Here is a 280,624-nt window from a genome sequence, read left to right as displayed (position 1 = left end):
TCCTGCCACTTCCACTACTTAATTTATGTTCCACCATCTCCATCCTGAACTATTAGTCCCATGCCTTCAGCCTTGGGTCTTCTCCAATCCGGCCTCCTGTTAATGACACTGCTAACATGTGTCTAGATAGGAGAACCACTCCTCTGACTTGCAGATCCCATTGTCTGAGGGACGGAGTTTAGATTCCTTTGCCAGGACAAGGCTCTTCCTGACCTGCTCTCCTTCTGCTTCCACCCACCCCACAGATGCTTTGCACTCTTGTCATTTTCAAACTACTATAGTTCTTTCCGAAGTTCTCTTTTGTGTTTGCATCTGTGTCTGTCTTCTCTTTACTTGAAACAGCCAGCCCTCATTTACTTTGAATACCTGAGGAACTGTTGTTTCTCTTCCAAAATTTAGCTTAAATGTCACTTTTCCTTTGACCCAAGTAAAATCTGTTGCTCCTTTCTATGCCTGACAAAGCCCTCATCACCTTGTACAGTGTCACCATCTGCTCATGTGTCTGTCTTCCTCCCTCCCAGGATGATGTCCTCTGCATCTTTGTATATCCGGACCTCAAGTCTATGGTTGACATACAGTAAGGGGTTAAGAATATTTTTATCACAAAGACTTACACACTAAGCCAAATGAATCAAAGCCCTGCTTTGTGGAAATCAGTTAATTTTGAGTCTTTCTAAAACACATCTGGTGTATTTCAAATTCTAATGACAATGATAGATTCTTAGTTGAATCTTCCTCTGTGGGTTTCATGGCAAAGGTCAATGCTTTTAAAGGATTTGCTTGAGTTAAATCTTATGTTTTTATACTGAAAGTGAAAGCCGTTCAGTCATGTCCGACTCTGCGACCCCATGGACTATACAGTCCATGGAATTCTCCAGGCCAGAATACTGGAATGCGTAGCCTTTCCCTTCTCCAGGGGCTCTTCCCAACCCAGGGATCGAACCCAGGTCTCCCACATTGCAGGCGGATTCTTTACTAGCTGAGCCACAAGAGAAGCCCAATACTGAAGTAGGTAGCCTATCCCTTCTCCAGCGGATCTTCCCGACCCAGGAATCGAACTGGGGTCTCCTGAATTGCAGGCAGATTCTTTACCAACTGAGCTAGCTGGGAAGACTATGCTTTTATATTAAAAGGCCCTTTTCAAGGCAAAGTTTCCCACCTACATTATATAACTTATAGAAAGCCAGGTTTGTTTTTTTGCTTCTTCTTTTTTTTTCCTCTGGCAATTCTCCTGAGTTGTCATTGGGACTGGACAACTGCTATCCTGAAGGTAAAGGTGAGAATTTGAGTGTGGGCTTTTTCTAGATTATAAGAAGGCAGGCTTAGGGACTTTTATAAGCCTCTCAGAGGTGAATAAACCTAGAACCTATTATACAGAGTGAAGTGAGTCAGAAAGAGAAAGATAAATATCGTACTCTAATGCATATATATGGAATCTAGAAAAATGGTTCTGAAGAATTTATCTACAGGGCAGCAATGGAGAAACAGACATAGAGAACAGACTTATGGACATGGGGAAAGGGGAGGAGAGGGTGAAATGTATGGAAAGAGTAACATGGACACTTACATTACCATGTGTAAAATAGATAGCCAACAGGAATTTGCTGTGTGGCTCAGGAAACTCAAACAGGGGCTCTGGATCAACCTAAAGGGTGACACCCTAAAGGGGTGGGGTGGGGAGGGAGATGGGAGGGAGGTTCAAAAGGGAGGGGACATATGTATACCTATGGCTGATTCATGTTGAAGTTTGACAGAAAACAGCAAAATTCTATAAGGCAATTATTCTTCAATAAAAAATTAAATTAAAAAAAGCTGACATTAACATGAAGAGTTATTGCCCCCATCCCTCATGTTAGTTTATGGCATAAATTATACTTTTGGAAGTCCCTGCAACTGTTATTGCCTCTTCTTCCTGATTAAAAAGCAAAATAGAAAATAAAACAATGAAAAATGCAATTAGTTTTAAAGATAATTTACCAACAGAGAGTTGATAATATTAAGAAAACAAGGTCGAATTAGACTGAGTTTCGTCCCAAGAGTTCTCTGTGAATGCAGAGTCAAGGAAAAAGATAAAAGTTATATTCAGGAGGGAAATGAGATTGAAATGCAAACAAGATTGAAATGGGAGAGGACTGGGTGCTAGAGTGAAAGGGCAAGACAAGGACACTGATGGGCAGCGGTGATGGTGGCTTGAAGCTCAAGAAAATAAAGCAGAGCAGAGTCAGTGAGACTTGGTTACTCAGGAAAATAAGCCTCGACTAGTACACACTGCAGGTTCAGAGACACACGTCATGCCTTACTCTCAACTAATGGCACAACCTCAGTGATTCCAGAGCAAATCCGAAACATCTGACATTGGAATATAGCTGATACAGCCCCTGAATTATATTTCTGAAATGGAGTCACATTATCAATAACAGATTTCAGCAAGACTGAAAAACTTTGAAAGCACAACTATTCTGAGTCCTAAAAACTTGACTATGCAGAGACAACATGAAAATGATCTTCAACTCAAGATGTTTAGAAAGGTAATGCTTTGTGGGTTAAGGACCACTTGAGGAGAAATAAGAACACTTGGCTGAAGGAGTGTCAACATTGTCTGAATAGAAACTTTGAGTTTCGACTGAGCACTGTCATCAGTGAAGTACTCAACCCCATCCGCTGTGGAAATTCTCTGGAGTGGGCGGGCTTTCTCACCCCAGGCACGCGCTTCCTAGGTTTGGGCACTACAGGCCACCGTTGCCATCTGCGAGAAAGCTGAATTGGAAGATGGTAAGTCTAATTTACTCACGTGGCAGTTTGCCTGGAGGTTTCTGCTCCAAATGGTCTCCCAGTTTCTCTTCCAGGAAGAAACAAAAGCAGCTAATCCACCACTCCTGGACTTGACTGGAATATCATAATCTATGGACACGCTGGGAACAATACATCCCAGATTTCTATGGCTTAGTACCAAAAAATTTAAAATATCTCATTAGTAATTTCTTACATCAATTGCTTGTTAATATGGCAATATCATATAATATGATGATATATTAGATCAAATGAAAAATTGCTAAAATTGGTTTTACCCATTTCTTTTTTTTAACCTGCCTACTAGAAAATTGGCTTCCCAGTTGGTGCTAGTGGTAAAAAAAATCTGCCTGCCAATGCAGGAGATGCAAGCAATTCAAGTTTGATCTCTAGATCGGAAAGATCCCCTGGAGCAGGAAGTGGCAACCCACTCCAGTATTCTTGCCTGGAAAATTCCATGGGCAGAGGAGCCTGGTGGGTTACAGTCCATGGGGTTGTAAAGAGTCAGACAAGACTGATGGTTGAGCCCACGTAATAGAAAATTAAAACTATGTATGTGTTATGCATTATATTCCTACTAGTGGTAAAGAAACTGCCTGCTGATGCAGGAGACGTAAGAGATGCAGGTTTGATCCCTGGGTGGGGAAGACCCCCTGGAGCAGGGCATGGCAACCTGCTCTAGGATTCTTGTCTGGAGAATCCCATGGACAAAGGAGCCTGGCGGGCTGCAGTCCACAGGGTCGCAAAAAGTCGGACATGAATGAAGCGACTTAGCACACAGGTTTCCACAGGTGTTTCAGGAGGGAAGGTCTGGTTCTACAGTTGTGGCCCTCGGACCAGCAGCATCAGCATCCCCTGGGAACCTGTGAGACAAGCTAATCTCAGGTCCCATCTTTGACCTACTGAATGAGACACTTTGAGGGTGAGACCCAGTAATCTCTGTTTTAACAAGCCCTCCTGCATGATTCTGATGCACTCTTGATTTCATGCTGCATGCTTAGTTGCGTCTGACTGTTTGCAACCCCATGGACTATAGCCTGCCAGGCTCCTCTGCCCATGGAATGTTCCAGGCAAGAAATCCAGAGTGGGTTATCATCTCCTACTCCAGGGGATCTTTCCAACCCAGGGATTGAACCCACATCTCCTGTGTCTCCTGCATTGGCAAGTGGATTCTTTACCATTGTGCCAACCGGGAAACCCGCACTCTCGATGTTAGAATTAATATCTCATTTAACATTTGCCTGTTCTGTGCATTGCAATTAGTTACCCCCTGCCACCGTTTAGCAAGTGGAGAAACTACATAATAAAGAAATTAAGAAACTCACCCAAATTACATAACCATTAAGAGGTAAAACAATCAGGCTTTCAATTCCTGAGTTGATACTAGGGTTGATACTCTTAATCAGATGTCAAAAATCCATAAGAAAAATGAAATCCAAAAGAAAAATGAAAATGAAAAGAAGAGATAGGATATCTAGATTATTAAGTTTTTTGGAGTCAGCAACTTGAAAATCTAAGAAACTCTGGTCTTCCGAACAAATGCATTTTTATGCAACACTGATATAATTTCATGAGGCCATTCAAACTCTTGAGGGTCCTGCCTGCATCAAGTTTATAACCCCTCATCTAGAGCCCCAAACTGGATGATGAGTCATTCCTGGTAATGAGCTAGTCCCCTTTATAGGAATAGGGTTCTGCCTCTATAATGCTTCCTACTAATGTCCATGGAAGGAAAAAGTTGGTCTTAAATGTTTGATAGATAAAAACTGTTTCTTCTATTGGCTTAACTTGGAACAAAATGCTCATTGGTGGCTTATAACCCCAACTGCCTTTTAGCAGAGGGAGTAGCAGATACTGATATGATCTTGAAATCTTAAAGGGGCTGGGTCTTAGGGACAGAGGGCTACTACAGGCCTTAGTCACATTGGCTGTAATGTCAAAGTTTTGCTACAAAACAAATAAAGGACCTTACTTGTAGTGCCTGTCTTGCTCATTTGAAGATAATGTTAATGGCAGGAATTTCTACCTGTGATAGCTTTGGGAGCAAATCAGGCCGAAAAAATTAACATATAATGAACATGCCTTTGTGTTAGCAGCACAGAGGCTATTTGCAGAGCCTGAAGCTGTTTGATAAGCGTAGCACAGCTCATTTTTTACCTGACCTGAAACGTTTATAATTTTTCCCAGACGATTGTGATCAAATGCTTGGGAATGGTGGTGAAGGAGGGGAGGTTGGTCTCTTTTTATCAACCTACAAAAATAGAGCTGAACATTTATTCTTTCATAAAAAGGAAAATAGGTTGTCTTGAACTGTATTGGCAAATCCTTATTGTTTCTTTAATAAGTGTGGTTCTACATTTCAGAAGATAGGAAAGTATTAAGGGTAAATACATACCTCTGTTCATCTGGCATTTATTTAATGTCTTGAAGTAATAGGCAGTCACTGATGTAAATGGGTTGAGCTCTGAAAGTTTGTACTTGGGAAATTTGTTCATAAAAATTATAAATAATACACACACACACACACACACACTCTTGTGTGCTCAGTCGTATTTGACTCTTTGAAGCCCCATGGACTGTAGCCTGCCAGGCTCCTTTGTCCATGGAATTTTCCAGGCAAGAATACTGGAGTGGGTTGCCATTTCCTACTCCAGGGGATCTTCCCTGCCCAGGGATCGAACCAGCAACTCTCACATTGTCAGGCGGATTTTTTACCACTAGCACTACTTCCAGCAATAGGTATATATAGGCTTAGTTTTTTCCTAACTACGTGAAAGATTAGCTAAAATATATGCCTTTGGAATAATCCTGCAAAACCCAACCACTATTCATGGCACTATTTCTATGGGACTATATAATGAATGTTAGAGACCTATCTAAATCTGGCAAAAAGAGAGACTCTAACTCTGTAAAACATATGAGAGACTCTTCTTTTTTTTTTTTTAAGTTTTTCTTTTTTTTTATTTATTTATTTTTTTAAGTTGGAGGCCAATCACTTCACAACATTTCAGTGGGTTTTGTCATACATTGACATGAATCAGCCATGGATTTACACGTATTCCCCTGATGGGCTCTGGTGGAAACACTTTTTCCTTCCCTCTGTCAGCTAGTTTTATAAGTGGGAAGGAATTCGCCCCCTGGTGGTGATCACGTAGAAGCATGAAATATTCGTAAATCAGGTGTTAATATAGTATAGATTGCTTATGCATTCTTCCCTTCCCCCACCATGAGATTTTAAAAAACATCTTTATATCTCCCCAAACATCTATGGCATTAGCTTGCATCTAGGAGAAAATTTCCCAAGTTTGTTGAATAATTATTAAAGACACTGATTCTTTAGTGACAATTGGACAAGAGTGAATAACAGTTTTCCAAGTTCCTGTCATAGAATCATAAGCAACAGGGTTTATCTTCCAATATGAGTGCACCAATATAGGATTTACTTTAAAGTGGCTTCCAATAGTACCAATAAATTTCTAACAAAATAGTCCCTGAGTTGAAATTTCTGTGCCTAGTTTCTGCAAACACCACCCCCTACAGACATACACCACACACACACAAACACACATCACGCATAAACACCCCACCACACTTAATGTTCCAGTTAAACTAGTCTTCTTGTCATTCCCCAGACACAATTTTCACTGCCCCTCCCCCTTTGCCTTTATTTATGATTTTCTTTTGGCCCTACTGCCTAGAAGGGATTCCCTTTTTCTTTTTATACTGCCTTAAATCCAACACTCCCACCTTATAGCAATATGAGAAATAACTATTCTGCCTTTATTTCCTGAGATATACTGAGAATCTGAGGACTGTAATCTCTCTTGTCTTAAAAAACAAAAACAGAAAATAAATTAAAAACATTTTTGTCTGAACTCCCCTGCCTAAATAATTAGGACCTCCTTTTGCCTTATCTCTAAATTTCCATTCCTCACAGTTCAAAACCTTGTTCAAATACTTCTTGTTCAAATAACACCTTGTTCAAATACTTCTAAATTATAAGTTCCTGGGCTGAAATCTCTTCCTAAACTTCTTATACTTCTCCATGTATTAATCCATTCCTGGTATTGTTTACCACATTTATGCATTCATTTACCTAATCCACTCATTCAGTGAGCACCTATGAAACATGAAAGAGACATTTTGATGATATTTTGGGGTTTTTGTGCCTAGGATAGGACTATTTCACATTATCTATAAGATGGAAAGCTTGTCGCTATAAAATTGAACAAAAATAACTGCTAAATGGTGTTTGCCAATATCCTGACATAATTATCCTGGTTCTGCCTCAGTTTAACATAATCCCCTTACGTCTAGTTGAGATCTCAGTGTGTGTCAGCTAACAGGCCTAGTGGGGAAAAACATGGATCCTGAGGAACAAGAGTGTAGATTTCATGCCTGAAAGCTTCAACTATTCACTGTGAAATATGGTTCAGTGTTAACCTGCTGAGAAAGAAGATGGCAGCAGGGAGCTAGGAACTTAAGGAAAATTGAATAATCCCTAGGAAGGAAGTAAGAGACTGTTTCCTAGAGAAGCATGAAAAGATTGCTTTGAGGGTCTCACTGAGATATGGGGACCAAAAAACGTGTAGTAACAACAACCTGTGGTTTCCTCTGCTAGCATTCAGTACCTAGGGGCAGGGACAGAAAAGACCAAGTTTATATTTAGCCAAGGTCAGGACTTGGAAGGCGGATGCTGCTGGAGGAGATAGCTGGAAAGAGACTTGTAGTCAGAGGAGGGAAGGAAGCAATGAGGGGAAGAGGAGCTGGAGGGACTGGAGAACTTGGTGGGACAAGGCGGGTGAAAGTTGGACCACTAAAAAGGTGTGGGTAGAGATTATTTTTATATTGAAGAGTCCAGTTCCAGAAATAAAGCTGTTCTTGGTGAGAATATGGTTGAGAACGGGTTGCTCGTGGAGAATGGAAGTTCAAATTTTATAAATTAAGGAGATGAAGTTGAAGCTAGATGGATTTCTCACCAGATGTGAATGCTGCCTATAACTATGGCAGGAGCTGTGGAAGTCATGACTCCTATGAGTCAGATAACAAAATCTTCAGTAAATGAAGGCTTATGGGATGGAGAGAGTGGTAGAGCCACCTGGCCATGAAACCCAAAGAAGAGCTATCAGAAAAATGCAAAAGGGAATTTTGCCTTTTAGTGAAGTTTAGATTGGTTTATATAATCATTTGTTTTATTCTATGAAACTGCTTATTTTTCCCACTTTATATGTTAGAAAACATACATGTGGCAGATAATCATGCCAACTAAAGAAAAAGCCATCCAACTCTACAAGGACTGAGTCATTAGCCACTGAAGTTGCTGACCTTTCATACACCCTGAAAGGAGCTCAGGGTGGAGATTAGGAGTGAGACCCTCCGTGCACTGGGAAAACTGGAAGAACAGGCCTTCAGATAGTTTGATATTTTTCAGGAGAGTGTTTTATGAACACAAACTCCTGTATCTTCCCATACTTAGAAAAACTAAGAGGTCTCTTTCCTCATGACTTCATGATTAGCAACAAACTTCTACCAGGATGTGTGCTTGGTTGTCCATATTCTCTTAACCAAACTCTCATACGTATTGACCTCCCCTGTTTACCTCCTGGAACAGTTCTTCAGAATTCTCTGAGGGGCTGTCTCCCCAGCTATAGTCCTCAGAAAGACACTAAATAAACTCAACTCACAGCTTTTACGTTTTTTAATTTTTTGGCTGTGCTGGGTCTTCATTGCTGGGCAAACTTTTCTCCTGTTGTGGCGAGTGGGGGCTACTCTCTAGTTGCAGTGCATGGGCTTCTCATTGCAGTGGTGGGGAGAAGCGCATAGTTCTCTTGCTATGGAGCATGGGCTCTAAGGCGTGTGGAATTCAGTAGTTGTGGCATGCAGACTTAGTTGCCACGTGACATGTGGAATCCTCCTAGACCAGGAATGGAACCCATAGCTCCTACTGGCAGGTGGCCTCCCCACTATTTCCCCCAACAAAGAAGTCCCCGTGTTAAATTTTATTTTAAGTTGACAAGTACTATTGTTGTCCAATCATTCAGTTGTGTCTGACTCTTTGTGACCCCAGGGACTGTAGCCCGCCAAGTTCCTCTGTCCATGGGATTTCCCAGGCAAGAATACTAGAGTGGGTTGCCATTTCCTTCTCCAGGAGTGGCACCAGTGGTAAAGAATCTGCCTGCCAATGAAGGAGACACAGGAGACTCGGGTTTGATCCCTGGGTCAGGAAAATCCCCTGGAGAAGGAAATGGAAACCCACTCCAGTATTCTTGCATGGAAATTCCATGGACAGAGGAGCTCAGAGGGTTATAGTCCATGGGGTCACAAAGAGTTACACACAACTGACTGACTGAACACATTGTCTGACAAGTATGTCAAAAGTATACAAATTCAGAAATAAATACTGAGAAAAAACTTAGTTTTATTGTTTTTTTTTTTAATGAGAGGCAATTTATCAGCCATCATGAATTTCCTGTCTCATTTAAAAATATCACAAACTGACATTCTGCTAATGTATTATGTCTGATCAAATTCATATTTTGCTTTATCTAAGCTTCAGGTAGCATTTAAGTGTTGTACTGGGCAACTTGTTTACAAGGATTAATCCCAAGTTTAAATATTTTAATGACAAGATGTGAGGATGTTCTCTTTCTGCATCATTTCTCACCCAATTTAGGATAAAAAGTATAAATCTTTTTGCAGCAAACAAATCTCCTCAAGAATCAGAGCCTGATTTAAAAACTGAGAAAAAGTCATAGTAATTCTTTTAAACTTAAAACAGAAGGATAATATGGGAACTCAAAGTGATGATGTTAAATGCTAGACAAAAATTTTTATTTATTTATCAACTATATGAGGAATTGGGCTTCCCCTGTAGCTCAGTTGGTAAAGAATCTGCCTGCAATGCAGGAGAACTGGGTTCAATTCCTGGGTAGGGAAGATTCCCTGGAGAAGGAAATAGCAACCCACTCCAGTGTTCTTGCCTGGAGAATCCCATGGACAGAGGAGCCTGGCAGGCTATAATCCATGGGGCTGCAACAGTCGGACATGACTTCGTGACTGAACCACCACATGAGGAATTATAATCTATTGGTTAGAATTTCATTATAAGTGATCTCTATATTGTGAGAGAGTCCATAGAGAGGGCTGTCACCTCCACCATCTATGCTCCTTTTAATTCTCAAGAATATCACTGAGTGAAAGTGAAAGTTGCTCAGTTGTGTCTGACTCTTTGTGACCCCACGGACTATACAGTCCATGGAATTCTCCAGGCCAGGACACCTGAGTGGGTAGCCTTTCCATTCTCCAGGGGATCTTCCCAACCCAGGGATAGAACCCATGTCTTCTGCATTGCAGGCGGATTCTTTACCAGCTGAGTCACAAGGGAAGCCCACTGGACTTAACCCAAATAATAATCAGTTTACTATTGAGAATTGTTCCTCTCAGCTAAGAATATAAAATAAGAAATAATCTGGAAAGATCAAGGCATATAGTTAGACAATTCCAAGTGCATAAGGCACAAACAAATTTTTCTTTCAACTGTTCCCTTAAATTCTTGTGGATTTTTATTGCATGGAACTGAACTAAATGGCAGGAATTTGCAGGGATAACCTGTCCAAGTCTCTTAAAAAAAAAAAAAAAGCAATGAAGAAAGGAAGGAAAAAAGAGGAAGGTAGTGAACTCCCTTAATATCAAGTCAGATATTTTGATTAGGGCTGAGCAAGTCTGGATGGGAATGGAATCAGCACAAGAAGGGGTTACAAGTCTATAGGGTTGAAATGATGACCTGTTCCTGCCTGGTGCTCTCAGTTTCAACAGCACTATCTTGATAGTCCTATGAGCTTCTTGTTAGTCCCTCGAACAATGCAAGAATGCTTAGAAGAAGATTGACTTCCCAAGTGATAACCTTGGACTCCTATGTCTCAGCCCAACTCTATACCCACTCCCCTAGGCAAACTTGCCACCTCATCCATCACACACCAATAGAGTCATCACTGTAACATCATGACACACATTAGTTATGTGCTATGCATACTAAATTTAAAATCTATTTTAGGCCTCATCCCCATTATCATCAAACGGGGTGATGTTGGTGTGGATTCCCCTTTGAGAAGGTTGGGGTTTACTTGAAGGTGAAGCCACAGAAGTCCTCATCTTTGCCTCTTCTGCTGTCCCCCCTGTGTGTGCAATAGAGTGAACCATGAGAAACATAAGGACTCTCTCAAGGTCATTAGGAATGCCATCTGAACCACCAACCATTTGACCCTCCTGACTAAGATCATCCATAAAACTTTCACATCACAGAGGAACTCACGATCACAGTCCATGTCATCAAAGCTACCCAGAGACAATGGTGGTCCCAATGGCAAACCACGGTGTGAGGGTCACGGTGCTGTCCAGAGCATACTCCTTGCAACCAATGGTACCACCAAGAGTCTGTTCTGGACCTGATCTGCCCTTTAGAGAAAAACCTGCTAAATTCAACAACATCAAGGATGTGGTGGAGCTGGACTCCTAAAGAGCATCTTGGGTGCCACTGAGGACTAGACTATCTCCTGTGACTTTAACAGAGTTGCCCACTTCTCTACCTTGATGCAGGGCTTGGCACTGCCCTCAATGACCCTTTTGTTAAGCTTATTTGTGGGTATGAATTTGGCTACAGCAACCATGTGGTAGACCTCAAGGTCCATGTGGTTCCAAGGAGAAAGAAATCCTTGGAAAACAAGCATAACAGCCTTGAGGTAGAGAGAAATTCTCAGTTAAGAAGGCAAGGACTCTCTACCCCCACCACACTGAGAAACTAACATCCACAACACATTGCCCATCCCAAGCCCCTGAAGAACCCTACCTTTTCATGTTCCATCAGCACAATCAATACCAAACACTGAACCCAGAGGAAAGAAATTTACATGAGTTACCCGCTTAGAACCTGATCCAAGCTCTTTAGCATGTTAATTCTCTTCCTAAATTGAGCTCTCAGATTACTTCTCTGTGCTCACCTCTATCATTCATCGAACCCAATCGCCTATACTTCAGTCATACTGGCCTATTTGCTGCATTTTATCAACTGTTTTAGTGAATACTATTTCCTTGTCTTGAATGTTCTTTCTATGATCTCTCTCTATCTGATAAATTATAGATAATCTTGAGCTAATTGATGTAACAGTGTGTCAAAAAACGAAGTCAAAAAGAGCTGTGTGGAAATGTCTTGACAATGAAGAGTTAGCAGTTTATTACTGCTCACAGGTAAGCAAATCATTCATGACTGTTGGTTGTGAAATTGCTAGATATATGATGTTACTGAAGAGGCATAACCCAAATGTCACCTCTTCTTCATTTCCCCTATCCCCATTCCCCACCTCCTAATAAAACATCTCCCTGCTAGAATTATTTCTTCCTCTACTTTAATGATAAATCTAAGCCATCACTTGAGTTCCTTCATTCCTAAGGTTCTGAAAAAGAAATGAAGTTTCTTCACTTCTAAGGTTTGCATTTCTAAGGTTTACTGAGAAGGATTCCGTTCCATCCAGCTGCTTCTCTGAGTCCTTATAAGATCATATTAATCTTTCCCTCTTTATTAGGGTCTTCCAGTCTAGCTACTGGATTGACCAAAAGGTTCCTTTGGGTTACATCTTATGGAAAAACCCAAAGGAACCTTTTGGCCAATCCAATACAAATATGCACAGATACCCCCACCCTGAATCACTTGACCTTAGTGCCCTTTTAGCTGACATCATTATTTCCAAACTTTCTCACTCAACAATTCTGGCAGGCAATACACCGGCTGGTATGTCCTCTGTTTTGTTATTAAGGCATTTCTCCACAGCCCCTTTCAGCATCATCTATCACCCTTTCCACTGTTATCCCAGTTCTTTCAAGTTTATCTAACCAAAAATAAATTGAAATACCAACTGCAATTACTTTAATTTCTATTTGGCATAGGTGATCATCTAGCTCTTGAAATGCTCTCCTCCCCATCTTCATCTTTCAAGACACCAGAACACCCTTGTGTTCTCCTAGTTTTCCAAGCACACCCTTCAGACTCTCACCTGGATTTCTCCCTCTTCCTCCTCCTTCACCCTACATACATTCTTGACTCTCATCTCTTTAATAGATATTTTATTTTCACAAGTTTAACCATCATTCTTGTATGGAACAGTCTCATATGTAAGTCTTGATCTCTCTACCAAGTTCTGCTTCTGACTTCTATCTGCCTGTGGGATGCTTCCACTTATGAAGTGAAGTGAAGTGAAAGTCACTCAGTCATGTCCAACTCTTTGTGACCCCATGGACTATACAGTCCATGGAATTCTCCAGGCCAGAATACTGGAGTAGGTAGCCTTTTCCTTCTCCAGGGGATCTTCCCAACCCAGGGATCAAACCGAGGTCTCCAGACTTGCTGGCGGATTCTTTACCAGCTGAGCCACAAGAGAAGCCCAAGAATACTGGAGTGGGTAGTCTATCCCTTCTCCAGCGGATCTTGGTGACCTAGGAATCGAACTGGGGTCTCCTGCATTGCAGGTGGATTCTTTATCAACTGATCTATCTACTTATGGATACCACCAACACCTGGGATGACACCTCTACAGCTACTTTTCATTATTTCTTTTCCAAAGACACCTTTGTGTCTATGTCTTAGATTTCCCTTCCAGAAGAACCACAATAGAATCATGACCAAGAGACAAAGATCTCTGCCACTTTTAAAGGCTTCCATGAGACTCCCCTGGTGGTCCAGCAGTTAAGACTCTGCTTCCACTGCAGGGGGCATGGATTTGTTCCCTGGTTAGGGAACTAAGATCCCATGTGCCACACGGCATGGCCCCCCAAAAAAGAAATTAAAGGCTTTCAAAAATGATAATTTTCTAAGTTTCTCTGGTAAACAAACTTTATAAACCAGGCTACAGAGATCTGAAGAAAAATGATGATCCTTTTACATCTCAAGGTAGATAGAGTTCTATATTTTAAGGCTATAGATCAAAAAAGGCTCATTTTACAAAGAAAATCCCTTCTAAGGAAGCACATAAAGAGGTTTAGATAGATTCTTTAAAAGACAAGATAGGCTGAAGAGTACTTATCTCAGAGGGATCATTTATGTAAGATATAAGGCAAAAAGAAATCTCGGAAAAATAAGATGCTGTATGAATGCAAAGACTGTTTCATTCTAATTATATTAATTTAATCCATTTACCCCATGGGGATCATGCCCTAAAGATTTCAAAAGATTTAGTCATCTTTCTCTGTTACAAATTTGCTTTAAATCTTCATCTCTTCAGCTATCTACCTTTTCATCTAGAGGCTTTTGGTACAAAATGTTTCCATTAGAAGAAATATTTGACCAACCCTTTAAACTCTGAACAAAATAACATCTATTCTGGATTGCTAGTTGGTCTTTGAATAATAAATCTTCCTGCAGTTAAAAATGGATAATTAAGATCTGTTTCAGACACTTGATTTTAGAGAAAGGAAGCTCAGTAATTAAAATGAGAATGAAAAAAATGAAAATGAAAACTGATCAGGAGTGAATAACAATTTTCCATTTCCGTTTAAAGGAATCTCTCAGGCACTAAGTTTTATTCATGTTGCCCCAGAGGCTACGCAAACTATTTATCTGCTTTCCAAATAGTCTCAGATTTTGAGTAAAGGGAATGTAAGCTATGTTATTTTGGTTCTATAAGATAAATAGGAATGAAAGGCAATTCTAAAGTTTATGTCTCAGTGGAGGTTGAGAGAGGGAAATGAGAGCAAAGACATGTTGACTAGGAGTAACTGGCCAATCCCCTCTGCCCTGTCCCTCCCCACAATGGCCTCTTTCTGGGAGAATCCCAGCCGGACAAGGTCACAAACCAGTTTTAAGGGTGCTGTGTCTTCAAAGCCCATTTGCCTTTCAACAGCCTCCAGCTGGCAAAGAACTGCAGGTCATAAGGGGCTGCTGTAGGTCTCCAGGACAGACTGTTCTACCTGAGGACCAATGACCTCCCTAACCTCAAACAAGGATGCCTTTCATCCACTCTAGGGCACAGCAGTCACGTATGTTCAACATCATTGTGGCTTTCAGGTCAGCCCTAACAACAGGAAAGAAGAACCAAACTCCTGGGAGAGAACCCCAAAACATCTGAACCACCCTCTCCAAGAAAATCAAAATCTCACAGAAACTATCAGGAGAGAACCACAACAGGAAAATAAAGCTCAGTTCTCTTTTTAAGACTAGTAACACTGACATTTCCAATGATAAGCCACAGCATTTACACCAAACCAAAGTGATTAATTATCTCACTTGTCACCTTTATAAAAGTTTAAGTTCTCCTTGAGATGACTGGAGAACAGCTTAGCACAAATCAAACAAACTAAAACAAAACCAGTGATTGCTCATTATCAGTTGAAGGAGTTTAATTTTTAATATAACCTCTATTCCTCAAATTCTGTTTAATGAAGAAACTAAAGTATTAAAGACCTCAATCCACACAGGTAAGGCTTCAGACCTTACAAAAGATCTAAAAAAACCTATTATTACAGGTTCCATGTGGGACAGTAGGGGAGTCTCATGCTGCTGCTGTGGGCCCTAGATGGGCTGGCTCTAAATAGCATTCAGTTACATGTCTGTGCATGTGTTCAATCTGTCTGCTTACCTTGAATACTCTTTGTTAACTGCTATATTTATATCAGGGCTTTCCATGTGGCACCAGTGGTAAAGAACCCACCAGCCAATGCCGAAGACATAGAGATGTGGTTTCAATCCCTGGTTTGGGAAGATCCCCTGGAGGAGGGCATGACAACCCACTCCAGTATTCTTGACTGGAAAATCTCATGGACAGAGGAGCTTGGCAGGCTACAGTCCATAGGGTCACAAAGATCAGACATGACTGAGCGACTTAGCTCACTCATACATATTTATATATAATATTTTTCAGATAGTGTTGAGTGCTGTACAGAGCTATAGCTGTCTTTCCAAATGACTTTTGTATAATAAAAAGATTGTGTCCAAAGCATTGGATAGTTTGTTCCACTCTTTTTCACCATGCATGAACAAACTTAATTGGATTAATATACTTGAAGTTTCTCATACATATTTTTAACATCTGAGCATTATAAATTACTGACCAGAATAGTGTGACAAAGCATAAGGCACAATTCTAGATGTCACAGAGGGCAGGAAGGTGAGCCCAAGTTTCTGTGGGTCAGCACCAGCTGGGACCCTGGCAAGGCGACACATGGTTCTGAATGGTAGCTGCACCACTCCAGGCAACTAGAGGCTGCAGGTCCTGAGAGTTGCACTGATCTTCACAGAAGCATGAGCCTTGCTGGAAGTATGTACAGACCTGGGGCACCTCCTTGTTGTGAGCAAAGTGGCAGCTTGGACCCCCAGGGAGAAGCACCTTGGGGAAGTTCCTGCATAGCCACTGGGAGTGGAGACATCTCCCCCACCATGGCTGCTGACACCCAGCCCCATGAGGTCCATCACAGCTGCTGCCCCAGTTGGGAATCCCAGTTTATTTTCTAATCTGACACTCCCTTTTTAACTGGTAAGTTTGGTCCAATGGAAATGCAAATTTTTATTGCAGTAAACTTCAAAATATTTCTGTTGCCCTATTTTGTGTCTTCTATATGTCCTGCTATTTTGATGCTTTTTCTCTAACTTTTTGCCTTTTGATTGATTCCATTTAAAAAATGTATCTAATTTCCTTCCGAAATTTTGAAAGCTACTCACTATATTTTTATTGTGAAAAGAAAGTGAAAGTGGCTCAGTTGTGTCTGACTCTTTGCAACCCGGTGGACTGTAGCTCACCAGGCTCCTCCGTCCATGGGATTCTCCAGGCAAGAATACTGGAGTGGGTTGCCATTTATTTCTCCAGGGGATCTTCCCAACCCAGGGATCGAACCCAGGTCTCCCACCTTGCAGGCAGATGCTTTAACCTCTGAGCCACCAGAGAAGATACAATTTTTTAAGCTCATCTTTATATGTAACTTTAAAGTTAATATTTTCACTTTTGTTTAACAAGCAAAAGATCTCAGGAAGTTTTATGTAAAACCACTTGCTTGCCAGATATTCTTACCCCATTTACATTTTGATCTTAATTTTTTTTTTTTTACCTGCAAAATTAAATATTTTTGTCATGGACTTAACATTTTACATTTATTCATATGTTAATCTTTGCTCATCATTCCTTCCTGCATCTCAGACACACCTTTAGTTTATTTTTTCGTCTTCCTAAAGTAAGTTCTTTTTGAAGTGTTAATGAGGACCTGTTGGTAATAAACCCTGCAAATTTGTTTGTTGAAAATGTCTTTATTTTGATCTCATCCTTGAATGCAATTTTAACTAGACATATATTACCAGATGGATAATTCTTTTTTCTTTTCTTTCAGCATTTTGAAAATATTGTTCTCCATATTAGGGCCTTGGTTGTTGATGTTGTTGAGGTTGTTGATGTTGAAAAAAATCAGCTCTCTCACTAATCAGCAGAGCCACCTAAAGGGTGGTCTAGGGAGCTTGTTGGAAATGTAGCTCTCAGCCCCTACCCTAGACCAAGTGAATCAGAATGATGACGACCCTCCAGAATACAAGTAAAATCTCTTAGAAAATGTTCAAGACAATTTATATTATTAATACTTGGATTTTTTATTGTAATGTGTTTCTTTGACAAAAAAGATCCCCATGTTATCATATTTTTTGTTAATATGCAATAATTTATTTTTAATTCTCAGTGAAGAAACAGCCAAGCTGACAAAAAATCCAAGATCTTTGACTTTAAAATTAATAGTTGTATTCATAGACTCCACAGAAAATCTCTTTCATGAAATTTCATCAAGTTTGGTGATTTAGTTATCTTCATAGGAAAGAATGTCAGCAGTTTGGGAATACTGGAACAACAGCCTCGTCTGAGCCTCTTTGTGCTTCCCCCACTGGCAGACAGGAGGACAGAAAGTCTGAGCAGAAATAAAACCAGACACAGAACCTAATGGGAGAGGAGACATATTTTTGTTTAAAATGCTGATGGATGAATGGGAAACTTAAGACTTGGGTGTTTTAAAAGCTGGTGCTTTTAAGACTAATCATCTGTAATGACAATATGTCTGTGTGCTATGTAAATAGGAACCCGGAATGAGACACATCTGTCATGATGAAATGTGATACAGGAGAGAAGATAAACTCTGCCTCTAATTAATAAAATGTCCGATCGAGATGCTTACACTGGGACTGGGATGGCAATAGGATCAGATTGTTGCAGGAATTTTTTATGGATGAGTTATGCAGATTCAACCTGGCTAATTCATGAAAGCTCAGCGGAGGCCGTGAAAACCCATCCATCAGCCATCGCTATTATCTGCAGAGGGGCTCAGCAACTTCAGGGAGCTGAGGCCTAGACATTGATATTATTGCATTGGTTTATTTACATCAAGTAGCTCCTCCAAAAGAAAGTCCTTTATTCTCACTGTCTTCATCTAGAAACCCTTACAAAACAGGCTGAAACATTGTGACCTGAGCCTTCCCCTGCCTCACTCACCTCCCTCTCCTGTAACTTCTATCTCTCCCTTTCGGCTGGCTCCCTCCCACAAGCCTAAATCTGCACACATGTATCTCCCATCTCAAAACAAACAAACAAACAAAAAAGGATTAGCCAAAAACAAAACAAAGGAAGTCCACTTTGAATTCTACCTATCTACTTGGAGATAAGTTTCTCACTCTGTCCCTCCACTCTCAGCTCACTGAAAGCATTGTACATTTCCACATCCTCCCTTCCACATTCCCCTTTCCTTCTTAAACCCACTGCAGTCTGGCTTCTGTCTGGAATCAGCTGGTATGCTCCTCTTGCCAAGATCACCAACAGCAACAGGGTGGCGATGTCTCACTCCTTACCTGGCTGACTATCTCCAGGGCACCCAGCTCCATTGATGACTCACTTCCTCTCTTCTGGAGGTTCTTTAGTTCCTTGCCCTCAAGGACCCTCCTTCTCTTGCTGCATCTCACTTTCACTCTCTGTCCCACCCACTGCTCCTCTTCATCAATCCTCCCTTTAAACACTGGAGAGCCCCAGATTCCATTACAAGGCCCTTTCTCTTCACATCCACAGCCTCCCTGTTAAGGCTGAGAATTCCAAAATCTGTTATGCACTATTCAAACTCCTCATCCATACTCACATAGATGTTCCATAGACACCTCAAACTCAATGTGACCAGAAAGGCTTTATTTATTTACTCACCATGCATGTGGGATCTTAAGGAGATTCCCTGGTGACTCAGATGATAAAGAATCCACCTGCAATGCAGGAAACGTGGGTTCAATCCCTGGGTGGGAAAGATCCCCAGGAGAAGGGAATGGCAACCTACTCCAGTATTCTTGTCTGGAGAACCCCATGAACAGAAGAGCCTGGGGGGCTACAGTCCATGGGGTTGCAAAGAGTCAGACACAGCTGAGAGGCTAAGCACTTAGCACTAGTGGGATCTTTGTACCCTGATCCGGGATTGAAAGTGGTTCCTCGGCAGTGAGAGGGCAGAGTCCTAACCACTGAATTGTCAGGGAATTCCCAGAAAGGCTTTATTAAAAAAATAAAAAAACAAACATCTTCCCAGTTACTCTAAACAGTAACCACAAGATCAGGTACTCTACCATCTAAAAGCAACCCGACTAACAAAATGATAGACAGTCTAATGAAGGCTCAGTGATGGGTCCAATATCTTGTGGGGTTTGGTTGCTGTTTTCTAGGAAGTAATGTACTGGCTAAGTCAACAGCTGGTATATAGTATTATGCTTCCAACACTAAGAATACATGGATCCAAGAACCAAGTAAGTAGAAGCGGCCCCCTCATCATCTACACAGGAGTCCATTTAAAGTATATGTACTCTTATACACCATGGAATATTACTCAGCCATTAAAAAGAATTCATTTGAATCAGTTCTAATGAGATGGATGAAACTGGAGCCCATTATACAGAGTGAAGTAAGCCAGAAAGATAAAGACCATTATAGTATACTAACACATATATATGGAATTTAGAAAGATGGTAACGATAACCCTATACGCAAAACAGAAAAAGAGACACAGATATACAGAACAGACTTTTGGACTCTGTGGGAGAAGGCGAGGGTGGGATGTTTCAAGAGAACAGCATCGAAACATGTATATTATCTAGGGTGAAACCGATCACCAGCCCAGGTTGGATGCATGAGACAAGTGCTCGGGCCTGGTGCACTGGGAAGACCCAGAGGGAGCGGGTGGAGAGGAAGGTGGGAGGGGGGATCGGGATGGGGAATACATGTAAATCCATGGCTAATTCAAGTCAATGTATGACAAAACCACTATAATATTGTAAAGTAATTAGCCTCCAACTAATAAAAATAAATGAAAATTAAAAAAAAAAAAAGTATATGTACTCTGATTTCCTGCCATCTAAGGTCCTGCCCAATTAGAAGTCCTAGTTCCCTCGGAAGGAACACCTCTGCCTGTGTTTATAATAAGTTTCACTGAACATAAAACTTATGACACTCTGACCACTTGCGGCTTTCATGCCAACAGTTCAACAGTCAAGGAAATGAGTTACCGTCTGACTGAAGTAATTAAGGAGATGGAGTTGACCCTCCACAAAAGGGGATAATAGGGAACAATATCTGAAACAGGCGATTTACTAGGTCTCTCTCAGCACTGCCACGCCCATTGATAAAGGTTAATGGAAAATATAACATCTATGATCCAAAAACTACAGGGCCAGTAAATGGTCAGCCCACTAGAAGTTCTGGGTCACTTCAGCACGAGAGCAACTTAGACAAGCCAACAGTTGGCCGAGGGTAGGGAAATACAGAATGTGTATTAACAGAGACAGACGATGTTGGTTAGAGCCTTAGGACCAGCCCCAGTACAAAAAGTGTAGCTTATTCCACCAACCCGCTTGCCTTAAGTGTTTCTGGAAATCACAACTAGTCACCACCTTGAAGCCAGCTCTGTGACTGAGTGACCGACTTGGGGAAGCAGGGAGGACAGCAGTGGAAGCCCTGTAGTGGATTAAGGAGCCACACGCAATGGACGATCACAAGCAGCTCTGAGGAGCACATGAGGTCACCTATAATGGGCAGAGCCTCAGCCTGCCTCATTCTCTCAGCCTCACCTGTCAACCGGCCCTGGGCCATTTGTTCTGCCACAATGACCAGTTCCATGTGGGCCCATGCAGTCCTGCTGTTGAGGCTGACCCCTGAAGTCTCTGGCCCCTCTTTCTATTCCTAGACCCAGATGAAGCACTACACCATGAAGCATGGAGTCTGGCTCTCTGGAAGGTGCCTGGTGACGCAAGCCAGAAGGGCAGGGAGTTAACACTCTGTGGGTGAACTCTGTTCAGTGAGAGACAAGAGAAGGAAGGGTGCCAGCAAGTGAATTCCCTCCCCATACACCCTCTGATATAAGACTTTGAACGTGGCTTTTTGGGTCAGCCTATTTGAGGGTGGTTCATGTGGCTAAGAAACTGGCTGTCTCTTCATGAAGCAACAGTCAGCACCATAATGTCAGGCCTTGTGCAACCTCCCATCCACCTGTGACTCATTTCACTCTCTCTCTCTCACTCCCTGAGAGTACCCTTCCCAGGACTGCAGCAGCATTTAATCCTTGCCTCGGGTTCTGTATGGAAAAGAACCTGGACAAGTCTCACTGTACAGCTTCACTCTACCTAAAGAAAACCTCAGGTCCTGCTCCTGCTGACACCTTCAGTCTCATTACCTGATGTTCCCCTACTCTCATCCCTTGGTGAACCAGGCAGAATAACTGACAGGTTTCACAGCATCATCTGACTGCATCTGCTCTTTCCTCTGCCTCAACAGTGCTCCCCTAGCCACTCCCTCCGTGAACTTCCAGTCATGCCATGAGTCAAGTCAGATAACAGTCCAGTACTTCACATAACATCATTAAAATGAATGAGAATATTTAGAAGCCTCTTTTGCTTAATACTGAAAGACAAATAACCACATATGATTGGATAAACACTTCTCCTATCGCGGTAAAAATACTTGAAAAACGAGGAAACAAATGTGGAGAGAACCCAAAACACATTCATTTATCAGCAAATATCACTGAAAGATTCTCAACAAACATTGTTGAAAATGTAAAGAAATAAAAAAATTAAAGTGTACACTACAGGAGGTTTTCTGTATAGAGAGAAAACAGTAAAGATATTTCTGACATATCAATGTATGAGACTTCTAGTCTGGTTCAAAAAAAATACACAAATAACTCATTTTCTTATGAACAACTAAAGAAAAATGTGTACTAAAGAAGATATATTCTCACAGTAATTTCTTTAATAAAAACAATGATTTATGGAAAAATATGCTTAATGGAATAGCTACTTTAATGGAATAAAAAAATATTCTGGAATAAAAAATATTCTGGGATAAAGTGACAGAGACATTTCCACATGTGAAATCCTGCACTGCTTCATTTATAGTCAAGATGTTACAGCAAAGAAGCTGAAGCCAGAAGTGCGTCAAGTGCTAGAGATGTCAAAAATGTGGCTACTTTCTATGAAGACAAGACCTCTAAAGTAGAATAGCCTCACAGAACTTTGCAGTGATGTGGGGAATATCCATGGGCATCTTTTAAATGACACAGTTTTAGGGAGCTATTTGAGGCAAAAGACATAAAAGACCTGTTGACTATAAAGATGTTATATTATACATCTCTATTATACAAAACACCGTGCTACAGATCTGCCGTCTTTCTCTGGGATGACGAATGGCTATCAGGATATATGCTGTTTGGAAGATATTTTCAAAGACATGAACACGCTTAATCACTCCCTTCAAGGCAGAGCTGCCATTTTGATAATTTCTATTTCAGTGATGAGTGAGAAAATAACTGGTTCTTGAAAGACACATATTCTGCAGAGGATATTTTGAAAAATGGATGTTTGAAATGATTTCACATCATTCATTACATGATGAGACAACTGAAAACAATATGTGTTGCCTATAACAATTCTCTTATGTGCTAACTTTTAAAAAGTTGAAATAAAAAAAAAAAATAAAAAGTTGAAATAAATATTTCAAACCTAATTTTAAAATTATCCACACGTGAGATTTCAGTGAACCTACATCTGTTTATAAAAATACAAAATTCAGAAACTTTTGATGACTTTGAACAAATATATTTAAGGGACTAGATCTGATAGACAGAGTGCCTGATGAATTATGGACAGAGGTTCGTGACATTGTACAGGAGACAGGAATCAAGACAATCCCCAAGAAAAAGAAAAGCAAAAAAGCAAAATGGCTGTCTGAGGAGGACTTACAAATAGCTGTGAAAAGAAGGGAAGTGAAAAGCAAAGGATAAAAGGAAAGATAAACCCATTTGAATGCAGAGTTCCAAAGAATAGCAAGGAGAGATAAGAAAGCCTTCCTCATTGATCAATGCAAGAAATAGAGGAAAACAATAGAATAGCAAAGACTAGCGATCTCTTTAAGAAAATTAGAGATACCAAGGGAACATTTCATGCAAAGATGGGCTCAATAAAGGACAGAAATGGTATGAACCTAACAGAAGTAGAAGATATTAAGAAGAGGTGGCAAGAATACACAGAAGAACTGTACAAAAAAGATCTTCACGACCCAGATAATCATGATGGTATGATCACTCACACTCACCTAGAGCCAGACATCCTGGAATGTGAAGTCAAGTGAGCCTTAGGAAGCATCACTACAAACAAAGCTAGTGGGGTGCTCGCTTCAGCAGCACATATATGAACAAAGCTAGTGGAGGTGATGGAATTCCAATTGAGCTATTTCAAATCCTGAAAGATAATGCTGTGAGAGTGCTTCACTCAAAATGCCAGCAAATTTGGAAAACTCAGCAGTGGCCACAGGACTGGAAAAGGTCAGTTTTCATTACAATCCCAAAGAAAGGCAATGCCAAAGAATGCTCAAACATTCAGATGAGTACAATTGCACTCATCTCACATGCTAGTAAAGTGATGCTTAAAATTCTCCAAGCTAGGCTTCAGCAATACGTGAACCGTGAACTTCCAGATGTTCAAGCTGGTTTTAGAAAAGGCAGAGCAACCAGAGATCAAATTGCCAACATCAGCTGGATCATCGAAAAAGCAAGAGAGTTCCAGAAAAACATCTATTTCTGCTTTATTGACTATGCCAAAGCCTTTGACTGTGTGGATCACAATAAACTGTTGAAAATTCTGAAAGAGATGGGAATATGAAACCACCTGACCTGCCTCTTGAGAAACCTGTATGCAGGTCAAGAAGCAACAGGTAGAACTGGACATGGACCAACAGACTGGTTCCAAATAGGAAAAGGAGTACGTCAAGGCTGTATATTGTCACCCTGTTTATTTAACTTCTATGTAGAGTACATCATGAGAAACACTGGGCTGGAGGAAGCACAAGCTGGAATCAAGATTGCCGGGAGAAATATCAATAACCTCAGATATGCAGATGACACCACCCTTATGGCAGAAAATAAAGAAGAACTAAAGAGCCTCTTGATGAAAGTGAAAGAAGAGAGTGAAAAAGTTGGCTTAAAGCTCAACATTCAGAAACCTAAGATCATGGCATCCGGTCCCATCACTTCATGGGAAATAGATGGGGAAACAGTGGAAATAGTGGCTGACTTTATTTTTCTGGCCTTCAAAATCACTGCAGATGGTGATTGCAGCCATGAAATTAAAAGACTCTTACTCCTTGGAAGAAAAGTTATGACCAACCTAGACAGCATATTAAAAAGCAGAGACATTACTTTGCCAACAAAGGCCCGTCTAGTCAAGGCTATGGTTTTTCCAGTGGTCATGTATGGATGTGAGAGTTGGACTATAAAGAAAGCTGAGCGCCGAAGAATGGATGCTTTTGAACTGTGGTGTTGGAGAAGACTCTTGAGAGTCCCTTGGACTGCAGGGAGATCCAACCAGTCCATCCTAAAGGAGATCAGTCCTGGGTGTTCATTGGAAGGACTGATGTTGAAGCTGAAACTCCAATACTTTGGTCACCTGATGTGAAGAGCTGACTCATTGGAAAAGACCCTAATGCTGGGAAAAGATTGAGGGCAGGAGGAGAAGGGGACAACAGAGGATAAGATGGTTGGATTGCATCACCAACTCAATGGACATGGGTTTGGATGGACTCAGGGAATTGGTGATGGACAGGGAGGCCTGGCGTGCTGCATTTCATGGGGTCACAAAGAGTCGGACATGACTGAGCGACTGAACTGAACTGAACTGAACAAAAACCTGACTAATACCAGGGAAGATGGACACCTGGTGGGGGAAAACCAGCATAACAACCTAGAAGGCACAACCAACAGTGAACGTCTCTAATTTGGATATATATATCTTTTGTAAGGTAACTTTTTCACTAGGACCACCATTAGAAGCAACTATGGAAAGAAAATGAATTTAGAACCAAAAGTTAAAACCATGTTTTTCAAAAACAATGTAGCATATTCAATCACAGGAATATGCAGTGAAAATCATCTAACATAATTGCTTATTTCATCTTTGTATCTTCCTTTCAAAATTTCAATTTTGTTCCTGTTTGGTACATAAGTCATGTATATAATGAATAAATATACATGACCATTAGGCAACAATTTCTCAGATGTGACACCAAAAGTACAGGCAACAAAAGGAAAAAAAGAAATAAACTGGACTTCACCAAATAACAAACCTTTGTGCATCAAAAGACAACATCAAGGGGGTGACCTAATGGTTCAGTGGTTAGGACTCAGTGCTTTAACTGTCATGGGTCCAGGTTCAATTACTGGTTAGGGAACTAAAATTTCCCAGGGTAGGCAGCACAGCAAAAAAAAAAAAAAAAAGACTAAATCAAAAGAGTGCAAAGGCAACCTATGGAATGAGAAAGAATATTTGCAAATCATATAAAAGGAATGAGGAGCCAGGATATTTTTTTTTAACTCCTGCAACTCAACAACAACAAGAAACCAAAGAATGCAATTTAAAAATGGGTAAAGTATGTGGATAAATATTTCTCCAAAGAAAACACACAAATGGCCAATAAGCACATGAAAAGATGCTAAGCATCCCTAGTCATTAGGGAAATGTAAATCACAACCACAGTGAGATACCACTTCATATCCATTAAGATGATCATTATTAGAAAAAACAAATAAACAGAAAATAACAGGTGTTTTTGAGAATATAGAGAAATTGGAACCCTCATACATTGCTGATGGGAATGTAAATGGTACAACCACTGTGAAAAACAGAATGGAAGTTCCTCAGAAAGTTAAATATAGAATTATCATGCTGCTGTTGCTGCTGCTAAGTCGCTTCAGTCGTGTCCGACTCTGTGCGACCCCATAGACGGCAGCCCACTAGGCTCCGCCATCCCTGGGATTCTCCAGGCAAGAACACTGGAGTGGGTTGCCATTTCCTTCTCCGCTGCATGAAAGTGAAAAGTGAGTGAAGTCGCTCGTATCATATGACCCAGCAATTCCATTCCTAGATATATACCCAAAGAAAATTGAAAACAGAGACTTGAGCAATACCTGTACACCAACATTCATAGCAGCATTATTCACAACAGCTAAAGGTAGAAATAACCCAAATGTCCATTGATGGATGAATAGATAAATATGATATATACAAACAATGCAACATTATTCAGGCTTCAAATAGACATTATGAGACATGCTACAATACGAATGAACCTTGAGGACATTATGCAAAGTGAAATAAGTCAGACACAGAAGGACAAATACTGTATGATTCCACTTATCTCAGGTACCTAGAGCAGTCAGATTTACACAGACAGAAAGAATGGTGGTTGTCCGGAGCTGAGGTAGGAGAGAAGGGGAAGTTATTGTTTAAGTTCACTTTGGGAAGAGTTGGCTGAACAAAAAAAATGCTCTTAAAGTCACTGAACTATACACTTAAAATGATACCTTTTATGGTATACAAAAATAAAGAAACAGTCCAGGACCAAAATGTATGTACATCTGAAAGACAGATAGACGTAAGGGTAAACAATGGAGACTACTTCATCCTCAGCACAACACCTGTTCAATTAGTTCTTCTGGAAGGAAGACAGGAGAGAGAAAAGAGGTCTGGCTTGGAAATAAGACATGGAGGCTTATTTCCTGTGTATGTCTCTGAAAGAAACAACTACTGGTCACCCTGGGTGATACCAGTCATATATTCTCCCAGTACATGGAGACTTTTCTCCAGCTATCCTGCCCTTCTCCTCCTTGCCAAATGCTGTCCCCACAGTGTTTGCAATTTCACAGCAGCTGTCAAATTTGCAGATGCTAAGTGGAACTTCTGATAACTGATATGCACGCAGCAGTGAATGTGGTAGGAGAAATCTGTGTCATCTTTCCCAAGCACGCAAAAGGAGCTACATTCAGCTAAAAGTCTCCCATGGAACTCATATGCAAAAGAAAAGTCTATCCATGTGCCTAACACTGCGTCGCAATGACCATCAGACTCAATGAAGTAAGTCTGCTGAACCAAGACCCAGAGCCTGGTTATCATGAAATACCATGAGCAAATTTTGCTTGCTCAGTTTTCGTCCCCCAAAGCCTACGTTTGGGACTTTCAGTTCAGTTTAGTCGCTCAGTCATGTCTGACTCTTTGTGATCCCATGGACTGCAGCACGCCAGGCTTCCTTGTCCATCACCAACTCCCAAAGTTTACTCAAACTCATGTCCATTGAGTTGCTGATGCCATCCAACCATCTCATCCTCTGTTGTCCCCTTCTCCCACCTTCAATCCTTCTCAGCATTAGGGTCTTTTCAAATCAGTCAGCTCTTCGCATCAGGTGGCCAAAGTACTGGAGTTTCAGCTTCAACATCAGTCCTTCCAATGAATATTCAGGACTGACCTCCTTTAGGATGGACTGGTTGGATCTCCTTGTAGTTCAAGGGACTCTCAAGAGTCTTCTCCAACACCACAGTTCAAAAGCATCCATTCTTCGGCACTCAGCTTTCTTTATAGTTCAACTCTCACATCCATACATGACTACTGGAAAAACCATAGCTTTGACTAGACAGACCTTTGTTTGCAAAGTAAACAAAGGTTAAAGTCTCTGCTTTTTAACATGTTGTCTAGGTTGGTCATAAGTTTTCTTCCAAGGAGCAAGCGTCTTTTAATTTCATGGCTGCAATCACCATCTGCAGTGATTTTGGAGCCCCCCAAAAATAAAGTTTGTCACTGTTTCCCCATCAATTTGCCATGAAGTGATGAGACCAGATGCCATGATCTTAGTTTTCTGAATGTTGAGTTTTAAGCCAATTTTTTCTCTCTCCTCTTTCACCTTCATCAAGAGGCTCTTTAGTTCTTCTTCACTTTCTGCCATAAGTGTGGTGTCATCTGCATATCTGAGGTTATTGGTACCTCTTCCGGCAATCTTGATTCCAGCTTGTGCTTCATCCAGTCCAGCGTTTCTCACAATGTACTCTGCATATAAGTTAAATAAGCAGGGTGACAATATACAGCCTTGATGTACTCCTTTCCCAATTTGGAACCAGTCTGTTGGTCCATGTCCAGTTCTAACTATTGCTTTTTGACCTGCATGCAGATTTATCAAGAGGCAGGTCAGGTGGTCTGGTATTCCCATCTCTTTAAGAACTTTCCACAGTTTGTTGTGATCCACACAGCCACGGCACTGGAGCAAATGTGAGGAGATACCCCATATCCAAGGGCAGAGAAACCTCAGCAAGACAGTAGGAGGGGCAAAATCACATTTAGAAGCAAACCCCATACCTGCCAGAGACGCTCAGAGGGTTCAAACATACCTTGTGCGCACTAGGACCCAGAGAACCCACAGAGATTGAGACAGAACTCTGTTTGGGTGTCTCCTAAGGAGGTACAAGTCAGCAGTGGACTGCTGCAGGGGCAGGGGCTCTGGGTGCAGCAGACCTGTGTATGGCATAAGCCCTCTTGGAGGAGGTCTCCATTAACCCCACCATAGAGCTGCCAGAACTTACACAGGACTGGGAAACAGACTCTGGGAGGGCACAAACAGAACCTAGTGTGCACCAGGACCCAGGAGAAAGGAGCAATGACCCCACAGGAGACGGACCCGGACTTGCCCACGAGTGTCCAGGAGTCTCCGGCGGAGGCATGGGTCGGTGGTGGACTGCTGCAGGGCTGGGCGCACTGAGTGTAGCAGTGTGTGCATGGGACCTTTTGAAGGAAGTCGCCATTATCTTCATTACCTCCATCATAGTTTGGCCTTAGGTCAAATAACAGGGAGGGAACACATCCCCAACCATCAATAGAAAATTGGATTAAAGATTTACCAGCATGGCCCTGCCCATCAGAAGAAGACCCAGTTTCCCCCTCAGTCAGTCTCTCCCATCAGGAAGCTTCCACAAGCCTCTTATCCTTCTCCATCAGAAGGCAGACAGACTGAAAACCACAATCATAGAAAACTAACCAATCTGATCACATGGACCACAGTCTTGTCTAACTCAATGAAACTATGAGCCATGCTGTGTAGGGCCACCCAAGACAGAAGGGTCATGGTGGAGAGTTCTGACAAAATGTGGTCCACTGGAGAAGGGAATGGCAAACCACTTCAGTACACTTGCCTTGAGAGCCCCATGAACAGTTTGGGAACTTACTTTAATGGAAATCTTTGGAATTAAATGTTACTAACAGTGTCATATACAATATGGGATAATTCTTCTAAAAGAGAATGATATTTACAACCCTATAATGTTTTCAGCTTAAAGTATCATTCTATGCCTAGGGTAAGAGTCAAAGACAACAGTCTCCTTTTGTTAAAGATCATTCAGAAGACAGATAATATTTAGTATGTGTGATGGTAAATCTACAAAGAAAAAAGCATCAAAAGGCTGCTATTAGAATCTGTGGTATCCCAGTGTTTAAACACTGAAAAACCAATAAAACATCATTCATCAAAACAGCAAGCTAATCTCCAGATATAGAAGTTAGTAGACTCTTCCTTTTTAAAAAAGGATATTATGACAGTACATTCTTATATAAATATTAATGCCTTTTATTTTACAAAAAAACAACAACAACCAAAAAACTGATGTCAGCAGCTCTGCTAGCTAGGATACAAAATTTAATTGAACAGGGAGAAAATAAAATGTCCTGGGAATATGTAGTTGAAGAATCCTTGTTTTACCATTATTTTAAAGTTCTCTCACTAGAAAGTAATTCCATAGGGCAGGGATTCTATCATTTTTGCTCATTTCCTAATCCTCAGAACCTTTCAACAATGCCTGGCACATGGTAGGTATTTCATTATTATTGTTAAGTGGATAAATAAAAGAACAAAGTCAGGCATCTATTAACTGCATTTCAAAGGAAAATTGCCAAAATAGGCTGCAAAGTCATTTAGCTGCAGAACTGAAACTCCATCTCACTAGAAGGACACACTTGGACCAGTTAGCAGCAGAGTCTAAACTTAGACTAATCTCTGCATTCCTCTCCCCTGAAATTGGTGCTAAAGTCACTTAAACTTAACGAGGGCCAAGTGCAGCCTGACCCTTTATACTGTGTTAACAAGCTCTTTGGTAGCAACTGCCCAACAGCTGAGACAGGAAATTGGAAAGTGGAGGATGAGGCCCCCATATTTCCTCTCTCACTAGGAAGAATGGAAAAGGGAAAACTTCAACAGAAAAGGCAGCAGATCCTGAAACAGCAAGGAAGAAGAAGAGGGGGATACAGGGAGACATTCTTATCTGATCTGGGGATTCACCACTGATTTCACAATTTGTTTCATCTGCTCTGAATTAACATTCTACAGGGTCCCTTTTAGTAGTAACTTTCCATACCAAAGAACTGAATACAATCCTAAGTATTTTTTCTGTATCAAATGCATACCATATTAGAGCCTTAAGCACATGCACTGCTATACACCAAGCCAAAAATAATGCTTCATAAAATTAGGATTTGTCTTCCAACTACAGTTTCTTTGGGTAACATTCTAAGGCTTTCTAAAAAGACTAATCAACTTTTACTTTGTTGCAAAAGAATCAGACACAACTGACCACACACAAACACACACACACACATATACAAGTTTTACTTTACTGAACAGAAAAAATAAGTTTCCAAAGTTACTCAAAAACTTGGAAGAGGGGGAAAAAACAATTCTAAAACACAAGTAATACTTAGATCCAGAAAAGAGGAAGAATGCATTTTAAAATGAGTTATAAAAAGTGACGATCCAGTTAGAAAGCTCTGGGAGGTGTACATGGTAGAAAACCTATCTCCGTTCTTTTGCCACCTCTTCAGTTTTTGTAGAGCTAATGTTGAGATTTATCAGCAACAGATGGCATGCTCAGTCACTTAGTCACGTCCAACTCTTTGTGACACCATAGACTGTAACCTGCCAGGCTCCTCTGTCCATGGAATTTTCCAGGCAAGAAAACTGGAGTGGGTTGCTATTTCCTTCTGCAGGGGGTCTTTCAGACCCAGGGACTGAACCTGTGTCTCCTGCAGCTCCTGGATTGCAGGCAGATTCTTTATCACTGAGTCATCTGGGATGCAAGATTTGCTAATTCAGTCATGAAAATAAGCACAGAGTTCAGGCATGAGGGAAGAATACAACGGTACTTCTCTTTTCTTTTATATTGCAAGTATTTAGTCTTCACAGTAATCTTTATGGGGGTAGGGAGGGTTGTTAGTGAAACTGAGAACTGTTCCCAAGGAAACAAGGGGCTTGCAGCCTATTCGATACAAGATGGGGTGCCCTCCTCCCAACATACACTCAACAAGTGCATTTTGTTATTTTCCTCACCAGGGGTATTTGGTTCGGATTCTGTTTCTATACAGCAGAGGCTGTGGTGCTGGCTGATCCTTCTCAAAGTCTATCTAACAAAGAATGTTAATAGGTGCTACAAGCAAAACAAAATCTGTAATTATAAAGTGTGAAAGACCCTGGCTGAAAGAAAATTAGAATGGTTTCTTTGACACCAGTTTTTCAGACTCCCTTAATGTGCTAATGTGAATAGAGAATCTCCAAGAAGGGGATCTAAAAAGAATTGTTTTCCAAAATTTGGGGCATCTTTTCACTTCAAAGCACCATGGGAAGGGGATGTGGGGATGTATTTCCCTCTCCACCTGTGTCAGAAAAGGCAACTCAAGCCCTTCTTAGCTCTAACTCCTTACTGGAAGGGCTTCCCTGATGGCTCAGTGGTAAAGAATCCACCTGCCAAAGCGGAAGATGCAGGTTCAATCCCTGGGTGGGGAAGATCCCCTGGAGAAGGAAATGGCAACCCACTCCATTATTCTTGCCTAGAGAATCCCATGGACAGAGAAGCCTGGAGGGCTACATTCCATGGGCTTGCACAAGAGTCGGATGGGACTTAGCAACTAAACAAGAATCACCTTAGTGGAAATCAACCCTCATATTACTTCCCTATTCAAAATCTGTCAGCATTTTAAAAATATTTTAGAGTATTTTAAGGACACAACACCAAATTCTGACTTGGGCTTGTAAAGATGGTTCCTGCCTAAATCTGCAGTTTCTTCCCTTACTTCCCTGGAATTAAGCCCCTAGAAAGTGCCTAGCTCTCTCTCTCTCTCTCTGCGCCTTCACAGTCAAACCTCTGCAGCAGAGCCACTGGCCAGCCTGGGAAAGGCCCCTCTGGGTGCCCTGGCCTGGGTGACGTCACTGCCTGCCCTGGGGTCTGGGTTCTTGGTGGTTGTGCTTTGATGCTTCAGCTCTCCCCACTCTTCACTTCTTTCACAAGGCTTTCTGCATAGTAGGTACCTATAAATATTTGTTGAAGGAACTGATGGATGAATGAAGAGTTTTCACCTAACAGAAGTGATACAGAGTGGGAAGGGAGGAGCTTAATGTCAACAGGATGTTAAAGAATACTGCTAATCAACACCTGGTTTTCCATATGATATTTGAATCACCCAGGAACTGGCCAAAACCCTACCCATTTAAGGTACAGAGAAAATTTCACTTTTATTTTTAACTCTATTAGACATATAAACATCCCACAGTATGAAATCTACACACATATTCTTCCACCCACTGGTGAGTCACTCTTTTATGATTCTACTTCTCTATTACTACTAGATTCTCTTTCTTGACCCTTGAAGACTAAATAGCAAGAAGCTGATTTTTTTTTCCAGTATTATTTTTTAGGGAAAGAAAAAAAAATTGATTTTTAAATAAGTATCAGACAGACCACGGTAGAGTGGTACATTTATGCCTTATGAAGTCAGACATACAGATCCAAACGAGTATTCAGGGTTAACGACTTAGAAGCTGTGATACCGCTCTACGTAAATGAGCCAATATCACCATGATCAGTGACTCCTCACTCGCTCCACGGCTCTCTCACTGCCCTCAGGCAGCCTCAGAGTGGCGGCCTCACCAGGCTGCTAATGCCACTGCAGAACTGCTAATGGCTTTTCCCGCTTCTCTGCTCAAGTACAAAGGAGAGACCGGGCACTAAAACTTCCAGTTAGTTAGAAGGAAGGGAAAAAACAAAACACACATTAATTTTCTGAAATCATAAACTAAGAGGTTTCCTTCTCACTTTCTCATCCTGTTTTGGTTTCCTTCTTCAGTTTAACATAGTCTCAGAGTCAAATTTAAGACATGTCTTTCTATTTATATGAATTGTGGTCATCAGAAGCAGGGCTGCATTCATGCCTAAAGTAACCATCTATTTATTCAGACCACCTATGGGGTATGCTTCCCTTCTCAAAAGTAATACCACTAGCACCTGTTTTGAAAGCCTGAAAAATTGAGAGCTAGAGTCAAACTTAAAATTTGCCTTTCTGCAGAAGTCTGTCAGTGTGACTTTATGTAATATAATGCTTTATATTAAAATAACATTTGACTCATATATATTTGCCCACTCTAGAGGCGCTAAATACCTAAAGGGTCAAACTGTTTTGGAAAAATAAAACTACACCCACAAATACTTTACTTCATAGTTTTGTTTAACATACATAATTCATTTCTGTTTGCCTATTTAATCTTTCATAAATCTAAGAACTCCATAAGTGTTTGGCAAATTGAATAAATCAATATCCTTGACAGTGATAAGAATTAAATTTTTTAAAAACAAAATAAAGCAAAATCAGTTTTCTACAAAGGATAGAATTAATTGGTGATAAACGTGTCAGATATTTTGATTCACTGTGGCTTAGAAAGATGGTCCCAGAGTAATGAGATGAATGTGTCCTGATCCTACAATGATGCAGACAAACTGGACTGAAAGAAGCAGGCTGGGTTTGAGTCTGCTCTGAACATGCGGACAGAACCTGAGCTCGTCTGTCTGACATCGTGTGAAAAGTGAAAGTGCTAGTTGTTTAGTTGTGTCCGATTCTTTGGGAACCCACGGACTGTAGCCCGCCAGGCTCCTTTGTCCACAGAATTCTCTGGGCAAGAATGCTGGAGTGCATGGACATTCCCTTTTCTAGGGGGTCTTCCCAACCCAGGGATCAAACCCAGGTCTCCTGTATTATGGGCAGATTCTTTACCAGCTGAGCCACCAGGGAAGCCCTGTCTGACATCATATCTCTAAATTGTTATAGTTACTGAACAGATCATTGGATTAGGTATGGCTTTTGCTTTGTATATAGTGACTTAACACTAGTTCTCTTTATATTACCAATCCTGAGGCAAACCAAAATATTTCTAATTGAAAACACCACTCATTGCTCTTAAGATTTCCTCAAAGATGTTATGGTAGGTTGAAAAATGACTTCCTAAGAGATGTTCAAGTCCTCATCCCTAGAATTTATTAATGTTATCTTATTTAGGAACAAAAGGTCTTTGCAGATGTGATTAAGTTAAGGACTTGGAGATGGGGAGGTTATCCTGGATTATCTAGTTGGGCATTAACTGATATCACATCCCAGTAAGACTTAAATGTATCCTTAAGAGAGAGAGATTAGAGACAGACACTTGGAGAGAAAAGTAATGTAAAGATGGAGCAGAGACTGGGGTGATGCTGGCATGGGCCAAGGAACGCTGGCTGCTGCTAGAAAAAGCAAGAGAGCATTCTTCTCTAGAGTCTCCAGAGGGAGCATGGCCTTGGCAACACTATGATTTCAGACCTCTATCCTCCAGAACTTTGAGAGAATAGTAAATTTCTATTGTTTTAAGTCACCAAGTTTGCGGTCATTTGTTACAGCAGCAACAGAAACCCAGGATGTAGTTTTCTCTCAAAGAAATTACAGACTTCTAAGACATGCAATAAAACAGGTTCTTAAAAGATAGTCCTTGGGGACTATCACAGAATTACCCAGAAGGATTTTTCAAAGATATGGCTTTGTGATTCATCATGTCACTGATGCAACCCTTGGGTGTGTGGAAGAGAAATAAGGCTGAGAGGAAATGGTATAGACCCAGCTTTCCAACCAGCATCCCCACAGCACTGTGCCTTCAATGGGCTGCAGGTCTGTTGTGAGAAACTGATCCTGCAAGCTTCAGTATGACTGGAAGGCTCTTGAGTGGTCAGAGTTCCTCAGTCACCTCCAGCCATGGGCAGCTTCAGTTTGAAGCTCTAAAGTGAAGTGAGATCTGATGAAGTTCCTTGTAGAACCTGCACTGTTCCATGGTGGCCACCAAGAATTTGAAGAGACTGCCATTTTAAAGTCTTGACTAGGAAGTGAATGCAAGCCACTCAAGCATTAAACCTGTTATAAAGAAGTTATATTCACAGAAGCAAACTCCAGTTTCTCAAAAAAAGTTTCTTAAAAATATTTTTGGAGGTTTTCATTCTATTTTTCTTTGGTTAAGTTTTTTTCCACCAAATCTCCCATGTGCTTTTCAATGAAAAACTGTTACCTGTCATAGTATGAAATATAAACATTCAATAAGAGTCAGCGATTGGGTCCTTAAAGGTGTCATTGCCTCTGAAAGCAAATTATTACTAGTAAAAAGTCATCCTTCCAGGGTCAAGGTCAGCTGTCAGGGGAAAAGCTTTGAAATTTATATTTGAAGGGAAAATATGTGACCAATTTCTAGTATGATTATTCAAATTCTTTAGTGTCAAACTTGGACTGAAAAGATCAAGACCTTTGACCAACTACCAGCTATTTCCCATTATGAAAAATCTGAGAAAAGAATGAACCATAAATTTAGGGGTCTTACTAAGTGGAAAGAAATGTTATTGCTTTGAATACTGTGGGTACATTTTGAGTCTGCCCTGTGGGATGTTTAGCACAACATATGAGATGGAAAGTTGTGACTGCACATGTCATATTTTTTATTTTTTGAGACAAAATAGAACTGCCAAGTCCTGAGATAAAGGAACGGAAAATATAAGCACACATAATGAAGACTGTAGAAATTTGACATAAAAAAGTATTATGTTGTCTGATACATTGTCCCATCAACTTGTTCATTATAATGCATTCTTATGTTCTATCCTATTCAGAATTTCTAGCTGTCTGTTTGTGCATTGATTTTACACCTCCCACCACAAAGCTTGGAAACACTGATGAGCATCTTCCCAAACTTTAAAACCTTGCAGTATGAGGAGGAGGACATTTCTATTGCTGTAATCTCTATAGATATGCTCACATGGTTCATTTGTTCAGTTCCAAGTCTTTGGTATCTTGTCACTCCTTTTGAATATACTGAATACACTTGTCACTCCTTTTGAATATATGTCTAGCCCTTCCCAAAAGGGATCCTTAGTATAACTTGAATTAGACTGCAAGTGCTACCAGATAAGTTTTGAAGAAGAAGTATGTGTGAAGGAGTATGGACCATGAATCTAGAGGTGTGTCTGTATCATTCCAATACACCATTATCAAGTCCAAATCACCCACCATCAGTAACTAATTCTCCATTGTGGTAAATTAGTTTGTGGTCACTTACCTCCTCCCCTCATCCCAAAGTCTCTGCTTCTATGTTTAGTATCTCCAAGTTTCTAAATAAAAGCCCAGATTAAAAGCTAGACCCCTTGCTTCTTATGATTCCTGAGCTTCACAGGAATAGACAAGATGAAGTGAAACAAACGGAAGGAGTCAGGACTGGTTCTGGTCTCTGAAGAGGTAGGTGCTGAAGTAATGGAGTAGATGATGAATGAGTGCTCAGCTGCTGAACAGAGCAGATGAAGCAGATAGAAGGCAGCTATGAACCAAAAACCATGCAGTGGGTTAAGGGAAAGATGGCAAGTGCAGGGAACATGCAAGCTGGGGTTGGGGCAATAGAGGTATAGTGGAGACAGTGCAGAGAATCAATGAAAAGGAAGAGAACTAAACAAAAGAATAGAGAAATACATGAAGAAGTAATACAGTATGGCTTTCTGATTTATTGTTTATGGGGGTGAAAAGGAAAGAAAACGGAACAGAGTAATGATTCCCAGGTTTTTAGTTCCATGGACGAGGTATCTGCCAATAACTGAGATAGAGAATAAAGAGCAGAAGTGAGTTTGTAGGAGAAGATGAAGAATTTAGTTTGGGATATGATTGAGTGGCTATAGGATATTTATGGAAGGATGTAGATCTGACAGTAGGGTGTATGAGTTTGGTATGTGAAGGAAAGGTCTTCCCCTGTGTTCACTGAAACATTATTTATAATAGCCAGGACATGGAAGCAACCTAAATGTCCATCAACAGATGAATGGATAAAGAAGATGTGGTATATACATACCATGGAATACTACTTGGCCATAAAAAATAATGAAATAATACCATTAGCAGCAACATGGATGGACCTAGAGATTGTCATACTGAGTGAAATAACTCAAGACAGAGAAAGACAAATATATGATATCACTTATATGTGGAATCTAAAAAACTGGTACAAATGAACTTATTTACAAAGCAGAAATGGAGTCACAGATGTAGAAAACAAGCTTATAGTACCAAGGGGGAAGGGAGGAGAGGGATAAGCTGGAATATCGAGACTGACATATATACACACTACTAAACATAAGATAGATAACTACTAAGGACCTGCTGTATAGAACGGGGAGCTCTACTCAATACTCTGCAATGGCCTACACGAGAGAAGAGTCTAAAAAAGAGCAGACATACATATATGTTATAACTGATCCACTTTGCCGTATAGGAGAAACAAATGCAACACTGTAAATGAAATATACTCCAATAATAATTAATTTTTAAAAAGGTCTAGCTGAGCTGAAGGTATTTGGAGTCACCAGCATCCAAGTGTATCTTAGATCTATGAGAGCAGAAGACCACAACCAGAGAGTATGGACATGAGACAAGAGGAAGGTCATGGGTGGAATTCTGGGGAATACCATGGGAAGACCCACAACAGAAATGATAAAGGAGGCCAGAGACATTAGAAAACCAACTAAGTGGTATGAGGGAAAATAGAATTTCAAGAAGAAGAAATTCACATTCCACAGAGAGGACTGATAAGCAGAGGACTTAAAAGAATCCTTTGAACTTAGCAATTAAGAAGTCCTTGGGAAACCAACTGAGGGCAGATTGATAGATTGTGTGGAAAGTTAGAATTTAAGATATTTGAAATAGAAAACTCCAATGATGATAAAATCCATGCCTAAGGAGTAGGGTGTTAAAACAGAAAGTCAAGATCAATAGAGTTAAGGCCACAGAACATAAAACTAAATGTGTGGTTGAAATATTCCAGGATGGGTACTTCCCTGGTGGTCGAGTGGCTAAGACTTTGAGCTCCCAGCGCTGGGATCCTGGGTTCCATCCCTGGTCTGGGAGCTAGATTGCACATGCCATAAGTAAATATTCCATGTGCTGCAACTAAAAAACAAAACAAAACAAAAACCCATATGCTGTACCTAAGACCTAGCACAGCCAAATAAATAAATCTATAAATAAACATTAAAAAAAGAAATATCCCAGGATGGCTGTTTATGTCAGTGGGAATCACTGAATGAAGTATCAAAACCTCCAGGGGATGTTGCAGATGCCTGGCCCACCTACTAATAGTTAGGAGGGAGGGGGACTCCCCTGGTGGTCCAGTGGTTAGTACTCTGAGATTCCACTGCAGGGGCAAGGGTCCATCCCTATTAAGCAAACTAAGATCCCACATGCCCTGCAGCATGGCCAAAAAAAAAAAGGAGTTGGGAGGGAGGCATAGAAGGTGGTGGTAACACTTTCTAAGCCTTAAAAGAGGACAGCCTCTGACTTGAGGGGATGGGTAAGATAATGGACATCAGCAAGTGGGGAGCAAGGTTGATGCCAAACAATCCCACTCCCCACTACCAGCAGCAGACCTGAAATACTGGGTGTGGGAGAACAAGTCCCCCCAGTTGGAAAGGGCTGAAAGAGATATGGTGTCTTGTAGGAAAGAAGGGTGAAGTGAATGCTCTATGAAGGTGTTAAAGCAAAAGAGGGGGTTCCTTAAAATATGATTCCTTAGTACTGAGTCACAAGGACTGTGGGTCAAAAAAGTGTAAGAGTCAGAGGGAAGACACTGAACTGAAGAGTAGAGCGTACCCATGGAGGAGATGGTAGGTGATGGGGATGAGAGGTGAAGGGCGCAGAGATGGAACTGACTGACCTGGATACCCAGACTCAGGCACAGGCTGTTTGGGTGTCTGAATGGGACTGGCATTCTGGGACCTGGATGCAGTGGGAGGGATGGGTCATATTCATAGTTTCCTGGCTGAGTGTCTTGAGATTTGGTAACTGAGAGAATTTTGTCCTTAGCACATGATAACTAAAAAATGCCGCCTGCCATCTTGCTCTACAGGGACTGAGTCATAAGCCACTGTAGCCACTGACCTTCAATACATCCTTAAAGGAGTTCACGGTGAAGATCAGAATGAGATACTCTGTGCTCTGGGAAAACTGGCAGAACAGAGCTTCAGACAGTTGGATATTATCAGGAGAATATGAACCTATATGCTTGCATCTCTCCATTTTTAGAAACGCATTAAAATCATTAACAAAGATCATTGTTCCTCAATGACTAGCAGCAACCTTCTATTGAGATCTGTACTTGGTTGCATGTACCTCCTTCACCAAAATCATATATTTTATACACACACACACACACACACACACACACTGACCTCCTCCCTTACCTGCTGAAACAGTTCCTCAGAGTTCTCTCAGAGGCTGTCTCTCAGGCTACAGTCCTTAATCTGACACTGAGTAAACTGGACACACAGCTTTTACAGCGTGCATTTTTTTAAGTCAACAGATGGTTAGGTGAAGAATGCTACAGACGCCAGGAGTCCACCTCAGCATTTGCACATCCTTTCTGTCCCCTCAGGGTCACTTTTTCCCTTTGAATCACTGTCACAGCTCCTGTTTTATAAAACCAACTTGCCTTTGCCAACTTGGCTTCTTTGAAGATAGATCAAGAATCCCATCTTGATGCCCTGGAAGCCAAGGAACGGTAATTGATAGGGGTGGAGAGAAGGGGAGGTCAGTGGATGCCTAAGAGGGTGGCTTACATGGGGAGGTGTCATCATTAGAGGAGGTGCTTGCTTTTTTCCTTTGTTTCAATTTTTCAAAAATATGCAACAGTGCAACAATGGTCAAGAAAGAGATCTTACTACTTTTGGTGTCCCATTTGCTCTTTCTTACCAGCTACCTTCTAGAACCATCAGAAGCGTCCTCTGCTATCTCCCTTCCTTCACGCACCACTTTCATAGTCACTGAGTATACGTGCTTGAGCAAAGCCCTGAGTCTGATGCCAAGGGAGCATATCAAAACGTCCTTCGTGGAAAGGAACAATGAGAGCTGAGGGCAAAGGGGAAAGAGAGCCCTGGAGATGCAGTAAGAAGGCCTGGGTGTGAGCCCTAGCCATGTCATTCAGCAATTTTGTGATTTTGGAAGACATACCCAACCTGATCACCTATCTAATGGAGATAATAATACCTACTTCAGAAACATTTTATGAAAATTAAACGAGATATGTCAAAGTGCCTTTGAAATGATAAGACCCCATGTTTTGGAATGTGGTAAGAGGAGCGAGAAAGGTCCCAATAGAGTGGTTTGGATATTCATAGGAGAGAGTACACCCCCACCTCATGTTACCACTGATACTTTCCTTATGCTTTTACTATTTATAACAGATATAAATTACAGTTCCATGTAAACAGTCCCAGAATTTCTTCTCAGGTAAAATAGGCCAACAGTCTGCTTGGTGGTATTTTGTAAGTTAAAATTGTAACTCACAAATGTTGTTGTTGTTCATGTGCCAAGTTGTGTCCAACTCTTTGTGACCCATGGACTGCAGCATGCCAGGACTCTCTGTCCCTCACCGTCTTCTGGAGTTTGCCCAAGTTCATGTCCATTGAATCGGTGATGCCATCCAGCCATCTTATCCTCTGTTGCCCTCTTCTCTTACTGTCTTCAATCCTTCCCAGCACCAGAGTATTTTCCAATGAGTTGGCTATTTGCCTCAGATGGCCAAAGTATTGGAGCTTCAGTCACAAATATTTATTCTTTATTCTTAGTAAACAGCTTAAACAGGCAAGATTCAAATAAGTAATTTTATGTATAGAATCATGGGATAGATAAACAGAAAATTTCCCATAGAGATAGGAGAATCTTGTCTATCTTTATCCTCCAAGAACTTCTGATGGTGACCATATAAATGTCATTGTGAAAGCTGAACTTTTTTTCATGTATTGCTATCTTAAAACCCTCTATACCATTCCTTCCAACCCCCAAATCTGAATATATGAATAATTTTTATTTTTGAATTGCAGCAAGTTTTCACACTTGCCAGTAAAAGCCAACTCCATTACTGTTTTATAAGCTGAACTTTTGTTTCAATTTTTTTTTTATAAAGGAATGCTGATTCCAGTCCAAGAAAGGCATTTTCTCCAAATTGCTTAAGCACTCCTTATTCATACTTGTGAATCATGGGTGCAAAAATGCAGACACAAATCTGTCAGAAAATGTGGATGTCTTTAAAAACACCTTTATGTGAGAAATCATTAACATAAGATGGTGAGGTATGAAGTAAAATGAATTGCATCGATAACAGCATAAGCAGACACTACTCTTAAAGTAACTTATGAAGGATCTGCATTTATTTAAATAAGAGAAATGACTGCTAACATGTATTGAATATTAGCTTTATAGTATGAACAGTAGTTGCTATTGTACCCTTATTAATTCATTTAATCCTCACAACAACCCTATGGGTTTGAGAAACCACCATACTGTTTTCCACAGCAACTGCACCATTAAAAAAAAAAACAACTTCCTTTTAATGTATTTGAATTGTTTACATAATGCAATGGTATTTTGATATTACAGCATTAACATAGTAGTGCTTGATCAAAGATCAGCACATCTTAGTCATAACACATTAGGTTAAAAAATTACCTCAGAAGGTAAATATGAAATTGCCTAACTTCTAGAAGCAGACAGTAGAATGGTGGTAGCCAGAGGCTGGAGAAGGGGGAAGGTACTGGAAGATATTAGTTGCAGGCCACAAAGTTCAAGTTACGAAAAATCAGTAAGTCCTAGACATCCACTGTATAGCCCAGTGCCTATAGTTAACCTTAGTGTACTGTATACTGAAAAATGGGCTGACAGGGTAGATTTTATGTTGCTTTCTTATGTATGATAATCTGCATACATTAAAACAGCAATAATAAACAAAAGGAGACAGGAGGACGTTTCTGGAGGAGATTGATGTGTTTATGGCGTAGGTTATGGTGTTGGTTTCACGGGTGTATACTTATCTCCAAGCTCCTCAAGCTGTATATATCAAATATGTACAGCTTTGTGTGTGTCAGTCATACCTCATTTGTTTTTTTTTAAGCAGTCTGTGGGATGATGTTTTGAGACTATGAATATCTTGTTTTCCAACAACTTTTCTCCTAATAGTTTTAGACTCCAATGATGATTCTTGTCTGTATCAATTACAACAATGGTGACTTGAGTAAGGTGATTTTTCAGTCCTGTAATTCTCAATATGTCTCATTTTTTAATGTTCAGCAAAATATCTGGCTTTCGAAAGTAAAAACTCCTTAAGGGCAAGTAGAGGCTTCTCAGTGTGCTGAAAGTATAAATCTCCTAAATCTGATGTCACTCACAGACATATCTGAATGCTCCACAAGAGAAGGAAGAACCACCTTGTTGTATTCTAGAATAAACATATATGGATAGAAGTTGTTGAGAGACTGTGGCCTTAGTCTGCTATTATAAAAGTGCAAAAGTCTGATGATCTGGCCATTAATATGGATGCTTCTGCCTCTGGAGAAGGTGATCAGAAAACATAATTTTAAAAAAGGGATATTCGTGCTGCTGCAGTTATAAATCATACATTCACAATCAAAGCAGTTCTCTTCTAGACATTTTAATTTTGCTTTAGCCTTTTCTTCTCTGCCACATGTGGATCATATTCTAGATGAATTAAAATCTGCTGCAAATGGGTGTGGCATACACAAAGCCCTGCAGCTCTTGGGGGATGAACCCTTGGTACGATGTGGGAGCCCACGTCATCCTCCACTTATACCGTTTTTGTTTTGATTTGTATCATCAAACAGAGCTGACTGTTTAATGTTCTTGGGCTTTCTGGTGTTGTACCTCTTGGAGAAAGATTATCACTACAGCGAATAGCCTGAATTTTCAAGCCAGCTCTCTCCCCAACAATAGGTCACTGCTCTGGAACTTCAGCACCTGAGATGATAGGAACTGCGCTCAGCACATTTCAGCTCTCCCACATGCACTTGCCTTGCTCAGTTCTGGAATTTCTATCACAGCCCCCACAGCAGCTGTGCACACCTGACTCAGGTTATAAGGAGGCCCTCAGACTCTTGAAAGTCTAATCTTATTTCTCCTCTAACAGATGTTCTTCTGGAAGGAACAATCAAGCTGTGAAATAAAATGAATTGTCAGGAAACTAGAAGCATCTCTACCCTTCAAAAAAATAAAGCTTGCACAATGCAACTTCCTGACTTTTTTCTAGTTATTTCCTATTTTGAATATTTAAATGCCTGAAATGATTGTGGTAATTTGCTTCCTGTAGTGCAAACTCAAGTTTTAAATATTTTATATTTATATATAAATAAAAATCAAGACATGTTATATACATAATATTTTGTTACTTATATTTTGATATCTTCAACATTTGACCCATTAACTTTTTTAAAAAGGGTAATTTTTTAAAAAAAGATCTAGTTAAAATGATATAAGTATTAACATGGAGAGTTAACCTAAAGAGTGAAGATGGCCTTCCCCTTATGGACAGGTATTGCTGTCACATAGTGTGGGCTTAGGAAGTTGAGAAACCTTAGGAAATTGTCAAAGAAATGGAAAAGCCCCCACCAGCTATATTCCCAATTCCCAGCCCCCTGTGTGCACACCATGGGCCTTCACTGAAAAAGACACGATTGACATCAGGCAAAAGTCACACTATGCATTTGTCAGGATTCCATTGGTGTTAACCTAACATACTAGATTTTAAAAAACCAACCTTATTGGCTCACAAAAGTGAAAAGTCAAGAGGCACATGTGGCAAGTTGAAGTCAGGAGTTCAAACAATATTATCTGGACTCTCTCTTTCCTTCCTCAGCCCTGCTTTCCTCTGTGTGTGCTTTCCTCAGACAGGCTTTTCTCCAGCACCAAGAATGGTCACCACCTACTCTCCACCTACCTAGTCCTTAGAGGCAGAGATTTCAAAGCAAAAAAAAAATACAAGCTGCTCTCACCTGGCATTTATACTGTTAGTGAAAACAAGTTTTTATACCTGATAAACTATAATTTAAAAGGAAACAAAAACAGTCTGCTCATCAACTATTTGTATTTATATTTGCTAACAGGAGAAGACTTTTGAGGAGGAGGTAGTTGATGGCAGAGGGGTGCAAGAAAGGCACACTTTGTTTCATTTTACTTTTTGTCATACCATGCAGCCTGCCGGATCTTGTTCTCCAACCAGAGGCTGAACATGCATGCCGGTGGAGTCTTAACCACTGAACTGCCAGGGAAGTCCCTAAGAAAGGTACACTTTGGACAGTGCATTATTCTCTCCACAACATTTGCTTCACCTTTGGGAGAATTTGTGATTATCTTGTACTGAATATAGCACAGAAAAATATCTTTAGTGCAAAATTATGGGTAAACTTAGTAGTGCTTCAAAATGAAAAAATAGTGCCCATGTAAAGCAAGATCCTTCCACCTCAATTCTCTTACAGAGAACAGTTTTGAATTCACCAAAAGTGTGAAGTTCACACTTGTTCCTTTGATATCCTCTGACTATGAACTGTTGTGTCAATTGATGAGTGTGTTTTTGCCTGAAATGGATTTAAAATATAACTGTATTTAGTGTGCAATTGGGTAAAAACACATAAGTCAGAAAAAAAGGAGCAACTGTCCAAAAAGTGGTAAAATTTTTCAAGATTTATAGTTAATAAACAGACAAGTTATGTGGAGTAAGTATATATTTGAAGCATTTATGACTGAGATTTTCCCAGAGTTGATGGAAGATATAAATCCTTAGGTTCTAGAAGCACAAAGATCCTTAAGCAAGACAAATCAAGGAAATGCACACTCAGACATTTCACAGGGAAACTGCAGAACATCAAAGACAAGCAGAAAGTTTTAAAAGCAGCTGGAGAGAGAAGACAAACTATTTCAAAAGGGCAACAGTTAGGCTGACAACTGACTTCTCAACAGCAATGACAGAATCCAGAAACAGTGGAATAATACCCTCAGAGTTCTGAGAGAAAATAACTGCCAATCTAAAACATACACCCAACTAAATCATACTTTAAGGACGAGAATGAAACAAGAACATTTGAAACAAAGAACAACTGAGAATCTTTTCAACCTACTCTCACTAAAAAAAATACTTTTATAAAGGGTAAACTTCAAAAAGAGAGAATGTAAGATTCAAGAAGAAGTTATTTGAGGAATACCTGAATTTTTAAATTTACTTGTGCATTTCTTGTAAATAAATTAGTACAGTATTTGCCCTCCTTGTATGCTATTAGTAACCTATACATACTCATCTTTTCTTTGCCTTGTTTACTTAACATTAAAGCCTGGCAGTATTTTCTCAGCAGTGTAAAAAACTAGTTTACCAGCACTTTTCAAGTTTATGATTGTGTCATGTTTGCTACTGTCTCACTGGAGATAGCAAGTTGCACAGAGGTCACAGCCCATATGAGAGAAGACTGCCCGAGGGTGTGGACAGAGGGAATCACGAACAATTTGAGGGTCATTGCTGCAACATTCTACTACCTTGTGCAACACGGACCCCATGATCTTGGCTCAGGTATCTGAGGTTCTACAGGATTTGGACCAAAGACCCTGGCACACAGCTGTATCTAATGTTTTTTCTTTCTTCATTCTAGAAGGGTGGAGCCAGCCCACAATACTGAAAACATTTCAGTCTCTATACAGGACACCCCATATAGTAATGCCAGAGCAACCGAGTAGAAGGACCGTGTGTTAAGTCTTCTGAAGCCCTTAAAGAACTGCAAACTGCGTCAGACCTTTGGCGCACAGCTTCTCAAACCACTTGTAATTGAGAGTGGAGAGGGCAGAAAGATACATCACCTAATGTGTGTATGCTAAGTTGCTCTTTGTGGCCCCAAGATCTGTAGCCCACCAGGCTCCTCTGCCCATGAAATTTTCCAGGCAAGAACACTGGAGTGGATTGCCATTTCCTTGTCCACGGGATCTTCCTGACCCAGGGATGGAACCCGGGTTTCTTGTGTCTCCTGCATTGGCAGGAAGATTCTTTACCACTAGCACCACCTGAGAAAGTCCCTATCACCTAGTAACGATGCTAATTAAATAAAAGTGTTGACCTTTAGAAGATAAGACAGTACAGTGGATGGGTATGCTGGAGCTTTTATTCCCTACATTCTCTTCTCTGCCTTGTTCTGTGTCAGCCCAGGCAATAAGGGACACTTTGCTCGAGATTCACAAGGCAGAAGTGAAGTAGGGGCCATCTTTTTAGGCTCAAAAGGTTAGGGCAGAGCACAGGGCACTCAAACACATCATCTCACCTGACTGATGGGAGCCAGAGTGGGACCCACAACATTCAGCGCCTACAGGATCCTTCCTCAGCTTCTCCAACTTTCAAGCCAGGTTTTTCCTCCTTGACAAAGGACACCATCACCTCCTACAGGATGGCCTCGTCATCACAGGTGGAGGCTTGGAGTCAGGAAGTGACCAATATGCATCCTAGCCCTTCCCTGGGGGCTTCAGTTGAGCCTTGCAGGTTTCAGTTCAGAGCCATCTTCCCTTTCCAGCCCCCTACCCCCTGCATGCCATGCCCCAGCACCAGGTACAGAAACATAGACTTAGACTTTCTAGTCAGCTGCCACATGATATAAGGGCAATGTATTTGTTATCTATGTCTGCACAACAAACTACCTCAAAACAATAGAAACACTTACTGTTTCACACAGTTTTGGTGGACCAGCAGTCTGGCAGTGGTTTATTGTGTGTTTCTGTCCCATGAGGTTGCAGTTAAAATGGCAGCAGTGGTCTGCAATCTTTTCCTCTGAAGGCCAGGTAACAAATATTGTCAGTTTTGTGGGCCGCACAGTCTGTGTTGCAACTATTCAACTCTGCTGTGAAGGGGCAAAAGCAGCCACGGATAATACATGTACAAATGGTTGTGGCTGCACCCCAAGGTAGCTTTATTTACAAAAATAGGTAGCAGGCTGGTTGGCGTGGGGAGTCGGTTGGCCAATCCCTGATCCAAAGGTTTAACTGTGGCAGGCGTATCTGTTCCTAGAATGGTGCACTTGGCAATCTGTTGCTGGCCACTGGCAGGAGACAGTCCCTCATCTCTCCTGCTCAAATGTCCCTACAGCACAACAGCCTGCATCCCCCAGTGAGAGACCCAAGAGAATAGACAGAAGCAGCCATGTCCTTCTGGCCTTGAAAGTCACATGTTATCACTTCCACTACATTCTGTTGCTCATATGGACCAAGATTAGTACATTGTGGGAGTGGTCTACACAAGGGCAGAAATACCAGGGATCATTGAGTGGGCTACCTTGAAGTTTGGCTACTACATAACCAATTCCCTAAGATAAATAATACCCACACTGGTTTTGCTTCTCTGGTCTTACCTCAACTTATATGAGAGATATAACAGTATAAACTTTAGATGCTAACAACAACAAAAGAAGAGTCAATATGAAAACTGACTCATAACAGGCCAAGTGAATTTGAAATTAATTCTAAATGCATGTACTAGACATGCTTTGTCAAAAAAATTAATTTCTAAATTAAATAAAATCTTGCAAATATCCAAGTAGAAAGCAGGAAAAGCGGCTTTCCTTAAAAGGAATCAAAATTTAGATGCTTGCCCCAGACTTCCCTGCAATACTGAGCTCCTAAAGATAATGGTAAACTTGTGAAGATTTGGAGGGAGGCTTCTCTAATGGCTCAATGGGTAAAGAATCCACCTGTAGTACAGGAGACACAGGAGGCTTGGATTCCATCCGTGAGTTGGGAAGATCCCCTGGAGGTGGAAATACTGACAACCCACTCCAGTATTCTTGCCTTAAAAATCCCATGGACAGAGAAGCCAGGCAGGCTACAGTCCAAAAGGTTTCCAAGAGTCAGATACTACTAAGCACGATCACAATTGTAACTAAGAATTTCTGTTCCTAGCCCAAGAGGGAACTAAAGAATAGGAAAACCAAAATCAGTTCTGTACTGGGACTCAGGCATGAATAACTGCTGTAAATATAATTGCAAAACTCATTACAAAAACAAAACTGTTGAAAATAAGGAAACACTAGGTTAGTGGATGAGTAAGATGAGTCCACTCCTCTGATTAATGATATGAAGCCTGGGGAGTAGGAGAAGAAAAGGATGGAAATAAAGGTGGATGAAGTTCTGCCTCTTGCACGAGGAAGGAAAAAACACTGACATCAACACAGAGGCCTTGAAAGAAAAGCTGGAGTTGGCCAGAAGAACGGTGGCTGTTCCAGTGGCCACAGCAGAAGGGCACCTGCTTGAGCAGAGGTAAACAACAGTTTATGGGAAGGATGTCAGGATTTCACCGAAGCAATGAAAGGGCAGGAGGACCAGATTCAGAAAGAGAAACAGGCAACGCTGGAGGCTGGTCACCAAGGTCATCCCTGCTGGTGACAGAGCACTGCCCCCGGATGCGGGCGTCCTAACCGGTGTCCACCCTTGTGTCCTTTTGCCCTGGACTCGAGGTCTCCAAGGAGAGAGCCCGCTGCTGGCTGGAGGAAGGCAGGATGTTCCCTGATGGCCCTGAAGAGACAGCTCACCAGTCAGGAGCCTGAAGACTCAACAGGAAGAGGGAGGATGCCAGCACTTCCTAAGCCATAACTGTTTTCTCCCGAGGGAATGATGTGACCTGAGCTGGTGAGGGGAGTGGAAGCCAGATCACAAAGGGCTTCCTAAGACATACTGAGCAGTGTGTACATTTTCCAGACTAAAATGGGTAATCAGTGAGAGGTTTGGAGCAGGAGAGTAACAAATTCCCAATTCCACTGTAGAAACATGGTTCTGGATGCTGAGAACGTGCAAACTCGTGCACAGAACTCTAGCACGGTTTCCAGCAGCCTAAAGTCCATTTTTGGAACAGCCTTGAGTTTTTGCCTAAAAAAGGTCCAGGTTACCAAAAGAACGTAGCCTTTGTTCCAGCCAACAGCTGAGAAAGGTCCTTGACCTCTCTTTAATGAGAGCATTTATTTAAAAAGCTTACAATTGTAAATCCTTTTTCTGTCCTACAGAAGATTGTCTGTATTTCCTCCAGCCCAAAAGTGGTTTTTTGGAAGGATCTCTAAGCTGTTCCTCTAAAATGTAACCCTAAGGACATGGCCTGGCTCCCACCCTCTGTGGGAGGGAAGACTAACTTCAGTAGATGTGTTAGCAGACTCTGATGGCCTAATCATCAGAACAGGAACCACTTACCTGCTTTTTGTAATTTTTCATGTCCCTGACTCTGCTCCAGCCCCAACTCACTCCCTCTTCCTACTCTCTTGTTCTCCCTTTAAAACACACAGTGACCTCAGCAGAGATCAGAGCTGAACTCAGGATATCCTGGGGTCTCTCCTTTATTGCAATAAAATCCATCTTTATCATCTCTATCTAGCGCTGGTTTTGTTGATTTTTGACACGGAGATGTGGAGACAGAACTAGATGGAGGCAGTGATCCCTGCATAACAGGAGTGGCCCAATCAAGGTACCAGCTATGAGTTGTGGAGAAGATTAGGAGGGCTCCAGAGAAGAAATCGATTTAGGATGAATGGATTTTGTAACAGACTTTGGGGGACTATCCAAGAGAGCCAAAAAAAAAAAAAAATTTATGCTAGAAAAACTGTGTTCCCCACCCCTCCAAATAGCTCTCATGCTCTGTGCTATCCCTTAATGAGAACTGTGTTATTAGCCTCCACTTAAGACTCATTCATAGCAATAACGTGAACTCCTGTCATTTGTGGCTTCCTTTCCCATGATTCTGACCTTTACCATCTTTATATATATATATATATATATATACACACACAAACACATACACACACACACACACACACACACACACACACACACACACACACTTGGTAAGGTTTCTAAAATACCTTAAAATGACAAAATAACCAAACAAGAACTCATCAGCCCAATATCCTCAATCAAAACTACTCTCCCCTCTTCCTCCCTTATTGGTAGTTCCATCCTTTCTCCCACAACCAGTTTTCAGATCTCATCAACTAGCAGTGACTCTCCCCTGCCACTTCTCCTGAGCTGCTCATAATCAAGTTATCTACACATAAAGAATTTTTTAAGTCAATCCCCTACTTTCCATTCATACTTGCTATAAGTTTAATCTTTTCCTCTTGCTTAAAAATTCCATTAGCCTTCTACCCAGTTTCTTCACACCTTCTGACTCTGTTATTTCCATACTAAATTCTGATTATTTTTACTTTCCTGCTGTAAAACTCTAGTGATGCATCAGAGCTAATAAATTAAGCTCAAATCATTCTAGCACTAAAGATTTCCTCTCAGTATATTACACTATTAAAAAAGCTATGAACATAGAATCTCCTAAACTGAGTGCACATATGAGTGGGGGTGGGGGGGGGCGAGGGTCTACTTTGTTTCATATTTCTTCCCAGGTGCCAGATACCCCTGGCTTCTCATTCATGGAGTGAGAGGAAGAGTGAATAATCCAAGTGGCAGATTTGGGAGCTGGAACTCAGCCTCTTTTCCCCTCAACCCTCTCCTGGGTCTGCCTGCCTGCTGAGAACATGCACACTCTGGGCCTCTCTTAGCCTTGGCATAAGCTTGTTTTAGAGGCCTTGCGCCCGGGGAAGGGAAGAGAAAAGCAGAGTGCTGGGGCTATTCAGGATGGGCAAGCCCAGATCTAGCCCCGGGGTTTGGTATCAGGAAGGCCATTGTTGCCACACACCTGAATCAATTTGAAGACCAAAACTAAAACATGTGGGAAGTGAAGCTTCTGAAGGCTGGAGGAATTGATTGGGACAATTTCAGTTTTGAGAGGACTATACCAAGCTCAGGACCTGCGGAGATTTTAAATCACTGGACAGTTTTTTCACAGGTAATATTTGGTGCTTGGTTTTTCATGAAGTTGGTTCTTAATTGCTTCAGCCTATGTGAGTGAGATTAAGCCCCAGCTGCATAAAGATCTTGATCTGGTGACTTTGTATACATGCAAGGAAGGGGCCCTCTCTATACTGCCTGAACTGCAGGCACGGATCACTTCAGGTGATCTCGGTGGCCTATAACATTACCCATATAGGTCTTAACAAGCAAACCTGGGTTGAGGTAGAATTTACTCTGTGGGCGGCTACAGATAACCTTGAACAACACATGTCCAGGAAGGTCTGTGCCCAAAGACAGGGCTTATACAGGGATTAAACCATCAAGAAAGAGCCTTGAGTCTTTAGGGCAAGGTGAAGTTTTGCCTTGAAAGAGCCAGTTTCAGCAGCATATTTTCCTGCTTCTATTGTGGTTTCCATCCAGGTCAGCAAAGATGTTAAGTTTCTCATAAGTCACTGAGCAATAGCATATAAGATTCTAGCTTTAAATTGTTAACATTAAGCTCAGGTAGGTAGTATCAGATTTTATTGCCCAAATTCTATTCTTTAATCAGAGCCAGAGGGATTAATCTTAAATTCATATGACATGTCAACAGTGTCGAGTCATCTTCAATTGTGCAAACTCAAGTTGGCTTGAATTTGTTAATTCCATGAATTCAAATCAAGGCTTTAGATTTCAGACTAAAATCATAGATTCAACCATAAATGGCTGGTAGATTTACAACAAGAATAAATGAGTATCTGTAGTGAAAAAAAATCCATCTTCTCAGGTTACACTAGTGAAATAACTGAAATAAACTGTGGCTGACCCAAGGCAAATAAAAAAGCTGATCATTTAAAAATACTGTGTCTAGGGAACACAACTACATTGGTCTGCATTTGTAGCTATAGAATCATAGTGATTCTAAGTAAATGTACAGATTTCCTCATTTAGCTCTTCTTTCAAAATGTCAAATATAAATTTTAAATGTCAGCAAATATTCAGTTAAATATTTGAAGCTGGGTTTTACAGCTTTTTGTACAAATGAACAGTCACCAGTGTGCTGACTCTGCCAACGCACTTTTTCTAATTAAGCCAATGAACACATCAAGATTAGGTGAACATTTTACAAAGGAACATGTTGATCAAATTGAAAATGATACATATATATAATATATATTTCTGATATTTAAAGAATACTAAAAACTGCAATACTGTCACTGGACTGTTTGACAGTGTTCTATTCAGAAGGAGATGAGTATCATTGTTTTCTACAGAACAACATTAATGATCATGAAATATGGCATGCCACATAGTATTCAAGAAAAATTAGTCTTAGCTATAAAAACCATAATGACAAAAAGGATGAAAAAATCAAATCATTTCCTTTATTCCATTGCAATGTTGCTTTAAAAAGGTTACAAAAGACATTGAAATCAACTGCATAACGTAAAGTAGATGAAAGCATCTTTTATGATAAAGAATCTTTACTATTTGCATATAGAAAGTTTCCAAGGCCAGAAAAAAATGTAGAAAAAAAACTTATTTTTGAAATGACTGACAATGAATACAAATGAATTTTCAATATTTGAAATCCTCAAAATTACTTAAAAAAAATCCCTTTTCCAATATCATTGCTTATTTAACAGATGAAGCATCAGTAAAGTTAGTTCAAATTTTAAAAAGAAGCACCAAATGTTTTTAAAGTCATTTCATTATTCATCAACAATACTCACAATACCAAGAATCTTAGAGAAAGACACAAAAGAACAATGAATGTTTAAAAGTAATATCCTCAATGATAGATTACCCATAATTTACCAAATGTCAATGAAGGGTTTGACTGTCTTGTCCAAATAAAATGGTTTAAGATTTTGTTTTGTAAAGATTTGGTTGACATTATGGACTTTTGTGGAATTTTTGATATAATCAATAAAAAAATAAATATCAAATTTGAAATACTGCAAAACAGGTTTATCTTTTAAGCTAAAGAAGTTCTTTATCTTTATTCAATTTATAAATATTTTATATTTTGTATATTACTATGTCAGAGAAGACAATGGCACCCCACTCCAGTACTCTTGCCTGGAAAATCCCACGGATGGAGGAGCCTGGTGGGCTGCAGTCCATGGGGTCGCTGGGAGTCAGACATGACTGAGAGACTTCACTTTCACTTTTCACTTTCATGCATTGGAGAAGGAAATAGCAACCCACTCCAGTATTTTTGCCTGGAGAATCCCAGGGACGGGGGAGCCTGGTGGGCTGCCGTCTGTGGGGTCGCACAGAGTTGGACACTACTGAAGCGACTTAGCAGCAGCATGCATATTTTGGGCTTTCCATGTGGCTCTATGGTAAAGAATCCATCTGCCAAGCAGGAGATGTGAGTTCAATCCCTGGGTCAGAAAGATCCCCTGTATTAGGAAATGGCACTCCAGTATTCTTTCCTGAGAAATCCCATGGACAGAAGAGCCTGGCAGGCCACAGTCCATGCAGTTGCAAAGAGTCAGACATGAATGAGTGACTAGACAGCAGTAGCAACATGCCTATTTTTAAATATACAGAAAAATTGAAAGACTAGGACAATAAGCATCTTTATTTTCATCAATAATTTATTTTGCCATAATTGCTTCTTATATGTATGTACATTTTGGCTAAAACATTTCAAAATAAAATATACATATCATGCTACTTCATCCCTGTATTCTCAAGTATAAATCTTCTAAATATAAGGATATTCCCATACATAACCACAATGTCATTATCACATCCAAAAAATACTGAAATAATTAATATCACCTAATAGTCCACATTCAAATGTTTCCAGTTGTCCCTCAGATGTCTTTTATTATTGATTTTTGTTGTTGTTTTTAATGGTCATCTAATTGTTTCACACATTGCACTTTCTTTCTATATGACTCCTTTAATCCAAAAAAATGTTCAACCCTATCTTTAAAAAAAATTTTTTTACATTGATTTTTTTCCACCAGACCAGTCATATTTTAGAATTTCCATGTTCTAGGTGTTTCTGAGTATCTTCTCATTGTGTGCTTTAACTTATTCCTCACTTCCTCTCCTATAAACAGAAAATTATAAGCTTCATTTGATTCATGTTAAATCCTTCTGGTAAGAATACATCCTGTGTGATGTTGGCACTTTCTATTCACTCACGTAGGAGGCCTGAGAGGTCCACTCTGTCCTCATTACTAACACAATAATGTTGGTGAGGAGGGGCAGTCAGGTCTCCCCAGTGTATATGCACATTTACAGTGTAAACTGTGTGTGCTGTGTGCTCAGTCGTGTCCGACTCTGCGACCCCACGGTCTGTAGCCCGCCAGGCTCCTCTGTCCATGGGATTTCCCAGGCAAGAATACTGGAGTGGGTTGCCATTTCCTCTTCCAGGGGATATTCCCAACCAGGGATCAAACCCGCATCTCCTGTGTCTCCTGTATTGGCAGGCAGGTTCTTTACCACTCAGCCTTTTCCAGTAGTCATGGATGGATATGAGAGCTGGACCATAAAGAAAGCTGAGCGCCAAAGAATTGATACTTTTGAACTGTGGTGTTGGAGAAGACTCTTGAGAGTCCCCTGGATTGCAAGGACATCAAACCAGTCAATCCTTAAGGAAATCAGTCTTGAATATTCATTGGCAGGACTGATGCTGAAGCTGAAACTCCAATACCACCTGATGCGAAGAAGTGACTCATTGGAAAAGACCCCGATGCTGGGAAAGATTGAGGACAGGAGGAGAAGGGGACGACAGAGTATGACATGGTTGGATGGCATCACTGACTCGATGGACATGAGTTTGAGCAAGCTCTGGGAGTTGGTGATGGACAGGGACGCCTGATGTGCTGCAGTCCATGGGATCGCAAAGAGTCAGACACAACTGACACTTCAGTCGTGTCCGACTCTTTGTGACCCTATGGATTGTAGCCGACCAGGCTTCTCTGTTCGTAGGATTCTCCAGGCAAGAATACTGAGCCACTGGGGAAGTCCCAAATTATTAGGTCCCTCTTAAAAGAAAGGGGATCAATCTTATTACAGTGCAGAGAATTATCTTGACTTTGTCAACAAACCAAATATTTTAAAATAACCGTGTTCACTGAGGAATTTAAAGTTTCCAGCTTTGCACCATAGTCAATCTAACATGAAGAGAGATGAAAGGATACTGACTCAGAAATACATTGTTCTTATGAGGAAGCTATGATGATTAGATTTAAAGATCAGTTAACATTTTACAATACCAGATGGGGTAGTTTTAAGCAGATGTGGAACATGTTAGCCAGAATTTTCAAAAAAAATTAACAGAGCTTCAAAAGAACTTTGAGGTCAAAGCATGATTTAATCAGTATAATTAAAAATGTTTGGGATCCAGCTAAGACTTTCACACCCACTTGTTTGAAAAGAAGCAAAGTTATGGCAGCATTTCCTACCATCTATATAGTTAAGAATGGTTTCAGTCTATGCGCTTATTGTAAAAATTTACAGGATGTTTTAAACAGTACAAATGTTAAAACCTAGACATAGGAAACAGACATGTCATTGAATTTTAATGAAAGGTATTGTTTTCAAATAGTTCATTTTTTATATAACAAAAAATTTCTAAGTACTTTGATATTTATGTTATGAAACTTACATTTTGAAGCTATGCATTTATTTTTTGGTTACTTGGGGTTTTTTCTATATATTTCTGATACTCAAGAGTTTGCAGAGATCTAGCACAATCTCTCCATAGCATTTTGTATGGCTGTTTCTTTTTCCTGTCTATTCTTTTTTTTTTTTTTTTTTAATTTTTTTATTAGTTGGAGGCTAATTACTTCACAACATTTCAGTGGGTTTTGTCATACATTGACATGAATCAGCCATGGATCTACACGTCTTCCCCATCCCAATCCCCGCTCCCACCTCCCTCTCCACCCGATTCCTCTCGAAACATCCCACCCTCACCTTCTCCCACAGAGTTCAAAAGTCTGTTCTGTATTTCTGGTCTCCCCTTCTGTTCTGCATACAGGGTTATCGTTACCATCTTTCTAAATTCCATATATATGTGTTAGTATGCTGTAATGTTCTTTATCTTTCTGGCTTACTTCACTCTGTATAAGGGGCTCCAGCTTCATCCATCTCATTAGGACTGGTTCAAATGAATTCTTTTTAATGGCTGAGTAATATTCCATGGTGTATATGTACCACAGCTTCCTTATCCATTCATCTGCTGATGGGCATCTAGGTTGCTTCCATGTCCTGGCTATTATAAACAGTGCTGCGATGAACATTGGGGTGCACGTGTCTCTTTCAGATCTGGTTTCCTCAGTGTGTATGCCCAGAAGTGGGATTGCTGGGTCATATGGCAGTTCTATTTCCAGTTTTTTAAGAAATCTCCACACTGTTTTCCATAGCGGCTGTACTAGTTTGCATTCCCACCAACAGTGTAAGAGGGTTCCCTTTTCTCCACACCCTCTCCAGCATTTATTGCTTGTAGACTTTTGGATAGCAGCCATCCTGGCTGGCGTGTAATGGTACTTCATTGTGGTTTTGATTTGCATTTCTCTAATAATGAGTGATGTTGAGCATCTTTTCATGTGTTTGTTAGCCATTTGTATGTCTTCTTTGGAGAAATGTCTGTTTAGTTCTCTGGCCCATTTTTTGATTGGGTCATTTATTTTTCTGGAATTGAGCTGCAGGAGTTGCTTGTATATTTTTGAGATTAATCCTTTGTCTGTTTCTTCATTTGCTATTATTTTCTCCCAATCTGAGGGCTGTCTTTTCACCTTACTTATAGTTTCCTTTGTAGTGCAAAAGCTTTTAAGTTTCATTAGGTCCCATTTGTTTAGTTTTGCTTTTATTTCCAATATTCTGGGAGGTGGGTCATAGAGGATCTTGCTGTGATTTATGTCAGAGAGTGTTTTGCCTATGTTCTCCTCTAGGAGTTTTATAGTTTCTGGTCTTACATTTAGATCTTTAATCCATTTTGAGTTTATTTTTGTGTATGGTGTTAGAAAGTGTTCTAGTTTCATTCTTTTACAAGTGGTTGACCAGTTTTCCCAGCACCACTTGTTAAAGAGGTTGTCTTTTTTCCATTGTATATCCTTGCCTCCTTTGTCGAAGATAAGGTGTCCATAGGTTCGTGGATTTATCTCTGGGCTTTCTATTCTGTTCCATTGATCTATATTTCTGTCTTTGTGCCAGTACCATACTGTCTTGATGACTGTGGCTTTGTAGTAGAGTCTGAAGTCAGGCAGGTTGATTCCTCCAGTTCCATTCTTCTTTCTCAAGATTACTTTGGCTATTCGAGGTTTTTTGTATTTCCATACAAATTGTGAAATTATTTGTTCTAGTTCTGTGAAAAATACCATTGGTAGCTTGATAGGGATTGCATTGAATCTATAGACTGCTTTGGGTAGAATAGCCATTTTGACAATATTGATTCTTCCAATCCATGAACACGGTATGTTTCTCCATCTGTTTGTGTCCTCTTCGATTTCTTTCATCAGTGTTTTATAGTTTTCTATGTATAGGTCTTTTGTTTCTTTAGGTAGATATACTCCTAAGTATTTTATTCTTTTTGTTGCAATGGTGAATGGTATTGTTTCCTTAATTTCTCTTTCTGTTTTTTCATTGTTAGTATATAGGAATGCAAGGGATTTCTGTGTGTTAATTTTATATCCTGCAACTTTACTATATTCATTGATTAGCTCTAGTAATTTTCTGGTAGAGTCTTTAGGGTTTTCTATGTAGAGGATCATGTCATCTGCAAACAGTGAGAGTTTCACTTCTTCTTTTCCTATCTGGATTCCTTTTACTTCTTTTTCTGCTCTGATTGCTGTGGCCAAAACTTCCAACACTATGTTGAATAGTAGTGGTGAGAGTGGGCACCCTTGTCTTGTTCCTGATTTCAGGGGAAATGCTTTCAATTTTTCGCCATTGAGGGTGATGCTTGCTGTGGGTTTGTCATATATAGCTTTTATTATGTTGAGGTATGTTCCTTCTATTCCTGCTTTTCCTGTCTATTCTTTATTCTTTGTTACTTATTACAGGATGGTCATTCACATGTTTTTAAATTCTAGAGGCTAGATGCAGCACCCAATAAATTGTAGGATTTTTAGATAGAAGAAATGTTATCTGAGATAATCTTATCAGTATCCCATGTCATAATATAAAAAAAATTTTTGCCTTTCATTTATAAATAATGTCCAACTTATTCTTCATTGCTTCCTTCCTTTGGCAGTCCATAATTTCTTTGAGTATTTTCCCTACTTCAATTAAATGTTTCCCCCTCTTTCTTATCATATGAAATGATCTGTTTTAACTTATCCTAAATTATTTCTATTCTGGTGTCCTCCAATGCCTCTGCTCTTTCTTTGTCCTGCACCCTTTGTAAGAAAAGACTTGTAACCTTCTTGTTCATTTTTAACAGATGAAGACATCGGACTAGGTCATTTTATTTTCAAGCCTAACTGCCTGAAAACTAACCTGATACACATGTTATTTAATTACAAATAACTTATTATGTTTCCTTTATATTACCTTTAGGGCAACGTTGATTTTTTCAAAAAATGTGTTAAAATACACATAAGAAATTTCCAGCTTAGCCATTTTAAAATGTGGCATGCCCTAACTAAATGTACAGTTTCAGTTCAGTTCAGTTCAGTTGCTCAGTCGTGTCCAACTCTTTGCAACCCCACTGACTGCAGCACACCGGGCCTCCCTGTCCATCACTGACTTCCAGAGTTTACTCAAACTCATGTCCATTGAATCGGTGATGCCATCCAACCATCTCATCCTCTGTTGTCCCCTTCTCCTCCTGCCCTCAATCTTTCCCAGCATCAGAGTCTTTTCCAATGAGTCAGTTCTTCGCATCAGGTGGCCAAAGCATTGGAGTTTCAGCTTCAACATCAGTCCTTCCAATGAATATTCCAGACTGATTTCCTTTAGGATGGACTGGTTGGATCTCCCTGCAGTCCAAGGGACTCTCCAGAGTCTTTTCAAAAAAAAAAAAGAGTCTTCTCCAACACCACAGTTCAAAAGCATCAATTCTTTGGCACTCAGTTTTCTTTATAGTCCAACTCTCACATTCATACATGACTACTGGAAAAACCATAGCCTTGATTAGATGGAACTTTGTTGGCAAAATAATATCTCTCTGCTTTTTAATATGCTGTCTACGTTGGTCATAACTTTTCTTCCAAGGAGCAAGCATCTTTTAATTTCATGACTGCAGTCACCATCTGCAGTGATTTTGGAGCCCCCAAAAACAAAGTCTGTCACTGTTTCCACTGTTTCCCCATCTACTTGCCATGAAGTGATGGGACCAGATGCCATGATCTTAGTTTTCTGAATGTTGATTTTTAAGCCAACTTTTTGACTCTCCTCTTACACTTTCATCAAGAGGTTCTGTAGTTCTTCTTCACTTTCTGCCATAAGGGTGTTGTCATCTGCATATCTGAGGTAATGGATATTTCTCCCAGCAATCTTGATTCCAACTTGTGTTTCATCCAGCCCAGCATTTCTCATGATGTACTCTGCATAGAAGTTAAATAAGCAGGATGCCAATATAGAGCCTTGACATACTCTTTTCCCGATTTGGAACCAGTCTGTTGTTCCATGTCCAGTTCTAACTGTTGCTTCCTGACCTGCATACAGATTTCTCAAGAGGCAGGTCAGGTGGTCTCGTATTCCCATCTCTTTAAGAATTTCCCACAGTTTGTGGTGACCCATATAGTCAAAGGCTTTGGCACAGTCAATAAAGCAGAAATAGAGCCTTCTCCCAAACTCTTTTGCTTTTCGATAATCCAACAGATGTCGGCAATTTGATCTCTGGTTCCTCAGCCTTTCCTAAAACCAGCTTGAACATCTGGAGGTTCACAGTTCACGTACTGTTGAAGCCTGGCTTGGAGAATTTTGAGCATTAATTTACTAGCGTGTGAGATGAGTGCAATTGTGCGGTAGTTTGAGCATTCTTTGGCACTGCCTTTCTTTGGGATTGGAATGAAAACTGACCTTTTGCAGTCCTGTGGCCATTGCTGAGTGTTCCAGATTTGCTGGCATATTGAGTGCAGCACTTTCACAACATCATCTTTTAGGATTTGAAATAGCTCAACTGGAATTCCATCACTTCCACTAGCTTTGTTCATAGTGATGCTTCCTAAGGCTCACTTGACTTCACATTCCAGGATGTTTGGATCTAGGTGAGTGTGAGTGATCACACCATCATGATTATCTGGGTTGTGAAGATCTTTTTTGTATAGTTCTTCTTCTGTGTATTCTTACCACCTCTTCTCAATATCTTCTGTCTCTGTTAGGTCCACACCATTTCTGTTCTTTATTGAGCCCATCTTTGCATGAAATGTTCCCTTGGTATCTCTAATTTCCTTGAAGAGATCTCTAGTCTTTTACATGGTATTGTTTTCCTCTATTTCTTTGCACTGATCATTGAGGAAGGCTTTCTTATCTCTCCTGGCTATTCTTTGGAACTCTGCATTCAAATGGGTATATTTTTCCTTTTCTCCTTTGCTTTACACTTCTCTTCTTTTCACAGCTGTTTGTAAGCCCTCCTCAGACAGCCATTTTGCTTTTTTGCATTTCTTTTTCTTGGGGATGGTCTTGCTCCCTGTCTCCTGTACAATGTCACGAACCTCTGTCCATAGTTCATCAGGCACTCTACCAGAGCTAATCCCTTGAATCTATTTGTCATTTCCACTGTATAATCGTAAGGGATTTGGTTTAGGTCATACCTGAATGGTCTAGTGGTTTCCCCTACTTTCTTCAATTTAAGTCTGAATTTGGCAATAAGGAGTTCATGATCTCAGCCACAGCCAGCTCCCTGTCTTATTTTTACTGACTGTATAGAGCTTCCCCATCTTTGGCTGCAAAGAATATAATCAATCTGATTTCGGTATTGACCATCTGTTTTAGTAGTGTTAAATACATTCACATTGTTGTCCAACCAATTTCTTGAACATTTCTATCTTCAAAAATTAAAATTCCATACTCATTAAACAACAATTTACCATTCCTCCCTGTCCCCAGCTTCTCAGGACAATGTTGATTCTTAAATTATCTGCATTAGTATATTATATTAAATGTGAACTTCATTTCTGGATATATGAGGGATTTTATAAATATTTGCTAAAATAAGAGGGACCTTTGGATCTTAAGATGTGATGATTATTTTTATGTGTTAACTTAACTGGGCTAAGAGATGCCCAGATAGCTGGAAAAACATTGTTTCCGTTTGTGTCTGTGAGAACGTTTCTAGAAGAAATCAGCATTTAAATCAACTGACTGAGTAAAGAAGACTGCTCTCACAGATGTGGGTGGGCATCATACCATCTATTGAGGGACTGAATAGTATAGAAAGGCTGAGAGAGAGCGAATTTGCCCTCTGCTCAAGCTTGGACATCCATCTTCTTCTGCTCTAGAAGGTCAGCGCTCTTGGTTCTCAGGCCTCTGGGTTTGGACTGAATACATCACCTGATTTCTTGACTTTGCAGATGATCATGGGACTTCTCAGCCTCCATAACTGGGTGAGCCAATTTCTATAATAAATCTCTCTCTCTCTCTTTCTATATATATATATATACACATACACACACACACACACACACACACACACACATGAGTTGACTTAAAAAACAATGCACACACCAGGAGAATTGTGACTTCAAGTTTTATTCAGGGGCTTAGTGAAGACTCTAACCTGGGAGATAGTTCTGAGGAACTTCTCCCCAGAGGTAGGGGAGGAGCCAGCATATATCTGAATTGTTTAGCTGGGAAATATGTACAGTCAAACACACAACTTGGTAAAAATTATTGCTGATCACGAAGAACACATATCTCAAGTTAATAATTTCAGTGCTTTTCTGTGTATGGGGAGGCACAAGAATCCCTGAAATTCTTCCTGAGATATATATATATATATATAATTATCCCAAGCACAGAATGTATCATCCTGTTTATCATCCTGAATTACTCTCAGGGTGCAGTGTTGGGCAGCGACAGTGGGTTATGACTTACTCTTATAGAAATGGATAACGAGTGATTTTCTTTATTCTCTTTTGTTCTCACTATATATATATATATATATCCTATTAGTTCTGTTTCTCTGGAGAATCCTGACTTAATAACAGCGTCAAGGACCACTACTCTAAGCTATTTGAAAAAAGAGTGTTTTATTTATTTTGATATTTCCAGGGCCTATAACACTATGTAATAATAGAAGCTCAATAAATGTTTATTGTGGAGAAGGAAATGGCAACCCACTTCAGTATTCTTGCATAGAGAATCCCGTGGACAGAGGAGCCTGGTGGGCTGCTGTCCATGGGGTCGTACAGAGTTGGACACGACTGAAGTGACTTAGCAGCAACAAATGTTGATTGACAAAATGAATGACTGATGTGCTAAATGAAAAAAAAAATGGATTGGAGAGGAAAAACTCAGAAAAGAACACATATTTTATGATACTATTTAATGAAATGTCAAAAAGATGCAAATGAGTAGACACAGAAACTAGTGGCTGCCAAGGGCTGGGGGAGGGAAAACAGAGAATGGGGGATGATTGTTAATAAGTGTAAGGTTTCTTTTTGAGTTGAATATCCTCTAAAATTAGATAATGGTGATGGGTGCCCAACTCCATAGATACATTTAAAAACTCTGAATTGTATACTTTAAGTAGATGAACTTTATGATTTGGAACTATCTCAATACAGTTTAAAAAACAAAAGAATGATGGATCGATTGAATAAATCTTAAAACTCATAGTCCCCATCCTTGACAAATCATAGGCCTTTATCATATGTTCAGCCAATTATGATTTTACAGTTTCCTTGGAAATGCTAGGTATTTTCAGAATACCAGATATACAAATGCATTTTATATCCAAAACAAAATATAAGTTACTATTTTATTTAACCATCAGAACAAATTTTATTCAAGACACCAACTCAGCTTTTGTTATTGTTTGGTTGCTAAATCGTGTCCTACTCTTTGCGACCCCATGGACTGTTGCCCACCAGGCTCCAAATCAGCAGCATAGTGTAAATTCAAGAGAAGGGAAATACTGACTTATTTCTTCCTATATTAGCAACTCACATTAAGCTCAATTAAACAAGCAAATGATATCTTAGAGGTAAGGGATAACATGTCCAAGGTGGATCCTTTGCAGGCAGAGCTTCATAGAATATATGCCAGCCAACTATAAAAGGAATAAACCCTGGTCAGTATCACGGATTGGAACCTGGCACCTGATCTCACCTGGGAAATAGCTAGTGCTTCCCTAGCTGAGCTGGCAGATTAGGGCTGCAGTCAAGGTTCTGCTTTTGGATCTTAGTTCCTTACCATGCCAGTGGAGGGGCTAATGCTACCCTATGCTTGCAATTTAAAGCTCCATAGCCCAAGGGCCTCAGTTGGATTCCTCTCCCAGTATCTAACATTTAACTCTCAGAAGGCAGTGGGCAACAGGGCGACAACAGAAATACTGTTGCAACCCATGCCCAGCTCATCACTGTTCTAGAAGGCTTGCTGCCTTTCCAGCTTGGTCCTTTGCCATACTGACATACCATTAGTATACTCTTTATTTGTCCTATATATATTTCTACAGGTGGAAGGGGAAAAGATTTTAAACATTGTTCAATTTTTTAAATCACAGTATTGTGTTAGTTTCGGGTATACAGCAAAATGATCCAGTTTTATATATATATATATATTTTTTCAGATTATTTTCCTTTTAAGATTATTACAAGATATTATAGTTCCATGTGCTATACAGTAAATCCTTGTTGCTTATCTATTTTATGTATAGTAGTTTGTATATTCAGTTAGTTTTTAATATTTAGTTACTTTGTTAAAGAAAAGAAAAACCCAAGATAGTCTCTTACCATATTGAGAAAATACAGATGTACTGTGTGTTACGAATGCATTTAGTACAAATGTATATAGTGTTAAACATCACCTTGGAGTTACTGCCTAGCTAGAAGTTACTTGACATTTACTTTCCCTTTTTTTGTTTCCCTTTGGAAATAATTAAATACTTCTGTTATTAATACTTGGTTAATAAGCTTGGCACTTTGACTTAATTTTTCTGCTGAATTTCACTAGCAGTTAAAGTTGTATTCTCAACTCAAAAGTATTTTTATTGCTCTCCCAGAGGATATAGCCTTGAATTTAGTATAATTTTTGTCTTCTAATCTTAAAATGTGACACAGCGGTTCATTAAAAGCAATGGTGAGTATTCATAATACAGATGGTGTGAAATCTAGCTTTTTACCTTATTTGAAAAAGCACTTCTATCAACAATTCTCCTTGTATTTTTTAACTTTATTTGCATGACTCCTAAATTGATTCAACCGTTTTTGTTTGTTTGTTTGTTTCTTTTTTTAAAGAAGTCCTGTTCCCTGGGGCTACATTACAACAGGTCTAGGTGGCCCTCCTGAGACAGAAGCTGAAGTTAGCCACACAGAAGGGAATACCTATAGAATAAGTAGATTTTCACTGACTGTAAATGTCAATCAGGCTCAGACTAGCAAACCTAAAATAACTTCATGTAGAGAAGCAGGTGAAACCTTTTTGGCTAGGAATAGAACTAGTGTTCCACAATTTAAGAAAAACTATATTCAGAAGTTGTACACTACAGCTTTAGAAATGATTTAAGCACACTGATCTGCAAAGTGTCCATGAAGCACTGGTGATTCTGTTCTAGAAGAAATGGACTACTGTTCTCTGTGTATTGCATTCTGAGCACTTTAAAAGACAAAGTCAGCCAGTAAGATGGGCTGAGGGCACAGGTAAGGAGTTGCTGGACATCAAAGAGCCTCTCACAGTCTGTCAAGGCTCCTGGGATGACCCAGACTCACCATGTGACGAGTCATTCCCATGCGAAATAGGTGGCTCATGGGCTCACCTGTCACAGCAGTGAGACTGAGGGGTGCCAAAACACACTTCAAGAGGACAAACACCAAAGACTGCAGGGCATGCTTCTGGTCATTGCCATGGTCCTCAAATCACTTATATAAAGTGGGAAACTTCATTTCAATATTTGCTAACAATGATGACACGTTGCACTCTCTCCAGCCTTCATTGGAGCTGTTTGTTCCCAGCTCCCTGGCATATTTCTGTAATTGCTCTTCAATCACTTTAGTCTATACGATATCATCCTCTCACAATCGGGTCTCCTGGGAACCTTCTGAATACTTCAAACTTTCCTTTGGTTCATGTCTACCTCTATATGCAATCAATTATTTTTAGGCAGAGGTCCCTGTTCCCAGTTTAACTTGTTCAAGCTATGTCTCCAATCCAGCTTCATAGGCTCAGCTTCCCTCTGGGAATCCTCATGTTCACTACCTTCTTCTGTGTCTCAGCAGATCTTCCTAACAGGCAGCATATTCCCTCTCAGAGCGTGAATCCCCTTTAATAGGCAGCCAAAAAGCCCATATATACCAAACACTGTGAAAGAAAACCTTCACTTCTTCATCTCAGTTTCCCATTTAAAGGAACTCTCCTGATTACAGATAAGCATTGTTTTCAAAAACACAGAAGAAAAAATGTACATTGTTATAGAGAAACAGTAAAGCAATCAATAGAGGAAATGAAAAAGCCCCTCAGAATTTATACAATGCCTTGTCTTTAGTAGTAAGTTTTTCAAAGATGATAAATGGATAGAAATATTGTTAAAATTTTACTTTGACTGTAATCTGAGTTTCTACCATTTTAAAAGTACTATATATGCAAAATCTTATTGGTTGGTGACAAATATACTATGTTAATGAATCTCATAGCAAGGATATCTGTTTGCATACATAAATCTACTAGATTACATTTTAGCTTTAGCTGATAAATCAGTGATTCTCACTCTTGACTACTTATTAGAATTACTTAGAGAGCTTTCTAAAAGTATACATGCCCAGTCCCAAACCAGACTAATAGAATCAGGATCCCAAGAAGTGGGCCTAAACACTGACCATTACAGTATACTATAATCTAAACTCAGGACAGAGCTTACAGATCATTTAGACCAACTTGATCATTTTATAGCTGAGAAATGAAAGCCCAGAGACCCAGAGCCCAGAGTACCCAGGTCCCCATCTGGTCAGTTGCCCTAACACTTGGGGACACAGCCAGGCCTAGAGCCCAAAAGTCTTGTGTCCATCCAGGTTCCTTCTTTCACCTTGACTCATTCACTTGTTAATATATTCATTCAGGAAATAGTTTGAGAGCCCATTATAAGCTAAATCTTAGATAAAAAAACTTGTTGCTATTATGGAACATTGCTGGAAAGAATCCAAATGTCCTCCAATGGTGAACAAACAAAGCAATGAAATAATATTCTGCAATAAAAAGAAACAAATTACTGATACAATTAACAAAGTAGATGAATTTTAAAAACATTTATGCTAAGTGAAAGAAGCCAGGTACAAAAGACCATGTATTATATGATTACATTTATATAAAATGCCCACAAAAGGCAAATCTATAGTGATGTGAAGTAGATAAATGGCTTCCTGGGGCTGGGAGAAGGAGCAGGGTTGACTGAACATGGACAGGAGGATCTTATATAGGTGATGAAAATGTTCTAAAACTAGAGTGTGGTGATGGTTTAACAACTCTATAAGTTCACTAAAAGCCATTAAGTTGTTCACTTACAATAGTTCTTTAATGGTGTGTAAATTATGTCTCAATAAAACTTAAAAAAAAAAACCAAGCTGCTATCCTTTATTGAATACTATATAAAAGGAATTTGTACCAGGATTTAAATAGTACTTCCCTCAGTGATGTGCTAGTATTTTTTTTAAACCAGTTAACTGATATAAAGAATGCTTAGCACACAATTTACAATCAACAATACAATACATGACTTTTAATTGTAAACTCCAAACACTTATACTTTGGTGTGACTTGCCATTTCTTGCAAAATACACTATCAGTTTTTAAAATTATTTCACCAACAACAGTGTCACAAATTCAAACAATAAATAAATGTTTGATATCTGGCTAATACAGCAAAGAAGCTGTGCACATTATTGACCAAGAGTGTAGTTCTGACAAGAATGTTGGCTGATATTTTTATTTACTTTCAGGACAAAAGTGAAACAATGAAGATGTATGCCAGAACTTCACTTATTCTTCACTGAGGTAAGCAGCTTCTTTGCTGAAATCAATCATGACAGTTGTCAAAGAATGAAAGAATATTTCCTCAATTATGGGTGGGTGGTATTGACTATATGACAGCCACAGACATGAAACATTTTAACTTTAATCTTCATTAACATTTTTGCTATCACTTTCTTAAGTCTAGAGACAACCAACAATAAATTCAAGCCCTTTTTTGTAGCATTTGACGATTTCCATGGTGTTAATACATCCACAATGGCTGGTTTCAAGCTACCAACACATCCCTGAATGCAGAGCTGAGAAGAGATAGGCAGTATCACACCAATAAACAGTACTTCCACATACAGATACAACCAACATAATTCATCTTATCAGCATAGCTAAGAGTAAAACAATTACGAAGAGATGAGTTTTGAGTTATGTGATCTTTGTTTTTACATAAATTACTTGCAAATTTATGTAATTTAATTTAATATATTAAATGTATTTATGTAATTTAATGTAACAATTAATAGTATAAAGTATAACAGTGAGTTTCCATCCACTGGCTCTAACACACAACTAACTGCCCATTTTACCAGCAGCAAGAAAACTGAAGCTCACAGAGATAACTAACTAGCCCTGGTCACATAGGATAGTGCCACCCAGGTTAGTGTATTCCAAACTTTCTTCCTCTCCTTAAAACGTAGCTGGTTTTAGCAACTACTACACAAACCAACCAGTAGCCATCAACACTGGGGCAAGACCCTCCACCATCAGGCTTCCATCAGCTGGCTCTAGTCACATGAAAAGACTAACTTGCTGAAGGCTCAGATGATGGTTAATAATTTTTTTTGTTTAAAAAAAATTTTTAATGTAGTTAAGACCCACCCACATAGCAACATCCAAACACTTTCCTGTGGACAGATTTATCTTTTGGGTAACCATCGCTTTCCTTTCCAATGGGTGGAATGGGAACTCTGACTAGAGAAAGAGGAAGGAAAAAAAAGGAGAGAGCACATCATCTACCTGACAGTTTTGCTCAGGACACGACCGGATCCTATTTGACTGAGTCCAGATTCAGTGACCAGCAATTGCATAACAACTGGTAGGAATGATAGATCATTGTCTTTTGAACGTTTGCCATTCGATAACCCTATTCACACATTCACGTCACTATAGTTCTTGAAATCTGTACTGAAGACTTACCTTAGAGGTCAAAGCAAAGGCCACGTGCTGTGCGTCCTCAGCCACCAACGACTCTTTGCGATCCCCCTGGACTGTAGCCCATCACGCTCCTCTGTCCACTGGATCTTCCAGGCAATAATACTGGAGTGGGTTGCCATTTCCTCCTTCAGAGGATCTTCCCAACCCAAGTCTCCTTTGTCTCCTGCATTGGCGGGCGGATTCTTTACCACTGAGCCGCCTGGGAAACCCAAAGGCCACGTACGATAAACCAATTTCCAAGAAAGAAAAAGGTTTCAAGAGTAAACCCTTTAGTTCTCCAAAGAAATACATCCCGTCCTGGGTCTGGTTCACTCCTCCTCGGTGGTACCATGTTCACATCGGCCGCCTCTGCCTTCACTGACTGCTGTCTAGTGGGGCTTGGTCGCGACACGGCCACAGCTCAGCCTCTCAGCTCCCATTCCTGTCAGGGTGGGGTGAAATATAATGCGGGTCCTGATGCCGCACAAGAAGGCTCATGAACAATGTGAATTTACACTGTGGAGTTCCAGCACAAAAGTGCTTTGAAACATTTTAGGCAGAGTCGGTTCCAGTCAAAAAGCGCCGCCGGGCCCAGCTCCTCAAAACCTCAAGTGCACGCTGCACCAGACGCGAGACCCCGCGCGCGACGCGGCAATCTCCCGCCACTGCCAACCGCACATGCGCAGTCAGCTCCTCGGGCGACAGCTCAGCCCCACCCCTTAGAGACGCCGGGTTCTCTAAAGGCCACGGAGCGTAGAGACGCTCACTCGCCGGCGGCAGACGCGCAGGCGCAGTGGGGCGCCGTCGCGGAGCCCTCTCGGGTATTTCTGGCGATCCGGGGAAGCTTGTTTGCTAGGTGCAGCTGGGCCCGGCAGGTGCTGAAAGGCCGGGGTCGTGGATCCCCAACACCTAAGTCTCAGCAGCACGGAGGTGCAGGGTGTCACGGAAGGCGCGGGGCCGGGCGCCGCCAGCGGCGCGCTCCGCCTCGGAGCCCCCGCCCCTGCTCCGGGCCAGGCCCTGGCTTCAGCCCCGGTCCCGGGTTCCGCGGCCTCGCAGTTCGCGCTGCTGGTGATGCACCCCTGTGGAGGGCAGGACGAAGCCGCGGCCGAGGGCGTCCTGCGGCAGGCTCCGGCCCTGGGGGGCAGCGGCGGACCCGGCAAGCCTGTTCGGTACCTGTGCGAAGTGGCTGGGGATGGCGAGGAGGAGGCGGGGGAGGACGAGGCCGACCTGCTGGACACCTCAGACCCCCCGGGAGGAGGCGAGAGCACAGCCAGTTTGGAGGATCTGGAGGACGAGGAGACCCACTCGGGGGGCGAGGGCGGCGGCGGGGGAGCCCGGAGACGGGGCAGCGGTGGCGGCAGCGGCGGCGGCGGCCTGAGCAAGACCTGCACGTACGAGGGCTGCAGCGAGACCACTAGTCAGGTGGCCAAGCAGCGCAAGCCGTGGATGTGCAAGAAGCACCGCAACAAGATGTACAAGGACAAGTACAAGAAGAAGAAAAGCGACCAGGCCCTGAACTGCGGTGGGGCCGCCGCGGCTGGCAGCTCAGGAAACGTCAAACTGGAGGTATGGCCTGGGGTCTGGGGCAGTGGGAGGTGGAAAAAGAGACCCAGCTCCTGCCGCAGACCGCAGCTCCAGCGCCTGCCCACCGGCTCCCAAAGGGGCCAGGTTTCCGTGGCTGGACTTGTGGCTGAAAGTTAGCGAGTGCTTGCCCTCAGAAAGTTTATGCAAACGTAGGCAAAGGCTGAACGGTTTTGGTGCACCCATGTAGAGATGAGTAAATCTCAATGAAAATGGCGTGACATGGTAGCAAAGCTAATTTCAAAGATCTGGGATAGGGGTTGGAAGGGCGGGTAGTAAATTGAGCTGATCCATCACTGGAGGGGCAGGCAAAGAGACTTAGGAACCCAGCTGAAATCTGTTCTTTAAAGAAGGTGATCTCTTCCTTTTTTCACTACCCTGTTCTCAGTATTCTTTTCTTAAGTATACCTAATCTTAGTACCCTGTTCTCAGCACCTTTCCACTAACTAAAGTGGAAAAAAGAGTACTTTTGTTAGTGTTCTTTGTGTTATATTCTTAATCTTACCTCAGTACTCTGTTCTTCTTAATAGTGCTTAGTTCTGTTCTTGGTGTCTCTCAGTTAACTTTATTCTTAGTACTCCAGTTCTCAGTGAGTAAGCATCTCCTTTATTCAAGAATGAAAGTAAGGGTAGTCGTTTGACCCTGTTTGTTCCAAAGGTACTCATTCACTTCAGAATTCTTTACAGAGTGAGAAGATGATATACTTCTTTTCAGGAAGGAAATGTTTTAACTGTAACCACTTTCTTTTTCTTTTGTCACACATTTACACCTACAGTTTGAGGAAAATACATAAAAGGCAAGTAGATAACTGAATTAGAATCTCTCCCTCCACCCCCTACAAAAAGAAACATATTTTTTCCTATTCTGAAATAACTTGCATGATTTCTTAGGAAAGAGAATTGCTATATGCAACAAATAATAGCCATTTACTTAAAGGACACTATCAGTTTGAGGAATCACGAGCTCTAAGTCTTTGTTGAACTGAGTGTAAAGAAAGAACTAACGGGAACAGTCAGGATACAATAAGGGCCAACTATAAGTGCTGCTTTAGTAATGGAGAGGATAGATCACTGTAGGCTGAGACATTCTAGAAAGGCTTTGCAGAGAAAATACAACTCAGTATAAGCTAGAAAGAACAGCTAATAGTTTGTGTTTAATCAGCTAAGTTTCTTATATGCCAGGCACAGTGCTCAGCTATAAATGGAAGCTCACCCCCTTCAGCAGTGAGAGAGATACTTTATTTCCATAAGTGGAATCTGAGGCAAAGAGAGGTTAAGTAACTCGGCCCAGATCATGCAGCCAGCAAGTACTCAAACCCAAGCAGTCTGGTTCTAGAACCTTCAGTCTTATCCCCATGCTATCCCGTTTCCCTAGAATTTTGGTGGTAAAAAGAAAGAGAAGCACGTCTTAGTAAAGGAAGGGGAAGTGGGAATACAGGAGCTACTTTTGGGAAGACAGCAAGGGGACCTTTCTAGCTAAAGTGGAGTATCTGTGTGGAAAATTCACAAAAGATAAATTTGGAAAGAGTTTGAAGCCAGTTTTTATATGATACTGAATGCCAGGCAGTGGGACTTGAATTTGGAGGCTTCAAAAGCAAGTTCCTAGTTAGGCAGTAACAAGGGCTCCTATTATAATGGTGTGGGTTAAAATCAAGGGCCTCTCGATTTAGAGACTTTTTAGGAAGTAGCTATAGAAGGACTGGTAGGTAGTCATGGGCTGTGCTGCCATAGTATGAGCAGCAAGATTAGAAATTAAGGTATTTAAAAATCAGTATTCCTAAAAAAAAAAAGAAAGAAATCAGTATTCCTGACACAAATCAAGGTTAAATGAGGAACAGATGTGTATAATGTTTAGTCCATGTATCTAAAAATGGTGCTGTGTTAGTGACACAGAAAGGAACCAGGGATGAAAGCAGTGACCTGTGGGATTGATCATTGTCATAAAATGTCTAAGAAGGCTATCATTTGGAAGAAGCAGCAGTTATCTTGCATAGTTCTGAAGTAACCAGGACTCAGGTGAGTCACAAGGGTTATGTGTTTCAGCTCAATCTAAGAAAATGCCACCTAAATGTTAGTTACCCAGAACCAAATCAGTTCAATTCAGTCACTCAGTCGTGTCTGACCCATTGCGACCCCATGGACTGCAGCACACCAGGCCTCCTTGTCCATCACCGACTTCCAGAGTTTACTCAAACTCATGTCCGTTGAGTCGGTGATGCCATCCAACCATCTCATCCTCTGTCGTTCCCTTCTCCCACCTTCAGTGTTTCCCAGCATCAGGGTCTTTTCCAGTGAGTCAGTTCTTCGCATCAGTTGGCCAAAGTATTGGAGTTTCAGCTTCAGCATCAGTCCTTCCAATGAATATTCAGGATGGGTAGCCTCAAAAGTTGGTAATTCCTTAGAACAAAAAGTGTTGAAGGTTTCTATAATTCCAACACTTGCAGAAGTTTGGGCTGGATAACAAGGTTATTTTCACTACGAGCTTCTGTGATTTTGTGTTACTAACATTCTGAATGTATTAATGCATAGTGATGTGTGTGAGGTGGTAAGAATAAGGGACCTCCACTGTCAGTTTCAGCATCCCGTTTCTAGTGCACATAAGAATGAATCAGTCCCATAAGTAGTTAATCTTGTGAGGAGAGAGAAAGAAGTTATTTTTGTTTTCTCTGAGTATTAGAGTCTTCTTTTTACAGGTGTTTTTTTTTTTTTTTTTTTTTTGGTGACGCTTTAAATGTTTAGGGATTGAATATTTTTTTAACATTAGATTGATAAACTTCTCATAGTGAAAGAGATAGGGCGAATATTCTAATAGGTAACTTAGAGCCCAGTAGAAAGAAAGTCAAAGGACTTCCTTGGTGGTGCAGTGGTTAAGACTCTGCACTCCCAGTGCAGGGAGCATGGATTTGATCCCTGACTGGGGAACTAAGATCCCACATGGCATGGCCAAAAATAAATAAAATAAAATTGGAAACGTTGAAAAAAAAAAAGCTCAAGAGAAAAAAACAGCTCAACATCTAAATAATCTTTAGATGAAGAGTAGAATAAGAGTAAATCTATACAAATCATGGCTTATGTGACTTTATATTTGTCAGAATTTTTGGATGTGGTCAGCGTTTTATAAGAGTCAGAATGTTTCAGTACACTTAACATTTTTGTTGGCCAGGAAGATTGTAAGTATTTAAGATCCTACCAGGTAACTGGGGGAACATAGTTGGTAGTAAGTGCTGCTGATTTTGAGTAAGGATGCCTCAGGATATGGTGTGATTTCAGGACTTTACCTGTTTTGTCTATACCAGTGGCAGGAGCTTACTTACTCCAGTGCTTGCCAGTCTTTTCAAAGCCAGTTTGTCATTTTTCTCCTGGTGACTTCCAAATTTTGAAATCTTTGTGTATCAATTGTTTTTCTTTAAGTAATATTTTACTGCCCACCCCATTTTTTGATTGGTGTTAATTTGTCTATTGTTTTGTTGGGCAAAAAAAGCAGTGAAGAATGTTTCATTAGCACTATATAAATGGCCTTTGAGTTCACATATTCCATCCAAAGGCAGGTAGACGGTTTGACCTGGATAGCTTTATCTGAAGACAGTGTTCCCTTTCCACTTGGCATTGTTTTGTAATATTGAAAATCGCTCACAGCTATTAAAATAGGTCCACTTCCTATACCCCTGCCTCTCTGTTGATTCTTGAGAACTTCTGGAGACTGAAGGTCCCAGGTTAGAAATCCTGGAGGGTGAGGGAGTGAGGCGTGTTATATAAAATCAACTGTCAACACTTTGACTAGTGACTTAAAGAGGGACTTTCCCAAAGGCTCCCAGGATCTGGGCAAGAAGGAAGAGAAGCAAAGCATCATTGAAATGCCTGTAATCATGGATTATTATACCAACACTTGATCCTATTTGCATTTTATCTTTTATCCCAGGAAAGTGCAGACAACATACTCTCCATTGTAAAACAAAAAACGGGATCTTTTGGAGATCGACCTGCAAGACCTACTCTTTTAGAACAAGTGTTAAATCAAAAAAGACTGGTAAATATCTGTTTGTACAGTAGTTCCAAACCTAACACATTTGTTTGTTATAAATGGAACTGTTCAACTTTTGAGATTTTTAAACTGGTTATCAGTTTAAAATTGTGGTTTTAAACTGGTTGTCAGTTTATAATTGTGATACTGTGTTAAATTGGTCCAGAATAGAACTGTTCCTCTGCCAGTATACATTGGAATCTCATAAAGACAAAATTACAGAGAAAATGTAATTTAGCTACATAAAAATGAATACTGTAGTAAAAAATGGCAGCATAAAAATAAAAATGCAGACTTGAAAATAACAGGAAAAAGAGTTGCAACACATATATAAAAGACAATGGTTGATATGGTTGATATTTTTGCCATACAGATTGATGAAGAAAAATTTTGCCCTCAATACATTGCAAAAAATATATAAACAGAAAAAAGCAGAAGTGCTTCCCTTACATGATCCGGAAATGTGTTTCATATCAGTAAAAATCACATAATAAACAGTTCAATAAGTGAAAATTATTTAAATGATAACACACAGTGATGTTGAGGACTCCATGAAAGGGACTCTCATTCTGATGGCATCTTACATTAGTACAACACTAATATAATAATTATTATAGTAATTAATTAAAGAAAGCAGTTGGGCAGTCTGTATCGAGTCCTTAAAATGGTCATTCCTTCACTCAGAGATCATTTTACTGTGAAGACATGCACAGGAAATGAATCTTAAATATAGATAAAGTTAAGCATAAGGACACTGCCAGAAAAGTATTTATCACAAATAGTAAAATAGTAATTTAAAAAACTTCATTGTTCAGCAGCCTCATAACAGCTGAGTAGACTGTTATACATTTACTAAATAAAGGTTGGGCAGTATTTACAAATTTTAAACAAAAGCATTTAATAAATAGGAAATATACTATGCTGTAATGTTAAATTTTAAAATCACTGTTTAATGATAGTATTTCCCTCTTATTTGGTTTATCTTGTTCAGTATATTAGGCTCAAGGTTTTTCTTCCTTATAAATTTGTATAAATATTTTAATAAAAACATATTAGTCAGTCTTACATTTGTCATGTGAGTATAACTATTTAAAAATGGTCAGTGTTTAAAACTTATTGGTTGTTTTAGAGCAGTTGTATTTCTTTTCTGAAGTTTTGGTAGTATGCTAATATTACTTTTATTATATATGTATACCTATATTTACACACACATACCTATACTATACACACAGACATACATCATTTTTAGTTTCTTCCAAAAGACTTAGTAGGCTAGCATGAGGAACTTGAGTTCCAGTACTTGTCAAAAATGTATATGTTTCTTTTTTTTTTTTCCATTTATTTTTATTAGTTGGAGGCTAATTACTTTACAATACTGTAGTGGTTTTTGCCATACATTGACATGAATCAGCCATGGATTTACATGTGTTCCCCTTCCCGATCCCCCCTCCCACCTCCCTCCCCATCCCATCCCTCTGGGTCTTCCCAGTGTACCAGCCCTGAGCACTTGTCTCATGCATCCAACCTGGGCTGGTGATCTGTTTCACCCTTGATAGTATACTTGTTTCAGTGCTGTTCTCTCAGAACATCCCACCCTCGCCTTCTCCCACAGAGTCCAAAAGTCTGTTCAGTACATCTGTGTCTCTTTCTCTGTTTTGCATATAGGGTTATCGTTACCATCTTTTTAAATTCTATATATATGTGTTGGTATACTATATTGGTGTTTATCTTTCTGGCTTAGTTCACTCTGTATAATGGGCTCTAGTTTCATCCATCTCATTAGAACTGATTCAAATGTATTCTTTTTAATGGCTGAGTAATATTCCATGGTGTATATGTACCACAGCTTTCTTATCCATTCGTCTGCTGATGGGCATCTAGGTTGCTTCCATGTCCTGGCTATTATAAACAGTGCTGCGATGAACACTGGGGTACACATGTCTCTTTCAGATCTGGTTTCCTCGGTGTGTATGCCCAGGAGTGGGATTGCTGGGTCGTATGGCAGTTCTATTTCCAGTTTTTTAAGGAATCTCCACACTGTTTTCCATAGTGGCTGTACTAGTTTGCATTCCCACCAACAGTGTAAGAGGGTTCCCTTTTCTCCACACCCTCTCCAGCATTTATAGTTTGTAGACTTTTGGATAGCAGCCATTCTGACTGGCATGTAATGGTACCTCATTATGGTTTTGATTTGCATTTCTCTGATAATGAGTGATGTTGAGCATCTTTTCATGTGTTTGTTAGCCATCTATATGTCTTCTTTGGAGAAATGCCTGTTTAGTTCTTTGGCCCATTTTTTGATTGGGTCATTTATTTTTCTGGAATTGAGCTAAAAATGTATTTGTTTCTAACCTGGAATTTAACTGCCATGTTTACATGGGTGTCTTTTCATTTCCTTTTTTTTTTTTCCTTGCTGTAATCTTGTACCAGCGCTCTTCTTGGACCTTATGTTTCATAAAGAGTATACATGCTGGCATATCATAAAAGCATTTCCTTTGTGTGCAAAGTCACCAATAAAATCAGGCCTCCCCAGTGAGTTTTAGATTTTAGTATTTGATGCATGATACCAGATTTTATTATTATTAGTTTGAAGTTTAATTGCAGCGCATCAGATGAAGAAATGAATTCAGTTCAGGAATTCTTTTTTTGTAAGTATATTGTATCAGGTATAAGGATATAGCAGAGTAATTTTATAGCATGAATACAATCTCATAAGAATACTGCTATTAATAAACATTTTCTCTTTCTCCTTTTTAAGTCATTACTAAGAAGTCCAGAAGTGGTACAGTTTTTACAGAAACAGCAGCAGCTATTAAATCAGCAAGTTTTGGAGCAAAGACAACAGCAGTTTCCAGGAACATCAGTGTGAGGGAATTTATTAAGAAGATCTGCACGTTTTTTATCTTATTGTAGTGGACGGACATATTTTTATACTAAAGATAAATGGGGTAAGACATGCCAGCAGATGGTGAACAGTCATTTTCCTGTGAATGTATGTGTGCATTTGGGGACAAATAAGCATTGCACGTTGTGCATCTAGTCCTTTCAGATCACCATGGATTTGAAGAAATCAGCCTATCTTTCCAAAGTAGTATTTAAATGCAAGGTTTTTTTGTTTGTTTTCTTTTTAACTGTTTTTCTTCAGTCATTGTTACTGAAGGTAATGCAGCAGTTGCTTTCTGTGGAAGTCATGAAGTTAATAGATACTAATCTCGGATCATCTAACTCAGTGGTTCTCATCAAGGGGCAGTCCATGACACTCTAAGGCCAACCATCCATCCGGTTGGAAATGGATGGATATGTTTTGTAACAGTGACCTTGAAAACTTGCTGGTTTTTAGTGAGTGGACCAGGAATGCTAAGTGTCTGGAATGGTCCCCCCACAGTTTAGAATTATCTTATACTCAGTGCCAATAACCCTTCTCTTAAGAAACACTGAGAGCTATTTGTGTTGATAAAATGTAGTTGGGGCACCTAGAATTGGGTTCTCGTAATAACCTTTTCTTTCCAGTTAAGACTGGAGCTGTCAAAGAGGTAAGCTTATTTTTTATGTGTAAAGAAAGGGATCATTATTAAATATCTGAGAGAGTAGGATGTGTATCTCTTCTCAGAGATGTACTGGTAAAACCCAGGAAAAACTCAGGAATGAGTGCACCTCCTGGAGTCGGCCTCTCTGCTTCTCTCTGTTCTCTTAAAGCAGGCAACTCTTGTGTACTGAATTTGTGAACAGTACAAATGTATGTCCTCTTACCAGTGTCAGAACAAAACTACTTTTTTATATTCATTTCTTTTTCAAAAAGAGATCCCTAAAATAACACTCCAGCATTTTTGTCAGTGATTTTCAAAATTGAGCTATTTTAAGATCGTATTATTCCTAGATAATGTTCAGAGAGTGGTGGGCAATCCGGATAGATACTTTTTTCTTGTACTTTCTCCTAATAAAACTTTTAAAAGGCAAAGCTTACCAATAAGAGTACCAAATCAAATGTCAAGAAAGTATTTCCAGTGTTAGAATAATAAGTGCATGTGCCTCAAGTTAAGCTGTGCAGACAGTTGTTACAGTCTCTTAAGTTTTAAGCTCTGAAATATATATCAAGTTATATTTAGTCATGGTTGTTCTAAGATGTTCTTAAGGAGAGAAGGAATCTTTTTGTTAACTTTTTATATCTGTTTTTATACCTGCATAACTGTGCAAAAACGCTTTTACCAGAATTACTCATTAAAGTCATTATTGACCTTTGCGTTGTCTGATTCACTAATTCTGTTCTTCAGTTGCTCTACACCAGATGCAGAGGAATTCATTTACATTTGTTATCCACTGTTAGCTTGTTTTCTTACTTGTGGAGCTGGGACCGTTTATGAATTCCTAGAGTATAAGTTAACTTCTGTAGTTAAAAAAAAAGCAGCTTATCCTTCTTCAAGTGAAATAGGAGGATGAGGAAATGAGAAAGTAATAGGTCAGTAAGAGCTGAATTAAAAGAAAGGAACTTAATATATATTATAAAAAACAATAAGGTTTTTACTTATTTGGGGTAGGTGTATTGCAGTTTGTCCCCAACTTTGTTTTATCCCTCCATGTATGTATAACTTTTGTAACGTGGCTTCACCGTTCCTCCCATTGAGAGGTTGAGTTTATTTATCCTTTAAATCTGGAGAACTGGCCTTGTGTGTGTATCCTTGGATGGCCTCAGGGAGCAGAGACACCATCCTAGCCTGGGACCCCCTGTTTTGGATTCCTCTGTGAAAGAGAGGCAGACTTTCTTGTATCTTCCGTGGTTATTCAGGTGTTCTGTGACATCCAGCCAACCAGTATCCTCAATAATATTAGTATTATCCCCAGTAGTACTGTATATAAGAGGGTTGATGAGCAGCATTAAAGATTTGGTCTGGAAACCAGGAACCTATAATGGCAATCTGCAGTCAGGTGACATAGTTCCACAGGGCTTCACCAAACATAGAGGAAGAAAGATAAATTGCAAGCTTGAGCTCAGATTCATTTAGTGGAAGAAGTGGAGGAAGTTACATTGCTTTTGTGAGAGTACTCTCAGTAATAGAAGCTAGAGTTCTTGCTGAACAGAGAAGAAATGAGGCCAAGAGGAAGTGGAGTTTACTATGACATTGCAGAGCAAGTGTAGGAAGAATCGGAGAACACAAGGAATTTCATCTAGGAAACTAGCAACTTATGCTAGGAAACTAGCAAATGAGTTAGCAACTGTCCCAGTCTTTATTACACTCTGTAACAGTGGGTATATCAATAACTCAAGCTTCTTAATGCCTTGGTTTTAAGACCATTCCCAGTCTTCCACTTGAAGAGTGGGATTTGGAGGGATTGAATAAACAAGCCTGTGGGATTTAGTGGCAAGTAAGTAACTCAGGGACGGCTCTCAACTCAGGGAGAAACCCAAAGGGATTTGCTTCAGCTCGTCAACCAGCAGCTCTAGCGCACTGCCAAAACTTGCTGAAAAGCAATCAGAAAAGGAAAGGGAAAGAAAGAAAATGATGAAACAGATGTTTTGCATCAGAAGGAGTTAATCCAAACAAGCTGGTCTTCAAAAGAGGTGTCCATCAAAGATTATATTAGCCAAAAATTGTGAGGGGACTACAGTTAGTTTTGAATAGGCAACTACAAAAGATCATAAATAATGTTACCAAAATTATATGTAAATATATAATTATATGCTCATGCAAGCTCATATGCAAAATTGGAAGTAGCAAAGGAAAATTGGGGCACTGGTCATGGGATAGAGGAATGGGGTGTTCAGTGGTTGGGAGATCTTTTATCAAAATAATCCTTTGAATGCTTAAATTTTTACCATGCACAGATGACCCTTTCCAAAATGTTTTTGTTATTACAAACTGAAGTGCTATTACAAATTGAAAGCAGTAGATAGGCTATGCTTTTTTCTTGGCTTTCTAGTTCAGTTTATAGAAAGAAATATGTTTTTACTGCTGAATCTTTATTTCTGAATACACAGCACTTATTTATTATGAAAGTCCCCTCTGAGAGTTTCTTACCATCCATGTGAGATCTTAGTTCCCTGATCAGGGATTGAACTCTGCCCCCCTGCATTGGGAGCATGGAGTCTTACCCAGGGAAGTCCCGGGAGAATTCCTTTTCCTTGCATTTCTACCAGCAGTAGGAATTGCTGTTCTTTTTTTGATAGCTGTGTTACTGCTGACCATTGCATTTACTAGCATTTCCATGAATCCTGGTAAATTTGAGAACATTTTCCTATGCTTGTTGACTACTTAGATTTGGCTCTTCTCTCCATTAGCTAGTCCTGTCTTTTGTCTATTTGTCTATTTTTTCCATTAGCCTCCTTTTTTCCTAAAATGTGCAAAAAGTCTGGTGACTGTTACAAGAATGAACCCTATTTCATTTTTATGTCTTTTTTCATGTCTAACATTGGTTTATTTACCTTTTTATGGTATCTCTTTGGCCCATGCAAGTTTTCAAGTTTTGAATATTTGGACGTATCTGACACTTATGGCTTTTGGTTTAAAAGGTCTCAATTTGGGATCTTTGACACGATTGTTGATTTAAAACTTCCTGTTTCTTTTTCTAGAATTAGAAAATATAATTAGTACGGCTATTGGCAAGTAGTCCTGATTTCCTTTGTGTAACTAATCGACATGGAAATTTTAGTATTCTTATCATCATTACCCCCTCAATTTCTAACTTTCGTTATCTATGAAAATGTGTATTACAATCATGATTACAGATGCTGTTGAATGGTGCATACATAAGACCTGCGTTCAGATAGTCTAGCTTATGATTTGGAGATGGGCTGAACTCTCATTTGTTGAGCAGACTTGTTTCACTGTAGGAAAAAATTATTATTAAAATACTAATTTAAATGCTGCTTTTACTGAGTTTAAACTTAATATTTTCAAAACTTTTTAGTGAAAATACTTGACATGTTTAATAATTAGGTGAGTTGATCTCATCTTCTAATCAGGACGTGGGCTACTTTCCCTGTTCTCCTTGTTATATATTGCTCCACCCTCCAAATAATCGTTTGTATTCTTCTAATGCAGCAAAGGTAAGCTTTTATTATTATTCTAAACTGCAGCAAATTAAATGATGCTTTCTATTCATAGCTTTACCCTAGTGATATAGAAACACATGCAACCTTTCTTAACAATGTATTCATTGAGCACAGATACTGATTTTCATGAACTGTTTGTAGTTTGGGCTTCAAAGGGCCCAAGAGTATATGCAGCAGGAAAGCAAAATCAGAGAGCTAAGGAAAACAAGCATAAAAGAAGTTATGACAGTGAGATTTTCTGTTTTCCTCTCTTATAATTGTAGTCTGGGTCATTTACTGTCTTTGGCTGGAGACCACTGTCCACTGTTAAGATTTTATAGCGGTTGCCTTTGAAAATCTAATAAGGAGCAGGGTATATTAACATCAAATATTTGCACAAAATTATATTACTGTTTATTGTGGTAATATAATCATATCATATTAAATAAAATACACGTGCTTAGGTGTACTTCACCGTCATGTTGGTTAGGATCATCTCTGTGGGTGGCAGGTGAGGGTAATTGTGACAGCATTATTTCCTTTCAGAAAATGAGGCTTAGAGAAAGCCATATTTTTCTAAGATCACCCAAAGTTGTCTGCCAGTATGGAAGCTCCATGTCGTGCTCAGAGACCCTGTTTCCAGGCTCCTGTGATGCTTGCAGAGCTGGCCTTTCCTTTCTAAAAGACCCTTCAGGGCTCAGACACCCTGCTTTTTGTGCCAGTGAGTGGACCCTCCTGGGGTCAGGGGTCTGCCTGTGTGAGAAAAGCCAAGCCTCCCTCCTTTATCCAGGTACCTTTCTCTCTTCTTAGGCCCAAATGCCACGTGACCATGTTTCCTGTGTCTCTTCTTTATCCTATTCACCCCTTTAGCACCAGCAACCACCAGAATTGCCCTTTGCTCCCTAGTCACAGACATTCACTACCTTTAAATGGTGTATAAAGTCCATCTAAGACCTCACTTTGCTGAACACTTCCTGCTTTGTTAGCGATTAGAAAATGACCACAGCCCCTGCCCAGGCCAGGCACTGCCTATTCTGAAGGGCAATGAGAATTTAAAACAGATTTACCAAGTAACTCACAGGTACCCAGTCTGGAGAGGAGGGCTGGGTGTTTTGGGGCCTCTTCTCCAGCCGCAGGATGAAGCCTGGGATCACCGTGGTGCTCCCCACTGTGGCGGTGGGAACGCCAGGTCCTCAGAGGCCAGTGCTGCCTAACTGCCTGCACTGTGCCCTCGCTGGGCAATGTCAGGGCTCACCTCTGGTGTTAGTAACAGGAGGCAGGAATCGAATGCTTAACCTCTAGCAACCAAACTGGCAAGCCTTCCCACAGAGTCTGAAAAAGAGGAGTATTTTGAACACAGATCTCTTAAAACAGCTGTTGCATTGGCAGAGCAGATGGAGCCAGAGTAGTGTTCAGAACCAAAATAGCAATAGTATCACAAATTACAGGTGCTTCCAAACAGGCTTGCCTGCGCTTTGTGAGGAGAAGCCGCTCCCCCCACCGGAGGGTGCAGGATGAACCAGAGACAGAGCTGCATCAGCATTCCACACACTGATGGCGACTGTCAGTTATCTAGCACACCACCCCGAAGCATGGTGGCTTACAGTAATCGTCTCCCGCCTGCAATAGTGTTAGGGTTAGCTGAGCTTACCGGAGGGCTTCAGGTGGTCAGGTGTCTCCTTGAGGAGGCATTCAGATGAGAGCACAGCTGTGGTTGGTAACATTCAAGACGCCTTATCCTCAGGTCTCAGTGAACTGGGAGTCTGCTCCAGGCCAGATGCAACCCACCGTTCATTTCTGTACCACCACAGGCTAAGAATAGTTTTTACATTTTTAAATGGTTGGAAAACCAAAAGAAAAACCATCTCATGACATGTGAAAATTACATGAAATTCAGATTCTGACATCTGTAAGATTTCACTGGCACAGAGCACCCCTGGCCCCTCACATAGTTTATGGTGGTTTTGCACTGTGGTGGCAGAGTTGAGGAGTTACAACAGACATGAAGGTCACATGGCCTGCAAAGCTGAAAATTTTTACTGTCTGGCCCTGGATAGAAAGTCTTCTGACCCCTACTGCTAAGCGTCTCTCTACAGACAACTTCATTAACCATCAGTGGGTTATTTTGAGAATGTTCAGTTTTTTTTTCTTTCTAAATGATGAGGCCTGAGAGAATTCAGCCTGTCACTTGCGAGCATTATCTCCAAATAACATACTGCATGCAGGTGTGAGTAATTTGGGGCTTAAAACAACCATGAATATAATTTTCATTATATTTACTCCATCTTATCATCTTTCAGATTACTGGAGTAAATCTGAGGCCACAGTTAACATTTTTATCAGATGTATGCAAATAATAGAACCATCTATGATGATCATACAGAGATAAACATTCAGAACTGTTATCTTCTTTATACTCCTTGTTGACTTGTTCTGTGAGAATTCTTATGCTTCTTTACTCAAATTCACATTCTGAAAATAAATGCCTAGAGCAGAAATGATTTTAACAATTTTAACTGTCAAAGCTGCCTTTCCTTGCTACTACTGTGCAGCTGAGTATTTGCAAACTAAATCATAAGCATGCTTCTCTCATCCCCACCAGCTGCAGCATGGTCACCAGACATGCAGTTGGAAGCTTGCGATTATTTTTATTTTGAGAAGAAATTAAATAATTGCTGATTTTAAAAAAGGACAATCGGAGACAAATAACCATTTCTGCCTTCATAATGGGAACCCCAAATGCCTTTCTAAACAAACAACAGCTGGAAAATGCTGAACACAGATACAATCCTTGCCTTTAAAAAGTTCCCATCCTTGTAGAGATGGATGGACAAGAAGACAGTATGGTATGGGGATTGATAGTTGATCGTTGATGAGCACAAACTACGATGGGGGCACAGAGAGTGGGCCCCTAAGCTGGTCTAGAAATGTCTGGGAGCCTTGCTAATGGGAACCAATGGGAAGGAAGGCAAGGTGGATCAGCCCAGAAACCTTCTGGGGTACCCACCCAGGCCTGGTGGAGACCTCATTGCTAGGCCCTCCAGCAGCCTGTCCCAGCTGATGGCACACTGACCTTTATCAGTTTACTTGTTCATCTTCCTCCACAGACTTGGCAGTTTCTTTAAGGCAGAAACTGCCATCTGTCCTTGTTCTCTGCAGTGCCTGCCAGGTAGTAGTTGATGCTCAAGAACCATCTAATAAGTGAATATGTGGAAGTTTCTAGGCTAATGAAAATATTCTGTCTCTTAGATAGGCTAATGTTTAAAGAAAATATTTTATGTCTATACAATGGTATATTTAAAAGTATGTACTAGTTTGTGGTTGAAGTGCCAATACCAAATTTTAGATGCAAGGACAGGATCAGGAACCATAGGAGATGCAAAGATAAGCAAGACACAATCACCGCTCTCCATAAACTTACAGCTTAAGTAAGATGAGATGGTTGGATGGCATCACTGACTCAACGGACATAAGTGTGAGCAAGCTCCGGGAGTTGGTGATAGACAGGGATGCCTGGCGTGCTGCAGTCCATGGGGTCACAAAGAGTTGGACACAACTGAGTGACTGAACTGACTGAACCCTCCTCTATATGGAACCAGAATAGCTTGTCTTTCACCTGTTTACATTTTGGAATTCCACAAAATATTTCTTTTGAATAAAGGGCTCCATTTAAAAAAATTAAAACTTTATAAAGTTAATAAAAGACCAAGTTTTCTCAAAATATTTACATATTTTACCCCCCCCCCCCATTTAGGCTGGAAGGAAATTTAATGGAGAGAATAGAAAATTTACATTTTTAGATATTTTCGTATTCCTCCTGGATTCCATCTTTGTTTTTCCTGAGTTGCCCTTAACACTTTTCTAACAGGTACTATATAGCAATGTAGATATTTACAGTAATAAAATTGTTCCCATATACTGTAATATCACTTAATATTTGGTAATATACAGGAAAAAGCTTCTATGCATATCCTTTCTAAAATTACTGCAAAATATCTTCAAGGTTCTATATTTTTTTCTTTTTTTTTTTTTCTACTTTATATACAGTAGTGTGTATATGTTAATCCCAACCTCCTAATTTATCCCTCCCCCTCCAAGGTTCTATATTTAATGCCAGTTATTCTAAGATGTTTAATTCAAAACTGTTACCTAATTTCTCTATAGGATGTTAGATTTCAAAAAATCCCATTTTCAAAACAGGATTGTATAAGATCATTTTAAGGACCCATATGCAACAAATCCTTCTATGAGGTTTGCAGGGAATAATGAGCCAAAAGACATTTAGGTACAGTATTCTTTATTATAAACAATCAGATAACAGTGTAAGTGTGCATTTGAGGGATAACTGAGGCATAGCTATAATAAAAAACATGACTTAAATAGAAATAGTTTCTTTTTTGTTAGTTTGCTTTACATTAATTTGAACTTAACATACACCAAGATCATGTAATTTGTCATATAGTTCAGCCATTAAATCCTTAACAGGGGCAGACAAAATTTGGAACGCATGTTATATTTTGCTTTATTTGTTGACTATGTATGTCAAATATTCAGGACATAATCAAAGTTAAGCCGGTGCTTGAAGTCTAACAAGCAATACCTAAAAAATATTTTTGTTGCTGTGACAGGGTATTCACTTCCTAAGAAGACAATGAAAAGGAGATTCTAAATGCTAGGTAGTTGTCCAACTTTTTCTGATTTAAACTGAGTATAAAAAAAAAATAACAAAGTAAATGTATTGAGAATTGACATCTTAATAGTTCCAAAGCACTGGAAGGTATTAAAATATCACCTAACTAAAAATTTTTACATCTTAAATTTTTAACAGGAGAAAAAACAAAACCCAGACTTGAACAGCACTATAAATGTTCTGAGTCTTGTGAGCAGGCCAGATGTTACTGTTCTCTGTTGCACGACCCTTGTCTACAGCAACCTTAAACATGTTTGGCAATTGCTGATGCAATTAATGGCTTAGCATGTCCACTTTGCTCACAATCCTATAAAAGAATGTGAAGGCATTGTTTGGACTGTCTACCTCAAGGATTGAATGCTAAATAAGCACATTTAGAAGTCAGAAATCAAATTCTGCACTATAATTTTTAACAATTCTTACCAGAAAAAAATTTAAAGGACTGATCTAAAATGTGACTATGTTACAATGACTTAAGGGTTAACTTCCCATCACTCCTAAATTCTCTGAATTTCACAGTATCTTAATAAAGGCTTTTGGTGAGACAGACCTGGTAGTGATGCATACGTACCACTTTAATCATTTATTTTTTGAAGATAGAATTCCGATTCACTGGAATATTCTGTCCTGGCTTCCCAAAGCTGCGTGGAAAGCCAGTGTATTTTTTCATGTCATTTATAAGCAACTAGTACCGATTGATTCTGTAAAGGTGTAAGATTACCAGAGGAGGAGTCTGACCACTGATGGATAAAGTGATGTTTGATCCCTGGAGCCCAAACCACATGTACCTCATGCTGTTTTGTGCAGTAGTACTCGTTTGAGGAAGACTTCACCATATTAATGCCTTTTCCAAGGAAAGGAGACACAGGGAATTACTGGAAAATAGGGAAGCAAGAGGAGAAAAATCCAACTTTGAGACAAAGAAGAAAAGCCTCATCCAAGGATGTCTTCATTCATGACTTGATTGTTCAGAAGAGATGGGAAATCAGTTTCAAAATAGAGATAATTAGGAAATCAATTATATTTTCTTCAAGCATAAAAAAGAGCACATGTTTTGTTTTAATAGTTCTTGAAACATGAAGATGATTCTACAGATTTCCGTGTAGACTCTCAGCTCCAGAGGGCTGGGATGGTTTCTTGTGTACATTGACTCCACAGTACCTAACACTGTGCCGGGTACATACATAGTTGGTGTACCAATAAACTACAGAGTTCTCTAAACACTAAATGGACCACCTAGCTTTAATGTAAAATATGATATTTTCTATTGTATATATGAAAGCTTCTACTAGGTAACACTAGTCATTACAAGAGGTGACGGCAGTAGCTCACGCATACATTGTTTTCATATGATCATTCCTACCTTGAATACAATTTAATGAGAAACAGCTACTATACACTAATGCTAGAAAGAGTTGAGACAGAATTTATAAATGAAGAAACCTTCTGGATCACTGAAGTACCGTCTGTTAACAAGCATAATTACCTTCTTAAATTATACATTTTAAAGAGGGTGTGAAATAATTTTCCAAGCAATGCAGTGTTCAGTGGATGGGAATTATATACATATATGTGAAAGTACCTAGAAATTTGGTAAACGGCCCTCTCTCTATCATCCAAGGGTAAATAACAGGTTTTGGTATTGTGTATACATTTTTTAAAAATGTCCTGTTATTCAGGACCACTGTTCCTCAGAAATGATAGGGATTATGGAATTACTATCTTATTTGGGAAGTTATTTCCAGGTATGAGGCTTTAGTTTTATAAGAGGCTACCACCTATGACCAGCAGGTCACTTAATCGGTAGAGACACTAAGTTAAATAACTCAAATTTGATCGCAGCAACGTGCCTGGATTTTCTCAAAGGCTTCAGTGAACATTGTTTGCGTCATCTGTGAAGAGTTAGTATTTACCAACATGTGAGGAATATGCGGCAAAATGTGCCCTCGCCTAGAGACTGTGAACGTGGGAATGTGAGAAGGAATAAGTAAACACAGGGTGTTTTTATCCGATGCTGTTATTTTACTGCTGCTTCCACACACACACACAGGAGTTAACCACAAGGACAGCGAGCATGCTGTGCAGACTCGGATCTGCAGAGCTGCCTGCCGTGAATCACCAGGAGAACAGGAACCTGATTTCCTACATGGAAGGCAGGCATCTCTGTGGGTGATGCATGGACTAAGAAAGTGCTGGTCTTATTTTGCAGTTGGGGGATATAGCTTATTTCATGCTATTTTCATATTTATAATATCTTCCCATATTAGAGTCATTTATTTTTTTTTTTTGTACAGTGGTAAGATAATGAGGCAACCTGGCTCTCAGCTTCACAGTTTCTTTCTCTTCCGATCACAGTTTTAATTTGTTTAAAAGGTACCATTCATATCAGCACAACAGTCTACCTACAGGTATTTCAACTTCAGAAATAAAGCTTATATGACTTGTCTTACATAACTGATTTTACAAGCTTGATTTTCTCTTTTTGTCAGCACTTGAAGTGAAGCTATTTAAATGTTACGGGTTTGATAGCTTTGTTTTGTCCAAAGTGTTATTTGCCCTAGTGTTGCTAGTACCTGATTTTTGCTACGTAAACAGTTTTAGTATTTTTCTGGACTGGCCATACAACATGCCTTATGTGACACGGCAGACGAAAGCTGCCTTTGTCCTGCCAGCACCCTTCAAACACTGTCCACAGACTTGCCTCTCATTTCTTCTCTCCCACAAAAGAAGCTGCTGTTTATTAGAGCGTAGGTGCGAAAACCCTGCTTTTCTCGTCGCGTTGTAGTGGCATCAGGTTAACTAGAAAGCACAAAATAAGACGGTGATACAAAATACGGTGAGTATATATTAAACGTATTTACATGTGTCCTTAGAAACGTCAGTTAGTCATGACTCTGAAATGACATAAGCCACTGCCTGCAACAGCATCTACCCTACAGAAATGTGCATTGAGACAGGACTGTTAGGACACTGAAGAAATTGGGTTGTGTGGGGAGCCCATCTGAGTCAGAACTTTGTCCAGCCACTGCAGCGGTCCATGAAGGTGGATCTCAATCCAGCAGGGCGTGCTTGTGACATCCTGGCGATGGTACTCGGCTCCCCAGCCCTGAAAAGCAAAAACGGAGCCACGTGATTCTGCCAGACTTCCAGGCCGCCTCCAGGGGCACGAGACAGGCCTGCTGGACACAGCCCACCCACCAGGGCAGCTTCTGGGACCTGGGAACATGAACTCTGCATTCCTGCAAGTACAAGACAACCTTTACATCAGCCAGACACCCTAAGATGAGTCCCCATCCGAGGTTTCCTCCTGGGCTCACAACTAAACCCATGGACCTAGAGAGGGCCTGGGTTCCGGCCACATCAGAGACACTGGGAATTCATGCTGTCTTCCCCAGGGAAGGGAGCTTGAATGCATGTTCACCCCCTTAATGCTGAAGTCTGTATTTTGTACAAAACAGAACAATGGCTGGATCTGAAAGCTGTTAGGTGAGAGCTGAGGGTGCTCTGTGTTACTCAGGATTGATGAAGAAAGCTTGTTTCTCCTCTCCCATGCTGGCTCACTTCTGGCAATTTGCCATTGGTGACCATCCACAGGAGAGACCGCAAAAAATAAAGAAGTTTCATTAACATCCATGACCTCACATGGTTGCAATTTTTTATCGTGGGGACAACTTATCAATTTCTTTTACACTGATCACCTATAGTTATATTTGCTAGGAATCCTTTTTTTAAGTCCCTGCAATATTAGTAACAGTTTATTTTGTGAATTATGTAGTTTTATGAATTTAAAGGTTGCATATGTGACAAGTACATCTAGTTGATCTTAGGAAAATCAGATTCCTATACAAGTTTATAATACAGTGAAATAATTGTATCTGAGACATTGGCCATTTCATCCCAATTTTTAAAACAGGCCTAGAAAAAAGTAAGTCAAATGGTTGTTTATTAACAGCAATTTATCGCCCTCTGCTGGCTCTGAAGCATCAGAATGTTAGAAAAGACTTTCAGGTATTTGTTAATTGCCTGCTAATTTTACAGTGTAAAAATGCTTTTAAAGCTTAACAGTAAACTTGAATAAAGGCATCCCTGGTGGCTTAGACGGTAAAGAATCTGCCTGCAATGCAGGAGATCTGGGTTCGATCCCTAGGTCAGGAAGATCCCCTGGAGAAGGGAATGGTTACCCACTCCAGTATTCTTGCCTGGAGAATTCCACGGACAGAGGCGCCTAGGGAGCTACACTCCAAGGGGTCACAAAGAGTCAGACACCACTGAAACAACTTAGCACGCATGCAAATTTGAACAAAACTGCTTTGTCACCATGAAAGAAATGGATTCAAGAAGTCATTTTCTAAACTGGAAACTATTCTTGATTCTCATTTTTAAAATAATTACTGAAATTATAAATAAGAGTGTAGAAAAATGGGACACATTTTTCATGGTAATTTTACAGAATTAATAAATTTTACTTTGAAAAAATCTGTAACAAGCCATACTGATACCCCTTGACTGTCACGTATACTGTTTGGCAAACAAGCTCAGATTTGGAAATATTAGAATTATTTGCAAGTGCTTTGTGAGGAATGAAATAGCAGACGATAAACTGAGGGCTTAGCTTCAACATGCAAATCCAGTTTTTCCTTCCCACTAAGTAACTTCCTCCATTCTCCAACCTTCATGTCAACTTTAATAAGATCTAATTGAGAAATTCAACAAATATTCATAAACAGAACATCTACTACTGTCTCAGAATTAATTGTAAGCCCCATAATGTTTTTATCCCAACCTGTTTATACCTTTGTAAACAGCACTTAATTCATACTCTGTTGTATTAGACTCAGTTCTGTTTTGTAGTTTATTTATAAATATGATTGCCTCTGTTTGCCTGTCTGCTTTGTCTTATTCGATTTCAGGTAAATTCACCATTTACTGAGTGACCACAGTGCTCAGCAATTTGAGGGAAGAAAAAAACAAATCTCTGTAGCATTAAGTCCTATGCAACCATCATAATCACTTTATCTTCTTTATGTAAAGAAAAATCAGGTAACTGCCTTAACTTGGTTTTCCTCCAAAAGTAATGTACTTAAGAATTTTCTTAAAATTGCTAAACAAGAGATGTCCTACTCATGGAGGAGCTCTTCTAAAAAACAATTGAGAGTTTTCCTGCCAAAATGCTGTCTACTTGCCCTGGCTGTCCAACTGCCACATCAACCGAAGACTGTTTTAAAATATATATTTTTTTACTTATGTATTTTCTTATTTGGTTGTACTGGGTCTTAGTTGTGGCATGCAGGATATTTAGTTGACCCATGTGGGATCTAGTTCCCTGACCAGGGATCGAACCTGGGGCCCCTGCATTGAGAGCAGGGAGTCTTAGCCACTGGACCGCTCCAGAAGTCCTGTGCTTTTGGTCTCTATCTTAGAATCAGGAAGCGAGCACTCCTTACCTTGACAAAGCTCATCCTGATGGTGCACATCTTGGTTAGCTCATAGACGACTTCAAATCCGTGGTGCACAGACTGGGCGAGCAGCTGAGCGAACAGCTGGTTGTTGAAGATCTTGAGGCTGCAGCCACTGGGGATCTTGCAGACGGTGGCTGGGTGGAAGCCGTGCTGATAGTTGCAGTTCCGGCTCTGCACGAAGATGCTGCTGTCACTCACGCACTCGGCATAGACCTCTCCCCCGACGTAGTACAGGTGCACGCCTGTGAGGCAGAAACACTCTTCCGACACCAGCACTGAGTTCCACTTAGACTTACCACCCTTCCCATCTCATCCGCCTCTGTCACCTAAAGAGACATGACTATCAGCTGTGAGGTTAATTTTAATGTCACCAATCACTGATTAGTACCACAAGTGCCCCAGAGGTTGACCTGCTTTAATTATCATCTGTATTTTTTCCATGAGTGCATTTAAAAGTATAGAACAAAGAAGGAGGCTGTCATGTATTAATACTACTCCTGCCATGAAATTAAAAGACGCTTACTCCTTGGAAGGAAAGTTATTACCAACCTAGACAGCATATTAAAAAGCAGAGACATTATTTTGCCAACAAAGGCACGTCTAGTCAAGGCTATGGTTTTTCCAGTGGTCATGTATGGATGTGAGAGTTGGACTATAAAGAAAGCTGAGCACTGAAGAATTGATGCATTTGAACTGTGCTGTTGGAGAAGACTCTTGAGAGTCCCTGGGACTGCAAGGAGATCCAACCAGTCCATCCTAAAGGAGATCAGTCCTGGGTGTTCATTGTAAGGACTGATGCTGAAGCTGAAACTCCAATACTTTGGCCACCTGATGCAAAGAGCTGACTCACTGGAAAAGACTCTGATGCTGGGAAAGATTGAGGGCAGGAGGAGAAGGGGACGACAGAGGATGAGATGGCTGGATAGCATCACCAGCTCGACGGGCATGAGTTTGAGTAAACTCTGGGAGTTGGTGATGGACAGGGAGGCCTGGCATGCTGCGGTTCATGGGGTTGCAAAGAGTCGGACACGACTGAGTGACTGAACTGAACTGTCACTTTCAGTCTCATGTTTGTTCATTCTAAAAGGAAGATCTCATACTATTAGAGGCAAAATAACAACATAAGGCAGAAAACATCAAATAGTCCTTCAGGGACATATAGAAGTAAAGAACTGGACACAGTAAGTACCATGGTAATGTTACTTACATGCATATACTAAATCCACTTCAGAGGACATGATAAATGGAGTTTACATTTTATTTTACTAACAATTATAAATCCATTTCTCTTAGTACCTCAAAGAGGCCTATTCCATTTTAAAGCTTATCACCTACATTTACAGGTCATAGAAATAATGCCTATTTTTACCTACAGTGAAATTCATGCCACATTTTCAGATAAAATATAAAGCCTCAATCAAAATGTAGTTTATGCTATTTTATCTCATTTTCTTAGAACTAAAAGGTGAAGAGGGTCTTGAGAATGTTGCTGCTCAAAGTACATTTTAGTTGATGCTTTTCCTCCAAATGTCTAGGTTTAAGACTCAACATAAATTTGTAACAAGGGACTGGAGTTAGATGAGATGAAGATGTTCTAGTCTAGGGAATATTAAATACCAGAACAATTGTTCCCTAACCTTTTAGCAGAAACAAAATCTCTATCTCAAGGTGTCAACATGGTTGTAAATACAATCTCCATGCAGTGGCAAGGGGATTGTAGAAATGATCTTGAATCTACTTATAGGGACAGATTTCGGTACTTTAAAAAAAAAAAAAAAAAAAAAAAACAGTTTTAAATAATACATCTGAAAGGCTTCCAGGGCTTCTCAGACCTGCATTTAGGAAACATGACCAACATAGCCACTCAGTTTCTTTGTCAGGATCTAAGTAGCAATGGAGGCAGTTTTTGCACTATTATGTAACTACTTCCTGCCAGCTTTATGGTTTCCTTTTCCCATCTCCTTTCCCTTAATACAATTTTAGAAAAGAATAGCTTTCAGGGTCATGTATTCAAACCACAGACTCCAACACAGTCTGAAGAAACTGATTCAGGGTCACAATGATAAAGCTCTTGATGCTCAGGTGAAGGTTCCCCTCTCACTGCCTCAGTCAGACCAGGTCCCCTCCTCTGCTCAGCCTTCCTCTCCCTTTTCTGCCTTACCTCCATGATTCTCTCCCCTGAACACTCTGGGGTCTGATCCCCAGGGCCCTGGCCCTGAGGAGTAAGCAGAAGGATGGTCCTAACTGTCTGGGACACAGTTACCTGGCTGGACCCACATGTGGGGGGTGTGTGGTATTAGATGCTCAGTCGTGTCTGACTCTTTGTGACCCCATGGACTGTATGTAGCCTGTCAGGCTTCTCTGTCCATGGGATTCTCCAGGCAAGAATATTGGAGTGGGTTGCCATGCCCTCCTCCAAGGGAATCTTCCGGACCCAGGGACTAAACAAGGGTCTCCTGCATTGCAGACAGATTCTTTACCATCCGAGTCACCTGGGAAGCCCAGACTTACTTGGCTGGACCTACATACTGGAGGTGAGACAAGGGCAAATCCAAGCAGACTTTCTCTAAAAACTCCCAGGGGAAGGCCTGCTTCTGGGGTGGCTGGAGAGCAGGTCATCAAACTGCCAGAGCATGAGGCTGCTAATAAGTGTTCAGTATGTCTTTGAGTTGAATGCCCTTCAAATACATAATCCTCCTGGAGCTTACTAAGGAGAAAAGATAAGATTTTTTTTGCTATCTGACTCTGGTCTTTATTTAGGGGATGATTTTCAATCCTGTTAAAAGTCTTATCCGCAACCACAGACATCCTGGCAGAGCACAGAAAGCAGAGAAAGCCTGGATAGGGAGGCAGCAGTTCAGCGTCCTGAGTGAGAAGAAGAGGCAGAGCGGATGGGATGTGTCTGGGAAAGCCCTGAGCCGGCCCGGGTCACCAGAACAAGGAGGGATATTCAACCCCATGATGAAGAAGGCTAAAGACAGCGGCATCTAGAGTGTCAAGTAAGCAAGGGATTTTATTCGCATCCATCTGACAGGCCAGAAGCCTGGCTTTAAACCATGTCTGCGAAATGCTAAATTGCCACGGAGGACAGTGAACAATAAGGGTAAACACCCAAAGAAGGTGCCGCCTGAGATGAGAGAGAAGCCAGGCAACGTGGTCCTCTGGAAGTTCCGCCCACACCTGGGACTACATCTATTCCTGGGCTGCGTCTGCCTCCGTCGGCGTTTTCCACCTGTTGTACCTGCACCCACCCCTTAGGAGACGAGGGAGTCTGGAGTCCTGGTGGTGGTGAATACTAAGGGCTCTCTGGGCTGGATTGGGATCCGCTGAGTCAGACTGCAGCTTGTTCCCTTCTGCTATCTTCTGAAGCCTTGACTGACACAGATGATGGAGGGGAGGCTCAGGGGACAGCAGGTTAATTAGGCTGGTGAGCATGTTCCAACGGTCCTAGAGTCTAGTAACAGAGGGGGATGTCACAAGTGGAAGAAATATGCATGGATTCCCTCCAGAGTGGGATGGGGGGGGTGGGGAAGGGATATCCCACCCCTGTGGAAATCTCATCGCCCCACCTCCAGCTCAGAGACATACTTAAATATATGGGAGAAAGAATATGAGTGCTGAAATCTGCTTTAAACTACTCTTCCCTGGTGGCTGGGATGGTAAAGTGTCTGCCTGCAATGCGGTCTGACCCAATCCCTGGGTCAGAAAGATCCCCTGGAGAAGGAAAAGGCAACCCACTGCAGTACTCTTGCCTGGAAAATTCCATGGATGGAGGAGCCTAGTAGGCTACAGTCCATGTGGTCACAGAGAGTCAGACATGACTGAGCGACTTCACTTTCACTTTTTCACTTTCACTCTCGTAAAAATACTGTGGAGGGGACTTCCCTGGTGGTCCAGTGGTAAAGAATCTGCCTGCTAGTGCAGGGAACAAGGGTTTGATCCCTAGTCTGAGAAGATCGCACATGCCCCTGGGCAACTAAGTCCCTGTGCCACAACTCCTGAGCCCACATGCTGCAACTACTGAAGCTCTAGAGCCGGTGCCCTACAATAAGAGAAGCCACTTAATGAGAAGCCCGCGCATGGCAACTAGAGAGTAGCCTCTGCTGGCTGCAATTAGAGAAAGCCCATGCACAGCAACAAAGACTCAACGCAGGTTGACAGAAAAACAACAAAATTCTGTAAAGCAGTTATTCTTCAATTAAAAAATAAAAAACAAAATTATAAATAAATAAATTATAAAAATAATATAAAATAAAGATTTCCAAATCTACAGCAGGGCTTTGGGCTAAAGGATGGAGGTGGGCCTGCCCAAGACTGTGACTGCAGCTGTGCACTGCGCAAACCCAGGGCGTGCCTCAGACCCCCGAGACTTGTATGATTATTATATATATATATATATATATATACAATATATATATATATATATATATAAAAGACTCTTCCAGCAGGGGGCAGCAGCGGCTCCTTTCAATTCACACAGAGCTGCCTCCCGGCTGGTACCAAGTCAATCCCCTAAAGCTATTACTGGAAGACTTTAAGTATCTCTAAACAAACAGGATGAACAAACAGATTTGGGCCCAAGTGAACTACACTACCATGGGCTTCCCTAGTAGCTCAGCTGGTAAAGAATCCACTTGCAATACGGGAGACCCTAGTTTGACACCTGGGTGGGGAAGATTCCTTGGAGAAGGGATAGGCTACCCACACCAGTATTCTTGGGCTTCCATGGTGACTCAGATGGTAAAGAATCCACCTGCAATTTCGAAGACCTGGGTTCAGTCCCTTGGTTGGGAAGATCCCCAGGAGGAGGAAACGGCAACCCACTCCAGTGTTCTTGCCTGGAGAATCCCATGGACAGAGGAGGCTGGCGGGCTACAGTCCATGGGGTCACAGAGAGTCAGACACGTCTGAGTGACGAAGCACGGCACTGAAGGCCCCACTGCACGCGCACACTGTGATTCTGCCAAGGTGGGTGCCCCTTGGCGCTACCTTCTCTCTCTCTCCTCTCTCACTAGCAACCCCAGCTCGCCTGGACATGCCGGGTCCCACCCCATCCTCACAGGGGCAGGAAAGCCCACTAGAAGGAAAGTTGAAAATACTGAGATGCCAAGAATACAGATCAGCCACAAATCCACAACCTAGAAATAATCAGTACTCACATTTGTCATATGCTTTCAGTCTTTCATGTGTACATGTTAAATAAAATTGGGATCATACTCTATAGGCTCTTTTATAACCTTTTTTCACGTATTAAAATACTGTCAACAACAACAACAAAAAATACTGTCAACATTTTCTCATGATATTAAGTGTTCTTCAGTATAGGATTTGCTTTTTCAGGGATGAGAAACTTTACACACATTGAAAGGCAAAATGGAAAGGACATTTTGAGACCAGGAAACTAAATCCACTGGGAAAGAAGGAATCCAGAAATCACCTTGAGGGACTTGCCTGGTGACCCAGTGGCTAAGACTCCACACTCCCAGTGATGGGGTCCAGGTTCAATCCCTGGTCAGGGAACTAAATCCCACATGCTATAACTAAGACCCAGCATAGCCCCAAAAATAATTTTTAAAAAATGAAAAAAAAAATCACTTCGAGGTACAGACCCTGCTTCTAAGGAACTAACAAACTAAACCCCTGTCTCAGGATAATTCCTTTCACAAAAAAGGGAAACATTACTAGATTTCCACAGAACAACTTGAGATGTACAAGAAAATAAAGTTTCATAAAAAAGTGAAAAACTAATTCCCAAAGCAATTCGATGATTTGAAATCTATGATAATTATGTCTGGGAAGGTCCAGGTTTGCCTCATTCAATGTGCATGTATGTGTGCTAGGTCATTTCAGCTGTGTCTGACTCTTTTCAACCCCATGGACTGTAGCCAACCAAGCTCCTCTGTCCATGGGATTCTCCAGGCAAGAATACTGGAGTGGGTTGCCATTTCCTTCTCCACGGATCCTCCCGATCCAGGGATCAAACCCACGTCTCTTATGTCTCCTGTGGCGGCAGGTGGGTTGTTTACCACTAGTGTCACCTGGGAAGTCCCGGTAAGTTCAATACGTGGGGCTAATGCCTCAGGAATTATCGGTTACCCCTTCCTTCTCCCACGGGAGGAAGGACAGCCAGCAGCCAGGACACACGCAGCTCGTCTGCAGCTGCAAAGAAGAAACGCGTCCGTCCTGCCGCAAGTCTTCTTTCACACCGAGAACTCGGAGCAGCTCCTTACGTGGGTCAGTGGTGCTGGCTGCAGGGACAGCACAGTCACAGGTGCTCAGGAAGAACACTGCTATTGACTTGGGTTATATTACGTTGTGCATTTCTAAGAAACATAACCTGACCTCAATGACCGTAAGAGCACACATATGCTCAGGCAGTCCTTTCAAGACTGCGGCTTTCCTCATTATTTGGAAACCAGGGCCATCCTAAAAGCCACTCTAAAAAAGCAGACACACTGTACACTCCAGTGACCCAAACTGGCTATTCCGTCATTCCCCAAACCTCAGGAAATAACCTTGGCTTTATTTTGCGCAGTCACAGACAGGTGTGATTATGTCAGCAGTTCTTCATCTTTTTTTCCCTATAAAGATACTAATAATCCTCCCATGGAACTCAGTGTAACTCAGTGTGGGACGGCTTTTCTAGAGTATTCTTGGGGGGAAAACACAAAATCTTTTCTGATTTACATTTTTAAAGTAAATGACTGTAAAATTTCATCACTGCAGTACAAAATGAGGGCCTTATTTCAACATCTCAGAGTTGATTATGACATACTGTGGCTGTGGCATATGACAATCATTTTCATTCCATATCAAAAGATTCAATTCCTCAAGCACTGAACTAAGAGGGGTGCTGAGATGAAAAAGCAGGAGGGTCCTTCCCCTCCAGCAGAAGGAAGCAACTGGGCCTGAGAGACAGAGCCATGGGTGCAAAATCTGTGTCACTTGTGGGACCATGGATAAGCTTCTGAACTCTTCTGAGCTTCTGTTGCCTCACCTGTAAAATGGGTCTAAGAAACCCTAACTTGTAGAGTGACTATAAAGCAATAATATGTGTAAGTGCCTGCCAGGGTGCCTCTCAGATTTGGGAATCTGTGGGGGTGGCTGAGTCATTCAGAAGAGTTCAGGCAGTGTGCCTGGTTTTTAAGGAAGAGTATGGACAGACCTCAGGTTAGAAGGCAGTGTTCCAGGTTCTTTGAGGTCCTGCCTCTGATACTGAAGGTGCAGCCTCTGAGATTCTAGTGCTAACTTGCTAATGGCTATTTAAAGCTCTTGGCCAGAGAGGTCAAAGCAATAGACGTGTTAACTGTTGCAAGGTTACAGAGAAAGGCTTCGTGCCAAGCCCTCTGCCTCACGGTGCGTCGCATCAGATGGAGAGCAGGCTGAAACAGCACAGGCGAGTCCGCACGTGACCCATCACCACCACAGACAAAAGCTCAAAGCACACGCGCCGCTGACGGGGTGGAGGCACGGATCTGCTCTAGTGGACCGCCATCTTCCCTAAGTGGCAACAAACACAAACCGGAAGTGACCTCAAAGCAACTGATAACTACTGAGGGGAGAAAAGGCGCACTATTAACTATAACAAAAAGAATCTTTATAGGTATCTTACCCCCCACATCCCACAGTCTCATCTCGATATAACAGCTAGGGGATCCTTTTGAAGCGAAAACTCAGATCTATAAACTCCAACTTAACTCCACCTTCTTGTGTCACACAGGCAAAGCTAAAGCACTCTGCATGGCTCCCAGGCCATGAGACCTGGTCCTGTCCCCTCCTCCTCTATGACTTCCTTGCCCCCTTGCTCACTCTGTTCCACTCACCCTGGCGTTGCTGCTGTTCCTCACACTGTGCCAGGCAGGTTCCAGGGCCCTTGCACATGCTGTTCCCTTTGCTCGGAAAGGTACCCACACTGCCGATTCCCTCTTTAGCTCTCGACTCAGGTGTCACTTCCTTAGGAAGCCTGCTTGTCTAGCTCCCGCATTCTCTTCCCCTCCTTTGTTTTTCTCTAGATACTTATCATTTGACCGTGTGTGTGTGTGTGTGTGTGTATGCATGAGTGTGTGCCAAGTCACTTCAGGAAGTGTCCAACTGTTTGTGACCCTGTGGACTGTAACCAGCCAGACTCCCCTGTCCATGGATTCTCCAGGCAAGAATACTGGAGTGGATTGCCACGTCCTCCTCCAGGGGATCTTCCTGACCCACAGATGGAACCCATGTTTCTTACATCTTCAGCATTGGGTGGTGAGCTCTTTACCACTAGTGCCTCCTGGGAAGCCCCCTATGTGTATGTGTGTGTGTATGTGTGTATAAAATTTCTTGTTTGTCTTTCTTTAGTAGTAGGTAATCCAAGAAGCCAGGAGTTTTTTGTTTCGGTTGTTTCCCATTGCTATATCCCGAGTGGCAGAATCGTTTGGCCCAGAGTGGATGCTCAATAAATATTTGTCAGATGAATGCGTATCTCTGAAGTTTGAGCACCTCCCATAACTAACTCCGCAGTTACAGAATTAGTTAGTTAGTTAATTAACAAGCTAACTCACTCCCTAACCTTGGGGTGTGTTTGGCTGCAAACTTACTCAGGCTGGTGCTCCAGGAAGCCATGCAGCTCAGAACAAGGGAAGCCACAGGAGCCCCTGAGAGAGGTCCCCCTGACCTCAAAGAAGACCAATCACTCTTGCTTTGGAAATATCCCATGCCATGCTTTACGGCATGTCTTGTAGCTTCCCCGTCTTTTTTTTCCCCCACATTAAGGCAATTCCAAAGCAGCTTTCTGAGAAAACTGTGCCTTTGCCTTGGGCACCCTGTTGAGGGTGGGGTGTCCTTCCATCCAGGTGAGCATTTCCTAGGCTCTCTGGCTCTTGCTCTGATGTTTTTTTAACCCTGTAGATTATCTCTCAGTTAGTAACATGACACCAGCCCTCCACATCTGTCTGTCCACATCAGCAGCACCTTGAACAAGCTGCTTTCAGAAAGCTTCCCAGAAGGTATTCAACACTCTCTGCATATTTTAATTCTATTTTTAGATCAAGTGGCTTAAGTAGAAGTCTCTCGTGCAGACCAATCTGCAAAGCCCTGCAGCAAATGGCTCTACGGCAGCACATTTTAACATTCTATCTTTAGATCACCTGAAGATTCTTATAAAAATCGTTTCAAAGTAAAACCATCCTGAAAAATTTAAGAAGTCAAAAGTAATCAGTTCCTTTGAGGAATGACTATATTTCCCTCTTGGGATAGAAGTTACAGATTAAGTTTCTGTTTTCTGAACTCTCTGGGAGCCTAGGGGAAAATTTTAACCACAGTCATAATCACAGTGCTAATTCTGAGGGACATATTTGTACTCATCTCCCTGACTCACCCCCAGCTTCTGACTTTCTCTTTTTCATTTATCATTCTCTACAAAGGCTTCTCATAAGCCACCACAGAGCCACTATGGGAAGATACAGGATAAGATAAAGTAACTGTCACTATTAAGGGTTAACATCAGTGAACAAATTCAGCCTGCGTCTAATCGATGGTCTGTAGGTTGACAACAGGAGACATTTGGGAGATAGGACAAACGCAGATTGCATCACACATGAAATAAGGGTTCTTCCCTGGAAACTTAAAAGAAAAGGCTTGTGGCTACTCCCCAAGGTGGTGTAAGTGCTGGACGGGGAGAAAAAAGATCAAATGACCCCAAAGCTTCTTTACATCTGTGATTTCAGGGGACAACCACGCATCATTCCGACTGCCAACTCTTTGGATAGAAAAGAAAATATGAGGGCTTCCCTGGTGCCTTCCTTCCTGACAATGCAGGAGGCACAGGTTCCATCCTCAGTCTGGGAAGATCCCACATGCCGAGGAGCAACTAAGCCCGTGGGCCACAGCTACTGAGCCTGTGCTCGAGAGCCCGGGAGCCGCAACTACTGAAGCCCTTGCGCCCTAGAGCCGGTGCTCCACAACCAGAGAATCGCCGGCAATGAGAAGCCTGTGGACCGAAACTAGAGAGTAGCCCCTGATCGCCACAACCAGAGAAAAGCGCGCGAAGCAACGAAGACTCAGCACAGTCAAAAATAAACAAAGAAAAGTAACTTAAAGATCCTCAACCAGGCCTCAGGCTAGGCTGAGACAATCACACCAATGAGGTGGGTTCCAAAGGCGTCATTTCCAGACCCGAGCGAGGCCTGTGCCTCTTCAGCTGTTGTAAAAGTGCCTGGACACGAGAAAACCCCAACCCCCTATCAAAGGCTTCCAGACAGACAAGTCACTGATTTTTTAAAGAGCTCCCTTCTCTGTCTCTAAAAGTAACTTTACCTGATACAGATTCCTCTTCTTCAGAAGTCATCCTATTTAGCATTTCAGGCTACTCAAAAATAATTCATGCTACATCTCTTCAGTCATTTCATCCTGTCTTTGTATTTCTCGTCTTGTTCATCTTCCTAACACCCACCCTACGCCACCTCCCAGAAGATGCTGTGCCTACCTCAGAGGGGGAGGCACTAAAAGACCCCAAAAGTTCTCACGCGCTTCCCAACAGTATCCCCAGCACAGTCTCCCAGCTCCCAGCCCTGGGAACATCCCACTAGGCCATGCTGCCAACCCATGGCTCATTTCTGTGTGTTAGCTCAGAAGAAGATATGAAGTGGATTACACATGTGCCTTTACCCTTTCCTATGTGTCTTCTGGTATTTTCTATTGTTGAGTTTCTGTTTACGTTAGAAAGAAGTCCGAGACAGAATCTGTTCCTGTTATTTGAAGGGTCTGTGAATCCATCGATCAGCACACTTCGGGAGGAAGCCTGGAATGTCTCCCCGACGCGGTTGTTCAGTTCGTAGTAGGCGACGGAGCACCAGTGCTGCGGCTCCTCGTAGCAAACTGGCCGAAAATCTGAAACAGAAGTGCATCAGACAGGACATCACTACCACCACGCCCGGGACCTCCCAGCTCACGACTCCACCAGGAAAGCAAGGAGACCACTGTTCCCCAAAGGCTGGATATGAGAACCAGCACAATGCTGTGAGTTGTTTCCAAACTTGCCTCTTTCACGGAAGCTGCTTGCAGGCTGCTCATCTGGTCCACGTACCTGGGAACAGGGGCTGATGTCCTGATGACTCTCCCAAGGCTGGAATCTTTGTAAATAAGTTTATTAGTTTTGAGGGGCCAGGCAACATTGGTATGAGTGGATCTGTGCAAACTTCATCCCCCTATCCAAAGGAAACACAGCTAAAAGGAAGTTAGAGGGTCATGTCATCTTCACAGCTGAGAGACAGCATTTTACTGCCAAACTGAATTCCTATAGTAAAGAGTATCCTTTTCCAGAGAACTAAAGATAAAAATAATTGTTTGGATATGATAAAAAATCAAAGCAAAAATACTGCATATGATTTAAAATTGTTAAGAAAGAAAAAAAATTCCACACAGACTCACATTCTTCTTTGTGTATATATGGGATTATTATTTCATGGCATAAATATACTTTAAAGGGAGAGGTCTAATTCATTAGGAAATTGATGAATGTTATGTTTTCACCCCAAATTTTTCAAAGTAAGTTGCCAGTAAATTCAGAAACCCAATTTCAGAGTTCTTTCTTTGCAAATCATATTCTTTTTCTACCTTTCTATTGATTATAGTATCTTTCTTTTCTTTGCGTATCCTAATAATTCTTGTATCTAGAGTGTGTTCTTTTTTTTTTAGAGTGTGTTCTTATAAGCACTAAAATATAAACTTACAAAACAGATAAATTAGGGGGTTATTATTTGGTTTCCAAATGGACCTTCACTTATGAAAGAATTCCCCCTGAGATATGTTGAATAGTAAAGTCCTTTAGACACTCCCTTCTTGGTGTGGTTCCTGGGACCACAGCCCCCTTCAGCAATCCAGGAACTTCTTAGGAATGCAGATTCTTAGAAGCCACTTCAGTTGCAGGGAATAAAATTTGCATTTATATAAGATCACCACATGGTCTGTATGAACCTTAAAGTTGAGCAACATTTATCTATTTATTATGTCCTATTTACAAGGACACAAATTGGAAGGAAATCCACCACAAACCTTTGTTGGTGTTGTTCAGTCGCTCAGTTGTGTAGGCGGATTCCTTACCATCTGAGCCACCAGGGAAGCCATGAATACTCGAGTGGGTAGCCTACCCCTTCTCTGGGGGATCTTCCCAACCCAGGAATCGAACTGGGGTCTCCTGCATTGCAGGTGGATTCTTTGTGCTGGACACACAAAAGAGAAGGCGGCTGACCTCTGAGTGGTGGAAACAGACTGGCAGGAAATGACAAACATGGTGTGATAGACTTGACAGTAGATGCACAGGGAAAATAGCAGATGTATTGTTGAAGGGCAAAAGGAATGACTGACGGTATAACTCAGAAGCGAAGAGGTGGGACAACTCCCTTATCATCCCACATTTTATAAGTTTTCTAAGGACAGGAGCAATTTCAATAAACATTTTAATCCTCCATTCCGAACCCTAAGGCAATGCTTGCACACAAAAAGAGCTTGACAAATAACTGTCAAATAATGGGTTGGCCAAAAAGTTAGTTCAGGTTTTTCTTTAGGATGTTACAGAAAAACCCCTACAAACTTTTTGGCCAACTCAATAAATGACTATGGGAAGACAGGAGAGGCAGGTCGCAGCAGATGCACCAAATGCATTTGTGCACACCCTTAAGAGGGCTTCCCATGTGGCTCAGTGGTGAAGAATCTGCCTGACAGTGCACGAGACATGGGTTCAATCCCTGGGTTGAGAAGGTCCCTTGGAGAAGGAAATGGCAACCCACTTCAGGACTCTTGCCTGGGAAATCCCATGGACAGAGAAGCCTGGTGGGCTACAGTCCACAGGGTCACAAAGAGTCGGACACACCTGAGCAACCAGATAACACCTATAGGAACTTGTGAGCTGGGGATATTCTTTATCTCACTCTCACAAGGTATGTCAATCTCTCCTTCGTTACCTGACTTAGACCCATCTTTTGAAGGAAAGGACTCCCTTGGATTGCTGATAGAGGCAGCCAGAGAAGAGGCCTACCACTGATTCCCCTACACTGCCTGCCCTCAGGCCACGTCTTCCTGGTTATGTTAGAAAAGTATTTTATAATCTTACTTCTAATTCCTTAAATTAAAAAGGAAAAATCCCTGGAAATTCCCAAGGATGATGTTCAAATCCATCTAGTTTCTCAGAGCTCCTGCACCCCAGGCAAGGCTTGCAGATAATAAGAGCTCAATAAATATCTGTTAAATAAATGAGCATAGGAAGACCTGAATGAGGTGGATGGCAGCAGCTAGCACCAGATGCATTCATGCATGTCTGCAGGAACTTGTCAGCTCCTGATATTCCTTATTTTACTAGAAGAAACTGATAACTCATACCAAGTGAAGCAAGTCAGAGAAAGACAAATATCATATGATATTGCTTATATGTGGCATCTAAAAAAAGGCTACAAAGGAACTCATCTATAGAACAGAAATAGAGTTACACATGTAAAAAATAAACTTATGAAAAAAAACTTATGGTTACTGGGGGTAGAGAGGGGAGGATAAATTGGAAGATTGGGATTGATACACACATACATACATATATATACACACTACTATATATAAAATATCTAATTAATAAGGACCTACTGTATAGCACAGGGAACTCTATTCAATACACTATAATGACCTATATGGGGAAAGAATCTAAAAGAGAATGGAATATGTATATGTGTAACAGATTCACTTTGCTATACACTTGAAATTAACCAACACTGTAAATCAACCAACACTGTAAATCAGTTACACCCCAATAAAAATTTTTAAAAAAGAAAAAAAGAAACTGATAACTGCTCCAAAATGGATTGAGTCCTGATCAAGAGGGTGGGGTCCAAGGGCCCCCTAGAGCCTGCGGTTTGAACTGCAACTGACAAATGATGCTCACGATGGCCCCGCCCACACAAGCGCGTTGGCTCGCATCCCAGGAGACCGCGGCCGGCACTGACCTGAGTGCTGGAAGGGGCTCTCCGGCTCCGAGGGGCTGCCCGGGGAGTGGGGGTAGCCGGCCGTGCACGGGGACGGCGGGAACGGGGCCCCGGGCGACGGCGGGAAGGCCGGGCACGGAGGCTGCTGGAAGGAGTCGGGGTAGGTAGCGTTGTGCGGCATGAGAGGCTCGCTGTGCAGGGAGGCGCTGCGGAACTTGGCCAGGAGGCTGAGCTGCGGGTTGTACTCGCTGTGTCGGGGTACCAGCACGGGCGGCAGCACTGGGGGAGGAAGAACCGATGCATCAGATCCTCGTTTCGGCGTCCCCCGAATACAGAGTGGACGCGGGCTGCTGCTGCCTGTCCACTCGGGCCACTACCTGCCCATCATTCTGTGGGCTCCTCGTGGCCCATCATTCTGTGGGCTCCTCGTGGCGCTGTCCACGATGGTCCCATCTCTCCTCCAAAAGGGAGCTTGGCAATCAAGCTAAAGCAATGGTTTCACTCCTCACAGCCAATTTAGGAAAAGTTTAGAGGAGAATCCTCCTGTTGTTAGTAGTCTAAGAACTGCCTATTCATTCCCACAGCAGAAAGGACTAGAGCAGCCCTGTTACCTCACCTGGGGATCTAATCGTTCACCTCTTCTTCTGATTCTGCCATTAAAGTGTTTTTTCTTTCTTTCTTTTTTTTTAATCAAAATCAGTTTCCATTGCTCATGATGAAACCCCAAGTCATGCCCTGGATATTTTTATTCAGATATTAATACCTCTGGAACTGTGTTGAATTATTTAGATGACTAGCCTACATTTTTAGGCTCCATGGTGCTGGTTAAGTAAAAATATTCTACTTGTCTTTACCAGAAAGATTTAAAGGTAACTAAAAATTATAAAGGAAAAGATGAACAGTGAATAATAATAAAAGTGAATAAGTAGAAGATGAAGCAGTAATAGAGAACTTATCTGTTCATTTTAGTATGTTTCCCTCTGGGTTCCCTACTTTAAAAAGAACATGAGTGATTTTGCTCCTGATTCAACACAAAAACAAGGACAGATGCAATTCTCAAGAGCAAGCATTGGTCAGACATCCCTAGTGCCCACTGACTTCTGAAGTGTCCCCAGGCTTGGCAAAAAGAAGTTATCCCATGGAGTGTTGTTGAGGGATGAGCTGGGACCAACCTAAGTTGCAGAAGGAGAAACAGGGAAAACAGACAGAGGAAGTGATGAAAGAAACAACAGGGGAAAATGTCTCGGAGCCCGAAGAAGGATCTGTGTCATCAGATTGAAAACAGCCACACAGTATACAGCCCAATGAGTGAAAAAAAGATCTATCATAGTCATGCCATCTTGAATTTCAAACATCTAAGGACAGACTGAAAAGCTCCCAGAGGAGCACCTCAAAGTCACCACAAGGACATGAGAAAATGATTTATGACTTCCTGTCATCCATGCTGGACAGCGAAAGGCAACAGACTGGACTTCTCTGGTGGTCCAGTGGTTAACAATCTGCCTGCCAATGCAGGGGACATGGGTTCGATCCTTGAGCCAGCAACTAGATCCCACATGATGTGGAACAACTAAGCCCATGTGCCAAAGCTACTGAAGTCCCAGCTCTAGAACCCATGCTCTGCAACAAGAGAAGCCTCTGCAGTAAGAAGTCTTGCACTGCAACGAAGATCTGGTTCAACCAAAAAATAAAATAATTTTTTAAAAGGCAATGGACTAATAATCTCCTAAAGGGAAAAAATTTGAACCCCCAAATTCCACACTGGAAATTAATAGCAAAAAATAACATAATATTAACTTAAATAATAATATAATATAAACCAAAATATAGATTGAGAAAAGGAAGAAAGGATAAAGGTGATATAAATTAACTAAATCTTCACCTTTTATGTTAGAGTCAATGAAACTAGCTAAAAGTGATAAATTTGGAAATAGATGTATAAGCATATTATTTAGAATTATCTATTTTTTTTAGTAATAATGGAGAGAGCTAGCAGAAGAACCAAGCAAGAATGATTAAAAGAAATTGTTCCTGGAGATAGCTGAGGTAGCACTTGTTTCAAATCACTCTATGGATTTCTTATCATAAGCAAGTATCTATAAACACTTTCATAAAAAGTAAATATTTTGGAGTAAACAGACAATAAGAACAGTATGGTAACAATAATATCCATCACAAATTCCACCATTTACCCACTATCATAGAGTTATCTCTTCTTAACAAGCAACAATTTTCAGTTCTACAGGTAGAATATAAACTCCAAGAGGCAGATGAACAGTTTTAAGCTAAACCACTACAAATGAGGGTGGCAGGGAAACAGTGATTTCTTCCTCCTTTAAAAGCCAGTATTTGCATATATTGCCTTATAACATTATAGAACAATCCTCAATATCATGATGCAAAAATGACATAGACGATAAGCCATCCAATCTCCTTCCATGAATATAGAGGAATAAAAAGATTTCTTGCCTCATGAATACTCTGAAAGTGAGGGGCTGACACTCTAAATGGCACATGGCTTATTTTTCACTGATGCTTCTTGAGCACAGTGTTAACAATGATCAAATAAACCCTCACTTTTCTTTTTGGGAGGAAGAATTTGAATACTCTCTGTTATTTCAGTTCTTATATACCTACAGGGTATCCTTGACATTGATAAACAGAATTCCTCATATCTGAATGCAGAGACCTTCATTCCTCCATGGCCTGCAGATCTGAGGCACCAAAAGAGAAGATGAATTTGTCTTTATTGAGACAAACATCTTGATAATGTATTTCTATCATCTGAGTAAAACTAAAGGCAGTGGAGATTTGTAAGGAAAACTGATAGTATCATCAGAGTTATAATTCAGCCTGACAAGATCCGTTAATCTTGGGATTGCATTGATCATATTTGTAAATACTTTCACTCAAACCACAGCTGTCTTAGCCGCTGTGGGCTACTAGAACATATAGACCACAGACTGGGAAGCTGATAAACAACAGAAATTTCTTTCTCACAGTCCCAGAGCTGGACAGTCCACGATGGGGATGCAGCCTGGTCAGGTTCTGGGCAGAGCCCCCTCTGGGCTGTAGGCTGCCTTCTCACTGTGTCCTCATGCAGGAAGGGACAAGAGGTCTCTCTGGGGACCCCTTTATAAGGACACTAATCCCACTCATGGGGGTCTGGCTTCATGATCTAGCCATCTAAAGGCATTGCCTCTTAATACTATATCATCTTGGGCATGAAGTTCTCAATGTATGAATTTGGGGGGACACAGACATTCAATCTAGAGCAATAGCTATTCTTAATCAACTCAGTTCTATTTCTGTGTGACAACTGCTGCTTGCAAATAAGACCTAGTGAGCTTACAGACATTGGTCTCAACGTGTGTTCAGTCGCATCTGATTCTTTGTGACCCCATGGACTATAGCCCGCCAGGCTCCTCTGTCCATGGGATGTCCCAGGCAAGAATACTGGAGTGGGTCACCATTTCCTCCTCCAGAGGATCTTCTCAACCCAGGGATCGAACCTGAGTCCCTGGCATCTCCTCCACCAGCAGGTGGAATCTTTCCCACTGAACCACCTGGGAAACCCCTTAACACGATGCTACCTTTTAAATACCACACTATCTAAGCATGACCTGGGGGCAGATAATGGAAAGAATTAACTGTCTATAAGGGACTGCAGGGCAAAGCTGAAAAAAGCTTTTGAATCTTTTTCAAAAGTCATGTGGTTTGGATAAAGTGTGGAAATTTAACACAGAGGAGAAATTATACTGAAATCACCTCTGGCTGCATGAAGAAAAATCGTTATGAGCCCCGAAAACATTTTCGCACCGCTTCTACCAGACGCAAGCCACATAAAGTAAGGTCTGAGGACTGGTGAGATTTTACCAGCTGTTGGGTGCCAGTTCATACAGATACAAGTATTCAAACTGGAAGTTTGTGTTTAGAAACTTAATAGCCACTTGACAGAGTAATTTTATATCTGTTGAATAGTAAGAAAAAAAACTGAGGTTGTATTTTTTAAAATCAAGCTTGCATTTTTAAGTCTTTTAAAAATTTCATCTGCCCAGTAATTTATTTGTATTGTAAAAATATTGCTATTTGATGGATTGGAAGCTTTTTAAAAACTGGTGCTTCACTGCAGATAGTTTGAAAAGCACTAAAATAGATTATTTTAGTAGGTTATGAGAAGGAAAAAAATAATCTACAATGCAGCCTTCAAGGTTCCAAGCATGGGTGGTCAAAAGATGAGAGATTTCAAAGGCAAAACTTCAGTTTTATGACAATTAGGGACCCAGCAAACTTACTGAACATTAGCATCTTACATTGTTCTCAAAATATTGACTTTAAGCTTGGCCAGAAAGCTAGATATAAAATTTGCCTTTTTATTGAAAAAGTCAAATTTAGGAATAAAAAAAGACAGCTTAAACATCACTTTAAAATTAATACCACATTTAGCTATCTTTCATATTGGAAACTCAAACCTAAACTACCAAGATATGAAACCTGCCATATTAAAAACATTCATACTATTATTTCTGAAACAACCTCACATAATATGAAAAATGAAAACATCAAATAATCCTTTAAAATCAGGGTTTCGAGTGTTCAAAAGGAATGCCTGATACATCTTACAAACACATCTAATAACTACATTACTGAGGGAGAGGAAAATGATTCCCTGATGAACATTTTTCATGGGATGTATTCTGAATGCTTACTATAACTCAAATCTTAGAAACAAAAAACAATCAAGTTGTTTCTGTCATAAACTCCTTAATGACGTGTTTTTAAAGTAGATGAAGAAAGCCCAGAGAGAAGCAAGAAAGAGAAGAAAGCAAAGAGGTATATGATCTAGGGGAAAGCACAATGGATTCACCAGGAAAGTGGGCCTTTCTCATCACGGTCTCATCCTGTATCCTGAGTGACATGACTGTGAGAAGCATCCACGCTCAGGCAGGTGACATCCTTGACATCAGTTTAACAGCATGATGGCAAGATTCAGGAGCCTGAAAGGTCACCTCACTAAGATTGCTCTAGGCTGGGCAGGACTTAACAGGGATGGCTACAAGGTTAACTGAATCTGGGAGGGAGCCAGGTGGCAGGCTGGACTCCCCCACCACCTGCGTTCCTAGACAGAACCGCCTCCTAATGGACATGGGCTGCTCCCCAGAGCGCACGAGCCGGCCCCTCCAGGAATGGGGAGACGAAGCTCCCGCAAAAACTGCATCCCTGTAGCTGCAGGAACACTCCATTCCAAGAGAAAAGCAGTCAAACTGTTACACCAATGTGAAGGAACAAAGATGAACACCGGACTTACACACACACGTGTGTGAAGCGTTTTAGGATTAATACTTTCCTATGTTTAAAGTCATATTTAAGAGAGCTGCCAATCTCCCCTCACTGCCATTGTTTTCAGTCTTGGAAGGATTTCCAGCAACTCTTCCATCATCTGCTTAGTTTAGAAGACACCTCTGCTTACTTTAGCGTGGGGAGAGTGCAGCTGGTTTAGTTCAGTACAGCTGAGTTCAAGGGGAGGAGTTGGGGAGAAAGATTTTTTTTTTAAACTGTTTATCATGTGAAGACCATATTCAGACCTTTCAAGAACTGGACGATGACTCGAAAATACATCAAAATAAAACGGCGTTTTCCAAAATCACACAAAACTTACATCTATGCTGAAATGAAAGATCTTCTGTCTAGGTTATTCTGCCTACAAAATTCTGGATGGGCTTCTCCAAACTGAACCTCCCTCCTTCTGTCTCTCTTGCAGCGGTGGGAGGGGCTTCCTTCTCCTGCCGGTGGCCCGTGTCTCCCCACTAACCGGACGCGCCCTCTTACCTGTCACAGTTAAACCACGAAGGAAACCCACCTGGCGTCTCCACGCGGCGGTAGTGGTAGGGGTTGATGCACACCTCTTTCTGCTTGGAGCCGAATGGGAACTCGCAGCACTCCAGCGGCTTCAGCTCGTGGTGAGACTGCAGGTCCGGCCAGCGCCACACGCGGCAGTAGATGACGTGGGGCAGCCCCTTGCGGTGGGACACCTGCAGCCGCCCGTCCAGGGAGCGGGGGATGGTCACGCACTTGCTGGGCTGCCCCGGGCAGCTGAGCGCCCTCTCCAGCTCGTCCATGGCTCCTTTCTTCTTCTTTAACTTCTTCACTAAAGAGTCCACCGCCTTCTCCGCCCACTTTTCCTCTTCATCTCCTTGCTTCCAGCCGAGCAGTCTCTTCACTGCCGGGCTGGTGAAGGAGAAGAGGGAGCTGATGGGGGTGCTGGAGTGCATAAGAGGGGGGGACTGCCGGCGTCCGGTGCACACAGGGGCTGGGCCCACAGCCCTTCACTGCCTGCAGGGCCCGAGCGAAGTGAGCAAGGACGCCCCTTGGGAGGTCATAGGTCCCAAGTCCCCAGGGACGTCATAGGTCTTCCCTTTCTTCTGGAAGTGACTGTGACCAGTGCAGGCTGGGAAGCAGTTGACTTTCTCCAAAGCCCTGGGGTGGGCAGGACAACTCTGGGGGGAGGAAAAAAAAAAAGATTTCAGTGAACTTCATTGGGATAATTTTCAGAAAAGGACAAAGGTTGGGTGTAAAGGAGAAAATATTTTTCAGATGTTCTATACTTGAAAACACTTAGGATGTCCCTGGTGGTCCGGTGATTAAGAATACACCTGTCAATGCAGGAGACGTGGGTTCAATCCCTGCTCTGGGAAGATCGTACATGCCATGGGGCAAATAAGCCCGTGCGCCACAGCTACTGAGCCCACACGATAGAGTCTGAGAGCCACAGCAACGGAGCCTGTGAACTGCAACTAGTGAAGCCCGAGTGCCCACGAACCCATGCTCCACGGCAAGAGAAGCCTTCGCAGTGAGGAAGCCTGCACGCCACAAACAGAGTAGCTCGGGCTTGATGAAATTAAGAAAGCCCGTGTGCAGCAACAAAGACTCAGGACAGCCAGAAATTAATTAATTAAAAATAATAAAGGCAAAAAATAATAATAATAAAGGCAGACACCAAAAAAAAAAAAAAAAAAAGAAAGAAAGAAAGCTCTTATTAGTCATCTTGACTCTTCCTTCTCTTTTATGCCCTATTCCAAGTCTTGGTAATTTTGCCTTCAAAACATCTTTCAAGTTTGGGAGCTTTCTCTCCATTTCTGCCAACATCTAAGCCCCACCCCACCTGACCTCTCCCCTTGATCACTGCAACACCTCTGAAGGAGCTCCTCTCTTCCAGTTCTAATTCATGGATAGAGGAGTCTGGCAGACTATAGTCCACCAGGTCGCAAAGAGTTGGACACAACAGAGGGATTAACACAGTAATCTTATCACTCGTTTATGCTTCCAAACTACTTTATAGGATGGTGGTTCTCAAAATGTGACCCAAGGACCCCTGGAAGTTCCAGAGTCCCCTTCAGGGGACTGTGAGACCCTTTCTTTTCCAACTAACACATCTGGGTGCACTAAACTTTCCCCCATGTGTTTCAACCCAAACAACAGATCACAACAGATTGTTTGCACGAGCAGTTATGAGAATCCAAGTGCCATAGTCAACCAAGCATTAAGGAGACTTGCAAAAATACAAAACAATAACATTCTTCACTATTGGGGGGTAAAGATTGATTTTAAAAAAAATAAAAAATGTTTATGTTACTAATAATATATAATGAGTTTATCATTGTCTTTAATAAGTCAGTAAATGTTCTAAGCTTTTCAGTCTTAATTCCTAAAATGGTGCAAAAAAAAAAAAAAAAAATGAGCCACATCAACAAAGGTTCTTTGGAGTTCTCAATAATTCTTAAAAGTAGAAAGGAGTCATAAGACCCGAACGTTCTAGAAGTTACACACAGTCACACACACAACATGCACACTGTCACTTTTGTTATTCTCCCTGAAAATCAGTTGAACTTTTCTTTGCCTTCTCATCCCAAGGAGACATTCCTCCCCAGTTATTCAACAGTCCCATTTAAATTTCCTGAGGTAGCTCTGCATTTCCTCTTCTGTGAAAAAATAGCTGGCTTAAACAAAACCCTCAGCTTCTTCCAGGTTTTAGAAACCAGCTCCCTTGTTTCCCTTGTAAAGTGGTTGCTGGTAGGATTTTGGAGAAAGCTGACTCATTTTAGCATCTTGGAATCAATCTAGTTCATCATCTCCAACAACTGTGTGTTTAATACGCATGAGATGTAATTTTCCCCTTTGCCTCCCTGGAGTTGCACCTTTCTGGGTTCAATTACATACACGTCTTTGGACAGAGGTGCTGTCACAACCCTTGCTCTTATGATGATCATCAGGCAGCTCTGTGAAGAGGGGTTATTGGTGGCTCAGATGGTAAAGAACCTGCCTGCCAATGCAGGAGACACGGGTTCAATCCCTGGGTCAGGAAGATCCCTTGGAGAAGGAAATGGCAACGCGCTCCAGTGTCCTTGCCTGGGTAATCCCATGGATGGAGGAGCCTGGCGGGCTATCGTCCATGGGGTCTCAAAAGAGTAAGATATGACTTAGCAACGAAACAACAATAACAAAGCTCTGTGAAGAGGATGGCAGTCTGGTTACACAAAAACGGGTGACATTCAATAAACATGAAGCAACACGTACATACATCACTTTATTCCTTGTGTAGACTTTAGTTAGCCCTGTATACAGACAGAGGGTAAACTAGGGTGAAAGCAGAGTTAAAGACTCCATAGCTGTTCTTTTTCTCCTGGCAGTTTGACTTACACTCAGTTTTATTTGGAAAGGTTGATTTTGTGGCTTAACAATCATGAATTTATAAAGTATAGTTAAGTCACTGTGTTCGAGCTCTGTTTACTTAATTGAGACAGGCTGCCTTAAAGCAATCGTTGAAGAGGATGAAGGGCTCTGAGGAGGAGAAGCAACATGACACAGAATAACCTGAACCTCAAAAGAGCTCTGAATTCTGCTTAGTTTTACATAGAATTTTTTATTACTAAATCGTGGCATAAATCTTGAAGCTGAGGCCATCAGTAGAAAACAGCTACTTATAAAGATGTTCAGTAGAGTTAAACTAAAAGACCCTTTAAAAAAACTTTTGCTCCAGGAAACAAATCACAGTTTTGCAAACCCGGGTTTGCTGCTGTTGTTTTAACTGCTCCGATCTATTAGTGGCCTGGGAAATCAATTTATTGGGACAAATTGCCTTTGTAAAAACAAAACAGACCCTATTGCAGTGAAGCTAACAAAGAAAGAATAGGTATTATTTCATATAAATGCTTCATTTGGAGGTATGTGTTCTGTGTGCGTGTGTGCACACACGCGCAATTATCGAGGGTCACTTTGCAAAATTTGTTATTGTGGGTTACAGTCGAAAAATGTTTGAAAAGCATTACTCCTAAATGATACATTTCCTCAAGCCATGTCTGTTTGAGCTTTACCCTGATGAGTGACTTTCAGGGTCCACCGTCCCTTCTCGTCACCTGGGGAAATTCCAACTAGTCAAGAATCTAGGATTTGGGAACCCTGGCTCTGCAGTCTGATTTCACTGCCACATTTCAAATCTTTATGAGTCTCACCATGGCTCCAAAACTATGGTTTTATTGCCACAAGACACAGCTCCTGTTCCATCACACAGAGCCCTTGCCTTAGTGGGGAGGCCCCAAAGAGTCAACTTTAGAATCTCTGAGTAACAAACGCCAAATTCATAATAGTGACTTCTGGATAGGGAAGGAAAAGAATACAAAATACCAAAAGGTTATAGTTAAGGAATTAAATTTAATATCTTGCAAAAACCTGTAACGGAAAAGAATCTGGAAAAGAATATATAAAAATAGTTGTTGTTTAGTCACTAAGCTGGGTCTGACTCTGTGACCCCACAGATTGTAGCCTGCCAGGCTCTTCTGGCCATGGGATTTCCCAGGCAGGAATACTGGAGTGGGCTGCCATTTCCTTCTCCAGGAGAGCTTCCAGACATAAGGATCGAACCTTCGTCTCCTGAATTGGCAGGTGGATTCTTTACTGCTGAGCCATTGGGGAAGCCCCCCCCCCACACACACACACATACACATATATGTGTATAACCGAATCACTCTGCTATATACCTGAAACTAACACAACATTGTGAATCAAACTTTAATAAAAATTTTTAATAAAAACACAAAGTAAATGGAAAATACATAAATTTAGGTTCTGTTTAAGAAAAGTTAAGGTCTACTAAAGCTGATTGGTGGGTCCACAGATGTTCAAAATATGATTCTCTACATTTGTTTGATATATGTATTTTTAATAGGAAAACTAAATGTAAAAAAACGTATCAAACTTGGACTCTCAGTAACACTAAGGCTTCAGGTTCCCGTCATTGTTAATAGTTGCTATTTGTCCAGGGGTGCAGCTCAGGGCTCCTAAAGGTTATCCCATTCTCATTCCTGTAATACTGTAGCCACTAGTAGAACAAAGGGTCCTCGCTTATTTCCAGCTGGTCATCACACTGACATCCACAGTGCAGGCCACCCCCACCCTGCCCAAGTCTGTCCAATAGTGTCAATCTGACTCAAAACGGCTTTCTACTGTCAGGTAATTTAGGTTCGCAGAGACTATATGCTCTAACCTAGAGCAAGCTCTAACCTCCTGAAAGTACCACTGGTCAGACTCATAATAATTTTAGTAATTCACACACAGCATTCCGGGGAGCCATCCAACTATCACACAAATAGGAAGAGGGGTGGGGCGTTACTAAAGCTTGTCCTTACTCCATTCCTATAAATTACAAAGAAGAATGAGACAGAATCAACTATGAAGATGAATGTACATGCAGGATCGAAACACAAAAACACAACCAGATGACTTCTACAAAATATAACAAGATCTACAGAAGAGAGGCAATAAGTGGCATAGTAGGAAGAACCCTTGGCCCAACTCAGGGGGTTCTGGAAGGTTCCAAAGATGATCTCTGAGCTGCACAAGGAAGGCTTTAAGTCACAGTTAAAAGATAACCTAGCAAGGCAGGTGAGGACAACTTTCTAAAAAGCTTTTTGTGGTTAAACTCTCACTTCTGTAAGAAAACTGTGTAACCCTGCCATAGACTGACTGTGTGATCTTGAACTAGTCTTGCGTTCTCTCCGGGGCCCCTCATTTCCTCATCTGTGGATCAAAAAGGGCTCAGCCTCATGGGGAGGGTCTGTCTGGTCGTGGGTGCTGGGTCCACGATCCCATGGTTGTGGTGTCACAAGGGATTACACAACCACCACATGTAATCTCCCACATGGATTGTTTTTTTTTTTCCCCCCACTTTAAAGTGAAACCAAACAATTTATTTGTGCTAAAGGAATGGAAACACCACACTTCCACAAAACATTTCCAATAGCATGAAGAATATACTTTTGTCCACTGCACTTGCTTTTACTGAGTGAAACAAGCTTTCCTCGATGCTAATGGGCCACTTGCTGCTACAACTCTATTCTGCCAAGCAATGAAGTATTTTGTGGCCATTATGCCAAGATATTACCACAATGTTCATTTCAAATAGTATTTTGCACCTTTAAATATTTGTTCAAATTCTGTTTTAGGGGAGCGTTAAGTATGAGTGGAAAGGGGAAACAGTTACTTTTCTCTCAGCTGTTGGTGCTAGGCTGCTACCACTGGGGAGTCTGAAAGGAAAGATTTTCAGCCATGAAGACACAGCACATGGACTGGGGCAAAACAACTTCTCTCCATGGTTGTCAAACCGATCCTTCTTATGACAAATGTCATCTACCAATTACAGCACAGTGCCCACTTTTCTCTCCAGCTTCTGTTTCTTTCCAGCATTATTTTTATCAGCCCCAGGGAATAAGAGTGAAAACATACACATGGTGTGATTGGGTCTGCCACCATTTTTGGCGCCTGCATCCAGGCATTCATGAGGCCAGACATCCACAAACTCCATCTGTTGACCATTAGAGCTTTCCTTCTGTGGGTGGAAGGAAAAAAGCAGCAGGGCCACGCCTTCTCCGGTTCACTCGTGGGCCACTTCACGCACTCACACAAAAACAGTACTGTACTCTCTCTTTCTGGCAACTGAGTTTTACAATAAACCCGAACTGAGTGAGCAAAACAACTTCTCATTTTCAAGTCTTTTAAATAAACAGAACCACTAAAAAGGAAACAGCACTATGGATAGCCAATAAACACAGGAAAAGATGCTCAACATCACTAATTATTAGAGAAATGCAAATCAAAACTACAATGAGGTATCACCTCACACCAGTTAGAATGGACATCATCAAAAAAATCTATAAACAATAAAGGCTGGAGAGGATGTGGAGGAAAAGGAACTAACTCTCCTACACTGTTGGTGGGAATGTAAACAGATATAGCCATTACGGAGAACAGAATGTAGATTTCTTAAAAAAAAAAAAACAAAAAAACTAGGAATATATCTACCATACGACCCAGAAATTCCACTACTGGGAACATATCCTGAGAAAGCCACAATTCTAAAAGACACGTGTACCCGCAATGTTCATTGCAGCACTATTTACAATAGCCAGGACATGGAAGCAACCTAGGTGTATATCTACAGATAAATGGACAAAAAAGATGTGGTGCGTGGAATAATGACTAATGGAATATTGCTCAGCCATAAAAAAGAATCAATTTGAGTCAGCTCTAGTGAGGTGGATGAACCTAGAGCCTATTATACAGAGTGAAGTAAGTCAGAAAGAGAAAAACAAATTTCATATATTAATGCATACATATGGAATCTAGAAAAACGGTACTGATGAACCTATTTGCAGGGAAGGAATGGAGACGCAGATGCAGAGAACGGACCTGTGGACACAAAGTGGGAAGGAGAGAATGGGATGAATGGAGAAAGTAGCATCAGTTCAGATACACTACCCATGTGTGGAACAGACAGCTGGTGAGAAGCTGCTGTTTAACACTGGGAGCCCAGTCTGGCGCTCCGAGATGACGTAGAGGGGCGGGGTCAGGGAAGGAGAGGAAGGCTTAAGAGGGAGGGAACAGGTTTCCCTGGTGGCTAAGACGGTAAAGAAATAGCCTGCAGTGCAGGAGACCCAGGTTCAATTCCTGGATCAGGAAGATCCCCTGGAGTAGGGAATGGCAACTCACTCCAGTAGTCTTGCCTGGAGAATTCCATGGACAGAGGAGCCTGGCAGGTTAAGTCCATGGGGTCACAAAGAGTCGGACGTGAATGAGCAACTAACATTTTCACATGGCTGACTGCGTTGTTGTACAGTAGAAATCAACACAACATTGTAAAGCAATTTTCCTCCAATTAAAAAATAAATTAAAAGGGGGGGGGGAGAAAGCAGAACTCACCATGTGCATTCACCATGAATTAACTGTACATTATTCCACACTTAGATCTAATTTGGCTGGATAAAAGTGTGGGAGAAATGAGACTTTTAAGTTATTGGTTTAAACTGAACTTCTGTTACCAGTTACTCAATCTTATTTTCCACTTACTTGGCCTCACTGGAAGATCCAACTGGTGAATTCAATCCTGAAGAAAATAAAATTCAAAAATTACTGCTTAAGGTGGTAACAAGGTTAACCAAGGTTAACAACCTTGGTTGTCTGCTCTGGAGCATATGGAACCACTGAACAGTCCCTCAAGGGCACTGCTCCTTGGCCAACCCAGACAAGAAAAGTCTACATCACCGACCAGGCTGTGCACTCCCGTAGGCCCAGGGTGTCCACGCTGCTAGGGCCACTCCAGAAACATCCAGGACAGACATTGTTATTTCATTATTTGTTTTGTTTTTTAATTTCTCAATCTTTTTATAATTTTTTAGGGGTTTTGAAGAAGCCTCTTTTTGGCTTCCATTTTCTAAAAATGGAGGTATAATTGCTTTACAATTGTTGTGTTCATCCTGCTGTACAATGAAGTGAGTCAGCTATATGCATGCATATATCCCCTCCCTCACGGACCTCCCTCCCACCCCCACCATCCTACCCAACCATGTCATCACAGAGTACTGATCGACCTTGTCAATTCTGGCCCTCTAATCCACAGCCAGCATGAAGTACACTATCCCCTCCATAAAACAGTTTACTATAGAAATTTAGAATCTGAACACACTTCCAAAAGAACATTTAACCCCCTTGAAGGAACAGACTGTTTCCTTGACTACTTTTATATCACTTTTCGTATATCAGTAATTAATATGGCTTTGAAAGGGTAAAAAGAGACCTCAAAGAACATCTATCTAGAAAATAGGTGGCTGTTATTATTACTAAAGCACATATATATCATGTCGTATTATTGAAGAGAAACCAGACTTAAAACACACACATACACAAATACACAGATGTATTCAGATCGGTCCTCACTTAAACTAGCCTGTCATCCCTACATGTGCCAAATGAATGGCAGTCACAAGTTTGTCTTGTAAGGTATAAGTAACTACCTCATACACATACCAGTTTAATGTCATTGGATAAACATGCCAGCTGGTGGATAAACATGGGAAATGGGTGTCATGATTTCATACTCTGGGAAAGAGGTTTTCCTAACCATATTCAGAGACTTCCTACAAATCTATGAGAGGGCAGTTCCCATTCACCAGTCCCTGAGTGAGCCGCCTGAGCCACGGGTAGAATACTTCCTGCCCAGAGTGTCAAGGGAAGTTGACAGACATGCATCGTTATAACAGGGCTCCCATGGTGGGATTTCAGGGCACCTCCGAAGGGCTTCCCTGGTGGCTCAGCAGTAAAGAATCTGCCTGCCAATGCAGGAGATAAGGGTTTGATCCCTGGGTCAGAAAGATCCCCTGGAGAAGGAAATGGCAACCCACTCCAGTATTCTTGCCGGGGAAATCCCATGGACAGAGGAGCCTGATGGGTTACAGTCCCTGGGGTTGGAACGAGTCAGACACCACTTAGCGACTAAACAGTAACAATAATGGACCTCTGAGGAGCCTCCAGGTGGCTCAGTGGTAAACAATTCACCTACCAATGCAGGAGACACAGGTTTGATCCCTGGGTCGGGAAGATCCCCTGGAGGAGAAAACAGCAACCCACTCCAGTATTTTTGCCTGGGAAGTCCCATGAATGGAGAAGCCTGGTAGGCTACAGTCCTTGGGGGTCTCAAAAGAATCAGACATGACTGAGCGACTAAACAATAACAACAATGGGTCTCAACTATCGGCTCTTACTGGGAGATACATGGATTTTTCTAGGCAGACAATCCATAGGTAATTTTCTTCAAATTCTTAAAAGAACTTGTGACCACCAAAAGATTTTCTTTAAAAAAAAGAAAAAAAGACCCACTGAATTAGAAGAAAGAGGAGAAGGAGAAAGTATGAGAGAGAAGGGGAAAAAGCTGAAGAGACTAAAGAGAATAGCTGACTTTTCGAACTAAATTAGGTGCTGGTGGCGGGGGCAGGGGGACAGTCTTTAAAAAGACTAGAGGAAGGGGATTTTAAGAAGATGGCAGAGTATGAAGCACCAGGAAACTGTCTCCCCATCTAGACAACCATTACACTAGCAGAATCTGTCCTGTAATTATTTCGGAATTCTGGTCAATTGAAGGCTTGCAACTTCAGGTGACATTAGTCAAACACTATGGTTTTTCCAGTAGTCCTGTATGGATGCAAGAGTTGGACTATAAAGAAGGCTGAACCCTGAAGAATCGATGCTTTCAAACTGTGGTGCTGGAGAAGACTCGAGTCCTGTGGACAGAAAGGAGACCAAACCAGTTAATACTAAAGAAAATTAACACTGAATATTTACTTGAAGGACTCATGCTGAAACTGAAGCTCCAATATTTTGGCCACAAGATGCAAAGAATCAGCTCATTGGAAAAGACCCTGAAGCTGGGAAAGATTGAGGGCAAGAGGAGAAAGGGACGACAGAGGATGAGATGGTTGAATAGCATCATCAACTCAATGGACATGAGTTTGAGCAAACTCCAGGAGATAGTGAAGGACAGGGAAGCCTGGTGTGCAGCAGTCCATGGGGTCCCAAGAGTCAGACAGACTGGGTGATTAAACAACAACAACAACTCACAGGACCAAACAGGGTTGCAACAAAGTAGACTTTGTGTTACTCAGAGGCCAGTCTTAATTTAGACCCAATTCTAACATGCTTTACTGTATGTATTAGAATGCTTTGACTAAAATTTCATATAGGCACAAAAGTATATTGCATATTACTGATAGTGCAATTCTTTACTTCCTCTCTTCTACATTTGTAACTTTTGGTGTGGTTTATAAAACAGTCCACATTCTTAAGTAAAGTAGAATCCAGGTCAACTATTTCAACGTGGATGATTTATTACTTACAAATTGAAGATCCTTAGAAATCTATTTTTACTTAATTGTTTATAAACTGGTGGATAACTATTGCCCTTTTAAAAAAGTCAAACTTTCTGTACCTTAGCAACCTCAAAAAGAATAAACAAGATCTTACACAACACAAGACATCTTAAAGGAGCCCTTACTCCAAGCAATTCTGATCTATGAAAATTTGGGCTTGACGCAAATATAAATTTGGGAGATTACTTTTCTTACAAAATGAATCATACTAAATGTAAAATTATGATGCAATGGACAAAAATCTGATTCACGTACAGCTTTTTCAGGAAAAATATCCTTTCAGACAATAAATATTTACCAAGTTGTCTATGTTGCAGTTCCTTGAATGAACTGTTAAACTTTACTTTTGTAAGTATATCTGATAGTAACAATCTAGACACCTTAGTAAAATTAAGAGATCTCACATTACATTGCTACTTTTAAAATACAAGTCTAACTTTAAAAATGTATTCTGGCCGTCTCATCATCAAAACACTTTGGTTAGGCACTAAAGAACACCATTGTTAGCAAACTGCAGAACAAATCAAATTAGCTTCGGGGATGCTTTATCTTCTAAAAACTTCGCCCATCAAAACACCAAACATCTTTAGAACTTTAAGAATTCTACAACTGTGCCAGCTTTTTGGGTAAGAAATATAGTATTATTTTACTGATGCAGTTAATAAACCACTTTTAAAAAATGTTCCCAGTGTGTCTTTCAGAAAACTCTGTTATTCTAACTATCAGATGATATCCATGTAGAATAGCTTAGTTCAAATTCAGAAAACAGATATTTTCCTTTTTAAATAGATGTTTTGAAATTGTTTTTGTAGGTAAGGAAGTATATTTCTACCTTCTCATTGTTATAAAGTCATCCCAGGACACCCCGGATGTCATTCATTTTTTAACCCTGATCAGTGTTTAGGAATAGAAATCCAACACATGCATTCTCTTTTTCTCCTCCCCTCCCCCCCCTTTTTTTAATTGTTTCTCAATAAATGCAGTTTGGCCCAAATATAGGGACTGTGGTGTGGTGAAACAGCAGGAACAATGCCTGACAGCCACAGCACGCACAGCACAGAAACATATTTTTTCAAAACTCTCCCTGCTTTTCATTCAGAAGGCTTCATATGTCAACACACAAGTAATGTGCAAGGAGCTTAATCAAAAAAAGATTTTTAAGTTCACTTCCAAAACTTCAGCCTGTAATTAAGGTAAACACACAAGTCACCTTCCCCTTTGCCTCTTCCCACTCTGTTCCTCTGAGAAATGCAAATCGACAGAATGAATCGCCCTTTGCCGTGTAAGATCAAAAGCAACTTATTACCCTCTCTTGTGCCTAGGTGCATTGCTAGAAGTGGGGATTATTTCCAAAAAACCCTCTAAAATATATGCTGTGAAGCCATCCTGAAATAATTCTCAACATTTTCTTTCTCCCTTCCTTCCTTCCTTCCTTCCTGTGAGGTACAGGTGACTTATAATACTATATTAGTTTCAGGTGTGCAACATAATGATCCAATATTTTTATAGATTATACACCACACAAAGTTGTTATAATACCACTGACTACATTCCCTGTGCTGTACATTATATCCATGTGATTTATTTATTTTATGAATGGTAGGTAGTTTGTACATTTTCATTCATTCTTTGAATCAGTCAACACATCTTTATTGAGTCTCTACTGTGTGATGGGTGCTGTCCTGTGCTAAAACCATATAATGGCTTCCCAGATTTAAAGTCTTCATTACCTAAGGAATTAAAAGAATCTAAGTCAGGAAACCATCCCATTAAACTATTTCAAAATATTTAGAGTCTTAAAAATACAAGGAGGGGAAGGGGATATTTTTGGCTTTGCCAAATGGTTTATGGGAAGGTTTTGCTTTATTTTTATTTTAAACATAAGTGGCAAAAGAGTGATTTTATCATAGAGAGTCTAAAACTATGGATCAGCCCAGAAGCAATCTATTTGCTTCAGTGAACCAGCAGGGCCAGGGAGACCCACCATCTGTAACTGGCACCCCCAGGGCAGCTTCCCTATCCCAAGACCTGTGCATGGACCGTGAGGCATGAACTTGAAGTGCTCCAACCTGTTACATTTTTCTCCAGGTGGAATCTCTGAAAAGGTGGATATGATGCAACTGAGGAAATGACACCACTTGGAGTCCTAACATTTCTACGCTGTCAGTTTCTCTACTCCTTCTACTCCATCTGGCATCTGTAAACTGCCACTGCCCCCCTTGCAAGCAAGGGCTTCTTTAAATCTACAGCTTGGATTCTCGCCATTGAGGAAGAATTCCAGAAACTAAAAACAAAACAAAAAATGGAATCTGCGCTGGAGTCAAAGTGAGCTCACCCACTGTAATGAGTTCTGTTCATTTTCAAGCTAGAAAAACTCGCACCCAGAAGAATAAGAAGGTGCAAGGCAGTGTTGGGAAAGATTCTGTCAACGATGATGACAGTATCACTGAAATATATACAACATGGCATTATGGGGTGATTAGGCTTAGCTGTACCACTGACTTGAACGATTAAACTGGAGGGAAGTTTACCTCCTGTTGGAGTCACCTAGGCCAGACAGACATAAGGAAGGTGCCTTAACAAGATGACAGGTGATGGCCCGTTAACCAAGAAGATAGCTGGGAATAATGAAGTCAATCATTGTGCAGAGCAAAAATTCTCCATTTGTAGATTCAGTCACTGAATCTAAACTAACAAGTAGATTTTTATGTGCCAAGGAATCATGAAACACAGCAGGAGCCAAGAGCCAACGAAAAGAGGCACTCCCCTGGCAAGTGTAAAAACTGCAGGAAAGACATTCTCAACCTTACAAATGATGACAAGACCCACAAACTAGCTAAACTAGGTTCTTACTAAAAGCCTTAGATGTCAGGTTGGTTCTACAAAAGGACACATTTTGACATAATCAACAAAACTTTTCATCAAACAGCCTGCTGATACTTAACTGAGCCTCTGAACTTTAAATTGATATCAAAACTACCTGTAAAAATTCGTCTTTTTCAAACGAAGCGTGTCATACTATATCAAGGACAACATACCTGTTTTCTCAGTCAGTTAAACTGTTACTTAGCAGATAATATCTCAGGGATGCTTAACCTTAAAATAATCAAGCACTGAGGCCACAACTGAGAGAGATCACTATTTGCATACTTGAGCAGCAAAGCAAACAAGAGTAACAAGCAAGATGTACTTTCAAGCAAAGAATATGTGAAGCATTTGCCAAGCAAGATCTCAAAAAGAATACAGAGCAACTCAGTGTAGTCCAGTCTTCTAGAAATTCTGGCACTTTGTTTGGCTAGAAGTTTTTAATCATAAGGTTAGAACATAAGTCAAAATCATTAACATGTTCTCACTTGTTCATTAAATTAATAGACTTCTCGTTGAAAATCTAACTTTGTTTGAAATACCAAGTGTTGATAAGAATGTGATTAACACGTTAACTGGCTGTACCCTAATACAAAATAAAAAGTTAAAAAAGAAAAGTGATTAACAAAAATTGATAGGAATAGGTTGATCAGCACTTTGGGAACAATTTGCCGGGAGCTGGTGATGGACAGGGAGGCCTGGCGTGCTGCGATTCATGGGGTCGCAAAGAGGCGGACATGACTGAGCGACTGAACTGTGAGAAACTGAAAGTTGCATATCTTTAGATCTTGCAACTCCACAACCTGGTATGTTCAGACTAGTTTTCAAACCTCAGATAGAAATGGTTAATAAAGTCAGTTCACTGGATCTCTACCAGGATTCTAAAAAGTATACTGGATTTTTTATCAGAACCACTGCTCAGAGTAGGGAAAAATATTACATCTAGAAGTGTGAAGTGATAGTTAGGTACACAGATACACAGGGAGAAAGAAGAGACAGACAGTTATCTGTGTGTGTTTCCTACTGAGTTACAGTGAAAACCATTTGCAAGGCACCACACTAAGTAATGGGCTTTCCAGGTGGTGCTAGTGGTAAAGAATCTGCCTGTCGATGCAGGAGACATGAGACGCAGGTTCGATCCCTGGGTCAGGTAGATCCCCTGGAGGAGGGCATGGCAACCAGCCCACTCCAGTATGCTTGCCTGGAGAATCCCATGGACAGGGGAAGCAGGTAGGCTACAGTCCATGGGGTCACACAGAGTTGGAAACGACTGAAGTGATTTGGCACGCATGCAGCATGCACGTCCCAAGTGACACTATTGCATATACTACATTATTTATAGTAGCACTATTCAAAATAGCACAAATCTGGAAGCAACTCATCCATCAGCCAGGGAACGGACAGATAAACAATAGAATAATCTCACAGTGAAATATCATATAGTCATAAAAAATATACTAACTATATTGACAAAGATTAATCTTCCATGTTAAATGGAAAAACCAATTAGACTCTAAAAGATGACACAGAAGGTTAAATCATTTTTATAAAGTTGAAAACCAAATGAACCAAATTAAATATCATGGAGATACACACATGTTGTCAAATTGTATTTTAAACATCAAAGCACTGAAAACACAATATTCATGATACTAATACTTGAGGCAGAGGACCAGCACAAGAATTTCCCATCTGCTCTGCCTTGCCCTGTCCTGCATCTCCTCCTTTCTTCTCTCTTCCTTCTTTTTGATTTTGATTAAAATAGAGACGGCATTTTGATTTTAAAAACATTGTATGTTCATGAAAAAGAAAAACAAACAACAGCCTAAAAAAACACAGAAAAATTTCCTAAAAAGAAAACCCCAAAACCCCCTGCTCATTCACAGAGAAATGCTGATCACTTGCAAACATTTTTAAGAATTTAAAAATCTTTGTTCTAAGAGTGAAGTAAGCCAGAAAGATAAAGAACATTACAGCATACTAACACATATATATGGAATTTAGAAAGATGGTAACGATAACCCTATATGCAAAACAGAAAAAGAGACACAGAAATACAGAACAGACTTTTGAACTTTGTGGGAGAATGTGAGGGTGGGATATTTCAAAAGAACAGCATGTATACTATCTATGGTGAAACAGATCACCAGCCCAGGTGGGATGCACGAGACAAGTGCTCCGGCCTGGTGCACTGGGAGGACCCAGAGGAATCGGGTGGAGAGGGAGGTGGGAGGGGGGTTCGGGATGGGGAATACATGTAAATCCATGGCTGATTCATATCAATGTATGACAAAACCCACTGGAAAAAAAAAAAAAAAAAGTTAAAAAAAAAAAATCTTTGTTCTAAATAAACATATTTAAAAATAGGATTAGTTCACAGATATGTCTCATGTTTTGCCTATTTCAATGAATGGAATATCGTAAGCATTTTCATGTTGGTAAATATTTTGTTTTTAAAGTTCTGTGGCAGTCAGAGTAATACTAAGCTTTCGATTTTAATTCTAAGTTGCATGTTTATTTCACTTACAATACCTTCTTGTTCCATAGTTTGAAATAAAAGAGGAAAAAAACAGATATTGAGCACTCCCTGTACAGATTTTTACAGCTGGCTGCCAACAGTTTCAGAGAAACTGCTAAAACGAAAGCAAAATAAACCCAGAGGCATTTTATTTCTAGTCATACATAAACAAGTCAAGGCACTTTACAGCTCTAATTATGTAAGTTCCTCATTAAGCTATTATTCCTACAAAAGTTAAAACATGGACAAGGTTAACTTTCATTTGGTCATCAACTGCAATGTCCAAATCCTCATGCCCTTCCTGGTATAACTAAAATTACCCCTTTGGGCTTATTTTTTTAATATTTTCCTCTGCATATGCATATACAGACAGATCCTCACCAAAAAATACAGATTTCATTTTAATTTTTAAAAACATTTAATCATTCTGCAACTTGAGGGTATTTTCTATGTTGTTGTTGTTGTTTAGTCACTAAGGCATGTTTGACTCTGCGACCCCATGGACTGCAGCCTGCTTGTCTCCTCTGTCCATGGGATGTCCCAGACAAGAATACTGGAGTGGGCTGCCATCACCCTCTCCAGGGGATATTCCCAACCCAGTGATCGAAGCCACGTCTCCTGCATTGGCAGGTGGATTCTTCACCTTTGAACCACCGGGGAAGCCCATTTTCTATGTGAGCATTATGTAAATCTACTTCATTCTTTTAAAGTGCTGCATACAGTATTCCATATTACGACAAAGCCTTTTCCTGCTTAGGTTCAACCTCCCATTCAAAAGAATCTACCACAGTGTGGGAAATCCAAAATATATTCATGTTTATCTGCTCGAAAACTGGCATCAACTTAAAAAATGCGGTATATCTTGAGAGGACGCGAAGTGTTGTCTCACTGTGGTTTGACTGGCATTTCCCTAACAACTAATGATGCTGAGCATCTTTTCACATGCTTGATGGCCATCTGTATATCTTATTTGGGGAAAAGACTGCTCAAGGCCTTTGCCCATTTTAAAACTGCACTGTGAGTCTTTTTGTGTTGCACTGTAAGAATTCTTTATATAACCTGGTTATACAGATACCGAGATACATGATTTGCAAATATTTCTCCCTTTCTGTATACTGTCTTCTTACTTTCATGATAATGCTCTTGGACACACAGAGTTTTTTATTTTGATGACATCCCCTTCATTTACATTAAAAAAATTTTTTTTTTTTTTACTTTTTCTTTTGTTCCTTGTGCTTCTGGTGTTCTATCTAAGAACTGGTTGCCAAATTCAAGGTCATAATTATTTATCCCTATGTTTTTCCTTAGAGTTTTGTGGTGTTAGCTTTTCAATTTAGGTCTTTGATCATTTTCAGTTAATTTTGTGTAGTGTGGGACAGGAATCTAACTTCATTCTTTTGCATGCGTATACCCAGTTATCTTGGCACCATTTGTTGAAGAGATTATTCTTTCCCCATGGAGTGGTCTATTAACACCGTTGTCAAAAACTCAGCCAGCCACAGGTCCACAGATGATTGGTTTTATTTCAGGTCTTTCAATTTCTATTCCATTGTTCTAACTATCCTTATGCTAATACCACACTATTTTGACTTCTGTAGCTTTGTAATAAATTTGAAACTGGGAAGTGTGATTCCTCCAACTTTGTTGTCCTCTTCCAAGACTGTTTTGTATATTATTGATTTTTATTGTTTATTGTCTCTTTTCTCCCACCACGACATAGGCGATATTAGGATGCGAATTTTTGCCCATTTTGTTCACAGCTGTACCCCTACTCCTAGAATAGGGCTTAGCATATAGCAGGTGCTAGATGCTCCTGCTAAGTCTCTTCAGTTGTATCTGACTTCCTGCGACCCTATGGACTGTAGCCCACCAGGCTCCTTTGCCCATGGGATTCTCCAGGCAAGGATACTGGAGTGGGTTGCCATGCCCTTCTCCAGGGGATCTTCCCCACCCAGGAATCGAACCCAGGTTTTCCTCACTGCAGGCAGATCCTTTGCCACCGAGCCCCCAGGGAAGCCCATAGCAGGTGCTTAATATGTGCTAAATGGATGACTGGGGTCCTGAGAAGACAGAGTCGTCCACAGCTCAGAGAAAATGGTGGGGGTGCAAGGAGAAAAGGGGAAGAGAGGAAGAAAATATGGTTGAACAAGTCCTGTGAGTTGAAATGGCAGGAAGGTGGGTGGTTGAAGCTTGGGATCCAGTGACAAGGAACCCTTTCAAAACCACATTGCCAGGGGGTCACAAGGAGCTGCAGCCATTGTAGTGTGTGTGTCAGTCTTTAGTAATTCAAATGTACTAAAGCTAAAAATCATTTTGTTACTATCACATTAACATTTTATATTTTTCAAAAACAAAACATCAGATAAGATGAAGGAGAATAACCATGAATTGCTTTCTCTGAACTGAGAGGAAAAAGAGCTTTTGCATCTTATCTCAGCTGTCTCCATAGCTTTTAGTGTACATAAATAATTATTTTTGATAAGTTAATGTAATTTCACAATCATATCAGAAAACATACACCGCAATGCAAAAGGACCATATTGACCTTTACAAAAAATTCTGAACAAAATCTTTAGTAAACACATTTATCACATTTAGTTAAATTAAATAAGTGGGCAGTGACATCAGCAAGTCTGAACACTATTGTTACTAATGGGACAGAAGCCAGTGAAGAAAAAGCAGAGCTGGAATACGTGGTGCAGTTTAAGATAAATGCTTTGGCAATTTTCTTTGATGCTCATTGCTTCCTTTCGTTGTGTAAAATTTTTTAAATGTAAATAATTAAGGAAGTGTCAAGAGCCACCACTACTGTTGAATACATATTATGTCAATTGCCACTGCATCTTTCCTACCTAACAGCAAATACTGCTGCTATGAGATGAAGCAACATACTGCCATTCTAAAAAATTAAGCCATACGGCCCCATCTGTTTCCAGGTTCCAAGACAGCACACCTACCAGTTAATAAAGAACCTATTAACCAGAGGACGCAAACATGCCTCTTATTTAACTTTTTCAAAATCAACAAGGTGTTGTTGATATAATTTGGCAGTGTGTCTGATTTATGAAGGGAGTGAGATACACACCTCTTTATCTGATGAGGATTTAAAACAATATGTGAATAATATAAACTGGCACTAAAATGGCACAGCTCTGGGATTTGCCAGGTGCTAATTGCTCTATTCAAAGCCTCAGGGAAAGTGTACAATTGCCCTGGGCAGTCATCCCAGGTTTAATTATGTTCCAGGAGCTTTATTCCCTGGATAGAGGTAACAGTCTGGAGAGAGCTTTGTGTCCACTTGGTCTTCAATTTTAGTGACTAAAAGACCACAGGCAATTCACTGCCTCATTTGCAAAACCCACTCCAGGAGGCAAGACTGCTGTTCATCCCTCCAATTCAGCCCACGTGACTTCCCTGAAAGAATTCTCTTCTCAGTTGCTTGAACGCATTAGTATTTTCACTTGGGACTGTAATGTATTTGTTCATGTGGAGACCTGGGTTCGATCCCTGGGTCGGGAAGATCCTCTGGAGAAGGGAATGGCAACCCACTCCAGTACTCTTGCCTGGAAAATCCCATGGACAGAGGAGCCTGGTAGGTCCATGGGGTCGCAAAGAGTTGGACACGACTGAGCAACCAAACTAAACTTTCTCTCTATTAAACAAGTCTTTTAAAGACAGAGACTATCTTCTTGTTCTCTGTAGTTCCAATTCCTTGCATAAAATCTGCCTTGAATACACATTATACTATTATTTGTGTTAAACGACTGTATCACCTAGTGCTGGTGCCTGGGAAACAGTAGCTGCTTAATAAATACTAATTACTGGAAATTTTGTTTACTAAAAATTCCACTTGTTTTCCTCTTTTTATCACATCCTTCTGTTAGAACTCAACTCAGGCTCTTACTACCCTAGACTAGCAGTTCTCAAGGAGGTGGTGGGGGAATTTTGCCACCACAGGACATGTGGAAATATCTGGAGGCATTTTTGGTTGCCATGACCAGGCAGGAGGGAGCAGGTGCCACAGTCATCTAGTAGGTAGAGGCCAAAGGTGATCTAAACATCCTATAAGCAGAGGACAGCACCCCATAAACAAAGAATTATCCAACCCTGAAAGGCAGTAGAGAGAAGGCTGAGAAATGCTGACCTAGACTTCTCATTTCTTGACACTGACTCCTGATCATTCTACTCTATTCCTACCCCTTTCTCTCCTCTATTCTTCCAAAAATATCCTTTTTTTTTTCCTAATTGAAGTATAACAGACATATAACATTATATTGGTTTTGGGAGTGCAAGATAATGGTTTTGTATTTGTCCATATTGCAAATTAATCAACACAAGAAGTCTAGTTACCATATAGTCACATAATTTTTTTCATGTGATGAAAACTTCAACCCTTTTAGCAACTTGCAAATAGGTAGTAAAATACAGTAGGATCATGTGTCACCACGCCATACATCACATCCCATGACATTTATTTTATAACTTATACCTTTTGACTTCCTTCCCCTATTTTGCCCCTTGTCCCACTTCTGGCAACCACCAATCTGTTCTCTGTATCTATGAACTTGCCTTTTTGTTTTTTTGTTTTTTTTCCCTTTGATTCCCCATATAAGTGAGACTAAAACTATTGTCCTTATCCTGTTCAAAAGGTCTTATATATTTAAAAAATCTTTATTTTTAAATTAAGAGTTGTTGCTGGATTTTCAATAACTTGGTTTTAAATAATCAACATTAATTACATCAAAGGCAGAACTAGAATCAAGTTTTTGAAATTCTTATTTTTAATGCACCTGCTTGACAGCTCTCTTGACTCAGATGAAAGCTTTGAGAACACTGAGGGGGAAAAAGCAAACTCTGGAGGGTCGCAGCTAGTTCTTCAGTAATCCAAATTTCTAGAGCTACAAAGACCAAATGGCCCTTCAAATTTCATTTGCAGGACAAATGCTGTGTCACTGAATGTCAATCACACATCAGACTGTTATCCCGCACACTTGCTAGATATTCTCTAATCACCGTTTGTTTAAACTTAAGATCTAAGACCAGTGGGTTTTAGAAACAAAGAATTTTTTTAAATATCTGATTTCTGTTACTTCTATGACTGTATGTTATGAAACTCCACAGAATTTTAAATATGAAAAGTACATACACAAAAAGGGAGAAGTTACATATGTGTAGTTCTTTAGACTCTGTCCATTAAAAATCACCTTCCATGAAAATCATATATCTGATTAGGATTTCATATCTAGAATATATAAAGAACGAAACAATAAAAAAAAAAACTCAATTCAGAGTGGGCAAAGCACTCAAAAAGACCTTTCTCCAAAGAAAATATAGAAGTGGACAATAAGGTGCTACTTAATAAGCACCATGATAAGATGCTCAACATCATTCGTCATGAAGGCAATTCAAATCTAAACCACAATGAGACAGCACTTCATACCCTTTAGGATAGACATTACCAACAAAACAGAAACTAACAGGCATTGGCAAGAAAGTGGAAAAAATAGAAACTTTGTGCACTGTTGATGGGAATGGAAAATGGCTCAGCTGCTATGGAAAACAGTCTCGCAGCTCTTCAAAAATTAAACGTAGAATTACCATGTGACCCAGTAATTGCAATCCAGGTACATACACAAAGGAACTGAAAACAGGTACTCAGACACTTATTGGTACTCAAACTATTGCTCACAGCAGCATTATTAACAGTATCCAAAAGGTGGAAACAGCTTAAGTGTCCATCAACAGATGAATGGATAAACAAACTGTGGTATGTGTGTGTGTGTGTGTGTGTGTGTGTGAGAGAGATGGAATATTATCTGACCTTTAAAAGGAAGGGGATTCTGACACACAGTACAACATGAATGAAACTTACAGACATTACGCTAATGAAATGAGCCAGGCACAAAAAGTAAATTTTGTGATTCCACTTAAATGAGCTAAATAAAATAGGCAAGCTTGCAGATGCAGAAAGTAGAACAGAAGTTACAAGGACTGAGAGGAAGGGGAAAGGGGAGTTTCTGTTTAATGGGAAGAGTGCTGCACAAACTCCAGTTTGGAAGGATGGCAAAGTCCTGGAGATGGAGAGTGGTGTTGATGGCACAATGTGGAACTTAACGCCACTGAAGTGCTGCTGCTGCTGCTGCTAAGTCACTTCAGTCGTGTCCGACTCCCAGCGACCCCATGGTCTGCAGCCCACCGGGCTCCTCCGTCCATGGGATTCTCCAGGCAAGAGTACTGGAGTGGATTGCCATTGCCTTCTCCGGAAGCCGCTGAACTCCATACTTAGAAATGGTTAGAATGGTAAATTTTATGTATATGTTATCACAAGAAAAATCTTATTCAAAATGCTATGAAAATTTGCTTCATCACTACCTTCAAGGGATTTTACAAATAAAGTCGTGGGCTGCCAAAATTAGATGGTTTCTTAAAACTCTAATTTTGAGATGGAAAAGAATGTGCCATTGGTATCTAGAAGCCTTGAAAGAAACTAGAGTCCCTGGTAACACAAAATGCTGGAAAATATTCATACACAGCCCAGGCCCAACTATGGAGATTCCTCACCTTTCAATAGCTACACTCACTGCAGGACAGCTGTAGTTTTGTGCAGTCCTGGCATTCTGCCTGCCTTTCAGATCCTTTCTTCCACTTAATGCTGAATCATATAAACATATCAATTTTCTCTGACAGTGGCAGTTGGGCCCGGGGACAGGGAAGTACTGCTTTAAAAATAACATTTCCTTCTATGCTAAGAAAAAGAGGAAAATATGGAACTATCTCTAGAGAGATTATTTTTTAAAACGAGATCTACCTTCTCAAAACCAACCAAGGGCAAGTTTACATACCACTAATTGATATTGTGTGAGTGTGAGCTAAGTCACTTCCGTCATGACCGACTCTGCGACCCTATGGAATGCAGTCCACCAGGCTCCTCTGTCCATGAGATTCCCCAAGCAAGAAAGCTGGAGTGCCCTCCTCCAAGGGATCTTCCTGACCCAGGGATCCAACCCATGTCTCTTATGTCTCCTGCATTTGCAGGTGGGTTCTTTATAGCTAGCGACACCTGGGAAGTCCCTAAATGGTATTACTGAGCTTTATTTTCTTGGAATCAGTTATTCTCATAGTGAAAACTATAAAACTTCTTCACTCATAATAAACTACACAAGCATTCACAGATTCAACAATTGTAAGCATTTTGAAAGAAAGCAGAAATATGAATTCCGTTTCATGCACTATCATGTCTGATATTTAAAGTTGTATTAAAACTTACTAACATTCCAGAATCTCTATGACTTCAAATCTATTGGAAGGTTCACACGATTTGAAATTCATTCTTCCATAAATTGACTTTATTATCCTTCCTGGAATAGACAGAACCCACTGCATGGGAATATTATTGGGTTAAACAAGTTTATCATATACTACACACCTAAGTGGGCTTCCCTGGTGGCTCAATGGTAAAGAATCTGCCTGTCAGCACAGGTAATGTGGGTTTGATCCCTGGGTTGGGGAAAAGGAAATGGCTACCCATTCCAGTATTCTTGCCTGGAGAATACTGTGGACAGAGGACCCTGGTGGACTACAGTCCTTGGGGTCGCAAAAGAGTCTGACATGATTTAGCGACTAAACAACAACAAACAACACAGCTAAGAACAAGAATATTTGAAGTTAACTTAAATAAATATATTTTTAATCATCACTGGGTATACTGTGGCTCAGAAGAAGTGACATAATGATTGCTTGAGTCTCATCTGATAAAAGCCCACAAATATATCAAAACCTCATAATGCATAAAGCATATAAACAATATCACTTTAAAATAGAACTCCAATATCAGCTTGGTTTCTTTTGATATTAATACTGAATTTCACACAAAACAAAGGTCCTAACAAAAAGGTGATATATCTCGCTTAAACCAAGATGTGGTTATACCAGGCAGCCTTGTACTTATGATATGAAGTACTAAGGTAAGCTGATGTCATTTGAACCTAAGCTTAATAAGCCTTTGAGAAGTCTTGATCTATGTTCACTTAAATCCCTGAGACACAGTTCTCTTGGCATTCAAAGTTTGATTTTTCAGCTAGAATGTCAATGTTGGTTAGACAGCATTTCCTAAATTTCAGACTCAGAGTTATTTTGGAATTAGAATTGTTGGAGATTTAGAGTTATATATTTTTTAAAGAGACAGGATACATTTTTATTGATGCTCATTGTCATTTCCTTTGGAGATGGAATTATTATTCCATGGCCTATTTTATTGATGCCAAATAAAATAAAAGGGAAGTGGAATAGGCATTAGAGCAGCAAAGAGGCATGAAAATGAGTAAAAGAAAACCTCATTCACAATGGAGTCAGGAAGTGAACAGCCTACTTTATACATACCAGCAAGAAGCTTAATTTATATATCCCAGCAGGAAGAAGGAAGGTTTTCTCTTTGCCCAGCAACAAATCAACCAATGAGAAACTGCTGTAACTCAGCCAATGAGAAGTTGCCACAATCCCAAACTCTTGATCTCCTCCAATGTACTTTCATTCAAAACAGCCCCTCCCAACTTCCTCATTTCCTTATAAAAGAATGCTCCTGGCTTTTGGTCTCCAGACTTGCCTACAGTTTTCTATTGTTTATTTGTCCTTAATTGCAGTTCTTCTGCTATTCCTGAACAAACTTGATTCTGCTGGCTAAGTTACTTACTACCTTTTTGTTTTAAAGGTTAACAAAAGGAATCTAAAGAACATCCCTAATTGCCTAGGTCACTTTTAAGGTAGAATTAGAATGCTATCTGTTTTTCTAGGTAGTATTCTGAACATTAAGAGCAAGATCAAACACTTTGAAGAGCAAGCAATTCTCAACATTTATAGGAGAATGTCAACCCTACTTTGGGAAGATGATGCATATGTTTCTAGCATTCCAACCTATGTCCTTTACACTGTCCACATATGGTTGGAAATAAAGTACACCATCCCACAAGTGTGGTATTTTATTATTCAAGTTTGGAAGGGCCCACAATTTAACCAGCGGTTCCACGAACAAGAGGCTACATGATATAAGCAACTGAAAACACAGGAATTAGCGGGAGAACACTTGAATCTGAATGCTAGCTCCACCGCTAACTGGGACCTTTAAATAATTAACCACTTTGATCTCATTTTTCTCCTCTGTAAAACTGAAACAATAAGCCTTACCTTTCATACTAAGAGGATGTGTGAACAAAAGCAATTTGAAAACTGCAAACTATATAAGGACACTCTTTTTATTATTATATTAACAGTTATACTTCTGCTTATTTTTTCTACATACCTCATTGTAGAAATAAAAGGTGTCCAAAAGATGGGGGGAAAGGAAAGAAAATCTAAGAAATGGATCTGAGACAAAGAAATGGAAAAAAGTCGAAGGGAATATAAATGTTCACATAAAAATACTATCTCTACTATCTCATATCAGGATTTCATTAGGAATTAAATTTATGGCATTTGGACTTCCTTGGTAATCCAGTGGTTAAGACTTTGTGCTCCCAATGAAGAGGGCCCAGGTTTGATCCCTGATCAGGGAATTAGATCCCACATGCTGCAACTAAAGATCCCACACACAGCCCAAGTTGTAGCAGTCTTAGCTACAACTAAGATCAAACACAGCCAAAAAAAAAAAATTATGACATCATTTCCTTCCTAACCAGCTTCAACTGCTATTATTCACCCAGTGGAGTTGGTGGATAGAGATTTTTGAGCCAATAATATATACTTTTCATATAATTCCAGGATCAGACGGAGAGGGAAGGTGAGAAGACAGACGGACCCTGACAGAGACGGAGTGAAATCTGCACAAAATCTGACTATACAGTGATTGCTTTTGTACAAAACATAACTGAGAAGCAGCAACAAGCAAAAAAGAGGTCTGCCTGCCAAAACAAATGTGTCATCAAGCCTGCACAAAAAAAAAGATCATGCAGGATCTATTCACCACTATTCTCCACCCGGTTTAAACGAGCATGTTTCTAGGACTCCCAAGCTTACAGCGAATCAGAACTGCAAATGGATAAGAGGAGGTGCTACCAGCAGGTAGGACAGCAAAGTGAAATCAAAGCTGGCAGCATGACCCCGAGGAAGGGGACCAAAGCAAACAAGCAAAAACTAAAACAACAACAGAAAACAAACCAAAAAAATCTATTAAGAAACAGACACCAGATCTCTAAAAGCCCAAGAGTTTGAGGTCAATGCATCTGGGAACGACCAGCCCCTCCTCTGAGCTGCAGAGCTGCTTATGTGCAGTTTCCAAGGGGGTTCCTCAGGATTCCGGACGCCACCTCCACCAGAGCAGAGCAGGCCCGCTTCACTCACCTTTACTTCTCGAGGCTTCCATGATGAAAGGGCCTGCTGACTCAAAAACGAGTTTTAAAAAAATTAATACATTACTACCACTAACTCTCTGGTGGCTCAGACGGTAAAGAATCTGCCTGCAATACAAGAGACCTAGGTTTGATCTCTGGGTTAGGAAGATCCCCTGGAGAAGGGAATGGCAACCGGCTCTGGTATTCGGTATTCTTGCCTGCAGAATCCCATGGACAGAGGAGCCTGGCAGGCTATAGTCCGCAGGGTCGCAGAGTCGGACACGACTGAATCACTTTCACACACACACACTGCTGGCTCCAGAATCCCCCAGAGCAGTATATCCAAATGCAGAAATGGGATCTATTCCAGGTGCTGGAGAGAGGAAGTGACAAGCAGAACACACAGGATTCCCTAAAGGGCAGTGAGACTGTTCAGTAGGGTAGGACACTGGTGGAGGCAGGTCATTACACTTTTGTCTAAACACATAGAATACACAACACTAAGCGTGAACCCGGATGTAAACTGTGGTCTTGGGGTACCCGCTCCAGTGCAGGACATCAGCAGTGTGGAGGCTGTGCAAGCAGATATAGATGGTAAATCTCCGCAATTTTCACTCAGTTTTGCTGTGAACCTAAAACTGCTCCTGGGCTTCCTTGATAGCTCAGTTGGTAAAGAATCTGCCTGCAATGCAGGTGACCCCAATTCGATTCCTGGGTTGGGAAGATCCCCTGGAGAAGGAAATAGCAACTCACTCCAGTATTCTTGCCTGGAAAATCCCATGGACAGAGGAGCTTGGTGGGCTATAGTCCATGGCACCGTAAGAGTCAGACACGAGTTAGCAACTAAATCTAAAACTGTTCTAAAAATAAAGCTAATGTTAAAAAAGAGAGAGAGAGAGAATCAGACCCTCTTAGGTCTCTTAAAGTGCTGTTTTTCTCCCTGCTGGGAGCACCACTCTCTAACCACTAGCCCAGACTAGGAACCAGGAGCCACCCTTGACCCTGAACAGTCCTCCAGAAATTCTATCCCTCCCTCTTCCTGGAGCCACAGGTCACCAGATCCAGCGCTGGGCCCTGCCACGCCCTACTGAGTAAGTCCCGTCCCAGACGTCCTCAGTGAGTCCGAATTGCTCCAGGCAGCTGTCGTGGACTGTGCCTCCCCCCAGCATCCCACCCCCCTGAGAGCCCCCTCCCCATGGGGCCCTCAGGGAATGTCCTTCCCAGTCCTGAGTGACACCCTGCTGTGAGTCTGCAGCCAAATGGCCAGGAACTGTTTACAGCAGTGGGGATTAAAACTGCTTTGTTTGTGCTTTAAAATTTCTTGTTCAGTCGCTCAGTCGTACCTGACTCTCTGCAACCCCATGGACGGCAGCACAGCTGAAGGACAGGCTTCCCTGTCCTTCACTATCTCCTCCTGAAGTCTGCTGAAACTCATGTCCATTGAGTCGGTGATGCCATCCAATCATCTCATCCTCTGTTGACCTCTTCTCCTCCTGCCCTCAATCTTTCCCAGCATCAGTCTTTTTCTATGAGTTGGCTCTTAAAAAGAGTTTAATCCAAATTTCTCCTCTCAGTATGTATTTACTTATTTTACATAAAAACATAACAGTAAGTATTACTTTGGGGTGGGGTGTGATTTGATGCTTTTGGCATTCTGTTTCAAACCAGGCTCTTCACAATCTGGCCTCCCCAACGACGTTCCCAGCCTCATCAATCCTGCAGTCCTTTGCCCTTGACTCCCTCCCCTCTCCCCAGGAGGCCTGTATGCAGCCGCCTTCTGCTCCTCACTAAAGCCTTCTGCTCCTCACTAAAGTTCGAGCTGGAAGACTTCCTGGAAACCATCCCTGAGACCCAGCCACTAGCATGGATCAGCCTCCACAGCGCCCCTGGGCTTCCCCCCCACCGGGCACTGACCTTCACTCCTGACACCTTATTTGTTCCTTGTTTTCCCCAGAGATGCCAAGCTCCTTCTCAAGGGCACAGGCTGTGGTCTGGACAGCCTAACGCCAGGTCTGTACCACAACAAACGTCGCATGAGTGGAGGTAAATTCCAGTTTCATCACTAATAGTAACTATTTTATTATTAGGCCCTATGCTATTAGTCTAACTGCTGAAAGTGAAAGTGAAGTCACTCAGTGTCCGACTCTCTGTGACGTTATGGACTGTGGCCCACCAGGCTCCTCCGTCCACAGATTTTCCAGGCAAGAGTACTGGAGTGGGTTGCCATTTCCTTCTCCAGCTACTGACCTGATGCCTATTGCTTTGTTGATGTGATACAATAAATTCTTCCAAAAGGCAGAGTTATAGAATGCATTCCCTCCTTCCTGTTCTGTTTAATCGTCTGTCTTCTTAAGGTGATGTTACAGAGAACATCAACCTGTACTTGAATACTCACAAAGTGTTCAGTGGCTGTGAAGATCATTTCAAGTGTTTTTTAATAATGATGCGTGGGAAATTTAAAACCTTTTATTGATGTGTGCGTATTGTGGGAGGTTGAGTTTCCTGGCCACAGGCTGCCTGAAGGATGAGACTAAAAACCAATAGAGGAGAATCACTAATGAGGTGTGTTATGCATTGAAGTTTGGGGAAAGGCAGATTTTTAATGGCCCAACCAACTCACCAGCTTCATCGGGTCCTAATGTGGGCTAATTCACACGCATCATTCCTCTACAACTGGTCTTCACCTTCCTTCAAACCCCTTTGAGTATGTGATTCTCCTGTTCAAACACTTAAGTACTTCCCTTTTGACCAAAGGTTAAAATGGAATCGTTCTCTTGTGCCTAGAGATTAAAACCCAAATGCTTTCTTCTTTTACTCTATCTTAGGGGAAAAGAAAAGGACAAGGTCAAAGGAAGAACTAAATTTATCAAATAGTGATGAGGAACCAGACATGGTGCCAGGCGCTGAGCATCTCAAGATAAAAACGTGGTACCTTTCCTCTACGATATTACAGTCTTCAGAGGGAGAGACAGAAATCTAAACACATTGTCATCAGACAGGTGACAGGTGCATTATTATAACTGTTATTAAAAGGACTGAGGAAGGTTTCCTATAGGAGGGGCCATGCAAACTCCCTCTTGAGACAGCAGAGGATAATGGGGGAAATCAGAGCGGTAAAGTGTCCCTTTCCTGAAAGACACAGGGGTGCAATTCCAGGCCCAGGGATGCCCTCAGCATTCTGAGATTTTCACAGGGACTTGCCGACAGCATCACTATTCCCATGATGCTTCTATTTCATCTCTGCTTACAGTCCTTTGTTGCCGTTCAGTCGCTCAGTCGTGTCCGACTCTTTGTGACCCCATGGCCTGCAGCATGCCAGGTTTCCCTGTTCTTCACCATCTCCCGGAGCTTGCTGAAACTCATGTCCATGGAGTCGGTGATGCCATCCAACCGTCTTGTTCTCTGTCGTCTCCTTCTCCTCCTGCCTTCAATCTTTCCCAGCATCAGGGTCTTTTCCAACAAGTCAGCTCTTTGCATCAGGTGGCCAAAGGACTGGAGTTTCAGCTTCAGCATCAGTCCTTCCAATGAATATTCAGGATTGATTTCCTTTAGGAGGGACTGGTTGGATCTCCTTGCAGTCCAAGGGACTCTTCAAGAGTATTCTCCAACACCACAGTTCAAAAGCATCAATTCTTCGGCGCTCAGCCTTCTTTATTTATATGGGGCTTTGGACTGTAAGGACCATAATATGGTCCTAATTATCCTTGTCAAGAATGACTCAAAATTCACACACAGTTAAAATGGAAGTTTAGCCAGAAAAAAAAAAGAGAGAAATCAGAATACAAAAATCAGATGACAATTTTTGGTATAAAAATCTCGGGTAAACATTTTGATATTTGCTTTCCTGACCTCTCTCTCTCTTAATTAGGCTAAGAAATCCTGGAGACCAGAGTTTTACTTTGTTATGCTACTCTATGTGGTTACCTTTTTATATGGTCCCAAGGGCCTGGTTTGGGGCCTCACAGGCAGTATAGGTACAAGAGGCATAGAGTAAATAACATTGAATGAATGACCAAATGTGTCAGTCCCACTTTCCAGAGCAACTTTTACAGCCACAAAATCACATTTTAAGAAGACCCCAAAACATAATACAGTATTTAAAAAAAAAAAATTTAATGGCTGTTTGCAGTCAATTTAGTTCAATTATCACACAAAGGAGGTACCACTCCTTTGAAATAACACCCAGGCACCAATCTGTCACTGTTTGCAAGCATCCAACACCTAACAACTGCCTTGGGAAACACATAATAAATAATAAATCCCAAAGGAAAGCATATATGTTCACAAGGGTTTGTCTTTGACAAACATCACATCGAACTTTTGCTCCTAAAAATGAGATCCAACTACCCCTAGGAAATAGAAATGGATTTTTCCCTGGTAGCTCAGTTGGTTAAAGAATCCACTTGCAATGCAGAAGACCCCAGTTTGATTCCTGGGTCGGGAAGATCCCCTGGAGAAGGGAAAAGGTACCCACTCCAGTACTCTGGCCTGGAGAATTCCATGGACTGTGTATTCCATGGGGTCGCAAAGAGTTGGACACGACTAAGTGACTTTCACTTCACTTCACTAGGAGATAGGGCAAGAATGATATAAAGGTATCAACAAGGGAAAGAAAAGCACTTGGGACGGCATATCCTTTTAACGTAACACATTTTCTCATTTTTTACATTCACTGGCTTCTAATAATCACTCATATCATTAATGATAATCACTCATGTCTTTAACCCCTGGCGGTCCCACTTTACAAACAAGTCATATTCATTTCTGTGTGGTCACTAGAAAACTGGAATTTCTTTTCCCAGAAAAACGATGTCCTGATAGATGATAAATTTGCTGGCCAGCCTACCAAGAAGCTCTCCACTCCTGGTAAAATTCAGTTCAGTCGCTCAGTTGTGTCTGACTCTTTGCAACCCCATGGACTGCAGCACGCCAGGCTTCCCTGTCCATCATCAACTCCGCAGCTTGCTCAAACTCATGTCCATCGAGTCGGTGATGCCATCCAACCATCTCATCCTCTGTTGTCCCCTTCTCCTCCTGCCCTCAATCTTGCCCAGCACCAGGGTCTTTTCCCGTGAGTCAGTTCTTCACACCAGGTGGCCAAAGTATTGGAGTTTCGGCTTCAGCATCAGTCCTTCCAATGAATATTCACCTGAACTCCTGGTACAGGTGGCCTCTAATTCTGCTAAAACTCACCCAAATAGCTGATGTCCACCATGGGCATCTGCCCACCTGCTTTCTGCCGCACCCTCTCCCCAAGCTCAGGTACCTCCAACCCTCGCAACTGTCCTAATGCACCAACTTTTAAATGACCTACTCTTTCTCCTTCCTCTTCCTACAGAACTCCAATTCTGTCAAGTGTGATGTTTAGTAAATAAAAAGGCAAGATGAATGAATGGATTTATAATGAAGTGTGATTAATAGGAGATGTTAAAGAGTCTACCAAGAGATGGAGAATTCTGATGGAATTTGTCATCTTTTTCTGAGTTGTTTTCTGAAATGTGGTACTACCAAGTCAATTAAATTAGATAGTTCTCAGAAAGCAGGGCTTCCCTGGTGGCTCAGCAGTGAAGAACCTGCCAGCCAGCCAATACAGGAGACATGGGTTCGACCCCTGGATCAGGAAGATCCCCTGAAGAAGGAAATGGCAACCTACTCCAGTATTCTTGCCTGGGAAAACCTATGGACAGAGGAGCATGGCAGGCTATAGTCCATGGGGTCACAAAGAGTTGGACGTGACTTAACAACTAAACAACTCAGAAAGCAACTTGTACCACTTTAGATGAACTCTGCTATTCATCACCCTCTCCTTAAGAAAAAAAAATCTGCAAATCTGCTCTAAACCTTCCAAAGCCCGTAAGTGCTTGGGACAAAATCCTTCCAGGTTTTTGATAAACTGCCTCAAATACCTATTTCACAATGGACTGCACTTTCTAAAAACAAACTCACACACACACACATTAACTAGAGCAAATCTACAATCGATCAGCTTCCAAGCAGTTTAACAGATTAAAAAATGAAAAATATTAGGCTACACGAAGAAGATATCTCAAGGGTTAAGAAGGGTTTGTGAAGGCAGGAGCCCCCCACCGCCCGCCTGGCTTGGGAGGTGCTCTCAGAATCGATCAGGTGAAGCCTCAGGTGAAGCTGTTGATCCTTCAGAGTATTGACACCTCCACCACTTCCAAACCCTCTCAGTTGCTTCAAGATGAATCCCCAAGGCCATTAACACATCTGGGTGGCCCCTAGAGCACATGTGAACTCCTATCTGTCTAGTGGGAAGGAAACTAGATGGCCATCCCTGATAACCCCAGTGTTTGTAAACAGAGACAGCTTTGCACAACTGAAGCTCTAAACCCACTGCGTGATTGAGGAATATACCTTTCCTATGTGCGGTTCCTCAAAGGTAAATGTGACAAAGGAGGGGAAAAGGAAGTCATCAGATATGAAATATTAAATTTCCCTAAGGGAAATTTCATATATAAGAATAATCCCCACCAGTGATATCAGATAATCAGAAGGGAGAGAGAGAATGATTTTGATATTTAGTATTTAGCCCCCACCAAAAAAGAAAATAAAAGCTGTCTTTTTGTTAGAATCAGAACTTTGGAGAACTCCTTTACACTGATTTCATGGATTAAAGTTTTGTCTTTGAATTAAATATGGTTTAGGGAATGAAGCGTGAGAACCAACAGCTCTTCGGTGGTTAGGACTTCTGACATGATACAGCTCTGCACATACACATTTATCATCTGTATCTTAATATTCATGCATTTTCACTTTAAATTTTGCATTTAAACTTTATTTCAGAGTCTCTTGAGTTTAGAAAACTGTTTTTGAGTTCATTAGACTTCCCAGTTAAAACCGTATAATCAAGTATATTATATAGGCATGATATTTACATACAAATTGTATTTTTTACATTATATTAACTCTGTTCATTCTGAACCACTAAACAGGATGTGGTGCATGCTAAGACGGGGTTTAGTATCTTTTGGTAATGTAATGAGTAAGGCACAGAAGGGGGACTCAGGTCTTCTGATGAGACTGACCCCTTCTACACCCAACCTGACCAAAACAGAAGCTCATCTCAGCAGCAGTTGGCTTCTTTTGTGAGCAGAGTTTGAAACACATACTCTAAAAACAGTATCAGTTTTTCTGTGGCTACTGCTGCGGGGGGAAGGGGATCGGCATATTGTGTTAGCAATTTTCTGGGGAATCGAATTAGGGTTTCATTGTGGTAGCCGTATCACATTAAAAATCTGGGTTTTTCTTTGCTAAATGGTTTCCATTGTGTATGTAGTGAATCTGATATGGAAAATTGCTAATGCAATAAGAGTATCATAGAAGCTTTCCTGACTCTAACGCTCAACCACAATATTCAGGAGAAAGAGGTTCCACTGGGCAGGGGTGGGGGCTGGGGTCACTTTCCACGGTCCTCAGTCCTCAGCTCCAGCTCGACACTGGCTTTCTGAAAGACGGACCAGTAACACCTATCATTCAGGGGAAACTCCTTTACAGATTTTATTTCAGACCATGGGTTCAGTGAAAGACGTGCCACTGAATTCATATTTATTGACCAAGCACTAGACAGGGCACGGTAGTCGGCATGAAACAAATGGAAAAGATGGACAGAACAAGGTCCCTTCCTTCACAGAGTTTTGACAGGACTGTCTGAGGAGAAGAAAGAAATTAGCAAATGAGGAATTCACTGAGACAAGATGCAAGGGTGCAAAGTGCCAAGGGCCATTAGATGCTCAAAGGACACACCTGCGACCAGGGGCATCTGAGGACACACCTAGACAGGACTGTAAAAGATGAGGAAGGTGCTGGCAGGCCTGTGGATCTGGTGAGAGGTGGGGAAGCAGAGGAAGGCATTCTAGGCCTTGGCGTGAGGACACGTGCAGAGGAGACGAAAGCCAGGGTAATAAGCAGGGGAAACCACAATTCTTTATTTCAATTGCAGCATAAACTATGGAAGGAGTGAGAAGAGAAGCCTGGAAATTGGTCAGGGGTCAGCTCAAGGCTGACACAGAGAGGAGTGGGTGCTGTTCAGATGGTTTGGGGTGGCAAGTGTCAGGCCGTGGGCCACTGGCAAGAACACTCAGCTTCTATGGGTCTGATGGTTTCTAATGCTAACAAACATCTTGAAATCTTAACTCTAGTTACCCCACGTTTCTTGAGAGACATAATTTATAGGAATATTTATTTTTAAAGGTTAGTTTACATTCAAAAGATATTTATTTTGTTGTTGTTGTCATGCCCCTACTCTTGTCATGAACAGTTCACTAGGTTAATGTTCTAACGTGCTCATACTGTTAAAATCTCTCACGAATTTACTGTTTGCTTTTTTCCCCCTTTTAGAATAACTTTTCAACTCACTGGCAACAGTAACCAAGGAAATATAAATCCAACAGCCTAGAATCACAACTATTTGAAGAGACTCAAGCTTTCGATTCCGGACTATTCCCCGCTTCTGAATTTCTCACTAAATGTTAGACGTGGTGAGCAGAAAATTTGCACTATGCCTTGTTAGAGCTTTAAAATTCAAGGTAGTATGTTTTCCGAATTTAAGAAAAACCACTTCTTCATTTTCATAACTTTTAGCTTCCCTTATATCAGAGTACATTTTGTGTATTATTTCCAACATACTTAAGCCAAACATGATGAAAGTGCTGTTTTATTTATTGCAGAGGGGATGTCACATATAAACTAGTTAGTTGCCTAAGTGCTATGGTGACCACTTATTAAATACCAACTCTTCAAATACGGCAAAGGAAATTGCACTCTCATTAAAAAGAATGAAATTGTTTGTAAAATTGAAATTGACTATTTTAATCTTTATGAAATAATTTCTGGATTTTTTTCCTCCTCCAACTGACCACATGATTAGAAAGGATAAACAAATTTACCAGTTGTTTATTACTTCTAGAATCCTTGGCAATGTTTCATTAACAACAAAAACCTTTCTGTCTCATCCCATGGTCTTGGGCAACCAGAGAGTAGGAGTTGACATTTGTGAATATTTTCTGATTACTCATTAAGTGGAAATATATTAAAAAAAAGAAAATTTTAAAAGAAGCAAAGTCAAATAGTTCATGCTGACTTTAACAGATAACAAAGATGTGAGAATTGTGAAGTATTTAGAGGTTTAGCCTAAAATTTGTTTGTATCTTTGATTTTTAGTAAACTCTGTGCTGATAAAAAGGAGTTTGCTCAGATCAAGAGTATGCTGGCATTCTCTTAAACGTAGCTTGAAACCAAAGAGCCCAAGCAAAAAACAGCTCTGACAAAGATGGCCAGTCAAGCATAAAAATGGGAGTTGGTTGTGTCAGAATAGATTAACAGGCTGAAGGCTGTCCGCTAAAGACAGTTGTCTTGCCATCAATGAAGGCGATCATTGCCACTAAAAGTTTCTTTTCTGATACGTTATTTGCAACTTCTATCATAAAATATTTTAAACGCTCTTTATTTATAAATGATTACATCATTTTCTTATCTGCAGCGTCCTTCTTGGATAACCACAAACGTGAAAGCGGTCCAAAATCTTGCTCATGGTTTCCTACAAACACAGGGACACTTACTAATTGAACTGTCTATCTGGAGTTAGGAGAATGTGTTTGGGTTTTACTTTTACTTCCTTTTTAAATATAGATCACTATTTCTACAATGTAAACATCCAATGGCATTCCCTCACAGCGACAGGAATCCCAAGGCAGAAGACACGCTGTAGGATTAACTTATCACTCACCCATAAGGATGCCTCAAATGCCTGGCTCAGTTATGGCCAAGGAGCTAGCATTATTAAGTGCCTTATGACTTTACAGCTATCTATCATTCCTGTTCGGCAACCCTTCCAAAAGATCATCCGAGAAATCTGGCAAGCCACAGAAAATGGTACTTGTAAACTGGATCCGTTCAAAGCCATCCACAGTGACCTGTGGGTGTGTATCCGACTGTGAATTACTGGGTAAAGAACTGACGTGCAATTTCATTCCCAAACTCGATTTTACCTCATTTGTAGGTGATTTCTCACGAGTACCCAGTTCCCGCCCAGAAACAAGTCAACGGAGTATTTCTAAACCATCATTTCAAATTTCCACTGTCAAGGGTGGGAGGAGGAAGGAATAGTAACGGGAAGACTTGTCAGCGATTAGCCATCCATAAAAATGCACCCCCTCCTTCCCATCACAATGCTGGCGTCACTGAGTCTCCTGTATCTGTTCCCCACCTCGCCCCCCTCCCCTCTGCGGAGCCTTGGCACCGAACGGCAGGCGCAGGAAAAAGACAAACACCCCGGCTCCCAGCACAATCCAAGCTTAGCCTAGAGACACTTCAACAACATTCCTAACTTTTTTTTCCCCCTGCTCATTTCGCGTGCCTCATAGGTAAGCAGAGTAAAAACCGTCTGAGACAAGAGGCCGGGCAGGCCAGCTGAGTCACATTCGCTGCCCTGCATGCACCCCGCTTTCTCCAGTGTCCTCCCCAAGCCCTCCGGCCACGGCAAACGGTTACTCAGCTGCGAGTCTGGGTCTCCACGGAGCCTGTCCTCGGTGCGGTACCCAGCCCCGGGCCGGGGGCGGGAAGGGCTGGGGGGCACGCAGGGCAAGCGCGCACCCCGGCCCCCGCCCCGGGCCACAGCCCGCACGCCGGCGGGCCGAGCCTCCGCTGACAGGTCCCCGGTGCCGGCGGCCCGCGCGGCCGGCTCCCCAGGGCCGTCCCCTCCCGCCCCACCCCAGACAGGCCCCACCAAGGAGATACAGGGACGGGGAGCACAAAGGGCCCCGGCCACACGCCAGACCCTTCCCCGTGGAAGAAAAACTTCGCTGCACACGCGTCCAGACACGCACACGCCCGGCGCGCGCCGGGGAGGGCATCTCTTACCTGTCCCCGCGCTGCTACTCATCGCCCCCCCCCCCCCCCCACGGAGGTCTGGCCGCCCCCCGCCCCGAGGTGGGTCCCCCGGCCGCCCACTCGGAGCGGCTGCACTCACTGCCTGGCTGCGCGCGCCCAGCGCCTGCAGGGCCCGGCGGCGGCGGCGGCGGGGACCGAGACAGCGGCGGCGGCGGCCCCAGCCGGCGTCAGTCAGACTGGAGCCGCGAAGCCTCATCGCCCGTATTAGTGCGCCGACCTGGAAAGCCGCCAGGAGCCCTGCTCGCGGGTCCGCCCCCGCCCGCCGCCGCGCGCCCGGAGCCGCTCGGGGAGCCCGCGAGGCGGGGGAGCGCGGCCCGCCCCGCGGCCACGTGCGCGGAAGCCCGCGGCGGGGGCGCCTCGGGGACGCCCCGGAGAGGGGTCTCCCGGCCCCCCGGGCGGCGTCCCCGTCCTCCGGTGAGACCCGACTCCCCTCGCCAGGGCGGCGGGGGCACCTCGCCGGATTCCCGGAGACGTCCTGCCTCCCCACCTGGAGCCCGAGGCCGGAGGACCGTTTCCAGAACTCGAGGTGTGGGACCGACAAATCGGTTTGGAAACCGCCGCCCCCAACAAGTGGCTCTTCCCGACGTGTTTCTGGGCCCCGAGGGTGGCTGTTCCTTGCTGTTTGTCTCTCTCTTGCTTTGCAAGAGTGAAGGGGGTCATTACCCCCAGCCGACAGCGCCAGAGTAACTGGTTTGCTCCTGCACAAGCGGATGAAAATCGACTCACACAGAGTGGTGAGTGGTGGTTAAAACTAGCCATGTAATTTTGTGGGTTGTCGTTTCCTTACCCGTATTTATTTGCTTAACAGCCTAGCCTATAATATATACTGTTATCTAATCTAATAAAGATACAACCTTATGGCACCGAGCAGCGTTAATGGACAACCTTCCTTGCTCACGGCCGCCTATCCCCCTGGATAGCCTGCCTTTGGAGGCGGCTGTGGGCCCCTCGAACCCCCTCAGAACATGTGTAAGAAATGCCACCGGCTTACTGATGGCCTTTGACCCCCATCAGCCAGCGGTTCTTCATAGAAAAGGCATTTACTGCAGGGATGAAAGAATACTAGAAAGGATAATAAAGCCACAAGGGACAGTATTCAGTTTGCTTCTGTATGTAGGAAAATTGGTCCTCCAGAAGGACCTGATACCCGTGAAACGCAAGGCCGTGAATTGAACTGCCTTTTCTTTTTTTTTACTTAATTAATTTTACTTTACAACATTGTATTGGTTTTGCCATACATTGACTTGAATCGGCCATGGGTGTACATGTGTTCCCCATCCGGAACCACCCTCCCACCTCCCTCCCCATCCCATCCCTCTGGGTCATCCCAGTGCACCAGCCCGGAACACCCTGTCTCATGCATCGAACCTGGACTGGCAATTCTTTTCACATATGATAATTTACATGTTTCAATGCCATTCTCCCATATCATCCCACCCTCGCCCTCTCCCACAGAGTCCAAAAGTCTGTTCTATACATCTGTGTCTCTTTTTCTGTCTCGCATACAGGGTTATTGTTACCATCTTTCTAAATTCCATATATATGTGTTAGTATACTGTATTGGTGTTTTTCTTTTTCTTTCTGGCTTACTTCACTCTGTATAATAGGCTCCAGTTTCATCCACCTCATTAGAACTCATTCAAATGTATTCTTTTTAATGGCTGAGTAATATTCCATTGTGTATAGTACCACAGCTTTCTTATCCATTCATCTGCTGATGGACATCTAGCTTGCTTCCATGTCCTGGCTATTATAAACAGTGCTGCGATGAACATTGGGGTGCACATGTCTCTTTCAATTTTGGTTTCCTCAGTGTGTATGCCCAGCAGCAGGATTGCTGGGTCATATGGCAGTTCTATTTCCAGTTTTTTTAAGGAATCTCCACACTCTTCTCCATAGTGGCTGTACTAGTTTGCATTCCCACCAACAGTGTAAGAGGGTTCCCTTTTCTCCACACCCTCTCCAGCATTTATTGCTTGTAGACTTTTGGATAGCAGCCATTCTGACTGGTGTGTAAGGGTACCTCATTGTGGCTTTGATTTGCATTTCTCTGATAATGAGTGATGTCGAGCATCTTTTCATGTGAACTGCCTTTACTTGTCCTCAAAGCACTGCACTTTCTTCCTGTGGCAGATGCCATGCTTGCATTGTCACACTGTTGCCCGCTGAGCAACGACCCTGTGTAAAACAGCATTTGTGTTCGCATTTGAATCATCTTTATACACCTGTGCTCCAGACTAGGTGTTAAGTTTGAGATCGCTCTGGGTGTGAAAGTTCAGGAAACCTTTGGACTGCTAACAATTGCATTTCCTGGGCATTTTATTGTAGGTAAACTAATTAGATGCTCAGAATTGATATCCTGTAGTTTATTTGTTTTTTTAATCTTGTTAAGAAATGACCCAGCCACTGTTTCCTTCCCTTAGGTGCATTAGACAATGCAGAGGACTCAGCGCAGAGCAATAAACAGTAACCTCTGCAGTGCTGGCTCAGGCTCCCAGCACAGTCTTTGTAGGTTCCCCGAGTTCTCTGTGCTCTTGGCAGGGCTTGCTTCTGCAGATTCTTTGAGGGTGTGTAGTTTGTGTTTTCTGTACATTCTCATCTACATGCCAAGAAATTTTGGCATGCAGAAGTTAGCTTGTCACTTATTCCATGCCTGTCATGTATCCCCTAAACCTAGGAGAGCCGGTTAATCCTTTAGACCCCCTGAACAATCAGATCTGATTTCCAAGGAGAAAATGCCGACTCTGGGAAGGAAGGCTCAGAGTTGACACCCCATTTTTCAGAAGCTGAATATTCTTGCAATAGAAAATCTAAACACTATTTTTCCCCTCTTGAGTTTTTGATCGGCTGCAATTGTATTGCTGGTTAGAGCAGGTGACACAGGAGACTCGGATTGGATCCCTGGTTTGGGAAGATCACCTGGAGGAAGGCATGGCAGCCCATTCCAGTATTCTGGCCTGGAAAATTCCACGGACAGAGGAGCTTGATGGGTTACGGTCCATGGGATCACAAGGAGTCGGACACAACTGGATAAGCACACACGCACGTTACAACTTCCACCAAAAAACTACACTACAGGAGATTTGGTAGAAATGCCAGTAAGATTTTGGTTCAAAACCTGAAAACCACGGCAAAATGAAGCCCCCCTCTCTTTTCTGAATTACAAGAACTTGGCAGAATGTGAGCTGCTGCAGCCCATAAACTGGTGGTAGGAAGGGTAGCCCCCTCACCCATGAGAAGGCTCATTCTTTTCACTTGTCATATGCCCAGCACAGTGCAAGGCTGTGACAAAGTCTGCAGTAAACCATAGATGCAAAGATCCTACTTTGTACTTCTGTTGTACCAATGCCTGCCTCTGATCTTCTTTTTGAAAAACTAACAATAATTGCGTATTTGTGTGTGTGTTGAGGGGTGAAGGTAGGGGTGATTCACGGTCATTTTGGGGAAGCGGTGGGCATGTTGAAGGACCTGGAGAGTCATATGGTTCACAAAACTTACCTGTACAGTAAGGATAAGGTTTATTCTTATTTTTATGTAGAAGTTAATTATTTGATGGTATATGCAGCATACACTCCAAACCAGTTTTAATGACTTTTTCATTTAAATATCATCTACTTATTTCAGTATCATTTTTGTGGGTTGTGGGGGGTGGTGCTTAATTTTGTGGCATCTGATCTCTCCAGAACTCTATGGGATCCCATTCTTTTTGAATAGCAGGAGTTTGTTTTTAAGATGAAGATAAATTTAGTTTTGATTTGGAAACTTTGTGAATATGTTCTGAAATAGAAGGCAATATCCTAAGGCATCACAGAATTATGGTTGAGTTTTGCTACTAAGCACGGGTGTCTTAACCAACTGAAATTTATTTCTCACAGCACAGTTCTAGAAGTCCAAGATCAAGGTGTCGGCAGACTCAGTGTGTGGTGAGAACCCTTCTTCCTTGTTTGCACATGGCTGTCTTTGTGTTATATCCTCATGTGCCCAAGAGAGCAAGCTCTCCTCTCTTTCTCTTTTGTAAGGACACTGACTGTGTCATGGGGGCTTCCCATGTGACCTCAGGTTCCCTCGTGACCTTATCTAAACCGAATCATCCCCAAAGGCTCCACCTCCTAATGCCATCCCTTTAACCAAACCCTTCAAGTCAAGTTTTTGCGTTTAACTGAAATTGATGAGGAAAAGTCTCTCCCTTTCTATTTTAAAGGACAGGCTGAGACCACTAGACCAGCAATATGCCTGGCTGGAAGATGCAAGTTTCTCCCTGGTGTTTATCAGCAGGTTGACTTTTTGCCATGCTCTGTGGCATTTTCTTTATTATAAGGGCTTGATAAAGTTTATACTGTTTGACCCACACATTGCTCTTTATTTTTAATTTATAGATGACTTCTGACGGAATGAATCCAGGAGAAATAGAAGAGATATTCAAAACTCTTTAAATGAGAATAAAAGAACATCTCTGAAACCATTTTCTGTACAAATATAATGTTTCATGTTCATATAGAATTTAAGATTCATAAAGGATCTTAATCATGTCTGTGCTTCTATCATACTGCATATTGTTTGGTGAGCCTTAGTCTACTTTTAAGGCCTCTACTGAAAATAGTTAAGCATAGAAGAAAACAGATTCATTACTTTTGGCTTTCCTCTTTAAGAGAGAAGTTTGGGTGGAGAGAAAAAAAGTCATATTACCTTAGAATAAAGGTCATAAACAATAAAACGAGATATTATTCTGCATTTGTTATTGTTTAGTCATTAAGTCGTGTCTGAATCTTTGTGACCCCATGGACTGTAGCACACCAGGCTCCTACGTCCATAGGTTTTCCCAGGCAAGAATACTGGAGTGGGTTGCCATTTCCTTTTTGAGGGGATCTTCTTGACCCAGGGATAGAACCTGCATCTCCTGCATTGGTAGGTAGATTCTTCACTGCTGAGCCATTCTGCATTTACCAGGTACAAAAATATTCTTTCTGATGTGTGCATGTGTATTATCTTACATTTCCATAAAACTTTTCTTTTTAAAGCTTAGGCTTGCATTAGTTCATTTAATTCTGATAGTAACCCTATAGGGAGGCTGCTCATGTACTGTCTCTGTCTTATCACTTCATAGACAAGAAAACTGTGATGCACACAGCTTTCATCACTGGAAAAATGTCTCGTGATTCACCTAAACAGTATCCATCCACATCTGTTGTCTATCCAGAGGGAAGAATGATGTGCAAGAAACCACATTTTTAATGAAATTTCAATATCTGACATATATTTCCTATAAGAAATGTAAATAAGGTTCAGTTTTTATTGGAAGTATGTTTTCTGAAATGGTCATTTTTATTTTTTTTTGAAATGGTCATTTTTAAAAAGTGAATGTGATGTAATTGCAGCTAAATTCAGCTGCACTGATTTAATCATCAGCAATGGTGAACGGACAGGTGTTTGAGAAATTACAAAACTGTATGGGACTTGACTAAACAAAATTTTAAATTTTACAATCTCGATTCATTTCTTTCTTTATATAATCTTGATTCTCTCTTCTCTTTAGTGGAAAGAGAACAGTAATCATAGTGGAAAATATTAATGGGTTAAACGCTTACCCTACCTTCTTCAGTATGAGAACCTGTCACCTTCTGCTAATACTTTTTATCTTAAAAAAAGACAGATCGGGCTGTAATTGCACACTTAACTTACTGATTCTCCAGCAGTGGGTCATAGCTCCCCAGCTGTGATGTCAGAAGATTGCCTAGGGGATTGCAACGACTGTAACCTCTGTTTCTTGCCCCTTTACCCTCCCTCATCTATAATAAACTGTCTTATAAATTTTGCTATATACATTTAGAACCACATCAGATTTTTATAGTGTTTGCTTCCACCATCAAACATAATATAAAACTCTTGAAGAGAAGGAAAATCTTTTGTATTCATCTGTATTCTTCTTACCATGTATTTTCTTCCTTCCTAGGGTTCCAAGTTTCCGTCCTTTGATGTTTTCTGTTTAGCCATTGTTTTAGGATAGGTCTGTGGGTGTCCAATTCTCTAACCATCTGAGATTGTTTTTATTTCCCCTTTATACTTGAAGGTTGGTTTTTTTTTTTTTTTTCCCTGAGTATGAGATTCTGCATTGACAGTTTCTTATTTTTAGTACTTTAAAAATAGTGTGCCACATCCTTCTGACCAGCATAGTCTCTGCTGGTAAATTCAGTCATTCTGATTGTTTCCCTATTACAGGGACGCTGTCTTCTTCTTCTTCTTCTTTTTTTTTTTTGTGGCTTTCAAGATTTGTTCTGTCTTTAGTTTTCCAAAGTTTAATTATGATGTGTCTTGGTATAGATTTCTTTGGGTTTATCCTATAAGGAATCTGATTCTGTGACTCTATGCCTTTTGCCAAGTTTGAGGAGTTTTCAGTTAGTATTTTTTTTTTTTTTATAATACTGTTAGATCTTATTAGTTTCACTGAGCCATTTTTAATTACTATTCTATTTTCTCTCTCTTGATCAGATTGAATAATTTCTATTGTGCTATCTTGAGTTTACTGATTCTTTTCTTTGCCACTCCCATTCTACTGTTGAGCTTATCCACCAAGCTTTTTATTCAGTTCTAAAATTTCCGTTTGGTTCTCCTCAATCTCTTCGTTTTCTTTGCTGAGTTTGTTTCTCTGCTGAAGCTTTCTAATTTTTTCATTAATTTCAAGCACGTTTGTAATTATGTGGAAACATTTTTATCATGGCTGCTGTAGAATCCTTTTCAGAGAATCCTAACATCTCTGTGATCTGTGTCAGCATCTCTTGTCTTTTTTCATTCAAGTTGAGGTTTTTCTGGTTCCTGTTTCGACAAGTGATTTTCTTTTGAAACACGGACATTTTTTATTATGTTGTGAGACTCTGGATCTTATTCAGACTTTCTGTTTTAACTGACGCTACTCTGGTTGAGAAGCAGCAGCACCATCTTGTTATACTGCTGGGGGAGGTGTACGTATAGCCTCCCCACCTGGTCCCCACTGACACCCCAAGGAAGGAGGACTGTTTATTACACGTGGGTAGGGGTTGGAGTTCTTGCTCACTACAGGTCTTCATTGTCACCGTGGTGGGGTGGCTTCGTTGCTGCTCGGCCATGGGAGGAAGCACCTCCTCTGACCCCATCCCAGCAGGGAGGGAGCGCATGTGCAGGCACCGCCGGCGAAGAGTCAGGGTTGGCTGTTGGGGGTGAAAGTCCTGCTCGCCGCTGGGCCTTCTGTGACATCGCCCAGATCAGGGTGTCCAGGTGCCTGATTCTAGCCTCATGAGGGTGTGCATCTAGGTCCTCACTCAGCCTTTGCTGTTGTCAGCAGGTGTGAGGGCACCATTCTTTTCTGTAGTGTTCGGTTGTAGAACAGCAGTTATTGTCTAAAGGATCAGATCTGTAAGGTATTGCTTTTTGAGATCATCAAAATACTAATGAGTTTTAATTCAAAATCAGAGAATTCTAAATGAGTCCTATATAGGATGGGCATGTTAAAATCATTAGTTTGTAGATTTGGTGCTTTTGCGTTTGCACAAAAACAAAGCAACCCATTAGACTACTTCAGGGGATTTAGCTGTCGATAAAATGAATAACTTCATTCATGTAATTCTTTGCTTCAGCAAATGAATTGTAATGGTGGCATTATCTAACCATTTGGGAAACGTTTACTGAACAATCACAATTTAGGATGCTGTGGAGACACACAAATAAAAGGCAAGGCTACTGTAACTGAATGAAAAAAAAATGGAAAACAGAACTGGGGAATCAGCTATGAATAGTGGAAATACACAGTGACACAGAGATACAGCATTATAGGTGGCAAGAAAGATGTTATCATTCAGACGTAATCTTGAGTCAAATAAACTCCATGTATACATACACATTCTGTAAGAACAGGTCAGAAGGTTGAACATAAATCATAATGATGTCTGATTATAATCAGACTGTGCCTTCAGTTTTAATCACACCCATGTATGTTTCCTATTTTTTTATTTTAGTAGAAGCAGGACACTGGCTACTTGTGTGATCATGGGCCAATCACTGGTCTAAGCCTGTTTCATCTCTGAAAGGTGGGTAACCATACCTATATATGATACATGTTTCTCTTAGAGTGCCTCCGAGTCTGTGCCACACTGTTAGCTTAGGTGAACCTGTGCTTCATATCAAGCATACTAGAAACCTGTAACAGTGCTCAAGGGTGAGTTGCATAAAAAAATACTGAAACTTTTCCTGAAATTTCCCCTATGCTTCAAACACATTTTTATCACTAGTTTGCAAATAGCAATAAATTATTTTATTGTCTTATTATAGTTTCATTAAGGATCTTATTTTTGGCTCAAGGCTTGTAACTTTAAATTCTTGTAAATGCTCAAGGTCTTTGTTTGTTTTCTCTCATTTCTACTTGCATAAGCCTTGTTCTGTTCAAGTGACTTGTTCTGTTCTTGTTCAAGTGACTCGTTCAAGTGACTTGTTCTGTTTAAGTGACTTAAAGGTTCTCGAAACCTGGTAGTGAATAATTTGTTTATTCACTTGATCAATAATTAAGTGTTTATGATAAGCACTGTACTGGGAATACTAGTTTTTTAAAAAATTTATTTTTATTTATCTATTTTTTGGCTATGCTGAGTGACACGCGGGATCTAAGTTCCTCGACGAGGCCCTTGCAATGGAAGTATAGATTCTTAACCCCTGGACCGCCCGGGAAGTCCCTGAGAATACTAATTTGAATAAGAAATGGTCTCTGTTTTAAGAGAGCTTATAGTCTAATGCAGATGTGACAGTATCACTGTTGTTGAAACTACTGGAGTCATTTTTAGCTTATTTACTTTTCCACATAACTTATAATGTTGTATTTATGTGCTGCTGAAGCCTTCTATTTACACGTCCCCAGTTATCATACCTTCAGAAACTGCAGTAGCATGGTCATGAAAGAGCGTAGGCCCCGGATGCGGGCTTTGCGGGCTGGAATCATGGCGCCTCCATCTCCTAGCCACGTGAGCTGGGCAGGTGACTGCTTGTGCCTCGGTTTCGTCTCCTGTTGTAAAAGTCAGGTGAGTGACTGTGTACTAAGTGCTCACAGCAGTGGTTGGCACACAGACAGCACTCAATAAATGGTAGGTATTATCATCACTGTCTCTAAAACATCAGAAACAATCAAATTCTGAGTTTCAGGGGATCATTATAATGGCTGTTTTTTTGTCTTTAGCTTCTCAAAAACATATTAGGCTTCTGATGTTAAGTAAATATTTACTAATACCATAAAACCTTCTTTTTAATAGAGAATTTCTAATTTTTATTAACATGAACTCAAGAGGGAAAGGCTGCCGGGAGGTAAGAAAGTATGGTATATATAAGAAAAATTAGAAAGGAGATAAATATGACTAATGTATAAGAAAGTGGATACCTTTGTGAACAAGCCGATATCCTTTCTTTAACATACAATTTCCTATACTTTTTAATAGGGTGAAATATGAGTTTAATATAAATTTATATACATTTAAATATTTATTTTTAAATCCCTGAACCTGTTATATGCTTACTGTTTATATTTAAATTCATGAGAATTATATAGGCATTTTAAAATAAGAATGCTTATGTCTTCTGTTTAAAAATTATACTTCTCAGAATCATAATGATATTTGGCCTATTAAGAAACAAAATTGCTAAAGCAAAAGGAAATCTGACTTTTGCTATAAATACCTTAAAAATTTTTGTCCAAAAGAGGTATAAAGATTTTTACTTTTGACAGTAAATTCTTCAAAATTATTAGAAGGCAGACAATGGCACAGGTTTATTCCAGCTGTAAAATTTTAATTTCAAATGAAACAATGTGACACTGATACGTAAGAATACAATCAAAGGTGACAGATAACCTAATTCATTTTTCTGGTTTGTTCCAGCCTCCAGGCACCAGTCAAATATCGAAGTCGTATAAAAAGTAGATCCTTTCCCATCTGTAGCCAGCTCCAAAAGGGAACTAGTTTAGAACCTGTAATTTGAAAATAATTAAAAATATTTTCAGAGGAAAATGTAATAGTTAAAATTGTATTTTAGAAGTCAATCTACACCATCTTTGTGAGCTTCTAGTCACCATAATGTGTATTATCTGTATGTAAAACACAATTCCATTTGTACATGTAAAAATGATTTTTGGGGGTAAGTCTTCATGTTGTACACACTGCTTTTCAGTTTCATATACTATAGAGAATTGGGCAAACCTCTGTATATAATACAAGTACAGATTAATAATCTGAGATAAGAAAGCCAAGACAGAAATCCAAATTTTACTCTATTTCTACTAAAGATTCTAAATCAGATCAAAGAAATATGTCTTAGCTAGGCCGCCTTCTTGTCCAGTGGTTGTCAAATGGTAATATATCAAGCCCAGCTGACTCCATGAGATCTACCTCCTTGAGCGTGTTTTAAAGTTTAGATTCCTTTATTTTACCCCTTGGAATTGTTTTTAAGTAAGTCAGCAGTCCCCTCCAGTTTCAGTTAACTGGGGTGCTGTGTGGTAAAGTGACCTGGTCAGGACCACAGGACAGTCACTGACAGTTTCCAGATTTAAGGCCAAATGCTCTCTGGCTTTCTCTTTTTCTTCCTCCCCACCCCCCCAGCTTTACTGAAGTATAATTGACAAATAAAACAAATGTATTTAAGGTGCACAGTGCGATGATCTGATAGCCGGATACACTGTGAAATGATTACCCACAATCGAGTTAACACATCCACCGTAATTTTATTTAAATCGTGGACAAGACAGGTAAACATCTTTAAAACCAAAGTGAATGGTTACTCTAAAAACAATAAAAACAAAACACCTTGATGTGAAATAAAACTTGGGAGGATCTAAACTCAGAATTTCAGATGGCCCCTGCTCGAGCAGGGAGTCTCGAGCAGAGGGTCTGGGGATGATGAACACAAAACCTGCTCACTGAGTGAAACGGTTAATGAGATTTAACACTCAGCTACCTGAGAAATGCAAAGTGAGCAAATGATCTAAACTGAAACGTACTTTTACTTTCCCCCACTTCAGCTTCCCAGAGAGTCCATGCTGGGCGCAGAGCAACACGGACACAGGGATGGAGCCGATCACAAGGGGTCTGAGCATCCTCTCACCTGCTCCCCTTCCCCGGCGGTCTGTGCTGCTACCGTGGAGATGAGTCAAACCGCGGTAAACTCAGTGTGACTCAGCAAGGCTCCCAGACGTGAGCATAGTCTGTATGGTTTCTAGACTGGTTCTTAAGCTTTTTCTGTCCCTAAACAGCTCAGGTTGCTTAATACCACACTGACTTTTCAAGAGGAGGCCATGCTCACCTGGAGGAGAAGTAACTGAAAGTCTCCAGTAATGCTCCTCCCACACAGTGAATTAATTTGCGATCATTCTAAGCTAAGCGAAGGAGAACACTAGAATATATTTTGAATTCTCAACAGTGAGAGCTGTTTAAGCACTTCTGAATAGAAATCAGGAATTATGATAGATTTCACATTATTATAAACCTTAGAGATCTTTACATTTTTGGATGTATGTACAGACACTAGCTGAAAACCAGCTGTGAATGATTGTGGATATTTGGAGTAAAAGCAGCTATAATTCTTCATTTAGCTTTCTTTGCAAAGTGGTTTGTAGGTATTCTAAACTCACTGAGCAATGACATAATACAATACTAAAAAAAAAGGTATTATAAAAAGTAAAGTTTACTCCACGACTATCCACCTTGCTTGTAGCCCAAAGTCATCACGATTCTGTCTACTGTACAAGTTTTCACTGAATTTCTTAGGCAAGCCAGTAGGCCTAATGAAGACCCTAAGAAGAGACTAAAAAAATCCAGAAGGCAGTAAGCCAGCTGGAGGCAGGTATCGGGGATCAGTAGGCAATCCTGTCTATGAAACTGCCTCTCTGAGTCAGGAGACCTGAGTGGGCCCTAAAGCAGGGCGAGGGGTGACAGGAAAGCCAGCTGACGTCACTGGCAACTTACTGTATGGTCTGAGGTCTTCCCCCTACTTAAGATCAGCTGTAACATAAACAATATGCTCACCTTCAATTTCAGTCCAGTTGACAGCAATTTCTGCTATTGGGATTTTAAAGAACTGTGCTATGTAAAGCAGTTCTACATCAAACGCCCTGAAATAGAAAATATATGGCTATTTATTATAAAAAGACAAACAGTGTAACTAAATCTCTATCTACCTTGGCATGTTTTAAAGAAGCTTACACGGCAGATTATAAAAGCTTATATTGTAAAAGTGAAGGTCAGATAAACGTAAGGTCAAATAAAAGTCAAGGAGTGGAGGAGTTTCAAGGCAAATAAAAATGTTGAGTGTCACTGTGTAACATTTAAATGAGAAATATGGTGTCTCTCTCACAATGCAGAATGCACAGAGGTAAAAATGTTCTCTTGGTGTCCAAGAGAAAATTTAATCCAAGAGAAATTTTCAAGATTGATGGTTTTCACATCCCAGCTTTAGCTAGCTCAAGATACAGAACTGATAGCATTTTAAACTGATTAAGAGAGCTGATAGAACAACCATTGAGAAGCACTAGGAGAGAATGTTTTCAATCACTTTAGAGCTGCTTGGTTATGTTCTTCTACCATCACAGAACCAAGGTTTCATTTCTAAGTACAGGGTCCCTGTGGCCTACCTTCCGCCTTCCCTCCCCAATGCTGTCCCGGACTGCACAGTAGTGGCAGCTGGCGAAACTGAAAAGCCAGTTTCGGCTGGTGTGAAAGGCCTGGGGGGTATGTATAACTACAGACGTACAGAGATCATCTTCAGTTTCAATCCCCAGCTCAGCCTTCCTTCTACCTGTGGAAGGTTCTTTCTTAAAGATCCTCTTCAGTCAGTCCTTTGGTTTAGGTCAAATCTGCTTCCCTTAACATTGAAGCCTGCTATGTTGGATTCTTACAGCATTCTCCCCCAGTTGCTTCCTTTCACTGGCATTAGTACCCCTCCCTGTGGTACTTTTGCCTGTCTCTAAAGGCACTGAAGTCTTTTACTGTTTTGCTTTCGTTGTTGAGACATTAACACCCCCTTCTCACTCCACTTTCTTGACTGCACAGAACATACTTCAATCTTCCCAAGCTTTTAAAATTTAAAATTTTAAAATATTAGCACAAATAGCAAAACGCCTCAAATCCACTTCCATTTGATTTCCCTGATCCCAAGGATTCTGAATTTGGAGTTTTGTTTTCTTGGCTACAATACTACCAATGTCCATTATGCAACTAGTTTAAATCCCAAGTGTTTGGATAATTCAGTATGAAAACTTTTTTTTTTTAAACATGTAATGCTTTTTCTTATCCTAATAAAATATTTACTTAAGATGATAAAACCATCTACAGAAGTGTTCTTTGTGTTTCTAAAAGGACTATGTAAAACTTCCGTGAAATAGAATTGTGATATTCATGAAAGAAGGAAACAATTTGAATATTAAGCCTTGTGCTTAATCCTTCACTCTCTCAACACAAAACCCAAAAATTACCTAATGGGCTTCTGAGTTAGTTCTAATGATATTCAATAATCTGATCATTAAATATTTCTCCAAGGTTATTAGTACAGAATCATTGACTCATCAAAGGCACAACACAAGAATGATGAATGAAAAGGAGAGGGGTGAAAAAGCAGCTGAATAACTGAATTTATATTAAACTGAAAGGGTTATTCATCTTCTAAACTATTATTTTTATTATAGCCTTCACCCCTTAAACATTTTAGATGTGCGATGTTTATTAAAACAAAACACATTACCATATTATAAATAAAAGACCAATCTTGTACCAAAGCAAACATTATAATTCAAGTACCAAGTCCTCCTAGCTGGATAATGAAGAGAAGGGTCATTCTCCAGCTAAGTGACTTCTCGAGCTTTTTAACAGTGGAGAGGGCAAAGCTGCCACGTTTTCTTTTGTGACTTAGTTCTTGGTATATCTGTTTCCTCATGAACAGATCTATTTCTGGAGAATGAAGAGTGTGCTGACTCTGTTAAACGGCAGACACACACATACCCTCCTGCTCCCTCCTGAAAGACCACTAAAATTAAAACGGCAATGAAAGGACAGTAAGACAAGAACAAAAGCTGACGAGAGTAGGAAAAAAAAAAATCTGAATGTTGGAAAGTAGCTGGACAAGTGGTACCCAGGCAGAGTGGACAGTGGCAGAGGGAGAAGCCCAGAGCAGCTAATGGTCACAGAGGCCCCTGAGGTTCAGGCATCAGGGGCCTCGATGGACCTGTAGGAGGTGCAGTGGGCTGCAACCTGGAGGACTCACTGAAAATCTGTGTAAGATTCTCCTTTCTTCCAGTTGGTTCTGTAAATGCTGGCAGCCAGGCTCATGTGTCCTAGGCAGGAGATTGAAGGATCTCACTTTAGTGAAAATGACCAGCCCCCAAACAAAGTGACAGCTGGGAGCTACCCATACAAAGTGGCCCCTCTCGTTTAGTCTGCAGTGACATTTACCAGTCGGTCAGAGTTCTTTGACCATGCACATAGCTGCTGATGAGCTTTACAGGGTCATACTAAAGATACCTGAAGGTAAACTTTAATGATAGAAATAAACATAAAAAAACTGCAGCAAAACAACAGGCAAGGAAAGAAGAAAATCTCCAAGTGTTAAATGAGACATTAAGAGACACAGTGGAAGGCACTATAGTGGTAAAATAGAAAGATGAATACTGGAATACAAGAGTTGTAGGAAATTGCAGTTTTGATAGCAGAGATAAAAATTCAACAGGAAGGTTAGATGATAAAATCGAGGAAACCTCAATTGAAAAATAGGAAGAAGAGAAAATAAGAGGATCAACAGGGAAGTTCTACGTGTGTTTCACAAATAAGGAGAGAGAGGAAATTGTTGAAGCAAGGATTAAAGGGCATTTCTGAGAAACAGAGGACATGGGTTTCCAGAGTTAGAGGCCTACTGAGTTCTCAACAAAATGCATGGAAAAGAGCCATGTTAAGTTGCTGAATCATGACATTTCAAAACACTCTGGAGGAAAAAAAGGCTTCCAAAGCGGGGTGGAAACAATATGCCACAGAAAAGAATCAAGATTAGATTATCGACAGAACTGGACTTTTCCACAGAAACACTGAGTGCCAAAGAATACAGAGCAACGCTTTCCAAATCCTGAGGAAAAATGATTTCCAACCTGTAACTCTTTCTCCAGCTAAATGGTAAACGAGCATGAGGGTGGAGTAAAGGCACGTCTCCACACGCGGGGTCCTGCAGTGCCTGTTTCACATTTTCAGAAAGTTTCATAGAGGATGTGCTCTACTAAAATAGGATGGAAGCCAAGGAGAACTAGATGGAGGACAGGAGCTGCAGCAGACCAGGAAACAACTCGAAAGGAAGAGCCGACGAGATGTCTCTGAGAAAAAGATGGAACTGAGGCATAATCTGATGCCTCTGGGATTCACGCTCCTGTCAGAGTTAGCATGAGGAAGTGTCAAATCCACAGTCAAAGAAATGCCAACAAAAAGCTCCAGGCAGTTATTACCTTTAGGAAAAACAAAAAGTACTACAATTATATGGGTCTATAATCTCATTGCATGCTACAGATCAAATCTGAATTCTCCTTACCCAGCTAGAATGATCAACGCTGAGCTGAGCAAAATTATTTTAAAACTGCAGTAGGCACGTAAGTATGCAGGATAAACAGGAGTTTAAGAGAATACTTAAACATTCATTTCCTACTTTGGAAAGTAATATCTAAAACTGAAAAACTGAGACACAGCTATGCAGACACTTTGTTCTAAGTATGGAGCAAATGCCACAAGCAAGCAGTAAAGAAATGACGGTGGCTACAGTCAGGGAGCAGAAATCGGGGGGCGGCAGGAGGCGCCACGGCGGGGCACGGGGGAGTAAAAGCAGATGGGGCCAAAGACAACGGTCTTCTTCTTATAAACCCGATGGAATGATTTTAAATTATAAACATGAATGACACCGATTAAAAATAAAAAATATTATTTACTAGAAGAAGGTACATTTCAAAGAATCCATTTTAAAAATTACTCATAAACAGGGTCAAATTATACCTTAACATTAAATGGGAAGACTTTAGGTGAGGTAGAGTTCAGAGGATGGAGACTATATATATTTAACATTTAACGTTACTCATACTCAAGCAATTCTGAGTCAAAGAGATGGCTGTAGTTTTTCAACTTGGGCAATACAGTGTGTATTATACCTTGATGTTTTCTAACACCTAGAAACTCTACTTGACTTGGATTTCCTGAAAGTTACGAGAAAAATTTCAGTGAATCTTTAGAATAAGTCCTCTTAAGAAAACTGTCTAAGGTGACACCTACATGGAAATGAGTAGATGCACAATTTGATTTCTAAAACTTACACGGCACAACAGAAAACCCACATCAGCTCTATAGTGTTTCTTGATTGAAGTGTAGGAACAGAGATGTTTAAATAAAAACAGTGAGACATTACTGCTTATCAGGCTGACACATGCCTATTTGATGGTTCTCCTTTATGGGCACCAAAGAAACATTATTGGATCCTAAAGAGAGAGGTCAGAGGTTAAAATTTTAAGTCAATCAAATCTCAAATAAGTAATGAGAAAGGAGTGCACATGAACATAAGATTTACAGAAGAAAAAAAACCAAAACACATTCTTTTACTTAAAAGAACACATAAAACCTGGGAATGGTGCTGGCCAATAGGGCAGCCACGACCCACATGTGGCTGGTTACTGGGCACTGACATGGCTGGTCTGAGCCGATAGGTACTATACTCTCAAGACATAGTACAAAGAAAAGAATGTAAAATAGTTCAATATCTTTTTCATACTGAATGCATGCCAAAATGACTATGCTTAATACTGTGCTAAAGATAGTATTAAATTTCATCTTTCTACTTTTTAATGTGGCTACTAAAAAGTTTAAAATTACACATATGGCTTGCATTCGTGTCTTCTATTCTATTTCTGTTGGACAGTGCTGCCTTAGAACAATCCTGACAAGGAAGTTTCATGATTTTAAAGTCAAGCCTAAAACCCTACTGTTCTCCATTTTTAAATCCTTCCTTTCAAACTACAAAGAACCTAGCTCTTTGACCCTAGATTTGGACACAACTGCTGAATGAAAAATACCTATTGCAGAGGTGTGTTTCTGGAGTGGCTTCTTAAGAGTCTCTGATTTTGGAGTCCATTAACTATCAGTATATTTTCTTCTCCAACAACATAACAGAAACATGCATTTAAATTTAAAGACCAAATATAAGTACTTAAAAAAATTTTAACCTAAGGAAAAAGGATTTAAAAACACGTTGATCATTTTAATTCTGAAACTCCAGTTTCTTTATAAAGTTATTTGGCAAGATTAGATGACATCTATTTCTAGGGGTTAACAAACATTTGCAAATACATGCATGAAAGTTACACAGACTACATGAATGAATATCTACCGGAATAATTATGCAGACTCCTGCCACAAACAGAATTCACACAGAACCCAGAACTAGCACTGAGTATTAATTCTTTCTACAGTATTTACGGAGTAGATATGATGGGTCAGGCACTGTCTTAGACAGTGAACTATACTATATGTTAATATTTTATACTGTCATAAATGTTATGACACTTAATCATCACAAATCCATTTACTTTTTGTTTTTAAAGTGTGCAACTGATTAGGATTTTCTGCTCTTGTGGAGTTTATGTTTTAATAGAGAAAAAGAAACATTACACAAATAAAACACTACAGATGTGACAGGTGCTCCAAGAAAGGTTTATGGTGCTCCAACAGCACACAGTAGGGGCATCTGGTCTACTAGAGAGTGAGGGCAGGCTGTCCTAAGGAAGATCTGAAGGATAAGTGGATGCTGATGGAGAGGCAGTGGGAGACGAGAAGGGAAGAAACTGCATGCGGAGACTCAGGTGGGCAAAATCATAAAACCAATATTGATGCTGGTATCATTATCACTCTCAAGGCCCAGGGAAGGCACTCAAAGGCAATGGGTAGCAAAGAGGTGTGTCTGATCATTTCTAATTTTTCAAGAGATCCCCCTGGCTGCAGCACAGGAACCGATGTCCTATGGAGTTTTTAATTCTGAAACTGGAGTTTCAGAATTAAAATGATCAAACTGATGGTAGTGAAGATGAAGAGAAATGAAGGGACAGTAAGAATGACTCCAGGTTTCAGGCTTCTGTGTTACACTGTTAGTCCCTAAACAGGCTGAGAGCTGAAGCGAGGTCTGGAATGAAGAGAGGCTGAGATAACAGTATATTTTAAGATAGAGTGCTCTGAAGTATTAAATGTTGCTGATGGATTCATCAAGATGGTAAGTAGTCATATTAAACAAGACAATTGGATTTAATAATAGGAGGGTAACGAGATGTTTAGATGGGAGGACGGGTGAGGAGTGGCAAGCAGGAAGATGGAGACAATGAATACAGACCATTTTTCCAGGAATAAGTTGGCTGTGGAAGGAAAGAGGGCTAGGGCTGGAGGGGTGCTGGTGGCTGGTGTCAATGGAGACCATGCTTTTTTAATGGCGAGGGAAATTTAAACTTGGAAAAACTGATGAGAAAAACACGGCTGAGAGAAAAGGCTAAACACACAAGAGAGAAAGTAAGTGAACAGGATTGGGTTCTTAGAAGGTGGAAGGGGATGCAGAGATCCAAGAATTGGCCTTAGGCAGGAGAGGGAACTCACTCCTGTAAAAGAAAAAAGAGAAACTGGATACCCTTTTCTGCTTTGATATTTCTGAATTTCTCTGCAAAGGAAAAAAGGAAGCTTAAGGAAACAGGATGTTTTCAGGCCTCTTGAATGATACTGTCTATAATTAAGGTGAAAATATAACTTCATACCCTATATTTGGTTTGAGATGTTAAAAATAAGAACCAAACCAGGATAGGCACAGATTAAGTTTACAGATGTAAGTGTGAATTTTGTTTAAACCTAGAGGTTCATTAGGAGAATACAGGGTTGCTTCCCATTACCTGGAGTAACTGCTGCATAGGAAGACATACCAGACACACGCCGGTTAGGAACCTACCATCGTTCAATGTGGAGAGATGAAAACGTCCGTGACGCTGCTTCTCGAGTTAATAATTTGAACCCACACTGTGTGTCCCTGATTCCTTTGACACAAAGGAACCACACCAGAAAGTGGAACCCATACATGAGAAGAGTACGGAAGTAAGAACGCTGCAACAGAGACAAAATATAAATGACTTTTCCATTTATCTATAAAGGAGACATTGAAAACAATCTGGCTGCAGAGAACCACAATTTAATATTTAACTGACTGGGTAGATCTCACACATGAACACCACCATCCCATTAGCTGCCCTGGCGAATTCTATTCTAGACACTGAGGATGCCTACTACTTGGAGCTGGCAGGAGCTAGAGAAGTAGTTACTCTCTTCCTGGAGGTTTAGTCAGACAAGAGGAATCACAGTGACTGTGAGAGCTGGGGCTTCAGTTGCCAGAAACCTGCACAGCAGTTGGGGGGCTGCTATGAGCAAGAGGAACATCTCCTCTACCCTGTCTTTTGTGCCTCTGTGCCCCAGACATATTTTGGTTTCAAAAAAGGTGAGTTACCAGAATATCTTGGAAAAATGAAACATGATTTCAACCTGAAGTTTGATACCTGGCTAATGAGAATACAACAGTAGGGGTCAGCAAGAGTGTCAAAGAAGCCACAGACCATCAAGGAGTTTGAAACAAAAACCCAGTCTCCCTAATGAAGTATGACAGATACTTCTGATAAAATATATTTTAGCAGGCTAAGTTATTTAATATTTTGGAAATTAAATTTAAGTAGTCTTTTATCTAAGTATTCCCTATTGTTAGCAGTCATTAATTTTATTATTAGTAGTAACACAACACATATTTTATTCATAAAACAATGAAAACTTAAAAGCATGAGAAAAACAGATCAGTAATTACCATGGCAGTCAAGACTTTCATATTTAGGATTAAAAAAAGACAATATCTCTTAAAATTTTCTATAATTACAGTAATAGACCCATGGAATGATATATTACATATGCACGTAAGAAACCCCATAAAAGTCTATGCAAAATAATATCTCGTCCTAGTAAATCAAGGTCCTTTCCTCCTTCTGGCTTTTCTTTTCCATTACTGTAATCTTTAGGATCATTCTTCATTCACATGACTTTTCCTATCACCAAGGAACAAAATCATGACTCAACAGTCATATAAGATGACATAAGAGAAAAGCCACTGCACTGAGCAGCCTCTATTTGAATCCTGGCTCCATTAATAATTAGGCTGACCTTGAGCAGGTTACTTCCACTCTCTAAATCCCACTTCCCTCATCTAGAATGGAAATGCCTGCCTCATGAAGGTAAAGATTAAATGGTACAATATTAAAGTCTTTAGCCTGGTGTTTGGTACAGGAAGTAACAGACATTTAATAAATGCTTTTAGTAAGGGAAGAAGGTTTGAAAGCTCACTTTAACCTCCTGACTGAATTTCACTTGTGTATTAAACAGGACAAGAAGGGAAGGAAGACTAAAATATCAAACTTATCTAGATGGTACTAAAACAAAGTCTTTGGAAAGCTCTAGCACTTCTCACTGATCACCTAGAATCATTAGTTAGCTTTTGATGTTAAGTATGTCTTACCTCTCTAAGCAGATAGGGCAGAAACCTCATCTTAAAATACTCTGGGAATCTCACAACAGCTTGCTCAGTGCCTTCCATTTAAAATATTTCCAATAAATACTGGTTGACTGATTAAACCTCCAAAAGACCATTTATGCTTAGGAAAGGAACAAATAGAAATCAAAAGATAGAAAAAATAAAAATTAAAAGGTAGAAAAACAATACCTCTAAACTAGTTCTCAAATGATTTTTAATGTGATTGAGATGAGCTTACTAGCAACCAAATAAAAATATTCATGACTGCTTTTGCTTGGATGTTAATAGTTTGCTTTTGCTTGGATGTTAATAATGTTTCTGTTTGCTTGGATGTTAATAATGTTTCTGTTTGTTTTAGGATAATGGCTATCTTTAAAAAAAAAACAAAAACCACAAACATGTGGAGTTCACATGAGGACTTTAACTTATTTGGTTTCTAACATATTGAAAAGCAAAACAGTATAAACGACAGGATCTTTAATTTTTAAAACTTTAAAAAGTATCTTAAAGTTTAGAAGACATCTAAAAACACAGACCTATTTAGTTAAATGAAGGTAACAAAGTCATAGGAGAGCATTATATGAACTTCTGAAGTAGATATTTTAAAATATTTACTATTTTAACATTAACAATAGTTTCTAATATTTATGAAACATAAACAAGGAATTCAGGTGAAATTTAAAGCTGACTGGTAATTTTATTATCTTAAAAAGAGAAGTTAAAGAAGTCTCAAGATATAAGTAAAGACTCTTCAAAAATATAAAGAGATCAAACAAACAGTAATGGATTCTATTTTGAATCCTTTAAAAATGATAAATTTGAGAATACCCAGACAATATAAACACAACTGTTTTAACTGTTACACAGAACATATGGGCATATGAACACATTTAGGGAGGCTTAAATGACCCCACTTGTGCTGTATCATGCATGTCTGTCTTCTAAGAGGGCAACAGAACAGACAGTAGGATTAACTGAGAATATGTATAAGGGTGTTTAGGTAAGGTAAGTCTGAAAACAACATAGTTTAGTTACCAAAGTTGCTGTTTACTGTGTTAATTAATACTCCTGTAATTTTCTCACTGTCCACAGATCGATCACCATGGAGGATCTGCATCACCTGTAGCATGTTAAAAGAACCCCAGTGGCCAAGAAGTGGATGGCCATGCGGCAGTTTCTTGGACATGTGGCCAAATAGACATGTTGCCCCTTGGAGATGACCTTCTCTAAGACAGACATAGTTCTATGAGAATCACCTAGACTTGAACAAGCAGCCTACTCAGCAGGAGTTATACATAGTGGCTCCAGTGAACAACTGCTGATCAGTTTAGCCTTTCTTTCTGGAGCAGCTGCCAATTCTATAGAGCCCTAAAGCACTATGTCAGTCACTAAGTTTTAGAGATGGAGGAATGGATGGACAGATGACTAAAGAAAAGATCCCTTGATGACTGGTTAAAAGCAGCACTCAGTAAAAAAAGGTCCAGACCATAGCACAGTCTCATTCTAAGTACTATTTTGAAAAAATTCAAAGAGTTTTCAACTAATGGAAGTTCTAAATGAAAAGAATTTACATCATTAAAAACAAAACCAAAAACCACAATTCCCTTCTATTGCCAACAACAACAACAGGTCCCAATCATTTCTTTTCTAGATTACTTCAACTGCTTCCTATTTCTCCAATCTTTTTCCTTTCCAAGTTTATTATAATTTTCCCCATTTATATACTTTTTTAAAAAGGGAAAAAATTTACTCACAAAACCCTTAGATTAATCTCTGTTTTCATTAAGTGTTTTTGTTTGAATAGATTTTTTAACACAAACAAGTATACTGCATTTATAGTATCATACTGTTTTCCATGCAACCTAACATTTTAGTATTTCCCTACATTATTATACAGTCTCCACCGTGAAGTGAAGTTAAAGTTGCTTAGTCATGTCCGACTCTTTGTGACCCTGTGGACTACACAGTCCATGGAATTCTCCAGGTCAGAATACTGGAGGGGGTAGCCTTTCCTTTCTCCAGGGGATCTTCCCAACTGAGAGGTCTCTCGCATTACAGGCGAATTCTTTACCAGCTGAGCCACAAGGGAAGCCCACTATCATGTATTTTATTGCTGTATGCCATTTCATCCAGGGGAAATATGTACACTTTCTAGCGTTGGGATACAGTACCTTGTAGTTTCTAGTATTTCACAATTATAAATCATGTTCTGAACATCTTGCACATACACTTTTCCTTTCCTTACCTCTTGTGTATCAGTGAAGTGATGAAGTTGGACTAGCTAGCCTCTAAACTCTTTCAGCACTAAACTTCCAGGAGTTTGATATTCTCTATGGTTAATAGATTAACCTTTTCCAAATACCAGTAAGAGTTCATAGGGTTACAGAGTTACATTTAGACTAGATGCTGAAGATGATATAATAATTTATTTCTTAAAAAAAAAAAAAGGAGAGTTCAAATTTTCGCATTTGAGCAAAATCCTTAAGGGATTTAATGGTTCTGCTATCAGTATATCTTTGGAAAAAATTAGAATTTTTTCATGTCCTATTTCAGAATCACTGAGGGAAAGGGTCAATCGTATATTCCATTGGCTCTCAAACTCTGGTTGCATAGGGTGACCTGGGAAACTTAAAAATGCAGACTCCTGGTCCCATGGCTAGAATCTGATTTAGTGTCTAAGACTGGCCTAGGAATGTGCATTAAAGAAAAACACAAAGAAAAAATGCCCCAGATGATTTTGACCTTCCTCTGAAAACTATAGCTTTATGCTCAATCTACGTGACCACTCTAGCAGATGAACATATAAGAATATAATGGACAATTACTGAGTCTGATACAGTAGGTCTACATTTTTACATGAAAAAGAATTAAAATAAAAAACACTGCATAGAATGATTCCGTTATATTTTTTCCTTGAAGTCACTCCAGCTTCTTAGCCTAATCTGTAAATTACCACCTGAAGAAGTTAATGTCTTCACTGATTTTTTTAATATACTGAAAAGGGCAGCACAACTTTACTCATGTGAAGTTATGTTGCTTTTCTAAGGGAAACAGTTTTTAAAAATTTAAACTTTGAATAAAATTTAAAATATAGTATTTCAGTGTGCTGACATGAGAAAAACTAAAGGCAAGTTGATTGGTTCAAATACACATCATTTGGAGAAATTTGCCTTATACGATAACTGAATGGGGACGCTCTTTGTGTCTTCAGAAAAGAACTGCCTGCATCCTAAATCAAAGTGAAGTCTACATTCTCCCTTTATACTCATGAAAAAGAAAATTAAAAAAATCAATTCCTGTATGTGCTAATACTTTCTTTTGAAAGGAGCTTCATTTTTATGAGATTAATTATGAAAGCCTAAGCTTATTTCATGCTAATATATATGTAAAAAAGAAAAAAAAGATGCATGATTGATGAAAGCCTCACCTGAGCAATTGACTCTTTTTCCAAATGAGCTCGAGATCCACAAGCGATAGCCATTTGATCCTGAAGAAAGAAGCAATGAAATAAGTATCACTAATAAATCTTTGCTTTCAATGTAAATATCTTATTTTTTAGAAACTATTTTTTTTAAAGTAATGTTAAATATCTTTAAAGGTTTACTGAGAAGTTCAGAATCTTAAGGAAGTCTAATTGTATTTACTGAGATGACAGTTTTCCCTGCTAAATATAAGAGGCATGGATTATTTCAGAATTCATATATTTAAGTGATTTTTCTAACTGAAAATACTTTGTCAATATAATTATAAGAAAAATTAGTAGTATTAGAAAGAAAAGGGTTATCTGTAGATAATGTGATTTTATATGTAATCACTGCATTATGGAAAACCCAAGAATATCAACTGAAAACTGATTACAAATAAGAGAATGTATATAAGAGAATGTAAAAGATGAGTGGGCACAAAATGAATATATATATAATATTTTAATCTTATATGTAGATACAATGATCAGATAATCATAATGGAAGCAAAAACAATATTAATAATATGAATAAAAAGGAAAAATTTATAATCTTTACAAGAAATGTAGCAAGATCTAAATAAAGGAAACATACAAATGCAACCGAAGGAAAGAAAAATATCCAATCACAGAGGGAAGACCATGACCATGGATGAGAGGATGTGATTACAGCATTAAAAAGGCAACTCCCTAACTAAACTTTAAATTTAAAGCCATAACAATAGAAATATAAAAGTATTTTCTCACTGATTTAGATAAGCTAATTTGGAAGTTAATATTGAAAAATAAAGAACCAAGAAGAGCCCAGAATATTCTAAGAGTGAGAAAGGACTAGTGCCAGATGATTTAAAGTTACATTATAAAGCTAAAAATAATTAAAATGAAAGTTGTTGTTGTGTGTCTGACTCTTCTGCAACTCCATGGACTGTAGTCCCCCAGGCTCCTCTGTCCAGGGGATTTCCCAGGCAAGAATACTGGAGTGTGTTGACATTTCCTTCTTCAGGGGATCTTCCCAACCCAGGGATTGAACCCATGTCTTATGCACTGCAGGGGAATTCTTTACCACTGGGCCACCAGGGAAGCTGGGAAAACTAAGGCGCTATGCTGTGCTTAGTCACTTAGTCGTGTCCGACTCTGCAACCCCATGGACTGTAGCCCGCCAGGCTCCTCTGTCCATGGGGATTCTCCAGGCAAGAATATTGGAGTGGGTTGCCATACCCTCCTCCAGGGGATCTTTCCAACCCAGGGATTGAACCCAGGTTTCTCACATTGCAGGCACATTCTTTACCATCTGAGCCACCAGGAAGCCCAAGAATACTGGAGTGGGTAGCTTTTCCCTTCTCCAGGGGAACATCCGGACCCAGGAATCAACCAGGGTCTCCTGCATTGCAAGCCGATTCTTTACCAGCTGAGCTACCAGGGAAGCCCGAAAAACTAAGGTAGTAGAATGTAAATAGATGAACACACACAAAACGCATGTGTACTTAAGAGTATGGTAAAGACAAACATGTTTAAATCTGTGGGAAAAAGATGCTGTGGGGCACCTTGGTAGCCATTTAGAAACCAAATTAAATTGGATCTGAACCAGTTACTGACTAGAACATACTCCAGATAGCACTGAAGATTTAAGAGTGAAGTTATCAGAAATAATATTTTAAATGATCCCAAGGAAGGCACAAATATACAAACCCCAGAAAAATTCATCAACTTGACAAGAAAATTTTAAAAATTGTTGTATGGCAAAACAAGAAAAATCCAACCACATTAAAAATTAAAAGACAAATAAATTGGGGCAAAATACAGCAATAATTTATATTACAGACAAAAGGCTAATTTCCAAAATGTATTATAAGTGCTCCTACAAATTATTAAGAAAAGTACTCAACAACTGATTTGGAAAGAGATGAAGGTTATAAACACAAGTGCACAAAAATAAGAAGTGGAAATACCTTTTAAATCACTGAAGAGATTCCTACCTCAATCATGCTTATACCAAGAGCAATGTAAATAAAATCTATTAATTTTTTACCATATTGTACACACACATTCTATGTAGACAGCAATTTGAAAACTGTTATCCCAATTACAAATATACACACAATTTGACCCAGCAATTTTACAGCTAGGGATTCTTCCCATAATAAACTTGCATATGTGTAAAATGACATCTATATAAGGTTGATCACTTCAGTACTGTTTGAAGAAGCAACCTGAATGTCCATCCAAAGGGACTGGCTATGGACCTGTGAAAGAATAAGGAAGGATTCTGATGTACACAGAAGGCTCAATCTCCCAGATATGCTGTGAAATGCAAACAACAGGAACAATGCATAGTGTGTATTTAAAAAATAAAGAATACAACATACATCTTCTAGGTGGATATGCAGAAATGGATAACACTAACTTCTGAGAGTGACTGGGTGACTGAGAAATGCAGAGCTAGGTTCACTGCATACCTTCTTATACTATTTGAACTTTGAACCATTAATCAGAATAAATTTTTAAAAAGTGTTCATTGTAAAGAAATTGGTAAGTATATAAATTTACATGCATACAGAAAAAAAGTTGTTGTAAAAACTCATGCATAATCTCGCCACCTAAAAGCAGCCACTGCTAACATTTTGTATTATTTCCTTGTGTTTTTTTTGCTTTTGCGCTTCTTTTTCAAGTACTATTTACCCCAGTCTAGGGGGAAAAAACCCAAAAAACTGGCTTAAGAAATCACTCCTTGCATGCTAGTCCCGGTTGATTCTATTTCCAATAGTTAAACTACTAAACAAGTGATCATCATGTACTTTGCTCAAAAAATTATTTTATAAAATCAAACATATGTTTATTGAGGTAGGATACTACAGGTTAGGAAACTGAAAAGCTGGGAGAAAAGCTTTACATTAAAAAAAAAAAAAGATAAAATACTTGGAACTATAGATCCCTATTTCATGTGTTTGTCATATAAAGCTCTACTTGAATTATACACATTTAGTTCACAACCTTAAAAGAATAATCATCTTCAGAGAAAGGACTGCAGGAAACTTTTTAAAGTTCACCAGGTAAGAACAATTAGACTAGGATACGTGACCTGGTTACTCTAAGAGAAGACACAAGAAAGAAGTACAGCTCACCCTTGAACAACCCAGGGCTGACCCAGGCAGGTGGAGGGAGGTGGGGTGTAGGCACTCCTACACCCCGTTTGTTGTTCAAGGGTCAGCTGGAGCAGCAGATTTCTTATTGTTGCAATTAAAAATAAAACCAGCCAAGAAGAAAGAGAACAGTGGAAGCCACTGAAGAACATGCTGGCGATCCTGTCAAACCAATGCTGTAAACATTTAAGTTAACTTCTGCCATCTAGTGAGTCAATTGTGTATTCATTAGAGAACCCCACTACTTTGAAATTCATGTTCCTGCTTCATTATTTTCAGAACTATTCTAGCCAGTTTTCATTAGGGTTTAAGGAGATACATGTGAGGCATGCTTATGGGCTTTGTGGCTCAAATGAATTGAAAAGGGAGTACCAATTACATTAAAGACAGAACAAGAGTCTGTATCCTGAGAAACTGAAATTGAACATGCTGGTGTGTAATAAATTCAGAGCCACACTTCCATTTCCTAACAAAGCAAAAGAAATACAGAAACAGAGGTAACACCTGTACCAGTATAAGGATGGGAGTCAAGGTCCAATGGCAGTATCTATGAGGTAACGGTGTCATGTTGTGACTGGATCCTCACCAACTTTGGTAGAAAATGACCAGGATGATAAGAAAAAGAAATCTGCTATTTAAAAACTGAAATAACTATTGACAGGCCAAAGTCGAGCAGACACACGGAAAACTGATAAAAGTTCTATGCAGCTTCGTTGGGTTCCCTGGGTTCCCTGCTGTTGTGAGATTTTTGTCATTCCTGTATAAGGGTGCACGGCTCTGAAGAATGGATCCACACCCAGTTTGAAGCCCTGACAATGGGGAGCCCTAGTGACTTCTGCTAAAGCCTGGGATATTGTGTGTCAGTGAATGCTGTCCAAAGGCACTAACTCATCCTCAAAGTCTGACTCTTTCTAGATCAGGAGTATTTGGTAAAAAGCTCAGAATACAGTCAAGTTATCGTCTTTCTCTAAATGGCTTTTAAAGGCTAGAAATGGCACCAGGATTTTCTTTCTTTCCTCAGCCTTTACTTTTTTTTTTCTTTTAAAACAAATGTTGATACTGCCTTTATTCATAATTGCCAAATGCTGGAAAGCTGCCCAAATGTCCTCCAACAGTTGAATGGATAAACAAGCTGTGGTACACCCACACAATGGAATACCACTTAGCAGTTAAAAGGCATAAATCACTGATATATACAGCAACTGGGATGAATCTCAGATGCATTATGCGGAGTGAAAGTCAACCTCCACTTTTTGAAGTTGTGACACAAACAGACACGTAATCTTTTTCGAGTGGTTGTTGCTTGTGTTTTGTTTTTGTTTCGTAAAAACAAGATTCTGTGGTCCAGTTTCATTACATCTCCACACAAAAGTGTCAGTCTGTGCTTTTACATAAAAGATTTAGCTGAATATGCATGATAAATATTAAAACTCTGGTGGGAGTAAAGCAATTTAAAATTGAGAGAGATGGACAGAATATTAAACAAGTAATTGTGAAGTGAATCTCAGAAAATCAGTGAATGTTAGTAATTAAGTCTTTTGTGGGACTGCATATAGGAATTTCACACCAAAAAAAAAAAAAATTCCCCAACTGTTTAACTTAAAAACACCATTTTGATTTACTTTAGGCCCCTCTGTTCTTTACTGAATATCATTTAAACTATACTCTTATACTCACTGGCCAAGGCTGTAGATCATTCAGTCCTTTTTCTAATTTCTCAATATCTGGAAACTTCGTGGCTCCGTCAGCATCTGCCATAAGGATCTTTTTACCTCGAGAACTGAATACACCCTGTATGTCAAAATTTCAATTAAAAGAAAGTTGCTTAAAATCAAAGTTAAATTCGGTGACATACCAATTTATTCTGCTTTACTTAAAATATCCAAGAAATAAATATTAGGTATGACATGGCAGAAGGAGGCCAGAATTCCCTGAAAACAAATGATAAGATCATTCCAGAAGTATCCAGTGTCTACTTCATGATTTTAAAAGCTTTGTGAGGTCATACTACTAATACCCTGGAAAATATCGAGATGAGAAAATAGATTTGGATAAAGATATGCTGCATCAGTAAGAATAAAAATGTAAAATACCTACTATAAATATTATATCTGTATTATTTAAGTACAGTGGCACTTAACAGGGACCAGGGGCTCCTTAGAGGAATATATGGAGAAGATATTTATGGAGAGATTGAACAAATATAATATAGACAGGTTTGCGGTGAAATGCATCATAACATGACTGAGCTTTGGTATTTTTTATGATGGGATCTAAAATATTTAAAATTAATTGTTGAGTAAAGAAATGTAGAATGCCACTAAAATTTAGGGAGTGTGGATATATTCAAATATTATTTTAGGTATCTGACACTTAGCAAACTTAATGCCACTAAATTTTTGAATTGATCAATCTTTGGGCAGAATATGGCCCTGCCAGTGCACACTTCACACAGAAACTATGCATCAGCTCTTAATTTCATGGTGCATTTGAGTGAATACATTGTTTCTTCAGTGGGAATACACTGTTACTTAACAGTGTGACTATAGATAAGATACACATATACAAATCTAGGGGGCTTCCTCGGTAGCTCAGCTGGTGAAGAATCGCCTGCAATGCAGGAGATCCCAGTTTGACCCCTGGGTTGGGACGATCCCCTGGAGGAGGGCACGGCAACCCACTCCAGTATTTTTGCCTGAAGAATTCCATGGACAGAGGAGGCTGGTGGGCTACAATCCATGGGATTGCAAAGAGTTGGGACACGACTGAGTGACTAAGCACAGCACAGCACATACAAATCTAGGCAGAAATTTGATCATCTATTCTACATGATTAAGCCACTTATTAGTAAATGTGATGTCTTTTTATCATATTCATTAGAATATGGGTGAAAAAGAAGAAATAAAAAAGTTGTATTTAACATCTGAACATCACATACTAAGTTTTCAGAAAGAGAAACATTACAAGGTACAAAATCTATAGCTATAAGTTTAAGATTAAAAAATAATAATAATAAAGGAGTAACTCAGTGATACATGATAAGGGGGTTTCTTGAATGTGGGCGACCCTCCCGATTCTACCACCAAGGGCCTCCACCTCACTGCTAGATCAAGATGAATACTTCTTTCCGAATCACCCAGCACATCATAGCTATGATATGGTATTTTATTTTATTATGATCACATTATATATACATATATGTAAGAAGTTATTATTAAAAGCAATTTACCAGCCTTATTTGAAAGGCTGGTATTTAACAAGCCCGTTGCAGAACATACATGTGCTGTAATCGACAAAAGAGGCTATTCAAAATACCTTCATGTTTCAGATAAAAATGTTGAAATTAGGTTATTACCATCCTAATTGCTCCGCCCTTTCCACGGTTCTTCACTAGCGTTATCACTCGTACTTTGTCGCTTCCATATTTCTGGCAGTATTTAAAAGCTACCTGTCAAATTACATAAAAGTCAGAATTAAAACAAATTTGAATTCCAAGACAGTAACAGAAACTGGGTTTCTGACTTTGGCTTAAACACTTGCTACTCTAGTTGCTGTCTCTCTGTGACCAGGCGGCACCCACGCAGGTTCTGGTGGCCTAGAGAAGCTGCTCTATTCCTGGGGCCGAGATCCGAGCCTGACTGCTGAGGTCACGGCTCTCTCTCCTGCAGGGGAGACACCAGAACAGGCAGCGGCTGCCTCTTTTTTCTTGACTCCTCTGCCTAAGCTACAGAGCTTCTAGAGAAAATAAAAATAAAAGCCACGTGCTCCTTGACTGTGACACATTTGTGACTGGGTTCCCAGAACTGCTTAAAGACCTGTTTACTTGTCAGCAGCCAACCTTACTCCCCAGAGAAGCTGTCTGTATCCTACACCATTTCCCCCAAATCTTCTCCTTGAATTCCTCACTCTCAGCAGAGAATCCCACCGGACTTGTCCTCTGAGTCTTCAACCTCTTTCTCTCTGCTGGCTCCTCAGCAGACTTACCTTTGAAGTCTGGTCTTTGCTGCCATCATCAACTACTATCACCTCATAAGTGAAGGTGGGATCTTGTTTCTGCAAAAAGCAAAAATAAAATACCACCATTCAGCATGGCCAACATCAAGAATTCTAATCAAGTTGTAAGGAAGCTAAAAAAACAACTAGTGTTTTTTTACTGTTTATGTATATAAATATGAATACAAGTTTAAGTGTACAAAGCACACTTACAGAATGTAACTGTACAAAGTGTATAATGTGTAAAAAGGCCAAGGCAACAGGCTGAGCACAGAGGCCAGGGCCGTGACAGCTCCAGAATGGCCGGCACCGCCTCTCATCACAGATCCAGCCTGGGGTCCACAGCTTGGTGACCCGTTCTAGTATTAATTAGACATCAGAGAAAACATGATACCTGTCTGTCCTCCAGATAACCCATAGCTTCATCCATCATTACAGGCACTTAAAGAAAAAAAAAAAAAAATATATATATATATATATACACACACATACATAAATTGCTTTTGAAAATCACTTTGTCCCAGCACACAGTTTATGTATCAAAGAAGCCTGACTAACTAAGCCCTCCCGGGCTGTCCCCCCAGAGGCTATTTCTATCTGGAACGTCTGTCTTCTGCTCCCCTCTTGCTCATCACTTCTCTTCAACACTTCAGTGTTAAGACTGGATGCTCCTTTCTCGTCTAATCCATACTCATCCTTTCTCGTCTAATCCACAACTACCAACTGTGCATACTCTCTACAGCCCACAAGTATCAAGGCTCTGGCGAAGTCCAAACTTCCAATTTCCTTTTCTTCCCAAACTACCCCTTACCAGAAGAATCAAGAAGGGCTTACACCGTTTTTCTTCATTGTATGAAGGCACGACCACAGAAAGCTGTTTGGTAGGTGAGTCCTGAATGCCGGGTAAGGCTTCCCTCTGGCCTCTGGCATTTAAGAAGAACTTCTCTTCTTCATGTCGATGAAGGTGTGGCATCTCTGTAGCAGTTATAAATGCAACAAAGGAAATCTAAAAGCAGATATATTAATAAGAGATTATATTGTGGTGACCTTTTAAAACATGTGCTATGTTAGAATAGGGGCTTCCCTGGTGGCTTGGATGGTAAAGAATCTGCCTGCAATGCACAAGACCTGAGTTTGATCCCTGGGTCAGGAAGATCCCCTGGTGGAGGGAATGGCAACCCACTCCAGTATTCTTGCCTGGAGAATCCCATGGACAGAGGAGCCTGGTGGGCTACAGTCCATGGGGTCGCAAAGAGCTGGACATGACTGAGTGACTAACACTTATATTAGAATACATCATTTACATGATGCTTCCCCCATGAGGTGAAATATTTACTGTTTTTAGTACATTAACAATGGTCTGGAGGTGACTTCAAAACTCCAACCATTCACCTCTTCTTGTAAACTGATTATTATTGTCCTTTTCTCCCTTACTAAGGTACTAATGCCCCAGGAGGCTCTCTGTGTCCTGTCATGCCCCAGGCTTCTGTCATCGCAGGTCTAAGAAGGAGCAGTCACCCCGGAAGCGCCACCTACCCCGAGATGCCCGCCCCCAGCCCCTTGCCCCACCCCCCCAGGGCCCGGGTGAGAAAGCACACGCTGCAGGGGCAGCCTGCGGGCGAGGCCAGGCCTCTCTCAGGACCAGGCTGATCCAGGCCGCAAGGAAAGCACTTGCCGGCCCCAGAGTAAGCACAGAAAGGCTGAAGAATATATACTCATCCCAGATTTCAGTTCAGAACACAGAATGTTTTGGAGTCAAGTATCAAATTTGGAGCCTGTAGGCACTATGAACTGCTAACATTATATAGCCCTCTTCCAGATTCACCAGGGAGCTGGCTTTGGAAATAACCATCATTTGTAGCACTGTTTCTACTGATATACTTTCTGCTTTCAAATCAATCAACTTTTTGATTCTAATCAACCTACCAACTTTGGGAATGCAATTCATTTGTAATTCAGTGACCATTTATAACATCCCACTGGAAACATACTGAAATTGAATGTGCTTCTGATTAGCATGAGTAGGAAGGCAATGTGCCGCCTAGTGGTTAAAGAGTTCCTGCTCTGTACTCCAAGCATCCAGATTGTGGTTATTAAATTCAATTTCCTACTAAAAGTAACCAGTGCTCCTAGGAGGAATGGCTGATTCAAGTGGAGTAGCAGTCAGGCTAGGAAGCTACAAATGTAATGACAAAGTGGCCAACTTGACAGGGAAGAACTGAAGCTTCAAAAAGAATAACTAGTGCAGTGTATCAAAACACAGGAAAAACTTTATATCATGGGTTCCTAATGATACTGAAAAGAAAAAATTAATTAATCACCTGTGTAAGAAGCCAGGGAACCATCTCATTATTTTGAAAACTTCCCTTTTATCTTAACCTTTTAAAATATGAAAGGTATTTCAGAGTAACTGAATAGCTGAGGATGAATTTTTTTCATTACAAAATTCTAGGTAACACATGAAGGAATGATACAATTAGAATATTCCACTCTGCAACCCCCAGTGAAACAGTGGATTTAGGCAGTGATCATCAATGGCTGCTAAAACCATTAGGTTAATGACAAACTTTATGATTGGTGGGTCAAGCTGGTAACTCCTGAAGCTGTGAATCCCACTAGACACCAAAGAAAATCAGACATCACAAGCTTCCTGATACAACACAAAAGGAGTAATCAGCACCATTCACACACTTCTCTTGATTAAAACTCAAATATGTATTTCATCAAATTGCAGCTGTAACCAGCAGTTCACAGGAAATTCAGGGGACAGAGCAAAACGTTAAAAGTCACCTAAGGGATGCAGTTACTAAAATCCAGATTGTGAGAAATTCTACAGAACAAATAACTCTTTATGAAAGACAAGAGAAAAAAATAGAGGAGAAATTGTTTAAGAGACTTGAGACAAACCGATCTAGTGCTAAGTGTGTGTGGATACTGAATGAAATAAACCAGTTATACTAATACAAACACGAGGCATTTGAGCCAACAGTGTATTTTAAATCACTTAACAATGTTAAACTTAAAACTGCGATAACCTTATTGTGACTACGCTTTTAGAAGGCGGTCCTAACTTCAGAGAAAAATGCTTAACATTTACAGATAAAATGTTATGTCTTGGATTTGCTTCAAAATTAATTCAGAAAGGAAGCGGGTAAAGAGACAGTGGGGAGATATATATGAAACAAGACTGATGTGTTCTGTAATGATTTCCTGCTCTGGCATCTAAAAAAATGAAGTTCCACTAGTTGGGTGACATTTGCCTCCATGAGTCCATCTTTCCAACATCAGCTTCCTCACCAGTCAAGGGAAACTAATGATAACATTTCCGTCAGTTGCTGTTTCAAAGCTCAAAACAGATAATCCTGGTTGAAAGCTGAATACAATATCCAACATATTGGAAGTATTCAATAAATCGAAGCTCTTATAACCACTTTGAGCTGCTACGATCAAATACTTCTAGTACAACCTCATAAGGTGCACATTTAACAGAGTCAACGGAAGACAGATTCAACCTAGTATTCTGTCAAACTCTGCCCCACCAAAAACCTGAAAAAAACAAACAATTCTCCATATACTACTAAGGGAAAAACAGACCTCTTTTCTCAGGCAGACACAAACACTAAACATGTCAGGATACATTGCTTGTTCTCTATCTAAACTACCTCTAAGCTGTAAATTCTGAAAAGCTGGCCCAGTGGCCTCCCTGGCAATGCTACCTAGGCTGCTAACCTCAACGTCAAGGAAGCGGAAATCTCTCTCTTTACTAACTAGATGGCGGGCCCATCCCAAATTATATGGGAGAAAGTTCACTTGGCAAATTTTCTACTACTTACGGATCAGGAAGTGTTAAAATGTCTCTGTGTTTCCACAGTAGTGGCAAAGAAAATCTGAGTTTGAATACCACTGTACTGTTTCGTGCAGATGCAGTAAACTTAGGGGGCTGAATTCTGGGACATAACGACCCTCAACCGTACAGTAACACCAGGCCTTGGCCAGCTTGGTCTTCTTGATCCGCTGACTTATCTACTCTGCTAATAGCTGGCTTTGGTCAGTGCTGTCACCACTTTCCATCTGCTTAACTATACCAGGAAAGAGAGTGTCTAGAAAGCACATACTTTCTGCCGGGGCTGAGGACCTCCCCGGGTAGGGCCAGCACTGCAGACCCGGGAGGGAATCTTGGAGAGGTCAGGGCTGAGAGGGCGGATGGGCAGAAGGTCCGGGAACCAGGGGACTAAGAGAAGACGGGGTGGGCATGTCCCAGTGAACGCAAGTGCTAGGTTCTGGGCACGCAGGGAGAAGGAGCTCCAAAATAAAAACAAAGAACGGAAGGAAAGGGGGTGTGAAATTCTGGGGTCTAGGCTTGGGGAAGCGTAGTGCAAGGACACGTCAAAGAGCGGACAGCTCCGAGGAGAGGATGCCTGGGGGGCCGCGCCTCCAGGAGCGCAGTGAGCCCAGGCCCGCGTCTGTCCCCAACCCCTCTCCTCACCAGAATCAGGGCTGCGGCGGCCAGCGCCGCGCCGAGCACCGCCAGCTGCAGCAAGAGCGGACCCATCCTCCATGCCGGGCCGCCAGCCGCCCTATCCCGCGCCTACACACACGCGGAAGTGCGGCCGTGCAGCCCCGCCTCCTGCCCGCAGAGAGGCTACGCCAGCCGGGCGCCCGCCGCCCACAGCGCCGCCTCGCGGCCAGACCCGGTCACGCCCGGGGACCCGCGCTGCCCACAGCGCCACCGCGTGACTATGTGTGCGATCGGCTCTGTTCAAACGTAGTAGGGTTGTCAGAATCAGCAAGGAGAAATAAACGGATGTCCACTTAAATTGAATTTCAGATAGCAACGGATCGTTTCTTAACAGCATTATTAAAATATAACACACACTCATAAAGTTCACCCATTTAAGAGCTTTTTGTTATATTAATTTTGAAAAACTGATAAAACAAAATTTCCCATTTTAACCAGTTTATGTGTCTACTACAGTGACATTGATTGCATTCACAGCTTCCTGCAACCATCACTACTGTCTATTTCTAAAACTTTCCCAGTTCTCCCCCAGCTCTCGTAACAACTAATAACATGAACTATTTTGCGTGTACTCTTGGTCCACCTGACATTCAAATTGAATCGGATGCCCTGCGTTTTATCGGCAACCCTTTCTATGAAGGAGGTGAAGTGGAGGTTTTGAGCCACGACACAGTCTACAAAGAACGTTGTTTCTTTGGAGCCCACTCTTGGCAGCTGCGTAATGTAATCTGATGTAGATAACGAGAGCATAGAATTTTAAAATTTTCGGTGCTCGAGCAGGAGGCTTTTACCTGGAAGAAGGCAAGCCCAGGGCTCAGCCTAAGGACGGGGAAAGGACGCTGAAACTTTGGAATAATGCTCCACGCTCAACACTAGATTCTTTGCTATAAGTTCGGTTTTCTCTGAAACTCTTGAATGGTGGCTTCCCTGGTGGTTCAGCGATAAAGAATCCGCCTTCAATGCAGAAGACACAGGAGACAGGGGTTCCACCCCCGGTTTGGGAAGATCCTCCCACTCCAGTATTCTTGCCTGGAGAATTCCAGGGACAGAAGAGGCTGCTGGGTTATAGTCCCAACGGGTCGTGAAAAGTCTGATTCTACCTAAGAGACTAAGCACGCACACTTCAACTGTCAAACTGTTTCTAAACAAACACTCGTAACTTCCGTAAAAGCCGATTCGCCAAAAAACGTCAGGGTCAAGAAAACCAAAAGGGGCTTCTGGCTAGGGTGGTCGAAGCTAAGCCATGCGGGAAACCACCCTTACCTCTTCTCCCTCTACTCTGGGCCACACAGCCGTGCCTTTTAGATATCAGGTAGCAGAATCAGTGTTGAAAGTGCTGAAGCGAAACAGCAGCGCGGGCCGGAGGGGCGGTGATACGCAGGCGCAGGCGCGGGCGCACGCGCAGATCCGCGGGCGGAAGATGGCGGCTGGGTTCAAGTGAGTGCGGCAGGCTGGCGGGCGCGAGTTTGTAGCCTAGCGGTCGGCGGCTACTCTACCCTTGGGGTTTTTTCAGCGGGAGGCCACCCCACCTGGTTCCTATTTGTTTCCACCGCAGACGCAGACGTTGGGCGGGAGAACTGAAGGTGGTTGTAGTGAACGGAAAGGGCGCATCTTCTCCCCAGTGAGGCGGGCGATAGGAAGTACTGTTGAGCCGGTACCCGCCGCGAGCGCTGAGGCTTGGTGTGTAGTGGACTTTGCTGCCCAGGAGAGACACTTGTAATCTTGTAAAAAGAGTTACGTCAAAACCTCAGGGCTCCCTGCTTTCCCTGCCCCATAGTTTATGTGTAAAAGCATTCTGCCTCGTTAGAAAGGTTTTCCTTAAGCGTTTTGGGGGCAACTCTATGGGGAAGGCTATAGCTTTTCGTTCTGAGTCCAGTTTTAAATGGATGAAATAAATAGGATTCCGAAGGAAACCAATTATATTGAAACGATTATGTATTTGTATAAACTCTGGGTTTTTGACACAGTGAAATATCTGTTTTGAAATTAACTTTATTAGGTAAGGCCTAGTGCGAAGTCTAAAGTAACTCCTGAAATTTCGAAGTAACCATACATCTTACACTTACCTTAGGCAACTATAAAGTAAAAACGAAAACATTTAATCTGTGGTTGTTAAAGTCGCTGCTGCTGCTGCTGCTAAGTCGCTTCAGTCGTGTCCGACTCTGCGACCCATAGACGGCAGCCCACCAGGCTCCCCCATCCTGGGATTCTCCAGGCAAGAGTACTGGAGTGGGTTGCCATTTCCTTCTCCAATGCATGAAGGTGAAAAGAGAACGTGAAGTCGCTCAGTCGTGTCCGACTCTTAGCGACCCCATGGACTGCAGCCTATCCAGGTTCCTCCGTCCATGGGATTTTCCAGGCAAGACTACTGGAGTGGGTTGCCATCAGGTACAGCTAACATTATAGTGGTTTATTGCCTATGCTCATAATCGAAGAATATGCTAAATTTAAGTCACGGGTAGTGAAAATAAATACGTGATTGTTTTGTTTTGTTTTCTCCTACTAACGAAGCATTCCTGCTTCAAAGTGTGAGTGATGCACACCTGAATTAATTCTCTTTTTAAAGAGGCCTAGGGTTTTGGTCTCCATCCTTATAGTAAAGTCAGTCTTTGAGTGTGATTGTTATTGCAAAGGTAGCTACTTTTTATAATTAGCAACATGTGGCAACATAAACTAGAATTAATAAGAGAGTTACAAATTTTGAAGATTTCTGCTCCATCACCCCACTATTAAGATTGTTGCGGTTCTGGATTTATATTGATTTATAATTTATCTCATATTTTTCACGTGTCTTTCAGAACTGTGGAACCTCTGGAGTATTACAGGAGATTTCTGGTAAGTAAAGGTGATTATGTGATGCCTTTTGATAATGGTATCATATGCTTTTTTCACAAATAAAAGTATTAATCATTATGTTATATACCTAATGTGCCAATTATACTTCAGTTTTTAAAAGACAGATTTAAAGTAATGCAGATTAATTTGTTTGAGTTAATGAGGTTCAGTGTGTTTTCCCTGGCCTGTGTGAGGTATACATGTAGCTGTAATCTACTTTCATATATTTATTTAGAAAGAGAATTGCCGTCCTGATGGAAGAGAACTTGGTGAATTCAGAACCACAACTGTCAACGTAGGTGAGGGTATTTTTTTTAATAGCAAGTTTTTATTCGTAGAGTTTTTTTTTTTTTTTAACTCAGTCTCCTCTCAGTAGTGGGCTTCCCAAATGTCTCAGTGCATAAAGAATCTACCTGCAATGCAGGAGACAGGTTCAATCCTTGGGTGGGGAAGATGCCCAGGAGAAGGAAATGGCAACCCACTGCAGTATTCTTGCCTGAAAAGTTCCATAGACAGAGGAACCGGGAGGGCTACAGTGCATGGGGTCACAAAGAGTCGCACACGACTGCGCAACTAAGCGCGTCCTTTCAGTTTTTATGTTCATGTTAAATTTAAAGTAACTCTGAAGTGTTTTCCCCTTTTCTTCCTTCAAAACTTGCAAGATTTGGTTTCCTTCTATATCTTACACTTATTAAATCTTCTGTTGCAAACATGGAATTTTCCAATTTTACCAATATGACATTCCCAAATTTTAGACTCTGAGCCATTTAAACAGTATTTCAGACAAATTCTACCATGTCTAAGGGATTACAGTGATTTTTCTGTCAAGAGATTTTCATAACAGCCCTGTGATTGAATGTCAAATGATTCACTCATAATCAAGAAAATGAATAATTCCTATAACAGTTTGGTTGACCCTTGAACCAATGAGGGGGTTAGGAGCACTGACCTTCACAGAGTTGAAAATCCAAGTATAATCTTACCGTTATGGATTGGCACTCCATATTCAAGGTTCAGCATCCTTAGATTCAACCAACTGTGGATCATGTAGTACTGTGGAAGTGTTTAGTGAAAATAATCTTTGTATAAGTGGACCGGTATAGTTCAAGCCCATGTTGTTCAAGGGTCAACTGTAATTTTACAAAGACTCAAGTAAGGAGTAAATTTTCATAGACAACTTAGATATTTAGAGATAAATATCATACATATCATACATAAAAGAAGAAAACTTTTTCATTTTTTAAAAATACTTTTCAGGTTCGATTGGTACCGCAGATGGTTCTTCTTTAGTGAAGCTGGGAAATACTACAGTAATTTGTGGAATTAAAGCGGTAGGTTTAATATACTTACTACCAAGATTTGAGTTACTAAGATAGCCTCATATACTTACTAGATTGTTATATACATCTGTAGTTCTACTGTTGACTTGGCAGTCAGGTGTTTTAGTGTTTGTTTTCATTTCCCAAGTTTTCACCTTTGAGTTTTAGATAATACAACCCAAGTTTAATGACTCTTAATTATAATTTGTGAACATTTGCAAATGTGCTGAAATGAAACGATTTTTAAAAAAATCCTCATCTGCCTTTAATTTTTAAAGAATTTGGTTGTAATTTGAGAAATTTTAAGAGGTTTTTGGTGATGTATTTTTATCCGTTGATGGCATTTAATCTGTGCAAATGTGTAGAAAATTGCTCAAAAGCTTGAGGGAGTAATAGCTACCATTTACTGAGTACTTGCTGTTTCTAGCACCTTACATTGGGTGCTTTCAGAATTGCCCAGTTTAATCCTCTGAAGAGTCACTGGAAATTTTTCTCTCCAAATACTTCAGTATAAACTGACTCCAAAGTCTCTGCTTTGACTCTGAACTCTTGAGTTACTCGGCCTAAGTTGAGATTCTTCCTCAGTGAAGGTGGGGTGACATTTCACAAGACTTGCCAGGTTAGGGGCTTAACATTGTCTCATTTGAGGTTGGGGTTTAAATTCAGATTCTTGGCTACTGAGTAAGAAGAGAGGTGGGGCAGAACTCCAAGATCCTCCGGTCATTTCGCTGAGGCGCACTCGTCAGCTTTGCTGTGCTGCCTTCTTGCCTTGGCAGAGCTAGTGCGAGTGCTGCTGATGTCCCCAGAGCCCCCGACCCACCTTCCCAGGCACGTTGGATGCTCATGATGTTGCTAACTAGCTGAGATGGTCTTTACGGTAGAGCCTTCCTTGACTGACTGCTGTCCTCACAATTTTCTAGTAGCTTCTTTCATAGGAAATGTTTGTATGCTTCTAGGAATTTGGAGCACCACCAACAGATGCCCCTGATAAAGGATATGTTGGTAAGTTAAACAGTTTTGTGATTTTAATAAATATTTTAGTATTATTATTATAGTTAAATCTTAGTGGGTGAATTGAAAATTATTCAGAAGCTTCAGACAGTCCTGAAAAGTTTAATGTATGTATGTTAGACGATAGTGTAAATTAAATAATCCTGTTAAATATTGAAATTGTTAAAAGAAGATAGTATAACAGCAAGGTACAGAATTTTGTAAATACCTTTGTCAGACTTGTTTGATCAGTTTTGTTTATACAGGTGTCATCAACCATCAACCTTTGACTCTTAGGCCAAGGCTGTAATTGCAAACTTTTCTATTTCTATAAACACTTCCTTTATACCACTATGATTTTCTTTTTCTTAACTTGGACCATCTTTTCTTTATGGTGGGAACCAACATTTTAAAAATGCAGAACAGCTGGTATGATTAGTGAGGCTATAGAATCCCAGGGACGGGGGAGCCGGGTGGACTGCCGTCTATGGGGTTGCACAGAGTCGGACATGACTGAAGCGACTTAGCAGCAGCATACTGTTACAGATTGGGGTACTTTGAAAGAAACCTAAAGACTTTTGTGAATAATTTACGATTGAAGGAAGTCTTAAATAGATGCTTGGGGTGCTGTGTGGTGATGTATTATTTTTGTGCAGAGAAAGTCAGAAAATAAATTTTATCTAAGCCTAAGATTTTCATTAAAAATGGAAAAGAATGTAACTGATGTGTTATATAATGCTTTCCACTTGCCTTTGCAGTGGGTAACACCTTTAAAACTAAACCAGAGGTGAAATTTGATTCACAGCTGCAGTGTTTCTTTCAGTTCCTAACGTGGATCTGTCACCTCTGTGTTCCTGGAGATTTCGGTCTGGCCCTCCTGGAGAAGAGGCCCAAGTGGCCAGCCAGTTCATTGCAGATGTCATTGAAAAGTAAGATCATCATGATAAAGTCTGACTGTCATTCATTTTAGAGTTTTTGAACTTTTGTTTACTGTGCTCTTCATCTTTAAATCAAGTTCACAGATAATTCAGAAAGAAGACTTATGCATCTCTTCAGGAAAGGTAAGAGGAGTAAAGAAGCCATGAGTTTCTAATTCTGAAGTGTTTTTTGGGGTGGGAAAAATTAAAAAAGCACAGCAGCCTTAAATACAGATGTCTTGTCTCTAGATGGAATTAAAATCACTCTTAACTCTTAACTATCTAGATAAACTGTAGTTCACACAGAAAAAAAAACCCAGTAAATTTTGATTACTTCATTGCCTGGCTAGAGACTATCTTTTAAGCTGATGTAATCTTTTTTTCAGCTAATAATGTAGTCATTTAAAAATTTTTTTCCAGCAGATAGTATCTGATCAGCGAACCTGTGTTTAAGGTGAATCCACATTATAAATTTCAAGTCTTTTTGACAACTTTGAACTACATTGACAAGTACCTAGAAGCTTTTCATGTTTTGATTATATTGATTTATTAAGCAGTTTAAGACCTAAAAATTTCATGTATTAAGGTTTCTGTGGTTAAGATACATTTTGAGTCTCATTTGGGATTTTCAGAAGCAATTCCCTCATCTGCTAACTTAGCAGTAAGAATGGAAATTCCTCCTACATCTGTAGCTCCCTTGAGGGGAAATGGAGATGTTCACTTGTCAGCTTTTGATATTACCAAACTTGCTCACTTTTTTCTTTATAAAGGTAAATTTTTTTAAGTCTTTGAGCCTCAAAAGTTGACTGTTTAACTAAGGACGTGGTTTGTGAGTAGAAACAAATACCACATTATACCCATCAGAAAGCTTTAATTTCTGTGTCAACTCTGTTTTAGCTTGCTTGGGTTTTGTACTGTGATCTCATTTGCCTCAACCATGATGGAAACATTTTGGATGCTTGTACCTTTGCTTTGTTAGCAGCTTTAAAAAATGGTAAGCAACTTTAATAAAAGGGAATATTCCTACTTATATGCCAGTGTTTCGTTTTGGTAAAATTGTCTGAAGGTTTTTGTGAGGATTTACCTATCCACATGTTTCTAAATTAAAGAACAATGTTTGTATCTGCCATATCTGCTTTAATTGTACTTCTGCTACTGTATAGCATATGGAACTCTGCTCAGCATTAATGTGGAAGCCTGGCTGGGAGGGGGTTTGGGGGACAATGAATCCATGTATATGTATGGCTGAGTCCCTTCCTTGTTCACCTGAAACTGCCAACATTGTTAACTGGCTCTGCGTGCGTGAGTGCCAAGTCTCTTCAGTCGTGTCCGACTCTGTGCAGCCCTTTGGACTGCAGCCCGCCAGGCTCCTCTGGGATTCTCCACGCAAGAATACTGGAGAGGGTTGCCGTGCCCTCCTATACCCCAATACAAAATAAAGTTTAAAAGCAAAAAAATACTTCTGGACAAGTTTAAACGGAGGGAAAAGTAAATTAACCAAGCATAGAATGCCCTGTTTAACTGGAGTGAGAAACTGACTTTACATATTTGCCTTTTTGTAGTACAGTTGCCTGAAGTTACTATAAATGAAGAAACTGCTTTAGCAGAAGTTAATTTAAAGAAGAAAAGTTATTTGAATATTAGAACTCATCCAGTTGCAACTTCCTTTGCTGTGTTTGATGAGTAAGTTAATCAAAAGGTTGTGTATTTAACTGAAGGGCAAAGATTCTTACAAGTGGAATTTTCAGCTTGCTACTAGCGTTTCTGGTTTCTACCAGTTCTGTCTAGCCTCCCACCTAAGCTAAAATGCAGGTAGTAAGTTTAATTTACTTTTCTAAAATAAAATGTGTCTCATGGGTTGATAATGTATACTTTTCATTTTTAAAATAGCACTCTGCTTATAGTTGATCCTACGGAAGAGGAGGAACATCTGGCAACTGGAACCTTAACAGTTGTAATGGACGAAGAAGGCAGGCTCTGTAGTCTTCACAAACCAGGCACGCACTTTCCTTCCATCTCAGTACTAAACATGTAGTTGAAAATGCAGATCGAGCTTCTTTACATTAGGGAGGGCCAAATGGAATGTGGGATGTTTTGTTATTTTACCTAATGTAAATTTACTTAAGATGCCTTGCCAAAAAAAAAAAAAAAAAAAGATGCCTTGCATCTTTTATGTCAGTGGTTCTTAAACTTCAGGAGGTCTTGTTAACACATAACCTACAAATCTTGAGACCATATCACTGGTTTATATTATTCAAATTTTGTTTTATAACTTGACATGATGTAGGTCATGTAAGAGTAATTATGATGTGTTGGCACAATTTTTCAGGTGGAAGTGGACTGACTGGATCTAAACTTCAAGACTGTATGAGCCGAGCGGTTACAAGACACAAAGAAGTAAAAAAACTGATGGATGAAGTATTTAAGAGTATGAAACCCAAATGAGCAACCACATTTTCAAAACAGATTTGTAAAAACTGTATTTGTTACACTGTGCACAAACCTTTTATACTAAATAAATACCAAACTACAGTTTTTTGAAAGATGTTTCTAGTATTTCTCAGGTCACTTCTGTATTATGTACAGTGAAACCATTTTTAAAAAACAATGACTTAGGCAAACCAACCCTAATGGTTTGTTAAACCATTTCCCTGTTTTTATTTAAAAATTATTTGTTTTTATTTAAAAATCAAACTTCTGTATAAAGTTTGTATATCTAGCAATGTAAAATACTGACACATTTTTAAAAAACAAAAATGAAGTAGAAACTCCGAATCCTTTTGATTCAATGCTCTTATGTTTTTGAAAAGAAAAACTATTCAAGACTCAGAATTTTGGAGTGGTTGGCGTGCCTCTCTTCATTTTACTTTTTGACTGGCTGCCTGTATGCCGATGACGATGTAGCTGAGCTGTTTGTGCTGCTGCTGCTGCCATAGCCATTTGATGCTGCAAGAATCGTAACTGCTGCAAACAGAGGGAAAAAAATCTAGTTAGGTTAAACGTAGGTAGGCATGGAAAGATGATTTTCCTGAGAGTGATGAGAACAACAAAACTGAAAGGGAGAGAGCACCAAGGTAACAAAAAGGGACTATGCCACATTGAGACAGTGCACAGTCAGACAGCACCAGTGGTACAGAAGCCTGCTGAGGGCTTTAAAGACAGGGCTTTTTAAGCTTCAGGAGAAGCTCTGTTACTTTGCCTGGCCAGTCTATATTGCAGTAACTCAGCAACTTCAGTTACCATTGTGTTGTATGATAGTTTATAGCAGTATAAAACCACCCTGCAAATTAAAGATAGTCAAGTATACTATTCTGACTTCCTAAGAATGGAGTAACACTTTTCTAAAACAGGTAGGACAATTTACAAATAGGAACACTGGTATACTTGCCTTTTTCTGCAGTACAGTATTAAGAAGTTAACCATTGGCACTAACAACTGACTATTTAAAAATATAAAGGATCTAAAAATGTATGTTAATGTGCCACCAGCACTTCATGAAAGATTTAACATTCGGCAGAAAGTATGACTTAAATGTACAAAATATATGCAGTGCTCCAAGCTGACTCGCTAAAGTTGTCAGACTTTTAAATAAATTTGCTAAATTATTTACCAATTACTGTATAGTCTCAAAAGACAATAACATTAAAACTGAAATAAGGTATTTTGAAGTACTTTTGGAGCAAAGTATCTTTAAAAATGTAAGCAGAGTGAAGTTGCTGGATTACTTGGATCTGTTGCTGCTGCTGTTGAAAGGCAGAGGAGAGCTGGAGTCTCTGCTGAGGAAGGCTTTGCTCAGGTCTGTTCTCGGCAGAGCCAAGCTGAGACAACACTACAGAGAGGAGAAGGGGAAAGCAGGCCAGTCAGAAAGTTTGAAGGCTACCAGGGTTAGAAAAGGACAACACAGAAAATGAAATAGAAAAGTATCAGTATGATTAATCTTAAGTATCAAATCACAGACATTTGAGAATAAATTTAGTACAGTATCCTGTTAGTTGAGGGGGACACTACCTGCAGGACCTCCTGGACATGAAGAGGGGAGAGCATGTGGCCAGAGCACTGCACCCTCTTTTCCTGCATCTCTGTGCCATTTCCCTGAGAAGGCTTTCTAGCAGAATGCTGACTATGCCATGTTTAAAATACAACCAGTCAAGTAGGAAATGGAGTGGGAGAAACTAGGACAAAACTGGTAGACAAATGCCAAAGACGGTACAATGACTATCAGACCACACTATTAGCAACAAAGGTGGTGAACCTTTTAGAGCGGAGTGGCATCAGGGGTTAAGTTCAGCTCTACAGATGAGGAAACTGCAGGCCTCAATGATCTGAGGGACTCACTACAAGGTAATTTAGTGGCAAGTCTGGAGCTAAAGTTCTTTCCATTAAAATTACACTACTGCTATTTTAGGAAATTTATAGTTTGTAGGGTAAAGGTTTATTAATAATAAATTTCCATTTGGAAATTCACTAGCTCTAAATTAGAACTTTATGTAGCTATTCCAAATTCAGACACTGGAAATTGTACTGAATTCACAGTAAGTCCAGTGAAAATTCAAAATATTCACAAGTTCACTCATTAGTCTTGACACACTATCTCAGTTTCCGCAGACATGTGATTTACTGATTTTAATTAAATATGAACTTATAACTGCGGTCTTAAATTGATGAAATAATCTTCACTAAAGATAAATCTTTGGTTCACCATTTATTACTAGAAGTGGTGAGCAGTCATTTAGTATATCTAATTTTTTTTTACAATTGTCTTAAAGAAGCTTTGCTACTTGACTATTAAGTCCTAATTCATGCACTATAAGCTATTAGAATGAGACAAAAAACTGCAATCTAGAAAAGTGCAGTCTCAATAACCCTGATAAACTAGAGTCAACTGCTTGGAAGCATCCTACTAAGTTGGGTAATTGTACAGAATTTTGCTAACAAAATTTAGCATGAGGTAAACAACTGCTATTAATATATGTAGGTCAAAGCACTTTATCAAAATAATGAAAAAATCTCAGTGTCTCAATCAACAGTTCACAAATTAAATATAACTGAAATTTTTCCTTGTTTTTGCTTGCAAAAAAGAAAAGAAACAGTTTCAATGGTGAGATCCCAAGAGATACTTTTAATAAATTCAACATTATTTAGTTAGGAAAATACCAACCAGCTGCCTGTGAATGCATAAAACTTCCTACTCCGGCAAGGTTAATAACTGCAGCGTGTTGAGCAGATAAGGCTTGTTCCTGACTGGTCAAACTTTGTTCAGAACCCTGAATTAAAAAAAAAAAAAAATATGACATGTACAAAAAGAAAACACAACTTTGGGTTGGTGGGAAGGATTGGTATTTTTTCTTGTTATTAAAAATCAACATTAGAGTAGGTCTTCTAAAAAGAATAACAAGGAAAAGCCTTCAAAGGTATTAAGAATTAGCAAGAAAACGGTATTTCAAAAGCAGGAAACCTAATTTTCAGAACTGATTCCGTATTGGTTTATTATTTGATGCGGCATTAATAATTACTAAGGTATCTAGAAATCTTCATCAGAACTATCTTTTTTTTGAGATGTAGCTGATTTGAAATACTATGTCAGTTTCAGGGGTACAGCAAAGTGGCTGCACCAATTTACATTCCCACCAACAGTGCCCAAAGGCTCCCTTTTCTCCACACCCTCTCCACCATTTATTATTTGTAGACTTTTTGATGATGAACATTCTGACCGATGTAAAGTGATACCTCATTGTGGTATTGATTTGCATTTCTAATTTGATTAGCAATGTTGAGAGCATCTTTTCATGTGCCTGCTGGTCATCTGTACATCTTCCTTGGAGATACGTCTATTTAGGTCTGCCAATTTTCTGACAGGGCTGCTTGTTTTTTTGATGTTGCCTCTATATAAAGTGTCATCAAAATATTTTTTTAAAAGCTTAACACTCTTTGCAACACAGTACTACAATTTCTAGTGAGCACATTAGATCAAGAGAAGGAAACAGACAGACATAGATTATAAAGGGAAAAAACCCATTCTTATTTGCAAATGGCAGACTATTACAGGGAAAAAAAAAAATCCCTAAGGAATCTACAAAAAAAAAAAAAACAGAATAAGTGAGGTCAGTAAGATCACAGAACACAAGATCAACACCAATTGTGCATACTAGTGATAAACACGTAGAAAATGAAAAACAGTACCATTAACAATCCCTCCCACCCCCAAAGGATAAAGGACAAAAACAAAACTTAGGTGTAAGTCTAGAATACACATATAGGACTTGCATGCTGAAAACTAGCTGATTTTAGCCAAGAGACATACCATGTTCATGGACTAGAAAACTCAAATAAACATGGTAAACCTTTCCCAAGATGACCTATAGGTTCAAACTCAATTCCTTTAAAAATCCCAGCAATATTTTTTGTAGATATAGACAAGGTGATTCTAAAATTTACAAGGAAAAGCAAAGGATCTAGAATAGCTAAACAGTTTTGAAAAAGAACACGAGAGGATCCCTTTGATTTTAAGATTTTCTATGACCTCTGACAAAGGTGCAAAAGTAATTCAACTCAGAAGGATGGCTTTTGTAACAAATGGCGCTGGTGCAAACGGCCAACAGTTCCCCCATAAATGAACCCAGACCAACGTCTCACCCCTTATACAAAATTAACTGAAAATGGATCACAGGTTTAAAATGGAAAGTATAAAAAATTCTTTTGGGCAGAGAAGCCAGAGAGGAGTTCTTAACACTTCACACCTACAGCAAAATTCATCTAAAAAAAAAAAAACAAAAAAAACCTCAGACTTCCATCAAAAGTGGAAGCAACCCAAATGTCCATCAAGGGATGAATGGATAAACTACAACATGGATGAACCTTTTGGATATTATGCTAAATGAAATAGGTCAGTCACAAACAAATACTGTAAAATTTCACCTATATGAGGTGCCTGGAGTAGTCAAATCCACAGAAAAAAAAGGCTAGAAGGAGGGGGAAATAGGGAATTCCTTCATGGGTATACAGTTTTAGTTTTGCAAGATGACAGAGTTCTGGAGATTAGTTGCACAACAGTAAGAATATATCTAACGCTACCAAAGTGCACACTTAGAAATGTGTAGGATGGTGAATTTTGTATTACATGTATTTTACCACAATTTTGTAAAGAAAAGTAAAAATCAAGAATTTTTATTGAGCTAAATAATCCTTCATGTGTTAATAAAACCAGTTTTTTTTTTTTTTTTGCTTCTTTTGACTTAGCTCTTTTTTTTAAAGAACTTTTTATTTTGTATTGGGGTACAGCCAATGAACAATGTTGATAGTTTCAAGTGAACAGCAAAGGGACTCAGCCATACATATACATGTGTCCAAAAAATAAATAGTTTTAAGTACGCCCTCCTTGAGAAATCTAATAGAGGATGAGCATTATCCAGCCAAGACTTGACTGGGCAATCTGGCAGAAGGACTGATGGTGAACATTTCATATATTTAACAGTGAGCAAACCTGACCTGCCTCTTGAGAAACCTGTATGCAGGTCAGGAAGCAACAGTTTGAGCTAGACATGGAAGAACAGACTGGTTCCAAATAGGGAAAGGAGTACATCAAGGCTGTATACTGTCACCATGCTTATTTAACTTATATACAGAATACATCATGAGAAACACTGGGCTGGAGGAAGCACAAGCTGGAATCAAGATTGCCGGGAGAAATATCAATAACCTCAGATATGCAGATGACACCACCCTTATGACAGAAAGCAAAGAACTACTAAAGAGCCTCTTGATGAAAGTGAAAGAGGAGAGTGAAAAAGTTTGCTTAAAGCTCAACATTCAGAAAACTAAGATCATGGCATCTGGTCCCATCACTTCATGGGAAATAGATGGGGAAATAGTGTCAGACTTTATTTTTCTGGGCTCCAAAATCACTTCGGATGGTGATTGCAGACATGAAATGAAAAGACGCTTACTCCTTGGAAGGAAAGTTATAACCAACCTAGACAGCATATTAAAAAGCAGAGACATTATTTTGCTAATAAAGGTCCGTCTAGTCAAGGATATGGTTTTTCCAGTGGTCATGTATGGATGGATGGGAGAGTTGGACTATAAAGAAAGCTGAGTGCCGAAGAATTGATGCTTTTGAACTGTGGGGTTGGAGGAGACTCTTGAGAGTCCCTTGGACTGCAAGGAGATCCAACCAGTCCATCCTAAAGGAGATCAGTACTGGGTGTTCATTAGAGGGACTGATGTTGAAGCTGAAACTCCAATACTTTGGCCACCTGATGCGAACAGCTGACTCACTTGAAAAGATCCTGATGCTGGGAAAGATTGAGGGCAGGAGGAGAAGGGGACAATAGAGGATGAGATGGTTGGATGGCATCACTGACACAATAAACATGGGTTTGGGTGGACTCTGGTAGTTGGTGATGGACAGGGAGGCCTGGCATGCTGCGGTTCAAGGATTCACAAAGAGTCAGACATGACTGAGTGACTGAACTGAACTGAAGGGAAATGTTGGAGGTGGGACTCAGGAATCAGTACTTTTAAGCATTCCAAAGTGCAGCAAATGTTCAGAAAACCCTGAACATTTTAAAAGTAAAGTTCCTTTTACTACTTTAGTGCAGTTCTTATTCAATTTCTCTTTGGCAATATACAGAATATTTGTTTTTGTCTATTTTCTGTTTTAAGCTACACAATAAAAAGGATTTCTCTATTCTAACAGAAACAAAATACTATTAACAGAAAGATGATGATTGGGTAGAAAATACATGGCCTATAGAGGCAGAAAGACCTGGACCTGAATCCCTGCTCTGCCACTCTCTGTATGGCTGTGAGCAAGTTGTCACTTGAATCTATTTCAGACTATGCAAGATGGAGGTGACATCATCTGTTCAGTACGGCTGTTCCGAAAATTAGAAATAGGCCTTGAAAACTGATAGCTACTATTGTTAATAAAGAAAGGACAGCACATGAAAAGTTTGTTCAAACAGTCTAAAAACAGTTGAAATAGGCCTGGAATATACCAAAAAAAAAGACACAATTCTACAATACAAAGCCTATCACATGGAAGGGAGAAAGGACATACCTGCTCCCCAGGCTGTTGGGGACTAGAAGTTGCGGGTTGCTGGGGCTGCTGGGGCTGCTGTGTAAACTGGGACAGCTGCTGCTGCTGCTGCTGCAGAGTGTTAAAGATGAGCGAGCCGCCTGGGAGCTATTGAGAATTTGAGCAATAATTAATTAGGCGATTTCGGATTATTTAAATTTCCTTATTCTACAAATGTTTCTGGGGCATTCCCTATGCGTCAGGTATTCTTCCAGGGACGAGGAAAACGAAGTCAACAAAATTGAAAACAAAACAAACTCCCTGCTCTTTAAAAAAAAAAAAAAAGGGACAATCTCTTTAAACACAATTTTCAAGTGCTATTACTCTGGTTCTCAAATACATTAGTAATCTCCAACATAAATCTTTCTGCTTCAAGTTAATACTTAGCTGTCTAAATAAACATACTGCTTTTGCTTAACTGTTTATACATCAACACAAAACAGCACTAAATGCATTTGCAAGTATAAAAAAAAAGCTGGTGATAATGAGGAATATATGTTAAAAAAGCTCACTTCCCTAACTTTGGTCTAGCTTTTGCCCAAACCCAGAGGTGCATGGGTTTTTATATAACATAGCCAGGAAGTCCAAAGCCGAAAAGAAAATGTATTAGATGTCCATATTTAGTTTGGAGGCATTACAAGCTCTGTCATTATGAATCTAAATAATAAAAAAAAATTTTTACAAGAAGCATCCAGAAAATTCCACATTAAACACTAAAACTATGCATTCCAAATATATCAGAAAACAAATGTTTTTCCATTTTATTCTATAGGGGTTTAAGTTAAAAGCACTTTGAAGTTCTGGGGCAAAATCCAAGCAAATACCAAGTGAGAAACTCTTAGATCTGTATAGTCAAAAAAGAGGTGTCTAGGGTCAAAAGTTCCACACCCAGCATAGCTCATTGTTAGGTAAATCTGGACAAAGTACAGGCCAAGTGTTTCTTTCTCAATTAGCCAGATAATAAAAATGTAGCAGAAAATAATTTGTAAGGTGGTTTTTGCCGTTATTATCAGTGCTATTAAGGAATGCCACTACTCTTTAACACTGAGCTTGATCCCTACAAAAATTCCTACAGCAAAATGCAGGAAAGCGGGCTAAACAAGCTAACCCAAAGTGTCCATATTATAATTATTCTGCAATGAGCCTGTAAATACTGACACTGTCTGCATACTGTATACTTTATACTTTATACTTCCTATAAAGTTAAGTTTTAGTTCTAAATGTATTTCCTGATTTATTATTTCTGAATATCAGGTTGGATGGATGTGATAATTATTTTCCAATAATCCACAGCTCTGCCATTCTGTGTCTCCAAATCTTTATTTTCATGTCTACCTTTTCTAACAATTCTTGTAGACAGTCTCATCCATTTCCAACCTACTAGGCTTAATACTGACCGCGATCCTTAAAGGACCAAGCACAGCCCAGAATGCTCTAAGTTCACAACATGTACTAAATTCTCTACCTACCTTTTCTCTTTGTATGTTAATACTGAGAAAACGTATCAGAAAAGTCTCATCACTTGACACAAACTGTAACCTAATGGACATTTACTGAATGTCTATTCAACAGTGATTGAAGAGCCACTGCCTGGCACTGTGCTATTAAGTCATACTCTCCTCAGGAAAAGAACACACATACTTAATCTAAAAACCTTCTATTCATGTATAAAATCTATTGTAAGCAAACAGCAATACTTCTGTATATACATAAAAAGTCTGTGACAGAACAATTAATTTCTAAGTATATTTGCTGCTACTACTGTAGGCAAGTTATTCTTCTTGGCATCTGTGAACTCTCCCCTCTGGAACTAGTTCTTAATTTGGCAGGGCTGTCAGAGCCAACGGAAGTGTGGTACATGGGCACCAATTTTTTCCCACTTATCCACTTAATCATACTTTTAGATGATTCTCAACAACCTCAGAACTTCAAATGCTAAAATGTGCAAACATACATGGCTAAAAAACAAAAAGCACTATAAAAAACTTAAAAAAAAAAAACAAAAAAAAAACCTATCAAAAGCAGTGTTTCAGGTTTACCTGGAGTAGATTTAAGGGCCTGAGACTTGAAGTATTTTTTAAACCAAATGGAACACCTATTAAATAAAACTCATGGTTAAAACAGGAAATTAAAACTTTATTATACTTGGAGGTACTTTATACTTTAGCATATAAAAAAAAATTTTAAGTACTCTCTGCACAGATGTGCTTATTTTCTATACTTTAAAATTTTCTTAAACCCAGCCCCCCAGTTTCATCACTATTTGTTGATAACGAGATCTTATTCAAAGATGTGAAGCACCAGATGTACCTTATATTCTGTATTTCAGAAACTGAGACTTCTTTATAACTACTTAAACTACTGGCTGGAAAAGTAATCTGGCAGCATGCAGACACCACAGGTATGATAAAACCATCACTGCTGTGCAAACACGTCTCACACACTGCTGCCTACTTCTATTTCTCAGTGCTACGCGGCCTGTGATCAACAGCCCTGTCTCAGAACCAGTGTGCTTTGTGATGTTTCTTAAAGCGCAAATGCGAACATTAATAATGCTGAAGAACACTGAATTCTGTGTGTAAGGATCAAGCTGAAAGTCAGGAAACAATGCTCTGTTAATCCTGAACGCATTCCCCCAAATCTGTGACACAGCACAGAGCAAATCCGAAAGCAGGCATTGGCAGACGCTTCCAGCAAGCTTCGTGGGCCACAGAGACTCTGTCCCTTATTCTTCCTTCTATCTTTTTTTAAGAAAACAAACCTTAAAAAATGTAAAACTATTCTCAGCTTGAACTGTTTGCTGATACCAGTCTTCAAGTATGTATGTATCTTCCTCACTAAATATACCAATTTGAACTCTAGTTTAAAAGGTAACTAGTCCTCTAAGCAGGTAATTGTATTTAGAAAAGATAAAGGGTAGATAATGCACAAAAGACAGTATGCAAGGCTTGTCTGAAAAATGGAAAAAGCATAACCAGATAAAAATGTGACAATACGGATAGTCCCTCTAGGAATTCTCATTAAAAAAAAAAAAAGAGACAGAGATAACTCCCTTTAAGGGTGGATGACATCTGGGTAATGCTTTACAGCTTACTAAAGGCACTTCCATATCACTTCATTTATTTTCTTGTAAGTAGCCACTTAAGTTAGCTACATTTACTCCAGTTTTAGAACAGATGAAACAGGTTGCTGCTGCTGCTAAGTCGCTTCAGTCGTGTCCGACTCTGTGAGACCCCATAGACGGCAGCCCACCAGGCTCCCCCGTCCCTGGGATTCTCCAGGTAAGAACACTGGAGTGGGTTGCCATTTCCTTCTCCAATGCATGAAAGTGAAAAGTGAAAGTGAAGTCGCTCAGTCGTGTCCGACTCTTAGGGACCCCATGGACTGCAGCCTACCAGGCTCCTCCATCCATGGGATTTTCCAGGCAAGAGTACTGGAGTGGGCTGAAACTGAGGTTGAGGGGGAACAATTAAGTGACTTCTTCCAGGCCCTAAAATAAGCATTTGGAGCTACGAGTAAGTAGAAGAATTACATGTAAATATAATATCCCAAATTCAACACTGATCCATTTTCCAGGGCTCCTACCCCTAAAACATACTTACACACATTAAAATAAGAATATCAGGTAGAATTAGAAAATCACAGCAATATATTAAACATATTCATATTATATTCTTTGGGTTCTCTTTCTCCTACTCATAGAAACTTTCTCCTAACTCATAGTAAGTTTTTCTTACTATGCTGAGTTTGTTTTTCTGTTAATCTTTTTTTTCCGAGTAAGAAATGAGACTGTTCTACAATACATTCTCTTAAAGAACTTTAAAAGTAGCACAAGTTGTTAAAACATTTTTCCAGTACATGTAATTACATTACTACAACTACCACAATAAACCACTACTAAGGATGGTGACAACAGTTATTTTTGAATGTTTATCCCGACTCAGGCATAAACACCTCGTCTGTATTTACTCATTTAATCTTCACAACTGTGAGGTAAAGTATTATTATTATCATCTTTATTTTACTTATAAGGAAAATGAGGCCCAAAGGTAACTTTGCTATGATTATGCAGTTATGCTAAGTCACACAAGAAGGATTCGATCCAGGCAGTCCGGCTTCAGAACTGAGGCTTTTAAATGCCATGCCATGTTGCTTCTCCTGCTTACCTATGTTTTCGAAATATGTTCCTTTTACCTGGAGCAGGACTACACTGGTAACCATCACAGTTACTTTTATAATAATGTTTGAAAGTCAAAGATAAAATTTGCAAAGACTTACAGTTTTACCAAGTTTCTCCAGAGAATTTGATAACCAGATGGTTTTTAATTCAAATATGAGAATTTTAAAAGCTTTTGAAAGGAAATATTTTCAACATAATATTTCATGAAAAAAGGATGTTAAATGTTTAACATCACTTAAATGACATTTTAACATAAGCATGGAGTGTTAATTTTGTTAGAGGTTATTATTTCCAATATTCTGACCTGCTTGAGAGGCTGACTGCATTGCACCCGGCAATGCATTTGGTAGCAGACCTCCTGAGGGCAGAAGGCCGCTCAGGTTTATTCCTGCAGGAGTTACGGCACCAGTGTTACAGCCCAGCATAGGGTTTGAACCACTCATCAAAGCTTGAGCTCCGCTGCAGGAGAATAAGACAAAGCATTAGACTAGTGCTGTAAAGGAAAAATCAGCTATATAAATCCTTGGATTAAAAAACAAACTGCTTCACAAACAGATATTTCTGTCTTAAATATCAACAGCAAAGTTGGCAAAAATTAAGTACTACGTATCTACCAAGGTTTAAAATATAATCTGGTAGAGTAATGTACTCATCAATGGATTAAAAGATGGTAACACAGGATAAACAAGAAAAATCTAAGCTGCTGTCAATGTGAAATCAGTAGTGCCACCTTAGTGCCTATAATGGATGTATTACTACCTAAAATTCAAATGTACTTGTTGAGATAAATTCTAGTCATGCAGAAACCATTTTTTTTCAGTTTCAACAATATACAATTTGTTTTTAATTTCACAAGTAATTTCTTTAGATTGGTGAGATTATCTTAAAAAAAAAAAAAAAATCGGGGCTTTGATGCAAACTTACCAAACAGAGCCCACTACATTGATGAAGTTAAGTCCAGCAGAGTTTGCCATGACCTGGGTGGCTGTGGTTCCTGTAGTTATAGATGTTACCATGGTGGAAAGAGGAATGGTCGTTACAGGCATTGCCTGGCTCAGAGACTTTTGCTGCTGAGCAAACTGAGTTAACAAAGTGGGCTGAGGGGTGAAGCCTGAATCTTGGGGAGTAGGGGTAGCTGAAGGGGTAATAGGAGTTGAGCTCTGAGCATCAGGAGGGTGTGGGGTCGATGAAGGGGTTGGTGTAGGAGTAGATGGCTTAGGAGTTCCAGATCCTGCTCATTGAGAAAAATAAAAATTGCTAGTTTGTTATAAATGGCCAGTCCTTTTTCAAATAAGGTTAATGGAATCTTATTTAGCACTGACAGTCTGTTCCAGTTTTTTTTTTTTTAAAAGCAGTTAACTGCAAGTGTTAATTTCTACACATGATACATGAGTGTTGCTACACTCAATTACAATTAAGGATGCAGTATATCACCTACAAATGCCATCAGAGATGCTATTACAGTAAGAGTAAAAATATACATTCGTATTCTATCACAAAACCCATTTAAAAGTTAGTTTCCTACCATGCTATCTGTGGCCTAAAAACTTTAAAAGGAATTAAAATTAAGTTTTGTTATTTACGATTTCACTAATTTAGGACATCACTTAGAAATATTGCTTATTTTCTGTTAACAGTCTGAGATAAAACTCTGAACATATTTAATAAATTACATACAGTTAACCATCGTATTTGGCACCTAAATATACATACTTAATTCCTAACACATCAAGTTTACCCTGACAAACAAATTTTACAAAACACAGTAATAAAGCAAGTATTTGATAGATAATACTGCATCTTTAACAGTAACTGTGTACTTCGGTTTAAATGTAGAATGTATAGAAAATCTGTTGTGAATGAAGTATGCACAGTTTATCAACTTTTTAAAAAAAAAACAAAAAATAAAAAAACAAAAACCAGAAAAATAAAACCAAAAGCTCTTGAGGTGTTTTCTTTTTTAGCTTTCATGTCCTGCAGAAAGAAAGGAAAGAAATGTGAATGTCCAGAAGCTGTCACTCAACCCTTACTTAAAGTAACAACTGTGTGCAGTAGATTAACATAATAATCCATACCCACAACATAAGAAGTGTGAATAAGACTTTCAGGAAATTTATAAATTTTTTCTTTGTGCAAAACAAGAAGGCAGAAAAATTACACCTTTTGAGCTATCAAGATGAAGATGTTTACATCTAATGCAAAGACCACCCTGTCACTGTGCAGTGTACTAAAACTTTCAGCACATATTAGTCATTTATTAAAAAATCTAAAAAACTGGAATGCTTTTTTTATTTGCAAGTTGGTACCTAAGTATCTCAGATATTTGTTAATTTGAAGAAATTCAAACTAATGCTAAAATTCTTGAGCAAATTCTTCTTGATGTTTAAAAAAAAGTATTCAGTAGTAAAAATTACATTTTATCATCTTCAGAATGCTTTATGATCATCCCACATTTTAGTAACTGACAGCAATTAATGAGAGTGTATGGGTATTATTAAAAAACTAGCTTTCAGTTTACTTCTTACATTTACAAAGATAGGACTGCAGCAACAACTCATATGACATTTTTTTCCGTATCAGCTGCATGGTTTACATAAAATGTAAAATGTCCTAAGTTACACTGGTATAAAAAATAATTTGGAATCTTACTGCTACATTTAGCTATCAGATTAATTTTTTCTGGAGATGTGTAGGTTGCAAGTCTATAAGAAAGGTATACACAAGCTGCATACATAAATACAGAAAAACAAATACAATTACAATAAACACATAATACATACAGTCAACAAGAGAGCTGCCTGAAGCTTCTTAAAACTTGTACATTTTGGGTAGACAGTACATTCAGATTTCACTATTTCACTGGAAGAACTATCTTAAGAAACACTAATGCAAAAGCTTATGAAGAGTTAATGAAGAATTTAAGTTACAACTTACTTTGTGATGAACTGGCAGGTGATAGGGCAGCTGGAGAAAGCATGCTAACTTGATTAACATCCACGGATGACTTCCGAGAAAGACTTGGTGGCTTAGAAGCAGGAGGAGGAGTTGGAGATTTAAGAAAGCTGCTGGCCTGTTGTGGTGTAAAATAGTTACCTAGGGAAAAAAAATGTAGAAGTTATTTGCTAGGTTTACAATTTAACATTCTATGAATTCTGCTATTTATGAAATGAAATCTAACATTCTTAGATTTACAATTAAAAATTCTGAGCAAATCAAAATATGAGTAAATGGATTATGATCATCTGTTTCTTACTCTAGATTATAGGAAATTAAGGAATGCAATACCTGAGGAACTATTTCCTGAGGCTGAGGGAAGTTTGATGGGTGGAGGTCGATGTTTCACTCCCTTCCCCAATACTGAAGACTGAACTGACACGGTCTCAGGCTGCTGAGAGACAATGACATTAAGCATACTCATTAAAATGAACTCAAATCACAAATTCACAAATTCAGAACACTGCAACTTCTGGATGAAAACACAGTTTAAAAAGATTAGGTATTACACAAATTTCAAAAGACTGCAACTTCACAAAGGGAGAAATATTTCTGACTAAAAAGGTGAAGAAAGATTTTGAAGAAGAGCAGAGTAAGATGACAGCAAAGCTTCACCCTTAAATCTTCCCCAGAAAAATGATAGCTGCGGAAGTCAGGCAGGTGATTAGTATACATAGATGTTCATTACACTTTTTGTTTTATACCTCTGTGTACGTTTGAAAATTTCCATTATATAAAGTTAAATAATGAAAAGAAAATTAAAGTTAAAAGTAAATACAAAACTAAACAATGGACATGAGTTTGAGCACATTCCAGGAGATGGTAAAGGACAGGGAAGCCTGGTGTGCTGCAGTCCATGGGGTTGTAGTTAGACATGACTTAGCAACTGGATGGCAACAATCCCTCAAAAACTAGTCATTAATATTTCTCAGATTCCTTGAGAACAATCAGGCATGAAAAAGTAACAGCACAAAAAAGTTAACCAAACACACTTCTGTTTCTCTCCCTGGAGAAAGCTGACTCAAGCTGGCTGAGCCACTGGAGCTATGCGACATCTTCACTGGACATTTGGCTTCATTCTGGACCAATTCCTGGTACTGATTGACTACTCTGAAATATTAGGGGGAAAACAAGTAATGATTAGCTAACTCTATTTTAAACATAAATTGATTACATAGAAAATGAATAACTGTTAATGAGAAAAGTTCTATGAAAAATAACACAAAAATTAAAATTTAGACAATTTATCTTTGATAAAAGCACAGTCTTTTAATTTTTCAGTAACAAGCTAAAGCTGAAAACATTTTGCTAATTAACTATTTAAAGATCCTTTCAGTATCTTGTCTCTAATATAAAGTTACAGGGATTATTTCACCAATAAGCAGCCAGAAGAATTAACCATTGACTCTGACTTATATTCTGATTAAAAGACTACTGAAAACTCATTTTCCTTAGCTATTATAGATATATCTAAGTTTTATTTAAAATAAAGCTGTATTTTAAACATTATCCTTTTAATTGTTACTTTTTTAATTCTATTTAAAAATCCTAAGAGTACCTGAGATATAATTAGAATCAAAGCTTTGACTCCTAACGGAGTATTCTCTGTCCTACAAGAGTAAAGTTTATCATACCCATCCAATCAAAAATAAAGATGCAAATATTTTTACCTCTCAGCATCAGTCTTTGATCCAATAACAAACCTAAATTGTTTTTTAAGAAAAGAGAAAAGTATTAAATACTTGTTTCATGGAGCCCCGAGATTACTTTTGAAGGCTTTTTAGTAATTTTAAACATAGAATTAAAATCTATCATGATATCATGAAAAAAATATTGAAAACACATTAAAAAATATTAAGTGATGACCAAGTCTTGCATGCATTACAAAATAATTCTGTGAATAAATTGGCTGACTTAATTTAAAGGAGATTTATTTGGGGCTGAAAGTTGCCAAGTGCTACATACCCTTACAAGTGTCTGGCCTACACCAAAATTCACTGAACTACCTTGTACAAGGCCTGTGGGCTTCCTCCAGCTTTAAACTTTTGATTTTGGAAGTCATTATTAATGTTTACACAGCAGGACCTTAGAGCACATTTTGACAAACAAGAGTTTATCGCCAATTCAAGTAAAGTCTTTACCAACTCTTTTAAAAGAATGACATTTATATCATTTCTTAACAGATTAAAATAGTGAGTTTGTTTATTTTTTAATTACCAATTTGAATGATCATCTGTGGAGAAGCTGAAATATAAAATGTAAAAAAAAAAAAAAAAAAAGAAAAAACTTGTTAATGCAGCTCAAACTTTAACTTCATAGCTATTAAATCAAGTAATTTATGAATATGGGAGAATGACTGGAAGGTAATAAGCCATGCAGCATTTCTGCAGCAATGTCCTGTAGTAAAAGGCAAAAAATTCAATTCTCTAATTGTCAAACAAATATAATCAGTTGGCTTTCTGAACCAATTTTTTTTTAATGAGGGATCATATGTCATTCCACTGTGTTTCAGAAAAGTTAGTAACTATTTAAAATGACCAACGTGTGTTTCTAAAGGGAAGACTTAAAAAAATATGGCTAATCAAAATATCTTGTCTTTCTACTAAGTATAAATAAAATAGTAGCTGAGGATCCCCTGACTGCTATTTCCTCCTAGTGACTTTTACTTAGGTATTGGTGAGGTTGTTCTTTAAAATCCATCTTTCTGTTATAGTTTCAACTTGTATTTTGTTATGATTTAACATAGAGCTGGCTCTTGCTATTTTTATGCTCAAGTTCTCTTTTTCCTTCTTTTCAAAACAGCATCAACTAGACTAAAAGAACAGAACCAATAATAAAACATTAAAACAAAACTAAATACTGGGTACCTCATAGTAAATATATGCAGCCCATAAGTTTAGAAAGATCAAGTACAGTTGGCCCTCTATATCTGCAGATTCTGTATTCTCAGATTCAACCACCATGGAGTGAAAATATTTGGGGGGGTGGGGTGGGGAAGAGAGAAATATTCCAGAAAGTTCCAAAAAGTAAAACCTGAGTTTACCATGGGCTGGCAACTATTTATACAACATTTAAGTTGTATTTACTACTTATTTACATGGCATTTACATTGTATTAGGTATTTTAAGTAACCTAGAGGATGTGCCTAAGTTGCAAATATGCACTATTTCGATGTAAGAGATGACCATCTGCAGAGTTTGGTACCCAAGGGGTCATGGGACCAGCGCCCTGCGGCTAACGAGGAACAACTTTATACACATTGCTTTCTATTGTTTTTGGCCGCACTGTGCATCATGCAGGACCCTGGTTCCATCACCAGGGATCAAATCTCTGGCCCTGCAGGGGTAGCGTGGAGTCCTATCCACTGGATTGCAGGGAAGTCCCATGTAAATATATTTCTAGACCCAGTAACTACATGAAGCACTGAGTCTGTTTCCTTACAGGCAGTGCTGAAATATCAAGCATTTTAAACAGCTTTTACATTTACAGTAAACTTGCTTCCCACTTAAACGAATTATTGCCAGAAGCATTTTATGCTCACAGAGGTTAAAGTCATAAGTCAAAGTGTTAGTCACTCCGTTGTGTCTAACTCTTTGCAATCCCACGGACTGTAGCCCGCCAGGCTCCTCTGTCTATGGAATTCTCCAGGCAAGAATATTGGCATGGGTTGCTATTCCCTTCTCCAGGGAATCTTCCCTACTCAGGTCGAACCCAGGTCTCCTGCATTGTAGATGGGCTCTTTACTCTCTGAGTCACCAGGGAAGCCCCCAAAAGTCATAAGTGGCAGCATATAAATATACCAAAACGAATACCACAGGCATATCTTTTATAGCAAATATAAAAATAATTAAGCATAGTTTTTAAAAAAGAAATTACTATTTTAAAGAACTTCACAACGAGGTAACTACAATTTAAGTTTACTGAGGTCTGCTGCCAAATCTAACTGAAGTTAACAAAAAGGGGAAATTTCTGTTCATCAATAGCTCATCAGTAGTCACTGAATAAACTCTTGATGGTTTACTTGGTCAAATACACGTATTTAACAGAACTCACTGGGATGGCGACATCGGACTGTCACTCTCCTCATCTTCTTTACATGGCTGGATTTTACCATAGTAAAGTGGATCACCAAGTGACTGCAAAATGGTCAGCTTTGTTTTCTGATATTGATTACCAGCTTCACATTCAAATATATAATCATCTTTTACATCCTGAAAAAAAGTATCCCAAATAAAATACCCTCTTCCGAAAATACATAATCAGAATTAACAAAAACCAGGGATAAATGACACACTAACTTGTATCTAGCAATTAAGACACATGGAACATGCTCTGTAGACCTATTTAAGACTGCCCAAGAGGACCTCCCTAGTGGTTCAGTGGCAGAGTCTGCCTTGCCATTCTTTAAAAACAGAAGGAGATCCCAAAGGAAAGGCTATTGTACTTTATGTTTAATAAATTCAGATTCCAGATTAGAAATGGCATCAAAAGAAATGGAGCCTACAGTGGCTACTTACATGGGCTGGCCAGACTGTTGGTTGTGAGTCATCAGACTTGATAGATTTTTCTACTTTGGCATATTTTTCCACCTAAGCAACCAAATCAAGAGACACCAGATATAATGAAACCAGTATTATGACCATAGACAAAAACGTAAGTAACTTAATACAATATGCTTTTTAGCCCAAGAATTCTTGAGTCACTAATAACACCAACTATTTACGCTTAAGTAGTTTAAAATTCTCCTGATATATATTCAATTAGACCAACTGGTTTTACAATATAAAAAAATTAGGATCTCTTTTGCCATTAAACAAATGTAATAAACACAAATGCCTCTTCCTTTTATTCCTTAAGTAGGTATCATATTTATCTTTCAGGAAAACTGGGATGTCAAAGAGGTGATTAGGACCAGGATCTTTTATTTTGGCTGGGTCTTTACTGGAATTGACTTCCCTGGTGGCTCAGATGGTAAAGCGTCTGTCTACAATGTGGGAGACCCAGGTTTGATCTCTGGGTGGGGAAGATCTCCTGCAGAAGGAAATGGCAACCCACTCCAGTATTCCTGCTTGGAAAATCCCATGGACGGAGGAGCCTGGTAGGCTACAGGCCATGGGGTCGCAAAGAGTCAGACACGACTGAGCGATTTCACTGTCCTGGAGTTGTCAGGCAACAGTGCGGACACAACTAGAAAGAGACTAGGGAAGTTATACTAAAATTGGTAAAATTTCTGTAAATCTCCATTTTCTAGTCAAACTCAAACCATATATTCCATGTATTTTCTACCAGACTCTGTGAACCAAAAGTTCTCATCTTTCTGGTAACTATGATTCTTAAGAGTAACAGACTCACTTGGGCATCTGGTAAAAATTCAGATTCCCATGTCCCTCCCCTGGACACCTGACTCAGTAAGTTGGACTGAAGTGGGGCTTTAAATCTGTATGTTTAACTGGTATTCTAGATGTTTCAACTGATCAGTCAGACTGAGAAACTTTGTATTAGGGCTTTGCTACTCAAAGTAAGGTCTGCGGAACCCAGTACCATGCAACCTAAAAGCTTGTCACATACTGCAGGAGATGAGGCCCTAGCCCAGACTTGCTGAATTGGAATCTGCACTTTAATAAGCAATCCACGTGATTCTTATGTACATTAAGGTTTGGGAAGTGCTGCTTTATATACCCAGATTGCCCTCTGAAGTCAATTCCTCCCTTTGGTATTTGCACCGAACATCTCTTCTCAGGCCATGTTTCTTGAGGGGTGTATAGACAAGACACACACTGAAAGATAATGTGGCTTACTTTCTTGAGTTGTATATTGTATATACAGTCTACTTCTAATGCTTTTTTTGGCTTTGTGCTTTTGAAAATTTTTTTAAAATCACAGATAGTAAGATTTACAACTGTGCTGGCCTAGGAAGCATGCACCCGAGCAAACATCTGTGAAAATAACTAACCGCTTCTAGAGAGTTTAATGAATAATAAAAACAGGAGAAATAGGAAAATAAAAGAAACATGGAACCTCCTATCAAAAGAGCTCTTTCCTGTCTTTGCTCATTTATAGTTCATGTACATTACAGACCAGCAAAAAATACTACTCAAGGATGCAAACCTTGACCACTGCTCCAACATTGTTAATTTTTAAATTTAACCAGTGAGAAGTATTATCAGGAAATTATGATGAAATATTATGAAAAAAAATCAGAGGCATTTTATGCATATAATGTAATATGTACCATCTTTACACATTTGGAAATACTTTGTATATTTTTCCTGCTCTAAATACAAATCTATATTAAGGAGTTACATACTTAGACAAGTAATGTGAAAGAGCAGCTTCTGAAAATGAGCATTTGACTTAAGAAGTGTTTTTGCACAAATATGGAGAATGAACTAGGGGTTAAAACTAGGGGGAAAAAAGCGGTTATTACAGGATTGTAAAAATCATATGTGTGAAAATTTTGAAAATTGTAAAGCACTATATAATTTAAAGAATCTTTCATTCAATAAAATTAAAAGAGAAAAGTAGTAGTAATAAGAATCTCTGTTTTCCCAAGTATAAGACACTATTAGTGAGATTTAGGAACTTATATATGAAAATAAGTGCAATTCATGAACTAACTTACATCCACCTCAGAAGGTACAGCCAAATTACAGGGACTCCGTTTCCACATATCTACACACTAAAAAAAATTAAAAACAGTATAAATAAATATACTTAAAATGCAAAATAAGGCATTTGGCATAACAAGCTTCACTTAAAAACATATACTTACATTTCCTGCTTTAGAAATTTTGAGGTCATAATGCTGACCTGCTTTTCTTTCCTTTCTTTTTTGTAAGAAATCAAGTAATTTTAGCTGAGGAGGAGGTGGACAATGGGACAGATCCTGTTGCCGATTCAGAGAGGACCTGGAATATCTCTTGAAACATCTGGAATATTAAGAGATTAGAACTATTGATACACCAGGCTAATAAAAGAAACTCAGAATAAATATGGTTTAAAAAATGTGTAATTAAATCACAAATATCTGGAGGACAATGTCACTTGCCAAGTAATGTTCTAGGCACTGGTGAAATAAAAATGAACATAATGAACATAATTCCTGCTCCCATGAAGCTGACAGTCAAGAAGGGAAGACACATATACATTCACAAAGGAACAGGTCAGATCACTCCAGATAACAACAGTAGAGTATGCATAAAAACCAGAGTCCTGGGAGGAATAAGTGATATGGAAGGCAACACTAGGGGAGGGTAGGAAGGACTCTGAAAAAACTGTGTGAGCTAAGACATGACAAGAAGAAACAACCTGTGGAGAGATCAGGGAATGAATATTTGAAGCAGAGAATTTTAAGTTTCTGAGGCAGGAACAATGCTGGCTTGTTTTCAAAAATGAAAAATACAGGTGGGACTAGAGCACCAGTAGGAAATGAGGTCAAAGAGCAAGCCAAGGGCCTTGCAGATGAATGATAACATAAAGTACAATGGGATGGTTTTAGAGGGATTTAAGCAAGTGGTAGCATGATCTGCTTTGAGGTTTTTAAAACATTACTTTGGTTTGCCTGCAGGGCAAACAGACCAAAAGGGAGCAAAGGTGAAGCAGTCAGACCAGTTAGGAAGGCATTTTATCACAGAAGTCAAGATGAAGATGACAGTGGCTTGGTCTAAGGTACTGGCAGTGGGTGTGGAGAGATGTGGAAAGAGGCTCCAGGACACTTTATGGGACGGCTGAAGGATTCTCTATGGACTTATTTCTCTGTTTCCAAAGCTGTACCTTTTCCTCAGCATATATTACTTCAACAGTAAAACAGAGAATTCAGAAAATGGGTAGGTTATCTCAGCCCCTTCAAACTTGAAGATCCAAAGTGGACAACTGAAACAATTACTCAAAGAGAACTTAATGATGAGCCAACTATAACTGCAGTCTAAATTAATATGCATTCTTTTACTTTATTGAGATGGCTAAAATATTCAAAGACAAATTACCATGTTATAAAAAGGCATTTAGCTATAGTTTGACTTCTCAAACTATAATCACTTTCCCCCAGATCTGTAAAAGAAGTTATAAACACTTTCCCCCAGATCTGTAAAAGAAATTATAAATTGATTTTTTAAAGGAAACATTAACAAAAATTACACTGGTATTAGGAAGGGATAAATTATTCTTTATTCTCATACTCGTCTCTGCTCAGAATTTATTTTTGGTGAACAGACTGAATTTATAGGTAGTTTGTTCTTCAAAAGAATGCACAGAACGCATCATTTCAAAATAAAGAAGAGTATTAAAAAAAAATCCTAATTCTTACACTTTTACTGTTTAGAGGGAAAAGATACCATAAATGTCAAAATTCAGAGCTCTCTAGCTCTCTTTCAGTTTATCCTTCCACAAAGGTGATTACCGTTTCATCGGGCGCGTGTTCATCTTTTGCCTGTTATAGAGCAGTCTGTTTGCAGTGCAGGCTACAGCTATGGAAGGATCAAGACACAGTGGTTCTGCTGTAGCCAGAATCAGTTGGCTCTCAAGCAAAAGTTTGTCTTCCTGAAATGGGTAAGAGTAAATATCAGTACTAGCTTTAAGATTTTCAAATTGTACATATCACTTAATCTAGAAATATTCCTGGGAGTATTTCTGCTAAGGAACAGAGTAAAATGTAGTATTTCAAGTACCAACTTAAGTGTGTAAACTTTAAAAACTGAACAGCATGACACCACTAATGGAATTTCAATAATTTGGACAAACTGGTCAAGCTGTAAGAATGCCTATCTGTTAGCCCAACAAATATTTACTAAGCACCTATATGTGAGGCACTGTTCTAGAGGTCAGAGAGTTTTTGTTTAGACTATAGGTTTTTCACATCTAAGAAATACAGCTGTCTAGATTCATTAATATTCTCAGGTTGATGACATTTTCAAATGAAAAATGAAAATTTTCTGAAGAATTTTCCTTTAAAAGGTACAATAAAGTATATAGCCTCTCCCTTTATTTACCAATTGCCAGAGTTTGAAATCAATACCCTTGGAATCTCCAGATGACCAATGATTTTGTTTTTGAATATTCTTTTAATAGCTTTTAACCTTATACTACCCTTATAAATGAAAAGATTACAGCCCAAACACAATGCTTGACAGTTACTGATGAACTGAATCTTATTTTATAATCCTATTTCACAGCTAAAATAATTTTCATTACTGACATTTTCTTTAGTTAACTATTCCTCTTTATAGTAACAGAGAAATAAGTGAACACCCTTGTGAATGGGCACCTCACTGAATCAGCACTGGAGGACTAACTGGCTATTCTCTGAGTAAGAGAGGTCGGTTCCTAGGGCTCTACCCAGTACAGATGGCAAAAAGACAGGTTAGGTATGCTTTAGAACCCAAGATGACAGAATATCAGCATCTATTTGTATCCACTGTGCAAACAAAACATTCTACTTGAGAGAGGATAAAAAACTAAGTTTCACACTGGGTAGATTAGGTCAACCTCACCCTAGTTTACCATGTCCTAAAGCAACTGGAACTGAACTGGTTTAGTTTCTTGTAGGATTAATGCATCTTTGTAGAGCTCATAATGAACAAGATACTTTACTCATAAATCAAATTATGAGCAGGAAATATCTTTTGCTTAACTTAGTAAGCATTGCTTCATCCTATATATTACCTGTTTGGGATTAAAAAAACAACAGAACTAACCTGGGTCCACTTATGGTTATCACTTGTTATTGAATGTACATCACAGATTAAAGTCTAAAAGAAATAACAAAAAATATTACTATATAGGCATACAAACACAAGAAAACATTGAATAGGTAAAACTCAAAATGAAATCTGAAATATTTCTTAATTAAGTATTCCTTACCTGCATTGTTGGACGTAACAGAATGTGTCTACTTTGGTAACCAGGAGATTTCATGTTACTGGACTGCCTATAGTCACGTATTTCTGCTATGACACATCCACAATGAAAAATATTAACCTGTTTTGAGTGAAAATATTTAAGTAAATGCCATTTTTCAAAAGCCTACGTACGTAGGTTTATACTGAATGTTTCGGGTTCTTGGCATTCTCATGCACTGTTTCTGACCATCCACATACTCAAAATTCCTTAGTGAATTCACCACCACACACACTCTTTGAAAAGGGAACTGTTTTATGTTGATCACTGTTGACTCAGGAAGCAGTTTAACACTGTTTCCTAGTTGCAGACTGACAGTTGGCATTTATTTACTATTAATGTTACAGATCACTGAACTGCTGTTCCTGACACTCACTGGGTCACTGTTGTACTCTGCTAACACTGTCACTGTTATAAATTTGTTAATAAACCATGCCAGAATTTCAGCTTACAGATACAACTGCTATATCTGCTCTGCTAAAATTTCCAAGAGACAGGTTTCACTAATAAGAGGAAGAAAGCTAACATTAATTCAAATAATAATCTCCTGCTAATGATATTATTTTCTAGTTCTAACTCCAAAGGTAAGGAAGTGTATCACTCAAGTCTTGCTAATTATCACTTGCTACAGTTGATTATTTTTTTGGGCTCCAAAATCACTGCAGATGGTGATTGCAGCCATGAAATTAAAAGATGCTTACTCCTTGGAAGGAAAGTTATGACCAACCTAGACAGCATATTAAAAAGCAGAGACATTTCTTTGCCAACAAAGGTCTGTCTGGTCAAGGCTGTGGTTTTTCCAGTGGTCATGTATGGATGTGAGAGTTGGACTGTAAGAGAGCTGAGCGCCGTAAAAGTGATGCGTTTGAACTATGGTGTTGGAGAAGACTCAAGAGTCCCTCGGACTGCAAGGAGATCCAACCAGTTCATCCTAAAGGAGGTAAGTCCTTGGTGTTCACTGGAAGGACTGATGCTGAAGCTGAAACTCCAATACTTTGGCCACCTCATGCGAAGAGCTGACTCACTGGAAAAGACCGTGATGCTGGGAGGGACTGGGGGCAGGAGGAGAAGGGGACAACAGCGGAGGAGATGGTTGGATGGCATCACCAACTCGATGGGCATGAGTTTGAGTAAACTCCGGGAGTTTGTGATGGACAGGGAGGCCTGGCGTGCTGCGATTCATGGGGTCGCAAAGAGTCGGACACGACTGAGCAACTGAACTGACAGTTGATTATGGTCTTTTGTGTTTTTTTCACCATTTAGAACTCAAATGAGTACTGAGATTTCCATGTTATCAGTCATTTTTCTGTTCATGCTTTTTAAAAAATGTTCACTGAGCCACTACAAGGTGAAATGTTAAGCATTATTCAAGTATCCGAGAAGCTTCACAGATAAAGTGGTGAGATACTTGCTATCAGTGTGGAAAGCCAGGCAATAAACATGTAAACAAAAACAAGATAACTTGAGAGACTGAATGCTACAGAGGAAATAAAATAGAGAGTGACTAATTTAGTTAGACTGTGTGCTCAGGCAGAACTTTGGAGTAATTTTCAGCCGAGACTTGAATCATAGCAAAGGGCCAGACACCTGGGAGAGATCACTCCAGACAGAAGAGCAGATGAATAAGATATGAATAAGCTTGGTGTGTTTTAGTCTAGAAAAATGGCATGGATGGCTGGAGTGTAGTGAGTGGGGATGAGAACCAGGAGGTGAAGACAAATACAAAGGCAGGAGTTTTGTACAGTGAGAGGACACTGGAGAACCTTAAGCAGGGAACTTTGTTGTTTTCTGTTTTTGTTTTGGAAGCTTAATCAACTACATCTATACATTTCAGTATATAGCCTAAAGGATAAATATCTCACAATAAACCAATTTTCATATAGGCATATATATATTAGGTCTCGCTTCCCTTTCCAAGAACTAATGAGAGTAAAACGAAATATTCTTTATCACAAAACAACATGTATTTGACAAATCTAAGGATATTTTATGGAGAAAAATTTTGTACCTGAGATTTTTCTAGGAGATCAACCAAAATTGGAGGTAATTCTTCTGCATCCAAGTATTCAAGCAATTCTCCTTCTTCATAAGGCAGTCGAATGGTCTCAGAATCTTAATTTTAAAACATAAATGTTTCTGAAGGTCATCAGGCTCACCAAAAAGCTTAGGTAATAATTTACGTAACTTTTCATAAAAATAAAGAGAATAAAACTAAAAGCTCTCCTTAAGCCCTTCATTTAAGTCTAAAAAATAAATCCCCTCATAAAAATCTTGATAAACTGTATATAAAACAGTTTTAGACTGGAAGAGAGAAAAATACCTAACATCCTATGGAAATACATCTGGCACAACAATCACAAAACAAATCCCAGCCAGCAGTACAATAATCAGAGTGTGATAAAATTCCGACTGTTAACTAAAACTCCCTTGGATTCCTTAATCTAATCTGGAAGTCAGACTGATAATCTGGTATAGCTTCTGAAAAATGACTACTTACAGGCCAAACTTTTCTTGGTGTTACATTTTACAATAACGACCAACACAAGAAAAAAATCCTTAAAAATCTTTAACTGGGTAAGTTCCTTACAGAACTTATAGTATCATCACCAAATCAAAATTTAAATGTCTCTTTGGTGAAATCTCAGAGTGTTAATACTTTAATATTCTATTTGGACATTCACATTAATCAGAATAAGATGTTGAAGACAATTCAAAAGGTAGTTGAGTCTCCTTAACTTTGAAAGTTTCACACTCAAAATATATTCAAAGCATAGAAGAAAAACATAGATTAAAACACCTTACACTATCTTAAATACATAAACAGCAACAGAATGAAAGGAAATTTTGGTATGTTTTTAAAATGACATCTTTTATGATTTCATTTCAAAGACCTTTCTCAGTCAGAACATTTCTCAAATTCAGCAAGGCTAATCACAGCAGAGTTAACTTCTCATATTCTAACAAAACATCATAAAGAAGAAAATTTGAAATCAAAGTTTTCTGTTGTCAGGCATCACTGATGTAAAGGAGGGTGAGAGGCTCCCTCTAAAACACAACACATCCTGCCCAGCAGACGCAGTTTCCTGGCTGCTGCCCCCTGGAGGGTCTTACCTGATCCATTTTTTCCCCTGAGCATCAGAGAATATCCCTCATTTCCTGGGTACAGGTTGACGACTAAACATGACAATGTCTCTTGCATAACAAGCTTCTCTAATAAGTTCACATTTCTTCTTAATTTCTGCTTTAAAAAGAGGCAGAACTCATGAAAATAATCCAGCATAACTTCAAATAATACAATCACTTAATGAAACTAGACCTGAGTTAGTTAATCTTTGATGATCCTTCCACATCTATATAAAATTAATGTTGATCTACTACTGTTTTATGCAAATGAATATCACAAAGAAAAAGTGATCCAAAAAATAAAACCACTAAATACAAACATATGTACCTGAGTACACAAGTAGCAAATATTAAAAATATTTAGAAAGGAAAACCATTAAATGTAAATTTTTTTTTAAAGAGGCTATAATGTATAGTTAGTTTCTATTAAGATTCAGTTTAGTTCAGTTCAGTCGCTCAGTTGTGTCCAACTCTTTGCGACCCCATGAATCGCAGCACGCCAGGCCTCGCTGTCCATCACAAACTCCCGGAGTTTACTCAAACCCATGTCCATCGAGTCGGTGATGCCATCCAACCATCTCATCCTCTGTCGTCCCCTTCTCCTCCTGCCCCCAATCCCTCCCAGCATCACAGTCTTTTCCAATGAATCAACTCTTAGCATGAGGTGGCCAAAGTACTGGAATTTCAGCTTAAGCATCGGTCCTTCCAATGAATACCCAGCACTTATCTCCTTTTAGGATGGACTGGTTGGATCTCCTTGCAGTCCAAGGGACTCTCAAAAGTCTTCTCCAACACCACAGTTCAAAAGCATCAATTCTTCAGCGCTCAGCTTTCTTACAGTCCAACTCTCACATCCATACATGACCACTGGAAAAACCATAGCCTTGACCAGACGGACCTTTGTTGGGCAAAGTAATGTCTCTGCTTTTTAATATGCTGTCTAGGTTGGTCATAACTTTCCTTCCAAGGAGTAAGCGTCTTTTAATTTCATGGCTGCAATCACCATCTGCAGTGATTTTGGAACCCCCAAAAATAAAGTCTGACACTGTTTCCACTGTCTCCCCATCTATTTCCCATGAAGTGATGGGACCAGATGCCATGATCTTAGTTTGTTTAAATGTACATAAATAATTTGAGGCATTCTCTTTGGTTACTGTTACAGAGCACATTTATTAAACATTTTATGGCCTAAATTAGATCCAAATAAGCTCAACAGCTCTAATTAGCTGAAATGTTAAATTCAAAGATATCCAACTGGTTAAGAGGATGAAAGTGATTTAAAGTAATTTTCTGTAAATTGAATCGAACAGCTTCCTAGAAACCACTTTGCTTAAAAAAAAAAACAACAAAACCAAAACCCAAAAAACTATCAGGAAACATATATACACCAAAATCCATTCTTTAGAAACTCAAACAATTTAAATTGAAACCCACTTTTAATAATTTCTTTCATCAAATCTTATTTGTGAAACATATCAGTTAATAGACTATTTTTGACCTCAAAAAACAAGCCTGTTTTGAGTATCTGATTTTCAACATGGATATGCTGTGAAAGTGCTGCACTCAATATGTTAGCAAATTTGGAAAACTCAGCAGTGGCCACAGGACTGGAAAAGGTCAGTTTTCATTCCAATCCCAAAGAAAGGCAATCCCAAAGAATGCTCAAACTACCGCACAATTGCATTCATCTCACACGCTAGTAATGTTCAAAATTCTCCAAGCCAGGCTTCAGCAATACATGAACCATGAACTTCCAGATGTTCAAGCTGGATTTAGAAAAGGCAGAGGAACCAGAGATCAAACTGCCAACATCTGCTGGATCATCGAAAAAGCAAGAGAGTTCCAGAAAAACATCTATTTCTGCTTTATTGATTATGCCAAAGCCTTTGACTGTGTGGATCACAATAAACTGTGGAAAATTCTTAAAGAGATGGGAATACCAGACCACCTGACCTGCCTCTTGAGAAACCTGTATGCAGGTCAGGAAGCAACAGTTAGAACTGGAATGGAACAACAGACTGGTTCCAAATAGGAAAAGGAGTAGTCAAGGCTGTATACTGTCACCGTGCTTATTTAACTTATATGCAGAGTACATCATGAGAAACGCTAGGCTGGAGGAAGCACAAGCTGGAATTAAGATTGCCAGGAGAAATACCAATAAAGTCAGATATGAAGATGACACCACCCTTATGACAGAAACTGAAGAGGAACTGAAAAGCCTCTTGATGAAAGTGAAAAAGGAGAGTGAAAAAGTTGGCTTAAAGCTCAACATTCAGAAAACTAAGATCATGGCATCTGGTCCCATCACTTCATGGGAAATAGATGCGGAAACAGTGGAAACAGTGTCAGACTTTATTTTTTGGGGCTCCAAAATCACTGCAGATGGTGACTGCAGCCATGAAATTAAAAGATGCTTACTCCTTGGAAGGAAAGTTATGACCAATATAGATAGCGTATTAAAAAGCAGAGACATTACTTTGCCAACAAAGGTCCGTCTGGTCAAGGCTATGGTTTTTCCAGTGGTCATGTATGGATGTGAGAGTTGGACTGTGAGGAAAGCTGAGCCCCGAAAAATTGATGCGTTTGAACTGAGGTGTTGGAGAAGACTCTTGAGAGTCCCTTGGACTGCAAGGAGATCCAACCAGTCCATCCTAAAGGAGATAAGTCCTGGGTGTTCATTGGAAGGACTGATGTTGAAGCTGAAACTCCAATACTTTGGCCACCTCATGCGAAGAGTTGACTCACTGGAAAAGACCCTCATGCTGGAAGGGATTGGGGGCAGGAGGAGAAGGCGACAACAGAGCATGAGATGGCTGGATGCTATCATCGACTCGATGGACATGAGTTTGAGTAAACTCCAGGAGTTGGTGACAGACAGCGAGGCCTGGCGTGCTGCGATTCATGGGGTTGCAGAGTCGGATAGGACTGAGCGACTGAACTGACCTGATATATACAGTCATATGCAAAGATTATGAATTCTTAGTCTACAGTCAACATAGAAACAAAAAACTATATTTTTAAAATAATAAATATTTACAAAGCAAAGCAAAGCAACTTTTAACCACTGTGATGGAAAGCTGGAAAATGTCTTTATTCTTAAGGAACCACATAGCACTTTAGCCTGTGGGCAATAAGGTCTGTGTTGCAACCAGTCAACTATGCTATTTATCTCAAAATCAGCCACTAACAAGACATAAACAAGGGGTGTTGCTGGATTCCAGTAAAAGTTCATTTACAAAAACATGCTGTGAGCCAGATCCGGCTGGTGGACAGTGGCTGTCAACACCAATCTGGAATCTTTTATGTATCTGGGATCTTTTATGTATCTCTCCTACCTTAGTTCTATGTATGCTCATCATACAGACTGTGGTGATAACTGATGGGTGTATAATGTGAAAATTAATAAAAGTAAACCTCAACTAAAACTGGAGTGGGGAAGGCCTGCAGAGGAAACTCTCCTGCTCCACCACTTATCATCCATTACCCCACCAGGAAGACATCAATTACTGATCCCACCAGGAAGAGAATTACCGAGCATTCCTAAATAGGAAATGCAACTATTTTCCTTCCCCAACTGGGGGAAGACTTTCTTCTTGTCCAACAACAAGCTCTGTGAGTGGGAAAGGACTGCAGCTCAGCCAATGGAAAACACATGTAGTTCAGCCTACGAAAAGCCAGCATCTCTTGAAGTTTTACTTTCCTCCACTGAACTCAGTTTTTCCTTGCTGATGACTTTCTTTCCTTGTTCTGCCCTCCTTAACAATATACCTCTTCCATGTTGTGTAACTCCTCAGAGTATCTCTGTCTGATGAGATGCTGTCCAATTCATGAGTCATTTAATAAGGCCAATTAGATCTTCAAATTTACTCAATTTTTTAAAACAATGCATGTCAAAACTTACAAAATGTGTTCCATATTTCAAACATACACAAATTATTGTAGGTCGACTATACCCCAATAAAATGTATGGAAAACATGCCATAAAACTCATGGTTTCACAATCATGTTTTTCCTAAATATTTAAAAACAGATACTATTAGAATTCCACTGATTTTTTTGCCTAAGAGGTATTCATTTTTAAATTAAAGACACACAACAGAAGCTCACTAGAGCCTTTAAGGCCCTTACAACCCAAGGGTCCAAAAAATATCAAGAAATCAATTTCTATTATATTTCTACTGCCCATATGTTCATGCTCAATAAAAATAAATTTAACTTGGCCATGAACTAATTTTTTTGACCAAATTCACCTTTTATTATCGTATCTAAATTTCCTACATGTCCTGCAATAGTTCTAACTTTCCAGTGCAAACTACCATGAGGAGATAGGTTACTTTTCTCCTGATCTTTGGTCTACAAGTAATTTCTCAGGAAGAAAAAGAAGCAAAAGACAATATACATAGTGGTTTCGCTTCTTCGAACTTCCCAATGAGATAGTCTGTTACTCAGCAAACATGTTGAATTTGCTCACCTCTCCTACCAAGTAGGCTATCTGCCTGGTGCCAGATTAGCCAGAGCTCTAGTTTAGCTGCAGAACCAGGCAGTCTGGTTAGAAAGTAGTAGATTTGTTCACTAACAAAAATACAAACCGCTAGATGCTTCAAATCTAATTCCTTCAAACTTCCCTTCTTCCACTACATTTCAAAAGCCATAATAATATAAAAAAATTATACTTACCTTAACCTCAGGCTCTTTTTCACATTCTTCAATATATAAGTCATAAAGTTTTTGAAATATAGATTTTCTAAAATAAAACAAAGACAACATACAAAGTACTGTGAATATAATAATCATAAAATAAACATTTTGAATTTTCTTGTCATTCCCCCACAATTTCCCAAAAACCGGGTGTGAAGAGGGGCTGGACATGGCAGCTGACATCAACTTAGAAATTACTGATACAGCTGACCCCTGCACAACATGGAGGTTAATCCTCATGTGACTTATAGCTGGCCTTCTGTATCTCTGGTTCCTCTGCATCCAGATTCAACCATGAAGTACAGTAGTGTTTACTGTAAAACATCTGCAAATAAATGGACCTGCACAGTACAAACCCACACTGTTCACGGGTCAACTATATATGCTAAGTACCCATGATACAACATTTCTAGCTCAGTGTCTAGTAAGAAATAAATGGTGGCTATCATCACATTTCAGCATATCTAAGATACCAACAATTAAGTACTCATACCTTCCACTAGATAGGTATTTCCTTTTAGGAGGTCTCTGCCGGGCACTTTCAATGACATACTAAAAAAGAAAAGTTTAAGAAAACAGCTGGCCTTTTGCTTAGTGCATGAACAACTGCATTAAGTATATTTAAATCATGTGTAAGGCTAAAGGCTATTCAGTCATGTGAGTCCCGCATGCATATTAAATCATACCTTTTAGGGAAACCTACTAAACTTCTAAATATATGTAATAAACAAGTGAAATTTAAACTGTAGTAAAATTTAGCTCAATATTTACTTGCATGTTATGAGCAAAATCATACCATTTCACCACTGTGCTTTCACAGTCAATAATATTTTCAATGTTTTATAGTTGTTCAGAATATATACAGCATACCCAATCACAAAGACTCTATATATTTGAACTACTTCCCCTTTAATTAAGCAAATAGAAAATTGCTTAAAACAGAAAACATAGTTTCAGAAACTCTATGTCCTTGTTTAAATATTTAACTCACAATACTGTTCAGTTTTTATTCCACAGCATTACTATCTGAGCATTCCAAGTAATAGATGATTCAAACATCATCTGGTATTCTTATATATATATATATATTTACAGAAAGTATACTCATCCTAATATTAATGTACATCCTAGACAGTCGCATACGAAAATCTCTTAAAACCGGGTTTTGTCAATTAAAGACAACACTATTTCAATATGTAACTTAGTCATGCCTCACCTCTGCACGATCCAAAGCCAGTTCTAAAGCTTGTTGCTGTAAAAAGTAAATGGTGTATTTTATCACATTAGTTATTTTCACACAAAAATAACTTAATATACATATAACATTTTCTAATTAAATGTTTAAATGTGTTTTACTTTTTAAAGTAGGTATAACATTTTCTTTTCTTTCTCTCCTCCACCCACCTCACTGCATGCTCAAGACATATTACAGGAAAAAATACGGTCATCTCAGACATCTGATTCTGACCACAAATTAGTTAAGAAATGCTACAATGATTTTCTCTGGTCACGCTTGTACAGCTGATATAGGGCTGAAGATTCGATATGGTAACTATTACCATTTTATGAACTTCAGCATTTTTTTAAGAGCATCATTCAGGAAAATATACTGGCTATCAGGTATGCAATTAAAGTGAAGCAAAAACTAAAATCCCTTAAGCTGCTAGGAATCCTAAAAACTGAGGGGGCTATTATGTTGGTGCCTAGTATCAACTCAGACATTCTTAACATTATGTATAGAAACTAGGCCAATGCCTAGTAGAAACAGAATAAATGATGGCTACCCTTACCAATTTTTAATGAATTTAAGATACCATCAGTTACATGCCTGAATTATTATTTAACATTAGGGAAGAAGAGTATGCTGCCAATAAATTTAAGATGTCACTGACTGTATCATAGATACATTATTAACTCAGTAATTAAAATGTAAAAGCAGAAGCACCTTAGAACTGATGAAAATACAGTGTTATTATTGCATGCAGTTTGAGATCTACTAGTAGATCCCCATCCTTCTTTGATTTCTTAGAATTGCTTCTTGGCCTTTTGGCTAAGATCAAGTGTGATTTCTTAGAGACCTATCTTATAGCATGAGAGAGATTAATAAGAAGGGTAAACTCTGTCTTCTTTATCTGTATAGCATTCTTTTGCAATGATACCCAACAATAAAAAGTACTAGATTAAAAAAAATTTAAGCCAATATACCACCAAAATCTTTCTATTTTTGTGGTTTGGGTATCACAAAGAATTATACCATTTTTCATTCACAATAACAATCACTTTTAATTTCACTGAGAGGCAAATAATTCTCTTTTTTTATTTTTAAGAACCTGTATTTTTCTGTGTCATTTTGGACTCTCCAACAATTCAATCTACCAAGTTCCATGGAGTAAGAACTCCTAGCACCCATCAAAACCCCAACCGTGCAGGAGTAAGAACATATATGTCCAGGTCTCAGAAATCACAAAGGCTGAGGTGACCCTGTCATCCCAGTTATAAGGATGGAGAATTAACATTACAAAAACAGTCAGCCTTTTAGAAGAGCAATAGAACCTGTACATTATCAAGCATCTAAATGGAGTAGGTAAAAGAAAGTCTGAAATATGCCATTACTTCAGAAGGTTGTTAAATTTATATCAACTTATTAAAAAAATCTCACAGGCAGAATTCAGTGAAACTGCTTCCCAGGGATTCAAAATTAGATTCTTGAGCATAAACTATTTTCCATTATATACTCTTGACAAAAACCCAAGGTTCTTTTATTTTGGCCATAAAACCTTATAGAGTAAGTTTGTAACTTATCAAAAAGTTATGAAACACAATCAAATGTATACTCCAAGACAATTTCAAACAGCCACTCTTCTCAAATATTTAATCTTCTGATATCAAAACTGTAAAGGGTCTAGTGAAATATACCTGCTATGTAAATGTTAGTATCATTTATTCACTACTGCATTCAAATACTTAAGATAATATGAAAGCAAAATATAAGGCAAGAAACCCATTGTGATAGCTCCACTTTTCTCTAAAAAGGCAAGGGTATACAGGCAAGACCCCAACAAGAGAAGACACATGTTTTCTGAAGTTTATTCAACATGGTGGTCAGTGCTCTTTATATCTCTGTCGAATGCTGTTTCTTTATAACATCAGAAAGTGATCTTTTTCTTCTGTTTTTAATTTTTTAATGTCTAAAGTTAAATGCCCAGCCTTAAGTATGTTTAGTGACCGTAAGTGGTAAGCAGAAATGTGCTATTAGAAGGCTAACCCTAATGCTGCTTAAATGTTAATTGCAAAAAAAAAAAAAAAATGTTAATTGCAGTAAGCAGGTTATATTTGTTAATTTAAAAAAAAAATCTGTACTAACAAGAACTTCAAAATATGAGAAACCTGTGCCCCCAAAACTATTTATACTTATACCCAAGGTTCTTGCCAGTGATTTGGACTATGGTAAAGTAAATAGAGGACTTCCCTGGTGGCTCAGATGGTAAAGAATCTGCCTGCAATGCAGGAGACCAGGATTCAATCTGTGGTTTTGGAAGATCCCCTGGAGAAGGGAATGACTACCCACTCCATTATTCATGCCTGGAGAATTCTATGGAAGTAATTTTTTTTTTTTTACTACTTCACATAAATAAGGACAGATAGACTATCTGTGTACCCTGGATATGATTATAATACTGAATTGAGAGATGAGCCTCGTATTTTAAGATTTTGCATGCAACGGCTAAGTAATTTCCCAGGTAGGGTAACTAGAGCAGTTAACAAGAATATTTGTTTCATATTGATATTTTTTGAGGGAAGAGAATATTCTAAGAATATTAACATATTGATTTGTAGCTCACCATTGTGATATAAAACAAGAGTCCAAAAAGGAGAAAATTTATGTGCGTTGATGAAGCTGGATGAAAACCATATCTTTAGAAATCAATCTTAAGCGTACTGAAAAACAAAAATGACAAAACCCCTAAATTAACATAAATCAACATATATCAGATTACTTAGTAATTAACAAGGAAAGTTGTTTGAGGTATATATATTTGTATGACACTTTAAAAATAACCAGTCACAAATTCACACATTGACAGTCTATTCACTCATTCTGAAAAATACAGTTTTAACTAGGTAGGGCAAAAAAAAGCTTGCAAGTTAAAATCATTACTCAATTTCTTACAAATATTTAACATCCAGGAGAGAATGTTTCTTTAATTTCTTCTATCTTCACAGTTACTGCTCTGTGACTCAGGATTTTAACACCCTGCCCTTTGGCCTTGGTCACTGCACAGTTCATTTTACAAATCAAAACATTTCATCACACCTGCAGATAAAAGTCCTCTCTGACATTCTCTCAAATGCCCCAGGCTACACTGCCCAATGTAGCTCCAGTCCTTCCAGCTTTTCCCTTCCTCAAGCAAACAAGATACACTCTAGAAGAACCTCATTCCTCTAATACACAAGCTCTCATCCTGACTGCACAACAGAGTAACCTGGGGGCTTTTAACAGGTGGGATATACTCACGCTACTCCAGAAATTCTCATTAATTGGTCTGGATTAGGGCCCAGAGGTCAGCATTTTTGACTCTCCCTAAGCAATTCAAAAGTGCTGCCAATGTTGAAGTCTACTGCTAGATCTTCTCTGCCTCTCACAGAGATGCTATGTTTGCTCTGAAAGTGATGCTAAATAAACCTTATCTGTAATCTAATTCTTTACCTAACTCCTTGTAATCACCCCGTGTGTCTATACACAACTGAGCACACCTTTAAGCAACAGAAAACAGTATTTTCCATGTAAAATTATTTTGGTTTGTTTTCGGTGAACCCAAAGTTTAAGTTTTGCCAGTTCGGTCTTTAAAAAGAAGGTGGTAGAAGACAGGAAAAAATTCACAAACCCACCAAAAATGACAAGCACCGTACAGGTTCCAGGAATAAGCATTTCACAAATGAGTAAGACGTTAATCCTATTCTACAAAAGTTCGTGGAAGATTTAAGGTGAACTTAAGGTGCAATTTTTCTGACCCCTGAATCTAAAGATGAAGATACACTAGGTATAGGCAAAATGTGATGACTTTAAAATCAGACCTCTTGTCACTAAACTGTGGGGGATGGAGGAGGAGGGCTTAGTGACTTTAAGTATTTAAGTGCTACAAAACCCCATAACCACTTACAAATCCAAACATTCCGACCGTAATACAGAATTTACTAGAACTGTGAGAAAACCACTGTAATTATCATCGTAGCCAGTTTACAGAATAAGGGTCTCAAAACTAGTGATTTTGTCAGGATCACACAACTAGACCGGAATTCAGACTCCTCTTTTTAATCTTGAGATTTTTACTGTTAAATCTTACAACCTTCAGACCACTCAACCCAGCACCCGTTTTTGAATTTTTAAAAGCATTTAAAATAAGGACTTGATTCTGCTCAGACTAATACTTTGTCTTAATTTTGCTCTATTTTTACATCATGGTCATCAAACATTTTTCACTGTACTCAATCTAACTCCGAAAACCGAGCTAATCACTTTCTATCCCGAGTCCTAACAGAGACTATTAGGCGCGGCCCCTCCCCGGTGATGGTTAACGGAGATGGCTTCCAGGGGCGGCTATTCGCCAAGTTTATTTCTGAACTCCCAGGAACCATAGCGAGGACCGTCAGCAATCCAATTCTAAATACCGCCATCAATCCCACTGACTTCCCTGACGGACGTGAGTCTCTTGCAACTGCTCGAGCTTTGTGAACAACTTAGACTTTACCTGAAAAACGCCCCAATTCCACAGCCCAGTTGACAGTCTTTTTCAATATGGACACCAAAAACCCCGCCCCCGCCACCCTCCCCACAAAAAGCGCTATGCAAAATTCTAGCGAATTTCCGGAAATACCTGCAACTGTAAACCAAACGTCAACACTAAAATAAAACACCCGAGAGGCGAAGAAGGCGACCGCCGGGGGTGCTGCTGGCTCGGCCCGGCCCGCCGCGTCTCCAAGAACACCGTCTTCCTCCCGCGGGCGCCGGGCCCCGGAAGCGGCGAAAAGCCACTCGGGAAGCCGCTCGTTCCCCTCTGACCCCGCCCCGAGTCTCGCGCGCCTACCCCGCCCGCCGCGGGCGCGCCGCTGCCCACCTGTGCAGACTGCCGACTCTTGACCGCGCCCTTTGCTCGGCCGGAATGCGACGCACCGACCTCGGCCCCGCACTGGCTGCTGCGCGCTGTCCCCGCACGCCCCGCCCCCGCTCCGGCCCGCGCGGCGCTACAGGCCTGCCGACCGCCTGTTCCGGCGCCCACACTTCCGACTGGCGCGCTGGGCGGTGCGGGCGGCCGGCCGCGGGCGGAAGTGGTGGAAGTGGGCAGGCTGGGCCGCGGCCGGCGGGCTGGACGCCCGGATGCTCCCGCCTGGGTCCGCCCCCGCGTGCCCCTTAATGACTCGAGCCCGGTGACGGGGCGAGGTCCACGAGCGCCTTCGCCTACCCGGCGTACAGGTCTGCAAAAGGCGAGGTAGCCTGTGACTATTTGTGAGGTAGGGAGCCCGGTTGAAATACTACAGTGAAAGAAGCTTGGAACGAAGTAGCCTTGTTGCTCAGTCCATCCTCATGCTCAGGAACCACACGATTCCTGCCTATACTGGTGCCGGCCTTGCAGTCTGTGATGGTGTACCAGTCAAATGCCAATGAATTTAATGTTAAAAAGCAAAACACTTCACTGAAGAGTTCTAAAAATTCAGAAGCGGAATAATCAGCGCACATTGCAGTGTCTGATTGTAATTCTCCACTTTTGAACAACTTCGGCTGTTGGGTTATAAACTTAAGAAAAAATTATTATTGAAGTGAAACTCAAAAAACCTAAAATGAAACATCTTTAAATACACAATTCGGTGTATAGTATAATCGCAATGTTGTAAAACCACTAACAATGTCTAGTTGCACACCATTTTTTTCTTTCCTGTTAAGAATTACATTATTTTCTTCTCGCTCCTGGAACATAGCAGGAACAACTGCTTTCAGACTCGAAAGAAAGAAAGTGAGGTCACTTTTCAGTCGTGTCCGACTCTTTGCGACCCCATGCACTGAAGCCCAGACTCAGTCTGGTTTTACCTAATCCTAGTATTTCACGTAAATTGATTATATGATCATTTTGTGCTGTCTGCTTTCACATAAAGGTGTTTTCCAGGTTCGTCCACTGTATGGCAATTATCAGTATCTGATTATTTTATATGGCTAATACTCCATCTTATTTGTATGTATATACCACAATTTACCCATCCATCCAGCGGTGGACATTTGGGTTGTTCACACCTTTGAGCTATTGTGAATAGTGCTGTTATGAATATGTGTATGGAAGTATTTGTTTAAACCCTGTTTTCAACTCTTTGGGGTATATACTGTTCAAGAAAATCAGAATCTGACAGTAATTCAATCAGTGAATCAAAACAAAACAGAATTTATTTAGGAATTATTGCAATAGAGAAAAGAGACCTTGGTATAGAACTGGGGTCAGTTAAACAAAAACATCATAAACAAGTGAGAACCTATAGCCAGTGGGTGGATATTTCCTAAAATGAAATGCCATAGATAAGGGCTAAATTCTGGCCCAACCGTTTTAACAGGTTTCTTAACTGAAGGCAGACCAGGTTGATGTAATATTGAAGATAGGGGATGAAGAATTTGATGAGATATTGAGGATGATAAGCTTTCCAGGGAGGGGCTCTTAACTGACCTAACTGGAATCTTATGACAAGTAGTTGATGCAGGTCCCGCAAGGCCAGTGCTAAAGTAGAGGCTGAGAGGGCTTAGAGGAGCCTGACTAAAGTCAAGGAAACACTCCTTGTGAATAGCCAGGAATGGAACTGCTGGGTCATGTGGTAATTCCATGCTTAAATATTTGCAGAGTCAATAAACTGTTTTCCACAGTGGCGGAGATATTTTACATACTAATAACAGTGTATGACAGTTTCAATTTCTCCACATCCTCACCAACAGTTTTGTCTTATTTTGTTTTTGATAGCCATCCTTGGGTCTTCCCAGGTGGCTCAGTGGTAAAGACTGGCTGCCAATGCAGGAGATGCAGGAGACTCCGGTTGTTGGATCTCTGGGTCAGGAAAGTCCCTGGAGGAGGAAATGGCAACCAACTCCAGTATTGCCTGGAAATTCCCATGGACAGAAGAGCCTGGCCAGCTGTAGTCCATGCAGTTGCAAGGAGTTGGACACCGCTGAGCGCGCATGCATAACTGGCCTAGTGGGTATGAAGTTGTGGTCTCATTGTGGATTTGAATGGTTTGCCTTGGAAACGAACAGAGATCATTCTGTCTTTTTTGAGAGTGCATCCAAGTACTGCACTTTGGACTCTTGTTGACTGTGATGGTTACTCTATTTCTTCTAAGGGATTCTTGCCCAGAGTAATAGATATAATGGTCATCTGAGTTAAATTCATCCATTCCAGTCCATTTTAGTTTGCTGATTCCTAAAACGTTGATGTTCACTCTTGCCATCTACTGTTTGACCACTTCCAATTTGCCTTGATTCATGGACCTAACATTCCAGGTTCCTATGCAATATTGCTCTTTATAGCATCGGATTTTACTTCCATCACCAGTCACATGCACAACTGGGTGTTGTTTTTGCTTTGGCTTCATCGCTTCATTCTTTCCGGAGTTATTTCTCCACTGATCTCCAGTAGCATATTGGGCACCTATCCTGGGGAGTTCATCTTTCAGTATCCTATCTGTGAGGCTGTCACGGCTAACGCCATGACAGGCAGCCTAGATTAAGAGTAGGCCTGGTTTCCCGGGGTAGCATAATTATCAGGCCTCCTGGAGCTAGCCAATCAACATATGCCTAGCAAGAAAAAGGGAACCTATCAGGGAAAAGCTGAAAGCCCCACGTTGGGCCAACAAAAATTGCCTTGCAACTGTGTAACCAATCTGCTTGCGCCAACTACCCGCTGTGTAACCAATCCACTTGCGCCAACTACCTGCTGCTTTTTTTGACTTAATAAATACCCGAGAGAACTGGGGCTTGGGGCCTTTTCGTCCTCACACCCTTGGTGAGGGCGGGAGGCCCTGGGTCGAGTCAGTAATAAATTCCCCTATTGCAAGTTGCATTGTTTCGAGGAGTCTTCTTTCCCGACCGGGGACTCGGACTACGGGCAGAACATTTGGGGGCTCGTCTGGGATCCCTTGACCGGGGAAGAACGCTCTTTGGAACAAAGGGGAAAAAGGACAGGTAATAGCACCGGTGCTCAGGCAGGTCTGGAAAAGCCCAGTATAAATCCGAGGCCCTGCTGTGAAGCAGGAAGGTATCTGGCGCAGGAAGCCCAGTGTAAATCCGAGGCCCTGCTAAAAGGCAGGAAGGTGTCTGGTGTGAGGGAAAGCTTTCCATGAGGGAACGGATTGGCCATTCTGGCTGGTGTGAGGCCGAGGCCAGCGAGCATGCTGGAAGGCAACCAGCTCTGCGGGAAGGATACCTCCTCTCCTAAGCCCGGATCTGGGGAATAGTGGACGCCATTCGGTAAGGTGACCCTTGTTCCAGAGGATAGGGAAACTCAGGGGGTCCCGCCCCCCAGTTCTGTGTTGTTGGCCGATGTGTGTCTGTCTCTGTCTATGCGTTTTTCTATGCCCTTTCGCGTCTGTATAACTGCCGGCATTGTCTCCTGTCTCGTTGTTCTCTGGTGTGTCGTTGTCTACTTCCTCCTATAAAGCCTTGGAGCCTCATTTCTGTTTCTGAGAGTTTCAGTGAACAGGCAGACAGTTGTCGGGGCAACTGACGAGTCCCGGCCAGGGCTACTCCCTGGCGGATTCTGAAGGCCTCCCAACAAGTCAGCCCCAGTAACGGGAGCCCGAGAGGGTGAAACTCTTTTCTTTTTTCTCGTATTCTAAACCGAGAATCTGGCCAAATAAAAACCCATCTGTGTGGGCACGGGACAGGCACTTAAGAGCCGATAGGGCGCCTGCCACTGGAAGACTCCCATGAAAGGATAAGGGGGTCACGGAACGGGCTAGAAACCCTTAGGGTGCCCGCCCCCAACAAGAAAACTTCCGTGCAACGACTAAGGCACTCAAATAGTTCCACGAAGCATACCACAAGCCCAACCTCCTGGCTGCCACCACTCCCGATAGGATTTTTTGGTGGTAATTCTCGGTGACTTTCTTCTGGCTCTCGCTATGGGGCAAGGAGAATCCACCCCACTCTCTCTCATGACTGATCATTTCTCGGATGTCAGGGCTAAAGAGTATGATCTGTCGCTACTGGTTAAAAAGAGTAAATTAATAACCTTTTGCTCTGCAGAGTGGCCCGCCTTCCAAGTTGGATGGCCTCCAGAGGGAACTTTTCAACCTTCTATTATTCGGGCGGTGAAAGAGAAAGTTATGGCTCCTGATCCCTGGGGCCACCCGAGCCAAGTCCCATATGTTATGGTCTGGCAAGATCTAGTAGAAGATCCGCCCGAATGGTTAAAACCTTTTGTTCACAAACTCCCTGATTCTCCTAACGTACAGGCCCCTGGTTATGGAAACTCCCACTCCCCCAGAGGAAGCTGAGAAGAATAAGGGCCCAAAACTGGTCTTGCAGGAAACCTCGTACCGGAACCTGATTGACTTGGAGACAGAAATTAGGCCCCCGCCATATGCCCCTCCTCCGTTGCAGGTTCCCCCGGGGGGGGGAAGAGCCCCCCCCCCCCCAATGAATCAGAAGGGATAAGGGAACCCCGACCCCGGAGAAGGAATAGAGGAAATAGGGGTGAGCAGGATCATGGGGACCCAGAGTTACCTTCATCTACTGTACAGGCACTCCCCTTCCGAGTGGGACCAGCTAACCCGGACAGAGAGCGAACCTATCAGTACTGGCCCTTTTCCACGAGTGATCTGTATAATTGGAAAACCCCAAATCCTCCTTTTTCGGAGAAACCCCAAGGCCTCATTGACCTCTTAGATTCCATTTTGTTCACTCATAACCCCCACCTGAGATGACTGTCAGCAGCTGTTGCATGTGCTTTTCACCACGGAAGAACGGGAGCGAATCCTGGCAGAGGCGCAGAAACGGGTCCCGGGGGCCGACGGGAGACCAACCGCCCAGCCTCATCTCGTGGACGAGGGGTTTCCTCTGTTGCGGCCTAACTGGGATTTTGAGCGAGTGGAAGGTAAGGAGCGTCTCCGAGTGTACCGCCAGACTCTAATGGCTGGCCTGCGGGCTGCAGCTAGGAAGCCGACAAATTTGGTGAAGGTAAATTTAGTAAGGCAAGAGCCCACTGAGAGCCCGTCAGCCTTCCTAGAGAGGCTAATGGAAGCCTTTAGGCAATATACACCTATGGACCCCCAGGCTGAGGAATCACGCACTGCAGTTCTACTAGCGTTTGTGAATCAGGCAGCCCCATCAGGCAGCCCCAGATATTAGGAGAAAATTACAAAAGATAGAGAGGTTAGGAGAACAGACAATACAAGACTTACTGAAAGCAGCTGAAAAGGTATTTAATAATAGGGAGACCCCAGAGGAAAGGGAGGAACGACTTCGTCGGGAGGAAAGGGAACTAGCTGAGAAGATCAGGAAAGAAGATAGGAAACATAGGGCGAAGGAAAACCGGAAGAACCAGAGAGAGCTAGCCAAGATTCTTTTTGCGGGGATGAAGGCCGGAACAGAATTGAGGGAGCCTCGAGGCCCCCAGACGGGAGGAAAAGAGAGACCAAAAAGGCAGACCCTAAAGAAAGATCAGTGCGCTTACTGCAAAGAACGGGGGCACTGGAAAAATGAGTGCCCTAAGAGGGACCCGAAGAGAGGAACAACCCAGAGAGAGAGAATTTCCCCTGGAACTCGAGTTCTATATGCGGGGGAAGACAGTGACTAGGGGAGTCAAGACTCGGCACCCCTCCCTGAGTCCTGGGTAACCATACACGTGGAGGGGAAACCCGTTGGCTTCATGGTGGACACTGGCGCCCAACACTCTGTTTTAAATCAAAAACTGGGACCAATGTCTAAGAAAACCAGCTTGGTGCAGGGAGCCACGGGGACAAAAAGATATTGTTGGACCACGGAACGGAAAGTAAATCTGGGGACCCACCAGGTGTCCCATTCGTTTTTGGTGATACCAGAATGCCCAGCCCCTCTACTTGGACTTGACTTGTTGACTAAAGTTAATGCTCAGATCCATTTTGACCCTGGAGGAATGTCAGTCACGGATGGACTTGGACAGCCGATACATGTCTTGTCTCTAGCTTTAAGAGATGAATACAGACTTTTTGTGCCTAAGCCCTCAGAGGTTATAGCACCAGATATACAACCATGGGTCCACAAATACCCGTTGGCATGGGCAGAAACAGCAGGAATGGGACTGGCTAAACAGAGACATCCGGTCGTCATCAAACTAAAAGCCGAGGCGACTCCTGTGAGGGTGAGGCAATACCCTATGAGCCAGGAGGCTAGGCAGGGGATCACTCCCCACATTCGACGGCTCATGGATGCCGGAACTCTCAAGCGGTGCCAATCCCCTTGGAACACCCCCTTACTACCGGTGAAGAAGCCAGGGAGTACGGATTACAGACCTGTCCAGGACCTATGAGAAGTCAACAAGCAGGTGAGTGACATACACCCTACTGTCCCCAACCCATATACCCTCCTGAGCAGTCTGCTGCCTGAGTACACTTGGTACACTGTGTTGGACTTGAAAGATGCTTTTTTCAGCCTACCCCTGGTGGTCCAGAGCCAGGAGATATTTGCCTTTGAGTGGACTGAGGGGAAAGGCCAACTGGTAGTACAACTAACTTGGACCCGCCTCCCACAAGGGTTCAAAAACTCCCCTACCTTGTTTAATAAGGCTTTGAGTGAAGACCTCTATGAATATCGGACTCGCCACCCAGAGGTCATCCTGCTGCAATATGTGGATGACCTTATGTTGGCTGGAACCACAGAGGAGGCATGCAGCCATGCCACCGGTGACCTCTTACAGACTCTAGGCACCTTGGGATATCGTGCTAGCGCAAAGAAGGCGCAAATATCCCGGCAAGAGGTCACCTATTTGGGGTATAAGATCAGGCAGGGGCAAAGGTGGCTAACTCAGACCATGAAGGAAACAATATTGCAGATACCAGAGCCCAAGACCCCCCGCCAGGTGAGAGAGTTTTTGGAGACTGTTTGATATTGTAGACTGTGGATCATGGGGTTTGCTGAGAAGGCCCGGCCCTTGTATGAGAGAAGTAAAGAGACCCCAAACTGGACTTGGACTGAGCCAATGAAACAGGCTTTCCAGACACTCAGACGGGCCCTACTAGAAGCCCCAGCCCTTGCCCTGCCTAACCCAAATAAGCCATTCCAGCTGTTTGTAGATAAAAAGCAAGGAATAGGAAAGGGGGTCTTGACGCAACAATGGGGACCATGGAAGCGGCCGGTGACATACCTTCCAAAGCGATTAGACCCAGTGGCCTCTGGGTGGCCCCCTTGCCTCCGCATCATTGCAGCCACCGCCCTCCTTGTCCGCAACGCCGACAAGTTGACGTACGGACAGCAACTCTGGATTTACACCCCCCATGCCACCGAAGGGGTTTTAAAGCAGCCGCCGGGTAAGTGGATCTCCAATGCCCATTTGACACATTACCAGGCCCTGCTGCTTGATGCCCCACGGGTGCGTTTTCAGACCCCTTGCTTCCTGAATCCAGCCATGCTTCTACCTAACCCAGAGAAGGACCGCCCTCTCCATGATTGCAGTGAGATACTGGCTGAGGCCCTGGCAGCTCGAAAAGACTTAACTGATGTGCCGCTCAACAACAGTGAGCTAGTATGGTTCACTGATGGGAGCAGCTATGTAAAAGATGGACAAAGGAAGGCGGGAGCCGCTATAGTTGATGATTCAGGACAGACAATATGGGCTGAGACACTTCCCCCAAACACGTCTGCACAAAAAGCAGAATTGATTGCCCTAATACAGGCTCTGGAACAAGCAAAAGGGAAGAGAGTCACCATTTTTACGGACAGCCGATATGCTTTTAGCACTGTCCATATTCAAGGTCCGATATACCAGGAAAGGAGATTTAGAACAGCGGAGGAAAAAAAAAAGTCAAGAATTTGTCCGAGATCCGCAGGCTCCTGAAAGCTGTTCAACTGCCCTGGGCAGTAGCAATTGTACCTGTCCCTGGTCACCAGAAAGGAGAAGACCCCAGGGCACGGGGCAATCGGGCTGCTGATGCGGCCGCTCGAGAAGCAGCCAGCTGGGACTACACCGCCCCGATATTAGCCGTGGGACTTCCACCTCCTGGTATGGGGACTCTGCCGCCAGTCCCCGACTATTCCCTCCCTGACCTCGTTTGGATCAACGAGGATCCCACCCTCCAGAAGGATGACAAAGATGGATGGTACCGAGATCAAGACAACAACCTGATATTGCCTGCCATCCTGGGTCGTCACTTATGTGAACACCTGCACACAACTAAACACTTGGGGGAGAAAAAGACCTTGACACTTCTCCAGACGGCCTGCCTGAGGTTCCCTCGACAAAATGCAACTGTACGAGAGATAATCCAGGCTTGCAAAGCGTGTCAGCTGATGAGGACAGAGAAAAGGCAGCACACTGGAACGAGGTACCGAGGGGAAGAGCCAGGGCAACACTGGGAGATAGATTTCACTGAGGTAAGACCAGGCAAGTACGGGTATCGCTATCTGTTGGTTCTGGTAGATACCTTCTCGGGGTGGGTAGAAGCCTTCCCCACTAAGGGAGAGACAGCAATAGTGGTTGCTAAAAAGATCTTAGAGGAGATAGTGCCTAGGTATGGGCTGCCAGTGACCATGGGCTCTGATAACGGACCTGCCTTTGTGAGCCAGTTGTACAAGGGCTGGCCCAAGCTCTGGGGACAAAATGGAAGTTACATTGTGAATATAATCCCCAGAGCTCAGGACAGGTTGAGAGAATGAATCGGACCCTAAAAGAAACTTTGACAAAGTTGGCAATAGAGACTGGTGGGGACTGGGTGACCCTCCTTCCCTTCGTGCTCTTTTGAGCGCGTAACACCCCTTATAAGCTGAATCTTACCCCTTTTGAGATTCTGTATGGAAGACCCCCTCCTGTGTGTCCTATGTTCGAGGGAAAATGCCTACCACCCCCTACCTTGGGACAATTTCAGCAAACACTGATGGCATTAAGTAAGGTGCATAGCCATGTTTAGAAATTGATTTGAGAGATACACGAGGGTCCAAGCAAGGGGACCATCCCCTCACATAATATTGGCCCAGATGATTGGGTTTGGGTAAAACGACACCAATCTAAAGCATTAGAACCTAGATGGAAAGGCCCTTATGTTGTTCTCCTTACCACTCCTACCGCTGTTAAGGTCAACGGGATCGGGCCCTGGGTTCACTGCAATCACTTGCAGCAAGCCACCCCGGAAGAACAGGAGAAGGCGCAAGCAGAATGGGAGGCAAGACCTCACCCGTCAAATCCTTTGAAGCTGAAACTCGTACGACGAGAGCCCTCTTAACTCTCCTGCTGATAACAGTTTTCATCGGCCCAGGAGCAACCAGTCACAACCCCCATCAGCCAGCTAACCTGACTTGGGTGATCTACAATCCTGACACTGGAAAAGTGCTTAACTCGAGCTCCAACGTGGCCCCCAAAGGGACATGGTGGCCAGTACTGACCTTTGATTTGTGCGTGCTGGCCGCTGACGGTAATGGGTTTGGTCCCCACCAACTGACCAAGTTCTTTGCCCACGGCTCTTTCAGTCTGTTCACCCGTAACTGTGAGCGAAAAGGCCCACAGTACTACGAACAGGTGCCTGTCTATGTCTGCCCGGGGGGAAGAAGGGATCAGAACCAAATTGAAAAATGTGGGAGAGTTGACTCTTTTTATTGCGCCGCTTGGGGTTGCGAAACCATGGGAACAGTCCATTTCGCACCTCCAAGAATCCTTGAGCTCCTTGGCTGAAGTAGTGTTACAGAATAAGAGAGGTTTAGATTTGTTGTTTCTGCAACAAGGAAGATTATGTGCAGCACTGAGAAAAGAATGCTGTTTCTATATCGACCATACAGGGGTGGTACAAAAATCTCTCCAGAAAGTAAGAGAGAGACTAGCCCAGCAGAAGAGAGAACAAGAAGCCCAACAAGGCTGGTTTGAATCTTGGTTTCAGCGCTCCCCCTGGTTGACAACTTTGATTTCCACCCTCCTGGGTCCACTCATAATATTAATATTGTTACTGACCTTTGGTCCATGCATTTTAAACCGTCTGGTCTCATTTATTAGGGAGCGCCTAAATACCATCCAAATTATGGTATTGAGACAACAATATCAGTCAATTTCACAGGGTGAAGAGAAAGATTCCTCTACAAAAGTACAAAGACAGGGGGGAAATATGAGGCTGTCACGGCTAACGCCATGACAGGCAGCCTAGATTAGGAGTAGGCCTGGTTTCCTGGGGTAACATAATTATCAGGCCTCCTGGAGCCAGCCAATCAACATATGCCTAGCAAGAAAAAGGGAACCTATCAGGGAAAAGCTGAAAGCCCCACGTTGGGCCAACAAAAATTGCCTTGCAACTGTGTAACCAATCCGCTTGCGCCAACTACCCACTGTGTAACCAATCCACTTGCGCCAACTACCTGCTGCTTTTTTTGACCTAATAAATACCGGAGAAAACTGGGGCTCGGGGCCTTTTCGTCCTCACACCCTTGGTGAGGGCGGGAGGCCCTGGGTCGAGTCAGTAATAAATTCCCCTATTGCAAGTTGCATTATTTCGAGGAGTCTTCTTTCCCGACCGGGGACTCGGACTACGGGCAGAACACTATCTTTTTGCCTTTTCATACTGTTCATGGGGTTCTCAAGGTGAAGAAGGAATTCATAGGGCCTGGACTCCATCTCAGGCTGTCCCTGCTGATCGTGCTAGGCCGCCTCTCCAATGGACTCTGAACTCTGTGCTTAGCGCCTGTGGGAATGACAATGGAAGGATAAGACCCCCTCTGGGCAGGGGAATCTTGAAGATTACATCCAGATTAAGAGAAAACAGACACTAATCACCCCTGCCTCGGACAGTATCTATCAGAATGTAACCACAGGCTTATCGGTTATTAACTGGTTGGAATATAACTGTGGGCTTATTGATTATTAACTGTTTGAACACAAAACACGTGAATGATGGGGTTATAGTGATTGTATTTACCCTTCCTTTGTAAGCCTCAAGGGATTTGGGCTGGTGGGTTTGGACATGGGGTATAAAAGATTTTCACAAATGCTGGTCGGGGTCCTTGGCTAAGAGGAGACTCTACCTTGGCCCCGCCGGTGTAATAAACTGCACTCCACTATCTGCATTGTCCTTCTGAGTGAGTTTGTTTCCCGGAAAGCATGGCTATGACAAAGCCAAGAATACTGAACTGATTTGCCATTCCCTTCTCCAGTGGACCACACTTTGTCAGAACTCTCCACCATGACCTGTCTGCCTTAGGTGTCCCTACATGGCATGGTTCATAGTTTCATTGAGTTAGACAAGGCTTTGGCCCATGTGATCAGATTGGTCAGTTTTCTGTGATTGTGGTCAGTCTGTCTGCCCTCTGATGAAGAGGCTTATGGAAGCTTCCTGATGGGAGAGACTGACTGAGAGGGAAACTGAGTCTTCTTCTGATGGGTGGGGCCATGTTCAGTAATCTTTAATCCAATTTTCTGTCCATGGGCAGGGCTGTGTTCCCTCCCTTTTACTTGACCTGAGGCCAAACTATGGTGGAGATAATGAAGATAATGTTGACCTCCTTCAAAAGGTCCCATGCACACACTGCTACACTCAGTGTCCACAACCCTGCAGCAGGCCACACTGACCCATACCTCCGCCGGAGACTCCTGGACACTCATTGGCAACTCTGGGTCAGTTTCATGGGGTCATTGCTCCTATCGCCTGGGTCCTGGTGCACACAAGGTTCACTTCATGATCTGAGCCACAGTCAACTCCCAGTCTTGTTTTTGCTGACTGTATAGAGCTTCTCCATCTATGGCTACAAAGAATATAATCAATCTGATTTTGGTATTGACCATCTGGTGATGTCCATGTATAGAGTCTTCTCTTGTGTTTCTGGAAGAGAGTGTTGTCTATGACCAGTGCATTCTCTTGGCAAAACTCTATTGGACTTTGCCCTGCTTCATTCTGTACTCCAAGGCCAAATTTACCTGTTACTCCAGGTATCTCTTGACTTCCTACTTTTGCATCCCAGTCCTCTATAATGAAAAGGACATCTTTTTTGTGTGTTAGTTCTAAAAGGTCTTGTAGGTCTTCATAGAACTGTTCAATTTCAGCTTCTTCAGCATTACTGGTCAGAGCATAGATTTAGAAGATTTGATGGTCACACCAGATAATCACGATGGTGGGATCACTCACCTAGAGCCAGACATCTTGGAATGCAAAGTCAAGTGGGCCTTAGGAAGCATCACTAAGAACAAAGATAGTGGAGGTGATGGAATTCCAGTTGAGCTATTTCAAATCCTAAAAGATGATGCTGGGAAAGTGCTGCACTCAATATGCCAGCAAATTTGGAAAACTCAGCAGTGGCCACAAGACTGGAAAATGTCAGTTTTCATTCCAACCCCAAAGAAAGGCAATCCTAAAGAATGTTCAAACTACTGCACAATTGCACTCATCTCACACACTAGCAAAGTGATGCTCAAAATTCTCCAAGCCAGGCTTCAGCAGTATGTGAACCGTGAACTTCCAGATGTTCAACCTGTATTTAGAAAAGGCAGAGGAATCAGAGATCAAATTGCCAACATCCGCTGGATAGTCGAAAAAGCAAGAGAGTTCCAGAAAGATATCAACTTCTGCTTTATTGACTAAGCCAAAGCCTTTGATTGTGTGGATAACAACAAATTGTGGAAAATTCTGAAAGAGATGGGAATACCAGACCACCTGACCTGTCTCCTGAGAAACCTGTATGCAGGTCAAGAAGCAACAGTTATGGAGAAGGAAATGGCAACCCACTCCAGTATTCTTGCCTGGAAAACCCCATGGACGGAGAAGCCTGTTAGGCTACAGTCCATGGGGTCGCAAAGAGTCGGACACGAATGAGCAACTTCACTTTCACTTTCCTGGTGGTCCAATGGTTAAGACCCCATGCTCTCAATGCAGGGGGGCCTGGGTTTGATCCCTTTTCAGGGAACTAGATCCCACATGCTGTGCCTAAGAGTTCACATGCTGCAACTAAAGATCTGCATAAATAAATAATAAATATTTAAAAAAAGAAAAAAAAAGAAGCAACAGTTAGAACTGGACGTGGAAAAACAGACTGGTTCCAAATAGGGAAAGGAGTACGTCAAGGCTGTATACTGTCACCATGCTTATTTAACTTATATGCAGAGTACATCATGAAAAATGCTGGGCTGGATGAAACACAAGCTGGAATCAAGACTGCTGGGAGAAATATCCATAACCTCAGATATGCAGATGACAACACTCTAATGACAGAAAGCGAAGAAGAACTGAAGAACCTCTTGATGAAAGTGAAAGAGGAGAATGAAAAAGTTGGCTTAAAACTCAACATTCAGAAAACTAAGATCATGGCATCTGTTCCCATCACTTCATGGCAAACAGATGGGGAAACAATGGAAAGAGTGACAGACTTTATTTTTTTTGGCTCCAAAATCACTGCAGATGGTGACTGCAGCCATGAAATTAAAAGACGCTTACTCCTTGGAAGAAAAGCTGTGACCAACCTAGACAACATATTAAAAAGCAGAGACATTACTTTGTCAACAAAGGTCTATCTAGTCAAAGCTATCATTTGTCCAGTAGTCATGTGTGAATGTGAGAGTTGGACTATAAGGAAAGCTGAGCACTGAAGAATCGATGCTTTTGAACTGTGGTGTTGGAGAAGACTCTTGAGAGTCCTTTGGACTGCAAGGAGACCCAACCAGTCCATCCTAAAGGAGATAAGTCCTGGGTGTTCATTGGAAGGACTGATGTTGAAGCTTTAACTCCAATACTTTGGCCACCTGATGAGAAGAACTGACTCATTGGAAAAGCCCCTGATGCTGGGAAAGATTGAAGGTGGGAGGAGAAGGGGATGACAGAGGATGAGATGGTGGATGGCATCACTGACTTGGTGGACATGAGTTTGAGTAAACTCTGGGAGTTGGTGATGGGCAGTGAGGCCTGGTGTGCTACTGTCCATGGGGTTGCAAAGAGTCGGACACAACTGAATGATTGAACTGAACTGTGGTCTTGATGTGCAGTTCTCTAATGGCCAGTGATATTGATTGAGAGTCTTTTCATGTTCTAATTGGCCATTTGTCTATATTCTTTGCAGAAATGTCTATTCAAGTCATTTGCCCATTATTAAATTTGGTTGTTTGTTTTAATATATTCTAGATACTAGACCCTTACCAGATATATGATTTAGAAGTATTTTCTCTAGTTCTGTATACTGTCTTTTCACTTTTCTGATATTTTTTTTGATATACAAACTTAAATTTGTGATGAAATCTAATTAATTTTTTTTCTGTTGTGAATTGTGATTTTGATATATTTAAGAATCCATTGCCAAATCCAAGGTCATAAGGATTGTTGAAAATCATCTCTGTTATTTTGTTTTATACAAAGCAGAAAGTGAGTTTATCCCAAGGTTTTCAACCTGCAAGCCAAGAAACTCCAGGCTATGGGAGTTCTGAGTTCCTCACAGACCAAAGGGTGTATATAGGGTATATGCAGAAGTAATTTGACTTTTTCAGCTGATCTTTATTTGGATCAGGGTAATTGTGTCAGGGGAACAAGGAAGTCCAAAGATAGCATGAACAGTCTTGGTCTTTGAGGATGACTGGCATCTTCTGCTGATTTCCGAGAAGGGTGTAAATTCTTGCAAATTACATTAGATAATGTTTTGTTTTTCTTTAATGCACCTCTGTTGTCCTCCATTTTGTCCCCAGTATAAGTGACATCACTTTAGTTTGGGTTCTACAGAATTTACCCCTATTTTCTTCTAAGAGTTTTATAGTTTTAGCTCTTATATTAAGTCAGTAATCCATTTTGAGTTTATTTTTCTATCTGTTCTGTGGTAGGCATTCCATTTCATTCTTTTGCATGTTGTCCTTGAACCATTTGTTGCAGAGAATGTTCTTATCCTCAATGAATGAACTTGACATCCTTGTCAAAAATCAGTTTGCTATAGATGTATGGGTTTGTTTCTGGACTGTTAATTCTATTCTATTGTTCTATATGTTTGTCCTGTGCCAGGACCACACTGTAGCTTTATACTAAGTTTTGAATATTGGGAAGTGTAAGTGCTCCAGTTTTGTTCTTCTTTCACAATATGGTTTTGGCTATTCAGGCCCCTTGCAATTTTATATGAGTTTGAGATCAGCTTTTTTTGTTTGTGCAAAAAAAAAAAAAAAGCAACTGGGGTTTTGATAGGGATTGAATTAGGCATTGAAATAGTAGGTCTCTTTGACAAGTGTTGTTATCTTAAAACATTAAGTCCTCAAATCTGTGAACATGATGTCTTTCCATTTGTTTAGATTCTTTTTAATGTTTTTTTTTTGCATGATGTCTTTCCATTTATTTAGATTCTTTTTAATGTTTTTTTTTTGCAATATTTGTAGTTTCCAGGGTACAAGCTTTCATCTCTTTAGATAATTTATTCCTATATATTTCTTTTCATTTTTGAATGCTATCTTAGTCTGCTCAGGGTCGCTATAGCAAAATGCCACAGGCTGGGTGCCATAAACAATAGAAATTTCTTTCTCACAGTTCTGCTTGGGAAGTTCAAATATCAAGATGCTGACAGACTTGGTTTCTGGTGAGAGTTCTCTTCCTGGCTTGTAGAAAGCTGTCTTCTCCTCATGTGATGGTGAAGGAGAGAAAGGGAGCCTTGGTAACTCTTCTTATAAGGATACTAGGCCCTCTCTCCAAAAACAATCCCACTGCAGAATAGGGCTTCAACATCTGAACTTTGGGGAACACAACTTAGTCTATAGTGGTTGTTCAGTCAGTCATGTCTCACTCTTCGTGATCCCATGGACTGCAGCACACCAGGCTTCCCTCTCCTTCATCATCTCCCAGAGTTTGCTCAAACTCATGTCCATTGAATCAATGATGCCATCCAACCATCTCATCCTCTGTTGCCCCCTTCTTCTCCTGCCCTCAATCTTTTCCAGTATCAGGATCTTTTCCAGTGAGTGTTTGTGATGGACACGGAGGCCTGGCGTGCTGCGATTCATAAAGTTGCAAAGAGTTGGACACGACTGAGCGACTGAACTGAACTGAACTGACTCTTCGCATCAGGTCACCAAACTATAGTAAATTCAGTTATCAATAAAATCATTACTGAATTTTCTTTTCAGGTTATTCATTGTTGATGTATTAAAAAAGAATGGATTTTTGAGTATTGATCTTGCACTCCGAAAACTTGCCACATTTGTTTATTAGTGCTAATAGTTGTATGTGGTGTGTGTGTATGTGTTCTTTAATACTTTTAATATATGGAATCATGTCATCTGTTAAAAATTGGTCAAGTTTTACTTATTCCTTACAGTTGGGGTGCCTTTGATTTCCTTTCCTTGCCCAATTGCTCTGGCTAGTCATCCCTTCATTTTAAAGAATTGGTTCATGCCAGGAAGAAATAGAAGATCTTAACAGAGCCATCACAAGCAAGGAAATCGAAACTGTAATCAGAAATCTTCCAGCAAACAAAAGCCCAGGACCAGATGGCTTCACAGCTGAATTCTACCAAAAATTTAGAGAAGAGCTAACACCCATCTTACTCAAACTCTTCCAGAAAATTGCAGAAGAAGGTAAACTTCCAAACTCACTCTATGAGGCCACCATCACCCTAATTCCAAAACCAAAGATGCCACAAAAAAGAAAACTACAGGCCAATATCACTGATGAACATAGATGCAGAAATCCTTAACAAAATTCTAGCAAACAGAATCCAACAACATATTAAAAAAATCATACATCATGACCAAGTGGGCTTTATCCCAGGAATGCAAGGATTCTTTAATATCTGCAAATCAATCAATGTAATACACCACATTAACAAATTGAAAGATAAAAACCATATGATTATCTCAATAGATAAAGAGAAAGCCTTTGACAAAATTCAACACTCATTTATGATTAAAACTCTCCAGAAAGCAGGAATAGAAGGAACATACCTCAACATGATAAAAGCTATGTATGACAAACCCACAGCAAGCATTACCCTCAATGGTGAAAAATTGAAAGCATTTCCCCTGAAATCAGGAACAAGACAAGGGTGCCCACTCTCACCACTACTATCTAACATAGTTTTGGAAGTTTTGGCCACAGCAATGAGAGCAGAAAAAGAAGTAAAAGGAATCCAGATAGGAAAAGAAGAAGTGAAACTCGCTGTTTGCAGATGACATGATCCTCTACATAGAAAACCCTAAAGACTCTACCAGAAAATTACTAGAGCTAATCAATGAATATAGTAAAGTTGCAGGATATAAAATTAACACACAGAAATCCCTTGCATTCCTATACACTAACAATGAGAAAACAGAAAGAGAACTTAAGGAAACAATATCATTCACCATTGCAACAAAAAGAATAAAATACTTAGGAGTATATCTACCTAAAGAAACAAAAGACCTATACATAGAAAACTATAAAACACTGATGAAAGAAATCAAAGAGGACACAAACAGATGGAGAAACATACCGCGTTCATGGATTGGAAGAATCAATATTGTCAAAATGGCTATTCTACCCAAAGCAATCTATAGATTCAATGCAATCCCTATCAAGCTACCAACGGTATTTTTCACAGAACTAGACCAAAGAATTTCACAATTTGTATGGAAATACAAAAAACCTCGAATAGCCAAAGCAATCTTGAGAAAGAAGAATGGAACTGGAGGAATCAACCTGCCTGACTTCAGACCCTACTACAAAGCCACAGTCATCAAGACAGTATGGTACTGGCACAAAGACAGAAATATAGATCAATGGAACAGAATAGAAAGCCCAGAGATAAATCCACGAACCTATGGACACCTTATCTTTGACAAAGGAGGCAAGGATATACAATGAAAAAAAGACAACCTCTTCAACAAGTGGTGCTGGGAAAACTGGTCAACCACTTGTAAAAGAATGAAACTAGAACACTTTCTAACACCATACACAAAAATAAACTCCAAATGGATTAAAGATCTAAATGTAAGACCAGAAACTATAAAACTCCTAGAGGAGAACATAGGCAAAACACTCTCCGACATAAATCACAGCAAGATCCTCTATGACCCACCTCCCAGGATATTGGCAATAAAAGCAAAAATAAACAAATGGGACCTAGTGAAACTTAAAAGCTTTTGCACAACAAAGGAAACTATAAGTAAGATGAAAAGACAGCCCTCAGATTGGGAGAAAATAATAGCAAATGAAGCAACAAAGGATTAATCTCAAAAATATACAAGCAACTCCTGCAGCTCAATTCCAGAAAAATAAATGACCCAATCAAAAAATGGGCCAAAGAACTAAACAGACATTTCTCCAAAGAAGACATACAGATGGCTAACAAACACATGAAAAGATGCTCAGCATCACTCATTATCAGAGAAATGCAAATCAAAACCACAATGAGGCACCATTACATGCCAGTCAGGATGGCTGCTATCCAAAAGTCTACAAGCCATAAATGCTGGAGAGGGTGTGGAGAAAAGGGAACCCTCTTACACTGTTGGTGGGAATGCAAACTAGTACAACCACTATGGAGAAGAGTGTGGAGATTCCTTAAAAAACTGGAAATAGAACTGCCATATGACCCAGCAATCTCACTGCTGGGCACACACACTGAGGAAACCAGAATTGAAAGAAACACATGTACCCCAATGTTCATCACAGCACTGTTTATAATAGCCAGGAGTTGGAAGCAACCTAGATGCCCATTGACAGATGAATGGATAAGGAAGCTATGGTACATATACACCATGGAATTTTACTCAGCCATTAAAAAGAATTCATTTGAATCAGTTCTAATGAGATGGATGAAACTGGAGCCCATTCTACAGAGTGAAGTAAGCCAGAAAGATAAAGAACATTACAGCATACTAACACATATATATGGAATTTAGAAAGATGGTAATGATAACCCTATATGCAAAACAGAAAAAGAGACACAGATGTACAGAACAGACTTTTGGACTCTGGGGGAGAAGGCGAGGGTGGGATGTTTCAAGAGAACAGCATGTATACTATCTATGGTGAAACAGATCACCAGCCCAGGTGGGATGCATGAGAAAAGTGCTCAGGCCTGGTGCACGGGAAGACCCAGAGGAATCGGGTGGAGAGGGAGGTGGGAGGGGGAATCGGGATGGGGAATACATGTAACTCCATGGCTGATTCATGTCAATGTATGACAAAACCCACTGCAATGTTGTGAAGTAATTAGCCTCCAACTAATAAAAATAAAGGAAAAAAAATAAAGAATTGGTTCATGCAATTGTAGAGGCTGGCAGGTGTGAAATCTATAAGGCAAGCTGGAGGATGAAAATACCAGATCTCTTTGTTCTTTTAACAAGACCTGCCCTCAGGGGAAACTAGTTAACCAGAGCCTAATCTGCTGGAGTTTTATCCCCTGGAGAAGGGAATCACAACCCACTCCAGTATTCTTGCCTGGAAAATCCCATGGACAGAGGAGCCTGGCGGGCTGCAGTCATGGGGTCAAAAAAGATTCAGACATGACTTAGTGACTAAACAAGAAGCTGAAGGAAATACCTGAATCCAATCTACTGTAGCTGTCTTCTCTCACCTATGGGCAGGGGAGTCTGAGAAACACTTGGGAAGTTTGAAAGACACTTCAGGGACACAGACTCACTGAAAGACCGAGACCTAATCAAAGGACTGTAGACTGCTTCCTCTCCCCACACCTCACCACCACATAACTAACAGCTTATTTACAGCAGTTCCTTTATCCACTACATAATTTCTGGCTATCAAGAAAAATTACAGGCATACTGAAAGGTCAAAAATACAGTTTAAAGAAACAGAACAAGTACCACAACCAGATGTGGCATGGATGTTGGAATTATCAGACTGGCAATGTAAAACTATGATTAATGAGGTACAAACTGTTATGGAAAAAATAAGCTACAAGAATATATTGTACAACACTTGGATATAGCCAATATTTTATAATAATTATAAATGAAGTATAACCTTTAAAAATAGTGAATCACTGTATTGTACACCTGTGACTAATGCACAACACACAAACTATACTTCAATAAATAAAACTATGATTTATATGCTAAGAACTCTAAGGGATAGATAACATGCAAGATCTGATAGGTAATGTGTGCAGAGATATGAAAATCCTAAGAAAGAACTAAAAAGAAATGGTAGGAAAAAAAAATGCAATAGAGATGAAGCATTCCTTTGATGGACATACTGTACACTGGATATGGCTGAGGAAATAATAACTAATGGTTTCCATTAGTGGAATAGTGAAAGGGAACTTTATAAGGAATGGATCAGGCTGACAACACTTGATCAATCTTTGCAATACAAAAAGTGAGCTGGTCAAGTATTATATGCCTCTTGACGTAGGGTACTTCATACTATTGCTGTTTATGAAATATCTTCACAAAAAGAGAAATTGAAACTGAACTGAATCAAGCCCCTAGGTCTAACTATTAGTACACTAGAAAAAAAGAGGCACAGGGTAACAGGTTAAAGTGACAGCATGATAATACAATCTGCCCAATGCGTAGTGTAGTAAACTGTAGGAAAATTGGATGTGAATTGGCTATGTGGTTAATACTAAGGGATTACTGTTAACTGTTACAGGCTGAATTGTGCCATCCCCCAAATTAATATATTGAAGCGCTAATGCCTGGTATCTCACAATCACATTGTGAAGACAGGGCCTTTAAATTAAATGAGGTTGTTAGGGCGGGCCCTAACCCAGGATGACTGCCAGCACACAGAGAATAGACCTTCTGAGGGTACATCAACAAGGGGCTATTGCACGCCAATCAGAGAGGCCAGAGAGGAAACCAGACCTGCTCTCCCCTTGATCTTGGATTTCAGCCTCCAGATGCTGAAAAAATTAACTCCTGGTGTTTAAATCTCCTAGCCTGCAATATGTTGTTGTGGCAGCTGTGGTAAACTAATATAATGACATTAGGTGGAATAGGGATTTTTTTCATTATGAGAATAAGAAAAAATGGACTTTATTTATTAGAGATACAAGATGTAGCATTTACAAGTAAGTAAATAAAAGGAAAAAATAAAATTCTGTTTGAATTTTAAATCCTTTTTACAGTAATAAGCCAAGTATAATCTGTTTATACACAAACCCAATTATCTGTATATTTTATATTCCTTGAAAAAAAAGGAGGCAACTTCAAACCTGTACTAAATGTTTGATATGTCCAAAAAATGCATTTCAGAGCTTAAGCTTGGTAGATAAGTGGTTGTCTAGAACAGTGCCTTAAAATTATTATTAATCTTTTAGGCTTAATTAAATAAAAACATTAATAAGATCGGGAGGTAATAAAGCAAGATTTGTCATATAAAAAATTCAGTACTATAAGATTTTTATTTAACCTCTAGCTCCTAGATCTGATAGCCTTTTTCTCACAGTGAAAATATTGGTCCCCAGCTGCATCAAAATCATGATTGTTTTATCCCACATAATATTTCCTGCCATCTCAGAATGACAACAGGAATGCTTACCATCAACAGTATGATCTCTGGGACATTTAAAGATTTTTATTGAAGGTTTTTTGACCTTAGATTGTATACTACTAGGAATATATATGTTATGAGTTTTTATGAGTTTTTAAAGTTGTTTAAAATAATTTCTCTCTGGTTGTCTCTATCAACAACTTGATACACAGAGGTGTTTGTTTTTGCTTTTAGAAATTGAAACCTTTTTTTTTCCTCAGGAATTATTTTATAGTATATTTTTATAAGTATTTAAAATAATCATATAGTTTCAAATCAAATCTACAAAATAAAATTGAAGTCAGAAATGTTAGTTTCCATTCCAGTTTTTCATTCCGTTCATCCTTCCCTCAATTGGTAACCATTATGTTTTAGTTTTTTGCTTTATTCTGCTATTTTAACATATTGTACAGTATAAGAGATACAGGGGACGTCCCTGGTGGTGCAGTGGTTGAGACTTCACTTTCCAGTGTAGAGGGTTCGAATTCAATCCCCGATCAGAGAGCTAAGATCCCACATGCCTTATGACCAAAAAAACCCAAAAAACATAGCACAGAAGGAATATTGTAACAAACTCAATAAAGACTTTAAAAATTGTCCACATCAAAAAAAAGTAATAAATATAGAGAAATACTTATATCTCCTGTTACTAATACTAATGAAAACTGGTAAATAAGTAGAATTAAGCATTTACCCTATTTTTATAATTGACTGTTCCTCAAGGGATCCAATTAATTCATGAGCGGATATTCCCTTTTAATGAAGTATAAAGGCTAATAAATGAAGGACTGGTAGGATCAGATTTTCACCATGTTAAGATCATTGGGGTGCATGTATCTTTTTAAATTAGAGTTTTCATCTTTTCTGAATATATGCTCAGAAGTGGGATTGCTGGATCATATGGTGACTCTATTTTTATTTTTTAAGGAACCTGCAAAGATACACATTTTAAAAAAGCCTTTAACCTCCAACCTTTTAATCTCCTCCCTCCCCCAGCCATCCATTTGAAATTCAATCATCAAGGAAGATAGGGGGCCCCATCTCCCACTCTCTGCTGGAAGAGTAAGTAGTATGGTGCCTGCTGGGAGAGTTAGCAAAGCTGCCTAGCTCCAGGTTGTAAAATACCCACCATCATGAGGATAAAAGGAGATGCACTCTTCCTTTGGGTAAGGCCAGTTAACACAAATGATCAACAAAGTCCTCACCCCAGCTCTTGAAACCTTTCCTGCTATAAACTTCCATATTTCAAAGGATTGAAAAGAATCAACAGTCAACAGAGTGAAAAGGCAGTCATGGACTGGAAGAAACTATTGCAGATTACATATCTAATGTGGTATTAATATCTGGAATACATTATGAGCTCCTACAACTTAACAACAAAAAACCCCAAACAACTTAATTGCAAAATGGCCAAAGGAGGAGCTTCTGGTTTTGGTGAATGCATCCACGTGCCAGAAGGGTGTGGCCACCTTGGTTCCCTGGGGACAGAAGCTCCTGGGCCTAGAACCCTTTTGTACTCCAATCTGTGTACCTCTTCTTTTGGCTGTTCTTCTGTACCCTTTACAATATCCTTCACGGTAAACGGGTAAAGGATCTTTCTGCTGATTCTTATACTCTTGTTCTTCTGGATCGTCATTTGTGTCATTTTATCAAGAAACAGATTGTTTCAAAGGGCATTTGGAATTATGAGAGCTTATAAGCTATGAAAAGGATTTTTCTTTTTTTGTGGGGGGAAAATACAAGAGAATGCTGTTTGGAGAGAACGAGAAAATAAAATGAAGGCGATGGCAGGACTAGTGCCTAAGATGAGTTTGCAATAGTTCCTTAAATTGCCTTTAAAGATATCTGTACTTTATTTCTGTTTTTATAAAAACTGAAAGTCAAATGCAGAAAAAATTGTGTGATAGATTGATATACTTTTTCATTACTTGAGAACATGTACTATTGTTTTCCCCTATATATTTAGCTATTTTGGCTTTGCACCTTTGTACTTCAATCAGTATAATATTGAAGGAAGGCCATCTTAGGCTGTATTGAAGACTCAGCCATGTTTACTTTTTTATCGACTGCACTGGAACGAAGCACATCTTGGCAGAGAAATCATATTGCCTGCCACCATGTGAAGTACCCACTGCCCATGGGCGTAATTGTTTGTCAACCCTATAGAGATCTGTACATTTATTTGGAAGACCTGCTAATGATAAAAAAGAACCTGGAGAAAACATTGAAAACAAATATATTTCTGTTATCACTGACCTCAGCATCCACTGTGGCTAGTTCCATGATAGAAGACAAAGGAAAACATTTTATGACAAGTGGCAACATTTCTGACTGATTTTTAGCTATATCCTTAAGAGGGAATAGATGTGTGTAACCTGTAATTATTCAGCTGTTACTCTGAGTGTGTATGATACTCAGTAGCTCATGTCCTGATATACTACATTTTAAAGTTTTAAATGGTGTCATAAAGACTATACTGGTATATACCCCTACAGAGCCAACACTCTTGTCATAAATACTGCTGTGAGCTCTAATAACCAGCTATGTGTTAGGCAAATACATTTAGGTTTAGAAAATAGCAAATTATTGACCATTTGCTATATAAATATATATATATTGAGGGAATTTACAAACACTCCAAGCTCATACGTGCTATGGAAAAATTTTATTTGTCATTGAATTATTACTTGACCTTTTAAAATCATTATTTGGCTCCCTTAGACAGTTTACCTAATATGGACAAGTACTTTCCTCCCAAGAGGGAGTAGTTTTACTAGCATGTGCCTCAGAGGATCAGAAATATACTTTTAATTGTTTCTTTAGAGTTGATAGCTTTTTTCAACTGTTAAGAGGACTAATCATCTTATGTAAGTACCAATCCAGTGAAATAACATGATATTTGTATTCACAGCAATTAGATAGCTACTTCAATTTCTGTTTTATAACTCAAATTGCAATAAAAAACTAGAAAAAAATGGGCAAAGGACTTGAATAGATATTTCTCCAAAGATACACAGCAAGCATATGAAAAGTAGTTCAACATCACTAATCATTAGGGAAATGCAAGTAAAAGCCACAATAAAATACCACCTCACATTCCTTGGGATGGCTATTACTGCCAACCCTCTGCCCAAAAAAAAAAAAAAAAAAAATCAAAATTATAAGTACTGGCAAGGATGTGAAGAAATCAGAAGCTGTGGACTTTGAGGGTAGGCACGTGAAATGGTGCAGATGTGCTGGAAAACAATATTGCATGCTCAGTTGCATTTGACTCTTTGCAACCATATGGACTGTAGCCCTCCAGGCTCCTCTGTCCATTGGATTTTCCAGGCAAGAATACTGGAGTGGGTTGCCATTTCTTCTTCTAGGGGATCTTCCCGTCCCAGGGATTGAGCCTGTGTCTCCTGCATCTCCTGCATTGCAGGTGGATTCTTTACTGCTGAACCATCAGGGAAGCCCAAAAAACAGAATTGTGGTTCCTAGAAAAGTTCAACATGGAATTATCATGTGATCCCGCAATTTCACTTCTAGGTATATTCCCCAAAGAACTGAAAGCAGAGACTGTACACCAGTGTTTATAGTAACATTATTCACAGTAGTCAAAAGGTGGAAACAACTCAATGTTCATCAACAGATAAATTCATAAACTCTGGTGTATATATTCAACAGAATATTCTTTAACCTTAGAAAGGAATAAAATTTTGACACACACTATAAGATGGATGAACCTTGATAACATTATACGAAGTGAAATAAGCCAAACACAAAAGGACAATAATTGTATGCTTCCTTCTAATGAGATACCTAAAATAGTTAAATTCTATTTAACTATGTACAGAGACAGAAAATAGAACAGTTTATTAGGGACTGTGGGATGGAAGGAATGGGAAATGATTGTTTAGTGGGTATTGAGTTTCATTCTAGAGGATGAAAATGTTCTAGAAATGGATAATTCTGATGCACAACAACTGTGAATGTACTCAGTGCCACTGAATTATATATTTAAAAATAGGTTACAGTAGTAAATGTGTATTTTACTATAATGAAAAATGTTTGAAAGCCACCAAAATAACTCTCTGATTCTTTGTTTCAGTAGAGATGAGTTCAGACTGTGTTCTGATCTCTTGTAACTATTTAGACAGCCTTGAGTCAAGTCTTCCTAACCTTTTTAACTTTGTTGGGGGCAGTTTTTGCTTTGACAGTTTGTAGTTCTGGCATTGCCTTGTATGTTCCATGCACTATGTATAGTTGTTTGAGCACACATCTGTTTCTATGCGGCATTTTAAGCCCGGTGAGGTCAGGAACCATGCTGTGTTCATGTTTTCATCATCCAGAATGCACATTGTGGTGTCCTTACAAATTAGAGCCTCAAAACATTTTTCTGAATACAATTTCAATTGTTTCTGTTGTACATGGAGAGTTTTCTTATATACAGGTGACATCTTGTGGCACCAAATGGAATTGCGAATACTCTATCAGTATTTTTCTCAAACAAATTGTTCTCTTTTAAAAAATCTGGATCTTATATATCTTTTAAAAAGTTTACCCCAAATAAGCATTGTGCATTTGGGGTAAAAGGATAATGGTATTGTCAAAGGATGCTTTTGTTCCATGGCTGGAGCCTACCTGGGACAGTTCACAGCCCCAACCAGGTCGGGAAAGTCATCACATTTTTAAGAGTCCCTAAGTAATAATGATTAATTTATTAATAATTGAAATAAAGGTGATAGTTGAAACCAAGGAAAAGGAGAAGTATGTGTGTTGGCTGCAGAGGCACAAGGCTTGCTAATTGTCTTGAGGGAAGATTTTGTGCTTGAAAAAACTACTTACAGTTGCCAATGTTTTAATGAATATTCAACTTAGATCTTTTAGGCCTTTAAACTCAAGGTACTTATTTTATTATAAACTTAGTAAATTTTGTTTTGATTAAAAGTAGTCTCCTTTTCTAACTCCTCAGTGGATTCTTACATGCCATGAAACTTGAGAACTATTAGAAGGGTTTATAAATTACAATGAATGACTCTCATTCTTGAATTATTATCTCAGTGAGGCCATAAAGACTACATTTTATAGATTTGGCATGAAGATTCCATGGCATGTTCAGTTCTCATTGGCACAGGAAAAGCCATAGTTTTTTTTTTTACTTGGCACTGAGGAGAGTGTCTAACTTTCTCCCAAGGAAAGATAAGGAAAGAAAGCAAAGGAAAAAAACAGCAAGAATGGAAAGAAGAGTTCCACAGCAGTCCCCACTGTAGAATTTGGTTTCTGTCTCTGCCCCTCTCTTCCTTTCCTCAGGCAAGCGTATTTGAACGAGTCTAACTCTGAACATCTCAAGGACTTGATCTGGTTCATGCTTGCATCTCTAATGCCTACTGAAATCTGAGTACCTACTGTTCATTCATTCATTCAAGAAGTATTTACCGAGAACCTGTAATCTACCAGGCAAGGTTCTAGCTGCTGTAGATGTTGTGTGTATATGTTAGTCACTCAGTCATGTCTGACTCTTTGCAATCCCATTGACTGTAGCTCTCTATGCTCCTCAGTCCATGGAATTCTCCAGGCTAGAATACTAGAGTGGGTTGCCATGCCTTCCTCCAGGGGATCTTCCCCACCCAGGGATCAAACTCATGTCTTATAAGTCTCCTGCATTGGCAGATGTGTTCTTTACCACTAGCACCACCTGGGAAACCCAGTATGTCTCTTAAGATCCTTTTAATCTATGAGGTTCTATCTCTGTTTTTTCATGTTCTTTTAAAAAAAAGAAAACGGATTGGGCCTTTTGCGAGGTAGAATTTCTGTTTCTAGATTAATATTGTTTAACATGTTTATCTTCTGTTTATTTCCCCTAGCCTGGCTATTAGATTAGATCTGAGTCTAGATCCGATTCAAGTTTGAGTTTTTTCACAACTATTTCATGGATGTGTTTGTATTTTGCCTATTACATTACGTTAATGAGAGGCTATAATGTCCGACTGTCTCTCTTCCTGATGTCAAGATTGTTCAATAGATTCGGGTATTGAATTAATTCAGTTTAGCCACTAGAGGTCAGGACTTTATTTTAAAAATAAGTGCTTCATGAAGGATCTAGACTTAAGTTTTATAAAAGAGTGAAAAAATTATGTTTATAAGGTGTCATCTTTAGGAATTTATGGGTAAATTTTTTTGACTGAAATATAAATGTCACTTTGAATACATTTTTTTTTGCAATATAATTTTTCTATGTTTAACCATTATTATTATGCTAAACTTTTGTTTCTTAGATTTAAATACTCCTTTACCCTAGAAGTTCAAGTCACTTTATATGCTGTTTTAACTCAATATAGTACTCTGGGTAAAATGGAAAAACAGGAAAAATAGGACAGAAGGGAAAATACTGGTGAAACCAAACGTGGAATAAAGAGCACTGAGCAGGGGAGGAGAGGAAGAAGTAAGTTTATGTTGTCGGTGGCTGTAGTGGCAGCCCAAGACTGCTTCCTCCCTGGGGCAGGCTGTTTCCCAGTGCTGTCCCAGCACTACCTATGAAACATGCCTTGCTATGGGTAGCCTTGTGGGTCCAAAGAAGCTCCTCAGTTTAATCACCTTAAGAGTTTTGTTTGGGGTTGCTGCTATGCATGTGTCTGTGGGAGAAATTTAACTCAGCAGTGTAGCTGTTATGATAAATTACTGGCCCCAAACCTTACACCAAAACAATAGATGAGTATGATAACAGCAGTACATTGTTAGAATCACATCTTTTCTCCAGTGAGCAATCTTACAGGGGTAGAAAAGAATGGACTAACCCGGAGGGCTCAGGGCTTAGATTCTGGCTCTTCTTCGTTATGGCATCTTGTACCATGACCACCTTGAGCTTCTGTTTCCCTGTATGTAAAGCAGGACCAATGAGGCCTAGAGCTGCCTGGGTGGTTGCAAGGACTGGCTTTTCATCTTATTTCATTGGTTGCTTCTGTTCAATTTCCCTTGCTGGATCCTTGTAGAGTCCCAGCCTCATTTCTTTCTTTTTTTGTGGTCACACCACATGGGGGATCTTAGCGCTTCCTGCAGTGGAAGAGCAGAGTCTTAATCACTGGACTACCAGGGAAGTTCCCTCGTTTCTTTTTATTGTTGAATATTCCATCTTACGGATCTATTACATTTATTTATTAACCAGTTAGGGTAATTTGGTTTGTTTTCATGTTTTGGTTATTCTGATGAATGTTGTTATAAACACTTATGTATAAGTTTTATGGTGCACATGTTTTTTTTTCCCCCTTGGGAATTTATCCAGGGATAGGATTATTAAGTAATTTGATAACTCTGTATTTAACCTCTGTATTTAAGTGTTAGTCACGTAGTCGTGTTGACTCATCGCAACCCCAAGAACTGTAACCCACCAGGCTCCTCTGTCTATGGAATTCTCCAGGCAAGAATACTGGAGTGGGTTGCCATTCCCTTCTCCGAGGGATCTTCCCCACCTAGGAATCAAACCCAGGTCTCCCATATTGTGGGCATATTCTTTAGGGAATGCCAGATTCCTGTGTTGAAGCCCCTTCACTGTGGCTAGATTTGGAGTGAGGAAGTAATTGAGGTTGAGTGAGGCTGTGGTGGAGCCCTGATCTGATGGGATCTGTGTTCTTCTGAGAGGAGTCACAAGGAGCTCCCTCTCCATCTTCCCTCTCACCTGTGAAGACCCAGGGAGGAGCTGTCCATCTGTAAGTCAGAGGAGAGCTATACCCAGAAACTGAGCTGGCTGCACCTTGATCTTGGACTTCCTAGCATCCAGAACTGTGAGAAAACAGACTTCTGTTGCCTTTAAAATGTTTATTTTTAATTTCTATTGTTTAAACCACTGAATCTGTGGTATTTTTATGGTATCCCAAGGTGACTAATGCTTCCCTTGTGGCTCAGCTGGTAAAGAATCTGCCTGCAATGCGGGAGACCTGGGATCAATCCCTGGGTTGGGAGGATCCCCTGGAGAAGGGAGAGGCTACCCACTCCAGTATTCTGGCCTGGAGAATCCCATGGACTGTATAGTCCGTGGGGTTACAAAGAGCTGTACACACCTGAGCAGCTTTCACTTCACAAGGCGACTAAGACAAGTGATGCTCCTACCATGAATCAGTCTTTTCTGTCCTTGTATTTGTGACTGCAGTGATATAATTTAGTTAGGTATTGTGTAATGCATGAAATAATGAGTAGGAAAAGTTATTTTTCTGAAAAATAAATAGATCTTTGGAAAGACATGATGAAGGCACATCTCTAAAGAAAAAGCATTGAATTAGGTACCTGTTTCTGAAAATGCATTGTTAATAGTAAAGTTCTCAGAAAATATGTTATCGTCAGTTCTGGAAGGAATCTGTCATACTGAGTTCTCTTCACTAACCTAAATTTGCATTCTACTCCCATAGAGCAATTTCAACCACAGCACGGTGCATGGCTCCACCAGATTAGAAGCAGGGGGTGGCTCAGATGGTAAAGACTCTGGCTGCAGTGCGGGAGACCGGGGTTCGATCCCTGGGTTAGGAAGATCCCCTGGGTGGGGGGGCACGGCAACCCACTCGAATGTTCTTGCCTGGAGAATCCCGGTGAACAGAGGAGCCTGGCAGACTACAAGCAGTCCGAGGTGTCAAAAAGAGTTAGACACCACTGAGCGACTAAGCACAGCACACACATAATGAACTAAAATAGACCATAATCTGGGTGGAAGAAACCTAGAACCAAAGTTACCGAGTGTACCTAACTCCTAGGAAAATAGTGAAATGAGCCTGAGTCAGGAACTATGGAGCCAGTACAGGAGTTGTAAATGCTGGGAAGAAAATAGCATTTCTAGAGTTGGCTTCTAGAAACAGGAAGGATTAGCAGCACAGAAAACTGCCCTGAGGCTCCTCTATTTTATTTTATTTTTTCCATTTATTTTTATTAGTTGGAGGCTAATTACTTTACAATATTGTAGTGGTTTTTGCCATACATTGACATGAATCAGCCATGGATTTACATGTATTCCCCATCCTGATCCCCCCTCCCACCTCTCTCCCCATCCCATCCCTCTGGGTCATCCCAGTGCACCAGCCTCGAGCACTTGTCTCATGCATCCAACCTGGGCTGGTGATCTGTTTCACCCTAGATAATATACATGTTTCGATGATGTTCTCTCAAAACATCCCACCCTTGCCTTCAACCACAGAGTCCAAAAGTCTGTTCTGTACATCTGTGTCTCTTTTTCCGTTTTTCATATAGGGTTATCATTACCATCTTTCTAAATTCCATATATATGTGTTAGTATGCTGTGTTGGTCTTTATCTTTCTGGCTTACTTCACTCTGTATAATGGGCTCCAGTTTCATCCATCTCATTAGAACTGATTAAAATGAATTCTTTTTAATGGCTGAATAATATTCCATGGTGTATATGTACCACAGCTTTCTTATCCATTCATCTGCTGATGGGCATCTAGGTTGCTTCCATGTCCTGGCTATTATAAACAGTGCTGTGATGAACATTGGGGTGCACGTGTCTCTTTCACATCTGGTTTCCTCGGTGTGTATGCCCAGAAGTGGGATTGCTAGGTCATATGGCAGTTCTATTTCCAGTTTTTTTTTTTCCAATTATTTTTATTAGTTGGAGGCTAATTACTTCACAACATTGCAGTGGGTTTTGTCATACATTGACATGAATCAGCCATGGAGTTACATGTATTCCCCATCCCGATCCCCCCTCCCACCTCCCTCTCCACCCGATTCCTCTGGGTCTTCCCAGTGCACTAGGCCCGAGCACTTGTCTCATGCATCCCACCTGGGCTGGTGATCTGTTTCACCATAGATAATATACATGCTGTTCTCTTGAAACATCCCACCCTCGCCTTCTCCCCCAGAGTCCAAAAGTCTGTTCTGTATATCTGTGTCTCTTTTTCTGTTTTGCATATAGGGTTATCATTACCATCTTTCTAAATTCCATGTATATGTGTTAGTATGCTGTAATGATCTTTATCTTTCTGGCTTACTTCATTCTGTAGAATGGGCTCCAGTTTCATCCATCTCATTAGAACTGATTAAAATGAATTCTTTTTAATGGCTGAGTAATATTCCGTGGTGTATATGTACCACAGCTTCCTTATCCATTCGTCTGCTGATGGGCATCTAGGTTGCTTCCATGTCCTGGCTATTATAAACAGTGCTGCGATGAACATTGGGGTGCACGTGTCTCTTTCAGATCTGGTTTCCTCAGTGTGTATGCCCAGAAGTGGGATTGCTGGGTCATATGGCAGTTCTATTTCCAGTTTTTTAAGAAATCTCCACACTGTTCTCCATAGTGGCTGTACTAGTTTGCATTCCCACCAACAGTGTAAGAGGGTTCCCTTTTCTCCACACCCTCTCCAGCATTAATTGCTTGTAGACTTTTGGATAGCAGCCATCCTGACTGGCGTGTAATGTACCTCATTGTGGTTTTGATTTGCATTTCTCTGATAATGAGTGATGTTGAGCATCTTTTCATGTGTTTGTTAGCCATCTGTATGTCTTCTTTGGAGAAATGTCTGTTTAGTTCTTTGGCCCATTTTTTGATTGGGTCATTTATTTTTCTGGAATTGAGCTGCAGGAGTTGCTTGTATATTTTTGAGATTAATCTTTTGTCTGTTGCTTCATTTGCTATTATTTTCTCCCATTCTGAAGGCTGTCTTTTCACCTTGCTTATAGTTTCCTTTGTTGAGGCTCCTCTATTTAAAAAAATTTTTTTTTTAATTTAAGTTTATTTATTTTTAGTTGGAGGATAGTTGCTTTACAGTACTGTGTTGGTTTCTGCCATATATTAACATGATTCAGCCATAGGAATATATACGTCCCCGCCCTCTAGAACCTCCCTCCCACCTCCCACCCATCCCACCCTTCTAGGTTGTCACAGAGTACAGGATCTGAGTTCCCTGCATCATACAGCACATTCCCACTGGCTATCTATTTTACATATGGTAATGTCTATGTTTCCATGCTACTCTCTCTTATCGTCCCACCCTCTCCTTCCCCTACTGTGTCCACAAGCCTGTTCTCTATGTCTGCATCTCCATTGCTGCCCTGCCGATGGATTCGTCAGTACTATCCTTCTTGCCAGGTCTCTTAACTTGGGAAAGCAGCTCTGCCCCAAGACATCTTATCCATACTCCTTGGCACATTTTGATTAGTGACAGCTGAGCTAATAGTTACAAATTTGTCAAAAAAGTTATTTGGTTTTGAGATAAAAACAGCTCCTGGAACACCGAAGGTAGGGAGATACCAGATCACTCAATGTGCACAAATAGACTCCCCCCCCCCCCCATTTCTGCAGGGTTCCTAGTTCCCAGAAAGTAAAACTAAACTGATATTTTCTCTTTCAAGTAACTTTTTCACAAAAAAGCTCAAATTCTAGATACAGTTTATTTTGTTAATGATTTTGAAATTTATAAAATATTGAGTTTTTAATTTTAATATTTGCACCATAGGTTTAAAACAGTGTTACACATAACAGTGTAAGTTCATTAATGTTATTTCTATAATTAATTCAATGAACAACTATTTAGACAGCACTATTATGTACCAGAAGGTGTACTGTAGGCATAAGGATGAAAAAGAGATCTTCTGTTTTAAAGAATCAACTGTGATAAAATTCTAAATATATATGGTAGAATGGATCCATTCATATGGGGATGTGAACAAAAAAGAAGACGTTTTCTTCAGAAAATATGGGAACGTTCTTTCTCTGAGTACATGAAAACCAGGAGTGTGTTTACTGTAACAAAGTTGGGATCTCATGAACCAAGTATTAAAAAAAATACCCAAGTCTATTAAGAAGATGGTTGGGGGAGGTTGACTCTTAAGCAATAAGATTATCTTAAAATTTAAAGGGATTTGTGTATGTTTGTAGTCTGTCAATGGAAAGAGAGAGATTCCATCTATCAGAAAGAGAAAATCTTTGTTATTGTTAAATGGGGCGTCTGAGTATGTTCAGAAGGGATTACAAAGAGTAAACTAAAATGGGACATAAAGTAGCCTGTGAAGAGTGCTTGGAATGATTGGTGGATAAACAACTCCTCTGTTGTTTATATTTGCACTGGGGAGTATGTAAGCACCTGAATTTTAGTTAATCCTATTTCCCAAAGTAGTTATGTTCTCCGTATTTGTATAGCAGCCCATGGAAGCCAAACAAAGGTAGATTTCCAGCATTTTGATGCTAAATCAGATATTTTTCTGTATCAAAGTCACAGACTTAATGTTGTCTGTCTTGGGCTTTAAGCAATATATCTTTCTGCTTAACTGTCTTATATGAATGGGAGACATATAAACCAGAAGTAATAAAATACTCCAGATTAAGCTATATCAGAGGAGAGACATCAACATGGTGAGCAAAAAGAATTTTGTAAGCAAGAATATTGTAAGGCTATTGAATGCTACAATGGGTTATCAAAAGAAGTTGCAGAATTTTTATATTTTAAGAGCTTAAACTTATAACATAGATCCATTTAAGTTAAGAAAGTTTTAGAATAGCCTCTGACTTTGCACATGTGGTTATCCTAGTATATTTTCTATGACCCAATTCAATCAGTACCATCACTAAGAAGACTTTCCTTAGCCATTTACAAAGATTTGATTATTTCTTTTTGTGTATGGTCATGTCACACTATCACAACAAATGTATAAAATTTTAGGACAAATTATTTATATAGATTTTTCTATATTATAACTCTTCTAGAGCATAGATACTCTCTGATTTATCAGTTGTATTTCAAGTTTCTAGTTGAGTGCTGGCAAAAGAAAAATAGAGAAGGATTAAATAAATCCCCTATCTCTTCCATTCTACCTAAATTGGTCATCTCATTGTTCTCAGAACTGGCCCCACGCATTCCAATTTCTTATGTTTATACCATTTCTCTTATTTTTGGAATGCACTTTCTCTTTTCCATTTGAGTAATTCTTATGTATCCTTCCAGCTCCAGCACGAATCTCACTTCTTTCATAGAGTCCCCAGGAGATTAAAGGCTTGAGTGACCACTCTTTCCTTGGAAATCCTAAAGAATTTATTTACAGATTTGATGGATTAAAAAAAAAAAAAAATGCATGTCCCACAACTCCCCACCTAGTTTGCGAGCATCTGGGATTATGCCTTTTCCCTCTTTGTCACCTCATTTCCTGGAGCAGTGCTCTTTTCAGAGAAGCTAGTCAGTAATAAATAATATTTGGTAATGAGGGAGGTGAGAAAATGGCTAATCTCATTACTTATGGAATTTTCTTTTGAAGACACTGATGTTAAATCTAGTTTCTAAAGTCTACACACAGTGGAGAAACAGGATCAACTTTTCCAATATTTCAAAATAAAGGGACAGGTCCCCACTCCTCTTCCAGAACCCTTGGGGCCAGATTGTTTTAGAACTTAGAATCCTTCCTCTTCATTGAGGTAGTACTCCCCATTAATATTTCACAATAAGTAGGTGAATAAAAACAACAAAGACTGTAAATATCCTCATGTTCAGATCTGGTTTGAGTTAATAAAATGAACCTCAATAATCTTAACTGTGTAGCCTGTGAAGTCAAATTATTTGCTTGGTGATTACCTTGCAAGTCATATTGTTGACCTTGTAAATTGCTCATAGTCTGAAATTTAGCCTTTGCAGTTAATTCAGTATTCTTTTTTTGTTTCAATGGGGAGATGCCATTTAAAATAAGTTCGCAAGAAGACTGTAAAATCAGAATCTCAGGATTCAGCAAATAACTATTCCTAGAGTTTGATGGCTCTTACATGTAGGGTAATTTATGTATCTTAACTATTTTTTGGTGAGACTTCTGGCAAGAGTTTTTCGAGTATCTGTTCAAAACAACTACTTCTTCAGATAGAATGAAATTGAAGGACAATGAACTTCAAAACGTGGGAAAAACACCTTTCAGTTGATGGACTCTTTCAGGAGCACACTCTGTTTTTTTCTATGTTTTGACTATTTAAAGAGGATTTAGAAATAATAAACCACATTTTTATTGACCTGAACTATATACAGTATTTTATATTCTCAGCATCTACTCTTCTTGGCTAGAGTTTCATTATATTTTGTGATCCAACATTTATGGGTTAGTTGAGCAAGCTCTCTTGGCATGTATTTAGGTCAGTTTATTTGTTCACAGAAATGAGGTCATTGTCATATGGAAGCACTTAGTGTGTTATTTAACTAATACACTGGAACAGTGAAACCTAGAAAGCATTTTTTTTTAAATCAAGTTAAAATATCAAACCACACAGTCTTTTCCTTTTCACTCAGCGTAAAACTGCTCCTAGGAATTGTGTAATTAATATAACGTCTGCATTTTCTAAACATGCTTTTCTTTTTTGAAAAATTAAAAAACAGATTTTGACAGGGAGGACCCCAGATAGCATAGTGACATAAATGGATGTTTAAAAAACAGAAGAGAATCGAAAAAGAGAACGGAGGTGAGAGATTGGAAGTAGTAGGTGAGAGGAGAAGACGGAAGTGCTGAGCGGGGAGGAGCCCGGATGGCATACAGTGGCAGTGGGTTCGGGAACACATCTTAACACATTCCCAGGCCCCATGCGATGAAGGCTGGCTGAGGGTGCTTAGGACCAGACCCTAAACGGATGTGACTGTGAACATAAAAGGACAGCGTCACACCTAAGAGGCCTCATGAAAAAGAAGCAACAGACCATAACAACAGACCAAAGGTAGCTGGCAAAGGAGAAAGGGTAACTTTGATAGGAATGAGGAAATTGGGAAGGGATAATTATTGGTTGAGATTGGTGGTATGTTGTTTTCCTCTACGTTTCAGGCCACTAACACACAGGTTTTGTGTGTGTGTCATGGCCTAACCATGAAAGAGTGAGGATGGCCGTGTTGACAGACAGAAGGTAGGCTTACCTCTGTGCTGGGAACGAGCCAGTCTCTCTGTACCTGTGTGACCACACCTTTCCAATTGAAGGTGGTGTAGGTTTAAAAATAAAATGGGCCTATTAAATATTGACTAACTGGGAAGCTCGTCACAGTTATTTAGCTGGTTGAGGTTCAAAAAGAAAGAACATAGTTTCTGTGACACTGTGAAATATATGGTGGTGTGTGTGCTCAGTCCTGTCCGACTCTTTGTGATCCTGTGGACTGTAGCCCACCAGGCTCCTCTGTCTAGGGGATTTTCCAGGCAAGAATACTGGAGTGGGTTGCCGTTTCCTACTCCAGGAGATCTTCCCAACCTAGGGATCAAACTCGTATGTCCCATGTTTCCTACATTAGCAGGCAGATTCTTTTACCACTGAGCCACATAATGGTGGTAAAATATTTTCCCTTCCTTAAAAGTGACTGTGGAGTTGCTCTGTGGAAATGGAGATAAATTGGTTCAGTTGTTTTTCTTACAAGTGACAGAAATCTAACTTGCACCATCTTAGGGAAAAGAAGATAATTTATTGGTTCATATAACTTGAAAAGTTCAGGGATTCACTTCTTCAGACATGACAGTCCCCAGTTACTTAAATAATGTTGTCAGGCGTCTGTTTATTTTTTACATCTCTTGGCTCTATTTTCTTTCTGTTGGCCGTATTTCTGTGTCAGCTTCTCTTTCAAGTGATAGGAAAGATGGTTTCACATATATTTGGATCAAAACAGCCCTTATAACTCTACCCTGGAGTATTCTATTTTTCATGAGCCCATTTGGCCACCTGATGGAAGAACCGACTCATTCTCTCATGCTGGGAAAGATTGAAGCCCAAAGGAGAAGAAGGTGGCATAGGATGAGATGGTTAGATAGCATCCCCAACTAAGTGGACATGAGCAAACCCTGGGAGATAGCGAGGACAGGGAAGCCTGGTGTGCTACAGTCCATGGGGTCACAGAGTCGGACACAACTGAGTGAACAACAACAAATCAGTCCTTTACAGATAAAAAAGGCTCCAAGTGATCTTCCCTGAAGTTAAGTACACCAGTCATTGAGTCTTATGGAGCAGGAGTGTCTCTGATTGGCAGATCTGGGTCTTGTCTGTGTTCCCGAGACGAGAGAGGTGATGTCTGATGATTGGCAGCCCCCAAGGCATCCCATGGAATGGAGGAAGTGGGGCTCCTGAGAAGAAATGATGAGAGGCTGAATGCAACCTCAGGTGGGCTTAAAGTTATTGGTAGGATGGAAACATTAAAGAAAAAAAAAATGGTGTCTGGGAGATGGGGGGTGGGTAGAGACACCCAATAAATGCTCATCAATTACAGAGGAATTTAAGAAAAACTCAACACCTTAGTTTCAGCCCTTGGAGAGTTCTGAAGCCAGAGAAAGCCCAGACTCCTGACCCACAGAAACTATAAAATTAAAAGCTATTCTCTATGTGGCAATAAATAGCCGGTACGCTGGGCAAGCAACACATCAACCCCAGGCAGCGGGACTAATGGGAAGCCCAGTGGAGTTGATAGGCTGGGTCATGAAAGGAGCAGCTATAGGATAACTGGGAAGGAGCAAGCACTAGAGAGTCTAGTAATGGCCTCAATAGACCCCCAAGAAGGTGCATAAGATGAAGATGATGAATTTGCCAAATTCCCTATTCTTAGAGGCTTTATAACATGGTGAAGACCCAACAGACCCCATGGTCAGAAAGAAGTTCAAAGCCCAACTTTGTTAAGAGTTACTTAAGTTGTCTTAACCTTACTTTTCTTCTCGGTGAAGTAGGACGACCTCTTATTTGGAGGACTGGCTGAGGTGCACGCGTCTGACTGTGCCTGACACGGGACTCACAGCACATGGTCTATACTGGTAGCTTGAACATTTTTTTCTCCTTGTCCAAACTGTCTCTAGTCCATATTTGTCTGATTTACATTTCTGAGACACCACCCTCATTTCTCGATTTATCTTTCTGGCTGCCCCTTACCTTTGCTGCTTCTCTATTCTTTCTTTTCCCTGAGATTGCATCATGGGTTTCCTCTTCCAATATTATCACCAGGGAAACTATTCTTTCCTTTCCCAAAGTTCCTTTGGGTCATAAACAGGAACTTCCACCCACACTTTCACACACATTGAAGCACTCATTTGGAAGCAAGCTTCCATCTTCTCCATACCTCCAATCTACATTTATGCCCAGAAGTGGAAATGACTTTACTTTTTGAGGACATTGGGAAAGGGGGATTCTGTGTATAAACGTAGCTTTGGATTGCTAGAGTTCTCCCTCCCTCTGTTTCGTTCTTTCCTTCTTACCCATTCCTCTTCTTTTCACCTTCTGTTTCCAAGTCTTCTGTGATATTCTTTTCTTGAAAGTAAGCATATTAGACAAGCCTGGGATGGCCCAAATTGAGCAGGTAAATTCAACTTTGTTTAATATGGAACAAACAGCATCAGCATAATCATTGTTGACATAAGTGCTTTTAGAATTCAAAGTGTAAGTTTACAATGTTTACTGTTTCATTTTGGATAAGAATGATTAAGGAAGGACAGAATTTTATTGTTGATCTCATGTTAAACCTATAATGTTAAGACCATGTTAACCTCAAAGCTTATTCAAATGTTTGCCATAGGAAACTGTGTTCGCTCACTAAAGTTGTAAGCTGTGTTTGTGCTAGGAAATTGAATTTGCTCACCAGCTTTGTGATAATTAACCCACTGACTGTGACCTCATTGATCTTAATAAAATTGACCCTGTCCATATTTAAACTTTGTAAATTCTCTTTAGATAGGAATATGTTTGAAACTCTTTGCCTAGATATTTCTTCCTGCTGGTTGTCGAGTTGAAATAAAATGTCAAAACTCATTCTTACACAGTACTGCTTGAGGTCCCAATCTTATTTTTCCAATAATAATAAAGACTATATTCTGATTTCTGTATTTTTTCTATATTTCTTGATCAATTTTGAATCTGGAGAGGATGGTTAAGTTCACCTGGGGACTTGTTTTCATTGTAACATGCTACCTGGTAGTAAGGTTGAGGAGGAGGGAATGAATAACCCTACTCAATTCTAACACGGGCAACTATCAACATTTTAGAAAAGACATCACCAGGATGGCAATATAGGAGGATTCTGAATTTTCGTTCCTTCTGCATTCCCATGTGCATTGCAGCCTTATTCACAATAGCACAGGCATGTAAACAGACTGAGTGTCCATTGATGAATGAATGAATAAGAAAATGTGGTATATGTAAACACAATGGAAATATATTCCAATGTGGTATACATTTGACCTTAAAAAAGAAGGAAATCCTGCCATTTGGGACAACATGGTTGAATCTGGAAGGCATTATGTTAAGTAAAATAAGCTAGGCACACAAAGACAAGAATCTTTCTAAGTCAGTTTATAGAGAATTTCCCCACCTTTGATATATGATCTCCCTGGCTTGCCTTCAGCAAGAATCCTGCTATATTGATTTAACAAGAATCCCCCTACTCTTGATGTCTCTTTCCTCATAGTAACTTTCATCAACTGACCTCCTTATCTTGTTCTTTGGCTATAAATTACTGCTTATCCTTCTTATACTATATTGAAGTCTCCTTTTCCTCAATTATAATAGTTTCTGAATAAAATCCTACTTTACCAATTTGATCAGTATTTGGCTTCCGGTCTCTTTGACGGTTTTAAGAATCTTCATTTATATTCCTCTCCAGACTCCACAGATCTTGTTGTTGCTCAGTCACTAAGTCATGTCCAACTGTTTGTGACCCCATGAGCCCATGAACCTAGCATGCCAGGTTTCCCTGTCCTTCACTATGTCCCAGAGTTTGCTCAAGTTCATGTCCACTGAAGTCGGTGATGCCATCCAACCATCTCATCCTCTGTCGCCCTATTCTCCTTTTGCCTTTGGTCTTTCCCAGCATCATTGTCTTTTCCAGTAAGTAGGCTCTTCATATCAGGTGGCCAAAGTATTGTAGCTTCAGCTTCAGCATCAGTCCTTCCAATGAATATTCAGAGTTGATTTCCTTTAGGATTGACTGGTTTGATCTCCTTGTAGTCCAAGGGATTCTCAAGAATGTTCTCCAGCGCCACAATTTGAAAGCAACAATTCTTTAGCGCTCAGCCTTCTTTATGGTCTAACTCTCACATCCACAGATATTAGGGGTGGGTATTTACCAAGCATTTATTATTTGCCTGTCACAGTGCCAAGTGTCATTTATCATATGATCCACATGCTAGCAACTGATCGGTCCAATTGCTGACCTCAGCTTACACACAATAAAACTTAAAACACGGAGATGTTAAGTAACTTTGTCAAACGTCTCCTAGCTCAGAAGAGTCAGAACTGGGCCTGGAATGGGGCTACTGCCTCAGAGATTGGACTCTTAGTGTCCCTAGAGCTATTAAAATGGCAATTGTGATCCACATTTATTTTGAAGTGAATAAAACAGACTCATTAACCACAAGTAGTGAGGTTGTCTGGAGATAATAATCGTCTGGGAATCTGCAACAAATTGCTCAGACTCCAAGATTTGCCTTTTCTCTAGACATGAGGCTAATTGTAAAAACTGTTTACATTAACCTGTAATTAGTTCTGCCTTAAGTAATATAACTGCACAATGGAAAGAGTGGGTAATCTTGTTCAGATGGGAGTTTCTTCAAATAAATGAGCAAAGGAATGAAAAGAATCTACTTGAAACTCGAACGAAAGTAGCTCTGTATCACTTATTGAGAAGTGTTAATAGGTATGGGAAAGGTAGACTTTTGCTTGTCTTGAGATTGAATGACTGTGCTCAACAATTCTCTCTCTATATATATTGTTATATATGATATCTATGTTATACATATGATATATATTATATGTGATATATATGTTATATATCAATCCTAAAGGAAATCAACCCTGAATATTCATTGGAAGGACTGATGCTAAAGCTGAAGCTCCAATGCTTCAGCCACCTGATTCAAAGAGCTGACTCATTGGAAAAGACCTGATGCTGGGAAAGATTGAAGGCGGGAGGAGAAGGGGACAATAGATGAGATAGTTGGATGGCATCATCACCTCAATGTACATGAGTTTGAGCAAACTCTGGGAGATTGTGAAGGACAGAGAAGCCTGGTGTGCGCCGTCTGTGTGGTCACAGAGGGTCAGATATGACTGAGTGACTGAACCACAAAATATATATTATATAAGATATGTATACTTATATATATCTTTACTCTTAAGATTTAGAATGTACTCTACTAGCAGGCAGGATCCACACTGTGTATCTTTTTTTTTCTATTAAATTTTTGAAATTTTGTATTGGAATATAGTCAATTAATAATGGCACATCATGTATCTTTAAATACTCAATGTCAGAACAAATCTTTACCCGCTCAATGTTAGAATTGTCATCTAATTTACAGCATCACCCCTGTTGGAACTTGGCCCTAGTGGAAAGTTTACAGATCTGTGGCAAACCTGTGTTTGTGGTTTGCTTCTTTGCTCATCGTATTTATGTTTGTTCCTATTAAGATCAGCTTTTAATCTGAGAAATGTCATGTTTTTTGGCTCTTCATATGACCATGAATTTTCCAAGCTCCTGATGATTTGTAAACCACAGGACTCAGCAGCTGGAATGCATTAATTTAATAATAAAGGCAGGGAAAAGTTTGATCTTATAAAGTAGCAGTTATGCAAATGTCTCACACTGAACAGTGGCCTTAATGGTCGCCATGTTTCAGCCATAGCTGGTTTCTCAATTACTTTTAGGTTTATTTATATTTTTTTTGCATGTGATTATAGAATTCTGACTTATTTCCAGGATAACTGAGTCTCTTTAAGATTTTCCTGCTTGCCCCTTACTGTGTTTTATCTTTCACAGTATTGCCTAAGCAAAGCGTAAAGGAAATCTTGACTCACGGATGGAATCAGCAATGAAAAATTCTGTGCTGTCTCAATCCCCTAAGTGAGAAAAGGTGAAAGTATTTAGAGAGACCATCAAGGACCCCTGGAGGTAGATAAGGCTACATCGCTGTAGAGGAAGAACCAGTCATATTGACTGCTGCCTGTTAGGTATCCCCATAGGTATTAGCAGTCGGCAGCCATCATTAGGTATCTATATCTCACAGTAATCTCAAAGATATAACAACACACAAAACTGAATTCCCGATCTTGCCCTGCCCCGAATACACCCTGCCAAGGTCTTGTCCATCTCAGTTTACAGTAACTGTCTTCTGCTAGTTACTCAGTCCAAACATCAATAAGTCATCTTTATCTTTTTTTTCCCCGTATGGATAAAGAACACCATTGGCTCTACTTTTCAAGTACATCCAGAATCCAATAACTTCTTATTCTTTCTCAGCCTGATCCTAACCATGGTCACCTGAGTACCTAGATTTTTGTGGTAGAAACTGAACGGGATTTCTGCTTCCAAGCGTGTCATCCTTCCTTCAAGCTCTTTTCCACACACCAAACTGATTCCATTAAACCTTCATCGGGTCATGCCACTGCTCTGCCTAAGACCCTGCAACCTGTCTTCATCTCCTCCTTCCCCTCCTCCCCCCTTCTCCCAGCTCTGACCTCACCCCTGTTGCTCTGCTTTCTAGCCTTAGTGGCCTTCTTGTGCTCAGTTGTGTTTGACTCTATGGCCTGTGGACTGTAGCCTGCCAGGCTCCTCTGCCCATGGAATTTTCCAGACAGGAATACTGGAGTGGGGTGCCTATTCCAGGGGATCTTCCCAACCCAGGGATCCAACCTGTGCCTCTTGCGTCCCCTGCATTGGCAGGTGGATTCTTTACCACCAGCACCACCTGGGAAGCCCTGCCATTTCTCAGATACTCTTAGCCTGTGCCTGCTTCAGAACTTCTGCGCTTATTGGAATGCTCCTTAGGCTCCATGTCTTTGCTCAAATGGAATTTTCTAAGTGAGGTATTCATGACTACCATATTTATGTCTGTAACTGTGTACAATAATCCTTATCCCCTCCGTTATGTTATTTTTCATCACAATTATAAGTAATTTAATTTACTTGTTTCTTTTATTTATTTGTCCCCACTAGAGTACAGATTCTGTAACAGTAGGGATTTTTGTCTTTTTGTTCACTGATACAACCCCAGCAACCAGAACATTATTTGACCTGTAGTGGGTACTCCATAAATGAATACTGAGTGAATAAATGAAGATGTGAATGAACTGTGCTGGAACATGACTTTGTCCTCTTCTCTCCACTGTTTAATTCTGTAACTATTTCCCTGACCATGGAGAACAACACTCATGCCCAGATAGGTGTTTATCTATCAGAATATGTCTAAGGTTAAATGTTAATAGGGGCAGAGGAAGACTATTTTGTCTGAATTGATAAATTCTCCTGTGTGCATTCTCTTTTCTGTGACAGGGATAACTGAGATTGACCATAAGGGATCTGAGGGGTAAATATGAGACTTACAGTAAAAATTAATTTTATCTATAATTTTCAAGTCAAATATCAGACTAAGAGTCAACAAATGGTTTCAAAGAAATGCAGCAGGAAGCCTTTGGGATTTTTTCCCCAGGGTTTATATGAACAAGTCAGTCCTTATGTGTGCAACTGTTGTGGCTGGTCGTGCTTGTACTGTAGGATTGGGGTGAAAAATGTGTATTTTCAAAGTTCTGTGATCAACTTGGGTTGGAAATGTAGCACCATTCTTGGCTGTTCCAGCTTCATAGTAGGTGGCATAATGGCTCTTGGGAATCACTGGTGCAGAAGATGCCTGGAGAACAGGAAGAGGGTGAAGGGACTAGGAAGATTCCATTCAACTTGTTGTTTAGTCGCTAAGTTGTGTCCGACTCTTTTGCGGCCCCCTGGACTGTAGCCTGCCAGTCTCCTTTGTTCATGGGATTTCTCAGGCGAGCATATTCGAGTGGGTTGCCGTTTCCTACTCCAGAGGATCTTCCCGACCCAGGGATCAAACTAATGTCTCCTGCATTAGCAGGTGAGTTCTTTACCACTGAGCCGCCTGGGAAGCCCTCCATTCAACTCACCCATGAATAAAACAGCTATCCTTCCTTTTCCCCTCTTTTTTGGTTTAAAAAGTTCCCCCTAGCATTTTGCAAATTTTTTGTTTGTTTCTGAATTTCTTTATGATAATTTATGACTTTTCTGGGTTTTTCATTAAAATTTTACATGTTGAGGGACACTTCTAAATTCCATGATTCTCCTGTGCCTACACCAAGTTTCTATATTATATCATACTTGGGAACTGTGGCCAGGAGTTAAAAACCTGGCGGTTAAAAACTTGGATTCAGTATAGGTTTTCTGCTGTTCCTTGGAATCACTAAGTATGACCTCTTGATGGGTGGGGGCTCCCTCTCTTGATTTTCTAGTTCCTGGGGATTTCAGAGTTGAAAGTCAAATAAACAGACAACTGATGATGTGCCTTTGGAAAATGTGTAATTTTACTTCTACGTATTTCAGATAAGTGCTTTTTTGGTGACCCATGTAAAGATATCAATATGTTAAGAAAAATGTCTACTTATAAATGTATGCATACTTAAAAAATGCTATGAACTTTAAAACATAAAATGTTTCATTATCATCCATCTTTATGTGGTAGATTAAAGTCATTTTTACTAATCTGTTGGAGAAGGGAAAGTCTACCCACTCCAGTATTCTGGCCTGGAGAATTCCATGGACTATATAGCCCATGGGATCACAAAGAGTTGGACACAACTGAGCAACTTTCACTTACTACTCTATAAGAGATTCCCAACCTGGACACAAAAGGACTTGCACATGGATTGTTGAAGATTGATTCAGGGTATGGAGAGAAGAGTTAATGTCAAAGAGCCGAGAATGGGAATTTTTTGAGAAGCTGTTACTGTCCAAGTGCTGTTTTAGTGCTCCACTCACCTTAATCCGTTTATTACTTAATAGCAATCTTATCCAGTAGCTATTATTTCCCTTAATTTACTGGATAAGGAGGGTAAGTCTCAAACTGCATAACTGGCATAAGGTTGTACAGAGATTGTGACTGAGCTGGTATTCAAAGCTCAGAGGCTTGTGTAACTCTAAACTTTGTGTTCTTTCAATTTCCTCACACAGAAATGGGGCTTGGGCAAAAAAAAAAAAAAAGATTTTCTTGTTTGCTTGCCCAGTCATGAACTCATCTGCTTCCCTAGCCTTCATCTTTTCCTGGTTTATTGAGAATCATGGTACCATCTCTTGGGTTTTTCTTCTGCCACCTCTTTTATTACTTCCTTGTTGAATTTACTCAAAGTTTGTTTTTTTTTAAACTGCTAGTTAAATTGAAATGTCTTATTTTTTTTTTTAAAGCTATCTTTTAAATGTCCCCTCGCCCCAGGCCCCCCGCCCCTGCGCCATGAGATCCTCCAAGTTAAACAGGATTCCATACAGAAGTTCTGATAAAACTCTGGCTAAACAAATAAGTAAGATTTCACCAAAATTCAAAGGGAAACCAGACTTAAGTGATTCTGAACATTTTCTCAGAAGAATTGGGGCAAGCACTAGCATGAAAGGCTGTATCATTTGAAAGACAATCCCACTTTATTATTCTCATGGGAATTAACATCAAAACTAATAAAAAAAACCCCAGGATTCTTTTGTTTTATGAGGTATGGTGAGGAGATGGGACAGGATCTGAGTATACTGCTAATGGGGCAGTAGCATTGGATTTGAGGAGGCGGTGGCAGAGAGGCAGTGGAGAGAGGTGCAGCTCTGACAGTTGGTACCCTATTCTTCCTTATTCTGTCACATTGCAAGTTTCTGATCTGCAGCAACCTGAGGGAGAGAAGGAGATAGCTTGAGGTATGAGTAGGCATAGAAAGTTACAAGGTGCTTTAAAATATATTGTTTTATTCAGTCTTTATAACACATGTGTGAAGTGGGTAGCACAGCATGTTACTTGGCTTACCCTCAAATCTGAGTGACTTACAGCAACAAAGTTGATTTAACATTTACATTTAGTGTAGGCTGTAGATCAGCTGCATCTCTGCTTCCCATGTCCTCTGTCATTTTAGAATTCCAGCTGAAAGAGCAGCTTCCTTGTAGGCACACTGTTGTAATAACAAAGAGATGGGACAAGCGTCACATTCCAGCAGACACATCATATGATCAGATCCAAAGACAGTGGGCTGAAAGTGACAGAAAGTGAAAGTGAAAGTTGTTAAGTCGTGTCTGACTCTCTGCGACCCCATGGACTGATACAGTCCATGGAATTCTCCAGGCCAGAATACTGGAGTGGGTAGCCGTTCCCTTCTCCAGGGGATCTTCCCAATCCAGGCATCGAACCCAGGTCTCCTGCATTGCAGGCAGATTCTTTACCAGCTGAGCCACCAGGGAAGCCCAAGAATACTGGAGTGGATGGCCTATTCCTTCTGCAGCAGATCTTTCCAACCCAGGAATTGAACCAGGGGCTCTGGCATTTCAGGCAGATTCTTTACCAACTGAGCTATCAGGGAAGCCCGTGTTCAAAGTGTACAATAATAATGCAGCACACCACTGGAAAGTTTTATTATTGTGATTGTGCTTCTTATTTTACAGAGGTGGAAACCAGTGCTTAGAGAGATTAAACTGTCCAAGTTCACACCACTGACAACTGGCAGAAGCCAACTTGGAATCTTAAGTTTTGACCCAAGGCCATTACTTTTTTTGTATTATACCAACAAAAATGGCAGCTTCATTTACTTATCTGTCTTTGTTGCTGTTTGTCTTGAGAATGGTTTTCCTCATAATGACTTCCTAGGAAAGTAGTTAACCCAGTGCCCATTATGCTTTCCTTCCCTTTCAATTCGCCAATAAACGGCTTTGAAATGGTTTTGAAATGCAAATGTGTTCCACGTGAGAGAAATATTTTGTAAGTTACCGATAGTCCATTCTTGGATGAAAGCTTAAATTAAAAAATAAAATCCCTTTTCAACACTGGAACCATAGTAACTTAAATTTCCTTTAGCAATCTTAAGTCTCAAATTTCTTTGCATCAATTAAAGACATTGTATCAGTTAAAGCCAAATATAATTTATAGATGGTTGTGTGGAGTTTTAGTGAATAGGAATTTTGCAAGCATCTCCAGATTGAGGTGCTTTGTTAATGAAAGTGGTGATATGACCCTGAATTGTTTCCAGCCTCCCACGAATTCTCTAAACCTTAAGGTGGCAGGGCTGCTGACTTTTCCAGAATCCTTAGATTTCTGCATTTCCTTGTCTCTGGGTCTTGGCTTAGTCTATTGTTCCCTCAGTCTGAAATGCTTCCAGCCTGCTCCACCTTCTCCATCACCCAGGTCTAATCTTGATAATTTTTCAGGCTCTGTCCTTAAATGCTTTCTACTCCAGGCAGGAGTTTCCCAATCTCATCAAATACAAGTACACATCCCAGTAAAAAAAAATCCAAACAATGCTTTGCGTACACTCCAGTATTCCTTCTTACTAAACTATGACAAACCTAGACAGCATATTAAAAAGCAGAGATATTACTTTGCCAACAAAGGTCTGTCTAGTTAAATCTATAGTTTTTCCAGTAGTCATGTATGGATGTGAGAGTTGGACCATAAAGAAAGTTAAGCACTGCAGAATTGATACTTTTGAACTGTGGTGTTGGAGAAGACTCTTGAGAGTCCCTTGGATTGCAAGGAGATCAAACCAGTCCATCCTAAAGGGAATCAGTCCTGATATTCATTGGAAGGACTGATGCTGAGGCCAAAACTCCAATACTTTGGGCGCCTGATGCAAAGAATGGAAAAGGCCCTGATGCTGGGAAAGATTGACGGCAGGAGAAAAGGGGGATGACAGAAGATGAGATGGTTGGATAGCATCACCGACTCCATGGACTTGAGTTTGAGCAAGCTCCGGAAGTTGGTGATGGACAGGAAACCTTGATGTTCTGCAGTCCATGGGGGTTGCAAAGAGTCAGACAGGACTAAGCGATCGAACTGAACTGAACTGACTCTTTTGCCCAATACCTTTCCTCTAAAAGACGTGCAACAAATAGTTTTTAAAATTGTTACATTTGCTAAATTGAAAGTCTTCTGGACAGTGTATGGAGTTGATGTGTGTTCCTGTTTCTTCAACAAGTAGTTATTCAACGCCTTTCATTGCAAGATACAATTGACTCACCAAAAGTGCCATGGCTATATAGACCGACTGATTCAGGGTTGAAATCCAGAATTGCCTGACTGTACAACCAGTATACTTGATCATTATATAGATATCAATAGCTAGAGGTTCCTGAATGCTAGGTGGCTTCACTGTTGGGCAGCTATTAATTTTATTTCTTTTCCTTAAAAAATTGTATCAAGTGTTTCACCAATGCCTTTTTAAACTCCTGTTAGTCTTAGTTTAAAACCTTTTTTTTTTTTTTTTTTTGTCCGTATGAATCCAAGATGACCCATTAAAAGTGAAATAACATTTTCTGGGTGGACTGTATTGAGTAAATTGTACTGCCTAGGGTAGATTCAGGTTTTTTGGGTCCTGAGCTTACAAAACTTTTTGGCTTTCTTTAAGAAAATGAAGATAAAAGTATAAACATAAAAATAAGCATAACATGTGTAGTGTAAGAAAAGAAATCACGATGATTTACTTGAGTGTTGGAGGTTCAGCTTCCTGTTTTTCTAATCTATCTGAGGCAGTGTACCAGAAATGCTTACAAACATGCTTCCTTGTTGCCACCTGATCACTGGGCTTCTCCTCCCCACTCACCCAGGGTGCTTCATAGCTCCTGGCCCCCCCCCAATGCTCACGGTGACCCTGCACACGAGGCTTTATTCGTTTCCCATGAGTCCACTTCTGGTCCTGGCAATTCAAGAACTACAGTCAAATGCAATTGATTTTAGTCTCATATGAGTTTCTGAGTTAATTATTGGACTTCCTGGTACTTTTTCTCAACAAATGGAGATATTTTACTAGGGAATAGCCTTTTCAAATACAAGGATTTCTTTATAATTATAAAAAAATTTTTTTTGGCCATAGCGTTGGTTAGACTACTGTCTTCATAGAAGCCACTTGGCATGAATATAATTTCATTTTGGAAATGTTTAAATAGAATACAAAAGAAGTAATGAAAATTGGTTCTTAAGTAAATAATGTTGTCACTAAGGGATTTAGCTGAGGTTTACGTGGCTGACAGTATGTTCAGAATAGCATTACCTAGAATTGTCGCTTCCATTTTTAAAAATCTTGGGAATGACTAAGCTTTGCTGAAGAATTTAAGTCATTTTTTCCTTCAAGCTTTGTTGAAGTATTGGCTCCTGCAAAGACAATGAGGTACCACTGGAAATTAGGCTTTTTTAGTGTAGTATTAAAAAAATGGCAGCAGAGGGCCTCATTGCAATGTGCTAGATTTTTCTTTCTTTGTGAAAGAATTTCTCTCTCCATTGCTCTGCCTCCATTCTCATTGTGAAACTTGCAGTACGTTTTGTGGAAAAAAAATTTTTTAAATACCAATTTTACTACATTGGGAATGTAGGGTGCAATTTAAGCCCTAAAAACCATTGTATTTCTTCTTGGTTCCTGTGAAGATGTTGAAATTTTGACATCTTTCTTCACTTCCATCCACAAGCAGTGAAGAATTGTATACTCCCTTTTGCTTTTTCTTTCAGGCTGTTACTGTTTTTATTAAGACCATTCAATTTGTTGGCAGATTATTATGAAAACACATTCAGGCAAGTTATTTTACTTTATTCACAGATGAGAAAAATTGCATGGCAAGAGTTCATAATATAATATGACTCATATCTTTCAGTTGCCTTTCAGCTAATTGTGCTCAAGTTCTAACAGAGTTATTTCCCATAACTAAAAGAAAAGAAAAGTTGTAGATTATAGCTATGTCAGATGTTCCAAAGAAATGGGGTTGAGTACAGGTGACATTCATTAAGCCTGCCTTAATTATTCTATGGGTTCATCTTGCTGTTGGTGTGACTATGGTCAGGAAGGATAATGGCACAGAAAATAAGAGAACTGGTCAAACCACAGTTCGGTGCACTCTGAATAGATAGACATGGGTTTGCACTTAATCCTACTGAGTTCCTTTTTAATGCTATTGTTTAGGAGAGGGTGTCTCTTGCAGACCACAAGTACCTTTGATAATTATGGGTTCTGTAGTCAAATATACCGATTTTTGGAGTCTCAAGTTGGTTATTATAATGTAATAATATCATTATGTTAATGGAGAATTTTCATCTTACCCAACTCTCACTTAAAGTACATTTCTAAAATCCTGCTTAAAAAGCAGATTCTAATCATCCTTTAGAAAGGACTTGTCTTTAGATGAAAGAGAATTTCAGAAAAATGGATTATTGCTCATTTCCAGCTTTCAGAATCCTTGCTTTTTGAAGAGTTGAAATAATTTAACTATTAGGGAATATAAATATTATGTAAGAAAGGGCTAATTTTTTATTAAGATTAGATGAATGTTAACATTTTA

The 280,624-nt window shown here is 40.2% G+C and overlaps 5 protein-coding genes and 1 long non-coding RNA gene across 21 annotated transcripts; 3 read left to right on the top strand and 3 right to left on the bottom strand.

The window, feature by feature from the left end:
• Window positions 1-69,198: 69,198 nt before the first annotated feature.
• RFXAP (regulatory factor X associated protein) lies at window positions 69,199-78,275 on the top strand. Of its 2 annotated transcripts, XM_061133051.1 has the most exons (3): window positions 69,210-70,000; window positions 73,934-74,041; window positions 76,794-78,275. In XM_061133051.1, exons 1-3 carry the CDS (start codon window positions 69,506-69,508, stop codon window positions 76,902-76,904), a joined length of 714 nt encoding a protein of 237 aa, XP_060989034.1. In that variant the 5' UTR covers window positions 69,210-69,505; the 3' UTR covers window positions 76,905-78,275. The 2 variants fall into 2 exon arrangements, with proteins under 2 accessions (XP_060989035.1, XP_060989034.1); XM_061133052.1 differs by lacking the exon at window positions 73,934-74,041 and having other exon boundaries at window positions 69,199-70,000.
• Window positions 78,276-85,342: 7,067 nt separating this feature from the next.
• On the bottom strand, window positions 85,343-157,025 carry SMAD9 (SMAD family member 9). Of its 3 annotated transcripts, none has more exons than XM_061133381.1 (6): window positions 156,908-157,025; window positions 111,015-111,651; window positions 105,176-105,433; window positions 101,856-102,077; window positions 91,197-91,453; window positions 85,343-88,858 (listed from the first exon to the last, which is right to left on the bottom strand). In XM_061133381.1, exons 2-6 carry the CDS (start codon window positions 111,424-111,426, stop codon window positions 88,715-88,717), a joined length of 1,293 nt encoding a protein of 430 aa, XP_060989364.1. In that variant the 5' UTR covers window positions 111,427-111,651; window positions 156,908-157,025; the 3' UTR covers window positions 85,343-88,714. The 3 variants fall into 3 exon arrangements, with proteins under 3 accessions (XP_060989364.1, XP_060989363.1, XP_060989362.1); XM_061133380.1 differs by lacking the exon at window positions 156,908-157,025 and adding an exon at window positions 148,100-148,171; XM_061133379.1 differs by lacking the exon at window positions 156,908-157,025 and adding an exon at window positions 118,553-118,911.
• Window positions 152,810-160,039, top strand: LOC133049398 (uncharacterized). Its single transcript, XR_009691308.1, has 3 exons — window positions 152,810-156,077; window positions 156,899-157,058; window positions 159,044-160,039. It is a non-coding gene; the product is annotated as an uncharacterized LOC133049398 (long non-coding RNA).
• Window positions 157,798-183,843, bottom strand: ALG5 (ALG5 dolichyl-phosphate beta-glucosyltransferase). Its single transcript, XM_061133382.1, has 10 exons — window positions 183,707-183,843; window positions 180,055-180,226; window positions 179,615-179,661; window positions 179,212-179,280; window positions 178,583-178,675; window positions 176,905-177,018; window positions 172,052-172,111; window positions 167,011-167,162; window positions 160,047-160,132; window positions 157,798-157,996 (listed from the first exon to the last, which is right to left on the bottom strand). The coding sequence occupies exons 1-10, from the start codon at window positions 183,770-183,772 to the stop codon at window positions 157,881-157,883; spliced, it is 975 nt and encodes a 324-aa protein (XP_060989365.1). The 5' UTR covers window positions 183,773-183,843; the 3' UTR covers window positions 157,798-157,880.
• A 1,290-nt stretch (window positions 183,844-185,133) lies between these two features.
• On the top strand, window positions 185,134-192,343 carry EXOSC8 (exosome component 8). The gene is made up of 11 exons (XM_061133419.1): window positions 185,134-185,176; window positions 186,538-186,574; window positions 186,810-186,873; window positions 187,832-187,905; window positions 188,850-188,895; window positions 189,707-189,812; window positions 189,899-189,944; window positions 190,698-190,794; window positions 191,363-191,483; window positions 191,691-191,797; window positions 192,130-192,343. The coding sequence occupies exons 1-11, from the start codon at window positions 185,160-185,162 to the stop codon at window positions 192,243-192,245; spliced, it is 831 nt and encodes a 276-aa protein (XP_060989402.1). The 5' UTR covers window positions 185,134-185,159; the 3' UTR covers window positions 192,246-192,343.
• On the bottom strand, window positions 192,255-230,013 carry SUPT20H (SPT20 homolog, SAGA complex component). Of its 13 annotated transcripts, none has more exons than XM_061133408.1 (26): window positions 229,882-230,013; window positions 227,608-227,704; window positions 224,982-225,017; window positions 224,259-224,317; window positions 223,745-223,811; window positions 219,056-219,185; window positions 217,953-218,056; window positions 215,909-216,025; window positions 215,743-215,796; window positions 214,449-214,588; window positions 212,823-212,979; window positions 212,673-212,729; window positions 210,568-210,639; window positions 210,104-210,261; window positions 208,268-208,294; window positions 207,721-207,753; window positions 207,043-207,160; window positions 206,342-206,444; window positions 205,991-206,149; window positions 203,981-204,287; window positions 203,361-203,515; window positions 200,916-200,971; window positions 198,859-198,984; window positions 194,959-195,064; window positions 193,526-193,629; window positions 192,255-192,764 (listed from the first exon to the last, which is right to left on the bottom strand). In XM_061133408.1, exons 2-26 carry the CDS (start codon window positions 227,608-227,610, stop codon window positions 192,627-192,629), a joined length of 2,586 nt encoding a protein of 861 aa, XP_060989391.1. In that variant the 5' UTR covers window positions 227,611-227,704; window positions 229,882-230,013; the 3' UTR covers window positions 192,255-192,626. The 13 variants fall into 13 exon arrangements, 12 of the variants coding, with proteins under 12 accessions (XP_060989391.1, XP_060989389.1, XP_060989398.1 ...); XM_061133406.1 differs by lacking the exon at window positions 229,882-230,013 and adding an exon at window positions 229,642-229,801; XM_061133415.1 differs by lacking the exon at window positions 229,882-230,013 and adding an exon at window positions 229,642-229,801 and having other exon boundaries at window positions 203,981-204,050.
• Between the last annotated feature and the right edge of the window lie 50,611 nt (window positions 230,014-280,624).

Source organism: Dama dama, chromosome 30 (assembly GCF_033118175.1).
Source record: "Dama dama isolate Ldn47 chromosome 30, ASM3311817v1, whole genome shotgun sequence".
NCBI classification, from domain to species: domain Eukaryota; kingdom Metazoa; phylum Chordata; class Mammalia; order Artiodactyla; family Cervidae; genus Dama; species Dama dama.
The sequence above is the reverse complement of the archived record's forward strand: the minus strand, read 5'-3'. Positions and strand labels throughout refer to the sequence as shown.

Coding starts and splice junctions, on each gene's coding strand:
- RFXAP (XM_061133051.1), top strand. CDS start 69,506: ATGCACCCCTGTGGAGGGCAGGACGAAGCCGCGGCCGAGGGCGTCCTG. Junction 70,001..73,933: donor CAGGAAACGTCAAACTGGAG/GTATGGCCTGGG, acceptor CTTTTATCCCAG/GAAAGTGCAGACAACATACT. Junction 74,042..76,793: donor TGTTAAATCAAAAAAGACTG/GTAAATATCTGT, acceptor CTCCTTTTTAAG/TCATTACTAAGAAGTCCAGA.
- SMAD9 (XM_061133381.1), bottom strand. CDS start 111,426: ATGCACTCCAGCACCCCCATCAGCTCCCTCTTCTCCTTCACCAGCCCG. Junction 102,078..105,175: donor GAGCCCCTTCCAGCACTCAG/GTCAGTGCCGGC, acceptor CTTCTGTTTCAG/ATTTTCGGCCAGTTTGCTAC. Junction 91,454..101,855: donor CAGAAGACACATAGGAAAGG/GTAAAGGCACAT, acceptor TCTGCCTCACAG/GCGTGCACCTGTACTACGTC.
- ALG5 (XM_061133382.1), bottom strand. CDS start 183,772: ATGGGTCCGCTCTTGCTGCAGCTGGCGGTGCTCGGCGCGGCGCTGGCC. Junction 180,227..183,706: donor CCGCCGCAGCCCTGATTCTG/GTGAGGAGAGGG, acceptor ATCTGCTTTTAG/ATTTCCTTTGTTGCATTTAT. Junction 178,676..179,211: donor GCAAAGACCAGACTTCAAAG/GTAAGTCTGCTG, acceptor GTAATTTGACAG/GTAGCTTTTAAATACTGCCA.
- EXOSC8 (XM_061133419.1), top strand. Junction 189,945..190,697: donor TATGCATCTCTTCAGGAAAG/GTAAGAGGAGTA, acceptor ACTCTGTTTTAG/CTTGCTTGGGTTTTGTACTG. Junction 191,798..192,129: donor CTGTAGTCTTCACAAACCAG/GCACGCACTTTC, acceptor ACAATTTTTCAG/GTGGAAGTGGACTGACTGGA.
- SUPT20H (XM_061133408.1), bottom strand. Junction 216,026..217,952: donor ATCTCCTAGAAAAATCTCAG/GTACAAAATTTT, acceptor CACTCAAAACAG/GTTAATATTTTTCATTGTGG. Junction 208,295..210,103: donor AGTCCGATGTCGCCATCCCA/GTGAGTTCTGTT, acceptor TTTATATTTCAG/CTTCTCCACAGATGATCATT.